The 271,063-nt window shown below is 46.1% G+C and overlaps 7 protein-coding genes and 2 non-coding genes across 14 annotated transcripts; 1 reads left to right on the forward strand and 8 right to left on the reverse strand.

Annotated features, from left to right (window-relative positions):
* Window positions 1-16,525: 16,525 nt before the first annotated feature.
* Plxdc1 (plexin domain containing 1) lies at window positions 16,526-68,932 on the reverse strand. Its single transcript, XM_051175564.1, has 14 exons — window positions 68,534-68,932; window positions 60,141-60,319; window positions 47,028-47,171; window positions 46,714-46,783; window positions 46,023-46,145; window positions 45,406-45,524; window positions 44,153-44,252; window positions 34,567-34,662; window positions 32,211-32,292; window positions 27,956-28,016; window positions 26,238-26,370; window positions 21,789-21,824; window positions 19,387-19,547; window positions 16,526-17,745 (listed from the first exon to the last, which is right to left on the reverse strand). The coding sequence occupies exons 1-14, from the start codon at window positions 68,916-68,918 to the stop codon at window positions 17,626-17,628; spliced, it is 1,809 nt and encodes a 602-aa protein (XP_051031521.1). The 5' UTR covers window positions 68,919-68,932; the 3' UTR covers window positions 16,526-17,625.
* Window positions 68,933-70,446: 1,514 nt separating this feature from the next.
* On the reverse strand, window positions 70,447-70,518 carry Trnac-gca (transfer RNA cysteine (anticodon GCA)). Its single transcript has one exon. It is a non-coding gene; the product is annotated as a tRNA-Cys (tRNA).
* Window positions 70,519-70,870: 352 nt separating this feature from the next.
* Trnac-gca (transfer RNA cysteine (anticodon GCA)) lies at window positions 70,871-70,942 on the reverse strand. The gene has a single exon. It is a non-coding gene; the product is annotated as a tRNA-Cys (tRNA).
* A 1,118-nt stretch (window positions 70,943-72,060) lies between these two features.
* Window positions 72,061-82,442, reverse strand: Arl5c (ADP ribosylation factor like GTPase 5C). Its single transcript, XM_051182820.1, is given in 6 exon segments — window positions 72,061-72,257; window positions 73,645-73,798; window positions 74,385-74,466; window positions 75,171-75,215; window positions 82,052-82,129; window positions 82,341-82,442. Coding segments are annotated over 6 exon segments (510 nt in total). The 3' UTR covers window positions 72,061-72,208.
* A 1,363-nt stretch (window positions 82,443-83,805) lies between these two features.
* On the reverse strand, window positions 83,806-107,377 carry Cacnb1 (calcium voltage-gated channel auxiliary subunit beta 1). Of its 4 annotated transcripts, none has more exons than XM_051175582.1 (14): window positions 107,110-107,377; window positions 104,563-104,649; window positions 101,421-101,540; window positions 97,434-97,556; window positions 96,791-96,927; window positions 96,563-96,639; window positions 95,395-95,414; window positions 95,058-95,138; window positions 94,612-94,670; window positions 94,333-94,442; window positions 94,068-94,219; window positions 87,376-87,471; window positions 86,811-86,996; window positions 83,806-85,073 (listed from the first exon to the last, which is right to left on the reverse strand). In XM_051175582.1, exons 1-14 carry the CDS (start codon window positions 107,191-107,193, stop codon window positions 84,612-84,614), a joined length of 1,794 nt encoding a protein of 597 aa, XP_051031539.1. In that variant the 5' UTR covers window positions 107,194-107,377; the 3' UTR covers window positions 83,806-84,611. The 4 variants fall into 4 exon arrangements, with proteins under 4 accessions (XP_051031539.1, XP_051031531.1, XP_051031546.1 ...); XM_051175574.1 differs by lacking the exon at window positions 95,395-95,414 and adding an exon at window positions 96,043-96,197; XM_051175589.1 differs by lacking the exons at window positions 95,395-95,414; window positions 104,563-104,649; window positions 107,110-107,377 and adding exons at window positions 96,043-96,197; window positions 103,216-103,295.
* A 4,771-nt stretch (window positions 107,378-112,148) lies between these two features.
* Window positions 112,149-114,832, forward strand: Rpl19 (ribosomal protein L19). Its single transcript, XM_051175605.1, has 5 exons — window positions 112,149-112,292; window positions 112,938-113,060; window positions 113,810-113,930; window positions 114,226-114,336; window positions 114,626-114,832. Exons 1-5 carry the CDS (start codon window positions 112,187-112,189, stop codon window positions 114,747-114,749), a joined length of 585 nt encoding a protein of 194 aa, XP_051031562.1. The 5' UTR covers window positions 112,149-112,186; the 3' UTR covers window positions 114,750-114,832.
* Window positions 114,833-120,881: 6,049 nt separating this feature from the next.
* Window positions 120,882-135,978, reverse strand: Stac2 (SH3 and cysteine rich domain 2). Its single transcript, XM_051175615.1, has 11 exons — window positions 135,443-135,978; window positions 125,931-126,237; window positions 125,280-125,377; window positions 125,042-125,132; window positions 124,365-124,477; window positions 124,199-124,271; window positions 124,056-124,117; window positions 123,528-123,625; window positions 123,165-123,216; window positions 122,699-122,836; window positions 120,882-121,436 (listed from the first exon to the last, which is right to left on the reverse strand). The coding sequence occupies exons 1-11, from the start codon at window positions 135,530-135,532 to the stop codon at window positions 121,332-121,334; spliced, it is 1,227 nt and encodes a 408-aa protein (XP_051031572.1). The 5' UTR covers window positions 135,533-135,978; the 3' UTR covers window positions 120,882-121,331.
* Window positions 135,979-163,803: 27,825 nt separating this feature from the next.
* On the reverse strand, window positions 163,804-222,598 carry Fbxl20 (F-box and leucine rich repeat protein 20). 3 transcript variants are annotated; one of them, XM_051175625.1, is made up of 15 exons: window positions 222,241-222,598; window positions 199,315-199,376; window positions 190,146-190,200; window positions 187,832-187,906; window positions 186,002-186,096; window positions 184,725-184,793; window positions 178,916-179,011; window positions 176,623-176,749; window positions 175,010-175,084; window positions 173,819-173,949; window positions 171,993-172,053; window positions 170,175-170,219; window positions 168,720-168,776; window positions 167,279-167,491; window positions 163,804-166,276 (listed from the first exon to the last, which is right to left on the reverse strand). In XM_051175625.1, the coding sequence occupies exons 1-15, from the start codon at window positions 222,286-222,288 to the stop codon at window positions 166,169-166,171; spliced, it is 1,317 nt and encodes a 438-aa protein (XP_051031582.1). In that variant the 5' UTR covers window positions 222,289-222,598; the 3' UTR covers window positions 163,804-166,168. The 3 variants fall into 3 exon arrangements, with proteins under 3 accessions (XP_051031582.1, XP_051031591.1, XP_051031586.1); XM_051175634.1 differs by lacking the exon at window positions 222,241-222,598 and adding an exon at window positions 221,782-221,999; XM_051175629.1 differs by lacking the exon at window positions 222,241-222,598 and adding an exon at window positions 221,476-221,772.
* A 1,317-nt stretch (window positions 222,599-223,915) lies between these two features.
* Window positions 223,916-261,610, reverse strand: Med1 (mediator complex subunit 1). Its single transcript, XM_051175637.1, has 17 exons — window positions 261,370-261,610; window positions 257,191-257,297; window positions 251,201-251,279; window positions 249,006-249,060; window positions 248,769-248,901; window positions 247,611-247,639; window positions 243,847-243,918; window positions 242,096-242,170; window positions 241,414-241,487; window positions 239,324-239,413; window positions 237,707-237,818; window positions 236,726-236,850; window positions 236,312-236,430; window positions 234,353-234,554; window positions 232,144-232,239; window positions 231,942-232,047; window positions 223,916-230,210 (listed from the first exon to the last, which is right to left on the reverse strand). The coding sequence occupies exons 1-17, from the start codon at window positions 261,392-261,394 to the stop codon at window positions 226,988-226,990; spliced, it is 4,722 nt and encodes a 1,573-aa protein (XP_051031594.1). The 5' UTR covers window positions 261,395-261,610; the 3' UTR covers window positions 223,916-226,987.
* Window positions 261,611-271,063: the final 9,453 nt, after the last annotated feature.

A 271,063-nucleotide genomic window follows, 5' to 3' on the forward strand; every position in this document is an offset into this window, starting at 1 on the left:
CTTGCACTCCACAGCTTCTCAAATATAAGGACCGACTACATTCACTATGAAGTATTCCCGTGACCTACATGTTTTTACTCTACTCTTGCAGTCCTGGGGATGAAACTCACACAAGGCAGGCGTGCACTGAGCTATCATAACCCTGACTCTGCCTCTCTTGCCTATCAGATCCCTTGGGATCTTCTCTGCGTCATCAGATGTCCCTTTCCTCCTTCCTACTCCACCTCACCTCTCCCTATTCTGCTCACAAACCCCTTCTTGTCTCTCCCACTCTGGACACGGGCTTCCCCAGCCCCACCTCCATCTGAAGTGGGACTTTCTTTTCTTCTCCCCATCCTGCCAGAGCCCTTCCCAGAGTGCTCCACACCCACTTTGTTTACCAGCACATCTGGATCCTGCCCTCTCACAGCCTAAACCCTGCGTCCTCTGAGAACTCTCTTGTTGCTGCTGGGTAGTAGCCCAGGTTTGCTCACTGGATCTCTGGAGCATCCTGGGGTCATCTCCTGACCTGAACCACCCCTCCCTATCTGCTCCAATTCTGCATTTGACGACTCTCCTTTTCCTTCCCCAACAGTGAGTTGTTTGTTCTTTTTTCATCAATGCTGGCTCAAGGCTGTACCTAGGGCTTCTTGTCTTTTCTCTCCCCGTCTGGGTGGCCTCACCCCCTCCACAAGCAACTCTTTGTATATGTCTCCTGCTTTGGTTTTAACTATCAATGTGACAGAACCTTGACTCATCTCAGAATGAACCTTTTTTTTTTTAATTTACTTATATTTTATGTATGAGTGCTCTGTATGTATACCTGCATCCCAGCAGAGGGCATCAGATCCTATTGTAGATGGTTGTGAGCCACCATGAGACTGCTGGGAATTGAACTCAGAACCTCTGAAAGGGCAGCTAGTGCTCTTAACTGCTGAGCCATCTCTCCAGCCCCTAGAATGGACCTTTTTAAACACTTCTTTTTAAAGACATGGGTACTGGGAACATAATTTGGGTCTTCTGCAAGAGTAATACAGGCTCTTAACTGAGGAGCCATCTCTCCAGCCTCTATGGAAAGAGATCTTATGGAGAATTATCTAGATCAGGTTGGCCTATCTATAGCCCTGTCTGTGGAGGTTGCTTTGATTAGATGAGGTTGAAAGATCCAGCCCACTGTGGGAGACACCATTCCCTATGCAGGGTCCCTGAACAGAATAAAGGTAGATGACAGCAAGTGTACCCTCTTTTTACTGACTATGAATGTGTCACTTTTAAGTTCCTGCCTCAAGTTCCCTGAAATAATGGACTACAACTTGCAATTATAAGTAGAACAAACCTTTTCTTTCTTAAATCGATTGTTGTCCGAATCTTATATTACATCAGAAATGAAGCTGGGACCTCTGCCAGGTCATAAGGTTAGTCGAGCTGGAGTTCTGTGTGTCCAGCTGCTGGACAGATATTTTTAGTGGCCTTGTCCCAACCTAGAAGCTTGCTCTCACTGCCTTTTCCCACGCATCCAGTTCTGCTCCTGTTACTTCATTAACTGCTCTGTCATCAGATGCTCTTGTTCTATTTAGTCTTTTGCCAAGTAGGTGGTCTCATTAAAACCTCAGGCTGCTGCCCATTGTGACTTCCCAGAGTCCTACAGAGGGGCTTCATTATCTCCCCTCTAACCCACCTCCACAGCCCTCCATCAACAAACAGGTATTGAGCACATATTCTTTGCAAAGCACTGGGAAATAAGAAACCAGTGCCCTGCATGGCTGATCCCAGGATGCTGGGGGCCAGGAAGGGGCTTCTGTAGAGACTCCTCTCCAACTACTGCACTCTAACAAGTACAGTAGAGGATGCCCCGACCTCCTGCCTGCTCTCCCTGGCCCCCACTGTTCCTCGGTCCTGATCCATGTTCTCTGCTGTGCCAGGGAGACATTCCTTAGAGCCTGCTACAGTTCTGCCAGGCTCCTTCTTCAGAGCAAGCCCTCAGAATGCTTGTTCAAGTCTTCACACAGGGTACCAGCCTGCTTCTCCAAAGCCCGCACCTACTTTCTGCCCTCCTTACTCCCTATCATAGCCCGCCCTCCCCCACAGCCCGCCCTCCCCCACAGCCCGCCCTCCATCACAGCCCACCCTCCATCACAGCCCACCCCGCGCCCTCCACCACAGCCCGCCCTCCATCACAGCCCACCCCGCGCCCTCCACCACAGCCCGCCCTCCACCACCCTCCACCACAGCCCGCCCTCCACCACAGCCCGCCCTCCACCACAGCCCGCCCTCCACCGCCCTCTACCACAGCCCGCCCCCTACCGCAGCCCGCCCTCCATCACAGCCCACCCCGCGCCCTCCACCACAGCCCGCCCTCCACCACAGCCCGCGCCCCCTACCGCAGCCCGCCCTCCACCACAGCCCGCCCCCCCACCACAGTCCGCGCCCTCCACCTCAGCCCGCGCCCTCCACCTCAGCCCGCGCCCTCCACCTCAGCCCGCGCCCCCTACCGCAGCCCGCCCTCCACCACAGCCTGCCCTCCACCTCAGCCCGCCCTCCACCTCAGCCCGCGCCCTCCACCTCAGCCCGCGCCCTCCACCTCAGCCCGTGCCCCCTACCGCAGCCCGCCCTCCACCACAGCCCGCCCTCCACCGCCCTCCCACCACAGCCCGCCCTCCACCTCAGCCCGCCCTCCACCACAGCCCGCCCTCCCCCCACAGCGCGCGCCCCCCACCACAGCCTGCCCTCTACCACAGCTCATTCTCCAGAGCTCAGAAAAAACCTTGTTCCTGTCCCTGCACCTTTCTTAGAGCCCCATAGCTATTAACAGCCCAAGTGTGGGTCTGTCCCTGGCAGATATGACTCTTGTGTCCAACAGGACTCCCTTTATTTTCTGAACAACAGAAAACCCATGATGGGCAAACCCTCTGCTAAAGGCAAAGAGAGCTGCTGCATGCCCCGCCCCCCTCCACATTTCTTCACTACCAACAAGAGCACCACTGAATGGGACAGATGGCCCAGAGCACTCGTGGACACGCTAACCACCAGTGTGACAGTCAGGAACTGGAGAGCAGTCCAGTGTGTGACACCAAGATCTGCGCATGCCCGTGAGTGAATGCATAGTCCTGGGAAACACCCTGCGTCCCACCCCCTCTCGGGTGCCCTTGTTCTCCCTGCCTCCCACACCACCACTGTTGCTCATCTTCCTGCCTCCCCTGACTTGCTAATCCACATCTGCCATGCCAGTTGTTACCCTTTCTTACCTTCTTTTATTTTGAGACAGTTTCTCTGTGTAGCCCTGGCTGGCCTAGAACTCACTCTGTAGACCAGGCTGGCCTTCAACTCAGAGATTCTCCTACCTTTGTCTCCCAAGAGCTGGGTTAAAGGTGTGCGCCACTGTTCCCAGCCAGAACTAATTGTGTAAAACTGGCTACACATCCATGGATTCCACATCCATTTTTGTTTGTTTTTTTAAAGAATTTAGTAAGACATTTATTTGTATGTGAATGATTGCCTGTTTGCAGGGTATGTACACCATGTGTGTGCCTGGTGCTGAGGGAGGACAGAAGAGGGTGTCAGATCCCCCGGAACTGGAGTTAAGAATGATTGTGAGCTGCCCGTGTGGGTATTGGGAATTGAACCCTGGTCCTCTAGAAGAGCAGTAAGTGCTTTTAACCATTGAGTCATCTCTCCAGTCATCTCTCCATGGTCAAATCAACTGCAATCATTAAGAAATGTGCCAGAGTTGAACATGCATTAACCTTTGTTTCTTGCCATAATTCCCTAAAAAGTACAAAAACTATAGGGCATTTATGCTGTGTTGGGTGTTATAGAGTAAGCTAGCAATGGCAAGGTATGCCTAGGCTACATGGCAGGGTATGCTTGTGGGACTCTGCTGTTCTATAGAAGAGATTTGTATATGCTCAGAATTTGGCACTTGCTTGGGTCCTGTTGCCTGTGGACATCAAGTGATGGTTGTATTTTGTTTTGTTTCTCCTGTCTGATTCCCAAACTCCTTAGGATGAGCTCTACCCAGAAGCATGGAAATGGAAAGTGACGGTGAACTTGAATCAGGGTTACTTTCTACCATGGTGAGGTAGGGCAATACAGGACAGGAACCACATCCTAGGCCTGATGGAGTCATACTGTCCAGGATGACTCTCAGAGTGGTTACATGCATGTACATCCATACCCACACTTTCTTTAACACTGACTAAGGGTTTCAACCCCAACCAAATTGGTTTTTGCCTTCCGTGGCATTTCAATGTTGGACGAAATTCCTACTCCAATGGAAACTCAAACCACAAACAAAATTGAATCAACATTTAGAACCTAAGTGTTATATTGTTGACACATATGGAAATGCCTGGCTCAGTATCTGACACATAGTAGGTGTGTTCAGTCAATGTCACTGTCATTCCATGTACATCTAAGACAGTGTGACAGCCGTCAGTGTAAAGATTCCCTCTGAGCTGGACTGAGCTGGACTGAGCTGGACGATCTCTGTCCTTTGCTTCCCCTTGTGGGTGGGTCACTATTGCTTGGGAATAACGTGAAGAACAGAGAGCGGTCTTTCATGGCTAGGTGAACAGGGCTGCGGGCTGCGTGCTGCCAGACGGCCGTTCCTGAACTTGGCAGACACTGGCTGTGCCACCACGTTGTGCTAACATGCCAACACTGAGCTGAGGAATTGCTTTACTCCCCTCCGGGATGACATAAATTGTGCAATCTTTCTGTTTCAGAGAACAATAGGACCCTGTCTTGGTGAACTTTCATGTCTGGTCATAATTCTGAGAGGCTGAAGAGTGTTCTTGCGCTTTGGAGATGAACACTGAGCTGTTTACAGATGAAACAGCACGATGTCTGATACGTGAGCCAACCTGGTGACAGAGGGTAGGTGGGTAGAACGGTGGCAGGAACAGTCCCTGTTGATGGTTACTGTCCTTAGTGTTGGGTGTATTCATTCACGACACCAGGTTGTGGGCCTTTGTGTATGTTAGAAAAATTCAATTTTAAAAAGTTAATTTTTTTTTCAAGCACATTTTTTTTTTTTTTTTTTTTAAAGAACAGGACAGAACTTGATTTAAATTCCATCTCAGGTCTGAGGTTGTGGTAAACTAGTCTCATACTCATGGCCCTGCGTTCAATCTCCAGGACCACAGAAAGGAAAATGAGGAGCAGGAAGACGACTTAGTTGGTAAAGCATTTGTGTTGCAAGCATGAGGACCTGCGTTCCACTCAGCAGGGTGCCCATAAAATCTCTGTGTGTTTGTGATCTCAAGGATGGCAAGATGGGAGTGGACACAGCAGGTCCCAGGAAGCTTGCTGCCTGCCTAGTCTAGACTACTTGGCAAAGTTCCAGGCCGGTCAAACAGAGATGGGAGTCACTGAAGAATGCCACCTGAGGTTGTTTGCACACACACACACACACACACACACACACACACACACACACACACGAGGTGGAGGATAGACAGGCTAAAGGAAGAGAAAAGGAGGGTTGAAAAGAATACGGATTCCCCTTACCAGCGGAAGTAGTTTGGAAAGAATGACGCCCAAATTCCCAAATATTGTGTATAAATGTTTGTTTTCATTTAATTGGGCTTTGTTATATAAAATAAACAAAAAAAAAAAAAGAAAAGAAAAGAAAAGAAAAGAATACGAATTCCTCCCATTATTTTTGTCTGGGTGATCTTGTTATGTAAGTCTTCTAAAACCACTTTCAGTGGTAATAAGAATAACTCCAGCTCACAGCTTTGGCGCAAGTATACACTGCACCTGCACAGGGCTGGCACAGAGTACTCAATCTGTAATGCTCCTGTGGCTGTGTGTGAGCCTAAACACACTGGTTATCCCGACCTCAAGCTTGTCTGCTATTATAATTCCCAGCAAATGGCTACCTGTGTTCTGACTGGACACATGGCCTGCCAGGCCTACTGTAGCTGAGGCAGAACAGTGGACCAACTGGTAAGCTTCAGGCTGTCAGCTAAAACTCCTAGAAAACATTCCTTTTATGTGCTTGCTTGGTTTGGCTTTTTTGAGACAGGGTCTCATGTAGCCCAGGTGGCCTCTCGCTCATCATGTAGCTGAGGAAGCTGGCCTTGAACTCCTGATGCTTTTGCAGTGGAGAGCCAGCTCCCTTTCATTTCCTTTGATGGGGACGCAGAGGAGACACTGAAGGGAGGCAAGGGGTGATGGCAGGGCTGGTGCTGATACTCACACTTGTGGGTGTAGCTGGTCTTGGGTCCACAGATGGATTGCAAAGATAGAAGGGACATCCCAGGGAAGCAGAACCCTGAAGTGAAGTCTCTAGCAGGGTCCTGATGGCAGATGCCTTTTTGTTTTCTGCCTGGACATTCTCCCAGGAGCAGGCAGCCGGGGTTCCGAGGCTGTCTTGGAACTCCTGGTTCTGTCTACCTGGGCAGATTTTCAGGGTCCAGCTGGCGAGGCAGCCCTACCAATTTTTGCAGAGGAGAAAGTTCTGGAATAAGAGAGTGAGTTCATAGTGCCCAGGTTCTTCTCCTTCCTGAGCCGCCTTCTTCCCCACATCATCTCAGCACTCCCCACCACCCCACCCCAGAGTAGCTGAGGGGAATCTGTCAAAGGCTGCCAGATTTTCTGGTGATTTTTTTTCCTTTTTCTTTCCTTCTTTCAAAGACACAGCATTCAGCCCCCGCCAGATGGGATCCTGTCTGCTCAGCAGGCAGGTAATTACCCTTTCTGCTGTGGGAGGCCTTTCCATGAATGGAACTTCAGGTATGTGCTTCAGCTTCGGCCCCAAAACCACACCAAGCAGACAAGAATGTGTTTGCTAAATAGGTTTGCAGGACATGATGAGGGAACATGGCTATGAGAGTAGATTAGGCTTCCGCCAGGGGAGACGCTTCCTAGAAGACAGTGTGACACTCTGTAGGAACCCTGAGCTCCAAAGCATTTATTAGGATGAATATGTTTTCCTCATTTGATGGAGGGAAAAAATTAATAACCAGTTGGAAAACAGTGGGAAATATTGCCTCAGAATGTAATGAACCCCCCATTGCTGGAGGCATTTAAGCAATGCAGTACCTTTCAGGGACACTGCAGAGAGCAGATTAGACATAGTGAAGATTTGCCTCCTATGCCTTTCAAAGATTTTACCTCAGTGAATTCTCAGGGGTGAAGGCATAAACCTGAAGTCATCATAGGTCCAGCCCAGGTTCTGGTCCTGCCTTCCCAGGCAGCTGCTAGATGTCCTTAGGCAAGAATGTCTCTTTTAAATCATTACTATCATTTTACTTTTTATTGCATTGCATGTGGGTTCACATGTGGAGATCAGAGGGCAACTTTGTAGAACTAGTTCTCTCCTTCCATCATGTGAGTCCCAGGGATCAAACTCAAGCCATCAGCCGTTGTATCAAGAGCCTTTGTCCTTGAGTCTCTCATTGGCCCTATTATTTTTGAAAAAGACTCACAATATAGTCCAGTGTGGTCTGGAACTCAAGGTATTCTTCCTGTCTCAACCACCTATGTGCTCAGACTACAGGTGTGCATCTCTATGCCCTGCAAAGTCTGTTGTTGTTGTTTGAGATAGTCTTGTGTAGTCCACAATGAATTCAATATGTGTTGAGGCTGGCTTTTACCTCCTTAGTGCTTGAATGACAGGCATGTGCCTTTCTTTCTCTTTCTTGTGTGTGTGTGTGTGTGTGTGTGTGTGTGCCACATGTATATGTGAACCCTAAGAGGTCAGAATCTGGCATTAGATGTCCTGGAGCTAGAGTTACAGTTATGACCTGCTCAGTGTGGATTCTGTGAACTGAGGTCCTCTGTAAAAACAGCAAGGGTTCTTAACTGCTGAATCATCTCTCCAACCCCTGGCAATGTATTTTATTTAATTTTTCATAAATTGTATAGCACATTCAAAGCCCGTGTTTGATTTCAGTTCTGCCAATCTTAAAAAGTAAGCTGCTGGGCAGGCAAGATGGTTCAGTGGGTAAAGGTGCCTGCTGCCATCCTGAAGACTTGTGCTCAATCCCTGTGACCCACACACAGAAGGCAAGAGCCAACTGCTGCATGTTGTCCTTTGACTGCCATGTATTCTATGGCATATGTGCACTTATACACGTACCCACAGGCACACAAAATAAGATGGGAAAAAAGCGGAGGCAAATCCCTACCCTGCCAACTTCAAAAGAGACCTGGGGTGATCGGATGAGACGCTACGATAAGCAAGTGCTTTGAAAACAGTGCCAACATAAAGTATGATTGCATTTGTGTGGGATTCTGTAGCATGCCTGGGTTCAAGCTGGAGAGGGCCAGCAAAGAGGCTTCCCTGGACCTCATCTGAGCATGCGCCCGGTGACTGCACCTGAGCATGCGCTCCACTCCTACTCACCCTGTCTTTCAGACAAGAATGTGTGGAAGTGTTTTGAGAGCTGTAAGTGCTACAGAGGAATCCTTTGATTAAGCGTGGGGGCAGACGTGGGGGCAGAGGCAGGAGTGGGGGCACTGCCTTGCCAAACTGATGAGCTCCGAAGAGAGTGTGGAAAACAAGTGGCCGAGGAGCCCCGCCTAATTGTTACTTCAACCCGCTGGGAATGATGACGAGATGGAAGTGACGTGGGTCTTCCCTTTGCTATCAGAGACAAGCAGGAATGGAAGGAACCTTGGAGGGCCTGCAGAGATGTCCTGCTTTTTTTTTTTTTTTTTTTTTTTTTTTTTTTTTTTAATTTAAAGATTTATTTATTGTGTACACAGCGTTCTGCCTGCATGTTTGCCTGCATGCCAGAAGAGGGCACCAGATTTCATTACAGATGGTTGTGAGCCACCATGTGGTTGCTGGGAATAGAACTCAGACCTTCTGGAAGAACAGCCAGGGCTCTTAACCTCTGAGCCATCTTCCCAGCCCCTCTCCAAATTTTTTTGAGGCCCGTCTCACAGGGCCTGCTTGGTAGCTGTCTTAGTCAGGGTTTTTATTGCTGTGAAGAGACACCATGACCATGTCTACTCTTATAAAGAAAACATTTATCTGGGGGTTGGCACTCTTACAGTTTCAGAGGTTCAGTTCATTGTCCTCATGGTGGAGAGCATGATGGCAAATAGGTAGATGTGTGCTGGCTACACCTTGACCAGAAGGCAACAGGAAATAGCTGTGATACTGGAGAAAACTTGAGCAAAAGAGAACTCAAAGCCTGCCCCCCCCCCCCAGAGATATACTTCCTTCAACAAGGCCACACCTCCTAATAGTGTCACTCCTGAAGAGCTTATGGGGGCCAATTACATTCAAACTACCTCAGTAGCCTTTGGGTGTCTGGTTCTCAGTGACAGGACAAGAACCCTCCAGTTCCCCGTTCCTCTGTGACTTTCCCCAGAAACTGGGCCCTGGATGGAAAGAAGGTTCTGGGAAGTGGTTTGTTCACTGCGGCACTCTGCCTGTCTTGGTTTTGTGCCTGCTTTCTGTGAAGCACACTACCTATGAGTCATGTATTCGGGTGCTGAGAAGTGAGATTCAGTTTTCTGTTCAAAACCCAGGAAACTGACAGAGCCAGGCCTGTGGCCTCTGTTCGTGGGAAGGGCCTCCATGACCGATGCTCTCTTGTCCTGCTGGGAGGTGCCAGGGCCATCGACTTCCTGTGCTCCCGAAGAAGAGGAGGCAGGCAAGGAGAGAGGAGAGTCCTAGGTCTAGTTTCTACATCCACCTAAGAGTAAGCGGCTCCTGCAGCCAGGCCCAGGCCTTACCTTGGCCCCTCCCTCAGCTTGAGGCTCATAGCCCCTCCAAACACGCTATAGGTGAGCATCACCCGAGCTCACAGTGTCTCCTCCCATGACCTTGAAAGAACATGAAGGCTTTCCAGCTTGTTTCTTCCATTTATAATATCCATGGGGGTGGGTGGGGGCGGGAGTCCTCTGACAAGGAGAAGAGATGTCAAGCCCACATTCATTTACCTTCTCTACTGAAGCACCTGCCATTGCCAAGTGTCATTTTGGCACTGTGTTAGGTTCATGTGTTCGTTTTGTTTTATTTGCTGATGCTTTTATTTAAGAGTCTCACATACTAGGGAAGTCTACCACGGAGCCACACCCCAGCCCAAACGGTTTCTTTTTTGCAGGGGGGTGGTTTGAAACAGAGTTTCTCTGTGCAGCCATGGTTGTCCTTGAACTCACTCTGTAGGTCAGGCTGGCCTCAAACTCAGAACTTGAACTCAGAAATCCACCTGCCTCTGCCTCTTGAGTGCTAGGTTGAAAGCAGGTGTGTGCCATCACTGCTAGGGCCTGACTAACCTGTTTCTGAAAAGAATTTGTCATGGTTAATGTAATTAAAATTTAAGAGGAAAGAGAAAAATCAGCTCAGTGAGTCATCCGAGTTCTCAGCCTTCTCTCCTCCATCCCTGAAGAATAAGAGAGAGAGAGAGATTTCACATACAGAAGCTCACTGTTGTCTCTGTGTGGCCCAGGTTAGTCTCGAACTCACCAGCCTTCAAAGTGATTGGATTACAGATGTGTTTTGAAGATATCTATCTATCTATTTATCTATCTATAATCTGTCTATCTATATGTCTATCAATCTTCTATCATCTATCAATCATCTATTATCTATCACTATCCATCTATCATCTGTCTGACTGCCTATTACATATTTATCATCTATCTACCTATCAATCATCTATCTGTCTATCATCACCATCATCTATCATCTATCTTTCATCATCTATCTATCATCTGTCTAGCTATCATCTATCTCTCATGATCTATAGATCTACCATCTGTCTGTCTGTCTGTCTCTCTAGGAAAGTAAGAAACAGTGGTGACTAAATGTTCAAATGCCATTCTCCTCAGTAGTGAGAGAGGCATCCCTGGTAGGATGGAGGTGTCTTTCATAACCCTGGATTAGCAGGTAGTGTCTGAGAGAAAGATGCAGGCAGTCGGCCAAGCAGAACATCCCTTCTGGGAAAAGTAGCCGAAAGCACAAGAAAAATCCCTTCTCCATCCTGGGTCAATGGATGAGTGTGGTCGGCCATTAACAAATAAAAAAACAGCAGTAAGTGCTTCTAGGAGAGTGCATGGGTACCAAACACTAAGGGGATTGACCCTCCCAGAAGCCTGCTGTGGCAGGTGCTCTCATCCCAACATTTCCTTAAACTGATGTGACCGTGAGTCAGATACTGAGGTACCAGAAAGGGTCAGGCCCTGTAGCTTCAGAGGCCAGGCTCTGACGCTCCCACCACCCTGCTCTGGTGCCAGCCATCGGCTTTCCTACATGCTCTGAGGTCCTGGGCAAGTCACTTCACCAGGTTTCCATCTCTCTTGTGTAAAACTACAAGGTTGAAGGACTAGATGGGAAAGCCATCCTGTACACTGGAAAATAACAGGTGCCAGTCTAAGTATGTTCCAAATGACGAGAGTTCATTCCTGGAAGGCCAGAGCTTACCCAGTAGTGGGGCCTCAAGACTCCTGGAGTTAAGGCAGATTCCCTTCCTGGCTGGGAAGTTAAGCTTCTGTGGAAGATGGGCTCATGGAGCCCTTGCCTGAGGGAGGGTTGAAGTGACAATGTGAGAAAATTCATTCTTTACCTCTGAGCCATCTCCAGCATCCAGAGTGAACAGTTTGTCCATTGATGTTTTAGAATCTCCAGCTGGCTGTGATTCCATCAGTAGAAAGACTTCCCATGAACCCCTGGGACTACTCAAATGTAAGCTCTGACTTAGTGTGCCTGGGGCGGGTGGGCCTGAGTCTTGTGTTTCCCCAGTGTCTCCCACTCTTTGGACTTACGTGGACCAGAAAGACTGCCGGCCACAGCCCTGAAGTGCCTGGCTTTGTGTCTGCAGTGTGTGGGATCAAAGAGCCAGGAGAGTCTGGACCAGCTGGAACAACGTGGTCATCCTGTCAGGATGATGAAGAAGAAAGGGATGCTTTGGCTCAAACTGCTGTGTGAACTGAAAACGAGCTGAGGGCAAGTGCCGAGGCCTCTCCTTGGACCAACTGTACCAGCCCCTCCTATTTCACAGAAGTAGAAATAGACCCAGAGAAGTTCAGTGATTTGGCCCACGTCACACAGCTGCTCAGGGTACTGCTGAGGCCCCAGCTCCCACCTTTTGACTCCACGCAACTCTTCACCTTCTTCAACAGCTGCCGCAGCTTTTCCCAGCATGCTCCTCTTTGTTTGGTGATCAGGGCATATTTATTTATAAATTGGCTTGCTTGGAGCCTGAAATTTGGCACAAGTGGTTTTGGCTGTGAGGAGTTTGAATTTTTTCTTGCTTGGTTTGTTAACCCATGTTTTGTGAGGGAAAAAGGGGGGAGGGGGACAAAAATATGAGCTTGCTGAAGTTGTTCCAATGTGAAGCATCCAGAAATGTGGCAGTATCAACTGGCTCAGATAGTAGATTAAAAATGCATGAAGGTAGCCGGGCGTAGGTGGCCCAGGCCTTTAATCCCAGCACTTGGGAGGCAGAGGCAGGTGGATCTCTGTGAGTTCAAGGCCAGCCTGGTTACAGAGTGAGTTCCAGGACAGGCTCCAAAGCAATACAGAGAAACCCTGTCTGGAAAAACAAAACAAAACAACATCAACAAAAAGCATGAAGTTGGCTTTCAGGTATTTACAGACTCAGCAAAAGTCCATGCAGCCGGGTTGCTCCTGGATGATTCGGAGCAGGGTGGGCCCGAGAGTGGGAAGAAACCTGCAGGGCCAGTGGCTGGAGGCTTTTTCTCCACAGCCAGGTTCAGGGCCTGAGCCAAGAGAAGAGAGGGTGTGAACTCTACATCCTTTACCTCATGCTTTGCACAAAGCCAAGGTTGTAAAAGATGGCTTCTTTTTACCCCCCCGACAGGGTTTCTCAGGTTTGGAGCCTGTTCTGAACTCACAGAACCCACCTGCCTTTACCTCTGAGTGCTGGGACTAAAGGGGTGTGCCACTAACACCTGGCTTCTTTTTACTCTTAACACTGGGAATTCATACAAGAAGCACAAATCTGTTGTTTGTAGGGTAGCCAGAGTCCCTCAAACCCAGGTGATACGTATTTTAAAATATCCCAGTAGTAACTCCACTGATGGAATAAGCCCAATCAAACTGAATTAAAAGTCCAGATTTAATGTGCCCAGCCTACCTGGGTGATCTCAGGGGAAGAAGAAAACCACATGGAAGGTCTATGGGCCAGACCTTAAATACCCTGTAGGGTGGTCTTGAGGAGCTCTGGGGGAAGAGCCATTGCTTGGTGGGCCTTCTGAGGGCAGGGTTTGGAATGGGGCCCAGACAAATATCTAGGTGAGGTTTGGATGGGCCCCAAGCTGGAGATTCCCAACATCAGGCCCTTTTAGATACATTGAAATTCCAGTAACTTCTTGGACAAAGACAATCTTAATTAGTGACATCAATTCTTCTACTGTGGGTTCTCATGGCCAGGGAGTCTGGGCACAGTCCCTGAGTGCTACTCCATGCCACTCTGTCCCCACTACCAGGAAGACTCAGTCGTGCTCACAAGCAGACTGGGTCAGCTCAAGGGGTGGATACTCTGCTTCTGCAAGAGTGTCTGGCTAGCAGCTTTTGCCACTATCCCAACAAATCATGCTAACTGCTGAGCATAGTTCTAGCCTTGTCCAGCATATTGTTGTTGCTGTTACTTGTTTTATTGAGATAGGAGCTTATGTAGTCCAGGCTGGCCTCAAACTTGACATGCAGCCAAGGATGGCCTCATGCTCCCGATCCTACTACCACTACCTCCCAAGTGCTTGTTCAATGTTTTTAGCAGTGTGTTTGTGTGTTTGTGTGTGAGAGAGAGAGATAACACAGTGAGCCTGATGATAAAATGTATCAATTTTAAAAACTGTCTTCATAGGTTCACCAAGAACCTTTCATGGTGACCAAAGGATACTTTGAACCTCAGGTTCAGGTTTGTGGTAATTTGAATATAATTGGTTCCCATAAGCCCAAAGGGAGTAGTAGCACTATTAAGGAATGTGGCTTTTTTGGAGTAGGTATGACCTTGTTGGAGGAAGTGTGTCACCGTGAGGCCGGCTTTGAGGTCTCAGATATGCTCAAGCCACTCCCAGTGTCTCAGACCACTTCCTGTTGCCTGTGGGATTGAGATGTAGCTCCTTCTCCATTATCAGCATCGCATCTGCCTGCATGCTGCCATGTCCTACCATGATGATAATGGACTCAGCCTCTGAAACTGTACGCCACCCAATTAAATGTTTTCCTTTTTAAGAGTTGCTGTGGTCATGATCTCTTCATAGCAACAGAAACCTTAAGACAAGGCTGAAAAGTGACCTCCAGGATCCCAGGATCCACTGGGCTGGGTGGGGGTCCTGGCTAGAGAGTGATTTCCAACTTCACCTGGAAAGACTGTGGTACTGAGTGTGGGTCTCCTGGGTGTTGGGGTTCACAGTAGGCTTATACAACTTGTGGCTGAATGAAGGAGGCAACATGCCCTCTTGTACCCAGCCTTTGCATTCTCCCCCTGTTCCTATTTTCTTCGGCTATCCCTCTTTTAGAATTATATTTACTGTTTGTGTGTGTGTGCACTCACATGTTTTACGGTGTGTGTGTGTGTGTGTGTGTGTGTGTGTGTGTGTGTGTGTGTATGTCAGAGGGCAACTTGTGGGAGTCAGTTCTCTCTCTCTCTCTCTGCACCCTGTAGGTCCTAGGGATCCCACTCAGGTCTTCAGGTTTGGCAGCAAAGACCTTTACCACTGAGTCATCTTTCTGACTCTTTGGCTGGCTTAAGGATAAAAAACACAGCCATCCTAGGACCTGCCAGGCTCTTTGTACAACAGGGGAAATTCCCCAGTCCAGTTTCACAGAAACTGTTTCACAGTTTCATAGAAAGCTTCTATTCTGTGATGAATTCTTCAGAGCCCCACCCACTTTCCCTAGGATACTCACAGCCACCATGTGGAGAAGGCGCTGGTAGACTCCTGCATGGGCCATGGGACAGAACAGGAGGCACAGCCTTGCCTTGCTAGACCCAGCCAGATGTGGGACAGAGGCCCTAAGACCCATGTCTCCATTTGTTTACTCACCAGCTTGCTCTAACTTTGGCGTCAAGTTCCCTGGAAGTGGAAATGCTTCTTTGATCAGGGAAGAGGCATATGCAGTAAGGATCATACTCTGGTAACTGTGAGGTGCTTGGTTGTTCTTGGGAGCCTGGGTTTCAGTGTTTCATTCTGGGGAATCTAAGGCTCTCCAGCTCTTTTGGATGTAAATAAACAGTTCTGCTTGTTTTCAAATGTGTCTACACATTCAAATGTCCCTCCAAAAGTGACACCGCAGAGTCAGCCAGGCTGGCTCAGCCCAGGCCTCCTGATTTTGTTTCCCCATCTGCAGTGGGTAGCAGCAATATGTCCCTGCCTCCCTCACCGTTTCTCCGTTTCAGGAACCCAGAATGGTTACCCAGCTTCCAAGCGGAGGAAGTGTGATGGAGTTTGGGTGTGGGCAGAGGCTGTCCCCTGCATAAGCTTACATCATGACTTCCCGGTTAGGTTTTTGTCAACTTTACACAAGCTAGAGTTATCTGGGAAGAGGAGCCACAACCGAGCAAAGGCCTCCGTCAGATTGGTCTATGGGATGTTTTCTTGATTAATGATTGATTTGGGAGGGCCCAGCTCACTGTGCATGGTACCACCCCTGGACTGGTAGTTCTGGGTGGTATAATAAAGTAGTCTGGCTGGGTGGGGGTGGTGCACGCCTTTAATCCTAGCACTCGGGAGGCAGAAGCAGGTGGATCTCCGTGAGTTTGAGGTCAGCTTGGTCTACATAGAGAGTTTCAGGACATACGGACTGTTACACAGAGAAACCCTGTCTTGAAAAACAAACAGCAACAACATATATATATATATATATATATATATATATATATATATATAGAGAGAGAGAGAGAGAGAGAGAGAGAGAGAGTAGGAGCAAGCCATGGAGAGCAAGCCAATAAGCAGCACTCTCTAGTCTCTGCATCTGCTCCTACCTCCAGGTTCCTGCCAAGACTTCCCTTTATAATGGACTCTGAGCCCTTCCAAATTGCTTCTGGTCATGGTGCGTTTTTTGGTTTTTTGTTTTGTTTTGTTTCGTTTGTTTGTTTTGAGACAGGATTTCTCTGTGTAGCTTTGGAGCCTATCCTGGAACTTGCTCTGTAGACCAGGCTGTCCTAGAACTCACAGAGATCTGCCTGCCTCTGCCTCCCTGAGTGCTGGGATTAAAGGTGTGTGTCACCACCGCCTGGCTTGGTCATGGTGTTTTTATCACAGTAATAGACACCTACATACAACACCATCTCAGACCCAATGGTCATTGGTGTTTTGCTGGCTGATCACTGGCAAAGGCACGGGGCTGGGGGACCCAGCTCACAGACTTGGCTGTCTTCGGAAGTCTGCAAAACACTTTATCTCCCCTTTGGTTTCTGAAGCAGAGCAGACACCTTAGTATTTCCAGTTCTGCTTGTCACTGGTGTCCTTTCATGGGTCAATTGTGGAGTGGCTGGAATTTTCTGGACCAGGTGTGTCCAGGTGTCTGCAGACAACCTTTCCTCCTCCCACGGACCCACCTGGAGCTCAGACTTCTTTCTGGTGCTTCTATACGAGCACTAAAGTCGGGACAGACTGGGGGCTGTGACATATTTATTTGCTGATGGTACTTATTTGGAGGGGGGTGAGCTCTAGATTGTCTTTGTTCTTCGGATGCAGTCCTGCCCATCACAGGGACAGAAGTCCCTTAAAACCAGGCTAAGTAGGGGAGCAGCAGCTCCCTGCCCACAAAGCTATTTGTAGAGCCAAAAAGATGGAGGCCAATCTCCAGGTCAAGGTCCCTCCCTCCCATGCCAAGTTTCTCTGCCCTATATTCATGGTAGCTGTGCTTCAACACCATCCAAAGGGAGCCCCCTGCTGCCGAGGCAGAGGTGTCTCAAGGAAACCTCTAACCACCTGTTTGTTTTGTAACGGTTACAAAAGCCCCCACCCAGGTCAACCAAGGAGAAATATGAGCCAGCAAGTTGTTCCTCTCTTTGAAGGCAACGACTGGCATGGACAACAGAACAGGCCAGCAAGTAAAGCGGCCACCAGACACATGGTAGAGTAAGCGGCCCACTCCTTACTGGCAGTCATGCAAGACCGGCTTGCAAGGTGGAGACTGAGAGGCAGGGCCGGGCAGCCTGGTTCAGCGTTCCCGTGTCAGCCCAGGATCTCTGCAGAAATGGCGCAAAGGACCAAGGCCAGGAAACACAAGTTCCCCAAGGCTCTTTTTCTCTCCTCTCCTTTGGTTTGTCTCAAGGGATGGAGGGGACCCCTTCTTCAGGAGCCACAGAGTTTGGAGCCAAGTGCACTGACTCCATAGCTGGGAAGACCAGCCCTTGAGTCTATTGACCCTAGAATGTAGTAGCCCCAGCTGGAGCTTCAGTGACCAGGCTGTCTCCAGTGGGGAGGGGCTCTTCAATAGCTACAGTGCAGACCATCGAGAGATCCCAAAAAGGAGCCTCCTTCCGTCGGAACAGGGAACTCTGAGGTTAGTGTTCCTTTAAGAAACCCTCATGATTGTGTTACCATACCCCTTTTATCTGGGGTGTGAGGGCCAAACTATGCCTTTGGCCACATAAGCTGTTGTCTTCTTGGCCCATGCACGGCCAGCTCGGAGGAGGGCAGGAAAAATCACTTCTCGTTGCTGTGGCTTACTTTCATGCTGCCCCCCAGGTCATTGGCCTGGTGCTCTCAGCACTGATCGGCCTCCATGAAGCCCTCCTTCTCGTGGCCTGAGGGCTCGACCTCTGTGTAGGTGGAGTGGCTAGGGTGGTTGCGGAACTTCATGGCTGGCCAGTGGTGAGGTCTCCGCTGCGGGGACACAGAGGCAAAGTCAGTGAATGCCACCTCCTCATTGAATTGCACCCCTGAGGGCTGGTGCAAGGCTCTCTCTTACACGGGTCCTGAAGGAATGGGGGCCCACTGTGGAGACACAGCTGCTGGTTGGGGCCACTCCCTCAGTAAGATCCCTCAAGTAAACCCTCAGCCACTAGAAACCCAATATAGTCCTGGCTGACTCAGGACTCTCTATGTAGACCACGCTGGCCTTCAACTTGCAGCAATCCTCCTGCTTCTGCCTCCCACATATTGGGCTTACGGGTGTACGCCACCCGCCTGGCAGTTTTAGAAGCTGGTTTGGAAGGAACATTTTATCCATCACTGTGTGGTTTGCAAAACTGATTTAGAACCTTCAACAGCAGCCTGTAGACGTGAGACTGCAGGAAGTGATGAAGCAGGTCACAGATGCCTGGATGACCTAGGAGACTGGAAATGCCAAGATAGCCCTCTACACGGCACAGGTCCTGTAGCAGAGTCCATGGGAACCTCACTGAAAAGGAGATTCCTTATCCCACCTTGACCCCACTCAACGAAGTCCTTGTGGCCTGGGAACCAACAGTCCTTGGTGACACCCAGGTCGGCTAAGAATTCAGAACATGGGGTTGCAGAGATGGCTCAAAGGTTAAGAGCACTGGCTGCTCTTCCAGATGTCCTGAGTTCAATTCCCAGCAACCACATGGCGGCTCACAACTATCTGTAATGATATCTGGTGCCCTATTCTGGCCTGCAGGCAAACATGCAGACAGAACACTGTATACATAATAAATAATCTTAAAAAAAAAAATCAGAACAACAGAAAAGACCTTGCTAAATTAAAAAAAAAAAAAAAAAGCTCAAGGAACAACCCAGACCTCTGGGGAATAAGGTCAGTGGGCTTGTGACCCAGGTAAAGATGTCTGTATCAGTCATGCCCTCTGGAATCTTCTTAAATAGCCCTCCTTAAAGGCTTTAGGAAAGTTCGCTCTGATGTGCTATCTAAGCACTGTCGAGTTCACTGAGGGTATCATCTGCTTGTGACCTACTAGAGGGCATCTTCACACCCTCTGGAAATGTCTTCAGCAGTGGGATAGGAGCCAGAAGTCACTGAGCTCTGTGGCTTGCTGAGCCTTACTTCCCATGACATACTACTCTTCCCATGAGTTCTGGAACATTGAAACTGCAGCGCCAGATAAAACTCCCTCAGAGCACAGCCCTCGTTAACATTTTGGCTTGTCTGCTGTCACCTAAAAAACTCCACAGAAGCAGTGAAATATGGTGACTCCTTCATGACTCTGAAAATCTCAAAATTGGGAACAAGAAATCACAAGTCATGAGAGGACAGGCCCCTGCCACTAACAGGGCACTCTGTGGCATTTCTGACCGCCCTCCTCTGGGCTTTCCTAACCTCACAAGTCGGGAAAGCAGACAGGCCATGTTCCAGGGAGGTAAAGCCTAGATGCTGGGTCCTGGGGATGATGGACTTCAAGAGCACCAGCCACCCAAGATGTGGAGGAAATTTTCTTAGGGAGGTGAGGGATGGATGGGAGGGGATGGGGCGAGGCGGGTTCTAAATGACCAGGGAAATACTGGTGGGGAAACTGGCCTGAAGAAGATGCAGGCGAACCCCACACTAACCTCGATGAAGAAGAGTGCAGCATTGGAGTTAGGGTGGCCACTGATGTAAATCCCAGCCAGGATGATGGCTGCTACCAGGAGCACAGCCAGCACGATGCCCACGATGGTGCCCAGGTGGACAGGAGGACCCTTGGTCTTTGGGGACAAGTTGTCTTGAAGTCCTATGGAGGCACGGGGAGGACAGAGAAAGATTTCAGGGAGCAAGGAAAAGCTGAGCCTCCAAGCCTTGTGTTCTGACGAAGATGAACACCCACATTTACAAACCCACAGAGGGGTGTGGCTAGACTTGGTGGGATGGCTTTACAACATGAGTGTTCTGGCACCTTTAAGGTGCTTTCTAGAATCATTTAGAAGTTGATCTTAAGGCTTTATAAGGAAGCTATCTCAGGCATCTGGGTCACATCAGCACTTCTGGGAATTCACAAAAGGCCCTCGATAGTTAAGACTTTGGGGTCTTGGAGCTAACGAGATGCCTCAGTGGGTGAAGGTGCTTGCTGCCAAGCCTTATAACTTGAGTTTGATCCCTGGGCATCACATGGTGGAAAGGACAGAACTGACTCCTGTGAATTGTTCCCTGACCTCCCACAGAGAGAGGAGCAGATGTTCACAAACACTGCTACATGCACAAAATAAATGTAACTTTTAAAAATTGAAATCTTAGCTCTGAGTGTGGTCTCGAAGGCCTGCAATCTTAGCACTTGGGAGAAGGCAGGAGGGTCAAGAATTCAAGGTCACATCCTCACCTACACAGTGAGTTTGAACCTAGCCTGGGTTACATGAGACCTTGCCTCAAAAGATCTGAGGGTGCCAGATGTGGTGGTGTATGCCTTTAATCCCAGTACTCAGGAGGCAGAGGCAAGTGGATCTGATCTACAGAGTGAGTGCCAGGCTGGCGAGAGCTACACAGAGTCTCAAAAAAAAAAATCAAAACAAAGCAAAACAAACAAACAAACAAACAAAAACCCTCAAATCTATACTCTGCCACTTATGTGACTTTGGGAAAATCAGCCTTTGTGAGCCTGTTAGCACCTTTGTAGAACAAGGAAAATAGGTATCTAGCTGGGGTTACTGTGCTATGGACAAATGGCAGAGCTCATGCCAAGCCCTGAGAACCTCGGCCAGCATCTTGGAAGTCCGGAACTAGTATTAATTGTTCTGATAGCAAACGATCATAGGTATCCTTGTTTCTGTCTCTTGCCAGATTGAGACTTGCAGGGATGGTAAGGTTACTATCTAGCTCTTAAAAACAATGGGGTCCACTGTGAAGTGGGGGGGTCTCATTTCCCCTGCATTCATTGGGATGAACTAGATCCTCCCGAGGCACCACCAAACCACTGTGAGAGAACATCTCAGGCATTTGAAATACATCCCAAGGATAAGAGGGTTCATTCAAGCCCGCCCTTTCTTTATGACTGTGGTAATGGAAACACAGAGACGTTACGCCTTTTCCCTAAGAACACGCTGTGTCAGCTCTAAGACGCTGGGTTCCCTAACATTACCCAGGTGGTTATTTGCTGCCTCCCCTACCTAATGTGCCGGATGAGCTAAAGAGACAGATGTGTTAGCAATGGAGATGCCCAGGCCTTCTCACATGGCTCTTGGGTGGGAAGGGAGACAGTGCAGTGACAGGATGTCAATAGGATGTTGACTGCATCAGGGTTCTTGTTCTCCCCATTTGTCTCTGTGGGGCACTGTGTACACAGAAGCCCAGGACAGAAACCATCCAGGCCATTGAAAGTACACACCCTGGGCTAGCCTCTGCTGATTGGGCGGCTGGCCATCAGCACCTAGCTTGCTGTGATACTGTGATGTGGGCTGTGGTTCTTCCCCCACCACACAAACTCACGGAGGGGAGCTATGCCAGATTGCACTGTAAAAAGGGAACCTCTCCTGCTCGACTCCCAAGGACTACTCCCAGCCTGGAGCTGGAAAGGCACTTCCTCATCCATCCATCCATCCTCGCAGTAGCTACAGCAACTTCAGGAAGGCTTCCCACGGCCAGAGAATGTTTTCCCTGAGGCTGGTAGTAGCTCACCTTCTGGTACCCCTCCTTCTGGTACCCCTGTACCAGGCAGTGGACAACACCTGCCTACTCTTCCCATGGGAGGGAAACTGGATGATGGGAAACCGCCCTCCCCATGCAGCTGAGGCCCACAGGGAAGCAGGTGGCACTGGCTCAGCCACTTCCTCAAATTCTTTTCAGGGCAGTAGACACGGGAGGCTCCTGGCTGAGACTGGAGGTGTCTAGAGTAGACATGCTTCATCGCCTCAGCCCTCTGCCCTCCTGCTCAGCCAGAGGCTTGGGACACCGGTTGCTTTGCTCTTTTCCCTCTACTGTTATGGCTCCTCATGGTGGACCCACAGCCATTTGTCTGGTGAAGGACAGGCAGCTCCGTACTCACCATCTCCTCCTGCGTAGGGATTCAATTTGGTGTCATCTTCAAAGAGGACAGAAGGAGCAAAATTAGTGGAATCGTTCAGACTTTGGTCATCCCTGGTCTGGATGGAACTTGAAGGCGGTATCCTTTCCAACCTTCCCATTTAGACAGGGGAGGTGTCCTGCCCAAAACTATATAGCAGTGTGATGGGGAAGATTGGGACAAGCCAGCTTTTCCTGTCTTACGTCATTCATTATATGAGTGTTTACTATGGGCTGGTGGTAGGATTAGGGAGACCATAGATAATGAATGGACATGGTCCCCACCTACATCAGGTAGGGCAATTAAACACACACAATACCAGGCTGTAGTTCAGTCGTTGAGCATGTGCCAAGCAGGAGACATAAGGGAAGCTCTGGGTTTAGCTTTAACACACACACACACACACACACACACAAATAAACAAGCAACCTCCCAAAAAACTATATATAGACCTCACAAGATGAAGCTGTCTCTGCAGGCCTCACTCAGATCATGGGAATCAACAAGTTTCCCAGAGGGAGGAAGTGAGTCCTAAGCTGGGAAGTGAGGAAGACATGCCAGCCCAGGGTCAAAGAATTGGCCAGCTGTGTATACTAGTGGGTGGAGAGATGGAAGGCAGGTGCTGGAGTGCTGTACGGAACTCTTTGCTGGCCTTCTAAGGAGCAGCCGGGTGCTGGTTTGTTTGCAGACTCCAGGGCAGTAGTTGTATCGCCCTCTCTTTCCCTCAAACAGTACACCAGTGGCTTCCTCTGTTTCGCCGTCCACCTTCTTCCTGGGGTTTTGCCACATGAGCCGAAGGAAGCCAGGAGTTCAGGGTCTGAAAGCCCCATACCACCACAGGCTGTTGTTGTAATCACTTCAATTTGAAACAGTCTTAACTGCACCACAATTTACAGCATTCTGATCATCTTCCCTGCTGCACCCCAACATCCGGGCTGCTTGAGATTCTTCCTGGGCCCCGTGTTTGTTCACAGGGCTTTGAGACCCTAATAATCTCTTAAGTGTCACAGCTCCACACTGCGGTGGAGGCTGCTGGAAAGAAAATGGCTGAAGACACTGCTCAAGGTCCTCCAGATGTCCTAGCCTTCCACACATCTGAGCTACGGAGCAAGCAAGTGAGCATATTGTCACTTCTGCCTCTAAGGCCTCTCTCCCTAAACCTCCCCCTGAATTCCTCCTCCAGTATCTCCCTGCAGAGCTGACCTGGGGTCCCATCCTCTGCTGAAAACTGGTATTTGTGGAATTTTTGGATTAATTTTGGTCTTTATAAACACCACATTGAAGTATTTATCTCAAATATTACTTTTGGGGTTTTTTGGAGCCTCCTTTAAATTCGCATGCAAGTCACATGCTCCTACCCCCAGCCATCATCTCAGCATCTTGTTGAGACCTTTCAATTATAGGCCAGCCCACACATATCCTGGCAGACAAATGGACATGTGTGCCTGTTCCAGCCGTTCTACAGAGCCACAGAAGTTGGCCACACTGTCCAAAGTGGCCTCCTGCTCGCCGGGACTGGGTCCCAGAGGCCATCTTTCCAGGGCTCTGTGAAGTATAAGGTGGTTCTCTAATAAATGGAAAGGGGATGCAGCAGCTATTAAACTGATAAGCACAGATACTGCTGCCTGCCTCTGCCTCCTAAGCGCTGGGATTAAAGGTGTGTACCAAAGTCCATTTCTTATGGATGTAACTTGATAATGTTGCCATGTCCTCTGGGACAGAAAGGATCCAAAGCCATAAACGTCCTCATTTTATTAAATGTTTCCATCAGGAACTATTACTCAGCACTCAGGCAGGCAGGAGATGCCACCAGCATGCCTCACTCACCACCTTTGTGCTGGGACAGCCCATGAGAGCATCAGCCCCGAGCAGGGCTGTGAATGCGATCAGGATTTGTACTTGGTGCCCAGATCTTGTGTCTTGGGGTCCAATCAGCTCAACTTCCAGTCCCGGGTCTGCTGCTGTACCACACAGCTGCCCTCTGAGTGGGTGGGCTTGCCCAAGGCCATGGCAGGAGTAGACATGACCCTATACATAGGGTAAGCTGAGAGCAGCTCATTAGGAGGGAGGCTTTATTAGCTCACTAGGTTCATTGTAAACATCACCCAGAGGACTAGAGAGCAGCAGCAGACCTCAGACTTGACTGGCGGAGAATGAGTCATTGACGAACAGACCTGACATCTTTGTGGGGACTGGCTATGGGGGAAGGGCATACAGTCATCATTACTGACACCCCATTCCTATGATCCTGGATGTTGATATTGGAAGGTAAGTGGAGGTCATGCCTGCCCTTAGATACTAAGTCCCTGAGAACAGTTCCCTTTGTACTCTATCTTCACTGAGTCCCAATGAATTCCGAGGCTGCAGTGCGCCCTCTGCTTTAATGTCACAGTCTGGCTGCCTTGTTATTCTTGGCTACAAGAGTAAGACAGCTTTCAGAATTGTGTCCACCCTTTGCTATTTTCTCACTTTCATTTCTCATAGCACAGAGGAGGGTGGGGGAGCCTAGGATTCTTGGAGTACAGTGAGACCTGTCTCCATGTCTTCCTGTCTGTGTGACCCTGGGCAAGTCATTTACCTCTCTGAGTCATAGTGTCTTCTCTACAAAACGGGGGTGCAATGGTATAATATCCAGGACTGTGGGGAAAGGCAATGATATAATATCCAGGACTGTGGGGAAAGGGTGTTAATGGGTGACTGTTATCCTCCCGGCACATGGCCCCCATGACGTCAGATCTGAGGTTGGCTGTCTCTCTAGTCTTCTAGGTGATCTTTACAAGGACAGGAGGCTCTCATGTAGCCCTGAGTGACCCATTTGGTCTCTTATAAGCCAAGCTTCTTACTCTCAAGCAAGACTGCATTGTATTTTTGGATACTAGCTTTTTCTTCTCCCTTCCCTTCCCTCCTCCAGGGACGCTATTAATATCTCACAAGTTCTTCAGCCCTCCTAAGGGAAAAGGCTCAGGTCAAGGACTGAACCCTAAAAGGGTCCAAGGGACAGGAAACTTGAAGCTCTTAGGACTGGAGGCTATGGGGGCTGCCAGAGACACTCACACCATGTTCTAGGGATCCTAATCTCTAGCAATGTCATTCAAGATCCCCTGGCTTCGAGGCAGCAAAGGAGTCCTGCGGATGGTCAGGACCTAGTAGGCAGTGAATGGGCACCAACCCAAGGAGGAAGGCTGAGTCAGAAGTAAAAGTGAGAAGGGCATTGTGGCAAATGCCTTTAATCCCAGCACCTGAGTTGGGTGTTATGGCACATGCCTTTAATCCCAGAACTGGGGAGGCAGAGGTAGGCCGATCTCTGTGAGTTCGAGGCCAGTCTGGTCTACATAGTGAGTTCCAGGGCAGCCATGGATATATATAGAAAGACTCTGTCTTACCCCCCCCCCAAAAAAAAAAATCCCAGCACTTGAGAAGGCAGGAGGATCAGGAGTTCAGTGTCATCTTTGGCTACACAGTGAGTTCCAGGCCAGCCTGAGCTACATGAGATCTTTGTCTCAAAAAAGCTAAAACACAGTGGCTCACATCTATGCTTCCAGAACTTGGAAAGTTGAGACAGGAGGATTGCTTATAAGTTCAAGACCAGGTTGGGAGAGTGAGACCCTGTGTGGTGATTTGAATGAGAACACCCCGCCCCCCACAGGCTCATGTGTTTGAATACTTGTCCCTACTTTGGGAAGAACTAGGAGGTGTGGCCTTGTTGGAGGAGCTGTGGCACTGAGGGCAGGCAGCCTTTGAGGATTCAAAAGACATGTGCTGTCCCCAGTGTGCTCCCTGCCTCCTGCCTGTGGGCAGATGTGCACGCTCAGCTGTTCCTGCTACCACGCCTTTGCTCTGCTGTCATGGACTCCAACCCTCTGGAACCGTAAGCCCAATTAAACGCTTTCTTTTATAAGTTGCCTTGGTCATGGTGTTTGATCACAATAGAAAAGTAACTAATACATCCTGTCTCAGTAAAATAAGTAAAAACAAGAGGGCTGGGCATGTAGTATAGTGCTTGCTTAGCATCATACAACACCCTAGGCTCAATCTCAGTACAGGAAGAAGGGGGGCAGGGAAGGTAGGTTCTAGAAAAAAAAAAATCAAACAATTGTCTCTCACCACTGACTGGGTGGGCAGAGTTACTGTTCTATACTCCAAGTAGCCTCACAGGATCTGCCAGGTTAATATTAAGATGGGGTGCTCTAACATTGGCTACCCCCTCTCTGAGGGGACCTACATCTCATGTCTGTGGTCAGAGCTTCTCCTGTATTGGCTTCTGCTTCTCACTAGCAAGATAGCTAAGCTTCCTGAATCAGTGCATGTGGTTAATGAAAGACCAGGGTAATCTCTGTCCTGTGAGACAGTTCCTATCCTGTGAGACGGTCCCTGTCAGGAAGGGGCAGGCTCTTCCTGTGGTTCCTCTCTGCCCCGGGACTCATGTCTTACCTTCTGTAGTGAGACTGTCGATGAAGAAGGAGGAAGAGGTGGTGCGGTCCCCATCAAAGGGGCCGAAGGAGCTGTCAGGGGAGGCTGAGTAGTGGCCCTCATCCTGGAAGTCCTCACACATCCTGCCCCCCGCCTGCAAGAGACCCCGATGCTGCTTCCAGACACAGCCAGCCCCGAATGCACCCAAACCTTATACTTATACTCAGCTACTTGGGAGGTAGAGTAGGGGGTGATTGATTAAGTCCAGGAGTTCAAGACCAGCCTAGTCATCAGAGTGAGACCCTGCTTCAGAAAATAACTAAGATGGAATCTTCCACTTTATCTTGAAAGTGTCTTATCTTACAGGGTAATTTATCTGTCAGCTGCTTCAAATCATTTCCTAAGGAGGGGGTTGAGATGTCAATCTTAAATAAATAGATAAAATGTTAACAGTCACTGGCTGGGTGCTCTCTCAGCACCCGGAGGCAGAGGTAAGGGATCTCTGTGAGTTTGGGGCATCCTGGTATAAATGATGAGTTTCAGTACAGCCAGGACTACATAGACCTTATCTCAAAACCCAAACAAAATAAATTAATAATAATACCTTAACAGTCACTAACAGCCAGTGTCATATGGCTGCCCCCCACCCTACCGATCTATTTAAAATGTGTGACCACCATATGGAAGTCAGGTTGTCAGTTCTTATCTCCCACCCATCATGTGAGTTCCGGGAATCGAACTCAGGTTCTGAGGCTTGGCAGCAGGCTCCTTTACTCACTGAGCCATTTTGCTGCCCCAATTATTTTTTTTCTTAAGACAAGAGGAAGATGAGAGCATGGCTGGGAAGTCTGAGGGGCTTGTGTTTAAACACTGAGCCCGGCATCTTCCTCTTTAAACTTCTCCGTGCCTCAGTTTCCTCTCTGGCCAGCGAGGGCCCTGGTCCCCAGGGTTTTGGATCATGTTAAATAAGAGCAAACACATAGCAGTAAAGTGCCTGGCTTGCAAGAAGACATAAAGACCAGGAGCTGTGTGAGTTCAAGGCCAGTCTAGACCACAAAGGACTGGGGAAGGGATTGTTCTTGCCCATGTGAGATGTTTCTAGAGTCTAGAGCAGCCATTCTCAGCCCATGGGTCACAACCTTTTTTAAAAACCTCTATCTCCAAAAATACTTACATTACCAACCATAATGCTAGCAAAATTACAGTTCAGAAGTAGCAACGAAATAATTTTATGGCTGGGGGGTCACTACAACATGAGGGACTGCATTAAAGGGTCACAGCATTAGAAAGATTGAGAACCACTGTTCTAGTGTGTTCTGGAGAAGGCACCTGGGTGGGATTCTAAGCAGAGGTGCCTGGGACAACCCCCCTTGCTCCCAGAATGACTGCCTCCCTCAAGATCAGGAGGGACAGAGCTTCATTAACATCATACAGCATACAGGGGCCCTGAGGAGTCAGCTGTGGCTAGGGAAGACCCAACACGCCTCTCCCCTGAGGTAACAGGGTTCCCAGGCTTCCTGCTCAAGGCCACATCACCAGCAGGGCTAGACTCAAGAACTCAAGAAGGCCTGAAATACTCTCCAAAGTGGCTCAGAGCAGGACAGAAAACCTATCTGGGATGAAGGAGAGGATGAGGCTGTCACAGGCCAAGGCCACCTTGAGAAGTGTTATCTGGGGCATTCCCCTGGCAGCAACCCTTCTCCAAGCAGGGACTAAAGCAGATCACTCACAGGACTCACCTCCTGGGCACAGCCATAGGCCAACCACTCCTGGCGGTAGCGGTCAAAGCCACTGGAACATCTATAGGGGACCAAATATGGGAGATGTGAGGGGCTCAGCAGAGAACCAATCACTCCCTCTCATTTACCCCTCTACTCAGTAACAGCCCTGTGAGGGGAGGAAGGGGGGGGGGCTCAGCTCTAGGCTACAGAAAAGGTCACTGCACAGGTGCCCTGGGCAGGAGATGATTATGGGATTTGCAGTCAGACCCTCACGTCTTCTTCCTTCAGACCCAGTTCCCCAGGTCAAGGCTTTCTCTGCCCAGCAGTGTGTGTGTGTGTACAGGACCCTGGAAGCTCTCAGGGTCCCTTCAACTCTGTACTGGGAATCTGGGATGTCTATGCCTACACTTTCCTTCGGAGAAAACCTTGCTCAGTCAGGGCTGTCCATCACTATTGAGAAGGTGTCCCATTGGCAGCAGAGGCTGGGCACAGGGTGGCATCAGATCATGTAATGTAGCCAACTCCTTCTGTGTAATCACAAGGGGACAGCAATAAGAATGGTGTCAGAGACCTACATGGGTCTCTGGACAGGACATAAGACACCAAGGGCTTCCCTAGGGAGAGGGTGGGGTACAAGCAGGAACTGGAGAATGCCCTTTGCAGCACCCTGCTTAAATTTCTGTTCTTCCTTCTTGGTGCCAGAGGAAGTCACTAAGCTCTAGGTGACCCAAGCATGTTGCAATGGAAGAAAAATATCCCAAGCCGCTAGCGCAGAGAAAGAATTCTCAGCAAGTTAACTCAGCCCCAGCGGTGGCCTCGTGCCCACACCCAAGTGTGGTGAAGTTTCCCGAGGGGATCTGAGGCCTCTGTTGGCTGAGCTGGGCCAGCCACTGATCTCTCGCTTCTCAGGGGGGGAGAGCAAAGAGCAGTTTGAAGGTTGCAACTCAGGCTTCATTGATAATATTGATAGCTTCTGTTAAGACTAAGTTGGGCCCAGTGGTGCTGGTGGCACACACCTTTTATCCCAGCTCTCCGCAGAAAGAGGTAAGTGGATCTCTGAGTTCGAGAGCAGTCTGGTCTACAGAATGAGTTCTAGGACAGCCAGGACTATACAGAGAAACCTTGTCTCAGAAAACAAAAACAAACAAACAACAACAAAAAAAAATACAAAGGACTGAAAGTCCATGCTGGTTGTGGTGGTGTATGCCAAAGAAATATTTCAAGGCCAACCTGGTCTACATAGCAAGTTTCAGGCAAGAGGACCCAGGTTCTATCCCCAGTAACCACGTGGAGGTCCACACAACTGTCTGTGACTCTGGAGCCGAGCCAGGGAATCCAATGCCTTTTTCTGGCCTCCAAGGGCTCTCCAGGCATGAACATGGATCGCATACATTCAGGGAAAACCCCATATACATATACATAAACAAAACAAATAAAACAAAAATCAAGAAGCACCCCAATCCTGAGTCTTCAGTTTGGGTTAAGTCTACAGCCAGCCAACATTGACTCAGAAGAATGTGAGAATGGGCCATTTACTGAGTGTCTCTTGACTGTCTGGTGCAGTCACAATGACATGGTCAGGTGAGAATTAGGACTGTCATTTCCTGGGCAATTCCAGGGCTGCGGCCACCCATAGACTCCACTGTGAGCCAAGGGGACATGATGGGGCCAGTGCAGAATGAAAGGCTGGAGAAAGTGTTCTTCGCAGTGCATGGAGGGTGCTGAGTGGCTACAGAGGACAGAGTGAGTGGGCAAGAGAAGAAGAGGCCCGCTGGTGTTCCCAGTGCTCTGGCCCTGCCCTCTGGCTCAGGGAACTGGGATCAACTCTCATTTGGAGCTAAGGATCCAGAGCTGGCTGGTGGAAGTGTGGGATGGAGTGCCTGGCTGGGGTGGGTGGTCTCAGCTCGCTTGTACCCTCTGCTGGGGCATCCCTGTTTTGTCGCAGAGGTAGAGCCCACCAGCAGAGTCCCCACATTTCCCAACCTGGCCAGCATCTTCACATCCAGGGACTCCAGCTTTCATTCCGCTGTCTTGTCTCTAAGTTTGGGTGTGGCTCCTAACTGGGGGTGGTGGTGAAGGGAGGGTTTGCTTTGTTTGACCCATTTTCCTACGGCTCAGCACGGGTTGGATCCTGAGTCATGCCTGGCAGCCGCCTCCAGATCCCAGGGATCATGTGAGGTCATCTCATGTACCACCCCAAGGCTTAGAAAATGCTGCTGGGCTTTGAAATGCATGAGATGAAGCACCCTAAAATTCAGGCTCCTGGGATCTTGGTCCCTGGGGACCACATCTTTTTAGATTGCTAGTTTCACCCTCACTACACAACTGGGGGTGACCTTGAACTCCTGATCTTCCTGACTCCACCTCTCAAGTGCGGGGATTATAGGCATGTGCCACCATGCCCAGAGTTTTTAAAGTTGTGTTTTATTTTTGTTTTACATATATGATGTTTTGCCTGTGTGTATGTCTGTGTACCACGTATGCAGTACCTACAGAGATCGGAAGAGGGGATCAGATCCCTGGGATTGGAATTGCAGACAGTTGTAAACTACTGAGTACTACGATTTGACCCCCAGATCCCTCTCCAGCCCTAGGATAGCTTTTTGGTTTGGTTTTGAGACAGAGTCTTAATAGGTAGCCTTGACTGTCCTGGAACTCACTATGTAGACCAAGATAGCTTTAAATATCATAGACATGCATCTATCTCTGCTTTTTTTTTTGGACAGGGTTTCAGGGTTTCTCTGTAAAATAGCCCTAGCTGTCCTGGAACTCACTCTATAGACCAGTTGGCTTTGAACTAACAGAGATCTGCCTTCTCAGTGCTGGGATTAAAGGTGTGCACCACCATAACCAGCCTGGCTGCCCTTTTTACCAGCCTTCAGGATAGTTCTCACAGTCCACAGGCAGGAAGGCTAAACTCCCAGAAGACAAGGGTCTATGTCACTAACTTCCTCTGGGGCTCTGTGCCTTGCCTGCCAAGGGCCCTGGATGCATTTGGTAAAATTATATCTAGCATTATAGGAGCTCCAGTAATGGGCCATTTCATAGGGTAGGGGAATTGAGTTCCCCAATAAGAGAAGGCTACAGCTGGAGGGAAGAACACCTCAGAGGCTGAGGCCCCTGGGCATCCCATCTCTGGTGCTCTCTGAAGGGTGGCTTCGTGTCCCGTGTGCCAGGCTGGCGGTCTGTAGGATGAAGAACCTCTATTTCTTCTCTGAGATGTTGGAGAGGAGCAAAGGAAATGCTGACCACTGCACAACAGCTGCACAGGGGCTTAGAGACTGTAATTTTGCAATTTTCAAGATGGCCTTAACGGCTCTTGGAATTTATAGTGCTTCCCACTCTCAGGAGAGTCAGCATCCCCAAAGGAGTCCTTTCCCCCATCTCCTGTCATTTATTTATCTTGGCTAGAAAAACTGAGGTTGAATTACAAGTCTAATTGGTGAGGAGATGATTCCAAAACAAGGACTGGAAGATGCTATGAGTTTAAGAACTTCATCCCCAAAACTGAATATCATCCAGAATGCCCTGAGCTTCCAGTACCTGTAGTATCCATGCCTGGTTCTCAGGAAACCTGTTGCAGCCCAAGAGGACATTGGGGAAGTTTTGAGGGGCCATGGAACTCACCCAGCAGTAACACATCTTTGTGTCATGGCCTTTCACTGGCCTACAAATGAGGTGCCATATTAAGATGCAGGCCTGTACCTGGGGTGATGGTACACACTTTTAATACCAGCACTGGGGAGGCAGAGTCAGGTGGATCTCTGTGAGTTTGAGGCCAGCCTGCTCTACAGAGTGAATTCCAGGACAGCCAGGGCTACAAAGAGAAACCCTGTCTCAAAAAACCAACCAAACAAACAAACAAACAAAAACAAAGGCACACCTTGGATCTCCCTGGAAATCATGACAGAGGGGCCAGCGATTCTGTGACCACAGCTATGGCCTACTGTCTTGGAAGCCCTGGCCCAGAATGAGCCAGCTTTCCTGGGAGATCTACAGCCTCTGGAGTCTCCAGACGATCTTCCCAAAGCCTGGCCACCCCAGGCCTTACTCTGCCACACACCCACCTTGATCGGGTACAAGCCTTGAGAGAAACTTACGTGTGACATTCTTGTCCTAAGGGTCAGAGTGGCACTGGACACAGAGGTCCTAACACTCACCAACAGTGGGCAGTGAGGCCTGAGGCCGTCAGTGGGCCCTGGCTACCCCTGCCCAGCCCCACCCTCACCTCGCGGTCTATTCTCAGAGCTCCGTGTGTAACCTGGACACAAACCTCTGCAGGACATGGCACCAGCTGCAGTTGAAGGTCAGGTTTGAGGACATGCAGGTGTCGCAGCTCCGATGCTGGAGGCAAGCTGCAAGAGAGGAGGCTGTGGCTGTCAACATTGTGTCATTGCTTCTCTGGGCAAAGCTCACAAATTCTGGGTCCTTCCTGAACTGTGGCGCCTCTGACTTTGGGGACAAATTGAGGTCATCGTTGCCTCTCTCACTTTTGTTGTGTTTTGAGACAGTGTCTGTGTAGTTTTGGCTTTCCTGGAACTTTTATGTAGACCAGCCTGCCCTCAAACTCACAGAAATCCCCCTGCCTCTGCCTCCTGAGTGTGCTGGGACTATTGAAGAGCTGTTCCTCCTTCCCTTTCTTCTCTCCAGCCCTCTTGGTTGTTGGTCCCTGGGCTGTGATCTTTGTTATCTACTTGACTAGATTTTGAATCGCTTAGAGGAAACACTCCTTAGAGTATCTGTGAGGACCCTACCCGGAGAGGTGTAACCAGGAACAGAAGGTCCACCCTGAATGCAGGTAGAACGGTTGGTGATGGGGATCCAGGTACCCTGACTACTGACCCCATGTGAGTTGTTCTCATTACCAGTTTGCCACCATGATAGACTGTACCCTCCACTGTGAGAGACAAAGTATACCTTCCTTCTTTTTTTTCCAAGATAGGGTTTCTCTGTGTAGCCCTGGAACTCACTCTGTAGATCAGCTGGCCTTGAACTCACAGAGATCCACCACCTGCCTCTGCCTCCCAAGTGCTGAGATTCAAGGCGTGAGCCACCACCATCAGACTCCTTTCTTCATTTTTAAATAATTTATTTATTTTTATTTTATGTGCATTGGTGTTTTGCCTGCATGTATGTCTGTGTGTGAGGGTGTTTGGTTCCCTGTAACTGGGGTTGCAGACAGTCGGGAAGGAGCTGCCGTGTGGATGCTGGGAATTGAACCTGGGTCCTCTGGAAGAGCAACAAGTGCTTTTAACCCCTGAGCCATCTCTCCAGTCCCCACCTTTCCTTTCTTAAGTTGCTTTTGTCATATCAGCAGAAAAATAACCAATACAGGCCACTCATATGTCCTGGGAGTCTAGAATACTTGGAAACTATGGATAGGGGCTTTCCTTACCCCATTCCACAGTGGGGAGCTGAGGTTTGGTGGGTCTTGGAGTTAAGGATGGCAGGTCTGGGTTTGAACCAGGGTCTGTCTGAGCCTGGAGTCAGAACATTTGGTCTTGAGGTTCCACTGCAGATGCCCCTGCCCTGCTCCCAGCCACCCTCCAGTCTTAGACATGCATTTCCAGGACAGCTCAGTACTGCTGGGGCAGTTGAGTCTGCCGTTGGATATTCTTGCTCCTGATTTCTAGGACTTAAGGTTTGATTCCCCCAGAGACAGACTCTACCTATATAGCCCAAGCCAGCCTTGAACTCAATGTCCTCCTGCCTTATTGTCTCAAAGGGAATTACAGGCCTGCATTACCGCGAACCCGAGATCTACTCTTACAGTGGCCTTTGGGAAACCCCCTATTTCCCCGGCCTTTGGGCTTATTGCCCCAGTAGCAGGTGACTGGATTGGTGGGTGACTGTGACCTGGGTGGGCTGTGTCCTCATCTTCTGATTGCCTCTGGATCTGGGGCCTTTCCCAATCTGGGGCCCAGGACTCATGATAAAACTTTCTTTTTCTTTCTCTGTTATCTATTCCCAGAACTTCCAGGGAAGAGAAAAGTGGTGTGTGTGTGTGTGTGTGTGTGTGTGTGTGTGTGTGTGTGTGTGTAGGAGGGATTGTATAGAATGCAAGAAATGTCACAAGAAGGCCAGTGAATGGCTACGGCTTTCTCAGTTGGACGCAGGGAGACTCTTGAGACAAGAGAAGGAACAACACCCTCTGGAAAAATACTATTCTGAACCAGGTGCAATAATAGCACATGCCTGTAGTACCAGCTCTTGGGAGGCAGAAGCAGCAGCATCCCTGCAAAGGAGAAGCCAGCCTTGGCTACATAGCAAGCTCCATCTCAACCAAGGCTGCCCAGTAAGGCAGCCTCCTGGGTTACCTTCTCTAGGGGAAAGATGGTGAGTGACCAAACACCAGACCTATTCCGTGCTCAGCTCTCTGGGGTTTCAGATACGTATTTCTAGCAATAAATGGCAATGATTAGACACAAGTCATACCCCAGGCCTGGGGTGAACAGGTCCTTGTCAAGGCTGCCATTTCTGTACTCAACCACAGCTTTGCAGGGTGGTGACATTAGACCCAGAGAAGTTAGGTGACTGTGTCCCCAGGGATCAGAGGTTGGGCCTGAGATTAGAACCCAACATTTTTGAGTCTAAAGCATGTTCTAGAAGAGCAGGCTTGCTCTACTCACTTGGTAATGGGGTGAACTCCACAGCCGATGTGTTGGTGATCTTGCTGGAGTCCAGTTCCACACGGTGGTACTCGAAAATGGTCCTTCTCCGAGACTCTGAGAAAGAAATGGAGTTTGTCATATCAGGAGCATGTCATAGTCAGGGGACTCCCGGGCTTGTGTCCGGGACCCCAACAGAGGTTAGTACGCAGCCACAGAAGGAGAAAGTGAACCTGGCGGCCGGGATAGTGATGCTGAAGCTACAGGGAGACTAAGTGTGAGGGGCTGACCTTGGGAGGAGGGCTTTACGTAGAAAGGCTAAACCTGGTTGCCTATCTTTTCCTGGAGTCAGGACCTCTGGCATTCATGCCGGGGGAACCATCACAGCTGTTCCTTATAAACCCCCAGCATCTGTCCCTTAGCTTTGTGTCTAGCACACTCATGCAGACCCAGGACACTTCAGTATTGCCCCAGGACAACCCCCTTTCTGCTTAAGTTAGGAACCCGAAGTAGGCAAAAATACAAGTTTTTCACTCAGCTGAAAATGTTTTAAAGGGAGACTTCCCAAGATGGCAGAAGAGCCTGTAGGGAAGAAAAGCTCAGTAGGAAGAGAGTGTGGATGCCGGGAGGGTGAGGAGGTGCCTGTGTCTAAGTTGTGTTTCATCATGGCTTATCCTAAACCCCAGAACTTTCCCCTCTTAACCTAGGATTGAACCCCAGCTGGTGTGCTATCCCAATCTCACTGCTTTTATTTGGGGTCACAGCAGCTGCCCCGGCCCCCAAACACTGGAAATCACAGAACCTGGGTCCACACGGTAGGAGGACACTGCTCTGGAATTAGTGCAGCAACCCAGGCAGACTGGAGTGACCACAGAGCTGCAGTCCTGGGGCCTGAGCTTGAGATGCCACAGGAACACTTCTATACCACCAGGTGGGACCAGCAGTCACCTAGGGTCTGCCACAACCCTGGAGTGAAGTTGAGGAGTCTGACTGAGACCAGTCAGCCCAGGTGACCTTGGTTGAGGGACTCCGGCTCCACACTGAGCGAGGAGACTGGTTAAACTCTACTGATGGGTTTGTTTTGAGGCACTGGGTTTCTTTTTGGTTGTTTTGGTTGTTGTTTTGTGGTTTTTCTAGGTAGCCTTGGCTGGTGGCCTGAAACTCAAACTCTAGACCAACCAGACTGACCTTGAACTCTGCTGGGACTAAAGGTGTGCGCTCCCACTGTGCCCTGGATTAGTTTGAGGTTTACAGAAGATAGCCTGTGAGCTTCTCTTTCTTTTTAGCTTTGTTTGGCTGTGTTGTTTCTGCTGAGATTCTGAGGCACTTCGAGCCTCTGCAGAGAGCCCTCAAACTCCACTCTAACCACTGTTTATAAACTTGGCCACGGAGAGGACGGCTGTCCCCCTTGTTCCCTTCTCCTTTCCCTCCCCTGCCACCCCCAGCTCTCCCAGGGCATATTTCATGTCAGAGACCCTCTGCCAGATTCTGCAGCCCCCTCCCACTTTGGAAATTGCAGTAACAAGAGTCCCCCACAGAGGCCCCATCCCTTGGCTAACCCTGAACATCCTTCCTGCTTTTGCTCTCCTAGCCTCTGCCACCCCCCTGCTGCCGGGTACTCTGTTGGCCCCCACCAGAAAGCAAGGCGACAGAGGACACGGGCTGCCAGTGCTTGGGTGGCAAGTGGGCCTTGGGGTTCACGCAAATGCTCTCTTAAGGATAGTTCACCACACTTGGCCCACTACTGGAGCTATTGGGAGACCCTGACCTTCCTTCCCTGCCAGGGGAGATGCCCACCCCAGCCCTGAGGTGCCTTCCTTCCTTGGGGACTCCTGCTTTGGAGGCAGATGGTTTATAACGAGATCAAGGCTCCTGCTTCCTCCTTCCTTCCCTCCATCCCAGGCTGATCCTCAGGCAAAGACTGGGTGGGAGGAAGGGTCCAGACCTCAAGGGGATTACTGCCCAGTGTAGGCTCTGTCAAAAGTGGCACTCAGATGCCTCAGGCTGAGCTGCAAGGGAGCCAAGACATACTGTCCCGCCATGCAGGCAACTGAAGTGCAGGCAGGTTGATCCATAGACAAATACATTTTCATAACACATTACCAACCAAGCCAATCCATAGCTTTAAATAGAAAACACCTTCTGCAGTTGAAGGGGAAAATTGCACCAGAGCCCAGCGTCACTGTGAATGTCTTCAGTCAACTCATTTGGTACGTAGGTGTGGGCACCTGCTAAATCCTGAGCACCCAGCATGTGACGGCCACCCAGGGCCAGCTCTATCCAGCTCATGTCAGAGCTCCTGGATCTGGACCATCTCATTTGCTCTGGCATTTCTGGAGTTCACGGACAGATGTCACTGATCACTGCATTTTAAAGGAAGAAGTGACAACATATGTATAATTTGCTCAAAGCCATGTAGCTTTTTTTTTTTTTTTTTACTCCAAAGGCCAGATTTAAAACTTAGGTTTCATCCTGGCACATGCCTGTAATCCCAGCACTCAGGGAGATATGCCAGGAGTACATAGTGAACACTAGGCCAGCAAGGGCTACATAGCAATCCTTTGTCTCAAAAACACATAGACAGGCCCAGGTCCCAGGGCTAGGAAAGCTCTAGAAAGTCCCCAGGGGTGTGTGTGGTGTGTGTGCAGGTGAGTGTGTGCAGGTAAGCATGTGCTGCTGTTGGGAAGGGTACATGCGTTCTGGCCAATTCCTGTGGCATAAATGCTCTAACACCTACTTTCAGTATCTTTACTGGTGTTTCTAAAAGGGACAGAAGGGAACATTTGTGTGACTGTCTTTGAAAGTAAACAATTATACCATCCTCCAAAAACTTGGATGATTATGTGTTTGTTTTCCTATTGTCTGAGAATTTCCACTGCTTATAAAACACCATGACCAAAAGCAACTTGGAGAATAAAGGGTTTATTTCATCTTACAACTTTTGTGTCACATTCCCATCACTGAAGGAATCAGGACAGGACTTCACAGCAGGATCCTGGAGGCAGGAGCTGATGCAGAGGCCTTAGAGAACTGCTTACTGGCTTGCTTTACCTGGCTTGCTCAACCTTCTCTCTTACAGAACCCAGGACCACCTGCCTGGGAGTGGCTCCCTAACCTATATCAGTCACTAATTAAGAAAATATAGTCAGGCATCTCTTTAATCCCAGCACTTAGGAAGCAGAGGCAGGAGGATCTCTGTCTCTGTGAGTTCGAGGCCAGCCTGGTCTACGGAGTGAGTTCTGGGACAGCCAGGGGTACATAGTGAGATGATGTCTCAGAAAAAAAGAGGAAAGGAAGGAAGGGGGGAGGGAGAGAGAGGGGGAGAGAGAGAGGAAGAAAGAACTAGGGCTGCCTACAGGCCAATCTTCTGGAGGCACTTTCTCAGTTAAGAGTCCCTCTTCCCAGATATGTCTAGGTTTGAGTCAAGCTGACAAAACAAACCAGCACACCTCCAGTCTGAGGGAAGAGGCTGTGGAGACAAGCTTCAAATGACGGGCAGTAGAATGAGGTGTCATGTCATATGACTGCAATGTCAGCAGTCAGGAGGCTGAAGTTGGGGGATACTGACTTTGAGGCTAGACTAGGCTACAAAAAAGACCCTGTTCAAATGAAGAAAGAGTCACTTAGTAACAGCCAGATGTCTACAGGGGTACTGTGGCCCTAAGAGGCTGCATCCCATCAGGAACTGGGAATGTGCTGGAGAACTAGCCCAGCAGTTAAGAGGACTTGTTCTCACAAAGGACTCAAGTTTGATTCCCAGCACCCACATGAAGGCTAGAGACCACCTGTAACTCCAGTCCCAGGGAATCTGATGCCCTCTTTTGGTCTTTGAGGACACCGGGCACTCATGTGATACACATGCACACAAAACACTCAAACACATAAAGTAATACAATTTTAAAAATCTAATTTTTAAAAGAACTATGGGAGTGAGCCTGGTGTGGCAGTGCATATCTTTACTCCCAGCACTTAGGAAGCAAAGGGCAGGCGGAGCTCTGTGAGTTCGAGGCCAGCCTGGTCTACAGAGTGAGTTCCAGGATAGCGAGGGCTATGTAGAGAGACCTTGATTCTCAAAAACAAAATAAACAACAACAAAATCAAACGATAGGAATGAGATCTTGTACATGGGGATGGACCTCTCACACCCTACCAACCCACAGTGCATCCACTTATACACACATACACAGGCATACAAATAACCACCTCCATAGAAAAATATGTACGCACATAAATACATGCACACAGAATTTTGTTTTAGTGCAGGGGGTTGGACCTAGGATCCATTCATGCTATGCAAGCATTCTGCCACTGACTACATCCCCAAACCCACTCAGACTAACGTTTGTTTGAGGCAGGGTCTCACATTATATCCGGCTGCCCTTGAACTCAGGATCCTGAGTGATGAGATTATAGGCTTATATCATCATGATCAACTTCCCCCATACACACCTTTTCGATAGAAGATCCACTAGCCATGGGAAAATGAGATGTTATGGGCAGCAGGGTGTAGAAGGGCAACTTTGCTGTCATTCATGTGTCCAGAGGGACACTGAGGCCCAGAAAGTGCCCTGAGGGCCTGGGAATAATATTTAGGCAGAGGATGGAAAATTCTAACGAGGCTTTGACAGTTCTATCCCTGTCCATTCTTCCCAGGAACCATCCTCAAGCCGCCCTTTGAACCAGGAGGCCTCAAGTCTAAAGCCAACCTTCCTCCCCTCTTCTGGCTCCACTCACAGGCCCAGCTGATTGGTTCCCTCCCTCAGGCGGAATCATTGGCGCCATCTCTCCTGTTACACTGCTCAGTCAATATCTAGACTCTTGTCTTACCTGCCTCTGCCCCGACTTCAAGGTCCCTAAGGACAGCATTAGCCGGGCATTTTCTTTGCCAGTCTCCTATCAAAGGCCTTCTACCTAACAGGGTTTAGGAAATGGCTGTGAATAAATGAACAGATTACAGATGGCCCTGAAAAGCCTCACCTGCCTATTATAAAGTCAGCCACAGCCCATAGGAAGCCCTTTCCTGTCCCCTCACCACAGATCAGGATGGGAAGCCTCAGAAGAGGAGTCTTCAGATGGCCACAGTCAGACAGATCCAGGCTGGAGCTCAAAGAAGGCATGGGGCTGAATTTCCCTACCTACAAAGGTGTAGACCAGGACTCAGACATGCAGTCAGAAGGAAGGTGACATGGGACCCAGGCACAGACGGAGACAGGCACTTGTGAAGGAAGCTGAGACCAAGGACAGAGACATATAATCCATAGCCAGGAAGTGCAGAGCTCTGCAAGGCTCCCACAGGAAGATGGGGCAGAGGTAGGGCTGAGCCCTGGCCTCGGATACACCCAGGGGACAGTGGAATGTCTTTGGGAATGGCAGACGAGGAGGGTGTGGGATGATGCTCAGAAAGCTGTCTTGAATGGAAAAGACTGGCCACTTCAACTGCCACCTTGTACCCATTTGAGTGTACGAATTAGGTACATTTTTATTTTTATAAACAGAATCATGAATCTCCATACCGGAGTCATTTGCCTTTGGATTATTACACTTACATGTGGGGCTCACTCAGTGACAATGGCATCCATCTGCATGGCCATCTTTCTGGAGCCAGGATGGGGCAGTCTCTAAGCCATACTTCTGGCAGTTTAAGATGCTCTGTTTTGTCTGCTTCAACTTTTCCAAGATACAGAAACACTGAGGGTCCACAGAAAGCCTGTGCCCCATCCAGATCTGACAACGGCTCAGACGCGGGGTCACATGACCCGTTTTGTTCTCACACAGGCCACCTGCAGGCCAGCATTGCTCAGAGTCAGGAGTGGTAGTGCACCTGTAATTCCAGGACTGGGGAAGTGGTGGTGGGAGGGTCAACCGCTCAGGGTCACCTTCCCGGGCTGCATATGATTCTGTCTCAGAAGGAGAAAGAGGAAGAGACGTGGGGAGGAGAAATAGGGATGAGGAAGAAGGAAGATGAGGAGGACCACTACTAGTAGATACTGAAAGGGCCAGCCACAAAAGACCCCAGAATGTTGTAAACATTGTTTGGAAATGTACAATGGTGGGTCTCCAACCATCCATCCATCCATCCATCCATCCATCTCAATATCCATCCATCATCCCTCTATCCATTCCTCTATCTGTCCATCATCCATCCTCCATCCATCATCCCTCTATCCATCCATCCACCCGTTCCTTTGCTCATTTGGTTATTTAGTCTAATAAAGATTAGAACCCTGGCAGAAAATCCTGAGGAACTCTCAGCTCAGGGCAGGAAGCAGAGCAAGTCTTCATCATTGAAGCAAAGAAAGGGCAAAAAAATGAAAAAACAAAACAAAACAAAACAAAAACAAACAAACAAAAAAACCAATACTCCAGAGCCAAGTGCTGGGAACACAAGATAAAAGTGGGAGAGTAGACAAAGGGCCCTCGGCAGAGAAAGCTATCCAAGAAAGAGCACTATAAAATTCTTTAAATATACTTTAAATGTGGTGGCATGTACCTTTGATCCCAGCACTCAGAGGAGGCAGAGGCAGGTGGATCTCTGTGAATTCCAGGCCAACCTGGTCTACAGAGTGAGTTCAGGACAGCCAGGGCTGTTACCCTGTCTGGAAAAGCAAAACAACAACAAAAAATAGACTATTTTTCCCTGTCTTCCTCCCCCTCCTTTTTGAGACAGGGATCCAGAGGCGCCTGGGACTCACAATGCAGCTGAGGATGACCCTAAACTATTCATCCTTCTACCTCTACCTCCTGAGTGCCGGGACTAAAGGAGCACAGCATCACGTGAAGCTCTCTATGAAAAATCCTTTATCAGAGAGTAAGAAGTCAAAATGGGCCAGATGTGGTGGCTAACTCTCCTCCCACATCCTCTTTGGCTGGTCCCTCTCCCTTCTACAGCCAGCTCTGGGGCCTCCTCCTTCTTCATGGCTGGCGCAGAGATATGGCACATGCTTCTGACACACATCTGGCCTCAAGTCAGTTTTGGAAAGGAAATTCTGGGAAAGGAGGACCAGTGCTCTAGGGCCATCTGAGGCCAGCCAGGTGCCAGCCAGAGTTCACATTACAATCTACAGCCCTTGGGACACTGATTCTGCTAATTCGCAGTCTGTCAGTTTTGACAATTACATGAAATGTTGCCACCACTGCCTGGCAAAATAGTTTCTTAAGACAAATGAAGGGGCCAGGTTTGGAGGCAGCATTGAGGAGGCAGAGGCAGGAGGATCTGTGAGTTCGAGGCCAGCCTGGTCTACAGAGTAAGTTCCAGGACATCCAGGGCTGTTACACAGAGAAACCCTGTCTTGAAAAAACAAACTACCAAAACAAAAATCAACAACAACAAAAGACAAGCGAAGGGAATTGTGTTTTGGCGCTTTCTCCAACCAAATGGAGAACACTGAGGCCACCATGGAGGATTTGAGCTGCAAGCAGATGCTGCTGACAGACACAGCTGTCCCCTGCATCACAGTGCCCTCCAAACTCCCATCACAGTGTGAGCAATAGTTTACTTAAGGGAGTAATGGAAACCTGACTGTGTTCAGCAACCCCACCCCACCCCACCCCCACCCCTCCGAAGACCTCGACCATCCTACTCAGCAGGGCAGAAGGACGATTCCCTGAGACAGAAGGACTCGCGGCTGGCACATCCTTTCCCGTTGCTGTTTGTTTTGCTTTGTTATAATCCATTTTGTAGGGGCAGGGTTGGGGGAGGTGCATGAGTTTGTGTGTCTGAGTAGGCCAGAGGTTGATGCCAGCAGCTTCCTCTATTGCTCTCCACCTCACTGAAACACCGGTTCTTGGTGAACCAGAACTCCATAATTGGGCAAGACCAGCTGTCCATCAAGTTCAAAGGTGTCTGCCTCCTCAGTGATACAACTGCAGGTATGTGCCTCCATGAGGGGATGGGGGCATATCGCCTTTCCTGGCTCCCCTCCGACCTCCTTCCACAGGTCACTCCGCCCATGGCTCCACCTCCCAATGGGCATGGTCAGTGCCACAGATGGACTATCTCACTACAGGGGCAGGGTTAGCTGTATGTTGGGCATCTGAAAGCAGGTTCTTAGCTAGCTAGTAGGTAAACATTTTACCTACTGAGTCATCACCCTAGACTACTTGTTTTTTGTTTGTGTGTGTGTGTGTGTGTGTGTGTGTGTGTGTGTGTGTGTGTGTGTTTTGAGGTGACATCTCTTGTAACCCAGCCTGGCTTTGAACTCTTTGACCCTCCTGCCTCCATCACCACGGTGCTGCCTTGCAGACACGTGTCATGACACCCAGATAGCTGGGGATCTTCACGATCAGGAAAACTGAATTCCACTGTGTATCATCTCAGGCAGGAAAGAGCTGAACATGGGCACAGGACAGAAGAGGCCTCCCGTCCTGGGTTCGAACTGTGGGATATCCATGGAAACAACACTCAGCAGGCCACAGTGCTCTCTCCCTGAAACACTTCAATCACAGTCATCTGGGAGTCACTACTACTCAAGGCTCAACCTAATCAAAGCAAATTCCCTGCTTGCCAAGCAGAACGGATTAAAAGGATCCTAACATGTTAGCCCCTAAAAAGCTGTCACTCCTGAAAGGGGGGGCTGTGACATTATTTTTTGTGGTACAAGACAGTGAGTTCAAGGCCCACTTTAAAACTAGTGAAGAGTGCTGGGCGTTGGTGGCACACGCCTTTAATCCCAGAACTTGGGAGGCAGAGGCAGGCAGATCTCTGGGAGTTTGAGGCCAGCCTGGTCTACAGAGTGAGGTCAGGACAACCAGAGCTGTTACACAGAGAAAACCTGTCTCAGAAAATCAAAACCTTAGTGAAGGCTAAAATTCTGTCTCAGAAAAATGCACCAATGTGCCTCTCAGTGTTGCCTTGAGAGTGGATAGAACCTGGAGCCTGGCACATGCTATACCAGGGTTCTACCACCGAGCCACATGCCAAGTCCCCTCCAATTGTTCCAACAACTGACACCACGGTGAGTTGTACTCATTGGCCACCAGCCCCAAATCTAGTATTGAGGATTAGAGTTGGGACTTAAATGACAATGGGCAATGGGACCCACACAGACACACAGCATGGACCAAGGGGAGCCATAAACTTGAGCTTTTAGGATGCTCCCTGTACATTCAGCCAAGACAAGAGACAGTCCTCCATGAAAGAGATCCTAGGATATTATAACTTGATAAAGGGACAGGAGCTTGGAAATGAATGCTTTTGAGCAACCCAGGGACATTGGGAGCTCTAAAGAGTCCTAGGACCAACAGTCCATGGATGCTGAGGGCATGGTCTCTATCATCAACTTAATTAGATTCAGGACCACCCAGGAGACACATCTCCAAAGGGCTTTCCCAGAGAGGTTCATCTGAGGAAGGGAGGATGGCCTGGGATAGGCGTGGTGTTATCCATGGGCTAGGGTCCAGGACCCAACACCAGCGTCCGCCTCTCTCTGCTTCCTGACTATGGGCTCCATGTGACCAGCACCTCACACTCCCACAGCTTCTCCTTCCTCACCACGTGGACTGTATGTGAGCCAGAACAAACCCATATTCCTCAAATGGTCTTTGTGAGGCATTTTGTCATAGGAAAGAGAAAAGTGGCTAATACAGAGGTCGCTGTATAGGGACTCACCTGGCACCTCTGGGGATGAATTGAGGATCATGAAGGCATCCGACAGGCCAGCCTTGACAGGGTGCTGGGCAGAGCTGATTTCCAGAACAGCCATAGGGATCTGCAGCAGGGAGAAGAGGCACCTTCCATCCACCCAGAACCCACCATGTCCACTAAGCCCCCACTCAGAGCTCCGCACCCAGCTGTCTGCTCAGTTCTAAAACACCTGGAACCACATTCTAGGACTCCCTCGATTCCCCCCACATGGACCCTCTGGCTCCACACAGGCCGGAAACTGCCCTGAGCCTCTCCCCTTCTGTTCTCTCCTGCTCTTGTCATCCATCTCCAGATACCGAGGTAACCCAGTGGCTCTTATGTCTGTCTGGTTCTCTCATCCCCTTCTCCAAGCTGTACCACTTCCCTACACCGTCTCCCAGCATGTCCCTTAGTCTACAATGGTCTGCTCCCCCACTCTCTACTCCAGCAAAGCCAGTTTCTTCTAGTGCTTTGGATAAGCCATGCTGTGACCTGCCAAAGGACTTCTGTGCAAAGGACTCTCCTCAATGCACTTGTGTGGTTTGAAAAAAAAAAAAAAAAAGGCTCCCAAAGGGAGTGGCACTACTAGGAGGTGTGGCCTTGTTGGAGTAGGTGTGGTGCTGCTGGAGGAAGTGTGTCACTGTGGAGGTGGGCTTTGAGGTCTCATATATGCTCAAGCCATGCCCAGTGAGGCAGACCACTTCCTGTTGCCTGTCAGTCAAGATATACGATCTTTCAGCTACCTCTCCAGCACTGTCTGCCTGCACGCTGGCATGTCATGACATGACATGATAATGGACTGAACCTCTGAACTGTAAGCTGCCATCACAAGTAAATGTTTTCCTTTATAAGAGTTGCTGTGGTCATGGTGTCTCTTCCCAGCAACAGAAACCCTGAGAGCACTTCATTCTTTTCTTTACTCCCTTCACATCCTGCCGTTTTCAACACTTTTCCTCAGGGAAGCTTCCCCTGGCCTCTGACAACGTGAAGACTCCCACAGCAGGCTTTTAACACTGGAAGCCTTTATGTAGGGGCATGGGGCTTGGTGCCTTTATGTAGGGGCACTAGTCCTGGTGATATTCCCATAGTGGTCTCTGTAATCATCGCTCAAGATCTGTATCTGCAAAAGGACTAAGTGTGAGTTCAGAGCTGCCCTGGCACCAAGCCCCATGCCCAGCACACCGCAGATTGCCTCTACAGACTTTCTGGATAAATGAGGGGCTCTAGAGCTCGCTCACCTCTTTGTAGCCGAAGACAATGCGGCCATCTTGGTGAAGGGCTGCCTGGAATGTGAAGCTGCCCCTGTCTTCCCGGCCCTGGAGGTAAACATGGTCCCACTGAACCACAAAGACTGTCCCTGGGGAGAAGAACAGAAACCTGGCTAGACAGGGAGCTAGTGCAGGGGAACCCAGAAGACATGGTGGTCAGAGGTGGTGGCCATTTGTGAATTTGTGAAGCAGAAACTTGGCAACCCACACCACCAGCCTAGCTTCCGAGCTATGGAAGCCCCTGAAGATCCTGTTATGTCCCGGGTCCCCAAGTTGCTCATCTCTTACTGTGTGTGTGTACCCATTCTTTCTTGCCTATCCTGACTCCCGGAGACCAAAGGGAAAATGGAATGTCTGTCTCGTAGGGGGATGGGGGCTCATGAGAGTGAGAAAGCCCTCTTGTCTCCACCTGGCTCAGCGATGCTAGGCAATGGTGCGTCAGTGCCCTTCTTACAGTTGAGAAAATAGCATAGGGTAGGAGGGAAAGGTGGCTGTCTGCCTGTGTGCCTGTGGACCTAGGGCTCCCAGGAAGGGGTTAGGCCAGGACCCCCCAGTGCTAGGTGAACTGTACTCAGATCGGACCTCACCATTGTCAAAGTAAGCAACTGTGGAGTTGTCAGAGTAGCCAGGGTTGAAGTTGGCCATCAGGGGTGCTACATACTGAGTAGCTGTGAGCATCCGGTGGAGCACGTCACCCACAAAGATGAAGCCTAAGGGAGAGAGGTTTGGAGTTATCACTAGAAATGGCTCAAGGGGCTGCCTCTAGGGTCCCCCATACACACTGGCAGGGGCTAGAAGTGAGCCTTGCGGCCTCATGCCCCTCCACACCCAGTGAGCTCTGGACTTAGTGAGATAGAAAACGGATCCAGACTAGAGAATTCTGGTCCCTTGTCTCTGGGTAGGAAAGGGGAGAGAAAGTAACTCCCATCTTCCCCAGTTTCAGGAGAAGCAGGAAACAGAATGAAAGTGACAGGAACCTAAGAGAAGCCTCATATCAAAGGGACCCTGGTCCTTGCTTCCTTGGGCTCAGACGCAGAAGTTGAAAGCCCAGAGCTACGCATACTGACTGTGTTGGTCCAGCAGGATGGATGCATGCACACACATGCAGGCATACCCACGGGCACACACACAGGTCACCTGGTTTAAGCGGGACATTCAAGGCATTCCCTGACTACCATAGCCCACCTGTCCTTCTGTCTCCAGTGAGTCCCCCAACAGCCTCCCTAAGTCATGCTGAGACCTCCAAGTCCTCCCCCAACCTCACTGGTTTTTCCTTACCTCCAGTTGCTATGGTGATCTGTCGCAGAGGATGCCCGTAGAAAGGGAAATCAAAGGACAAGACCACTCTCTGCAGGGAGAGGAGAGGGTCCCCATGGGTGAATCTGCTAGTCAAACGCTGGTCACCCTCCCTGATCCAGACTTGCCCGAACAATGTGGGCACAAGCACATCCGGGGCAGGCTCCCAAAGACGACAGCTGGGTACCCACACTACATGTCCTCTAACTGTATCTACCCCAGATCACAAACCTCTAGCCATAACCATGACCCCAGCCTCCCAGCCCAGGCTGACCTGCTAGGCCCTAGGCACTCACTGAAGCCTGTCGGTGAGAACTTGAGAGGATCCTGTGGACCTTCACGTGGCTCCGGTTGGCCATGGCCATGTCCACCCACAGATCCCGGCTGCGACGCTCACCAGGGCCATAGACTCGGGACACATAGTAGTTGTGGTTGTCCTCCTGCAGGGACAGAGATAGCACCCATAGGAGGTGTGATGAGCCAGGTAAGCTGGGTACCAGCTCTGCTCTTCCCTACCTAGGCTTGCCCAGATCCTCCTGGCCCAGAGCACTAGACCCACTGGGAGCTCCTGGAACACCCCTAAAGAGCATGGTCCTGTTCCATTCCTCAACAGGGCTGGCCCTAGCCAAATCCACACTAGTTCCATTTTGGTTCAGCTCTGACCTGCACAAACAAACAATTCCTGTAACCCTGAATGTATCAGAGCATGACAAAGGTCAAGTTCAGTATTGGGGACATGATGGAGAAACCCCAGATAAAGCCTTTGTCTAAAAGGAGCATGCCTAGACCACAGAGAACACACAATCTCTGAACTGCACTAAGAAAAAAATGGAGGGAAAAAAACCCCTACAACAACTAGGTCTTAGACGTCCAAGGGAGAAGGCAGTTTCTGATCTTGGGGGGTTGCTAGTCTGTTGCAGGAGATAGGACACAGGCAATGGAATACTCAGATGTGGGCAGATGTGGGCAGATGTGGGCAGCAGTGCTCTCACTGCGGTCACCAGATGGAGTAAAAGAAGAGAGACGCAAGGAGTTCCTCTCCTCAAGGGATAATTTTGCATCTCCCTATGTGGCTGACGGGGATACCACAGCGGGCTGGGTTTGTTCCACAGTCTCCCTCGGAGGAGCATCTGGGGCCAGGACTTGTAGCAGAAAGAATGGGAAAGCCAGCTAGCTGGGCTGTATCTCAACACTTCCTGGAGCAGGCCCAAGAACACCTCACAGAAGGCTAATGGTGGCAGCAGGGAGGTGGGAGGCTCCCAAGGCTGCCTCAGGTACTGTGATGCCCTGCCTCCTGGATCATTAATCAGGCTGCAGACACAGCAGAGCAGACTGTGTTCTTCCTGTTGAGCTGCCAACTGCCCAGCCAGGACCTGGCCTGAGCCCAGTGGGAGCAGGGAGCTGGGGCCCTGGCCACTGCGTGCCTGCAGAGCAGCAGACCACACCCTCTGAACACAGTTTGGAGACTCAGGGCTTGGGGTGGCTTGGAACATGGAGGGGAGGTCCTTCTGGGACCACCTGCTAGTGCAAGTCTGGGTTGGGCTCACTCCTAAATGGGAGGGCTTGCTGCTTCTGCAGGAGACCAGAGTTCTGTTCCCAACCCCACATTGCAGGGCTCACAACTGCCTATCACTCTAGCTCCAGGGGATCTGGTCTTTGTGAAAAAAAAGGAAATCAAGTTTAGATGCAAGTCTTGATGTGTATGTGCAGACCACGCCCAGCTACCTATATGTTTCAGGGTTCCCAGACCCCATCCATGAACATCTGCTTCATCTCAGGCCACACCTCCACACCTGCCATGTTCTCCAACCTGGTGCTTCCTCTACCAGACTGATTGGAATGGGCGCTTGAAGGCAAGTTTAAAGGAGTCCACAAAACCCAGACAAATGATTAACAGGTATCTATCAGGGAAGCACTCACACAACGATGGTAAATAACTGCCACGGTCTTCTGGCTCCAAAGATGCAGCCTCTGCCCTTCTGGATGCTACAACCACAACCCGAGAGATCAAGCCAGCCTCTCCTCTTCCTTATAAGGGGTCATGTCCACACACCCAAAGCCACACCCCTAGGATATGGCCACCCCAAGTCCACTGGTGGAACAAGATGTCACAACTTGTGGTCACATAATTCAACACACACAGGCATGCACACACCTTGAGCCATGGAAGCTTACCGTCTTCATCTATTGCTTCTGCAGCCTAAGCCAACCTCATCCTTCTGGATGGAGGCGGAGTAAAATTGAATGGGTGAGAAATTAGTGGCTGAAGAGCTGAGCTAAAACTGCCACCTTGCCTTGTCCACGGGAGACACTGGTCCCCAGACAGGACAAGGAACAGCTCCTTGCTTCTTGCTCCAACTATTAAGAATGGAAATGAGGTAGGAACTGATGTGTGCCTGGAGAGACAGGCTAAGCAGCTCTGATTCCCACAGCTGTTTAGGATCCTCAGGGTCTAGACTTTCTCTGTGACACTGCTAAGATGGCTGCTGGAAACATGGAACAGTCTTCTCTGTGGGGTGACTGGGAGAAGAACTTCCAGGAAGACCCCAGACAGCTCTTCATTAAACAGCACAAATCTGAACAGCAAGAGAGAAACAGAAAACCAAGTTTCTGGGCAGCTGTTCCCTGGCCACCATGTCTGTTTGTCTGTCTGTTTTTTCTTATACAAAGTCAACCACGGCTGGTTTCTTGACTGAACACTAGAGCAGAGTTCCATAGCTTGGAATGAAGCTCGGGGAGACTTCCTGGTTGTCACTATGGGCCCCCAGTCATGTTGTCACCTACCCCAGCAGTTCTGGTGGAGGATGTCCACTATGGCAGAGAGAGAATGGCCTCACAGTAACCACTGTTCCCACCTTACTGCAGCAGCAGACCCTCCACTTTATCTAGGCACGGGCCACCTAGCCTGACTGGATCTCCCCAGTCCTCCCAGCCACTTGGCCATGTATGACTAATGGGAGATTAGCAGAATTCTGTCCTTCTCCTCCTCCCACCCTGAGCCAAAATGGGATGCAGATGTGCAGATGTGATGGCTAGAATGGAAACAGCCATCTTAGATTACAAACATGGGAGGCACATTTGCACAGTGCAGAGTAACAGGACAGAGGGAAACTTCCTACATCACAGAGACCCTTTAACAGCCCTTGCTCATACTGTTCCCTGCGAGAGATTTATTGTGTATCTTAAGGCCCAGTCATGGAGGCATTTGCTGAAAGTGCATTCTAATTAATACAAAAGCAGGGCACGGTGATATGTGTTTGAGATCCCAGTGCTTCGGAGGTAAAGGCAGGAGGATCAGGAGCTCAAGACCAGCCTTAGCTACACTGCAAGTCTGAGGCCAGCCTGGGTTGTATGAGACTCTATCTCAAATAAATAAATAAATACAAAGAAAAGGGGGTGGGCTACAGAAGCAAGCCCTAGTTGGTCTTTCCAGCCAATAAACACTGTATGATGTACAGTTAACACATGTACAAGGTATCAATATTGTGTATGCACAGGTCCAGGAACTCACTATCCACAGACCATCATCACTGCATCACCTGCTGTTTGTCACCCCAGAGGGTGGTCCCTAGGTGCTGGGGCAGGGGCAGGGGCAGTGCTGATTTGACATTTCAAAGAGGGTCAGTGATTCTAGTGAAGGAGGCAGTGTCTGTGAATGTCACAAAGCCCCCGTCAGTCAATAATCTCCCTGTTTCACTGGCGATGGGGTAAACTCAGACCTTTTTTCTTTCTTCCTTGGCAGCTCAGCACCTACATCACATCACAGTGAAACCACTCTACCTTCTGGAGCCTTCTCCAGCACCCTCCATCCCATAGCAGCGCATGGGGCATCTCCAGGAACTCTTAGGGTCCCATGGGGCATCATTTGAAAAACCACTGCTCCAGGATCAAGTGTGCATTCGGGCTTTGGTGTCAGCCTGATCTGAGTTCGAAACCCAGACATGATGATGGTTGGTGAAGAAGTGTCCCTTCTTCAATGCTGCAGTCTTGCAAGGATTCCCTGGGACAGGACAACCGACAGCTCTTGGCCCGGTGCCCACAGCAGGTGTCCTGTAAAGTGCTAGCTCTTAGATTATTGTGTTGGCCCTTTCCATGAAATGTCTTGACAGCACAGGCTACCTCCTCAAACATCCCCAGACTCCACATAGTTCACATAGCAAAGGGTCTTATCCCTCCATCGCTCATGCTGCTGGAGACCCTCCAGGCACTTCACTCTGAGGGTGACACTATTTACTTTGGCTGAGCTGAAGATGTTTCTGGAAAGGAACTCCGCCTAAGCTCTCACAATCATCCTGTCACCTGCCAGCCAGCTGGCTGGTCGGGATGCTGGGCAAGCCACCAAGGGCACTGCAGGGCTGGCAGGAGAGCGTGGCGAGCCAGGCTTGCCAGGATAGCCCTGAGGCAGCTGGAGCCAGCCAAGGAAGCACTGCTGAGAAGGGGCTTTGTCGCTACCCAGTCCATGAGGGTTTACAGAGCCACCCGCTGGGGAGCGAGTTCTAGGTCCCAGATACTCAAAATGGCCTGGGCTCCCCAACAACAGAGTCCCTTAGGAGCCCATCGGAGTTCTGGGCTGGGTTGGGAGGCTGAGGCAGGAGGATCTCTGTGAATTCGAGGCCAACGTGGTCTACGTAGTTCCTGGACAGGCTCCAAAGCTACTGAGAAAACCTGTCTCAAAAGACAAAATAAAACAAAAACAAAAATGAAAGAAAGAAAATAAAAAAATCCAGGTGTGGGGACTCATTGTGTAATCTTAGCACTTAGAAAACTGAGGCAGGAGGATTGCCAGTTAAAGGCCAGCCTAAGTTACAGAGAGAGTTCCAGTCCAGACAGAACTAAAAGGGGTTAAAAATTCTTAAATAAATATGAAAAGGAAGAAAGGGAGAGAGGGAGGGGGAGGAGAGAGGGAGGGAGGGGAGGGGAAGAGAGGGCAATGATACCAACCCCAAACCTGCAGATCAGAGCTGACATCTGCATAAGAAAAATTTAGAAGTTTGCAGAGAAATTTTTAAAAATAAAAAATGCAGATTTAAAAACATAAAAATGTTTTCCCCACACCATTCATCCTAAAGGAGATGGTGGCTAAGAGCTAGATTGTGAACAGAACTGGCTCTGCCACTCATTGGATGTGTGACCAGGGGCAGGTGACTTCAGTCATCCCTTCTGGATCAAGAGAAAACAGGGCATCAGAAACACCTGTCCAGTGGATAGGGTAGCCCAGTGGGTATTTTCCCAGTGCATAGGACAGCTCAATGGTAGGGTGGCTAAGTGGGTAGGATCACCCAATGGCCACTGGCCCAGGCCAGAGCTACAGTCAGCGGAAGTCACTGCCCTGCTGGCTAGGTTTTCCTCTCCTGTCTTCTGGTGGGCTTTCCCTGGACCTCCTTCTCCTTCTCGGACTGCTACCTTGAAATAGGGAATTCTTTTTTTTTTTTTTTTTTGAGACAGGGTTTCTCTGTGGTTTTGGAGGCTGTCCTGGAACTAGCTCTTGTAGATTAGGTTGGTCTTGAACTCACAGAGATCCACCTGCCTCTGCCTCCTGAGTGCTGGGATCCATTGGAGGAATGGATCCCAGATACAATCAATATTGCAGTTCATGATCATGATGATGCATGGATAGGACAGGTGATTTCCAGAGGTTTGAAGAAAAATAAAAATGGCAAGTGTTTAAATTGTGGCAAACAAAGTCACTTTAAAAGGGACTGTAAACAGGGAATTCCTAGAAACAATGTTTTTTCTAAACATAATCCAAGCAGAATGCCCCTCCTTTCTGGATTATGCCAAAGGTGTGGCAAAGGCAGGCATTGGACAAAGAAAGTAGATCAACAAAGGATTCACTGTAACCTTTGCCATAAGAGAAACTCCCTGAAGGGTCTCTCACAGGCCTGCATTCCAAATTTGCTTCAGTCATCTCTATCATTGTAGAGGAAGCCCCTCCCCAGAACAATTAAAGAACCTAATACCATTGTAAGAAATTTTACTGCTTTGGCTGATAGAACAGTTACACAAGCAAGAAAAAAAAAAGACAAAAAAATCAGGAAAAAATAAAGTGAGCATTTTGGCAAACTTAAATGAACAAGGACCAAAATTAAAAATAGAATAAATGTTGTCAATGAAGGTCTGGTAGACACAGGTGTGGGTGTAACAATAATTTCACCAGTACCTTGGCATCCAAATTGGCCCCTTCAGGACTAGAACTTCATCTCAAGTAAAGCAGAGTGTGAGATGGGTCAAATGTATAGGGCCAGAAGGGCAGAGAGGAAAATTAAAACCATTTGTTGCTAATAGTGCAATGAATTCTTGGGGATGTGATTCCTTACAGCAATGGAATACTCAGGTTAACATTTTCCCCAGTCTTAGAAACAAATGGAGAATGGTAACAGATCTAAGAGCTGTTAATAAGGTGATTCAGCCAATGGGCCCTCTACAGTCTGCAATTCCTTTGCCTTCTCCATTGCCTAAAGGATGACCTCTCATAGTTACTGATTTAAAAGATTGTTTCTTCACTACACCTTTACAAGAAAAAGACAAAGAAAATTTACCTTCACAGCACATACTTATAATAATTTTCTGCCTGCTAAAAGATATCAATGGAAGTTTCTCTCACAGGGAATGTTAAATAGCAATTTGTAAGCAATTTCCTCAATCTATAGTTTACCATTACATGGATGACATCTAAATGCAGAGGGAAGATATTATTTTAGAATGAATCTTTTTACCATATAAACTGAGTAAAAAAATTAAAAACTTAAGTGGAAAAGGTCTCTGAGTGAATTCTTTTTTCTTTAGCTTTATTTATTTATTATGTATGCAGTGTTTTTCCTGCATGTACACCTGCAGGCCAGAAGAGGGCACCAGATTTCCTTACAGAGGGATGTGGTTGCTGGGAATTGAACTCAGGACCTTTAGAAGAACAGGCAGTGCTCTTAACTACTGAGCCATCTTTTCAGCCCCTGAGTTAATTCTAAAAGGAAATTGAGACTTTGTCAATTGGTAGAAATAGACCCAGCAGAAATTAAATTATAGTACCTTTTAATAATGATGAAATTGACAAATTATGAGCAAAAAGTGAACCTTGGCAAAGAGATTGCAGTAATTTTGGTGGGGAGAGATTAACAACTAATATCTCAAAAGCGAGAGAATTCAACACATAAATAGAACTAATTGGAATCTTCCTCACATTGTACGGGAAACACCAATATCTGGATCTATATTGATGCAAATTAATCTTTCTTTCTTCCTTTTTTAATTTTTTCTTTCTTCCTTTCTTTCTTTCTTTTTTTTTTTTTTTCTTTGAGACAGGTTTTCAAAGCTCTGGCTGTCCTGGAACTTGCTATGTAAACCAGGCTGGCCTGGAACTTACTCCTGCCTCTTTCTCTCCCAAGTGCCAGGATTAAGCTATGTGCCTGCTGCCACCACCACCCAGCAAATCTCTTTTGTAAAAAGGCTATCTTAGGAAAACCAGGATGGCTGGACACTGTGAACCACAGCTCATTTCACACCCAGTGTACACCCTCTGCAGCACCGTCAGGGGCCAGCCTTCGTGGACCCGACTGCATCCTCTTTACTGTCACACTGAGCCAACATCATCTGCCACACAATGGAAACATGGACTCAAGGGCTCAAAGATTTTCCCAAGATGAAACCAGACAACCAGATTTTAAAACGGAGTAAAGTTGTCAGTAGACCCTCCTCCAAGGAAGATGCACAAATAGCCAATAAAAACACCGGAAAACTTTTAGTGTCTTTAGTCATTGGGGAAATTCAAATCAAAACTGCAACATGAGTTAGGTGTCAAGATACCTATAATCCCAGCACTCAGAAGGCTGATGCAGAACACGTTTCACTATAGGCTGCACAGTAAGTTCCAGCCTTGGCTACAAGATGAGAATCTAAGCAAGCAGACATGGGGCTGGGGAGATGCCCTGTGGGCAAGGGTGCTTGCTTTGAAAGCAAGAGGACCTGAGTTCGAGTCCCCAGCAACCATGTAAAAGTAGGGCATGCATGCTCCGGGCCAGTGCTGAAGAGCAGAGATAGCTGGATCCTGCTAGCCTAGCCCAACGAGAAGCTTCAGGGTTAGTGAGAGACCTTGCCTCATAGGTGGGCAATCAGATCAGAGTGTGAAATGGACATAGACTCCCTAAAGACCCTGGCAACCCCTCACTCACAATGTGCTGTTCACGAGCACGAGGTAATGCAGCAGAGGGCCTTTGAGGCCCCTGAGTCCACTCTGCTATCGGCTCTCTCTACCACCATTGGAGACCTCTAGGGACGGGGAGCCCCTCCTTCCTTTGCTCCCTCAGAGAAGGAGTACCTGTCGTGGGCAGGCAGGCACTGATCACAAGTGACAAGACAGCCTGCTTCTAAGGTGCCAGAGGGAGGCATAGAATACAAACACATACAGGTACTGCGATACGGGCGCCAAGCAACATGAGGCAAAAATAAGACTCTTCCTTCTGCTGCATCACAGCTCCCCAGCTGTGGGAACACAGTCACAGCCAGAGCTTTCTCTGTACCAGGAAGCACCCTAAGAGCCTCTCCCCGATGCTTCCAGGGGTCAGGACTCAAGTCTCTTCACTGTCCCGTTTTGGTCCCTGGGCTCCTCTATGTTCTAGAGGGCCACCTGAAAAGGATGCAAGCCAGAAGACAGCCTGCAAGATCCCCACAGTCCTGGCTCTGGTCCCTGGCTGTCATGGGTTTCCTTTAGCACAGCTGCTTTCCCGCCTCCGCCTCCGTCCTTGGCAGAGGCCCCCTGTGCCTGACTCAGCCCAGCCCACAGCAGCCCCACAGTGCTGAGAAACCATTTCCTAAACCATTTCAGCGGGCTCGCAGCTGACTCACTGCAGCCTTGAGCCCCAGGATCTTCGTTTCTCAGGGCAACTGCACCTGGCCTGGGGCAGGTCCCACTCCCACCCACTAAGGATGAGAGGACTCTTTCCTGATGTGGCATCTGGATCCTCTTCCAGATCGAGTTCATCCTAGCCCTTCTTCACCTTCTGTTTCTTAGACAGAGCTGGGGACAGCCTGATAAAGGCATCTTCTCTAAGGTGGCCTTGTTCTTCAGTGTGACCTCTTTTTTAAAAAATTTTAATTCGGTTTTTGAGGCAGTTTCTTTGTGTAGCCCTGGCTGTCATAGAATTCACTCTGTAGACCAGGCTGGTCTCCAACTCAGAGATCTGCCTACTTCTGCCTTCCTAGTGATGGGAGTAAAGGCGTGAGCCACCATGCCTAGCTACAGTGTGGCCTTTTGGTGAGTGGTTGTCAAGGACTCCAGATGGTAGAGGTCACGTGCTCAAGTGTAGCCACGAGGTGCATTTGAAAAACCTGCTGTTCTGGCGTCACCCTGGCCACTGCCCACTGCTACTGACATTTCTTTCATGAAGTTTGAGACAAAATCCCATTCTTTGTTTTAGAATTTACTATGTAGTTCAGACTGGTTTTGAACTAGTGACAATCCTCCTGCCTCAGTCTCCTGAGTGCTGGGATTACAAGGTGAACTACCATACCTCACTTTTTTTTTTTTTTTTTTTTAGTATTAAGTATTGAACTTTGGGCCTTGCAGTCTAGGCAAATGCTATGCCACTGAATTATATCCCTGGCTCTGTTTTTACTATTTTATTTTATTTTTTGACACAGGATCTCTCTACACAGCCATGGTTGCCCTGGAAAACACTATATAGACCAGGCTAGCCTCAAATTGATATTATAAAAAAAAAAAAAAAGAATCCTCCTGACTCTGTCTTCTGAGTGCTGGGATCAAAGGCATGCACCACCACACCTGTCCTATTCATTTTATTTTTGTGTCAGATTTTCATTAAGTTGCCCAGGCTAGCCACATCCACCCTGTAATTCCAGCTCCAGGGGATCTGACACCCTCTTCTGGCCTCTGGGGTTACCTGCACACTTGTGCCGTACCCTCTCACAGACACACTCACATACACACAAATACAAAATAAAACAAATCTCTTTTTAAAACCTCAAAATCACCCGGACATCTTAGATCCCAGAAGCTCTTACCTGCAGACGCCCAGCAGAACCACACACAGAGTTTTGTTATTTATTTCCTTTTTCACAGGAGCAAGGATAGAACCCAGGGCCTCACACATGCTAGGCACATGCTCCATCCCTACATCCCTGCCCCAGGTAGGGATATTTTATATTATTTATTATGTACACGGTGTTCTATCTGCATGTATGCCTGTGCCAGAAGAGGGCACCAGATCTCACTACAGATGGTTGTGAGCCACTGTGTGGTTGCTGGGAATTGAACTCAGAACCTCTGGAAGAGCAGCCAGCGCGCTTAGCCTCTGAGCCATCTCTCCAGCCATTTTACTTTTGAACTGACTTTATTCTATTTTATTTTATGTGTACATGTATTTTGCCTGTACATGTTTGTGCACCACATGAGTGCCTGGTGCCCAAGGCCAGAAGAGTGCCAGATCCCCGGAACTGGAGTTGCAGGCAGCTGCGCCATGTAGATGCTTGGAATAGTAGCTAGGGCCTCTGAAAGAGCAGCTGGTGCCCTTAAACCCTGAGCCATCTCCCCAGCTCCATGTGAGCATACTGTGAAGAAATGAATTCCAGGCTTCAATGCTACTGAACTAATCTCTCCAGAGTAGAGCCCGACTGTGTGTTTGTCTTTAAGCCCTAGTGTAATTGAGTCCACTGGAGCTCACAGAATGCACTGTTCCTTCAAAACACCCACAGACAATTGCTTCCAGGAGTCTTTGTCTCTGTGGCTAGTTTCTGTGACATCCTCTTTGTGCAGACTGGGACATGACCCTTTTGACCATCATGTCCGGTCCCTGAGCAAGTGCCAGTTATTTAATCCAGAGTTTGAGAAAGCATGGAGGAATGGGTAAGCCAGCAGGAGTCCCTTCCTTAGGACATCTCATGGTCTGACTGTCCACTCTTCCATCCTTCCATACCTACCCTACTCCTCAGTTCTGAATGTTCCAGAAAGCACGACAGAATGGGAAGTGAGTGGGCTTTGTCCTTTGAGAGGTCAGCTTGGGGCTGGGTTGATGGCCTGTTGAGGGAGCCGTTTGCCTCAGGCACAGTGATAAAGGAACCAAAAAGTTCAGCAGTTGAAAAGAACATCTTAATACGGCATTTTATATAAACCATCCCTAGAGCCTCCTTTAACCCCAGCACTTGGGAGGCAGAGGCAGGCAGATCTACAGCCCGATCTACAGAGCTAGCTCCAGGATAGCCAGGGTTACCCAGAGAAACTGTGTCAAACAAACAAAATCAAACAAGTGCTATTTTGATGAATGAAATCTCAAAATGTTAAATAATGACAGAATCAGTCATGGTGTCATACTACTCCAGAGACTGAGGTAAGCACAGTGTCACAAATGACACAGAGGATGAAAAAAACTAAACACTCGGTTTGTGAAATGCCCTTAGAGAGAAAAGATGTTTCATCCATGACATAGGAACAAGAAAGGGGATTTTCATAAGAAAAATAATAAAAAGTCTTAGAAATGTAAAACATGGCCAGGTGTGTACAACAGGGTTCAAGACCTTAGCACTTCTGACTCCATGATGGAAGTACCATTCAGGCCATAAAACTCATCCCATAAATAGTCCCACCTGTCAAAATGAAAACAAAGACCGGATTCATCAAAGTCCATAGTTCTGGGAAAGTCTCTAAATGAATTAATCTTGGTTTTTGCTTCTGTAGTTCTGTTTCTGGCTGACAGTTCTTGTTACCTGAAATATGTCAACCCAGAACATGGTTTCTTGTGATTAAAAGCTCATTCTGAGAAAGGCTTGGTGTTACACTGGGATCCCAAACATCTAGTATAGCCCCTGGCTGGCTAGTAGACCTTCTATAGACTTCCGTGGTGGGTACCCCACAACAGTGTGGTGGCTCCGGCTGGAGGCTAGCCTGTCTGTCCTACAGAGTAAAACCCAGGCCAGCCTGGACAGTCAGCTCTGATTTCAGAACGCTGGAATGATGGTGAACAGAAGTGTATGACCAGGTCAGGAATAACAGTGACACCAAACATCAATTTTCCTTTATGAGACAGGACTTGCTGTGTTGGCTGAGCTGGCCCCAAACTTTCAGCAATCCTGCCTTCCAAGTACTAGGATTACAGGCATGGGCTACCATGCCTTAGGTTATACAAATCTCCTTGGAGTGGGAAGCAGGGGTGGATGTATGTGCTGAAAGAGAGGTCTCATTAGGTACCCCAGGCTAGTCTTCAATTCCTAGCTATCTTCCTGCCCCAGCCTCCCAAGAGCTGGGATTATAGGTATGAACCATTGTGCTCATGGTTGCAGAGGATCCCTCCATGGTGACATCAGAAGAAAATGGTGAAATGCCTTCAAGCTTGTTAGATCCCCATCAGACCCTCTCCTCCCCCTCCAAACCCTGACTCCTCTTTCAAAAAGCTCACCAAGTGGTGGCTCCTCCCCTGGAGCCACTCAAAGACCACACCTACATAGGGTCTTTAAGGCCCTCCCCTCCAATCAAAGAAACAAAGCTCACTCATTCAGGGAGCCTAAGAAGCAGACTAATTGGAAAGCAATAGCCTAGAGGCATCCTGCTGAGGAGCAGGTTGTGGACATAGCAGGCAGCCTGGGTCTTCTGTGTTTATTCTTCTCTGCTTCTGGGATGATTTGAACCTACACTGCCCAGGCTGGCTCTGAACTCCAGGTCATTCTCTTGCTTCAGCTTTACACTCAGCTGGGCTCACAGGCATGCACGGCCACATCTCACTACCTCTAGCCCTGCCTGATGTCTGGAAGCTTCTGGAAGTTCTTCAGACACAGAAAATGAAGACGCTGTGACACACATCCTCTTCATCTGTAGTTTTTCTGCATCCTGAGCCTCCACCCTTCCCTTCCCCCCCCCAACTCACTCACACTCACCCCAGACACAAGCCACCCGCAGTGGCAAACTGTGGGCACGTGGACATAATAGGCAAGATTCCCCAGCCACAGGTGCAGACCGCCTCCAGCTTACACTCACACATGGATGCAGAGGCCCTTCAGCTTTCAGAGTCATCCCCGCCCAGAGTGCTTCCCGCCCCCAGGCCCAGAAACTTCTGCCTCAAAGACACCTTGACTGCTTCCTCCTCTGCTCCAACCACCTCTTGCTGTGAGCCCTGTCCTTAACTTTTAGGGCCCCACAGCTGCGCTGTACCGATGTCATCTTTAGCTTCTTCTCCTCTAAGTCATGGCAGAGCTCAGTGCCTGCCCTGCATCCTGGAGCAGGTTTCTCTGTTGCTCAGGGACCTAGTGGAGGAGGCCAGCCGCCTACAAAACTCTGAGATGCTCTGATCCTATGGCCCAGTCTGGAGTCAGCTTGCTCTTCTTCTCTGGGTTCCCCATCCAGTCCAGTCTCCATACCAGACACTCTGGACCCCAGCTCTGCCCTCCCACAGTGTTGGTTCACCACTTACCACCACCCTGGTCCTGTTGTCCGGTAGTGTGTCAATGGCCAGCGAGGCCCCACCCAGGTCCTGGCTTAGCTGGGTCCTGCCTGGCTTCAACCCCTGCCCAGGGCTCTCTCGGGCTCTCCGACTCCAGCCTTGCCTGGTCCTCTTGGCAGTCCATTCAGAGCCCTGGCCTTCATCATGACCTAGGAGCAGGGACAGAACACTGAGCGTTGGTGGCCCTGAGGAAGGATGTAAGAAGGGGTCAGACCTCCTGTCTTGCAGGAGCCTCAACACTACACCATCATTGGTTCTGAGGACACTTGATGACCAGGACAGAAGGTTCACAACACAGACTGAGAACCATGTGCCTCATACCATGCCCAGAAACAAGTGCATGCAATGCTAAAACCCCTCAACCCTCCACAGTGGACATGGTTTGTCTGGCAAATCAGAATCTGGCTCAGAGGTTAAAGGTGCTGGGGACTGAACTCAGAGCTTCACACCTGCCAGGCTCTACCACTGACCTACATGCCCAACTATGTCCTTCTTTCTTTCTTTCTTTCTTTCTTTCTTTCTTTCTTTCTTCCTTCCTTCCTTCCTTCCTTCCTTTCTTTCTTTCTTCCTTCCTTCCTTCCTTCCTTTCTTTTTCTTTTTCTCAAGGCAGGGTTTCTCTGTATAGCCCTGGCTGTCCTGGAACTCTCTCTGTAGACCAAGCTAGCCATGAACTCATAGAGATCCACCTGCCTCTGCCTCCCCAGGGCTGGGATTAAAGGTGTACACCACCATTCTATCTCTTTGGGTTTTTGTTGTTGTTGTTGTTGATGTTGGTTTTTTTTTTAAATATTCCATATGTCTCTTATAAGTGTAACCATACATCTCTTGTGACTAGCTTATTTAACTTTAACATAGTTATCTTCAAGGTGCAGCCATGCTCTTTTTGAAGACAGAATGATATTTGTGCTATACCACATTTTGCTTATCTGATCATTGATCGTGTTCATGAGTTGGAAATCATGAATTCTAAGAGGAATAAAGAGCACCAGCATCTCTTTGGGAACCTGTTTTCACTTCTTTGGGTTGTGTGCCCAGAAATGGAATTGTTGGTTCCTATAGTAAATTCCATTTCCTTCCATACTGTTTTCCAAATGAAATGGCTATGCTAGTTCATTTGTTTGTATGTTTTAAAATTATTTTTATTTCATTTTATTTTATGTACATTGGTGTTTTGTTTGCATATAGTGCCCATGGAGGCCAATAGAGGGCGTTAGATCTCCTGGAACTGTAGTTATAGACAGTTTTGAGCTGCTATGTGGATGCTGAAAAACAGACCCAGGTCCTCTGGACGAGCAGCCAGTGCTCTCAACCACTGAGCCATCTCTCCAGACTCAGAGTCCAGGTTCTCTTCTCAGTAATGCCTGAGATTTCCTATGTCTTCACAGCATTGTCAAGTCTTGTTATTCCCCACGATCTTGGTAGTAACCATTCTAATCAATGGACAGGAAGTGATACGTACTTGTGATACCTATTCTTGAATGATTAGTGAGGATGGGCAACACTTTGTGTGTTATTGACTGTATGCTTTCTTTAGGAGCATGTTTAAGTCCTTGACCTATTTTTAAGTCTGGTGGCTTGTTGGCCTGGATCATAGTTTTGTAAGCCATTCAATAGCATCTTTTCTCTCTACCCACTGGACCCTGCCACACCTCACTCCCCTCCTCCCTCCTCCACTGGCTGTGATTGCTGAAAAGACATAACCAGAAACTCCCTGGAAACAGATGCTTTTCCCTTGTCCACTTGATTTGGTTTGTTTGTTTTGAAACAGGACCTTAATTCTTAGCCCTGGCTGACCTGGAATTGGCTATGTAAATGAGGCTGGCCTTAAATCACAGAGATCTGCCTGTATCTGCCTGTAGGTTGCTAGGACCAAAAGTGTGTGTTATCTTACCTGGCTCCCTTGTCCTAAGGAGGGGCACCTGGGACAAAGCTTGGGTGGAGGGGTTTGTTTATTGGGGGAAAGTGAATGGGAAAAGAGGAAGTGGCAGGGGAGACTGGCCTCTAGGGACAGGAGGGACAGGAGAGGCAGAAGAGAAGAGAAAGGGAGGGAAGGAGGAAGGGAGGGAGAGGCAGAAAGAGGGAGAGAAAAGAAAGAGGATAGAGGGAGGTGGCCAGGGCGCTTTTGAAAGGGAATGTAGTGAATGTGCACAGGGGGTGCTCTTAGTGGCTGCAGCTGAGGATATATCCTGTCAGAACCCCAAGGACAGGCCAGAACAGATGCCTGAATACTCACAATAGTTTTAGCTCCATTACTACTTTCAAGCTTCAACCTCAGGCAAATCACTTTCCTGTATAACCAGGGGACGAGAAACCAGCTGGGATGGCAAAGAGGTTTCATCTCAAATACCATCTCCCATTAATTAGTGACAGCCAGAAGCACCCTCGATAGGAATCCCAAGACTTCATTTGTATTTCACAGCAGAGGTTGTCATGATCGATTAGTAATGTCTGTCATGAGCACAGGATTGGCAAGTGGCCACCCAGATGCAGTTGTTCTAAGACTCCAGCTGTCTTGGGGCTGCTAAAGTGATTCAAAATGATATTGAGAGCATCCCTTTCCATTTCAGAAAGTTAGGTTCCCACAGCTGGGCCCTATGTCGTCATTCTAATTGTCACACCTGACCTGGATATATAAAGGACACAGATCACCCCACCTGTGGCCTCCATCAGTTTGGGGTCCTCAATAAGAGATATCTCTCTCCTCTCCACCTCTGACTCCACCCACCTTGCTCACCAAAGCTCCTGTCCTAGATCCCCTCTCTGAGGTCACTGTGTGTCCTCTCCCTGGAAGACCTGTGCTCCTCAGGCCTCTCTCCACTCTCCTCAGAGCGCCTGGCATACAGTAAGTGCTCAATCATTGCATAATTGAGGACACTCCACTAGGGGATAGCTCTGGGGTAGCAGCAAAGACAGGGGTTGAAACAAGGCTTGGCTGGACCAAGCCTGGGGACTGGCCAGGGTGCTACTGTGGAGTTCTCATTTGTCGTTAGACATTTTATCCAATTAAGTCATTCTTGGCTGCTGGTGCCTGCTGGACTCTTGCCGGGCCCCTCTCACGTCTCTGCCCCTAATCATAACCAGATGCTCCTGGAGAACGTGGGCAGAGGGGCAGTTCTGACCTTTTCCACAAGATATCTACCAAAGAGCTGAAAGCCCAGCATCGGCCCTACTCAAGCAGCCTGACCTCACCAGCGAGGCCACCGCCGTTCGTGGCAGGCTGTTCATGCTGAGTTGGGTGGCCTTCTCCCAAAGTCCTCCTGCAAGGAGCCCCAAGGGGAGGGCAGAAGCCAGAAGTGGAAAGGCCACATGCAGACCAAGTGGAAGGGCTGAAGTGTGGACTGGCAGGAAGTACCAACCCTGGACTGACTATGGAGAGGGATGTCAAATGGGGAGATAGGAGGCCCACAAGATGGTCCCTTCCAGCCCATCATCCTCAAGCTGGGACCTGGCAGTTTAACTCTGTAACCTTCAGCTTCCCTGTGAGACAACCATGCCAATAATAGGTTGTCTTCAGTACTAAGTAAAAACAGAGGTGAGGTCCCAACCAGCCAAGGGCAGGGGTATGGCACAAGTTCTGTGCAGGATGATGGAGTAAGGCAGAGGATGCTACAAAGAGCTGGGAGTCCCCAGAAGTAGCATCTCTTCAGCTTCATCATGTCAGTATTTCTTACCCCTCTCAGTTGGATGGGATAGAATATCACCTCTTAGCCTACAGTAGGAGCCAGTGTAGGTGGCTGGTCACACAGCCTTGAAGCCTAATGGTTCACATAGGTGGCATGCATGTCTAGGATACCCTAGGATACCCTTGCCCCTGTTGCTTCCTGTCAGTAACCATTCCATCATTTACTTCCAGATCAGAGGCTGAATTCAGTCTCTCAGCTCTAAGCACTGCATCATCTAATGGGATGGCATAACAGCAGTGCTGTCAGAGAGGCCACCATCTTAGCTGCAGTAGTTCAAGCATGTGCACACACACACACACACACACACACACACACACACACACACACACACACACATTCATGTCAATCAACCCCAGGAAACAAGGCCTGAAGATGCTAAACAACACTCCACCTCCCTACCCCCCCTCATCCCCCCATCCCCACCTCCACCCCCCACTGCAAGGCCACCTAATCAGTCACTGGCAGGATTTGAACTCACCCAGGCTGGCTCCAGTCTGGTCAGAGCCACCGAACACAGTGCAATAAGGCCAAGCATAGTAGCTAGCACATGCCCTTAATCCCAACATTTAGGAGGCAGAGGTGGGCAGATCTCTGTGGGTTCAAGGCCAGCCTGGCCAACATAGCAATATTTGGGTGAGCCAGGACTGCATAATGAGACCCTACCTCAAAAATAAATAAATAAAAGCGATAGGAAGCTGACAGGATGGAACACCCTGTAATCCCATCATTCCAGAGGCTGAGGTGGGAGAGCCTTTTATTAAAGCCAGCCTGGGCTACAAAAGAAATGACTAGAAACTCTCAGGCTGTCTCTTAAGGTACAGGGGCTGCCCCAGGTCTGGATTCCTGGAGGGTACCCTGGATACCACTGGCCTGACCTGACCTAGTGTGGGGAGTACAAAGGTCATGCTCCCATTCCCTGACCCTGACACAGCCCTGCATACTGCCGCCATCTTGTTCAGGCCACTGAGATTCTCTCTGGACATTCATTTCAGCACCCACTCTGTGCCCTACAGCCAGTTGTCCACAACTCTAGCTAGGACAAGCCAGCTAGGAGTCCCACTTGATTCCATCTCTCATGCATCCCTCCTGCTGCTCCGAGGGCACTTGTGGCCAGCCCCTGTTTTCCCTCACATCTGCTGAGGCCCTCTAGGACCCAGCCCTGCTCCAGCCACCAGAGGCTCACAGTTTCCTCAGCCAACAGCACTCTGCTCCTAAACAATCCTTTTCACCTGCTGAAAAAAAAAGAATCCTTTCCCCCAAGTGTGACAAGATGCCATTGCTTTGGTGCTGGAGAGATGGTTCAGTGGTTGAGAGCATCGACTGCTCTTCCAGAGGACCTGGGTTCAATTCTCCAGCACCCATATGGCAACTAATAATAGTCTGTAACTCTAAGACCTGACACTCTTATACAGACATATATGCAGGCAAAACACCAATGCAAATAAAATATTTTTTTAAATGTCATTGCTTCCCTCCCCCTCTCCCAGATGCCAGGAGCACCACCCAAGCTGGCCCCCTGGACCCTCATGCCCTTTCCTGCCTGTGCATCTAGAATTCTGGGTACTGACTGCAAGGACCAGTGTTCAAGAGTCACCAGTAAGTGAAGGAGGGAGGCTGGCAGCAAGGAAGGGGAAGCCAGCACCAAGTCATAGGACAGAGGAGACCCTCCCTTAGGCACAGCCTGGCTGAAGACCCCCACTGACTTATCACAGCAGAGGAAGAGCACAGGTTTGTCACCAAGCTGGAGGCCCAACCTTGAACCACATCACCACAGCTTACAAGCTCTCTGGAAGCATCCATTTCTAATATAAGATGGGGTGAGAACAGCTCGACCACTGCTAGATTGAATCTTCAACAAAATTGTACGCAAAACAGCCAGCAAAACTGACCTCCCTTAGGTCTGGAGATGTAGCTCCGTTGGTAGAATGCTTACCTAGCATGCAGGAAGCTCTGGGTTTGATTCTCCAGTGCTACGTAAACATGCCAGGATGGCATTGTGTCTTTGATTCCAGCGTTGTGGGGTGGAGGCAGGAAGATCAGAAGTTAAAGGTCCAGCCTGGGCTACATCTCAAAGTCCTGTTCTCTGCTTCCCACAAGGTTCTCCCAGGCCTCACTAATCCCACCTCCTACTTGTAAAGCCCATGCTGCAGAAACCCCGGCCCTCACCTCGGAAGGACACCAGGTAGCAGGAGGAGGGGGCACAGGGGGGGCTCTGATTTCTGAAGGTTACCCCAGAAAGGGATTCGTCAGAAGCACCTGTGCACTCACTGTTCAGTGGCTTCGTTTTCAACTGAGTTTCATGTAGCCCAGGCAGGCCTCAAACCCCCTACATAGCTGAGGATGACCTTGAACTTCTGATCATTCTTCCTCCCTGGGGCCTTGCTCTCAGTGCGGAGCACCATGCCCAGCTTTCCCACAGACATTTATTAAGCAGGTTTCCATACAAGCTGTGGTGTGAGGGGGTGGAGGAGTTCTCAGTGACAGGGAGGCATGATCCTGAGCCCAAACTTCCTCCCATAGATGCAGCACCAGGAATCAGGCGGGGAGGCTGCCTGGCCCTGCTGGTGTCTCTGAAGAGGGGGTCCTGGAGGTGCTGGGAAGCAGTAGTGATGTCAGCAGCCATTGAGGGGTCTGGGGTTAGTCGCAGTATACTGGTTTATATTGGGAGGGCCCTGGTCGGGCAAGGAGGAAGCTGGAAGCAGATTACTGTTGGACAGGTTATGAGACTTCTGTTCTGTTCCCTCTCTAGAGACAGGCAGCCTTGGCTCAAAGCGCAGGGGCCCCTGGTGGGTTTGGAAATGGCTACCTGCAAGATTCTCCCTCTGTGTGTCCTGGGTATCTCTGGCTCCCCTGGGACCAGACCTTCAGGGTCCACTCCCTGGGCTCTGAGGTCATCTTCCTGTCTGTCATCTGTTTTTCTTTCTGCCTGCCTGCCGGCTTCTTCTGGTCTCCTTGTCACTAGACTCCTACTTAGGTCATTGGTGTCTCCTGTCCCCATTCTAAGGATGGATGTGGGGACAAGGCTCTGGGGATGGGGGACCTTGTTGCTGCCAGGCCTGCCAGCCCTAATGGGGACACCATTGCCTCTGCTGGGGTTGGGCCTGCTCTGTATTGCATTCACTGGTTACAGAGGCTCTACCATACTGAGCAAGCAGCCAGCCTCCCTGAAGGGACCCTTCCCAGCCTTCCCCACTGGCACATATACTCTGATCAGCTCTACAACCCCACCACCACCAAGCCCAGCTGAACCTGGAAAGAGATGGCTTTTTATAGCTTCCTTGGGTCTAACCTCAACCTCACTTGCTGCAGATAGTCCACATCTCCCAGATTAGTCCCAATGCAGAGAAAGTCTATGTTTACACAGGTGACACTCATCCCTGGGCCCCTTCCTCAACCCTCCTCAACCCTCTCCATGGCTCAAACACCTCATCAACCCAGCCATATCTGAGCTCAGAAACACTAAGGCTAACAAGAAGAAATTAGCCCTCCTAGTAACTTCCTATTTGCACTTTTAAGACAAATTATCAATTGCCTGTGCATGTTTGAGAAGGGAAGAATATCATGAGAAGGGAAAGCATCTTTCATAATTCCACTTCCAAAAGCCAAAGAGTTCAACAGTAACCTCATTTTACAAATCAAGAAATGGGCCCAGGAAGGCAAGTAATTTGCCCAAGGTCACATAGCAAAGTGAGACAGCAGAACTGGAAGCCAAGTGTCCAGCCACCGTCTGTAGGGCCTCCCTGAACACTGATGGTTCCACATCAGTCTCTAGACAAGTGACCATTCTGCCCTCTCCCTCCACATCATCACCAGCACCCCACCCCACCCATCTCATCCCAACTCAGGTTCATCTGAACCATGTGCTGTGGCCATTAAAGTCCAGAACGCGGTTAGGGCCAATGCTGAAACAACAGCCAACAGCAGCACCCCGTCAACTACCTCTTCCCTGACCCCAAATGAGGGGCACCCAATTCTCCCTTCCAAGGAATTGAAGATCACCCTTATTCCCAGCCCCAGAGAAAGTCTGTGTGCGGAACTTAAATGATACATTGAAAATAGCCTTTCTTGATAGCATGAGGACTCAAGACAGAGCTCCGAAAGCATCTCTGAGTGAAGGGCTTAAGAAACTGATAATAGGGGAAAGAGGAGTGTGCAGAATGGAAGCTCCTCCCCCCCCCCCCCTTCAGCCTCCACCTCCACCCCTGGCACAGTCAGGGCAACAGAGAACCAAGCAGAACCGAACAGGAGGGAGAGGGGACTCTTAACTTTGGGAGAAGCGGGAGCAGCAAGCTGCCTTTTCCTGGGGCCCCTGCTTCTCAACCGGTACGAAACAGGTAGGGGAAGTGAGTTAGACCGCCACCCTGGCGCCCGGAGAGAAAGGCTTGGCTAAGGTGTCCCCATCATCCTGCAGCTCCCAAGCAGTCTTCAAGCCCAACTGGGACTCAAGCCTAGAGCAGCTGAGGGTGGCATCAGGGAAGAACATGGAAAGGCAAACGCCTCCCCGGTATGATCGAGGTCCCTAGGACTCTTCTGGGGACCCCGACAGAAGCATGGGGTGCAAACCCTCTGTGAGCACACAGAAAAATAGGGTCCCTTGTCCCCTGTCCCCGGCCTCCCGCGGGCAATATCTCGCGTCCCGCTGGTGGGTCTGCACCTGCCCTGCCTGCCCGCGCATCCTACCTGCGGGTGTTGCGGGACTAAGCGCGCGCACGACCCCGCGGAGCAGCAACAGCTGCAGCAGCCAGAGCTGAGCCTGCATGGTGGGCACGGACCTCCTCAGGATCCCCGCGGCAGCGGCTGGAGAGGGAGCTGCCCCGGGCTGGGCGAGTGGGGAGCGGGAGCCGAGCGGGCACGACAAGCAAAGCGCGGCTTTGTGGCCTCGGGGAGCGCGGGCGGGAGGATCTGGAGGGCGGGGCGCGACGCCGGGGTCCCCGCCTCCCGGAGCTCCGCGCCGCGCCCCACCGGACCCGAGACGCCTCTGGTCACCGAGAGAACGCGGCTGGCGCGGAAGATCAGGAAAAAGGCCGCGGTGGAGGACCCCAGGAAGCGCCCCTACTTGGGCCATTGGCTCCTGCCACTCATCCCCAGGGCATGTGACTTCCTGAGCCGGTCCTTGGACTTCTGGGGCTACCTGGTGTTCTGCATAAGTGCACACAGCGACCCACGCACCAGGAATCTCCCGCAGCGGATCCCCCCAGCCTCTGCCCCAGCAGAGGCGCGAATTGCATTCCTCACTTCACTGCTTCACACCCCATCCCCAGCACCGGCTCTCCTCCGACCCCCAGCCCAGCAGACGCCTAGGTGCAGGGATCTGGCACATTCCTACTCTAAAGCAGCACGGACGCCCCATCCCCAAGAAGGCCAGACTCAATCAAAGCTAGATCCAGAGCCTGGAAGCGGCGCCCACGGACTCCAACTCTACCGGGCTCTGAGAATAGGACACTTTTTTCCCGCCCCTTCCCGGAGAGAATAAAAATACCCGCAATTTAGGAGATTTGATAGACGGCATGGAACCAGGTCAGGGCGCGAAGGTGCCTGTGTCCTACTTCGTGTGAAGATGAAGAACTGGGACCTAGAGAGTGGAGCAGGCGGAGGGGCCCCTGGCTTCCTCCATGCTAGAGACCAGGAGAGTGCGGGAAGGAAGGGTGCACAGGCTGCTTATTGGGGGCAATCCCCAGAAGGAGGGTGCGGGTGGGGACAGAAGTCGGGTGTGGTCTTGAGTAGGTGAGTGGCCTGACGCTGCGGTCAAAAGAAGGATCCGAGAAAAGAAACTAGATTCTCTCTCATCTCTCAGGACCCCAATTCCACTTTTCTCCCGGTAGAAGAGCCCAGAGATTACTTCCCTCAGACCCTTTATGGGCTAAGACAAGCTAACACAAGTTTTTGTTGTTACTGTTTTTTCCACACAGGGAGTCACATTTTAGACCAGACTGACCTCGAACTCACGACCACCCTACCTGTTTCTGATTTATTGAAAGGATTACAAGCGTGAGCCCACCAAAAGAGCCACTGGATCCCGAATGCCTAACTGAATTCTTGCTTGGCAGCGGGAGCGGGGGAGGGTTCGAATCGGCTTTTCTAGCTGCGGCCTCCTACCGCCGCCCAGTGGAAGTGTGATGAACCACCGGGTCGGTTGGCGTTTTGCGGCTCTCCTGGCTCGGCCCGTCCGCGCAGGCGCCGTGGAGAACCTCCAGCCTCAGATCCGGTGTCTTCGTGCTCTGCCAGTCTTGGTGCCCGGGCTGCATGTTTATAAGGCCTTTTATTAGGGTTCAGGCAAAAGCAGCAACTTGAAAGTATCAGAAGCAAATGATATTTACAAGATTCTAAACGCGTGTACCCGGGGCTCTCCTCAGAAAACACATTTTTAGACGCAACCCAGGCTATTTCACTGTGTCAGAGATGAGAACAGGAATCTTCATTTCTAGCACGGACCTAAGTGCAGCCGCTGGTCACATTCAGAGAGGCACTATCCTAAATATTCCCAGATACTTACCGCCGTTATCGCTTCCCGACTCTCTGGAAGTTGGTGAAGGAAATCTTACCATAAAAACACGTGGAACATAAGAAAACCATCTAAACAAAAGAAAACACAAAGGGGGCACCCGGATTTGAACCGGGGACCTCTTGATCTGCAGTCAAATGCTCTACCACTGAGCTATACCCCCTCTGCTGGCAGCTTCGCGCCAATAACCACTAAGTGCGATTCTGGCGCAGGCGCACTAAAGCGTGTCTAAAAGCTGAGTTAGGTCCGAATTTTCAAGAAATGTAAGGAACTGACGTTCCGATTGCTCGTTTAAAAACAAAAGGTATTTCCTGACGCTCTGAGAGTCCTGCGGTTCACGAGTGGCTGCCTCGAGGGATCGGTTGGCCGACAGGCTCGGCTCGGGCCACATTCCGACCAAGGATGTACACTGGACTGCCGCAATAGTCACAAGTCAGCAAAATAAGGTGACCTCGGGGAGTACCCTTTCTAGGAGGCGGCTTGTTCGCTAAAAGTAAGCACGACCAGAGGCCGTGAGGGGGCACCCGGATTTGAACCGGGGACCTCTTGATCTGCAGTCAAATGCTCTACCACTGAGCTATACCCCCGACACACTAGATTGGTTTATCAGAATTCATTTCAATGGAATAGACTTCTACGGAGCCAATGCTTTTACATTTTTGTTATATCAAGAATAACCTAATGGAAAAAAATATAAAACGTGACTGAAATGTCTAAAATTCACGAGCTTTCCCTTCATAACCACATCTCAGGGAAGCTACAAAATTAAAAATACTGGGTCCTCTGTTTCTCTGCCCAGGTTCCCCTAGAGGTCCTGCCTGATTGGAAAGCGGAGATGCTATCCTTTTTAGATCTCTGAATGTAGAAGGGCAGCATGGGCCTCCAATCCCTCTTTAGCATCACCTCTAAAGGATACTGGGGCTTTTCCTCCCACTGGGGTCTCCTTCTCAGTGGACCACTACAAGCCTGTTGTCGCCACTAGATTCAGAGCCAAGAGCCCCGGTCCTGGTTAGCTGATGCCAAAACCTGGCCAACCCTAGCCAAATGGAGCGTTGAGTCAGTCCCGGCTTCCCCACCCCGATTTCAAGGTGACCCTCCTCCCCACCCCCAACACACACACACACACACACACACACACACACCTTTCAGCAAGGAACAAAAGCCAGCTTTAGGAACACACAGAAATAAGAGATGAGAAGTTTTCGGTGGCACTCACTATATACCTTTACTTTTAAAATTTTAATGCAATGTTTTGTTTTGCTTTTAAACGTGACACAAAGACTGAAACCTTTGACATTTGAGAGGAGTAGAACTCACACCGGAAGGACACTGAGAAAGAAGGAGATTCACGTGGTAACTTAGACCCCAAAAGCTGTCAGAGTCAGCATCCACGAAGGAGCAGAAAGGCAAGGGGGATGGGAGGACATTGACTCCTACAGTGTGAACGAATGTTCTGGAATGTTCTGTCCTTCCACTCTTTCGCCTCTCCATCCTACTCCACCCCCCAACTTTTGACCAGGTCCTGTTGTCTCCTTGATCGGGATCTCCTTTACACAATGGCGATCGTACAATGTCAAAGATCTCTTGCTTTCCGGGTAGATAGAAGATGAGGGCTGGAAGAGGGTCCCCCAACACACCCAGAAGGTTCCCTATGTCTCTTCACATCTGCAGTGATGGAATGGGACAGTTTCATTTGTATCCCTGTCTGTACCAGCTTGAAGTCTTTGATCCAGCCCCTCAGTGACAACAGTGGCAGTCTCTTTGTCCATAGCCACCCAGTTTCCACCAGCAAATGGCTGGGGTTTCTCACCTGTGCTAACCACGTGGTTTCTGGTTGGCCTCGGGCTGGAACATCAGTCTTTGGTGGCCTGAGATTGCATCCCCTGAAGCCCAGCTGGCAGCCTGCGGGGAGGGAGGAATGGTACAACCGACCATTAGCATTTCCCATAAGATGATGGCTGGAAAACTGGAAGCCTCTGCCTGGGACAGACTGAGAGGGTAGCCAAGGTTATATTCAATCACTTAATGGTAGAAGGGAAGTGAGCTGAGTTCCAGAATGCATCAGCACCCACTGTGCTGGGGGCTGGGGCTCCTGGGGAAAAACATTCCACCAGAAGGAATGGGAGACTCACCTTCCTGGGTCCCTGAGCAAGTCATTGGCAAGCCTTCTGTCACTAGGAGTAGTGACAGACCTCAAAGGCTTGGGAAGAGGCAAGCTCCTTATGCAGTGGGGGTGGGGTGGGGGTGGAGGGAGGGGTGTTGTAACATCTCCAGGGCAAAAGTAGAAACTTGACCACATCTAGGGAGTACACTGAATTTGACTATAGATTGGAGAAGACCAGAGTCCCTAATGGGTAAAGGTAACAAACATATTGCCAGAAATCTGTGGTCCCTCTGATTCTTTTATTGAAATTCTTCTCTTCTTTAAAAAAGTATCTAGACAAGGAAGATGAAAGGAATTTTCCAGGTCTCGTGAGAGGCCCTTTTGGAGAAATCCAGCCCTTCACACGCTGAGGTATCTGATCCAAGCACTAGAATCCTTAATTCTCACCATGGGCATGTACACACGCACGTGTGCACACACACACAGTTTCCCCTCAGCTATCCCCAATCTTTCTTTGCTTTTTCCACCTCCTGTGTATCACTTTGTTGATTTGTTTTGTTTTTTGTTTTTCGCTGCGGGGGCCTTGACATGTAGCCCAGTCTAGCCTTGACCCCACTAGATAGTGGAGGATGAGCTTGAACTCTTGTCTTTACCGCCCAAGTGCCCAAGTAGTAGGCTTACAGGTGTGCAATAGTTCAGGGCTTCACACATATGAGGCTAGATCGCCAGCCCCGAGGCAGGAATTTTTGTCTGGTTTGTTCACCACTGTTTTTTCCAGTTCCAAGAACAGTACTTGGCATGAAGTAGGTAATGAAGAAACCATGCCAGTCACTCTCTGGAGAACTGGGGGAGAAAGTAAGAAACTCAGAGAGTCATCAACTTGTGCCTCGAAGGTCTATCCCCCAAAGACAAAATCAGAGTTACCCTTGCCTTTCTGCCACTTTATCCGTGTCACTGTCTCTAAAAAATTTCTCAGCCCCTAAGATCCCTGTAGTTTGGGAGGAGTTTTAGCCCTCAGAGAACTGGGGCTCTGCAGGCTCACAGGATCTTAGCTATGGACCTGTGTCCATCTTTCTGGGCCTGGAGCCAAATGTGGGCAGATTCTGACTGGAAAAAGGCAGGAGAGGGGTTCCTGTAACCTTCTGCCCATTGGCTGGGCCAGGCAGGAGAGAGGTGGGGGCTGACCCTTCTCTGGTGAGAGGACAGCAGCCCTGGATATATCACGGGTGGTCTTTGATGGCAGTGAGTATGAGGAATTGGGACATCTCTGCTGTGGCCATGGAGTCTTTCACATCCTGCTTGTTGGCAATGATCAGGACTGAGGCATCTTGAAGCACCTGTGGGCAGAAGAGCCCTGTCAGACAGCCTCAAGAGTCCCCTGGGATCCCTGCCCAACTGTCTTAGCAAAAGAGGTCGATGGCCTTGTGGGACGAAGGTGGAGACCCACCCCGACATGAGCAACCCCATCAAATGATGCTACAGTTCATGGGGCATCTATCTCCTGCACACAGGATGGTTACAATAACAATGTTTTGTTACTGTTGTTTATTTGTTTGTTTGTTTTTTAAACCAAACTCTTACTCTGTAGTCCAGGCTGGCCTGGAACTCTTTATGGAGTCCAGGCTGGCTTCAACCTCATGTCAATCAGCCTCAGCTTTCCAGATTGCATGTAAGAAACACCATTCCCATTGTAAGGTAGAAACTAACAATCCTCCTTATTAGTAGAAGTGAAGCAGCTTGCTCTGGGTCTCACAGGGAGTGAGTGAGCAGTGAGCTCAGTCCTTGAACCAGCAGCTCTAGCTTCTGTGCTCGGTTGTGCTCCAGACCCTGATCAGACCCTTCATCTATAATGCACTAGCATGTGACCAGACCGAGAACACACAGCCAGTCTCGCTGGATGGCTTCCCACTTTCAGGGGCTTTCCTCATGGGCCAGCATCTTATACAGCTCCTCCCGGGTGGTCAGCAGCCGATTCTGGTCTGTACTATTGATCACAAGGTTGACAAACTACCCAACAGGAGAGAGAGAGAGATATGGGACACAAGCTTTGTCTTTGGTGAACATCCTTCCTACCAATGGTTAGGTCTCTGCCCTGTTTAAGTGCCAGCCCCACAGGAAAGGAACTGTGTGGCCTAACATTTGCATCAGGATAGACCCTTTTTCTTTTCTTTTTTTCCCCCCAGAGTTCTCTGTATTGCTTTGAAGCCTGTCCCGGAACTAGCTCTGTAGATCAGGCTGGCCTTGAATTCACAGAGATCTACCTGACTCTGCCTCCTGAGTGCTGGGACTAAAGACATGTGCCACACCAACACCCAGCTGGATGGACCCATTTTTAATCACCTTATATTTTATTCTTTGGAGACAAAAATCTTGGTATGCAACCCAAGGCTGTTCTGAGACTTATGATCTTCCTCTTTCTGTCCCCAAGTGTTGGGATTACAGGCATGGACCACCACACTCATCTTAGGATCAAAAATCTTTCTTTTTTATATTTGTATTTATATATTTAATTTTTTGTTCTGTAAGATTCAGAAATCTTCACAGATGCTAAACAATGTTAAATATTTGACACATTGTTATTATTTCCTTGAGTGACCATTATTCCAGTCACATCCCAGGTAACAGGAGCTAGGCTCAGAGAGTGTGATAAGTGACTGGTGGGCTAATACACAGCCACTTCCCAGACCTCCCAGGCCTGGTTCCCTCCTCACCTCAGCATTGGAGTAGTATGTGTCCCAAGTGGATCACAGAGCCTCCTGGCCCCATAACAAGAGAAGGCTCTGACCATCACCCCTCTATCCCCCCCCCCCAGCAGCTGAGTTCAGTTCAGAACAACTCAGCCCTGGGCGACCAAGCAATCGCTAAGGCCAATGGCCTGTGATTGGTGTGGGGAAAGAAAGGTATGAGTTAATCCAAGTGTGGCCTAGGCTGGGACCCCAGAGAGAACGGTGTGTGTGTGTGTGTGTGTGTGTGTGTGTGTGTGTCCTTAGAACAACCTCAGATGCCTAGAGGCTTGCAATGAGCTAAAATCCCACATGGGGGCGCTGCTTCTGGTCTATGGACCACACTGGAATTGTGGGAGCTGTGAGAAACCAGGCAGGTCTAAGTGAGGACCATCAGAGACTTTCCTGGTTCAAAACAACTTTTTTGTTTGTTTTCATTTTGGTTTTTTTCTCTTGGGGGGTTCTCTCTCTCTCTCTCTCTCTCTCTCTCTCTCTCTCTCTCTCTCTCTCTCTCTCTGTTCTTGTTGTTGTTAATGGTCATGTCTCATTGTATGACCTCAAATATGAGATGTTCCTGTCTTAACCTCCAAAGTGCTGTGATTATAGGCAAGGACCAATATGCCCCATTTACTCATATTTTCTGAAAATTTACCAAATAGTTATAAGGAGGAAGATTGGGAGTAAGGACTTCATACTGTTTGAATTTTTCTTTTATCATCTAACAGTATCAGGAATCTAGTGTCTCAAGAATTCTAGGCAAGCAATCTACCACTGAGCTACACCACCAGACCTTTCTTTTCTAATATTAACTAATTAATACTTTACATTTTTTTTCCCCTCAGAGAAGCACTTGCCCTAAATAAATAGGTACTTTGGAGTCTCCAAATCAGGACAGACTCCACCCTGAGAGAAGGCCTGGAAATCACAGGTGGCTGTTTGAGCGGCAGAGCTTTGCAAGGGTGAGAAGGGCCCTGCCGCCAGGGGGAGCCCAGAGCATCTAGACGAGAAACCACCTGGTATTCCAAACCTGAAATGCAGCCGGGACTGGTTGTGGGAGGCTGTGAGACTGCGGTCGCCCACAGCTTGCAGGATTCAAGTCCAAACCACTAAACCAGGAAGGTCACCAGCGTCCTCCCATCACTCCTCACGTCTGCCCCTGCCCGCGAACCGCAGGGAAGGGCTCTGGTGGTTGGTCCAAATGAGTGGTGTGAGGCCCAACCCTCAATGCTCCCACGTAGTTACAACTGGTAGAGCATTGTTCAGTTCCACAATGATGACTCTGCTCTGCAGGCATCCAGGGGAAAGGGAAGGACAGAGCCAACCCCAAAAACCATAGGCTTGGGTGTCCCCAGTAGTCATCATGCCCTGGCCTCTTCCTCACCCTCCACTCCTGACTGGGTGCCCTCTCCTCCTCCGACCCCACCCCTGTCCTGGCCATCTCAGAACCCAACCACACTGATGTAGAGCTCGGTATCCCAGTTTTCTGTGTTGTGTTGGTCCATCGTCCTGTCCGCGTCCCCCCCCCGCCCCCCCCCGCACCCAATCCCTAGAGTGAACTGGGAAACGCATCCCTCGCTGGCTGGGGACTGTACCACTTCACTTGCCATCGGACCGGATGCCAGCACCTCTTCCAGGAATGTGGAAGAGATAGCTGACCCCATCTTCATCTCCCTCCACATTTCTAAAAAGGGAGTGCCTGAGGATCCGAAGCATACTGGCCTCTAAATCATCATTGTGCTTACCCCAGCTGGGTGGTGGGGTAGGGGCAGGAGGGTTTCCCACACCTGAGCACATTGAAGCAGAGGTGCGAAGGGGAGAGGAGGGGAGTCCCTGGGGCATATGGGAGTTCACACAACGGGCTCTAGAAGCCAAAGGTTCCCAGTCGGTCTTTCCAGGTCTTCTCCAACGACCCCCAATCCCAACAGCCCCAGAAGACAGCGGAATCAAAGAGATCATTGGGCTGTCCGGTGCACCCTTTACCCTGGCTCCCAAAGATTCGCATCAGTTTGGCTATCATGTGCCCCATATCACTCCCAGAACTGGTAGGCCGGTGGATCTGGGGGCTCCGCCTTCAGAGCCAGATCTGGTCTCAAGTGCTCAAAGCCCTGCCTGTGGAACCTGGTGCTCCTATCAGCTGGGGAAACCCCAACTTCATCCTGGGAATACCACGGAATGCTGGTACCTTACCAGTGCTAAGGGTCTAAGGGATGTCACCGTGAAGACCAGGTACCTGACCAGGGCCCTGAAAGTGCAAAGAAAATCCCAAAGTCCTCTTCACCCTGGGGAAACTGAGGAGTTTGGACCATCTGCTCCAGAGCTGCAAGTAGAATCGGCAATGTGCAAAGCAAACGCCTGCTCTTCCTCTCACTATAGCCACCACTGGGGCAACACTCTCCAAGGGTGGTCCAACTTTCTGACATTGCAACACAGCCTTGTCATCTACAAAGTCCCCACACTGGAGAGCCCTGCAACTGAGTTACAAAACAAACAACAAAAACCCCTCAGAATGTTTTTGCCAATCCAATCTCGTAATATTTTAAAAGATTTTGTTTTTGTTTGTTTTTCAACACAGTGTTTAATGTGTGTGCCACTAATCCTGGTTCCTTAATATTAATTTTTATTTAGGTGTGTGTGTGTGTGTGTGTGTGCAAGCACCACATATATGAGTACATGTGTTATGTGTATCCTTAGAAGCCAGAAGAGGTTCTCAGATCCCAATCAGGATACTGGGATCCCAACTCAGGTCCTCTGGAAGAATAGCAAATGCTTTTAGTTGCTGAACCATCTCTCTAGCCCCTAATTACATATGATTAAGTTTTCCCATTTTGGGTTAGGTGGTGTTCATAGTTATCCTTAGCTATATGAATTGTACGCAGCCAAAGGGTCACAGGCAGGATGTTGTTGAAGTAGTTTCTATCCTGCCTGGTCCAACAGCCATTTATTCCTAAATAAACACACTGTTTGACCTATGTCTCAGGCTTCTTATTGGCTAGCTTTCTCTTAATTATTAACCCATTTCTATTAAACTATGTATTGCCATGAGTATAATTAATATAAGCCTCTGTGTGTATATTTGGGACTAAATGGCGTGGGACCAGGCGGGACAGAAACCTCCATCTTCAGCTGGGCATGCTTAAAATCACAACAATAATGCTGAAGAGGTGGCTTTGTGGTTAAGTGCATTGCTGCTCTTTTAGAGGACCCAAATTCTGTCCCCAGCATTCACATCAGACAGTCACAACTCTCTGTTGACTCCAGGTCAGGGGATTTGGTGCTTCTGGCCTCTGCTAACACCCGCACTCATGTGCACATACCCACATGCAGATATATACACACATGCTTATATATAATTAAAAATAATATAAATAAAAATTTTAAAATCACTATGACCAGGTATGACAGTGCATGCTTTTAATCCCAGCACTCAGGAGGCAGAAGCAGGTGGAGCTCTAAGTTTGAGACCAGCCTGATCTACAGATCGAGTTCTAGAATAGCCAAGGCTACACAGAAAACAAAAACTAAAATATATTCTTAATAACTGCAGGCAGGCTCACAGATCACATCCCAGCTATCAGCCTGTTTGCAGCTGATTCATTAGTAGGGAGTTTTCTGGGTCCAGTTAAAGTGGCTCCCCTAGAAAAGAAAGGGGTCTCCTTTCCTCTTGTGGGTACCCTAGTCAGTTCCACCTACCATCACTCCATCACTCTCAGCAGAGGAGAAACGGTCTTTTTATTTGTTGATCTTTTTCTGTTTGTTTTACAGAAGACCTCAATATGTGATGTGTCATCTGGGCTGGCTTCAAACTCCTGGATTCCAGCAATCCTCCTGCCTCAACCTTCTGAGTGCTTGGCCCATAGGCTCCAGCAACAGGCAAACCCAACAGAGGGTGACATGTGTCACAAAGGATGCAGCAGGTCCAGCAGAAGGAGGGAGAAAAAAAAATGTGTTTGTGAACTTCAAAACCTGGGGGAAACCCAGAAACCGGAAAGAGAAATGGGAAAGGCCAGTTGAGCTTGGGCTGAGAAATTGAGAGTCCCAGACACCACAGTCTGGCCCTGAGAAACCTGGAAGCCTTTGATAGTCTTCTCCCACACTGTAAGTCAAGGTAGACTCCACGAAAGCAGCTCCAGTCATATCACACACACACACACACACACACACACACACACACACACACACACACACACTGGGAGCAGCCTCCTACAGCCCCTTATGCCTGGGCTCCCTCTCCTAAGGGAGTGAGTGACCCTTTATTCCTGTTCTGCTTCTACCTCCCCTACTGTGATTGGGGTCTCCTCTTCCTCCTCATGCCCTACCCACCTTTCTTAAGGACTTGTCATGGTCACTGGCCCCCCATTCCATAAGCTTTCGATGACTCTCTGCTTCCCACTGGGTTTAGAGCAGCCTCAAGTGGCCTTCACTGGCCCCCATAAAGAGCCCCTGCCTGACTTTGCAGCCTGCCCCACCAGGTTCTGCATATGCTGGTCCTCACTCAGATAGGCCCAGCTCTTTTCCAGATCTTCTCAGACATGTCTGTGCTTTGGTGCCTCCTCTACCTTGAATGCTTTGAAAGGAGAATCCCAGGAAGCCTTTAACTGCATTGCTACCATCACCTCCTGTTCCCCAAGGTCTGGCTTGGCTCTGCTGCTACCCAGACCTCTCTCTCTTTGGGATCTGTAGATTGGAAGTCTGTTTCCTACAGTGTGGAGCTTGAATCCTGTTCACTGGCACGTTTCCCCACTTCCGGGGCCTTGTCCAATGCCTGGCATATGATTCAGGGAGAGAAGTTACTGGGTTGTATTAGAATGAGTTAAGCTACAGCCTGGGGAATGGCAGTTAGGGTGTTTAAAAAGTAACGAGCTGAGTGGTGGTGATTCTAGCCTTTAATTCCAGCACTTGGTAGGTAGAGGCAGGCAGATCTCTGAGTTCAAGGCCAGCCTGGGCTACAAAGCAAGCTCCAGGACAGCCAGAACTGTTACATGGGAAAACCCTGTCTCGAAAAAAAAAAAAAAAAAAAAAAAAAAAAAAAAAAAAAAAAAAACTAAAACAAACAAACAAAAAAGGAACATGGGTACCAGTGTAAGAGGCCTAAAGAAAGCCTGGATGTTTGTAGTGAGCAAAGAAAAATAGAAGTAAGTCCTGGAAGTTGGCCACTGACCTCCATGGGCTCACCCAGATGCATATAACAGATGTTCACCCCACTTTACTTGATGAACAGAGAGTTAGACCAATACAAAATTGACCACCACAATCCACACAGTCCATCCAGTCTGATTCCATTAAACCCCTAGGAAAGGAGCTGGTGTTGAGGCTGTGAGACTTGGTAGGGCTATAGAGAGTATCCGGAGAATCACCAGTGTTCTAAGCATTGTTGCCATCTAGTTCCTAGGGAGAGAAAGGCATCTTGCTTTGTCACCCAGTTGCAGAATTGAAAGTGACACTCTGCAAGCATATTAAGTAAACAGGTAAGAAATGCCTTGCAGGCTAGAGAGATGGCTCAGTGAGGGGTTAAACACCGCCTGCTGTTCTTCCAGAGGAATAGAATTTGGTTCCTAGCATCTATGTAGGTTAGGGACTCCAACCTCTTCTTCTGGCTGCCAGAGCATTGCAGACACAGTTCTTTGAGGTTTGATTTAGAAGGAAACCTAGACAGACTTCACCAAGAAATCCATCACTTGGGCTAAAATAAGGCAGGATATTAGCCTGGAACCATGGTCCCATCCTAGGCAAAGTGGTCTCAGTTCAAACCAATTAGTTTCCGGAAAGTGAAGCTTGGGGCAAATCTGGGGTGTGTGGCTTATCCCACTGCAGCTCACTGGGGCGGTGCCCACCAGAGATGGAAGCAGCTAGTCAGAGAAGCAATGACTAGGAAAGGTACTGGTTAGGAGAGTCCCTGCCTCTGCTTTCTGAGGCCTGGAAGTGATGGTGGTAGCAAGGCCAGTTGACGTCATAGCTGTTAAAATCCTCGAGTGTTAACAGCCACCAGCTTGCTGACTGAGCAGCCCGAGTGGGTAGAGGGCTGCGGTTACCTAGAAACCAGGCTTTCTCCTCATCTCTATTATCTACGCCAGCTAGAAATGCCCACCTCTAAGTTCTGAGCAAATGCAACTGTAGGCAGAAAGAGTACAGGAGGCAGAGCATGTTCAGACACCTGCTTCCTCCTCAACCCCCCAACCCCCACCTTTCTAAAGTCTGTGCTCCGTGGAGCAGAATTAGTTGAACTTGGGGGTCACAGGCACCACAAAATTCAATATCTGTGGGGGCTGAAGTCACCCCTGGTGACTCCCAATTTTCTCGCATGCCACCTCCAACTTACTCCCTTCTGAGAGCTTCAAATCCTGGAGGGTTCCTCTGGCGGTCAGTGCCTGCCTTCCACTGTGGCCTGGGCTCGCCTCTTTTCAACCTGGAGTATCAGCGCTGTCTGCAGGGGAGGCTGCAGACTCTACACTGCACCCCTGTCCTGCGATTGCCACTTACATCCTTCAATTCCTGCATCAGTTTCAGAACAAAACTCAGACTCCTTAGCATAGGCCTACTGTGACCTGCTCCTGCCAAGCTCACTTAGTCAGATGCCAATAGTGTGTCATGCTTGTTCCCTCTTCCTCTGCATTAGGAATTTCCTCCCACTCCTCTGTCTAGATTAACCTAACCATGTTCCCAGACTCCACACCTTCTCTGTACCCCCAGTACTACATGCTCCCCACAGCAAGAAACTCCGAGTGCTATCTGTGGTGGCCTGTTTGAGCCTACCATATAGGAGATCTTTAATAAATGCTGGTTCTATAGCTAAACACAGAAGTGAGCAACTGATTCCCTTCGATTGAAAGGTAGTGAGAAGGCTGGGGTGGGGGGCAGAGCAAGGTTCTCACCAGCTCTGCTATCAATTCCCCAAGGGACTCTGGCATTGGCTGACCCAGTTCCCCATCCATGATCTGCAAGCTCCTCATCTGGGGGCATCAGGAATCTACTGTCATTGTCACACAAACATGCACTTTGGGCAGCACTCAGGTGGAGGATCCACACATTCAAGTCCTCTAGAGTTGTCCCCCGAGAAACAAGACCCAGCAGGCTGGGGAAGCTTGCAGGTGCTGCGTGAGGTGGGATATGGGTGACAGCCCACATCTGTCAGCTGGTGATGGTGGACCTCCACCTACTTACGGTGTCTTCCTCACACATCTCAGGAGGCTGGCTGGTATCTATCACCTCTTCATAGAAGTGGGTAACTTCCTCAGCCCCGAAGCTGATTCTCAGGACCCACATGGTGGCACATGTGTAACCCTGTGATCCCAGCACTCAGAAGGCTGCAGCAGGAGAATTGCTATGAGTTTCAGTCCCACCTCAACTACATGAATTCCAGGTCAGTTGGGGTTCCATAGCAAGCTCTGTCTCAAAATAAAATATCAAGCCATGGTGGCTCACACACACCTAGCAGCATCTATGGAAGCTGAAGCAACTCCAGGCCAGCTGGGATGCATGGTAAACTCCAAGTGAGCCTTGTCTACAGCGTGAGTACCTGTCTTAGGAGAGGGGAATACAAAAGCAAAAAGTGGCTGGTGGGGGCATGGTGACATGTCTTTAAACTCAGCACTCAGGAGGTGAGGCAGACAAACCTCTGTGAGTTCAAGCTTGGCGGGGGGTGGGGGTGGGGGGAGAATCCCAGAGCCACGGAAATCACCCCTCCCTCATGAGGTGGGCTACTAGAGTACTGGGAGGTCAAAGCAGAAAGGAAATAATAAAATTAAAAAGCTCATGTATTAAGATGTGAACCAGTAGGTCTGGAGCCCACCCAGTGAGCAACACCAGGATTAGCATCACCCCCACCCACCTCTGCAGGTCCTAAACAGATAAGATGTGAGCTTATGGCTCCATGAGGAATACCTGTAGACAATTCAGAACCCGCTAAAGAAAAGTACTAGCTCTCCTTTGTCCTAACAGCCAGGACACAGCTTTTTCCTGGACTCCCCCTTTGCTCCCCCATAGGTCCTCAGCTCCCACTACTGAGAGGCAGTGGGCTGCTAGGCTGTGTGTGTGTGGTGGCAACAAAGAAACAGGCTCAGGAGGTGGCCGCAAAGGGCAGGACTGCGGTTTTATATGTGGCAAAATATCTCTCCTAGAGGAGTACAGACAAATAGACAGACAGATGGGCACAGGACAAGACAGGGAGCGAAAGGCTGGGCAGTGCTATCTTCTAACCTGTAAGTGGGAGCTGCAGCCCGCCCCCAGGTGAGGGGTGGGACATTGGCACAGGTGGCGAGACAGGCGTGAGGTGCCCATCCCTGAGGTGGGCAGCTGGGCAGGGCCCAGTCCTCGTTGGCACAATCGGCTCTCTCTGGACCAGCTGTGATGCTGGGGAGGGGCAGGGCTGTTGGACTACAGGGCTGTTGAGGCTAATAGTTTCCCAAGGCCTCTGGGGGGAAAATGGACACTGGGAAAGAACAGAACCACAAGAGGCAAAAACAGAGAAGCAGCAGCAACCAAGACCCCTAGGGGAAACCCAAGGTTCTCAGGCAGCCCCTGGATGATGTCACCTCTTGGGCACCAACCCACAGAACCTCTCCCCTGGGGCCTCAGGGTGAAGGTGAAGGAGCAGTTTTTTTTTTTTTTTTTTGTTTGTTTGTTTGTTTGTTTTGTTTTTTGGTTTTGGTTTAGAATGAGGTGGACCAAATATTCATGGTCTCCACACCCAGGTGGCACAGAGATGTGGGGCTCAGATGCAGAGGGCCCCTCTCTTCCGATGGCAGCAGGCAGGGGATGCTGTAGACAGAGCTCATTCCTGGGGGAGGCAGGGGCTGGGGTATGGGGAAGGGGCAGCATCTTGATTTGCACACTTCTCAAAGTTCTGGGTCCTGGGCTCTTGCCATGACCCTGGAGAGTGCACAACTGATTCCTGTCAGTTTCTACCCAGCCCTGCTCCCAGGGCAAGCTCCACATGGGTTTCCAAGCTGTGGCTTTCACCGGCCAGAGAATGCTGCTAGTAAACCAGGTTATGGAATGGACATGGTGAAGGACCCTGTGTCTGGGATTTGGGGAATATTCAGCGGCCTATCCAGGAAAAGCACCCAACCTTTCCCAAATACCTCTATGTTAGCAAAGGAAGTCCCACCCCCACCCCAGTTAGGACCTTCACTTACAGCAGAAAGAGTTAAGGAAGTGCACCTTTTCTCTGGGAGGGAGAGAGCCCCCTAAGATGGGGAACGGGGGCACTTCAGAAAGTAGGTATTCCCCCATCCACCCACAGCAGTTAGGGAAGAACCTACAGCTGGGGGTTTAGGGCCTCCCAGGAGTTGGGATGGTAACCACCGAAGAAACCCGTCTTTGAGCAAAGGCATCTGAAAATGAGGGATACAGCGCCTCCTGGAGGCAAGACACATCTCTTCTTTCCCCTCCCCGGGCTCAGAGCCTCTCCTCTCCCAATGCTGCCCCTGTCTCTCAACGGATGTAGACGCCTTGTCCCCAGCCCTCCAGCTCATTCTTATTGCGCCCCAGAACCGGCCCACCACCCTCAGCACAATAGCGGCCCTTATTCCGGCCCCTGTTCCGGTTGTCGGTCATCTCCTCCTCATAGTCTTCCTCGTCTTCCCAGGAACCCTGCCGGGCTGGTGGTGTGCCTCCCCCTGCAGGGTCTCCAGGCCCTGGGCCCTCTGAGGGGTCTGTCTCCATGTCCACACACGAGTCTCCCGGCTCCGTGTAAGCAGAGTTTCGGCTGCCCGGAGTGTCAGCATCAAACGTGTCTTGGCGGGACAGTGCCCGCAGGGTGCCTGCCCGGCCAGGTGGGTGGTTGCTGGGGTAAAGCCCCGGGGGCTGGCCCAGCTCCCCGGGGTACTCGTGCACACTGGCGTGCTCCCCAGTGGCCCGGTCCAGCGGCTGGTCCCCGGAAGCAAGGTAGGGTCCCTGGTTAGCAGACAGACGGCACGCACCATGCAGATCAGGCAGGGTGAGAAAAACACAACAAAGCAAGGCAGGTTAGTGATGGTGCCAAGACACCAGCCTGGCTCCTGGAGGGCGCTGGCTCTAGGGGAGGGGCACTCAGGACCAGGGTGATTGGCTCTTAGAGCTCCGTCTGAGGGCAGGCCACAGGCCATTTGCTTGGGTTATCTGCTCCTCTAGCAGCCCAAAGGCACCCAACTGCATCTGGGCATGACCTCTCCTGGTAACCATGGTAAGGAGCCCTGAATCATTAGTCACCCGTTCCTCAATGCATGTTATTAATGCTTTCCTGGGTTAATCATCGTTAACAGCTCATTAGTATTGCCACTCACTAGTGGTTGCTCGGGTTAGTCAATCCTCCAGTTTTCCAAATACACTGAGATTTCAGCTCCAACTCACTGACCCCAGCTTCCTCTGCCCACACTAGACCTCAGTCACAGGCTTCCAGAATCCCACACTTCTCCCATGCCTTACGCAAATGAGTCTCCAAGGTTGACAGGGTTCCTCTCCTGCCCCCTTGAAGGGCTCCAAGCAGCCTATCTGAAGATGGCTAATGATTCCATGTCTCCCCCCACCCCATCTCCCTACCCACTGGAGAGCATGAGATGGCCCAGTGCCCTTGTCACCAGTGGCTGACAGCGCCTGCCATCTCGAGCTATATGACTTAGCAAATGATACCCTCTCTGCGGCACCAAATTTCCTGGTTAGAGTGTGATGGGAAATAGACTACAGCACCAGTTTCCCAAACTGCTTCCTGGAACTGCTCTATGGCAGAGTGGGGAGAGCAAGAGGTACTTTCTGAGGCCCCGAGGCAGGGAAGGGAAGGCCAGCTCCCCAGCTCCCCAAGAGTAGATCCAGGATGGCTCAGCTTCTCAGAACAAGTGAGATCTGTTGCTGAAAACACACTTGAGATGCAGCAGTCTAGAATGACTTCATGGTGTTCTGGCTCTAACCCAGACATAGACTTAATGGTGTGGGCTCAGAGATGGGCTGTGACTCCGTGGGAGGAGAGCCTTTCCTGGACGGTTTCCCTGGGAGACGGTGGAAGGCACAGCTTAATACAGAGACGCTGCAGCTTGGGTCCCTCAAGGATTGCTGGGGAGGGGCAAGTTCTCTGGATTCGATGGCCCCCACTCTGTTAGATCTAAAGTGGGTGTGGAGCTGAAAACTGTACTGCTAGCTTGTAATTCCAGCATCCAGGAGGCTGAAGCAGGAGGATTGCCTCCAGTTTGCCGCCTGAATGGAACACTGGGAATTCCAGGCCAGCTATTGCCACAATGAAACTGTGTTTCCAAAATCCAACAACAAAAAAGAATAGGGTGTAGGGTCCAATGAACAAGCCTATTGATTTTCCTCGGATTTTCTACCTAGGAGTTACAAGGGCTCCCATCAGGCCTCAGATAGAACGGGCAGCAGGTGCAGTCCTAAGGGACCAGTCCCAGGGAGGCAGCACCAGCCAGCCCCCAGTCCCACCAAAAACCACAGACACCAGACGCTGCCGCTCACCACATTTTTTTACAAAATAAAGCTCTTCCCTTCCTTCCCCATGTTCCCTGCACTCCAGGGTGGGAGGGAGGACCGGAGAGACACCTGCTACATGGCGTGCTCCTGCGGCTGGGCCACCGCGTTGCCTCCCTGCGGTGAAGCCTCCAGCCCTCCCCAGAAGCTGAGATTTCTCCTGAGCGAGGTGAGCACCTGTACCTGAAGGTTGGAGACGGGGGCGGGGCTGGCAGCCAGAGCTGCGGAAGCCATGGTGCGGTTCAGCAGCGGATTGGGTGGCGTGCTGCTGGGCGGGTGTGTGGCCTTCCAGTAGGCTTCCAAGTACTCTGCCAGGTGCTCGCAGGCGTCTTCCAATTGGTTCTCATCCAGTATTATGTCAAACATTTCCTGTGGAGGTGGGGTTAGGGGCGGGGCTGGGATGAGCGGGGGCGTGACCAAGGGTTGAAGGTGTGGCCTGGGTGCAGTGGGTGGAGTCAAGGGGTTGAAGGACAAGGTTAAAAGGCCTCTGGATGTGGAGCAAGGACAGGACACGCAGACCTACGAAGGACAGAACTACAGGACTGAGCCCGACTCCCTCAAATTCTAGGAGTAAGGAAACCAGGGCTTGGCTCTACACTAATGAGTGTTTCAGTCATTTGCCCACCAGCCAACCCTCTTTATCCAAGGACCAGTCTATAACCCAGGTGATGTCTTCCATGCAGGCTGAAGGAAACAGGAGAACCCAAATGCACACCCTCCCTTCCCTCCCCCAGTTCTGAGCACTCACGGGGGGACACTGGGCCAGCTTCTCCGAGGCTGCTATTTGGACATTGAGGTGTTTGGATTGAGACTTCCCTCGGGATTTGATGAGCCTCTGCAGTACCTGGTTGAGGGAAAGAGAGGGAGCTAGAAGGACACAGGCAATGAACCAAGTCTAAAAGACAGACTCTAGTTGGAGCCAGTGGGAAATCAGAGTCAGATGGGTGGAATGTTCCATGATTCCCTGCCCTGAGCACCTCTGCCAGAATGATTTCACAAGCTCTATGTCCACTACACAAGGCTCAGGCTCAAGGATACATTCAACTTACACACACACACATACACACTCACACACATACACACATACAAACTCACACAATACATACTCATATACATACTCACATGCACACACATACACACATACACTCATAATATCTCACATACACATACTCACACAATACACACTCACATACACTCACACATACACACACACACACACACACACACACACACACACCTTATCTACAAGTCTTATTTTCCTCCTCCAGTCTCACTCCCTCTAGTCCATGTGACTAGCAGTAGTCATCCTTCATGGAAATGTTCCTTGCTGGTTACTAGCACTGTTCTGAGTTTACTTTTGAGATGAAGGCTTGCTATGTCATCCAACAGGTCCTGGGGACCAGTGATCTGCTGCCTCTTGCCTACTCTTCTGACTAGCTGGCACATGCCACACTCTACCAAGTTGTTCTGTGCTTCTTTACACAATCAATTTAGTCCTCCCAATACTAAATCCATCCAGGTAGGAACATCAAACTCCAAATGAGAGAACATCTACATAGTATTGCAAAATGTCATTGCCATAAAATCCAAAGAAAGCTGAAGAGCTACTCTATATTAATCCTAGCACTCAGAAGACTGAAGCAGGCATCTCTCTGAGTTTAAGTCCAGCCTGGCCTATAGAGCAAGTTCCTAGACAAGAGAAAACTCTTGTCTAGAAAAAAAAATACTACATACAGTGTGATCCTGGGTAGCCTCCTAGTTTATGGGAAATTGCTGTGTAATAATCCTCCTGTACACTGTGAATATGTATTACGCTCAATAGCTAATAAAGAAGCTGACTGGCCTATAGCTATGCAGGATAAAGTTAGAAGGGATAATCAAACTGAGGATACTGGAATGAGGAAGGGCAGAGTCTGGGGAGTCACCAGCTAGATGAAGAGGGAGCAGGTGATGAACATACCATACTAATTAGGTACCACCATGTGGTAGGGGGTAAATAAGGAATATATATGGCTTAACTTAAAATGTAAGGGCTAATTAGTAATAAGCCTGAGCTATTGGCTTATTAATTTACAATTAATATAAGCATCTGTGTGGTAATTTGGGAATGGCTCCCAGGATAGGAAAACTCCACCTACAGAAAATGGTATCAAAAGGGGTACTACTGGAACAATTGAAGAAAGCTGAATCTGGGCTACAGACCTGGAACTCAATATAAAGACCAACTGGCCTTGAACTCACAGAGACCCACCCACTTCTGCTTCCTAAGGTGTGCACCTTTAAAGGTGTGCAGCACATTTTTAGATAACATACAATATGGGGGGGAGGGACACAGAGACAAGCCCAGGCTGGCCTTACAGACTACAGCCAGGATTTCTCCATCTTCTTAGGATCCCCGAAAGAACGACACCCAAATTCCCAAATATTGTTTATAATGTTTGTTTTCATTTAAATGGGGTTAGTTATAAATGGTTAATGATCACAACCAATATTTTTAAAGGTAAAAAGGGGATTATGGTATAGATATGAATACTTTGTTTTGGAATGGATTTTCATTATTGATAAACTTTAAGTTCAATTTTGTGATATGTATATTTCTCCTCTTGTTTAGGTATTGTGTTTATACAGCTCATTTAGAAATGTAATGTATAATGTAGTACAAATTATAGATAGTTACCTATAATAGTCAAAATTTATAGTGTCAGTTAGGTTTTCTAGATATATAGAGATGTATTTGAGGTAAATAGGCATTCTTCAAACCTTTCAAAGACCTACAGAATATGGCATTTAAAATGGTTTAGGGTTTTTCTTGACAGTGAGACATAAATGCTCCTGGCAACACCACCTGCGTCAGAAAGGAAGATGGACATTGAAGAAACTCGTTATGAAGTTTACTTCCAATATGGCAAGACTAGCCATTTGGACAAGATACTGCTCTTGTCTGGACTGTTTGACTTTATGCTGTATAAACTGGACATGCAGGACCCACAGGAAAGTGACTGCTGATTCAAGATGGACATTGCTACAGAATTCCTGCTTCATGGAAGAGTCTGCCAGACAGTTTGCAGAACACAGAGAAAAGTGACTGACAAACTGCCAATACAAAAAGACAGTTTAAGGTTTCCTACTTTGCTGAAGAGTCTGCTAGACACACTATGGCCTATGGGCTGAAGATGGAAGATTACAGAAGAACTTTAGGTGACTGACAAGGCAAGATGTCTCTGTCATTTCTAGAGTTTATATACTATCCTTCTGTGGTCTTTGAAGGAGTTGAAGACAGATAGTTATGGTTATAGTTTTCCTTAGTTAAGCTTAAAGATAAATTACATATAGGACTTTAGACTTACAAATATATGATAGAATAGTTTATTTTAATCTTGATAAATGTTAATGGACTAAATATTGTTAACTGTGATTCTTGATAACTGTTGTGTTATATATTTTGCTATGTTAAGGTTAAAACCCTTCTTTTTATTTAGACAGAAAAGAGGAGATGATGGGAGATGTCATTCTGTATATGTTTCTCATACTGGTTAATGAATAAAGCACTGTTGGCCAATGGGAAAGGAAGATAGGAGGGACTAGGAGACAAGGAGTAAAGAGGAAGTAGTAAGGAGGAGTCAAGATGGAGAGTCTGGAGAAAGCAGAATGTTGGCTGGCTTCCCAGTAAGAGAAGACCACGTGAAAATACATAGATCAGCAGAAATGGGTTAATACTTAAGACAGAGCTAGCCGATAAGAAACTAGTACCGGGCCAATAGCATTATATCAAATACAGAGTCTCTATACCAGAATGTTGGCTGGCTTCCCAGTAAGAGAAGACCACGTGAAAATACATAGATCAGCAGAAATGGGTTAATACTTAAGACAGAGCTAGCCGATAAGAAACTAGTACCGGGCCAATAGCATTATATCAAATACAGAGTCTCTGTATGTTAATTGGGGCTGGCGCGGCCGCAGGACAAGACCAGTGGCGGGCAGAAAAACTTTACTCCTTACACTGTTGCTGACCTTAACTTCTGATCTTCCTGCTTTACCCTTTTAAGAAACACATGCTGAAGTAAATAGGGTGAAGGCATAAGATTTTTTTAAGTATGTGCTGAGAACTGAATCCAGGGGCTCATACATACCAAGCTTATAATCTATTAAAAAATAAAATTGAAAGGCCAGGGTGGTGGTGAATGCCTTTAGTCATAGCACTCAGGAGGCAGAGGCAAAATCAGGGGATCTCTGTAGTTCAAAGTTAACCTTCTACATAGTGAGTTCCAGGCCAGTCAGGGCTACATAGTGTGAAACCCTGTCTCAAATAAAATAAAAACAAAAATAAAATAAAATTGAAGCTGGGCAGATGGCACAGGCCTGTTATCCCAGTACTCAGGAATCAAATGCAATAGGGTCTGGGGATTGACGCCAGACTTGGCTACATAATGAAAACAAGAACAAAGATTAATTAAATAATTGAAATAAAATAAAATTGGGCTAGAGGTATAGCCTGGTGGCATAGCACTTTCTTGGCACTTACAAGACTCTGGGTTGGATCCCTAGTAGTGAAACAATTAAACGAAATGGCAAGGGGTAGAATCAGGCAGACCAAAAGTTCAAGATCAGGCTGGTAGTTCAGTTGGCAAAGTACTTGCCTCCTAAGACTGAAGACCTGAGTTTGATCCCCAGAAATAACATAAGAAGCTGGGCATGGTGGTGTGGGCTTACAATTCTAGTGCTGGGGTACTAGATCCATAGTGGATCCCTGGGGCCAGTCATCCTAGCCCACTACACCAGTGACAGGCACTGTCTCAAAAATGTAGATAGCACCTGAGGAATGACCCTGAATGTTTTCCTCTGCCCCTGCCAACACACACAGCTGCATATACAGACGAAGTTCAATGTCTCCAGTGTCACCCTCTGATACACAGAGAGTTAGAGGCCAGCCTGGGATACAGAAGACCTCATCTCAAAACAAACAAACAAAATTAAAAGCCAGAGCATGGCGACTCAGGCCAGCATGTGGCTGAAATCCTAAGCAGCCGGGAAACAGAGTCAAGAGGACCAGTAAATGTGAGGCCAGGAAGAACTACGTGAGATCCTATCTCAAAAACTGAAAACAAAGCTAACAGAAAGAATATGGTACCTTCGTGGGCACCAGGCTTTATTGCATAATTAATCCACTTACTAAGTTTTCACAATAACCACTGAAGCGTGACTAGGTAGAAGATGGGAAAACTAGGGCACAGAGCTGTTGGAAGACTTGCAAGGAGAACACAGTAATGCTAAGTAGGAGGCCCAGGCACTGCGAGCCCACGCCCATAACCTCAAAGGGGAAATGGAATCTCTGTTACATTCTAGGCCACGGGATGTTTTGCATCCGTTACCTCATTTGATCTTTTCAACCTCTCCACCCTCAAGAATGTAAATCCCATCACGCCAGTTATATCATTAGGAACTAAAGACTCAGGAAGGTCAAGAAAACGGCACAGGGTTCTTAGCTCACAGGACACACACTCCCATGGACAGACAGTCCCTACCACAGCTGCCGTCATCAACTGGATTGTACACTGTACACTGGGCCTCTAATGCCCTCAGCCTCAGAGAGCCAGGTGTGGTAGCCTATCCCTGTAATGCAGCCCTGAAGAGGCTGAGGCAGGAGGATCATTAAATTCAAGGCCAGCCTAGGCTATATGTGACCCTACCTCAAAATTAATTGTTAAAAAATTAAGAATAAGCTGGGCAGTGGTAAAGAACGCCTTTAATCCCAGCACTTGGGAGGCAGAGGTAGGCATGAGCTAGAGGCCAGCATGATCTACACAGTGAGTTCCAGGACAGCAGGAGCTACACAGATTAGAACAAAACAAAACAAAACCATCACCTAAATTCTTCTTCCCACACTAACACAGAGAAGGGGAAGTTCATGGAGCCAGGTGTGATTTCACATGTCTGAATACCAGTACTTGGTAGGCTAAGGCAGAGGAAGCAAGTTCAAGTTACACAGGGAGACTCTGTCTTGAAAAAGAAAAAGAGCAGGGCAGTGGTGGCGCACGCCTTTAATCCCAGCACTTGGGAGGCAGAGGCAGGCGGATCTCTGTGAGTTCAAGGCCAGCCTGGTCTTTAAAGAGAGTTTCAGGACAACCAGAGCTAAACAGTGAAATACTGCCTCAAAAAACAAACAAACAACAAACAAACAAATAAATAAAATAAAAAAGAAAGAAAAAGATTGGAGAGATGGCTCCGTGGTTAAGAACAATATTGCAGGTGGTGCATGCCTTTAGTCTCAGCACTTGGGAGGCAGAGGCAGGTGAATCTCTGTGAGTTCGAGGCCAGCCTGGTCCACAGAGCTAGTTCCAGGACAACCTCCAAAGCAATACAGTGAAACCCTGTCTCGAAAAACAAAACAAAAAAAACAGTACTGTACTGGGTGGTGGTGCCTTTGATCCCAGGTAGGTGGATCTCTGTGAGTTCAAGGCCAGCCTGGTTTACAGAGCTAGTTCCAGAATAGCTAGGGCTATTCATATTCAGAGAAACCATCTTTTTTTTTTTAATTATTTATTTTATGTACATTGGTATTTTGCCTGCATGAATGTCTTTATGAGGGTATTGGATCCCCTGGAATAGGAGTTAAGGACAGTTGTGAGCTGCCATGTAGGTGCTGGGAATTGAATCTGGATCCTCTGGAAGAGCAGTCAGTGCTCTTAACCACTGCACCATCTCTTTAGCCCCCGAGAAACCATCTTGAAAAGCAAAAATAAAATAAAAATTAAAAACCAAAAAAAAAAAAAAAAAAAAAAAAAAAAATCATGTGCCACACTTGCAGAGGACTCAAGTTTAATTCCTGGTGTATCCATGTGAGACAACCCCAACACCTGAGACTCAGCTGCAGAGAGAGCCCACGTCTCTGGCATCTGTACACACATGCACATACCCACATGAAGACACATGATTAAAAAGAAGAAAACTTTAAAGGAGGACGGGAAGGAGAAAGTTCGAGGAGTCACAACATGATGAAAACGAAACCCCGCCAATATCCTATCCTCTGTATCAAGTCCACATGAAGATAGCACAGCAAAAAGGGCCTGACATTAGAAGACTCCAAACTTTCCAACAGCCACATAACTGGGTGACATTGCAACAAAGCATACCAGATCCCTTCTTTTCTTTTTTGATCCAATGATGGATCAAAAGGGTTGAAATGAGATAGACCTGTGTAACCCTAATAAAATTTACAATATTGAATACACAGAAGGTACAGACCACTTTCCACCCATATTAGAGTGTGTGGTACCAATATCCACATGAGTCTTACAGAGAAGGGAACTATGGTAGGGGGTGGGGGGCGCCAGGGTTATGATAAGGCAGCTTATCAGAAGCAATAGCATGAACCAAGCAGCCCCGATCCCGAACATTCCTTGTAGACCATGTCTACCATTAGAGCCAGTTTCCTGCACCCACCTTGGGAGATGTGATCTTGATGTAAACAATGATGGGGGCCAGCGATGTCTTAGAGAGCTGGGCCGGGTGGTTGATGGTGTCAGCATCCAGGGCCACCAGCTGCAAGGTCCGGGCCAGCTCGAAGATCCGCTCGATCTCACTCTGTACCTCAGCTGGGCCGTGGAGTCAGGGAAAGGGATTGTTAGGTGCCCCCAGGAGAGAGAATTCCCAGCACATCCCACCCACGCTAACAGGCCGGGAGGGGGAGAGTAGGTAGGCGACTCACCCAGGCTGGAGCGTGTGTTGGAACGCTCGATGATAATGTGTTTGCTGGGGTTGTTGAGGACTGAGCGCTTGGCCAGGGAAATGTCAGCTGTTACCCGAGTGATGGAAATCCTGAAGGACCAAGGCAGGGAGGAAGTCAGGGGTTGGGTGGGTGAGAACATACTGTCCACTCACAGGTTTTAGGCTGCCGCCCTTGTCTCTGTCTAAGAGTCCGAGTGGTTCCTCCAGACATCTTGTTCATCCCCAAGTGGAAGGTGGGAGACAGCTCTCAGGGTCTCACCTGCCATCAAACCGATGCTTCAGGAAGTCAAACAGCGCTTTCTGCATCATGTCTGTCACCTGTCATTGTGGGGGTTGGGGGGCAGGGAGAGGGAGAAATCAGGCCCTGAACCCTGAACCCTCCAGGAGGTCAGCCTGCTGGGTATCTGGACTCCCCTTTCTACCTTCTTTCAAATTTCTTGAGATGAAGGGGCCTTTGGGGGGGGGGATCTTCCCTGGGGCCTCCAATGCAGGCTGAGTCCCACTGGTCCTTATGTGGTGTCTCTAAGAGGGCTCTTAGAACTTTCCTTGGGAGACTGGGTCCTCCTGAATGCACTTGGTCAGGCCCCTCTGGGGGTTTTCTCTGAAGGGCGTGGGCTTTGAGTAGACAGGATCTCTGGGAGATCTTTCTATGCACACTCTGAAGGTCTGAGCCCATCTGGATGCACAGCCTTTTAGAGTTCCTACCTCATAGCCCTTGAGCGATGGTCCCACCAGGATGATAGGCCTCATGGAAGGCACCACGTCATAGGGGGGCACATGCTCTGTCTGGGAGGGAAGCAGGGAAGGGAAACCCCAGAGTAGAGATGGTATCAGCCCCTCTCCCCAAGTCTCCAGGCCCCCACATGCAGCCCTCCCTCCCTTTGACCCCAAAGCCCAGATATGGGTGTGTCACGGGAGGGAGGAGGGGTGGCTGGGAAGGACCAGGAAGGGAAGGTAAAGGGACAAAGATATGGGAATGGGTGTTAGAAGGTCCCCCAGCTCATCCCGGGATGGGACAGACACAGAAAGCTGTTATACTCACCGACTTCTGCTTCTGTTTGGCTGGGTCCAGAGATTGCCAGGAGGGGAAGGGAAGGAGAGAGGGAAAGGCACCAGGCAGGGGTAGAAGGCCAGGAAGGAGCCAGGACAGGAAGAGGGGCAAGAGAGTGGGCAGACGAGGAAAAATAACAGGCATGCGTGTTAGTGACAGACAGAGCCAGAGAGGGGATGGGACCCCGGGCCAAGGGGAGCCAAAGGTGGCCTTGGAGGCTGGAGGCAGGACTTGAGAATAGAGGGATATGCCTCCTGCCCTTCTAGTCTAGCTCTGGAATAAGCTAGAAAAGTTGGAAGACCCTAATTCAGAGCCCACCCTCTGCTCCGTCGGATATCTTCCGGTATATTTTAAGGGTTCCCCTGGGGCCCTGCTCTGTATTCAGTAGACCCCCTCATACATCTACTCACAGAGTAGGAAAGGGGCTAATGAATACCATTCCATCCTTTACAATCCTGGGAGTGAGGTTTTGTAAAGAGAGGGATGGTTCCATCCTATCGTGTCCCACCCCCTTACATCCAGCTAGGCAGAAAGCCCTCGGGCTTGAAGTAAAGACTGGACCACATCGGACCACCCCATCCCCTTTCTTCGCCAAGAGCTGGGTCCTGACTCCTCTCACAAGAAATGAGACAGAATTACCTTCTTGAAGAAGGGGATGCGCTTGCTGTGGGGTGGCGGCGTGGTGACACTGCTCACACTAGTCTTGGCAGAGCCGCTCTGCTCCCCTAGCTCTGCCTCCTCATCCTCTAACTCTAGGGGGTCTAGCTCAAAGGCTAAGTTAGTCATTTCGTTACCTGGACCAGTCAGGAAGGAGGTGAAGGGAGAAGAGTGAGATGAGCGTGAAGACACAATGCAGAACACAAGGAAGGATGGGGGAAAAAGAAAGAAGAGGTGAATGGAACAGGGCTAGGAGAATGGATGGGGGATGGAGGGCAGGGGGGAGGCAGAGAGATGGAGCTACCACAGAGAGGGGACAGGAGAGACACAACAGGCTCGGCTTGTAGGCTATCCTACCCTTGATGGAGAGGTACCACTGTGTGTGTATGGGGGACTCAGAATTGGGGTACCTCCTATTGCTGGGAAGAAGGGCCTCCCCCATGGAGAAACCACCCCCACCTAGGAAGAACTCTCCCTCCCCTGGGCTGCAAGCCGTTCTTACCACTGGCAGGGGGTGTGGGGCGGCGGGTGCCAGTCACCACATCTCCCAGACTGGAACTGGAGTTGTCACCTGACTTGCTGTGTGGGCAGAAAAAGCAAAGGGGCTGATGAGCACGGGTGGGCGTGGGGCTTCTGGACGTTGGCTCTGACATGGGTACATGCATGGTAGTTCTCCAGCCCCCTCCCCCAAAGGCCAAGGCAGCTCCATGACCTGAGGACTCTTCCCTACCTAGAGCTGAGCCGGTTCTGACGCAGGGTCTGTTCCTGCAGCAGGCGAAGACTGTCCAGTTTGACAGGGCTGGGGATGAAGCCAACCTCGCAGCCTTCCTTCACCAGCCGCCCAATCCACCAGTCATTATTGTATTTCTGTGAACGAAAGACCAAGAGGGAGACTGGTGGGCAGCACAGCTACCCTCGGGGGGCCAGCCCTGCCAGTAGATGGCTCCCTGAAACTATAACACACACACACACACACACACACACACACACAGCTTCAAACTCTGATGAAAGCCTCCCAATTTCCAAGACAAGGCCAAGTCCAGGACCCTCTCTGAAAGGCCCACACTGAAGGAGATCAGCAGTCTGTGTGCAAGCAGACACCTACATGCACCAGGTACACTGTCACTCTATCACACAACTCAACAAACCCTCTCAACATCTTTGTGACCTAGGCATTGCCATCCAACGAAAACTAGGAGGCTCAGAGAGGTGAAGAGATTTGCCTGAGGTTGCACAGCAGATTCAGCCCAGCTCTGCTAGACTCAGCAGATTTTTCCCACTAGTTTTCCAGACACTTCTGGCACCCCTACCCACACACCCCTCCTTCCCCACCCTACCCCTACCTCCCTCCAGGTGTCAAGCGTCCAACCCACCTCCTTGATGTGCAGGAAGTCCTTGGGCTCAAAGGTGATGGCCACTCCCTGCACAGGCACCTCATCCCCTGGAGAAGGATTGTAGCCAACATTTGTCCGGACAGCAAAAGCCACTGGTTTGGTCTAGAGGAGATACACAAGGTGGATGAAAGTAGAAGGCTGAAGGCCAAGTAGTGCTTGACTGGGATAGTGACTATGTGGTTGTTGGCTTTGTAAATTATTCATTGAAATGCACACTGAATGGATTGTGTGGTTCTCTGTAACCCTTACAATAAAAAGGCAGGGAGGGCAGCGCTGGGGAGATGGCTGTCAGGTAATGACATTTATTGTACAAGCTTGACAATCCGAGTTTGATCCCCAGAACATAAGTAGAGGCAGATGGACAGAACTGACTTTACAAAGGTGCCTTCTGTATGCTGCAACAGGTATGTCCACACACATACAGTATCACACTCAAACACAGACAAGATCACACACACACTAACTGATTACAAAGAAAAGGAATAGGGGCTGGAGAGATGACTCAGAGGACCCAGGTTCAATTCCCAGCACCCACAGGACAGCTCACAACCATCTTTAACTCCAGTTCCAGGGGATCCGGCACCCTCACACAGACATCAATCAATGCACATCAAAATAATACAGTAATTATTTAAAAAAGAAAAGAAAAAGAAACAAAAACTGGAATTCAAGGCTGGAGAGATGGCTCAGTAGGTAAAGGTACCCACCACCAAGTTTGACAGACAACCTGAGTTCAGTCCCCGGGACTAACATGGTGGAAGGAGAGACCCAACTCCCACAAGTTGTCCCCTGAGCTCTACATCACGCAACATGCAACACGACACAGAAAAGCAAGATAAATTTTAAAGTATTTAAAAACGGAATCTAGCCCTACCACAGTGGAGGGAGGCCTGGGGAATGACACTGGGAGAAAAGGACCACAGGAATGGCAAAGCAGCTGCTCGCTGTGGCCGGCACAGTGTGACCAACCTCGCCTGTGCCACCTTGTTTACTCACAAAATCCTATGCTTTCCTTAGAGATGCTATTATCTCCACTTTGATCTATTTATTTATTTATTTATTTATTTCGAGATGCCAGGGCTCCTTGCTGTCATCAAGCACTCAGGAGGCTGAAGCAGGAGGATGTCTCTGAGTTCAGGTTAGTCTAGGCTATCTAATGAGTTCCAGGCCAGCCTGGATTACAGGAAAAGACTATGCCTCAAAATCAAGTTTTGAAATGCATAATTGTTTATTAAGATATCTGTTGCTATTATTTTGTTTCATGGGACTGAGGATCAAAGCAAAGCTTTGTACACAAGGCGGATGCTCTACCACTGAGCCTGTTATACCCTCACCACTGTTGATGCTGATTTCTAGTTTTTGTTTTACTTTTGATTTGGTTTAATTTAAAAAAAAAAAAAAAAAAAAAACCTGTGTATGTGTAAGAAACAGAGAGAGAAGAGAGAGAGAGAGAGAGAAGTTTTTGAGGATGAGTGTGCACATCCCATAGCATCTATGTGGTCAGGAATCAATTCTCTCCTTTCACTGTGGGTCTCAGGAATTAAACCCTGGGGGTCAGACTTGTCCAGCAAGTGCTTTTACTTACTGAGCAATCTTACCAGTGCCTCACCCCTTCCTTCCTCCTCTCTCTCTCCCTCTCTTTGTTTTTTGAGACTAGGTCTCACATGGCATAGTCTAGCCTGGGATAACCTTGAACTTCTGCCTTGCTGCCTCTACCTCCCAAGTGCTGGGATTACAGGTGTGTGCCATCAAGTCTGATTTTTGTGATACTGGGGATTGGACCTCGAATATGCTAGTGGAACACTGTACCAACTGAACTACAGCCCCAGTCCAGGCTGGCATTCTTCTGGAGCTTTGAGCTTTCATTTAAGCCTAAGCTAAGCTGATCACATTCATAGTATTTCTCAGCTTAGTAATGATCACTGGTTTCAAATGCACTGATATAACCACCTTCACCACCACAGACACAGATGAGGACAGATAGCCCGAGGAGAACATTGCCTTTAGGAGCTAGAGAGATTGCTCAGTGGCGAAAAGGACCACGGTTTGTTTCCCAGCACCTGCATCAGGTGCCTCACAATGGACTGTGACTCCAGATACAAGGGTCCGATGCCTCCATCTGGCTTTTGTGAGCAACTGCACATGTTTGACATTCAGACATACACATAACTAAAAATAAATAAATAAGTAACTGTTAAAGCCTGGTGTGGTGGTGCACATCTTAAATCCCAGCACTTGGGTGGCAGAGACGGGGATCTCCATGAGTTTGAGGCCAGCCTGATCTACAGAATAAGTTCCAGGTCAGCCAAAGCTATATAATGAGACTCTGTCTTAGAACAAACAAATAAAGCAATCTTAAAAAGTAACCTAGAATTTGATATTTAACATTGTTGGTGCTTCCAAGAGCATGTTGTTTTGTGCACATTATGGTGTCATGAAAAGGTGGCAAAAAGTTATCATCATGACTGTGAGATGGCTCAGTAGGTCAAGTGTTTGTGCCCTGTACACAGGGGAGGAGGGTGTCAGAGATGGGCCCTCAGACTTCTGGCTAGCATCCTCTCCTGAGGTGGCAGTGCCCCATCCCTAGACAAACATCCTAGTACCCATGTAAAGGCTAGGAACATCAGTTCACATCTGGAACCTCAGCACTGTGGTTCCAGGAGCAGAGTAAGTGAATCTCAGGAAGGTTCACTGGTTAGTCTGTTCTGTGCATGTATAGGGCACACACCACACACATGCGCGCCCACAGAGCTACCGTCAGCCATGTGTGGTAGCTCAGTCTGTAATTCCACGTCTTGGGAGGCTGAGGAAGGAGGATTACTGTAAATTCTGGGACATCCAGAGCTACAGAATAAGACCCGGTTTCAAACATCAGAGAGGAGAGCCAGCAAGATGGCTCAGCATGTAAAAGAGATCCACCCCACCAGCACCTCTTGCACTGACCGTGCCCACTGGGGCAGGGGGACAGGTGGGGGCCGGCATGAGTGACCCAGCTCACTCTCTTACTTCCTGGTCAGAGACAGAGAGCATTCGGAGGCATCCTTGGAGCGGGAACCTGAGGTGGTCATCTTTTTCTGGTGTAAGTGATTTCTCCCCAAATAAACATCCATCAGTCTATTGTTTCCCAGATTCTTATTTACCATGCTACACTTGCCAACAAGCCTGACACCTGAATTGGGTCCCTTGGTAGAAGTCGATAACTGGCCCAAGTTGTCCTTTGACTTCTATATATTCAGTACAGCATAGTGGCCCCCCCCAAAAAAGGGTGATTTTCAAAATGTAAAAACTCTCCATGAGAGAACTCATCTGTCATGAATAAGGCCTTAAGTTCAATCTTGTGTGTGTGTGTGTGTGTGTGTGTGTGTGTGTGTGTGTGTGTGTGTGTATGTGTGTGTGTGTGTAGGGGTATGGATCAGAGCTAGAAGCCAGGGGTGTGTGTGTGTATGTGTGTGTGTGTGTGTGTATGTGTGTGTGTGTGTAGGGGTATGGATCAGAGCTAGAAGCTAGGTGTATTCTGAAGACTGAAACAGAAAAACTGGAAGTCAAGGCAAGTGTGGGCCGCCCAGGACACTGTCTCCACAACAAACAACTAAGGCTGGGAGTCCAACCCAGGATGTTTGATTCTAGAAAGTAGGTTGTTTTCCTGGTGGTACTGAGGATTGAACCCAGGCCCATTGCAAGCTAATCGATGAGCACTCTACCGCTGAGTTACATTCCTAGCCTAGGAAGAACGTTTCATCACTTATCAAGCTATGTGGAAAGTGCATCACTATCCAAATAGTTGAATGTTGTCTGAGGAGGAAGATACCACAGCCCATATTTTCTTCACAAGGGAAAGACACCATGAGGTCTGAGACAGATCTCTGCAAGTAATTGGCACTGGATCTGCCCAGGCTCTCTTGGGATGGGGGTAGGGGAGAAGATGAGGACAACACCCACAGGGTCCCTTCCCCTCATCTGTCTCACCTTGGCTTTCTCGAGCTGGGCTAAGGCCTGGCGCTCTGCCTCCTTCCTCAAGGCTTCCCGATCCTCCTCCAGAGATACATCGGAGTCTGATGGGCGGCTTGTGTAGGACTCTGCTGAGCCCTGAAAACAGAGGAGACCGACTCAGGCAGTGTCACTTCTAGCTCCTGGGAAGGCATGGAGGTGCTACCCATCCTAAAGATCTAAAGTCCTATCCGACCAGCACAATGCCACAAGGCCTAGAAAGAGGTATTATTTATTATTAGGAGAGACGTCCAGGGATCAAGGTCTGCAAGCCTGTAGGATGAGTGTGACCCTAGGAAGGTGACAGCAGCAAGCTGGAGGGTTAAGGCAGGCCTAATGACAGCTGCTTGGGGCTTGGGAGGGGTGAGAACCTGATAGGGACACAGCCCAAGGGAGGAGAGCCAGGGGATGAATCTAACTCCAGGCTCCTCCTTCCCTGCCCTGCCCCCTGAATGGCTGAGTGAGAAGTCACAGCAGAAACTCAACACCATCCTTTCCAGGCATGGTAGCCACCTTCTGAGGCCTGAATCCTCACTGTTGTCCATGGATGGCCTGTTGGAATGACAAGGCCACCAAAAATAATGCTTGAGGATCAGGGGAGCAAGAAGCCTAGTTCTCCTACCCCTCTAGCTAGGAATTTCTGAATAGAGGCACTCAGAGCCAACCCCAGGCTCTCCTATGATTTTCAGGGAGGTTCAGATAAGAGATGCAAGTGAAGGGCAGAACATGGAGCAGCCTTTGCCCCAAACCAGGCTGCTATAATGCCAAGGTAAAGCTAACTTGGACCACAGTCACCATACCCCCAGAGTTCACAGAACTCTAGCAGAGACATGTCCATATGTATGAGACACACGGAACCTACCGATGCCGATGTCATGGCACTGGTCATGAATGTACAGAGTGTGTGTGTGTTTATTTGGAAATATAAAAAGTGTGCTTGAAAATATGTACTCAAAAAAAAAAGGAAAAACAACAACTTGAGGCCAGCCTGATCTACAGAGTGAGTTCCAGGTTCCAGGACAGGCTCCAAAGGAAACCTTGTCTCAAGAAGAAAAAAAAAAAAAAAAAAAAAAAAAAAGGAAAAGATATACTCCATAGTATGTGATATGTGCTGGGTATGAACAATCGAGTCACCAAGGGCAGCCCAGAGGTCTATGTCCCTGACGGTGGGAGACTAAGGGTGGCAGAGGACAGGATGTGGGGACTTGTGACTTCTGGGGTGGTGACAGAGACAATTCTGGGACCGAATATGGGGAAGACATGGGAATCACAGGGATGTGAGGGATCTCTCCTGAGGGCAGGAAAGAGTCACTTGGCTGGGACTGTTTGGCATGGAGAGAGGAGACCAGGACTTACTTCTCCCCAAATACCCCTGGCCATCAGTTGGTACAGGCATTATCTTCCTAGGGAAAATCTGAGAATGGGGGCAGGGGGTTCCCTGCAGGAGGCTTGGGCTAGAACTTAGGTCACTAATTAAAGCTAGAAAAGAGACACAAAGCCAGGGTAGGGAGAAGCAAAAGAGCCCCCACTCTCCCCTGTTACAGCCCCCCAAAACAGAACACAGATGGCCAGACAGACAGAGAGACAAGCAGAGGTGGACAGGCAGAGAGGCACTCACTGACCCCAACAGACTCGAATATGCACACTCACATACACACAATCAGAAATGGGAAACAGGACAGTCTGGAAGTAAGGAGATGGGCTGGAGAAAAGCCCTCCACTGCCATTTGAGGCATTGTTCCACCCAGCCACACCTGCCCCATCCCCAGCTCACCACTACCAGGGTCCGGCTGGGCGCCTCCATCCCGGCACGGGCACCCTCAGTGCCCAGCCCTGCTGGCCTAGGGTGGCCCACACAACCCATTCCCCCAGGGGCTCAGGTTACAAGCAGAGTTGCTACATGTGCAAACTGCTAGGGTATATTTAGCTCAGAGATGTGGCAAGGTCTGCCCCCCACTCCTGCCACCTACTGGGGGTAGGACTTGGGGAGCTCAGAGGAGGAAGATGGGAGGCTGTGGGGTCTGAGCCCCTTGGCTGGCAAGGGGAAACTGAAGGCTCCTTCTGCCATGAGTAAGAACAAAGCACATCTTAATTCTTTTAGGCCTGGCCTTGGCCCAGTTCTGGAACAAGGAGGGCTGAAGGAACGGTTAAAGAAAGGACTTCTGGACTGTTTGTGTATTTTAGACACACTCAGATCAAGGCCTCCATTCAGGTTCTGGAGCTAGGCCTGGGCTCACATGTGCAAAAACCTAGAGATAGAAGGGTCAAAAAGAAAGTACTCACTCCAGTCAGCAATGGCTCAGCCTGCTACTGCCTTCTCTGGGACATAGTGGGGCTCACCCCAGGGGGTTCCTCCTGTCTAGTGTCCTCTCCCTCATGCTCTGCCTAGTATCTCCTTAACCGTACTCCTTTCCTTTCTGATACGAAGCCCCTCTTGCCTTTTTTGGGTACCAGACTTTGTTGAGATGCTCAGTAGTCATAGCAACCACATGCCTCCTCACTGCCTCTCCCCAGCCTAAGATGCCCTGGGGTTGAGGGAAGAGAGGAAAGTGGCAGTTTTCCCAGCTCAGCATGAGGGCCCAGGGAGCTACTGTCAGCACCCACTTGAGCTAGTGATGCGGGCTAGAGCTCTCTAAAGTGAAACACCTCTTCACCCATATCTTCTTCTCTCTGTGCATACTGAAGAGTCCTTTTTGAAGAGGGGAGCATGTGTTCCTGACCCATACCTAACCAGAGCCCAGTGTCTCAGCTTATTTCCAAGCACCTGCCTCAGCCCCACCCTGTCACAGATTCTGGGGGAGGACATGGAAGCAGACAGCCGGCAGGGGGAGTGGGTGACAGCCCGAAGCAAGCCAGGAGGAGGCAGGCCAGGCTGTCCCTGAATGAGATGACGCAGGCAGGCAGGCAGGCAGGCAGAGGCTGGTAGCTGGTGCTGGAGGAGGGGCTGGCGGGGGCGGGGGCTGAGGCAGTGGGTGCAGCTGACAGCACATCCAGCAGAGGTCACAGGGTGTCAGAGTATTATGGTGGTTCCAGGCGGGTGACAAATTATATGAGAAAGTGTGCCTGGTGTGAGTCGCAGGCCAGCCATCTACATCTCCCTCCCAAGCCACCATCCGGTTACCTGTCGGACAAAGCTGTTGGACGTTGTATCTGAGGATGTACTCCCATCAGATCTTTTGAACCGCCCTTTCCTCTTGCTGTATTTGCCCTGGAGAGGTGGAGAAGGAACAAGAGTGAAATCAGACAGACCTTTTCCCAGTTCTCCTCCTACCAGGGCTGGTGCTCAGGGCCTAGCTCCGGGACTTTCTGCTCTGCCCCACCCCTCTTCCCAGCTTCTCCTTCTAGAGGTGGCCAGCCAGAAAGGGAAGAGGGTTTTCCACCTCACTGACACTGTCCAGACCACAGCCACCAGGAAGAACTGTGCAACAGAGCCTGGGATGCACACACAGGAATCCCCAAATCAAGCCAAAGGCTGGGAAGCGGAGGGCCTGAGGAATGGGAGGTTCATTAGGCAGCAAAGCTAATTAAGATGCTGGGCAGGCTGCAGCAGCCTGGAGGAAGGGAGAGGCTGCCTGCAGTGCTGGGGGGCGGAGGAAGAGAGGGGGCTGTCCTCTCCCTCCCCTCCCCTGCTGAGGGGGCAGAGTATGCTGTGCCCTCAGAGAGAGGAGGGAAGGCAACCCAGGGCCAGGTTTGGTTCCTCCCCTGAGCCCAACTCTTGTGCTTTCTGCTTTCTAGAGTAGGGAGGGTAAGACACTCAGCTCGTGAGGACCCAAAGCCACATTTCTGGGGAAGGAAAAGAGGGAGGAGGCACAACCGTGTCTGGAAAGTAATCATCAACCTGTGGCCTGGTGCCTCTGAGTAGGCTCTGCTTCCCACTGGCACCTCCATCAGGACCTTCCTCAGCCTCCCTCCTCATAGTTGGTGTTTATATTCTTCCCCAAGGTAGGGGCCATACTACACCCACCCCAGTCGCTGCTGCCCATGCCCCCTCCCCACAGTACTAACCCGGCTCCATCAATCAAAAGGCCACTTTGGCCCCGCCCCAAGCTGAGACTAGAACATAGCCCTGCCAGTCCAAGGTAAGGCGGCTAATCAATCAATCTTACTGAACTCTTACAGGGGTGGGGGTTCCTGCCCAACCTCTCAGATACCAAAGGTAAACCAAGGCTTCATGCATCTCTATGCTTCTTACAAGGGAGCTGCTTCTTTGCTCTCTCTCACCCCCCCCCCACCCCAACATACTTGGCCCTTGTCCAGTATAGAATGGGCAGAATGCCCAAGAGCCCCTGCCCCCAGACTTTCTTTGACTGAAGACCCTAGAGGAGCCTCTACCACACTGCAGCTCTGGCTCCTGAGACCTGGTAATGAGAAGGCTGGATAACCAGGCATAGTAATCTCCACACTTCCAAGGTAGAGAGGCAGGAGGATCAGTAGTTCAAGGCCAACCTAAACTACATAAGATCCTGACACACACACATGCTCTTCCATGATCCTCTTTCCTCCTCCTTCTTTCAAAGTGGACATATAGCTAACTTAGTTTTGAGTCTCCCTACAAACCTAAGAGGATCCCCCAGTGAACCTCATACTCTTTCACATCACTACCCCAACCCAGCTGAGCAAAGGGAGTGGCCTTCAGAGGGACAGGGGACAGCTGAAAGGAAGGCATCAGTCAGCTGCCACCCAGGCTCCAAGGGGCCTGGGGTGGAGAAATGAGGTATTTTTAGGTCCGACCTGACCCCCCCCCCATACACACCCATCAACCACATCCTGGTGCTTACAGTTGCTCCAGTCTGGCCACAGCAATGCAAGAGTTAATGCTATCCTTGGAGAAGGACAAGTCTGAGAAAAATCCCCTGGCATGGCCACCACATACCCTACTGGTCATTCTTTGGGGACTTTATATGCCTAAGAATGCCCCTACCTGGGGGTAACCCAGGGACCATAGAAAAAGTGAGAGCGGGAGAAGGCAGAGCCCCTCCCCCAGGTAAAACAGCTTCCTCCCCTCCAAGACAGTGAGTTGGCACCCATCCAACTTTCCAAACTTTGAAGGCTCCCACCCCTTGGGGCAGGGGGGAGGGGTAAACCAATGTGGGTGTTGGGGGGAGGGAAACATCCAAGGGAGGGATGGAGACCAGGTGACTAGGCGAGGGCCTCCCAGGGTTGGTTCCTTCTCCACCTTCAGTGTCTGAGCCTTCGAAGGCCTGTTGGCAACGCCCTCTGACCATCGTTTCTGCCTTCTCCCAGTACTACCCCCACCCCACCCACACCCGCTAGCACCCCCAAACGTGCTCTGCGTCGCCCCCTTCGCCTGATTCGCTCTCCAGTCTCCAACTCCTCTTCTCAAGGCCTGGATTTCCCCCACCCCCCATCAGCAACCCCGCTGTCAGCCCGCTGGAGCCTGTACCCTAACAGCAGGGACCTGGACGCGGGGGAGACCTGGAGGCGAGGCTGACAGTCATCCCACCCACCCCCTCTCCGCTCCGCAGGACCGCAGCCCAACTCCGGCCAATAGTCCATCGATCATTAACCCTCGAGAATAGGGGGTCGCGCAGACACCCATCTCCCATCCACGCCGGGCATATAACCCTTTCCTTCCCGGAGCTTCTCCAGCCAACCCCAAGGTCCGCAGGAGCGGTCCCTTTCCCTCGAGCCCGGCACCTCCCCTCACCTGTGGGCTGGGGTCGAAGACCTCCATAGGGATCTCCTGGGAAGGTGGGTAAGGGCCCCGGGACATTCCGCTCTTCTGGACCATGGAGAGGATCCTCCCGTTCGGCCGCCCGCCCGGCCAAGCCAGGCGCTCTCAGCGCATGGGAGAGGCCGTCCGAGCCGAGAGCAGCGCGGCGTCGCGCAGCCAGCACCGGGTGCAGTCGCCCAGTCCGACCTCGAGCAGCACGCTCGCCGCCTTGCCGCCCTCCCGGCTCGCGCTCTCGTCTCTGCGGCCGTCGCCGCCGCCGCCTCCGCCCCTGAAGGCTCAGCATCTCCTCCCGCCCCTCCCTCGCTCCCGCCCCGCGCCGCGGCCCCGCCCCTCGAGCCCCTCCGCGGGTAACGCGCACACAATGGCGGGGTGGTGGAGCCCAGCTGGCCTCCCGATCCCAGAGGGGCTTGACCGCTGTCCTCCTATTAGCCTAGGTTGGTGGCAGTCTGCAGGGGACCAAGAGGAAACTGGCCTTAAGGCTGGGGTGGAGGTGGGGGCGTTTACCAGGGAGTACCAAGTGCTGAAGCGCAGGTTGGTACTGCCTCCCTTTCTGTCCCAAACTACTCTCCCAGCGGGTCTCCTGACAGACTCCTGCTTGGGCCACCGGAACTTCCCGGTCCCTGTGATCCTGGGACCTGGCTTTAACTCCTTTCTCCCCAGTATGGGACCGAGGTCGCCATGAAACCCGCAGCGTAGACCTCCCTCTCCAGCCTGGCTCTAGTGCTGTTGGCTTGGGACTGAGGATGGGGTGAGGGTCCAAAGGGAGAGGCCAACAGGGACAGTAGGAATGCTGTCCAGGGACCCAGAAGTGCTTCTGCCTCATCAGTTACTATAAGTCCCCCTTTGGCTTAGAACAGAAAGAAAACAGGAGGAAGCATGAAAATGAATGGAGACGCACTATTCAAAACCAGATGCCATGAATGTCGGTTGACCTAGGATTGGCCTTCCTTTATCCTTGACTGGGGAACAAATGTCCCTGGCCTGTGGGGAGGACTAGGGTCCTAGCAACCCGATGTTAATTGGGCTCAGGCTCTTTCTGGTTGTGGGGTGTAGCATGCCTTTAATCCCAACACAAGGGAGGCAGAGGCAGGAGGATTTCTGTGAATTTTGAAGTCAGCCTGGTCTTCTTAGTGAACTCCTGGACAGCCAGGACTATACAGAGAGACCCTGTCTCTGTACTTCAGTTTCCTATAAATGGTGTTCATGGCACCATGGTGCCTTTGCCTACCGGAATTATTAGCAAAGATGAGAAAACTATAAGAAGTTTGGAAGCTGGGTGTGATGGTGTACAGCAGCAGTTCCAGCATGAGGCAGGACAATGGGGCTAGAAGCCAGCTTTGACCACATAGTGTGTTTGAAGCCAGCCTCAGCTACATATAGAGAACTAATTAGAAAACATCAATGAACGGGTTGTGGTGGCACATGCCAGTAGGATTTGCTGAAGGAGGCAGAGGTAGGAGGATCATGAGTTCAAGGCCAGTCTGGGCTACACATTAAAAAAAAAAATGAATAAACAAAAAATGGCCCCACAACAACAAAAAGATGCTAAGGTTCTGGAGGTGTTGTGAAAAGCAGTGTAGGGGTCATTGTGGCAAGAGGACTATTTCCTCCCTTCACCCTATTCTGTGATCCACAGAGAGCACAGAGTTGAGAGGCCAAGTGAAGCCTTGTCAAGGTCAAGTGCTCATCAAATATAAACAGATTTCTGTATTCTGTTTGAGTGCCTTGAGCTCTTCAGGGTCATCCTCACTCTGGATCTAAGAGAATGTTCATTCTTTGGTCACATCATTGTGACCATGAACCCTGATGAAACTTTGTATCCTTGCATGAATATCGCCAACACTGGCGGGGTTTCCACCAGCACACAGAAGACAAAAGAGCCTTGCCTGAGAGGGAAGTATGGGCTTCTCCAACTAGGCATGATGGTAGGGGCCTTCAATCCCAGTACTCAGGAGGCAGAGGCAAGCCTCTCTGTGAGTTTGAGGCCAGCCTGATCTACACAGTAAGTTCAGGCCAGGTAAGGCCAACAGCAAAAGAGGAGGAGGAGAAAGAAAGACCTGTGTTCTTGGTCTTTTACTTAAGTTGTAAAATGAAGTGGGTTTTTTGTTTTACTCATTTGATTGTTTTGAGACATGGCTGGCTCATTATGTAGCCTTGTCTGGCCTGGAACTCCCTCTATAGACCAGGCTGGCTTTGAACTCTCAGAGATCTGCCTTGCCTCTGCCTCCCAAGTGCTTTGACTGAAGGTGTGTGCCACCATCAAAATGAAGATCTTTAAAAAGCTGCATTTTTAGCTGGGCGATGGTGGTGCATCCCTTTAGTCCCAGCACTCGGGAAGCAGAGGCAGGCATATCTCTCTGAGTTCAAGGCCAGGCTGATCTACAAAGCGAGTTCCAGGACAACCAGAGCTACACAGAGAAACTCTATCTCAAAAAACCAAAGACAGAGAGACAGACAGAGAGAAACATGGAAGCACAGACCTGCACCTGCAATTCTAGCACTTGAGAGAAGGTAGAGGTGGAAAACAAAGTTAAGGCCATCCAATCTGGGTTACATAAAAGAGAAAGACTCTTGAACCAAGTAAGAATGAGGACCAAAACCCTGATCTAGAACTTTTTTGTTTTTCTGTTTGTTTGGGTTTTTTGCTTGTTGTATTTTTAGACAGGATTTCTTCATGTAACAGCCCTGACTGGTTGGCTGGCCTGAAACTCACTGAGATCTGCCTGCCTCTGCCTCCCAAGTGCTGGGATTACAGTGCTTCCACCATGTCCAGCTCCAGATCTTGAACTTTTTAAAAAGGGGTGTGTGTTTAGGTGTATGTGTTTGTGGGCATGCATGCCAGCCTAATATGTATGGGTACATGAGGAGGCTAGAAGATGGCCTCAGATCCCAAGGAACTGGAGTAACAGGCTGTTGTGAACCCTCCAGATATGGGTGTTGGAAACCCAGGTATAGTTTTCTGGTGGAGCAACAAGTACTCAACCCTGTGCCATCTCAGCCTTCTTATTTTAATGTCAGGGTTTCCAGTACTCTAGGCTGGCCTTGAACTTCATATTGAGCTGAGGATGCCCTTGAACTTCTGATCCTCCTTCGTCCCAAGTTTATAGGTATGTATCATCCTGTTTGGCCAGACTTTTTTTTTTTTTAAAAGACTGAGTCTCATTCTGCAGCCCAGACTGCCTGGAATCCTTCAACTTGGCCATCTTACTACCTCAATCTCATCTGACTGCTAGAATTAAGGAAGCAAACCAGGTGCCCTGCTCCAGACCTGCAGATGTTTCAACTCTTGAACTCCATGACATTCTCCTAGGGTTAATGCTCAAGAAAATGGCTCAAAAACTGCTTGCTACAGTGAGCCAAACATTGGTCCCGCTTGCTTACGCTAATGTCTTCCTTCTTCTTTTTTTAAAAAATAGTTTTTCAAGACAAGGTTTCTCTGTGTAGCTTTTCCCAGGCTGGTCTCGAACTCAGAAACCTGCCTGCCTGGGCCTCCCAAGTGCTGGAATTAAAAGCGTGCGCCACCACTGCCTGGCTTAGTACCTTTCTTTGTAAAAGTAGATGCATATGATTTTCACAAGTGGATGACAAAAATATTAGGATTAGGTTCAGCCTACAATGGAGGAAGCACCCAGAGATTAGGGATTTGCAGGGGCACCGGGATAAACCTGGTGGTTTAGCCTTCATACCCGCTCTTCCTCTATGAGAATGGATGCGAAGTTGCGTTTGCTTGCTTTCTGCTATCATTATTCTTTAATGCTTCTTTCGCTAATTTCCTCCCAGCTAAAATAATAACCTTCCACTGACGATGGGCCCTCTGCGAAGACTAGGGCAATCGGGCCAAACCCTCCTCACCACGCCTGCGCGACTTAGCGAGACTTCCGGCCACCCGAATGACCACGTGATCAAATAACGTCACTGCGCATGTGTGCCGATAAGTTGGACTGAACCACTTTACCCGATGAAAGGGGTACACCGTCTGTGTTTCAAAGTTTAAAACCGATTATCTATCTTAATCATCTAATATCACAAAATTTTAGGAAGTATGTAATTGAGTCTGAGATGGAAGAAGATGAAAAAGTCGAGCGGAAATACAGACAAGCATGGAGTGGAGCTTGGGCTCTCCCCTTCGCAGATAATGGGAGGAGCCCGCGGCCAGCAAGCTCTTTCCTTTCGCTGCTGCGTCCGCAGCCATGAGGTGAGCGCGCGCGGCTCTCGGTTTCTCGGCCGCTGGGGCTGGCAGGGCTTGTAGGGGATCAGGGCCGCTACCCGGAATGGCGAAGGGGAGAGGGAGGCGGGGGTGGTGCGGCCGCACCGGGAGCTCCGGGAGGACGCGAACACGCACGGCCTGGGGAGGGTGGGGTGCGGGGCGCCGAGGCCTGGAAAGGTCCACGGGCGCTGCTCTCCGCCCGGCTCGCGGCGCGGGCGACCACGCGGATAGTGCGGCGGCTGCTCGGCAGGGAGCGGATCCCTGGCGTGCCTGGAGCCTAGCGGACCATGGCCATGTGACGTGGAACAAGTCTCGGGCAGGCCCGGGCCTCCGTCTATCGAGGGGGAGCCCCCGGGCTAGCTTCCTCTCGGACGGCTGTAGCAAACTGGAAGGACGCTGGACGGCGTTTATTACTGTGACAAAGAGCCCAGAAAGCAGAGAGCTGCGCCTGTCCTCCTGGGTAAACAGGCTTCGTCACATCCTTGATCCATTTAACACTAAACCCTTAACTAATTACTTCTAGATACCTGAAAGGGCTTAAAGCCCCCTTTTAGACAGATAGCTAAGGCCTAGTTTGGGCTTAAGGCTCTTACATCTACATGCACTGCCCACAGCCTTAACAAATCTTGATTTGGTAATGGTTATTAAGGAACACGAAGGGATAGCATAAATCTTTTTTTGGGGGGACTAGGAATTATATTTGGCCTTAATGACGATATATAGATAATAGTGTGTATTTTGTCCATTTTCTTAGGTAATGTTTGGAGGGAAGATTTTGCTTGGAGTGTTTGTCGTTGTGCAAAAGTGGCTTCCAGGGCCTGATTGTGTTTTCTGTTTTCCAGTATGCTCAGGCTACAGAAGAGGCTTGCCTCTAGCGTCCTTCGCTGTGGTAAAAAGAAGGTCTGGTTGGACCCCAATGAGACCAATGAAATCGCCAATGCCAACTCCCGTGAGTAAAGTTCACCCTCACCTACCTGTATCAGATAAATGAGGGCTTTTTATGGGCCTGAGGAAGCTCACATTCTAGGGGAGGTGTAATATGGGCTAAAATATCAGGTCCTTTTATTGGCATTTGCTTGAGGATAGGTTGGAGGTTACTGTGACCATTCTGAGTTACATTAATAAACTGTGCAAAGTGAACATTTTATAGCTGCATGGGGGGTAGTGAGAGATTGAGGCTCCAAGACAAAAGCAGAGGGGTAGATGACATTGGTTCCAAGTCATCCTTTGTTAGACCCACATTTCAGGTATACTAAGTATGCTGTAAAATGTTTAAAAGCTTTTTGCTATGTTTTCTTTTTTGAGAAAGGGTTTCTCTGTGTTTTGGGGACTGTCCTGGCACTCACTCTGTAGATCAGGCTGGCCTCAAACTCACAGAGATCCACCTGCCTCTGCCTCCTGAGTGCTGGGATTAAAGGTGTCCACCACCGATGCCCAGCGTGAATGTTTAAAAGGAAGAAGTGCTTTTTTAATGACAACTATACCAGGATATTGGCTCTTTGAGAATGTTGGGTCATGGACATAAGCAATGTCTCTCCCTGAATTTGTGGCTAGGCCTTTGGTAACTAAACAAATGTGTGTTGTGTGTTTCCAGGTCAGCAGATCCGGAAGTTGATCAAAGATGGGCTGATCATCCGGAAGCCTGTGACTGTGCATTCTCGCGCCCGATGCAGGAAAAACACTTTGGCTCGACGGAAGGGCAGGCATATGGGCATAGGTGAGAATGGGCTCTGCCCCCACCCCTTTTTAAGTAATGGGGTAGCCTAAGGACCTGGGTTCAGTTCCAGTCATTGACGAAGACTTTCTTTCTCATCTCATTTTGTGCCATTATTTTACTACTTTGTATTTTCTTGGGATGTAAGTTAGCACTAGTACTGGGTATTTGTTCTTGGGAGAAAATGTTAATAATGTTAAGTCTGTTATGCTATAGTTTATACTGGATATTTTAAAACTGGGGGTTGGAGAGATGGCTCAGAAATTGGGAACACTTTGTGCTCGTGCAGGGATGGGAGTTTGATTCCCAGCACTCGTGTGGGTAGCTCAGACACCAGTACATAGGCCCCCCGCCCAGCTTTTAGGACCCATTTTCTAGGCCAGTTGTTTAAAGAGATGAGGGTCACACTGCATACAAAGCCACCAGCATACTACCTTTTGTCCATTGTAACCGCATGCCTATAGAATAAGAGGACAATAATTTCCATGTTAGGTGAAGCAGGTGGATCGCAGTTTCAAGGCCAGCTTTGATGCCCTCACTCCCCAAAGGAAAAATTGCATTTGTGTTTGTCCAGACACTCTTCTGTATAGCTCTGATTGGTCTTGTGAAAAACCATCTGCTGTTTGTTTTCTTATTCAGTAAGTTCAGGAACTAAACGTTTGGAGTGAGCTAAGTGAGGTACAGCTGGCTGTCTCTTGTAACTGACTTAAACAGTGGACTTGGTCTTACATAGAGTCCTAATTCTTGTGCAGGTAAGCGGAAGGGTACTGCCAATGCGAGAATGCCCGAGAAGGTGACCTGGATGAGAAGGATGCGGATCCTGCGTCGACTTCTCAGGAGATACCGTGAATCCAAGAAGATTGACCGCCATATGTAAGCCTGCCATCTGCCACATTGCTGGCTGTCTTTTTCATAGATCTGTCAGTAGAGAATCTTGCCAAGGGAGTTGTCTAATTCTAGTAGGGTAGTTTTGTTTTTGGTATCCCCTATGCCATAAGAATAGCCCATGAATCAAATTTGCCAGGAAAGTTCCATGTAGGAGCTGCTCGAGAAGTCTTGGTTTGGAGCAGTAGTCACTGTGGTGATGGAAAGAATCTGGGTAGAAGAACAGCCCACAGTGTCAGCCTCTGGTCCCATCGATCACCAGAGCTGTTCTTGTCACCTGCAGGTACCACAGCCTGTACCTGAAGGTCAAAGGGAATGTCTTCAAAAACAAGCGGATTCTCATGGAGCACATCCACAAGCTGAAGGCAGACAAGGCCCGCAAGAAGCTCCTGGCGTAAGTTTCTTTTAGAGTTAACCTGGGGTACAGGCTGACCTTCGTTTGTTGTAACAATACTAAAAAGGGACCTGTGCTGCCTGATGCTGTGAGCACTGCTATTGAATTCCTGCTCCTTTGCCCTGTACATTCCCACACTGCCTACCCATCTGTCTGCATTGGCCTAGTGAGACGGGAGCTGCTGATCCTCTGGCTGATGAAGCTCTTGAGGGTTAGAGATCTAGGATGTACTTCTGTCTTCCGAGATGCTCACCTGTCCCCAAACTAACCATCCTTTTTCTTATGCTAGTGATCAGGCTGAGGCTCGCAGGTCTAAGACCAAGGAAGCACGAAAGCGCCGGGAGGAACGTCTCCAGGCCAAGAAGGAGGAGATCATCAAGACTCTGTCCAAGGAGGAAGAGACCAAGAAATAAAGCTTCCCTAGTGTCTGTACATAGTGGGCTGCCTGTGGCCTCAGGAGGATTAGTTATTAAAATAAAACAAGCCTTTGTCTGTTGCCCTCTTATTAGCCGTTTTGGCTGCTGTTTCTTTAATGATCCGAGGATCCCAGTTAGTCACATGAATGAGTCTTGTGGACCATGGGAAGGGGGTGTTTCTTTAGGGCTGTGAGCCAACTTAGAAGGGATGCAAGGAATGGCTTCTACCCTTGCCTTCAAAGTACTTATTTCAAAACTGCCCTTTATGGACCCATGATGACTTGACACTTAGGGTTCTAGCTCTTACAGATGATTTAAAAAGGCCAGCCTGGCCTCAGTCCAGGTTAGCTTAGAGCTAAGTAGAAGAACCTGTTAAAAGGATTGCATGACCTACACAGTTAAGACCCTGCCAGTTCCTCCAAGGTGGTGATACAGGCCAGTAATGGCTCTGTGGGTAATGGTGCTTGATCCCAATCCTGAATATAAGATGAAAAAAAACAGAAACTCCTGTTACAGTGCCCTGTTACAGAAGCGGCACCTAGGAATTAGTTAACCTATTTTTCTAATTCATGGGTGTAAGTGATAATGCATCCATTCTCCAGAGTGGCTGAGATAGTGGCCTGGCTAAAAGGTGCAAGTCACAAAAGTACTCGACTTTTTTTTGGGGGGGGGTTCTCTGTGACTTTAGACACTGACCTGGAAGTAACTCTTGTAGACCAGGCTGGTCTCAGACTCAGAGATCCACCTGCATCCTGAGTGCTGGGGTAAAAGGCGGTCGCCACCACCCCAGGCACCGGTTTTCAGTACTTGCTGTGAGACAAGCGCCACTTTACATGGACTTGCACTGATTCTTTAATCTGCTGTATAATGAAGTAGGGTCAGCCACCTCAAATATGCAGATGAGAGGGGAAGTGGTTGTGCAGTGAGGTGAACTGGGGTTTGGTGTCATGGGACACAGCAATCTAGACTGATTGCCTGGTCATGAAGGCCCCCAAGCCTTAGCAGGAGCCAATGGGGTGGGGAGAGGAGCAAAAAACTGACTCTTTGAGACAGGATGTCTAGTGACAGGTCTGCCGTGAGAATTCTGGTTATCCTGGGAAACTTGGGCTCTCGTCTTCACAGTCCCTTTTGCAGGAGATGTGGGATGACGGGAACAAGTGAAGAGTTGACACTGAGAACAGTGGGCAGCACAGCTTTACCTCCTCAGTTCCAGGCAGGGTAGGAAATGGTTTCTCAGAAGTTCGCCCATTCCGCCATGTGCAAGGCTTGGCACAGAGGGACACTGTAGCAACCTGCATTTGCTTACCTTGGACTTAACTTATCCTGACAGTAAAGCTTTCCAAGACCTGGAAGTGTGGTAGCCTTTGCCAAGCTTAACTCAGCCCAAATCAGGGAGAAGGTGTTGGAGACCACCCCATCCCAGATAATCGGGTTATGTGACCCGATATGCTCTGGGCCCACTCTACAGGGACTGGTTCCGTTGTAGGCCAGGAGATGGTGCTGTTCGCTCACTGGTGGCTGCTTTAGTTGTAGGGTAGGGCTTCACTGGAGTTTTTTGTTGATTGGTTGACATTGGACTGTTTTGAAAGGTTATGGTTAGTTTTAACGTCAACCTGCCACAAACTATACCTACCGAGTATGGAGTAGGGAGACTCAGCTGACGAATTCTGACGGCCTTAACAGATGTTAGGAAGACCTACCTCCAAATTTGGTTGGCACCTAGAAGTGACCCAGATCAAAAAGGATCACTGCAGAAGGAAGATTAGTCTCTTTCCCTGCTTAGTCTTCCCTCTAGGACTGCTAATTCATGCTGCTGCTTTCACTGAAACCAGAAGCGGTATTTTCAGGCTTCCATTACTGACTAAGGACCAGTGAATGGCTCTCTAAGAACTTTGGGGGTTTTCAGTGCCAATGGGACTGCTGAGGTGCCTAGGCCCTCAGTAAGCAGCACCCTCCACAGTCTTTGCTTCCCTGCCTGCCGCCAGGTTCCTACCTTGAGCTCTTCCTGGCTTCCCATGGTAAGGGGCTGTAATCTATAAACTGAATGAACCCTTTTGGTTTCGGTCACAGAAACAGAGAAGCAAACTAAGCAAAGTTGGAGGGTATCTCTCAGAAAAGCCTGTTTAACTGACTTTTCTCAGTTCCCTCAGGACAATGGCCCTGTCACTGAGCCACACTCCACCGTGGTGTCATTTCTTCCTGAATGTCACCCCAGGCCTGTAAAGTACATCCTTCCTGCCATGAGCTCTGATAACTTTTACAGGAAAATAAATGGAAGGAGTGTACTTTTCAGGGAGCCCCAATCATTAAGAACCCAAATAACCATCAAATCCATTCCAGGCCTTAGAAATCCAATCAATTTAGCACCCAGGGTACAAACAGTATGTACTTAGCCTGTGTTCCAGCTCCAGCTCCACCCACTCAACCCCTCCAGCCCTTAACGATGCAGATGCAGCCTTTCATTCAAGAGTAAGTGACTTGGGAGAGATGCTTAGCAGTTTAGAGCTTTGCTCCTATGCCAGAGGACTTGAGTTTAATTCCCAAAGGCCACAATGGATCCTCACACATGGGCATCCACACACATGTAACACACACTCACAGAAACACATAAAATAAATTAAAAATAAAAAATCTTTAAAAAGTGTGTGACTAGCCCAGTAGGGTGGTGGTGGCACATGCCTTTAGCCCCAGCACTCGGGAGGCAGAGGCAGGCCTGGTCACAGACTGAGTTCCAGGATAGCCTAGACTGTTTCACAGAGAATCTCTGTCTTGAACAACAAACAAGAAAAGGTGTATGACTACCCAGGCATGGTGGTACGTGTAATCCCAGCACTCAGGAGCCTCATTGTTCCAAGCTGGCCTCAAACTCACAGAGATCCACCTGTCTCTGCTCCCTGAGTGCTGGGAGTAAAGTCATGAGCCACTGCCACCAAGCTACTCAACTTACTCTCTAGATAAGGAGCTGAAGCCCAGCGACTTCCCAGAAACTCAGCATTGTCTAGTTACTGGTTCCACGCAAGTCTGGCACTGGGCTCCCAGTTGTTGGTATGACATAGTGAAGTACCGTGTGCATAGACACAGAGCAGAGCCCCAGATGTAGGATGGGAGCTGGAAAAGGGCTGGGAAGGTGGGGCTGACTTTGGCTTCCTCCTTGGTGGCATCAGTGAAGCTGGCACAGGGACAAGCTAGGCCATCTCCTATAAAGCACAAGAGGCTAAGTCTACATGTGTGTAGCTATCTTCCTTGAGTGTCTCAGCAGGTCCCTAGTTGGTCCAAGCCCTAGGAGACTGAGGCATGCAGAAGGCTGAAGCGAAGGGAATAGGCTAGCAATGTGATGGGATTACACAGAAAACCTCACTGTCTGAATCTTCCCCGTCTCCAGGTCTCCAGCATCGACTCCCTTGTCCCTCTAGGTCTCCCCATCTCTGGCTCCCAGATTTTCCTTTCTTCATCTCCCTTGAACCCAGGTGGGGTGTACCAGGTGAGCTCAGGAAGAAGGGCATGTGTAGGTCAGAGATGGTACTGGAAGCAGATTTCTGGGGATCCCCAGGCCAGTACTGTTGCTGGCCCAGCCAGATTCCCCAAGAACAGGCACAGAGGAGGGCAGAGGCCACAGCGGGGACACCAGCTGTTCCCAGGCCCTAGGCTGCAGGCTGTCAGTGGCCCAGCCACCCGAAAAAGCTGCTGTGTTCAGCAGTGCGGTAAACAGTCTGGGGGTGGGGGGAACTCCAGGCCAGCTGCTGGCTGGTGGCAGACACTGGGCATGCATAAGGCTTGAATTCAACATTCCCACTTGTCACCAGTGAGGTGGGAGCATCTATTTCTGGAGCCCCTGGTCCAGCATCTCAGGCTGGCCTCCATCCCAGTGGCTTAAGGCACTGGGGTTCACAGGACAGGGCAGTAAGATGTCTGGGCCACTGATTGCTTGATAATCAGGACAAGTAATTAGCCTTCTCTAGGCATTAGTTTTCCTGAGTGTGAAAGGGACAGGTTTATGTTGTATAAAGTGTGTGACATGATGTGACGTCTGGCAGACCACTTACCATCTCTACCACACAGTCCTTATCTGCCAAAGGGTTCATTATGGCTTGGGTCAGTGAAAGGACCAAATAGAATGAAGTTCTGGCGTGCTCTGTGGGCCACACCTGGTGTTTAATTATGTGAGCTCCCATGGGGGCAGCTATGGCGATGTACACCTCAACTACTCGGGAGATGGCCTGCCTGGGTTACATAATTCTCTCTATAGCCTTCAGAACCAGGCATGTTGCCTCACACCTGCAATCCCAGCAACTTCCAGGCTGACGCAGGGAGAGTATTGGTTTCAAAACAAGACCGTGTTTCAAAGAAAAGAAAGCCTTCAGACTTGGGGGGTGAAATTACCTTGCAGTTCCAGGGCAAGGGATTCTAGGAGAGGGCTGCCCTTCTCTTCCCACCCTCAATCTCTGTGGCTTTCACTGGATGAAGGGGCCCAAAGGATGATCACGGAGGAGGCCCCACAGTCTGGTCCCACCTCGCCTACCTAGAAGGTGGAGGCGGGACCCAGACTCAGATGGGTGAGGGGGTTCTTGTCAAGAGAGGCAGATCCCCATCTTCTGTGGTCTGTCAGCACTGCCGCTGCCCTGTCACCCCCGCAGCAGCCTCGGGCTCGCTTGCTCCCCCCTGAACCTATAAATAGCCCAGGACACGCGATCCCTGAGAGTGACGTGGCCGGGCAGGCGCGGGCAGGCGGCCGCTTGGCTGGAGCAGGTGGGCGGCAGAGGGGCGCGCGCGAGCCCCCTCTTCCCGCGCCAGGCTCCCTCCCGATGACGGGCGCTGCTGAGTCATCTCAAGCCCTCAGCGTCCGTCCGCCACTGTCCCCTCCACCATGTTTGAATCTTGGGCTTGGGGGCTGCAGGGAAAGGCCGATGCCTTGCGTTACAGCACCACCCGAGGCCGGAGCAGGCGGGCTGCGTCAACAACTGCACTGTGGGTCCGCCCCCTGCGCGACTGTGGCGCGCACGGAACCCAGACGTGACCTCAGCCCCACCTCCCCGCCTGACTCTGTTTCCCTCCTTCCTCTGGTCATTCCCCCATCTTTCTGTGGTCTCCAAGCTAGCGTTTACCCGTCCTCTCAGCGATCAAAGACCTCTCCTACCCTCCCTCTACCCTTCTGTCCTTAGTTCCCCCCCCCCCCACACACACCCGCCCCCATCTCGCTGCCGGGTTTTTCTATCCCAATCACATATACAGAGCAGACAAGCTGAGACAAGAAACATTTAATTTTGGGCCTGGGGACTCAGCAACTCCCCCGCAGACCCGTCATGCAGCCTCATGTACAGTGGGCATTGGGCCCGCCCCGGGGATTTTGCTGGGGGGGGGGGCTCATGGCAGCAAACAGGGCAGTGTGGCTTTAGTCCCCTCTTAGGGGAGAAAGTGGGGCGAGGAGTGTTGGGCGGGAGAATCTGTGTCCTTTCACTGTATGGAGGGCATGACTGTGCCCACAACTGGGAGTGGCACTGGCTGACATGGTCAGGGCACAGAAGGAGGCTCCGAGCTTGGAGGGAGGGGCTGGCACCAGGGGAAAAAGCAGCCTTTGAGAGAGAGGTCCTTTGTCCCGCCCACAGGGGCCTGGGGTTCCTAGACCCCTTCTGGTGGCCAAAGCGAACTTTCCATATCCTTCCTCTATCTCTCAAGGTATTCCTCCCAGAGTCAGCCTGTAGGGCCTGGTGAGAAGGGTAAGTTTGGTTCATCTGAGGGCAGAGCTTTTAGAGAGACCAGAACTCACAACCACAGACTACCCCGGCTGGCTGCTTCTGGTGATGGGGATTTCTGGAGTCTTAACAGAGGAATGTTTTGACAGAACAGGGGTCAGTGTCTTGTTCTCAGCTGGGTCTGTGTCCAAGCTCTTCTTGGACACCAATTTCTAGAAGCCAAAGGTAGGATGAGGCGGCTCTGTGGGGACCATCCTTAACAGAACAGTCTCCTACATCTCACATCCTCTCCAGACCTCAGTCCTGCCCCTGCTCTGTTCAAATGGGTTTCAAGTAATGGAAAAGATTCCTGAACTTTCCTGAGAATTGAAGGACTGACAGGTGATGAATTCAGTGCTCTACCACAGTCCTCAGTCCCCTCTCAATTCAGAGTGGAGAGCTGAGGAATGCTGAAAGGCCCTCTCACAAGGCCCTACTTGCGAAGGGGTGGCTACACAGACCCAAGCGAAGGCCATGGGCAAAGAGGAGTTAGGCATGCAAAGGCAGTATGGGCCGGTAAAGTCTCTGAAGACAGCAGGAGATTCCCCAGGGTGGGATTCATTGTGGCAACTCGACTAGGTGGTACCTGGGCACTGGGTTGGCTACCTGTAGCTTCCTCATTTCTTCCTGCTTTTGACTCCCTTCCCCAAGTCCCAGAAGATCACCCCATTCAGGGTACCCCACCCAATAAAGAAAACCTTCCTCGGTGCAGAAGGCTTCTAAGTGGGGGTGGGTGATGCTTAGGAAAGAGACAGGGAGAGGAAGGGTTGGCCAAGATGCCGGCTTCCTTCTCAGGCCAGAAGCAAGGGCCAGGCATGGGCAGGGGTAGCATCTGGATTCTCTTGGTTTGTCAGATCTCTGCCAGGGAGTCGACTGGCACCAAGCCTCGCTTCTTGCCACTGCTGACTCGGATGAAACCTTCAGCATCCTTGCTTCTGCCCACGCCAACACAGATCTGGGTGAATACATAGAAGGACATGCCCCAGGGAAGGGTAGGGTTGGTGTATCTGATGTGGATGGAGCTAATGCAGACAGATCCTAGGAAAGATGACCAGGACCCAGAGCATAGCAAGCAGGACACCAGCATCAGGCCTGGCAATCGGTTAAACCACAATGCCCCTTCCAAATCCCATCTCACAGAGGAGACGGCAGAGGGAAAAGGGCTTTTGTGAGGTTATACAAAAAGCCAGAGGGCACAGTCAGTGCTTAAACCCACACAGGGGCACCCTAAATCCTAACACTGGGGATGCAGAGATAAGCAGATATCTGTGAGTTCAAGGCCAGCCTGGCCTACATAGTGAGTTCCAGGCCAGTTAGGGATAGGGCTACATAGTAAAAGACTGTCTAATAAAAACAAAAAGCAGCCGGGCATGATATCACACACTTTTAATCCCAGCACTCAGCAGGCAGAGGCAGGCCAATTTCTGTGAGTTTGAGGCCAGCCTTGTCTACAGAGTGAGTTCCAGGACAGCCAGGGCTGTCAAAAAAAAACAAAAACAAAAACAAAACAAAACAAAAAAAAAAAAAACACAAACAAAACAAAACAAAAAAAAAAAAAAAAAAAGCAGGGGCTGGAGAGATGATTCAATGGTTAAGAGCACTGGTTTACTCTTCCAGAGGATTTGGTTTTAATTCTCACCACCCACACGGACTCACAACCATCTGTAGCTCCAGTCTCAGGGGATCCAAAAACCTCTTTTGGCTTCTGTGGGCACACCAGGCATGCACATGGCATAGAAACACATGCAGACAAAACACCCATACACATAAATAAATTAAAAACAAACAAACAGAAAACAGCGAAGCCTCCAGATTCATAATTTAGTGCCCATGTTTTATTCCAACTGCCTCTGACATCAAGCAGCCTTTGTCAGCTGCCAGCTCAAGTCCCCTGGGAGGGCCTTAGGATCCCATCCCTTTGTTTGTTTTTGTCTTTCTGAGACGGGGGTCTCACTATGTAGCCTTGGCACTTGCTACGGAGGCTTAAACCTGGGTCAATCCTCCTGCCTTAGCTCGGTTACAGAAATATGCCATCACATCATCCAGTTTATGTGCTGCTGGGGATGGAACCCAGAGCAATCACTCCACCAACTTAGCCACATCTCCAACTCCCAGGGTTTCACTTCTAGCCAGCTTCCTCGCCTGTGCCAGGCTTTCCAGTCCTCCCTCGCTCGGTACATGCCTGTGCTTCAACCCCAGCAGGGCCCTGGAACCCACCTGGTTCTCCTTGAGGCTCATGTAGCCCTGTTCCTTGTTCCCAGAGAAGGGCTGACAGCAGCGCCAAACATTCTCGCCTGGCCTCACCCGCTGCACGAAATTGGCAGGGAAGAAGCCAACCCGGTCGCCAATCTTGCCCTGGGGATGAGGTTGGCAGTGAGCCTGAGCAGCAGCTTCATCCCCCACTCTCTCTAGACCTAGTTCCTACTCAGAGCCGGTACCGTCATCCTCCAGACCTTGGACTCTCTTATTGCAGCCCCCAGCTGTTGGTGGCTTCTGGCCTTGGAAGGCCATGAGGTGGGCAGGGGGAACTGATGTATAGAAGGTGAACTCTGACAGTAAGACCCAAGCGTAGGCTCTGGGTTTGGTCCGGGCAAGTCATGGGAGGAAGGGAAGTCTTTGGGACCTGAAGGGGAGGTGGGACACTACTCATCAGAGTCCCCCAGACTTCATCCTGCTACGTCACCTTCCACCAGTCTTCATTGGAGTCATCTACCAGCATGATTCGATCTCCAGGCCTGGGGAAGAGAGAGCTGGGGCAGCATGTGGGTACCTAGGGGCCCTGCATACCCCTCACCGCCAGGAGAAGGTTCTCAGTGCCCTTTGAGGCCATTGAGACCACAGATCCAGCAGGATCCCTGGAAAGGCCCAGAATTGGGGCAGGAGACAGGAGACTGTACCCATCACCCTGGGCAACTCCAGGCTCTCTGTGGACACAGTATATTTAAATGGGCAAGAAGAAAATTCCTGAAGGTCCTCATCACACTACCTCCCCAGGTCAGGAGGGATTAGGTAGGACCAGTGGGGCTAGACCACAGAAAGGACTTACTGCAGAGCCAGGTCGTTGTTTTCCTGCGGCAGAAATTTGTAGAGCGCAACATAGGAGTACATGGGCCCCACATCCTTCCGCAGGGATGGCTTTGGGGGCTGTGGAGAAAGCTCTGGGTCAGTGATGGTGGGTCACCTCATTGGTCCACCCACTGATGCTGTGAGTGTGCCTGCCCTGGGGTAGGACGGTAGGACGAGGACACTGTGAGGTAGGAGCCAGTGAGTCTCTGGCCTAATTGTATCTTCCTAAGCTCGGGGCTGGGGCAGGACTGATATAAGGAGGGAGGACACCCTTGTGTGCTGCACCGGGGAACTGCCTGCCCTTAGGAGAGCAGGCGCGAAGCGACAGACATTGGAGACCCCTCCCACCTTCCATGTCCCTCATCTTGACTGTTGCTTCTCCCCAGGGACGGAGGACACCTGAGGGAGGACGGAGTGAGTGCCCTATGTACTGTGCTCTCATGTACATAATGGTCAGTGACAAGAAGTGGCACTCCTTCCCACTCTGGCCTGTGGGCTACAGGCTCACCTGCTGTCCAGGGTTCTTCTCCTCTGCTCCTGATCCTTCACTCTCCGCTGGGGCTATGAATACTGGGGACATCAAGGTGAGACCAGAGTGTGAAGTACCTCCCCACCCTCTTCCTGTCCCTGGGACCATTCACTCTGGCTCACCACTGTCACCAGGCCCCTCTTCTGAGCTGCGGATGCTGCCTTCCCCATCTTCTGTTAGCTCATCACGTTCACTCTGGGGAGAGACAGGAGGAGGATCAACCCCTGGGCCCACACTCATACTCAGATACCCTCCCTGAGGGCTCCCCTTGTGCGTCTGCCCACATACCAGGCTCCGTGTGGGGGACTCAGATGTGCTGCTGAAGCTGGACCGGTTCATCAGTGCCAGGGAAGTGCCGTAGCGCAGAGTCTCATAAACTGGGTCCACCTTTCCGATGGTCCCTGCTAAGTGTCCACCTTCAGTGCCTGGCACCCAGCTGCCAACCTCAACTCACCCCAAAGCTCCACTGGCTGGGTCCCAGGGCTAGAACTCAGATCAGCGGGCTTGGTGGCAAAGTGCCTTTTCTTGATGAGCTAACCTAACCCCAACCAGCTCTATTTATTATTAACATTTGGTTTATAAGACAGTGTCTCATGTAGCCTAGGCTGGCAGCCACTTGCCAGCCTGAAGTCCAAGACTCTCCGTAGCCATGATGGCTTTGAACTGCTTATTCCCCTTCCCTGCAGTCTGAGTGCTGGAATGCCTGCCATGGAACACCAACTCAATCCAACCTTCATTGTGTGTGTGAGGCATAGGGCCTCAAACTAAGTAGACACTCAATAGATTTCGGTTGAGGGAACGAATGAACAAATGCATAAATCAAGGCTACATTCAGCATCCAGAGAAGGAAAGTAGGGAGCACCAGGAATCGGCAGTACTGGTGTGACTCAGGCGCAGAACTGAGAAATGTGTGGGACTTCTTACAGGGCCTCTCAGACAGGGGCCATGGGGTGTAGGGCCCTTACCGGCAGGCGGGGACTCTTTGCTCATGGCACAGGCTGGTGGTGGCTCATGCACCAGGAGTGGGGAGCTGAAGTTGCGTCGAAAAGAGGTGGACTGAGGCAAAAGGAGGCACAGAGAGGACACAGAGATATAGTGACCCACGGAGAGACTGGCCCTGCCCAAGCCCAGGGCCACCTCTCAGGAAGAGCCAGCCTTGAGGGGTTCATTCGCTCATCCTGTCACATGCCAGCTCCCACTCACCGTTTTGCCGGGGCATTGCTGGTGGGAGATCTCCTCAGAGCACCAGAGGTGGACGCTGACTTTGCATGTTTTACATCGCAAGCCCTGCTTGGAGTTTCCTAGGAGAGACGTGGGTTCAGCAAGAGGAAATGGCCAAGAAAGGACACACCCATGGGCAAAGAACAACAAGTCTTTAATTCAGCACTCTGGAAACAGAGGTGGGTGAATCTCTGAGTGCAAGGTCTACAGAGTGAGTTCCAAGACAGCCAGGGCTACACAGAGAGACCCTGTCTAACAAAAACAAACAAACACAAAAAATAAAAACCCTGTTGAGGGCATGGGGAAAGGAATGATGCTCAAGTCTTCAGCTGAGTGTCAGGGCCTGGCACCTCTCCCTCCCACTGTGAAGATGTTATGTGGGCCTAAAGCCAACAGTGGATACAACCACCACCCATGACTCTTTCCTAGAGTTGGCAACAAAGAATCCAAGGCCCAACGCAAGGTAGGTAAGTACTGTAGCAATTAGCTAAATCCCAGCCCCACCCAACACTCACTTGTCTCCCCAAGGAAAGGCACTGCATTGCAGTACTCCAACATGTCTCATGTCCCGTGGCTTATTGCCAGGTGCCCACCAGCCCTTCCCCTGGCCTGCCACAGGACTCAGGTACCTACCTACAATGAGCTGGTGGCACAGCTCACAAGGGCTGGCTCTCTTGAAGACATGTTCCTGGAAGCTGTGCAGTCTCACTGGTTTGAGGGGTGCCAAGGGGCGTGGGACTGGGCAAGGGGAAGGTGCTGGGGTGGGTAGACCCCCATCTGTGGATGCAGGCGGTGGAGAAGGAGGCGGCAGCGGGGTTGGTGGTGTCAGCAGCACCTCTGTGGGGCACTTCAGCTCAGAGCCTGAGCGGAGGAAGAAGTTCTCCACGCTCTTACTTCGGAGGATGGTTTTGAGGGAGAGGGAACGCTTAAATCGCTGGAGCTGGGAGAAGAAGGAGCAAGCTGTGACTGCAAGGCTGCAGGGCTGACCAAGGGAGGCTTCCTGTGCCTCCCGCAGAGGCAGCATGAGGGCTGAGGACCTCCCAGAGCCCACAGGGAATTTTAAGGGAATTCTAGCTGGGCAGGCACAGGCTTAGAAGTAATGGAGACTATGAAAGCCAAGTGGCCAAGGCGCAGCTACTGGTCTCCTCCAGCCAGTGAAAGCTGACCCAATGAAGCCAGATCCCCCACTCTTTTTCAAAAAAGATGTGGTGGCATACTTTGGTAATGCTAGGACTCAGGAAATGGAGACAGGAAGGTTAGAAGTTGAAGTTTGAGGCCAGCCTGGGCTACATAGCATGGTGTTGTCTCCAACAAACAATAAACTAGACTTTTGCAGGTGTGATGATGCATGCCTTTACTCCCAAGATTCAGGAAGGAGAGATAGGTGGATCTCTGTTGATTTGAGGCCACCAGGGCTACATAATGAAACCCTGTCTCAATACAAAACAGAAAATAAAACTAGATTTTCTTCTCCTCCTTCTTCATTTTCTTCTTCTTTCTCTCCTCTTCTTCTCCTTCTCCTTCTGGAAATGGTATCTCATGTATCTCTGACCGGTTTCAAACTCTGTAGCCAAGGCAGATGATCTTAACTGCCGACTCTTCTGTCTCTGTTTTCTTAAGTGCTGGTATCACAAGAATGCAATGCTACCTCTGCTTTATTCAGAGCTGGAGAACAAACTTAGGTCTTAACACATGCTAGGCAGACACCGTATCCACTGAACTACAACCCTACCTTCCAAACTAGATTTAGGTGAAATCATATAGAAGTGATTTTAAAATATTTCCTTTGAAAAAATGCAGTATTCTTTTTTTTGCTACTACCAGTTCCCTACCTCATCCACCCTTTAACAGTAAATCTTGGAAGTCATCCTGTACAAATGCATGGTGAGTTCCATCAGTCTCCTTTATGGCATTTGCCAGTGCATTGTGCTGTTATACTAGTTACTTGGTAGATGTAGCTCGGTTGGTAGAGTGCTTGCCTGGCATGCACAGCAGCTCTGGATCCAGTCTCTAGCATTACACCAATCACAACAATACATTTTCACACAGTGTACAAATATCCCACACTTCTCCCTTTTTGTCTAAAAGAAAAAAGTTAAAAGTTTAACTCTAATACAGTAAAATTATAAACAATAAAAAACAATTATCAAGTAAGAAGTACATTCACCATGTCTACTCCATTTGTATTTGTCAAATTGGAGAAACTACTCTATTATCTGTCTTACCTTGATGAATCCAAAGGTTTGTTTTGTTTTTGTTTTTGTTTTTTGAGACAGGGTTTCTCTGTAGCTTTGGAGCTTGCCCTGGCACTTGCTCTGTAGACGAGGCTGGCCTCTCAAACTCACCGAGATCCACCTGAGTGCTAAAATTAAAGGCATGCACCACCAACCTACCACTTTTTTTGACTTTTTTTTTTGAGGCAGGCTTTCTCTGTATACAACTTTGGAGCATGTCCTGGTACTGGCTGTGTAGACAAAGCTGGCCTTGAACTCACAGAGATCTGCCTTGCCTCTGCTTCCTGAGTGCTGGCATTAAAGGCATGTGCCACCACTGCCTGGTGAGTTCAAAGTTTTATACCTAAACCATTTTCTGTCATATCTGTATTACCATCCTAAAAATATCTTTTTAGACCTTAAATCATCTTCTTAGATAAACAACTAAACCTTTTGTTTCTCAACCTTATAAATTTTACATCTCTTATATGTTTCTCTTTTGAATTTGGCAACAAGGAAAATTATAAAACTACAACTATCTAGTCTTTAACCCCATCAAAGACCTAAGGAGGATATAATATTACCTGAGTAAACAGGAATTGTAGAGCAAACAACATCCAAAACTACAGGAATGACAGACAGCTGGCTGCCTGGACTCAAGGTTCCTCCATAACATTGGGGCAACATCTGTGGCCTACAGGCCTATAATATCTGACAGACTTTTTTGTAAAGCAGGAATTTGAAGGGCTGTCCTACCTTGCCTTGGCAAAGTTTGGCAGTTGCCTTCTTTTGCGTTCTGCTTGTCCAGGCAAGAGCAGCTTCTTGCACAGTGGCCAACTTTGCCACTACAAAAGTAAACCCCATATGGAGGTTCTTTGCTGCCTATCAACCTTTTTTGAAGTAAATTGGTGCTGCCAGAAGCAGAAGTGCCTCACTCTCCTGAAAAGCTTTTGGTTATTAAAACATCTTAAATGCCATATTCTGTAGGCTTCTGAGGTGTTTGAAGACCATCTATCTATCTACAACATATTGGTTTAACTGTGAAAATATACCTAATGTGACTACAAGATTGAATGTCACAGATGACTAACTACTAACCTGTATTTCTTAATTAAACATTACATTTTAAAATGGGCTGCATAGATACAATGCCTTAAACAAGAGTAGAAACATATATGCAGTATAACAAAAATAACCTTAAATTTCTGTCAATATATAAATTTATACCAATGTAAAACCTTTAAGACTAATAGTTGCTTTTTTTAAGTTAAAAGTCAATTCTATAATTTACCCTTTTATCCTGTTATTTCTATATTATACCCCTCTTTGTTCTTTCAGAAAGAGACCCCTGAATATAATCTCCTTTGTTCAGCTTTTTTTCTGACTATTACCAAAAATAACTTGTAACCAACTCCCCAAACAATGATAAACATCCATAACCCACTGAATGACCAAAAACCATCCACCCCACCTCTTTGGGAATTTGGGTATCATGGTCTCTAGACTGCTTCCTATTGTCTGAGGGTGAAGACATCTTTAGGGGACCCTGAGAAAATTGACATAATGGTCAAGTCCTGGGAGAGCTAGCTGTATCATTAGTTGTCCAGTCTCTGTGTGATGGGAAACTTCAGGTCTTATCTGAAGTCCTGGCTGGAGTAATCTGTGAGGCTAGAACATCTCAGCTAGCAGGTTTAAAGTTGTTCTGGATGTAGAATTTTGAGGAAACTGCAATAGAAGCATTTTGAGGCTGGATCACCTGGGCTACATGTCTCTATTGGTATCTGGTCCTTTTTTTTCTGAAAGCACACAAACTTTTAAAGGCCACATATATATCTGCATTAACACAAGTATGAAATATGTGGTATGAATAAGTCAGCTAAGGATAATTTTTTGTTTTATGTTTGAGCAGGTAAAGGTATTTGAACTTTATAAGTCCATTGCCAAATTGCAATATATATGAAAGGATGACATGTAATAAGTCATGAGGACTTTTTAGTCAACAAGATTTGTCAAGTCTCACCCAGTCTCAGAGCTGTTCCATAGAAGAGGGATCAGCATGTATGTCACCTGTCCTGTAGTCTTTCTCGGTTTCTTTTTTCATGTCTGTAGCCAAGATTCTCGGGAGGTCTCCCCCATCATATCTGATCTTATTAATTTTAAAGAGAACCATAACTCACCTCCACCCTATGGAAACAAAGGCATAACCTTTCTCCCAGTACAATACATTTTCTGACTTCCATTTTGAAGTTAAGACATTCTTAAAATATACAGGTTCATTTAATTTAGCTGTTTCCATAAACCAATGCTTCTCAGCTGCTACTGTTTTTTGTACATTAGCATTTAAAAAATTCAAAGTCACCAAGCAGTGGTGGTGCATGACTTTAATCCCATCATTAAAGAGGCAAAGGCAGGAGGATCTCTGTAAGTGCAAGGCCAGTTTGGTCTACAGAGTGAATTCCAGGACAAACCAAAGAAACCCTTTTTCTAAAAACCAAAACCAACCAAACAAAAAACATACTGTACCTTTTTAGAGGTTTTACTGTGTCTGCACCTGGCTTTACTAAGCACCTGTAGTATTCTCTGATCTCGTGAGACAAATCTTAAACTACCATGTCAGTCACCAAATGGCTCAACTTAGCACATGGTGCTGGTACAAAGGTTGATGGGCTCCAGCCCACAGGCAGCATCTGAGAGCTGCTTCTCTGTATGCTGAGCACCAGCCTGCCCGAGAGACTGCAGGCCTAGGAATCCACATCCGGTTCCTCGTCTGGAACTTTTCTTAGCTTTCTTGGGACCTATGTTTAGATATTAGAGCTTCTATATTGGATGCCATATGTAGTTGAAATTTTTCTTTGCTCCACCAGCTCACAAATAATGACAGGGAGACTTATCAATTAAGAGATCGTGGTTTGCTTAGGCTTGTGTCACTAGCTCTTAGAACTTAAATTAGCCTGCTTTTATTAATCTGTTTTACCATGAGGCTTTCAACCTTTCTTTCATTCTGTATGTCCAACTCCCTTCATGTCTTGTTGGTGTCTCCTGCACGCCTTGAGTCCTTCTCTTCCTTTCTCTCCCCAGAAATCCCACCTGTACCTCCTGCCTAGCTATTGGATGTTCAGCTTCTTATTACACCAATCACAGAAATACATTTTTACACAGCGTACAAATATGCCACAACAAGTTCATCAGTAGACCCTTTCCTCCCCTGGTACTTGTGGAATATTTGTACACTGAGTGAAGATGGGTTGATGTGATTGGTGTAATAAAAACCTGAATGGCCAATACCTATGTAGGGGGTATGGAGGCCAGACTTACCAGGACCAACAGGTCTCTAGGAAAATGAAAACTGGACTCGCCAGGAGATGCAGAGCAAGAAGGATGTACAGGAGGAGAGGTAACAGCCACGAGCCATGTGGCAGAATGTAGACTAATATACATGCGTTAATTTAAGTTTTAAAAACTAGTTTGAAAGAAGCCTAAGTTATAGGCTGAGCTTTCATAATTAATAAGAAGTCTCTGTGTCATTATTTGGGAACTGGCAGGACAAAGAAGGACTTGCTACAGGTACTCCTTCAGTCTCCCCTGGGACAGCTCAGATTCCTTTTTATCAACTTTTTTGTTTTGTTTTTAAGGCAGGGTTTCTCTGGGTAGCTTCAGCTGTCCTGGAACTCACTCTGTAGACCAGGCTGGCCTGGAACTCACAGAGCCCCACCTGCCCCTGCCTCCTGAGTGCTGGGATTAAAGGCGAGTGCCACCACCATCCCGCTCCTCTTGCCAACTTTTAACCCCTCCTGAGACTGAAACAGAGGCCCTGTCACCTCCAGTCCTCAAGGGCCCCAACACACAGTAGGTGCTCAGTCACTGTGCTTCTGCCCACATCACCTGTGGAGCCAGGGCCAGTTCTGCCCTGAGGCTGGAGTTCTTCGCACCCCTCACTCAAATTCATCCTCACCAAGTCTGCTCAGAGCATGGAATGGTGACCCCTTATCCAGAGACGACCCTCTCTTCCTGTGGATAGTTACCTTATTCCTGCCCATTCCTTTCCACCAGCAATAGAAAGCAGAGGGAGAGGGGACCCTAGACCAGGCTCCAGGCAGAGAGTCTTGGCCAGGGTTCCCAGCTGGCATGCCTGTGTGCTGTGGCTCTCTGCCTAGCACCTGTGTATGCCAAAGGGACGGACGTACGGACGTAGTGGCCCTTCCAGCCTCCCAGAAGTCAGCAGACAGCAAAATGAAGGGAGAAGTAGAGGGAATGTTTGGGCACAAGGCAAGCTCTTGTACGCCAGCTGGGAAGCCAGGGCCCTGGGGTGTCTGGCACACTGAGTTGTTCATTTCCTTCCAAACTCATTTTCCTGGACAGCACTGTGGGCTTCTTTGTGCATCTATGAGAAGCAAGGCCTGGGGCCCCAGGTGCCTGTGCTCAGGAGCGGAGGTGTCGAGGGAGCCAAAACAATGATGAACCAGGCTACGCAGACCAGCTCAGGGCAGGCTGTGGCTGCCAGTGACAAACAGGGCTTTGATGGGGGTCCAAGAAGAAAGTGAATACCACTGCCACCCTTCCTGATCTTTCTTTCTGCCACCAACGTTCTGCTCAGGGGCCTCAAGGCACAGAACACACAGGAGGTAAAATTACAGAGATTCCCTACATCCAAGAAGGAGGAGGCAACACTGGGCAATACAAAGCTCTGGGTCCAACCAGATGGATCAGTCAGCCAGAAATTTGATTCCATAAAGGGTTCTCAGCGTTCGAACACTGAATCTGGGCTAGCACCCGACACACAGTCTGACACAGGCTCCGGTGATACCCTCTGGAGGACACAGTCATTGTTCCATGACTCAGATGAGGAATGGTGTTAAAGGCGTTAGTTAAATCACTCCGAGTCCTCAGCGAGCAGGTCAGAATGGGGTAGGCTGCTCAGCTCAGATAACCAGGAATATCTTACTGCCATGATCCCTGCCTTGGTCCCTTCCCTTCCCACGTGTGCTTGTCCATTGTGTCAATCAGGGAATTCAATCCCAGCACTCACATGGCAGCTCACAACTGTGTGTAACTCCAGTTCCAGGGGATCCAACACCCTCACACCAATGCTCTTCACGACAACAGAACACTGACTATGCTCGATGAGCATTTCACCAAACCCTACCAGCTATCCACTGCCAGGGACCCATTTCTGGCATGCACCTTAGTAAGCTGTTTCTCTTGGATCCAGCTCCTTCCCAGTGCACCTGCAGGCTGTCTGGCATGTGGCCCAGGTCACCAGGTCTCTGCTGAACAACTCGGAGCAGAAGCCTGACCGGCCAGTATCCTCTCCCTTGAAGCTCTCTGGAGGCTCCTTTTTTTCCTCAGTTTCCCATGCCATCTCCTGAAACAGTACCAGGCAGCTGGCAGTGGGTGGTGTCGAGTGTGGTGAAAGATGACTCAGATGGCAAGGCAGGCATGGTGGGGTCTTCTGGGATGATACCAAAGGGGGTGAAAAGTACAATCATAGGATGAATGAGAACCCTAGAGAAAGTGCACCTACCTAGAAGATTGCTGAGTAGGTTGGGTTCAGGGCTGAGACCCTGCCATTGACTAAGCCGGAAACCGAGTTCAGACTGGCAAGAAATGCCTGGGGGGGGGCATCAAGCTGATGATGACTAAGAACAGAATGTTGTCTTCTGGGCACCCGGCCCTTGTTGAACCACCTGCCTCACACTGAGCTGGGTGGGCAGCACCTTCCCCCCACCCCTGCCTTTTCTACAGGCACAAGCTGCTTTGGTGAAGGACTGGAAGAGGGCCCACAAAAGCCCGGAGCTCACAGCTGGAAGGGGACTGTGAAATGACCTCACAGGCACACCCCAGTCCTGTCTGTGAGGTCAGTTCAGAGTCCTTCACATGCACGAAGGGGAACAAGGGTAGAGGTCCAAATGGCCTGGAACGGAGCAGGCCAGCTGTGGCACTCCCCTCCCCTCCCCCCCCCCAGACCTTCTGTGGCTCAGACCCAGAGCAGATGACATTGGAGGGTCCTTGGGTTGGAGAAGGGAGACACGCCCTGCCAGGGTCTGGTCCCCACCCCCACCCCCACACAGCTGAGTGTGCAGCCTGTGGGATTGCTGAGACAGCATCACTCCAGGCTCCTGCTGGCCTTGGGGGACTCCTAAGGAGGGATAAGAGCTGACAGGTTCCCATGCAGCAGGCATTATGAGCTCCTTCAGTCTCTGGAAAGACAGCACGGGGACGGTATATCTGCCCAGCGTGACAGCAGGTGAGAAGGTTGAACTAGACTTCAGCCTGAGACCCAGCTCCCTCTACCCTCTGTGTATGCCAGATAACCCAAGCAACATCCTCCCACTGCACTCCTTCCCAGGAGAGATTTGGCACCCTACGGGGTCTAAAGTGTGGACCAGGAGCCAGAGTCTCACTTTTAGAAGGAAGCAGAAGGCTGAGTGTGTACTGAATCTTGCATGGAGGGACCCAGGTTATGGAGGCTCAGCGCTGTAATTTTAGCTCTTGGGAGGTACAGGAGGCCTAAAAGTTTGAGGCCAGCCTGGAATACACAGTGAGTTCTACGCCAGACAAGAATACTGAGCAAGACTTCCTCTCAAAGAACTAAGAGACTTGGATTGGAGAGCCACAGGGTCCCCAGGTGTAGGCGCCTAGTAGCTACCTGGAGAGCTTCAGGCAGACTCCACCCTCCCTGTTCAACTCTCCAAGCTCACTGTGGGAATGACCTTGACCTTGAATTAACCTCACATTCTGGAGGGTCGGTCAGATGGACCCTGGTGGAAGGAGGCCGTGGGAAGAGCTGTGTAGGAGCTTGTGACCCCAGGGAGCCTCAAGACATCATTCATTTCTGGTTCTTACCACACCTCTCCTGGCCACAGGATGGTAACAAACACCAGGGAGGAAGGGAAAAAAGAGGGAGTCTTGGCCTATAGTCTAGGGAGGGTAAGGGCTCCCTCGTACAGTCCCTTCTTTTCCCATTCCGGGGGCCCCAGGTAGTTTCCCACAGAACTTCATGAACACCTAGAAGTTGGGGAGGTGGGTAAACACATATGGTTGGGAGAAGGAATGTGACTTCGGCCTCCCCCATCCCTTTCAGTTCCCGCAGTCTGGGCTCCGCCTGCCTTCACAGGAGAATAATTTATTCATTGCGACTCCCACAAGAGTAACAATCATACATAATTAGGGTTAATTATGACATTCATTAATTACGATGACTTCTTTTGATTCTGCCCTCTCTCCTCCCTTTTCCAGGCTCTCCGAGTGGGGTGGGGGGGCGCCTCTGGCTCTGGAGCCGCAACACTCCTGGTCCCCGCCCGCCACCGACGGCCGGTGCTGCCCGTGCTGCCGCAGCCCCCAGCGCCGGCTCGAAAGCTGCGCACCCGGGGCCGCGGCCTCCAGCGCTCCCAGCCCAACCCGTCCGCGAGGTGGATGCCAGGCTGCTGTGGGTCAGAGAGGGACGCCGGAGACACACAGAGAAGCACGTAGGGAATCGGAGAGGACCAGTGAGAGGAGACGGTTGTGGAATGGGATTCAGAGAGCCAGGAGAGAGTGGGACCGGGGAGCTGCAGACACCGATCTGGCGGCCACGGGAGGGGTGCGCCTCGCACGCACACGCGCGCGTACACCGGCCCACACCCGCTACACACGGCCACACACGCCCCGCGCCTCCGCTGCGCCGATTCCCTCCAACAAAGCCGTGTTACAACCGCCCAGGAGGGAGCCTGAGCGCGTCGGCGTCTGGCGCGTACCGGAGGGTCGCGGTCGTGTGATCGGCTCCTTGGGTCCCCTCATCGCGAACCCTCTCCTCCCGCCCGGGCATGGCGCGCAGCCTTAGGAATCACGCGGGCCCCGTTTAGCGTCCGCGACCCCAAGGGGACCTCGCCACTGTGACCAGCGCTCCGAGTCGGCCGTGCCCAGGCGGGGCGAGGCCTCTCGCCCCCAACTTACCTTGGTTTCTTGGAGGGTGGAGACGGTCCCTGGGGGGCTATGGGTGGCCGCGTCATCCGGTTCATTTTCCTTCTCGCTCATTTCGGTCATGGTCGGGGTATAAAAGAAGAGAGGGTGCGGAGACCCGACGGCAGGCCCGCCGGGGGCCGGCTGTGGGTGGCGGGCGCCTCTTTGGGACTGACTCTCAAGGCTTTTTCCAGTGGCTGCTCTCCAGTGACCCTCAGGAGAAACCCTCCTAGGCAAAGCAGCCCTCTAACCCCAGCCACCCGAGGACAAAGTTGTCTGGGTGGCGGGGGAGAGGGAGGCAATTACCACGAGCCACGAGAGCGGGACGACCTGGGGCGTGAGGACCAAGGGTCTGCAGAGGATGCTGCGCTCTGCGAGAGGAGGAGGGAAGTGGGGATGCGCGGATGAGCAGAGCGAGGGAGCGACGGAGCTGTCCGAGTCCGGCCGGCTCCGCCGTCCTCTGCGCCCGCCCCCCATCTCCCTCCCCCTCCCCGCGCCGGCCGCAGCCTTGCACCCGGCGGCCCCTCCGCCCAGTCCTAGCCTCCCAACTTTGATTTAGGAGGTCGCCTGGTCCCTCCCCCTTCTCTCTGCCGCGCCCCCGCGCAGCTATGCAAATCAAGGTTTTCAGCTATTGGCTGTGGAGGTGGTTAGGAGGGCCAGCTGGGTGGAGTCTTGGGGGGCTCGACCAGATGGGGAGGGGTTTGGAGGGTAAATAAGTGGAGGGGTAGTTTGACACTGAAAAACCCGAGATGGAAGGGGATGCGGAACAAAATAGAAGAAGGGCTGGGACAAGCATAGTAGCGTCTGGAAATACGAATAATTCGAGGCTGCTGCAGAAAAGCCAAGGGGGAAAAGTTACAGCGTTCTGATAGTGCAGATTAGAAAATGCTGCACCTTGGCAGAGGAATAGACAGGACCGGTTCACCCATTAACTCAACGCCTTTCTGTCCAGGAAAGTACCTCTCCAAACACACAAGCAGTACTAGACTTATAGGCTTTTCCTGAAGCAGAGGAGAGGCTGTTGTTTGGCGTGTGTATGATTCGTATGCCTGTACATTTAAGTGTGTGTACGTGTAGTACATGACAGCACATGTGAGAGAGTAGTTGCCAGAGGTCAGTTTTGGGTGTCATTCCTCAGGAGCCATCCACAATGAGCCTCAGTCAGGGTCTCTCATTGTAAGCTATTTTGGCTAGACTGGGCCCTAGAGTCCCAGAAACCCCCTCTCTCTACCTTCCTAGTGCAGTGGATTTGGCCTTTTTAAAACAGATGCTGGGTATTAAAATCAGGCCCTTGAATGACAGGTACTTTACCCTCTGAACTATCTTAGCAGTCTCTGATTTTTGTTATTTTTGAGACAGGGTCTTTCTGTATAGACCAGGCTAGCCTGGAATTCACTATGTAGCCGTATCTTCCTGCTTTAATCTCCCTAATGTCAGAATTATAGACTGAAGACACCTTTTTATTTTTTATTTTTATTTACTTTTATTTCATGTGCATTGGTGTTTTGCTTGCATGTATGTGTATGAGGGTGTTGGGTCCCTTGGAACTGGAGTTACAGACAGCTGTGAACTGCCATGTGGGTTCTAGGGATTGAACCTGGGTCCTCTGGAAGAACAGCCAGTGCTCTTAACCACAAGCCATCTCCCTGGCCCTGAAGACACCTTTTTGAAAAAATATTTTTAAAGAGAAAAAATTATTTTTAGCTGGGTTATGGTGGCACATACCATTAATCCCAGTCTTCAGGAGACAGAGGCAGGCTGATCTCTGGTCTATAAAGTGAGTTCCAAGATTAAATAAAAAATATTTTTATGTGCATTGGTATTATGCTTGCATGTATCTCTTTGAGGTTGTTAGATTTCCTGGAACTAAAGTTACAGACAGTTGTGAGCTACCCGTGGGTGCTGGGAATTGAACCTGGGTCCTTTAAGCAGTCAGTGCTCTTTACCCATGAGCTGTCTCCAACCCCATTCTGAAGACAACTTAATGGGTTAAAACTCAAGCCAAACCAGGCATGGTGGTACCAGCAATTTGGAGCTAGAGGAAGAAATGTCTCAGTGAGTTCAAGCCCATTTTTATCTACATAATAAGTTTGGACCAGCCAGATCTTACACAGTGAGACCCTCAAAAAAAAAAAAAAAAAAAAAAAAAAAAAAAAACTCAAACCAAATAAAAAGCTAAGGCAGACAGACAGTTCTTCCTTGTAGACAGAAAGTCAGCAACTATGGTCCCTTCTAGACCAGCAGAGATGGACTTCATCCTGATTCAGGAAGTCCCCAAACCACTGTAAATAGGCACTCTAAAATCCTGTGTCAACTGGAGTTCAGTCAAGCATAGGCATGGGGCCTGGTGTTCTCCCCCACCCAATCTGAAGGTGATTCTTCTAATGTGTGGCCATAAATGGACCGATTTCCCTGTGCCTTCCAGCACCCTCTATTCCAGCACCCTCCTGGCCCTGAGTCTAACTTCATCTCTTGGCCTGATCAAAGAAAGCGAGGTGCTTGTGTAAATGAAGAGAATTCTGGGTTTAAGCATGCCCCTTCTCCTGCTGTTGGGAGTGGCACTCAAGGACCCAGGTGATGACAGCATTCAGCTTCATGTGAGGCTTGAAGGGCAGAGTGGCTGGCCTCTCAAAGATGAGATCAGCCTTGGAGCACTGCTCAGGTTATTGTGTCCAGGAATAGAGATCTATTTGCCAGTGGCAGAAATAGGACAAGGGCAGGTATGTGGGTTCATTGTTGTGGGGGCTTAATCCCCTCCCCTCCAGCTCTCCTCTGGCTCCTGATTCTCCTGAAAGAAGCCAAGATGGATACTGAGCTCAGCCCTCAAATCTGTCTCCCCACAGGCACACACAACACCAGCCCCTGAAGACTCTCCTGTCGCTCTGAGAATTGAACCCTATTGCCCATTCAGTTTCCCTTCTCCAGGCAGCTTAGACTTCTGATGCTCAGGACAGGCAGAGTCAGCAGGCTCTCCACCAGCCCAGGACTAGACTAAGCTTGGCGGTGCATAGCTGTAATCCCAACTATCCAGGATGCTGAGGAAGAAAGATCCTAAATTCAATGCCTGCCTGCATTGAAGAGTGTTTAAGGCCCTCCTCTCCTCCAGAGACACTGTTCCTTAAAGAGAATTGAAAACTAGGGATGGGCTGTGTTTGGTAGTAGAGTACTTGCCTAGTATACACAAAGCTCAGAGTTCATTTCTCAGTAGAATAAACAGATCTCTTCTGTGTCTGGAGACTTCTGGGGTGAGGTATTCCTGTTTCATCAGAAGAGTTGGGGTTGGGGTTCTTTACACACACACACACACACACACACACACACACTTGAGATTGGGTCTTTTTATGTAGTCCTGGATAGCCTGGAACTCAATATTTAGAGCAGACTGGCCTCAAACTCAGATCTGCCTGCCTCAGCCTCCTGTGTGCTGGGATTAAAGGCACATACCACCAGCCCTGCTTTTAAATTTTAAAATTTTATTTCTATTTTATATGTGTGAATGTTTTGCCTGCATATATATATATGTGCACCATATGCATTTCTGGTGCCTGTGGAAGCCTGAAGCTGGGAATTCAACCTGGTCCTCTGCAAGAATAGTCGGTTCTTTTAAGTGCAGAGCCATCTCTCCAGGCCCTTAAAACTCTTTTTGTTTTATTCTATGTATATGGATGTTTTACCTGCACATATGTCTATGCACCATGTGTGTGTGTGTGTGCCTGTAGAGGCCAGAAGAGGGCATTGGATCCCTTGGGACTGAAGTTACAGATGTTTGTGAGCCATCATGTAGGTGCTTGTACTCAAACCTGTGTCATCTGGGAGAGCAGCCAGTGCTCTGAACCACTGAGCCATCTCTCCAGTACCAGCATTGGAGGTCTACAGAGTCTATTACGGGCATAGTCAATACCTAGTGGGAAGACCTTGGGCATGCAACTAATAGTTCATTGATTTCTTCACCTGCAAGATGGTAACGGTGGAGCTGGGTGAGTACCTTAATTGACAGTGTCAGCTTAGCATGTAGCAGACCAGTATCACATAAACTGGGGAGTTGGACATGCCTATAATACCACCTGTTGAGAGTCCATCCTGTGCTACACAGGACTCTGACCCAAAGGCTTGGGTTGGATGGGGGAGAGGGACCGGTAAGATAACTCAGCTGATAAAGGTGCTTGCCTCCAAGCCTGATGACTTGAATTTGATTCTGGGGTCCAACCTGGAGAGAATGGGGACTCCCAAAAAGACTTCAAGCTGAGTGGGGGTGGCACATATATACCTTTAATCCTATACCAGGCAGATCTTTGAGTTCAAAACCAATCTGGTCTACAGAGTGAGTTCCAGGACAACCAGGGCTACATACTATACACATAAACCCTGTCTGGGGCCAGGGGTGAGAAAGAAAAAAAAAAAAAGCAAAAAATTGACTTGTGACCCTCTGACCTCCACATACATGCCACGGCACACATGTGCACACACACAGACACACACACACACAGACACAACACATGCATGCAAATATGTGAGCAAGTAAATATAATAATGATGAAAGATGGCCCTGTGTCACTGTCTGCCACTTTACATTCCTGTTGGAGAAATTGAGAGTGACCAGAATACCACTCAGAATAGGTGAATCCGCCAAGGCTCAGTTTTCCTCTTTCCTTTCTTTTGGGAGGTGTGTGCTCATCCAGTATTTTCCCTAAGGGAAAAGAAAGAATGAAGTCTCTTTGGCCAATTGAAGCCTGGTATTCCAGTCTATGGGGAAAGTGGCCAAGAAGTGGCTACCATAAGCATAGATTCTGACTAACCATTGGGAGAACTCCTGGGGGAGCAGGTGGAAGGAAAACCCAGGGAGTCTGCAAGTCGGAGGACCCCCGGCCCCGCCAGGGTGTTTCTGGCCTAGGCATTTGTGCAGCCACAGTGGACGAGGCAGGGGGCTGGATCCCATGACCTCTGGATGTCCTTCCTGGCTGCAGCTTTTGTATTTCAGAGCAGTCTTTCATGAACCAAGTGTGAGTCATTGCTTTCAGAGCAGACTACTCCCACTGCAGTAGCTCAGGGACAGAGCTGAAGCAGCCACGTCTGCTTCTCTTAGGGAGGGGGACCACTGTCCCTCTCAGATGCGGGGTAGGCAGAGCGGGTAGGCAGAGCGAGAGCCAGGTGCCTGGCAGGGTAACCGGCAGTTACACCCTTGAAGGGCCTCCGGGAGGGGAGGGGCCAGGGGGCGGGATGGGACGATGACTGAGGACTGATTCTTAGAGGGAGCAGCTCTGTGAGTGGCAGAAACACTTGGGAGACCTAGGACATGGGTGGTGGCCAGAGCCACGTAAGGGTGCACCAAAGTCCAACCCTGAAACCTTTCTTTCTTTCTTTCTTCCTTCCTTCCTTCCTTCCTTCCTTCCTTCCTTCCTTCCTTTCTTTCTTTCTTTCTTTCTTTCTTTCTTTCTTTATAGACAGGGTTTCTCTGTATTGCTTTGGAACCTGTCCTAGAACTCACTCTGTAGATCAGTCTGGCCTCGAACTCACAGAGATCCGCCTGCTGGGACTAAAGGCATGTGCCACCACCGCCTGGCTCTTTTTTTTTTTTTTTTTTTTTTTTTAAGATTTATTTATTATGTATACATACTCTGTCTGCATGTATTTCTGAACACCAGAAGAGGGCACCAGATCTCATTGCAGATGACTGTGAGCTATCATGTGGCTACTGGGAATTGAACTTAAGACTTCTGGAAGACTAGCTAATGTTCTTAAAACCACAGAACCATCTCTCCAAGAGACCCATTCTTATTCCTGTCTGATCTTTGTTCCCTGTTGAAGACCAGATAGAGCTTTAATTTGCAAGCAGCTTTGGTTTTCTTTTTTGAATGGCTGAGTTAGATTTGATTAGATTGGAGTAAGATGGGTTGAAATAGAGGTAATAAACTGAGGGTGGTGGTCCATACTTGCAATCCCAGGACTCTGAAGGGGAAGCAGAGGCAGGGGAACTGTTCTAAGTTTGAGTCCAGCCTAGGTTACTATGATGACTAATCATAGCTGCCAGCTGGACACCTCTGGAAAGGGGGAACCTCACTGAGGAACTGCTGCCATCAGATCGGCCTATGGCCATGTCTATGTAGCATTTTCTTGATTGCTGACTGACTGAGCAGGGTCTAGCCCACTGGGGGCTGTGCTACTCCTACTCACATGATCCAGGACTAGATAAGGAAGCTAGCAGAGCAAAAGCAGGGACCCATGCAGTTAGTAATGTTTCTCGATGCTCTACTTCAGTTCCTGCCTTGAGTTCCTGCCATGATGGACTGGAAAGTGTAAGGTGAAATAAACCCTTTCCTCCCCACGCTCCTGTTGGTCATATGTTTATCACAGCAACAAAAAGCAGACTAAACTGGTTACACAGTGAGCTCCAGGATAGCCCAGGAAAAGAGTGAGACCTTGCCTTGTCTTAATCTTTCCCCTCACACACAAAAAAGATACAATAGGGGATGAAAATGTTGTGTAACTTGGCAATTCTTTTAAGATGTGCACCTCTCCCCACATCTTGAGGATGAACTGAGTAAGAGGCTGGCTAAGGGAAAAACATGATCAGTGGGTGTTATTATCCTTGAGAACCTGTAGTCTTGGGTGATGGTTGAGCTCTGGGGTGTCTGTGAACCCTTTGAAGCTGGGCAGGGTTTTAGAGCTAGTAAACATTGTATGGAAGGAAGAACAAAAAATGGGCAGCTGGTGGTCTGCCTCCCTGGGGAGTCCAGAGAGTCCCACCTGCTCCTCAGAGAATCTGAGGCCTTTGAAAGACTAGGAGTCACTGCGAAAGAACCAGGTGTGGTAGCACACACCTTTAATCCCAGCACTTGGGAGGCAGAGGCAGGCAGACCTCTGTGAGTTTGAGGCCAGCCTGATCTACAGAGCAAGTTCAGAACAGCCAGGGCTATATAGGATGATTCTTGTCTCAAAAAAAGAAAAGGGAAGAAAAGGGAAGGAAGGAAGGAAAAAGAAAAGCTGTAGGGAAGGTGATGGTGATGCCTCCATTCCCAGGGTTTGAGGCTCTTTCATGTGAAGAACCATTTCTCACATATCTTTTTCTTAAAGATGCCCTTGGTGCAGCCCCCTCCAAGGGGCCTCTGAACTTTGTGGCCAAGGTCAGGCAGCTTGTGTGACAACAGGAACATCTGGTCTTTCCCTCCAACTTTGAATGGAGTGTCTAAGCTGGGGGGGGGGGTCTGAACTCGTGTCTCCCAGCTGGGGAGAAGATTGTGCTGTGTAGAGAAAGGCTGGGCCTCACCCCAATCTCCCCTACCTTCCCCACCAGCTGGTCTGGGACCCCAGAGGCACATACCACTGTCATGAGCTAAGGCCCATGGCAGGCAGCGGTAATTATGAATTTATTGAAACACAGAAGGCTCTTACGCAAGTACCTGACACATTTCCCGGCTATGGCATCTGGGACAGCCAGGTCCCCAGGGGCTGGAGGAGGGCCCCTGCCAGCCCCTGCTGCCACCAGCCTCTGGCACTCCGGATGCTGGCTCAGAACTGCCTTCCTACTGCCTGTGGCACTGTCCCTAACCTGGTGTGAGTGAGCTGTCTGTGGGCTCCATGTGCCCCGGGCATCCTGAGGGGAACGACATGTGCTCCACAGTGTGCAATCCCTCCCATCCTCCTCCCTGCTGCCCCCACGCTCCCTATAACCCCAGGAGACATCTTCTGTGTGAGGGGACATGGAGGTAGGGACATTTCCTTCTCCCCCTCTCTCCAGGATGTTCCTTCTGTTGTTTCTTTTCTTCTGCGGCTGGGGATACAGGCTGGCACAGTTGTGTGTGGTCACTGTCGCTGGCCCTGTGCTGGGATGCTGCCCCTGTTACCTATGTCTCTGAGTATCTCGGACCACATCTCCATTCCCCTACCCACCCACAAAAGCATCTGTTACCAAGGTAACAGCAATTTCTTCAGTTTGGGGGTAGTGAGGGAGTAGAGTTCTCTGCAAGGGGAGAGCTAAGGGTTAGAATTTGGGGTGATGAGCACTGTGAACCCCTAAGTCTTTCAGGGCAATTTTGTGCTGAAATGGCCATTGGCATAGACTGGGCTGGGGGCCTCCCTTCAAGTAGATTGAGAGAAAGGAGGGTGATATGTGGGCGAAGACAGACTGTTAGAGGTGAGGCGGCCTCTAGCCAACTGTGGGGGAGAAGTGTGAGTATCATGGATGCTGGGATGCTGAGATGCTGAGACAGAGGTGTGGCCTCCCTTCACAAGAAGGGCTCTAGGCTTGGCTGCCAGGGTCTAGGTCCTGAGGCAGCATCCAGTGCTAAGACCAGTGTGGTTCTCCCCACACCCAAGCAGTGCAGGATATCTAAGTTAGGACGTCTTACCTCCCAAACACAGAGGCAGTGTAGTGAGTGATAAATTATATCATAGAGCAAATGGTGCTGAGTGACTGGAGGCCATGGTGGGGTCTGTTCAGTGACGTGCGCGTGTGACTTTGGACACCTGTTTGACTGGCTTACCTCACTGATTGGTTGAACATGTACACTGGGCCTGGGCTTCTTCCATGACACTCTGAGGGCTCCCTGCTCCCCTTCCCACATGCTGCCCTGGACAGCATCCTGAGAGAGTTCCCAGGTAAGCAGCAGCCCCACCCAGCCACTAGGAAAACATGCAAATCTGGCTCTCTGTGTCATCATTTACCATGGTCACAGCAGCCAGCCACTATCTTGCATTACTCAGTACTAGGGCTCACAGCCCAGGAGCAAATGCAAATATTTTATCCCTGTTTTGCAGCTGGAGAGGCTGATGCTTGGTGGGTTTCCCCAGGGGCTGCCATCATTGAGTCCGGTGGTTCTTTATGACATTTTGAATGTATGAGTGACTGAGAGAGTCAGTTAAGGGAGGGCAAGAGGAGAATGGATGAGGGGGTGAGGGAGGAGCAAATGAGGGGGGAGGGAGTGAATAAGGGAGAAAAAGAGCGAGTGATTGAGGGACGAGGGAAGGAGAGAAAAGGATTGAGGGAGAGAGGGAGGGAGGGAGTGAAGAATGTGAGTAAGCCAGCGTGTGCCCAGCCCAGTGTGTGCGAACTGCTGTCCCCGCTCAGCTCTTCTGGTTAGCACACTGCCTGGGACTGACTTCAAAGCCACGCTTGTAGCTTGTAACCGTCTGGCAGAGTTGGGCAGAGGGAAGGGACCAGGAGCAGGGACTGTAACTCAAATCTTGTTTCCTACTGACTATATGACTTTCAGCTAGCTACTTACATCTCTGGAACCTCAGTTTCCCCATCCGCGGAATGGGGGTTTAAGTGAATAAGGGAAAAAGCATCTGTCACGTGAGAGAGAATGTTTGGAAAGTACTCTGAAGTCCTGTTCAGCAACCGGGGAAGACTTGCTTATTCTCTAAACAGACCCTTGCAGGATGAATGCTAGAGAAATATATACACACCTCTCTTGAAAGTGGGTCTTGCTATGTAGCAGAGGCTAGCCTTAAACTGGAGATCCTTTTGCCTTCACCTCCTGAGCATAACCCTGTATACATATGTATGTGTATATATTACATGCATCGGTGTTTTGCCTTCCTGTATGTCTGTGTGAGAATGTCCGATTCTCTGGAACAGGAGTTACATACACTTATGAGCTGCCGTATGAGCTCTGGGAATTGAACCCAGGTCCTCTAGGAAAACAGCCAGTGCTCTTTACCACTGAGTCATCTCTCCAGCCCCTCAAACCTATGTTTTTAAGTGCTAATAATTTTATGGCATATTAATCTCTGAATACAGTGGCTATAAAAAGACTACACAAAGGTAGGAGGCAGAGACAGGAGGATCTCTGTGAATTCTAGACCAGCCTGGTCTACACTGAGTTCCAGGACAGCCAGAGCTACACAGGAAAATAAAACAGAAAGACTACATAGGAGGTTCCCTAGAGTTTTAGCTATGGTGCAGAGATTGTCAACACCCCTCTCTTACAGGTGCAGCATGGGGCTTAGGAAGCCTAAGATACTCACCCAAGGAGCTGTGAACCATAGTGTCATAGAAAACACACTCAGCCCCAACCAACATGCCCCTTCCTCCGTCCCTCCGCCTTCTCCTCCCTCCTCCTTTTCCTTTCTTCCTTATTAAAAAAAATGTGTGGTGTATGTGTGTATATATGTTCATGTGTGTGTGGGCACATGCATGCCTGTGTACAACTGGACTCCAGAAGACATCCAGTATCTCTTTAATTGCTTTCTACCTTATTTGGAGGGACAAGGTCTTTCCTTAAACCCAGAGCTCACCCATTAGCTGAACCAGCTGATGAGTGAGTGTCCGGAATCTGCCAGTTCCTGTGGTCTCTGCTCCTACAGCACTGGGGTTACTGACAACACCGCATCTGGTTTTTGTATAATACTGAGGATCCAACCCACGAGGGACTTCATACTTGCACAGCAAACATTTTCCCTGCTGGGACAACTCCCTGGCTCCAGAGTACACCTCTGGATGATGGGATGGCAATATATACTTAGGATCACAGAATTTGGAAGGTAGAGGCAGGGACATCTGGAGTTCAAGGCTGCCCTACACTACATAGTGAATTTGAGGTCAGCTTGAGACACATGACACCCTATCTCAAAACATGCAACCTAGTGAGATGACTCAGTGTGTAAAGGCATTTGCCTCCAAACCTAAGGACCTGAGTTCAATCCTTGGAACCCACTTGGTGGAAAGTGAGAGAATCAACTTTTGAAAGCTGTCCTGTGCCCTCCACATCTGCACACAAACACACATATATGCACAGACACACAAATTTAAAATAACTGAAGGAGTGGGCAATGGTGGCTCACACCTTTAATCCCAGCACCCAGGAGGCAGAAGCAGGTGGATCTCTGAGTTTGAGGCTAGCCTGATCTATTGTTGTGGAATAATCTCTTTGTACACTGTGAAGATTTATCTCTGTTATTGCTTAATAAAAAAGCTGAATGGTCAATAGATGGACAGGATAAGAGTGGAGTCAGAGGAGTTCGGACAGACACAGAGGAAGCAGGAGATGAGCATGAATAATGAGAAAAGGTACCGTCACATGGCAGAGTGACGGTATATAGAAATATGGGTTAATTTAAGTTGTAAGAGCTGGTTAGTAACAAGCATAAGCTATTGGCTGAGCATTTGTAATTAACACTAAGTCTCTGTGTTTGTCGGTTATTTGGGAACTGGTGGCGAGGAAAGAAAAGTCCCTCTACAGTCTACAGAGTGAGTTCCAGGACAGCCTGGGCTACACAGAGAGTCCTGTCTCAAAACAAACAAAACAATAACAAAAGAATCAGATGGCCAGCCTGGCTAGCAGCCAGGACTGCCACATTGAGACTCTAACTCAAAAAAAAAAAACAAGAGTCAACCCATTGGTGGTGGCCCATACTTTACTTTTAATCCCAGCATTTGGGAGGGAGAGACAGGTGGATCTTTGTGGTCTACAGATTGAGTTCCAGGACAGACTCCAAAGTTACACAGAGAAACTCTGCCTAAAAAAAAAAAAAAAAAAAAAAAAAAAGAAAAGAGAGAGAGAGAGAGACAACTGTGTAAGGTGTGTGTGTGTGTGTGTGGTGTGGTGTGTATGGACGGTGTTTGTGTATGTGTGTGTGTTTCTGTAGTACCCAGCATCGCACAGGCAGAGCTTGGAGAACAGAAGCAGGAACCAGCTGGGCTGGAGGAAGCATTAGCAAGGCATGAGAAGCATGAGCAGAGGTGCAGAGGTCCCTATGAAGAAGAAGGGTCCTTACAAGCAGACACTCTGTCTTGGGGAGCCTTGGGGTGGCCATTCTGTGCACCAATACCAGAGTTTCTGACCCATTTTGCTGGGAGGCAGCCCCTCCTCTGAGGGTGGGACATTTGTGTGTGTCACAGATTGCCATATGGGGTTTTCTACCTTGTATGTCTGTGTGCCCACATGCTTTTATCCTGTCTTGATCATTTCACCTGGAGCTCAGGGCCCAGCCCACTGGCCACCAATGAGGAAGTATGGGAGATGTCATTCTGTAAATGTTTCTTGTATTGGTTAATGAATAAAGCACTATTGGCCAATAGGAAAGCAAGATAGGCGGGACTAGGAGACTAGGAGGAGAGAGGAAGTAGTAGGGAGGAGATTCAACATGGAGGCCGGAGAGAGTAGAATACTGGACCCTTTCTCCAGTAAGATAAGACCACGTGGAAATATTTAGATTAATAGAAATGGGTTAATATTTAAGACAGAGCTAGCCAATAAGAAATGACAGTAACAGGCTAACATTATATCTAATACAGCGTCTCTGTGTGTTATATGGGGCTGTCGCGGCTCTGGGACCAGGTGATCGGGAAAACATACTCTACCAGACCGGCAGGGAAAACCTACTCCTAACAAGGAAGAGTATGGAATGCTCAACTGTATCCCACATGGTTCAGAGAGCGCGGCAGGTGGCAGGCACTCAGCAACGTTTTGTTAAATAAATGGTCTGGTGCAGAGGGAGAAGTGGCAGCCATGTGTTCTCTCTGTCTCTCTGTCCCTCAATCTCTCCCTATCTTACATCTGTTTATTTATACTTTTCATGTTTGTGTTATCTGTATGGACCTGTGTCACAATCAGTTTTCTCTCCAGCCTGGTCCTAGTCCTGCCAGCCCCAAATAACACACAGAGACGCTGTATTAGATATAAAGCTGTTGGCCTGTTACTAGCATTTCTTATTGGCTAGCTCTGTTTTAAATATTAACCCATATCTATTAATCTAAGTGTTTCCATGTGGTCTTATCTTACCAGAGAGAGGGTTCGCACCTCTTCCTCTCAAGTCTCTACATCTTGAGTCTCCTCTACTACCTCTCCCAGAATCCTCCTTGTCTCCTAGTCCCGCCTATCTTGCCTTCCTATTTGCCAACTTTGCTTTATTCATTAACCAATAAAAAGCAAACCATATATACAGAAGAACATTCCCCATCAAGCCTGTGTACATGTCATGGCCTGTTTGTGGAGTTCAGAGGACAAGTTGTTGGAGTTGCTTCTCTCCTTCTATGATGTGGGTTCAGGGGAATGAACTCAGTTTTCAGGCTTGGCAGCAAGCACCTCTGCTTGCTGAGCCCTCTCACTGGCCCTAATTGCTATTTTAAGATAGGGTCTTGCTAAGTTACCCACTCTGTAGCCCAAACAGACCTTAAATTTACATTCCTCCTTCATCAGCCTCCTGAGTAGCTGGGATTACAGGTGTATGTTGCTGGACCCAGCTATGTGGAATTTTTTTTTTTTTTGAGACAGGGTCTTACTCTGTATCCCTGGCACTTGCTTTGTAGACTGGGGGTGGTCTCAAACCTGTAGCAGTCTCTGCCTCTGCCTCCTCAGAGCTAGACAGGATATGAGCCTCTATGTCTGGCTTACATGAGGGATTTAATCTGGGAGCCAGACAAAACCTTACAAAATTTCCTATAGTCCTCACTGCCCAAAGGAGAGGGAATGGTCTTGTTCCACTTGACCCATGAGGAACTATGTTCAGAAGTCTGGAGAGATGATTCTAGGTGGCATCCCTTCCTAAGGGCTCCAGAACTTCCCTGGGCCTGAGGATGGGTCCATAGCCCCAGTACTGTGCCCAGGTCAGGATGTGTGACTAAAGGCTAACTGCATCCTGGCTAACTCTATCTGCCTCAAGCTGAGTTTTTCCATATTCAACAAAGGCCAAGGCTGGGAGCTAGTCAGCAGCTGTGGGAAAAGAAGATCAGAGAGGCCGAGACACTGATACTGAGGAACTGGGGACAACAGAAGAGGACAGTGGCAGCTCTGGAACGCCATGCGCAGCACATGCCTATAATCCCAGGGTTTGCAAGGCAAGGAGAATTGCTGCCAGTTTGAGGCCAGCCTGGGCTGCCCAGGGGAACCCTGCTTATAAGCAAGCAAGCAATGTCTCTGGGCTGGGGCTCCCGCTCACCGGCCTGCTCCATCAGCTTCTGCCCTCTCTGCTTTCCGCACCAAGCCTCTCCATGGATGCTCATGTCCCTGACTCCCCAGGCAAGGACAAAGCTTTGTAGGACACCACCCTTTTCTACTGGGCCTGTAATCCTGTTGGGTTTGCCCTTAGAGACTTGAGGTGTCTCCTGGTGTCAGATTTGGGCTGATTTACAGAGGGGGTCTCAGTGGGAAGACAGAAAGCATTTCCCGGGAAAGGCTGTTTGCCCAAAAAAAAAAAAAAAAAAAAAAAACAAAAACAACTCAGTGGCTCCATGTCCCAGGGCAGGGCATGGTAGAGACAAAGAGACCACCCCTGTGGTCTGTAAATTCTAATCCCGTCAGTTACCCTTAGTGAAGGGACAGGCGTCCTGCCAGCATCTGGCCTCTGTGTGTGTGTGTGTGTGTGTGTGTGTGTGTGTGTGTGTGTGTGTGGTCCTACAGAGAGGATGGATACTGAGGAACAAAGGTCCTTTTGGGGTCCATGTGATTCTGTGTCTACTTGTTCTGTCTCCTAGAGCGAAGAGGTATTTCCTGTGGGGTCATGTGAGTGTCCCAAGGCTAGGGATGTTCAAAACTCTGAATGACACGACATGTGGATTTGGTGCTAAATAGGTGTCCCTTACTCCTTGGACCTTTTAGGACCACTAGGCGAGTGGGAGGCCATTCCCCTTACAGTGCATGATGAGTCCTGGGCTGTCCCAGTGGGTCCTCATCTCCAAGAATCCCGAGTATCCAGCCAACAAGAGGCCATGCCTCCCCCTCTTGTGGGTTTGCTGCTGTGTGAAGGCTAGGAGGTACGGGTCCAGCCCAACCCTGTAGTGAGCTCCCTTTCAAAGACGTTTTGGGACAAAACCTGCTACCCAGCCTTGGGAAGCTGTGTGTGGCATCCCTGCCTGCTGCCTGCTCAGGTAAAGCTGGGTCTTCAAGGCCTTGTTCTCAAGGCAGGGGAACAGGCTTCCTGTCCTTGGGCTTTTTTGGAAAGTGGTCCAATATTCTTTTTTGTTTTTTTTTTTTTTTTTTTTTGTTTTTTGTTTCTTTCTTTCTTTCTTTTTTTTTCTAGACAGGGTTTATCTGTGTAGCTTTGGAGGTTGTCCTGGAACTCACTCTGTAGACCAGGCTGGCTTCAAACTCGAAGAGATCCACCTGCCTCTGCCTCCCCAGTGCTGGGATTAAAGGTGTGCCCCACCATGCCAGGGTTGTGGTCCAATGTTCTTAGAATTTATTAACTCTGAACTCCTCCCACTCTTCTGGGCTATTGGTGGGCTTGGCTGCGTGTTTAAAAAAAAAAAAAGTCTTAAGAGTTACAAAAGCTGGGAATAAATGGCCTTTGTTGAGTGGGACAGCCACATACTGAAATTAACACTGGAGCTGGAGGCCAGTAGATCTGGACGAGAACCCTCTGGCCCTGGTGGCTCATGGAAGGTTATGAGATGAAGCAGCAGGTGCTTTGGGGAAGACGACTGACTGACTGACAGACAGACAGACAGACAAGACAGAGACAGACCCTCAGGGGATGAGATGGGCATAGAGGTAAGGTGTCCACTCCCTGTCATGGAGCAGGAAGAGCTGTCCACAGTTCCTCACGCAGCAGCCTCTGCCCAGTGCTCCAGTATGTGCTTACTCACCTGGCTCGCTACAAACCAGGAGACCCTCCTTTACCTTCCTAAACCAGGCTAAGCTGCTCTGGGGGAGGGGAAGGGGACTTAAACTTGGCGGAGGCTCAGGGTGTGCTAGGACAGACATGCCACTGTGCCTCTCAGCATGGGGTTCATAATCACTTAATCTACCACTCCAAGTTGGGTGATGCCACTCAGTGCCCCCAGCTGCTTTAGGCAGCACCCTCCTCCCCCGCCCCTGGCCCTAGAATTGGCAAAGGCTGAGTATGACTGTTCCTCTGGGCAGGAAGCCAATGTCACCCCTGTGATGTCATTGTGAAGTAGAACTCTCTGGAGTCCATTATTTAATTTGACCCTTGCTGTGGCTCAGAATTAGGTGGGCGGGTGGGGGCTGTTAAGGAAACGGCCCAGAAACGTTGAGGATTTTCTCAAGGACGCAGAGTCACTCAGTAGCAGAGCTGAGATTTTGAAATATGCTGACATAGTTATTCTCATGCATGTGCTCTGCTCAACAGATGACCTAGTTAGTGGCCATTCTATGTCACACCCATTGCTCTGTGATTGAGGGACAGGGTCCTAAAGAGGCATTAAGTTCCGTCCTCAGGAAGAATGTTCTCTGTAAAAGTGGATGAGTAACCACATGAACTGGATGCAGGGACAAGAGCGGGACATTGTGCAAAGAATGAGGCGGGATAATAGTGTGGGAGGGTTCAACGCCTCCATTTGACAGAGGACATAGACACGCAGTGGGCTCAGGTTACAACCCCAGTATCACAGCTCATATCTAAACATGGATATGGGGACTCTAAGTCTCAAATGTTAGTGACAGGGCCAATGTGGGGGGAAGGCGGGAAAGTTGGTCTAGCGGATGTGGAGAATGTTTCCCAGGTGCCCTGGCATCTGCAGAACATGGTGCACATGGTGTTCCTTGACAGAAGCCTGCAGCACTGGCTGTGTGGGTGGAGATGGTACCAGCACAAGACCTTACCTTGGATGTCGGTTAGGAGGGGCCATCCTGTTTCCTGGCTTGCAAATCTTTGAGGGCAGGGAGGGCTGAAACTTGGCCCCTTGCCTGTCCCTGTCTGTGAGAGTGACAGAATTTGGTGGGATTTCACAGACTCTACCAAGTAGACTTCCCTGTTCCTGCAGGTGAGCCTGAAGGCAGGACCCGGAGAAGGATGGGGCCAGACAGAGGACAGCAGGGAAGGAAAAGATGTGGAGCTGGGTGAGGATGACAGACTGCTAATCAACCAGAAAGCATTTTGACTAATAAAGCCTCAACACAGGGACAGGATAAGTTCCAGGACAGCCAAGGCTACACAGAGAAACCCTGTCTCAAAAAACAAAACGACAAAAAGACAGTATGCTAAGAGGGCTAGAGAGATGGCCCAGAGGTTAAGAGTACTGGCTGTTCTTCCAGAGGTCCTGAGTTCAATTCCTAGCAACCACATGGTCCCTCACAACCATCTATAGTGGGACCAGGGGCCCTCTTCTGGCATAAAGTAAATAAATAATAAAAAAAAAGAATGTTTCCTGTTTTTGCAGAGGGCCAGATTTCTGTTCACAGAACCCTTGTTGGGCACCTCACAACCATCTGTAACTCTAGTTCCAGGTGAATCCAACACCCTTGGCCTCTTCTGGTACCTGAGCTCATATGAACACACCTGCACATATACATATAACTAAAAATAAAAATTTTAAAAATAGTTTGAAAGTCTGGGTGGCGCCAGGCGTTGGTGGCACATGCCTTTGGTCCCAGCACTTGGGAGGCAGAGGCAGGTGGGTCTCTGTGAGTTTGAGGCCAGCCTGGTCTACAGAGCGAGTTCCAGGACAACCTCCAAAGCAATACAGAGAAACCCTGTCAAAAAAAAAAAAAAAAAAAAAAAAAAAAAAAAAAAAAAGAAAAGAAAAAGAAAAAGAAAAAAAGAAAGAAAGAAAGGTTGGGTGTGGTGTGGTAGCACTCAGGAGGCAGAGACAGGAGGATGGCTGCAAGTATGATACCGGCGTGGGCTACACAGTGAGTTCCATGTCAAATCAGATTAATTAACAAGACTTTGTCTCAAAACAAGCAAACAAACACAGGCAGGGAGAAAACACAAACAATAAGAATGGTGTAAGTAGGGGCTGGAGGAATTGCTCAGTGGTTAAGAGCACTGGCTGCTCTTCCAGAGAACCTGGGTTCTATTCCCAGCACCCACATGGCAGCTTACAACTGTCTGTATCTCCGGTTCCAGGGGAGCTGGCATCTTTACACCAAAGCACATGAAGTTAAAGTATTCTTTAAAAAAGAATGGTGTAAGTGCTATAATTCCAGCACTTAGGAGGTTGAGACAGGAGACTCAAAGACCCGAGGGTGGGAGGGTGGCTCAGTCTGTGAGTGAGTGCTGAGCAAGTATGAGGACAGGACCTCAGGACCCAGGGAGACACTGGTGGGTGTGTGGGCCCACCTGTGATCCCCAGCACTCTGCAGGAAGAGACAGGACAAGACAGCTGCGCTGGATGAAAGGCTGAACTCTGGGTTCAGGGAGAGATGATGCCCCAAATATAACGTTACGAGTGATTAAGGAGGACAAACTCATGTCGCTTGCTTGTTGTGAGAGGATCTAGTTAATTAGTTCAGCCTGACTTGGAACTCACTATGTAGTTCAGGCTGACCTCAAATTTGCAGCCAGCCTATGACTTCCACAAGCACACGTGTGTGTCCACGCACACATAAGCATATGCATGCATGTGCACGCACTCAGAGCAGTTGTGCCTCGAACTCAGAGATCCACCTGCTTCTGCCTCCCGAGTGCTGGGTCTACAGGCGTGCGCCACCACCGCCTGGCTGAAAAGGGACCCTTTTGCCTCCAGACTAACACAAGACCAGTGAGTGACAAGGGCCATCCACTTGAGCACCTGCACACTGCTGCTGCCTTATCAAGACACTCTGGGCACAGGCAACATTGGCCACTCTCTCTCTCTCTATGCAGCCTGCCTCCCTGTCTTGCTGGCTGTGCAGACTCCCAGCCTACTGCAGTGGGATGGCTGGTCTCATGGTTTACCCTATTTCTTAGTGCCCATCCAATAGAGGTTAGAGCCCGCAGGAGCTTACTGACTTGAAGAGGTTTGGGAAATAGCTCTTGCCTGAGAGACAAGTATCAGACAGCCTGTGACAGCACTCAGCCCCACCTGACACTGAGGTCCTGAAGACTGGATCTGCCGGAGGGCTCCTTAGCCTCTGCTGCCTCCCTCCCCACCCTTACCTTTCACCCATCACCATTTTGTCTGTTTCCTATGGTTTCTGGCAGCTGAGCCTTTGGACAGCCAGTCCTTGTCTGCCGTCACATCTTGGTTCCCTCCTCCCTTTTCCTGCTAAACTTTGACTTTATCAATGTCTTCCTTCCAAGCAGGGACCTCACTTGGCTCCTTGATAACCTTTACAGACCCCACCACTGCCCTTGAAAAGCCCAGGCCCTCCCTATGATTTGCCACCCACCCCTTCCTGTGCCTGTAAGCTCCATTGCAAGACTCCCCTGCCTCCCGGCCCCCTGGCTCTGACTTACAAGCTCCTGGTCTCAGAGAGGTGAGGTGAGAGAATGGAAGCTGGCATAGGGGAAGGCAGGAACAGTATTCACTGAGGTCTGATGGAGCCAGGGGCGGGTGCCGTGGGGGACCTGGCTGGCCACGCTACTCCATAGAGCCCTGAGACTCAGCTCTCCTTCATTGGCTCTGTCTTCAGAGATTCATTTGGACCCTTGTGTAGTTCCGTTGAACAGTTTACAATTTTCCAGACCCTCTTCCAAAGCCTCAAGGCTGCTTCTTTCTCCAGAACAGGGTGTTTCTGCCTCCTGGTGGTCAACTACGGTACAGCCACAGACTGTACCAAATGCACTCCTAGGCTTGTGAGTCCATCCATAGTCATCATTAATCTCTGGGCTCCTGGGGTTACCTCAGTGGTCTTCATGCTTCATGACCCGAGCCCGAGACTCCAGAGACAAAGCTGTGACTGCAATGGTACTGCTTCCTCAGCTGCTGTGGGATGCTGGCCAGCTTTACTAGGCCCGGCATCTGCCAGGGCCTAGAACCTTGAGCAACTGAGGGTTGGCTGGCTGTGTGTCCTTCAATTAACCTTTACCAAGGACCAAGAGCTACTCTGCTGTGCCCAGCTTTCTATTCGTGTGTTTGTGGATAGGGTACAGAAATGCTAACTAACTTGCTCAAGGCATACAGATAAAAAGTGGCTGAGCCTGAGTTTGGAGTTACAGCTCACTCTTGTCTGGGCATGTTAGGGATGTCTGTAGGTTAACGGACTGTCTCCTGTCTCCAAAACCCCACACTCCTCCCTGCACTCTGTTGAAGCTCACTTATCCAGATCTGCAGGACTGCTGATGGGACACACCAAGGTCTCCTTCCCAATGGAGTGGCCACTGCCATCTAGGCTAGTAGGTGTTTCATAAAATGTTTGAGACTGAAGACACCTTAATGACCATTTTCCCATCATACCCATCTCCCTGACAGTCTCATGTCACCCAGGCTGACCTCAAACTCATTATGTAGACAAGGATGGCTTTGAATTCCCTAGTCTTGGGATTACAGTATTAGAAGCTTTCTGCCTGCTTTCTAGAGGAAGAAATTCGTGCCCAAGGCTAGGAGCCAGTCCAAAGTTAAAGAGCGAGGCTGGCAGGGATGGGTTGAAAACTTAGCTTGGGGCTCTATATTAAGTTCAAGAGCAGAGCGTATGCTCAGCATATTCATGAGGCCCAGGGTTTGATCTCTAACACACACACACACACACACACACACACACACACACACAAAAAAAAAAAAAAATTGAAAGGATTTATGAGCTCCCCTTTTCTCTAGCCACACCACTGGCATCACTCAGGGATGGGTTTTTCTTATTTTTCCTACATCCCAGGTGCAGCATTCATCACGTACCCAAGGAAACACTCAGTAAGCTCCTTCTCTAGTGATGTGGGAGCCAGTCTTAGGGATGGCAACTGAGAAGTGAGCACTGAGTGGTTCCATTTGAAGGGCTGATGGGCTTCTTCTGGCCCGTGCCCACCTGACAATGCTGGCTTTCTCTGAGGCTTTGGAGGTCCCTTGGCAAGAGAACAAGCTCCAAAGACACCCAGACCAGGTGAGTGAGCTTTTCTTCTCTTTACAGAAGACAATCAGGAAAGGCTTCCAGAATCTTCTGGGCTGAAAGAGGCGAGTGACCTGCCCTTTCTGACACCATGTTTCCCCCCTCCAGTCCCCATCTCCTTGGGTCTTCTGTCCTCCCAAAGCCTCTTGGGTTTATTCCACTGTGGTAACTTCCTTACTCCTGTCTGATTGTCATTTTAGTGAGACGAGAACACAATCTTGCTGTGCCTGTGTTTCTGTCATTCATCATCTTTCATAGGTTCTATCTTTAACTGGGGGCTTGCCATCAGTGTCTCCTCCCCCTCTATTCTATGAGGTGGTTACTTTGACACCTTCCTCCAGGGATAGATAACACCCTCCTGGCAAACCTCCCCCTTGTGCTGCCCATCCCCCAGGCTTCTATCAAGAGGTCTCTCTGGATGAACTCAGTGCTGCAGAACTAACTGGGAAATTGGCTGAGTGCCTAGCTCTCCTAGCCAATCAGATCCACTGCCTTTTTGACCAGGGCCCTAGGGGCATTCTTGTTCTCAGCAAGCAGGTAAAGGGCAGGTGGCAGTTTCATGTTCCCAGGGAGGTCCTCATCAGTCTCTGGCTGACCCAGGCCCAGCTTCCAGTTCCATTTGCCTCCAAAGACTCTTTGCTCAGGTGTTCCTGATCCTAAAGGATGAATCTTACTTTGTGGCTGTGGTAAAGGAAGGTGGCCCTTCAGCTGGTCCAAATCCAGAACACACACACACCTGGCTGGGCAGAAGGACTCTGAGCTTACAACAAGCCTGGGTTGTATGGTGAAACTGTTTTGAAAATGAAACAAACAGGTTTTAGAGGGTGACAGCTGTTTAGCATAGGTTCTGCCTATCAGATGACACAGGGAAAGTTGAGGCCGGGTTCCTCTAGCCCCTCCCCAACAGTAGTAACAAGCAGTGCAGTTGGGAAGTTCTCACCAACCTGAATGTGAAGATTCCCCACTGCTGGGCCAACACAGCACAGATGAGGGTGCTCTGCCATGAGTCTGCAAAAACATCTGGTTGCAGAGGGCATCAGGCTCTATCATAGGTAGCGTGCGTGGATAGCAGAGGGCTATTTTTAGTGTACGATTCAGATGACTAGTACTAGATCCTGATCTAAATCCAGGATTGCTGCCAGCCTGGCTCTGTGTGTTCAGAGTCCATGTGCAAATGTCCAGCTGACCCCCAGGCACCAGGTAAATGGTCAGATCACTCTGCTTTAATCCTGGAGAAGAAGCAAAACCTCTAGTTCCCTTTTGCTTTCTGTGCAGGAGCAACTATCTGCTGAAGCTGGACCCAGCCACACTTGCCACTCCCTCTGAGCTGTCCAAGCTGAAGCGGCAAGAAAACCCTGGCAACACACGGGCAGCGCTGGTTGCCCAACACTGTATTAACTACACATTTTACTCAACTCCTTTCTTGTAAAAACTTTTGCATTAACTCTTTAGATGGGTGTGGTGGTACCTGCCTTTAATCCCAATGACAAGGCAGGAGAACCTCTGAATTCCAGGCCACACTGATCATCCACATAGCGAGTCCCAGGATAGCTGGAGCTATGTGGCAAAACTTGCCTTGAAAGATAAAACCCATAAAATGTAACTTGAAAAGACTGAAAATATGCCTGTGTTCTACATGCCTGCCTGTGTTAGCAGAGACCAGGTGTCAGGCAACAGGGATCAGTTGCTGACAGCTGTGAGCCACCATGTGGGTGCTAAGAACTGAACCTACTTCTGGAAGAACAGGAAGTGAGCTTGACCTCTGAGCCATCTCTCCAGCCTGGTTATTTTATTGCTTTGAGTTTTGCCTTCCATGTGTATGTTAGTTCTTCCATTTCTGTTTGTGCATCACATACCTGTCAGCAGAGGCCAGGAGGGGCATCCGGACTGCTGGAGCTACAGGTGGTTGTGAGCCACTTGATACTTTTGCTGGGAACCAAACCCGGGTACTCAAGAGCAGTAAGTGCTCTTAGGCACGGAGTCATGCCCCCAGTTCCCAGGCCCCTTGTTTTTTATAGGCAGGATCTCACTATACAGATCAGGCTGGCTTTGGAGTCCACACTGCTAAGTGTTGGGACCAGAGGAAAGGCACCACTGTGCCAAGCCATGAGCAAATCTGAGTCTTGCTCATCTCTGACAGTGACAGGGATACCTTTGTGTATCCCTTAGACCTTAAACAGGCTGGATATTGGAATATTTGTTATAAAGAGGCCAATAAAAGCAGCTAACACAAAATGCACAAAAATTAAATTAAAAAAAAAAAAAAAAAGCTAATTCCCAGACCTGTACTGGATACCGTTAGTGGAGACAGGAGTTGTCTGGAGTCACACTGGTGGTACATGCTACAGAATCTAGATTCTTTGCACTCACTCCACTGAAGTCACCCCTTCCTTGACAAGGGAAAGGCATGTCCAGGCCAAGGGTCTCTTTTGCAAGAGGCAGTGCTGGGAATGGAACCCGGGCACACACAAGCACCTGGGCAGTGAGCATCTGGCCACTGATTTTATTCTGAGATTTCAGGCTTCATTTTCAGAGTTCAGGAGGCAGAAGTGGGCAGTTTGAAGCCAGCCTAGCCTACATTTTAAATCCCAGGCCAGCCAAGGCTATATAGTGAGACTGAGTCAAAAAGGGGGTGGGGTGGGTGATCGGAGATGGAAAGATGGTTCCAAGGTCAGGAGCACCTGTTGCTTCTGCAGAGGATCCACATCAGGTTATCTGATTCACAACCAACCACAAAACATGCACATGGCCCCTGGAACTGAGCTACAGGCAGAGCCCTAGGGTGACCCTAGTGAAGTTAGCTCTACTAGGTCCCTCACATTTCTCGAAGCCCCGTGGACTATTAGGACAGTACTATTGGGGCTATTAGGACAGTACTGACCAAGGCTATGAAATGAACTAATGGTATTGAAATAAAGACAGTAAAGAGCATTTAAAAAGCAAGGATGCTTCACCAAAAGTTCCTTCATTCAGCTCCAAGGCCCTCTACAGTTCTAGGGACCACACTAGGAATCAATCATAGCTCCAAGTCAGGCTGCTCCCACAGGAAAATGAAAACTCTTCACAGCTTATTTCCTTTAATTACATCATAAAACAAAATTAGAACATACAGGAAACAATAATAGTTACATAACAATTTATATATTTATATATATAAAAACATTTCTTTAGTCCAAAGAATTTAAAGCAAAAAGAATCAGAATCATCTACCGCCTCCTTGAATTTTATTTGTTTAAAACAATCCTCCCCACCCCCATATCCTTGGGTGCTGGAAGCATTGTACATACTGTTACTTAGCTAATGGAACCTGGTAAGTCCCCACTGGGGGACTGTGCAGGGACTGGCTGAGTGTTGGCGCAGGCCTGGTGAGAAACAAGCAAGCAGCAGCTCCCATACAAAAATCCAGGTCAGGCCCAGCAGCTGGGGCACAGGGGTCACAATGTTGTGACTGCCCTGCTACCCCTCAGGGAGTTGGCAGAAGTAGGGGTGCAGGAGTGGAGGTGACAGTTCCTCAGACAGCACCAAGTACCCATCCATCTGTCCCTGAGCAGTCTGACAGGAAGGGGGCTCTCAGGGTCACGGAAGATGGGTAAGGTGAGCAGAACCACCAGGAAATAGTAACTGGAAATAATGCCTGGGAAGAGACAGGAGGCGGCCAGAGTGGATAAAACAGGAACAGAGGAGGAGGGCAAACTGAAGCTTCTTCCAAATACCCTTTGAAGTGGTGATCACTGATTCCTGGGGTCAGTTCTGGGGTCACATCACAGGGAGGAAGAGCTGGCCTAAAGCTTCTGCTACACAGTGCCAATAGGATTTAGGAGTCAGTGTGTCCTCTGTGTGTGTGTGTGTGTGTGTGTGTGTGGTAAGGAGGGGTGTGGTCAAAGATATCAGGCTTACCCCTTCCTGTACTCAGGGCTACAAATTAACAGTCATCAGAGATAGCAAAGAAATGATCCTTTGTATACGAAGGGACCCTGGAGAGCACAGCACTTATTCAGGTCCTGCTGCAGTACTGGGGGGAATCGTGTCTTGGTGGAGCAGCAAGCTAACCACTCACAGTTTTCAAGCAGATCTAAGACTTTAGAGGTCCTCATTCTTCAGCGACACTAAAAATGAGTGAATGAATGTTTTCAGGGGCTGAGAAATGTCAGGCTAACGAAAGAAACACAGAAGCAGCAACTCAGGACAGATCTGAGTTAACACAGATAGTGAAGCAGAGACAACACTTCAAAGATCTTAGAGCTCCTGGTCCTGGAGGTTTGACAGGAGACGACTGTTATTCACGGTCCCACTCCCTCTGGCAGGGAAGCCCTTCTTGCTACCAGAGGGGCATGGAGTTGATGAGATGAAGATGACACACAGTCAATGTGTCACACAGCCATCCTATGAGCTCAGGACACATGCTCTTCCACAGGTAAAGCATCCCAGTTCTAGAATAATCCTCTCCCGTGAGCCTTGCCTACCATCTCTTCATGCCAACTAGGAAACACACAACAGAAAGGGTTACTAGGTTTCTGCCTGCTCTGGATTCTCGTTCTACGAACCACCCTGGCTGAGAAGCACACAGACACTCACGTGCAAACTCAACTCCATAAAGTCTTAGACTAAACACTCATGGGGCAGAGATCCAAGAACTGCAGATGAATGTTCTCCAACATCCCACATGTCATTTGTGTAACAAAAGTCTTTGCCTCCTGAATATTACATGTAACTTTCTTGAACTCCCAAGATTCACTCAGATTCAAGTGAAAGGCTAATAAACCGACTTTGCTAAAAAAGTCTCCAGAGATGAAGAAATCAAAATGGACAACACAGCTAGACTTGGCTTGAATGGGAAGCTGCAGGAGCCCTTCATATAAAAAGCTCACCTGCCCTCCAAGGTAATTTCCAGCAGTGAAAGCACAAAGGCAGGGTTGCAGCAGCTGGTGCTTAAACAGCCAGCGTATACGGTCTGCTGCAGAATGAAGATGGAAAGTCGGGATACAGCATTTACAGCCAAATTTTATTCTCAAACCAGCAGGGCTAATCACACCCTATTGATACATAGCTTTCTGTATCTTCCAATGCAAATTTAAGATAAAAATAAAGGTGAGGAAGTGAGATTCTTACTCCCCCTCATCCTTCTGATTTAGAATTTTTTTGTCCTCGGGTCATTTAAGGGTTTCTGCTTCAAGACCTCCAACTACTCTTCAGAGTTCTCAGACAAGCCTGGGCTTTTCCCTGGCCTTTCAGCTGGGCCCACAGGACAAAAGCCCAACTGTACAGTGCAGGAAGAGCCCAGCTGTACAATGCAGAAAGAGCCCAGCAGGGCTGAGTCCTTGTCCCGTCCTCTCACTGATAGCAACAAGATAAGCTGTCTGACTTTAAGGGCAAAAAGTCTTATTTTCTAAAGAATTTTATTTATTGGGACTGGAGAGATGACTCAGTGGTTAAGAGCACTGGCTGCTCTTCTACAAGACTGGGGTTCAATTCCCAGCACGAACACAGCAGCTCCCAACTGTGTTACTCCAGTTCCAGAGCACCTGATTAAAAAAAGGTGTGAGGGGGGTAGAATTTTATTTATTGCTGGGTGGTGGTGTACACCTGCAGAAGCAGGCAGATCTCTGAGTTGGAGACTAGCTTGGTCTACAAAGTAAGTTCCAGGACAGCCATGGCTGTTACACAGAGAAACCCTGTCTTGAAACACACACACACACACACACACACACACACACACACACACACACACACACACACACACACACACACACGTTATTATAGCGAGCGCACATGTATATATGCATGCATGCACTCCTGTTCTCTCCTTTTACTGTCATAACTTGGGTGTCAGGAGTGTCCAGCAAACACCTGATGAGCCATCTCAACAGCCAAAGATCATGATCTATGAGCACTTCTCGTCACCTCCTCTTTCCAGTGATAACTCACACTTCTAGCCATCAAGGCATGTCCCAAACATATTTACAAGATAACTGAAAAAAAAAAAATCTATGAACTTCAGTGCCCCACCCACAAACAGTCCAGATTGGAAGATGTCACAGCATTAATTCAAGATGAATGAATTACAAGGAACATCCCAAACTGTACAGAACACTCCAAGGAGAACATGGTAACTTATTACCAAGTTTCCTTTGAAAATGCTTACAACACCATTTTTTGACTTAGTCAACCTAGTAGACAGAAATCCAACCAGAAACTACAAAACAACCCAGGGATACTTTTATATCCACAAAAGGTTTAAGGTAAGAGTAGGAGCAATAGAACACACTTTTAAAACATTAAGTACAATGTGCTTCATATTCCAAATACTGGGAGAGATTGAGTTAGGCCCCTTTAGCCTTTCAGAGCCATTGGTTTGAACTCAAATTCAACTCAAAGCCAAAAAACAAACATCAAGGACCACCAAGCAAGCACTGACCTGACCCACTTCACTCAACAGGCCCTTGACAGCTAGGCTAGAAAGGACACATCCCACTGGAAAGAGGGATTTAAGCAGGAGGCCCCGGTGGGTGCTGGGAGACCTGGTGAAATGAACAACCACCTTCGTAAGGCTTATGGAGATGCAGCTGCAATTGGTGTAGGGACACAACAGATGACATGGTGGGTGATACTGCTTACAAAGATTATCTGTGTAGTCAAGAACCTTCTCCAGGCCACTCCTCCTGGCCACCTTGAGGTTTTGGGCAACATTCTTTTTACTTCAAACAGAATGTCACTATGCAGCTGAGGCAAACCTCAAACTCAAGAGCCTTTCCATCTCAAATCTGACATTGTAGGTGCCATCTCAACTAGGCATATTCTGGAGTGAGTATAAAATGGACCAAAAGGCTTCTTTTCTCCCTTTCAGACAGTCCCTTGCTGTGTATCCCAACCTGGCATAAATCTTGCAGCAATCCTCCTGCTTCTTTCTTTCGTGCTGGGATTACAGCTACACTCCACACTGGGAGTATTTTCTTCCTATTTTATTGTGTGAGTACGGGCACATGCATGCCACAGAAAGGACAACTTTCTGGACAACAATCTTAAGGCAGGTCTCCCTGGTTTCTGCCAGTGCCATGTGCTGCAGGATAGCCGCCCGCTAGCATGTCCTATCTCCACCTCCAACCTGGTTACAGCAACGTGGAAGTACGGAAGCACATAATTCAGATCTTTTATGTGGCTTCTGGAGGTTGAACTCCATTATTAGGATTGCATGGCAGGTACCTTTTGGCAGCCCCCAAAAGCTTTTCCAAAGCAGAGTTTTCAGTAAAGCTTTACTAGGTCTGGAACTACAGCTCCGTGGTAAAACATGCAAGGGTCCTGGGTTCCATTCATGGTCCCGAAAACAACCCTAAACCCAACCAATCAAACTAAAACCCTACTGAAAATTCTCTGAAGTATTCTGCATGAGCAAAGAGGAAGCATTCACATTTAGATGTCAGAGTTCTTTCCACCTGAGTGACACTTACCATGGAGTCTTAGTGTGATAAATAAGCTGGCACACGGTTCAAATCTATTTCCCTCCAAGCATGATGGGCCTCATGTTACTTGAGAACATGTCTCCTGCCTGACCATATGCAGCCAGGGCTGTATATTCATAGACCTCCTCCTTTTGACTTGTGTTCCTGGCCCAAAAAAGGTTAGAATTTGCCTTAACACCAGAGGTCACCAAGACAAATCCAATGAACCTGCATGTGTCAATACACTCTTAGAATAAAAACACAGCATTTTCAAGACTTTTGACATACTGGTGAATAACAGACTCATTCAAACTTTAATGGGAAAAAAAAAAGAGGTACTTGAATGGCTTAGACTTGGGATTTTCAAATGGATATCCACTATCCATTAATATCCAGGGTTTATTGTCAACTTGTTAGGCACTTAGGGAGGAAAAAAAAATCCAACAACATAGCTTACAGCTGATGGTCTCTCAATTACTTTTGGTTTTGTTCGAGAGACCCAGGGATCTAAATCATTTGGAAGCATGTGTGCCGGTGTGTGTACTGAGTTTGCCAGGTAAAGCAGTATGAGCCACCACAGTACCATTTACTCAGGGTGCTGGGTGAGTTGGAGGGGAACTGGAGCCCAGGTGCCAACTGGAGACCAGTCAGCTTGGCAACGTAACAGATGGTCTCTGAGGAAAAAAAGAAATTTTGTGCAAGGTAATCTGAACATAAAGGGGAGAAGGAATAAAACAAAACAAACAAACACAAACAAAAAACAAAAACAAAAGCCATAAGTAATAGCTTTCGAAAGAGCATAAAATTTTAAATAAGTTTAATATGATAAATAATTCTGGTAGTATAGAATTCTAGCAACTTTCATCTGATTGTTTTCTACATTAATGGAGAAATAAATCAGACTTTATTCTTGTATATTCTGGTAGAACCAATACCAATAGCATTAAAACAGCCCTTTTAACATCCTGGGATCATACTGGCTTGCATTCCTTCATCCTAAAAGCCTTTCCCCCAACACCCTATAAAACATCACACATGGCCTCTAACATTTGAGTTTAGAAATATACTTTAGAAACTGTGGTTTCTGTGGGTTCTTTTGAAGAGGCTTCTTCTTGACTCTGAGCCATAGGTACTATGGCTTTTCTTAGCTCTGGTGGTCATGTCCCAGGCTTGGTATAGATACTGAGCCCCTTATTCCCTCTCAAGGCCCTCTGGCTACCCCAATGTCCCTGCCTGTCTGCCTTCATATCCCACTTATAGGAAGCCTGGAGAGAGAGAGAGAGAGAGAGAGAGAGAGAGAGAACGTGCTATGTTCATGTCTTCTGAGGTGCCAATATTATATAATCCTGCTAACACTGACACAGGCATCTGGCTGTTACATGGCTCTTTTTGTATCCCTGATGGGATTAAATGGGGGCGGGCTCCATAAGCTAACCATCCCCCGACCCCATTTGCAGTACTGCTGCAAAATGGAGTAACTCCGCAGACAGGCAGAGATCAGACCACACTGTCAATAAAGGACAGACAGCGCAGGACACTTGTGCTTGAGCATGGGTAATAGAGACGGCTGGGCTTAGTTTGGGGATTCACCATTCACTTCATACTAATAATGCACTTCTCTTTTCTTAAAAAGCTCACCAAGTTTAGAAGAGGGAAATGTGTAAGGGAACACCGAGCACATTGTGCAAATGAGTGTAGAGCAAAAGGTACAAGAGAAAACAAAATGGTTCAACTCTTTCTTATCCTAACTCTCCTGCTTCTGTTACAGTTTCCTTCCAGACTGGCAAAGATTCAGGCAGGGTCCCCTAATGGTAAAATTTAGATTAAAAAAATATTTATTGATGTTTCTTTTAAAAATGTTTGGTAATTCCAACTAATCATCCAAAATGTAAACTGTAAACACAACAGTGAGGGAGTGAACTGAGTGTGAGCAGCAGACGACTGGGAACAGACTGAGCCAGAGCGCGGCAGAGAGTGAGGAAAATGGGAGGTGGGTGCACAGTGGCAGAGTGACAAACTGAGCAGATAAGAAAAAGCAATCATATTTGGACCTCAGCAATTTCAATATAGCTGCTAAGGAAACCTCTGGGCCAAATATTAAAACATCAGATGAATGGACGAGCCTTCTTTGTGAGCATGCTCAGCACATTGTCATGGAAACAAGGAAGCACAAAAGTTGTGTAAGTATCTCCCAATGGATGGATACTATTTCTAGGATGCAAAAGAAATTTTCTTTCTGGTCCCTGGATACATCATATTTTTCTCCATGCTACCTTTCACCCTGGAAGATTGCAGTTACTGTTTCAAAATCCCCACAGAAACCCCTTAATAAAATAAAGAAACCACAGTAGCAGTAACACTGGGTTTTGCTGGAATGTCCCCTCCCTCTATCTATCATGGCCTAAGATTTCTTCTGGGCATGTCCAACAGGAATGGTTAAGTTTTACCAATCCACTTGTTACAGCCAGTGTGAACTTCAGTGCCATGGTCACAGGACTGCAGCGGATGGGGGTGAGGGCGTGTCCCTGTGTATGTGTGGCTCTGGGGATCTGGATGCTGCCCTCGCTTCCACTGGAGAGACTCCATGGTAAGTCTAGAAGTGTCATTAAATACTCAGTCACCAAGGTTGGCCACCTCCATTGTCATAGGATGATGCAGCACCTGCAGAAACGCTGTCTGCTGCCCCCTACTGACGGGGGTGGAGTGACGGGTGCGAAGTAGGCGTGGACTTTAATATTGGGCAAATGGGTCTGAAACAAGACAGAAACATTACTAAGAGAGAGCTTAGAAGGAGCAGTGCTGTTTCTCACAGAAGCCAAGTGGCTGAAGGATGGCAGAGCAGGACTTGCCAAGCACCACGTAGGATGTGAGGAGGCTGGGCCTAATTTTTCATCCTGACCCAAAGGGATTCACAGTTAGAATCCCATAGCTGGAAGAGGCTAGACAAATTTAAAATAATTACTTTTTGAATTAAAGCATGTTTCTGTTCTTTACTATGTCTGAATACTTACTAGGTTTAAGATGGCATGATCCATATTAGGGGAGAGGGCACAAAGATGGGGATCACATCCTTCAAGCTCTAATCATCTCTAGACACATCCCTCAGCTTAGTAAACAGGAAAATTGCTATGTGACTTGAACAAATGAATCTCCTGAAGAATCAAGAGTGGGAGAGGCCTAGGCACCATACACAGTATGCCCTAGCAGAGCTCTAAGCCAGGATTAGGGTGCACACCTGTAATCTCAGCATTCAAAAGGAGACAGGAAAATTATGAGTTCAAGGTCATCTACTACACACTGAATTCAAAGTCAGCCTGGACTACATGATACCATCTCAAACCCTGTTCCAGTTAGCTTGTGACCATCTTACCCTGCTGGTGCAAGTTTTCCACTATTCTAGGAACTCTTTTTCTCTTGAGAGAGGAGCAGTCACTGTAGTGCTTTTCCTTTGCCCACCTCGCCCTGTATATGCTAGGCAAGCTCTCTACTCCCAAACTCACAGAACGGCACTGCACTAGGGACTCTCCGCTTGGCCCTCTGATTACCAGGGTCCAAGCCTTGCCCTGACAGATATTTTCTGTGTCATTCCTCTTTCCTTCAGGACCAAATTCTGGCTTGTTAAGTCTTTCCTCCCTTGCTAAATAAATATCCAAGTAAATTAAAACCAAGAAATCATGAGACTCTAAATATGAAAAAAGGCAAGAGAAGGAGAGATGAGGGAAGGGTGGGGCTGGGGAGTGGTGCAGCTTTACCCTGAGTCTCTTGATTCCAGCCCTAGTGATTTGCTGGCAGTCATAGAGTTCTATGCGTTCAAGGCTATGACAGCTCTTCAAGTGTTCCAGGGATGCGTCGGTGATCAGCGGGCAGTTGTCCAGCTCTATCACCTCCAGCTGGTCATGGGCGCAGGCCCCGTTTCCTAGATGACGGATCCCATCATCTGTGATCAGCTCACAGTGAGAAAGACTCTGCAACCAGAGAGCAAAGACAACCAGGTATCTCCGGGCACTCCGCCCGCCACTCACAACACCAAATTCCAACACAGACTCTTCTGGTTGAGCCTGGTGACTACAAAGCAATCCAGAGCCATTCGTGGTGAAACAAGAGTTATGGCTTTTGATTTCCCCATGTATGACTGACTCCCCACCCCTGCATAATACTAAAATTACCCGCCCCCATCAGGTATGGTGGCACATTCCCCTTAATTCCAGCAGAGGCAGGAGGATCTCTGTGAGTTCAAGACTACATAGCAAGTTCCAGGATAACCAGGGCTACACAGCTACACAGTGAGACAAAAAGTCCGCTCCCCAAGTTAACATTTTTCTTATCTGTAGGGCAAGACAGGGCTCAAACTTTTCATATTAACATTTCAGTAAATCAGAACTAAATACTGTATATCTCATTCAGGGGCACATTAACAACTAGCTGAAGATGACTTTTACAGCCATCAGGTGCTAGTATCACACATAATCTGACCAATTTGCCTTAAATTCTAATTCGGAAAACTCAGGGCAGCCGACCCAATTTTGGATATTACTGGCTCAAACATACAAAGTAAGATAGCCTGTGTTCTGCATTCTGTTCTGGATACAGAACATCAACCAAAATGCCTCCTATAGGTTTACCCAAAGCATGAGCCACAGAGGGCTTTGTTCTGGAAAACAATGGTCAATTCTGTTCTGTTTTGTTCTTTCTTTTTTCTTTCTTTCTTTTTTTTTTCTGTTTTGCTTTTTCAAGACAGGTTTCTTTGTGTAGCTTTGGCTGTTCTGGAACTCACTATGTAGACCAGGCTGCCCTCAAACCTACAGAGGTCGCCCTGCCTCTGCCTCCTGAGTACTGGGATTAAAGGTGTGTGCCACCACCACCTGGCCATTAAACAGTGAGATGGCTCTCAGTAAAAGAACTTGTCTCCAAGCCTTGTGATCTGATTTTGATCCCTGGAACCCAAGTATAGGAGGCAGAAGGGAATATGTGCACACACAAAATAATAGATTCAAGAGATCCTGAGTTCAATTCCTAGCACCCACATGGTGGCTTGCAACCATCCATAACCCCAGTTCCGGGATCTAACAGGAACAAATGTAAGCAATGCATCACATGTATATAGGCAAAATACCCATATACATAATGTGAAGTAACTAAATCTATTTTTTGAATAAATAAATTTAAATACAAAACAGTTAAAGTCAAACTCACCAACACTTGAAGCCGAGGACAGTGTATAGAGAGCTGGATCAATGTGCTGTCTGTGATCTAGAAACAAGTGAGTTTGTTGTGGGCAAAGTTCTATCTGCTTAGACACAATTATACACAGCTCTACACAGTCTATCTGCTTAGACACAATTCATGAATATGCTTTACACAGCTATACTTCTAGTCAGGGTCATTTAATAACACATGCTCAGGCTTTATTTATGTCCCACATTCCACAAGACCTGGCAAGAGAATGCACAAACACACCCAGACCTTCTGATTCTCTATCTTTACTCAAAATTCTATCTTTAAGAATTATAGGTACATTTTTCTATTTATTTGCTTCTCAAACATTTTCTTTAACATACAGTGATCAGGTGCCTCTGGAGGGCTGACCCACTGGCTAAGAGTGCTACTTTATCCTAAGAACAGGAGGTTAGATGGACACTTAAGTTAGGCCACACACATAGGAATCTAATATGCCCCCTTCTGGCCTCTGTGGGTGAGATGCACAGGCACCCAACTCACACAGGCCCACACACACTACAGACATCAAACTCTGAAGGTGTTTGATGCTATTATGGGGCTGGCCTCAGACAGTTTCTTGCTTTTGAAAAAAACATCTCTCCAAGATTTGCCTACATCACCAGGACTCGAAGAACCTTTTCTGGGTTTTAAACCTTCATTGATAAAATTCTGTTTTTTTTTTTTTTTTTTGTTTTTTTTTTTTTTTAAATCAGTGCTATATTTTAATTAAATCAGCCATCTCTCCATTTCCACTGAGTATTTTAAACTAAATCAAAATCTGTCCTCTTAGAACTTTTGTCCAGCCGGGCGTTGGTGGTGCACACCTTTAATCCCAGCACATAAGAGTCCAGCCTGGCGGTTCTGTGAGTTTGAGGCCAGCCTGGTCTAAAGAGCTAGTTCCAGGACAGACTCCAAAGCAATACAGAGAAACCCTGTCTCAAAAAACAAAACAAAACAAAAAAACAAAAAAAGATCTTCTGTCCATTAGACTTTCTGATGTCCTTTCTTTGGTCAGTAGAGGGGAAAAATTAAAGTCATAGCACCCTTAAAATTTTAGATAGCTTTCCCCCTGCCCACCTCCTTAAGGCAATTATCACACAGAACAAAAGGAGTAATTTCCTTCGGGAACCCCTAGGACTACACACAGATTGATAGAGGCTCTGAGAACTGGTAGGTGCAGAGGGACTAACACTAGTGACCACACAGAGGGCACTGAGGCATGAGCAAGAGGTATTAATACACTAATAAACAGGAGTGTCTGGTCAATGACCCACAAACAGCACCCTGGTGGGCCTGGAAGATACCTGAGGAAGAGGAGAATCAGTGACATTGTCAAGCACTTCTGAGTCCTACATAAGGGGAGTTTTAGGTATTCTGCAGTACACATGACAGTTCTATCACAATGTACCTGTGAACAAACCATATGCTTACCTGAACACATTCTTCTAGGTCCATCTTTTCAAGCTCATGGCAGTTCTACAAAGTATAATGCCATATAATTCAGTATAAACTTTTAAAACATTAGCAAACTACAACCCCTCCCAAAAAAAACCAGACTGTACTAAATATACTGATCAAATCTTGATGTTTCAGAGTAGCTGTCAGTCTAGTGCTACTTTCTATGACTTTTTTAAAGACTGATTTATTTATTATGAGTAAATAAGTACTTGTAGGCAAGTATGCCTACAGGCCAGAAGAGGGCACCAGATCTCAACAGACGGTTGTGAGCCACCATGTGGTTGCTGGGAATTGAACTCAGAACCTCTGGAAGAGTGGCCAGTGCTCCATCTTTTTTGAAATAGGGTTTTGCTTTGTGGCCCAGGCTGTCCTCAAATCCATGATTGATGCACCTCTGTGGTGATAAATTATTTATAATTTACTAAAGCTTGCCTGAGGATTCAGAAAGCAAAGTCAGCTTCAAACTATACAAATCAGGCAGTGGTGGTACATACATTAAATCCTAGGACTCAGGGTTAAGAGGTAGATGGATCTCTGAGTACACGGCCACCCAGATCTACATAAGACTGATCCAGTGCTAAACAGAAAACAGCTCACACAAAGATGATCTCAGCTTCCCAAGGGCTGTGACTAATTATAAATGTGCATCATCATCCCTGAATAAATTTAATAAATCTCAAATAAATCTTAAAAGGCTTTGACCACAGTAAAATATCAATTATTTCACACTTTAACACTGAACAGTTTATAAGCCAAATAAATAATTTTTTTTAAAAAAATGAATACACAGTTAACAGAGGTGGTTTTTTCAAGGCAGGGTCTCTCTGTGTAACAGCTCTGGTATCCTGGCTAGCCTCCCAAGTGCTGAAATTTAAGGAATTCACTACTACGCTTGGACAATGAGATCTCTTATAACTAAAAAATAACTTAATAAAAAGTTATTTCTTTGAAAGAGAGGATATTTTATTTCCTCTTTTAGCCAGGTACGCTGGTTTTCACCTCATCAGTAAAAATTATATTCCCCATTCTTTTTTTTAACTTTGTTTACTTTTTATGTTTTGCCTGCATATGTCTGTATGATAGTGTAGGATCCCCTGATTCTGCCATGTAGGTGCTGGGGATTGAACCTGGGACCTGTGGCAAAGCAGTCAGTGCTCTTAACCCCTAAGCCATCTCCCTAGCCCCCCCTACCTTATTCTTTAATACTGACTGAAGTCAGCATAATTTAAAATGTTATTGAGTCAAGCAGACCTGAGTTCAAGGCTAGCCTGGTCTACAGAGTTCCAGGACAGCCAGAACTTCACTGTCTCAACAACAACAAAAGAAACAAAGAAAACATTACAACAAAAAGGAATATGGTGTTATTCTACAGTGATTTATATAAACCACTGTAAGGATTAAAATCCCCTGGAAACATATAAATATTTCTAGTGACTGGTTATTATTAATCATGCCTGTATCAATCACACACCAAATGAAGACTTCCCATGGAGTACTGGAAGCCTCTGCTTAATTTAATTCACAATCTCAATGAAACCATGGTGAATCCAAGTCTCATCAAGGAGCACAGGTTCTCAAACAAGTCTGTACTTCAAGAGCTGGCTGCCTTTTCTGTGGGCATCAGGTTTATAGCTCTTGAATAAGAAGGCTCAGACAACCATAGAGGAAGTCCTCCTGTCTCACATCTATTTCTGCTGCCATGCCAAGTTTCTCATTTTGCTGCCTCCTCTGAAATACAAATCCCCAAGATAACCTATAAAAGTCAACTACAGAACCTAGAGAAAAACTTACCCTGGCCAGAGTCGTGAAGCCCACATCTGTTAACTGAGAACATCTGGCCACTTCTAATATTCTATTAAAAGAACAAAGTGAAAAGAAAGTTAGGTCTTGGTTCATGAAACCTGATTTTACTACATCAGTAAGAATTTAAGAAAGCAATCTTCATTTTCTAACAGTTTATAACATCTGTACATAGATCTTACTATTGGTTTTCATGTATCAGGGTGATGTATTCAAAGAATGCAGGGGAATGTTAATTGAAGCTTGTAGTTAATGACAAACTGCATTATAAAAGCCTTCTTGATGGCACACTGCTTACCCACAGAGGGCAGCCTGCTCCTAGAATCAAAGGCAATGGAGATAAATACTCTATTTTCAGTTCATCTGTTGCTGAAGTAAATATTTTTCTTCATGTAGGTCTCTGTAGATTTCAATAGCTTTAAAATTCTGACAAGAGAAGAGGTCTCCCTGTCTCCTCCCACAGGTCTCTAGGGTGTGCAGAAGGAAGTCAGGATGGCAGCCACTCTCCTATTCAGCAACTGCTAACCACTGACCTCATACCACCCGCAGGGCTGGGAGATCAAAAGCTGTTCTTCTCTGTGTAGTCTGGTAACAGCTGTGCTATAGGATGGCACCAAAGACCATGTTTCCTTAAAACCCTTACAATCCAAGCCAAAAGGTGAAGTCAAAGCACACGTCATTAGCAAATAAAAAGAATGAATGCTGTAGGAACGTGGCCATAGCTGAGCCTTGGCATGCTCACAAAGTAAGGGGCATACAGGAAGGTAGAGCTGAAGAGAAAACTAACCCACAGACTCCTTCAAGGTCTGCTTCTTCCTCAGCCCCTGAGAAGAACGCTCTGAGAAGACTGAGGCTGAGGTTCTGTAATCTAGGCAGAACCCTCTGTGCTTTCAGTTATTGTAGTTAAGGCCATCACTAGGCAATCATCAAAAGTCTTTAGATTTGCTTTGTAATTGTTACTACATGTTAGACAATGCCTTTGTGGTTTCTGGCCCAGAGGGCCTGTCCTGGAGTCCCTGCTCTTACACTTACTGGCTGTGGACTTTCACAGGTCACTTCAGCCCTGGACTCTGGCTTTTTTTTTTTTTTTTTCTCCTTTCTTTTCTCTTCCAGGATATGAAGATAGAAATGGTGCTTATGTTAAAAATCAGTATTTATAAAGCATCTAAACAATCCCTAACTACTGCTGTAAGTCACTGGGGACATCCACACTCAGTACAAAGCATCCTAATAGAAAATGCCGGGCAAACATCCAGACACTCCCATATTCAAGCAGAGAAGACCTTCACAATAACATAGCTGTTCTAACCGATGATCAACATGGTCAGGCATGGTCAAGGTGCACACCTTCAGTCGCAGCACTCAGGAGGCAGAGGCAGCTAGACCTCTGAGTTCAAAGTCAGCCTGGTCTACACAGTGAGTTCCAGAACAACTAGGACTACATAATAGAGGCCCTTCCAAAAATTAAATAAATAAAGGGGACTATGGATTACAACATAAATAGCCTCAGGATGGGCTTTTAAAAATGGAGAAAAGAATCTCTGTAAGTTGAGGCCAGCCTGGTCTATGACAGCCAGGACAACACAGAGAAACACTGCCTCATAAAACAAAAAGTGGAGAAAGGAATTTTAAGGAAGTACAAATCTTTTCTACTATGATCAGGAAGATTGATTCTTGACTGATGCCAGTGATAGTTAGCTAGAAGGGTAGGGACACTGCAGTGAGCTTATAAATTGCAAAATTCCAAGGGAAAAACATGGATGAAAGTGATTTCTTCATCCCATGATTTTTTTTTAAGCTAAATAAACAGTGTTTACCTAAGCCGAGGGCAGTTCTGACCTAGAGCGTTCAGGATGGCATCTGTGATATTGGAGCACCCAGAGGCACAGAGGGACTGCAACTTATGACACCCTCTGCATATGGTGATGAGACCTTCATCTGTGATTTGCTAAAACAGAAGGGAGAAAAAGATCAATAGACATTATTTACAACTAAAAAAGCAGAAGTAGCAACACAGAGAGGAGTCCAGGCGGCCTGGACATCCACCAGATACCCCAGAAGAGATTCAACAGTCTCCTCCTAGATGCTACTGAGGGCAGCTGTGTTTACTCTGTCTGAAGGGGAGGAATTAAGACTCCTTTTAACCAAATGGTGCTGGAAACAGCTTGGGGCATGTCATGGTGAGGGCTCAATTAAAAAGCTACAAAACCTAGAAAACAGTTAAGTCTCCCCCCCCCCCCTTGGAGACTCACAGAGATCCTCTGCCTCTAGAATGCTGAAAATAATGGTGTAGGCCACTATGCAGTCTTTTAAGACTGTGAACAAATTAACAAGTACAGTTGAAAATTATTAATGTAAAAGTAAATTGTGGCTGGCTAAATCTTACCACAGCATCTATTTATTTTGTAGAACAAATAGTATAATTAATATAACTAAATAGATGTTTAGTTGCTATTTTAATATAAGTTTAGATATAAGTTGCTATTTTAAATTACTTTGAATTGAAATAACACTTTGAAATTTCATAATTAAGTAAAATGTTGGGAGTATGGGTAATCACTGATAACCCTAACACTGGAAAGACGGAGGCAGGAGATAAATAAGTTCAAGACCCTCCTGGGCTACATATTCCGACTATGTTGAAATAAAAAATAAAAAGGGGAGAATACATAAATATTTGTCCGAGTCTCAGTATGAAACTCAGGCTTGCTTTGAATTCATGGTGATTCTCCTGTTTCAGGCTTTTAAATGCTGGCATCATGGATGTGAGTCATTCTGCCTGTTTTTCCTTTCACTATGTAGCCTAGTCAGGTCTACATAACCCATGCTGGCCTTCAACTCATAATCCTCTTGCCCAATCTGCTCAGTGCTGGGGTTTTGGTCCAGGGATTATGGGTATATGTCACTATGCCTGTAAGCTTCTATTTTTGATGCAATATTTGTAATTATGTTACTAGGAGGACCTGAAACATTATGGGAAGGGATGCATTATGGGAAGGGATGCTTACTAAGCAAGTTTGCAAGTTCAAAGTCACCAGCTCAGGGCAGTGTGCTCCTATGTACTTGAGAGCTTCATCTTCTAGCTGAAAAGATTAAAAAACAAGAGACTACTGACATTGTTTCAAAGGAGAAAAAGACTATACACATTCACCAATACATTCTCAAAATAGCTAAACAAGTTGCAAAGGAACACTGAACCACAAAAAAAAAAAAAACAAAACAAAACAAAACAAAAAAAAAAAAAAAAAAAAACCACACAAACAGAACAAAAACCATGATAACATGATCAAGTTTTATTTCTAGTAGTAATAGTTACCAGGATTTTTAGAAGTCAGTTCTTGCCATACCAAAATCTTATTAAAAAGGTTAAGGTTAGGATTCTCTTTTGTGAAAGGGTCTAATTATGTAGTCCTGGCTATTAGGGACCTCCCTATGTAGAACAGGTCGGCCTTGATCTGTATTCCTATATCTGCCTCACAAGTGCTGGAATTACAACCTTAGTCATCATGTCTGGATATTTATTTTATTTGTAACAAATTAAACATTCATGATAAGTTGGGGGAGAATTACAAAGGCAAAACAATTTCATACTTCTAAAACCCATGTGGAATTTTTGTTGTCTTTTTAAGCAAGCTTTTGGGAGAAGGAGCTAAGAACAGAATTCCCAGTGTGTATCTGCTATTGAGGAGCAGAGGCAAACTCACAGATGGAAGGTACTGATCATAGTGATGCATTCCAATCAATATTTTTCAGGATTCCACAAATAACCAGAAGCTCAATCTGTTGTTTTAAGGCAATCATATATCCAAAGTTCTGTTTCAGGCAAAGGAATTCTTCCCATTATGGTAATAAAACAGTGAGGGTATTTTTGCTTGTTTGTTTTTGTTTTTGAGACAGGGTTTCTCTGTTGCTTTGGAGCCTGTCCCTGAACTCACTCTGTAAACAAGGCTGGCCCCAAACTCAGAGAGATCTGCCTGCCTCTGCTTCCTGAGCCCTTGCTCCCCCTCCCCCAGCCCACCATCAGTGAGGGCATTTTTAATGGAATCCATGGCATAGCTTTAGCAATCCCTGATGAAATGTCAGACATATCTCTGTAAATATTTCTTTCTAATGCTACCTGATAAGGTTTTTTTTTTAACCCAAGAAACTATTTTTATTATTACTTTGTTTTTTATTTGCCTTATGGCATAGCCTAGGCTGGCTTTGAACTCACAAACATCCCCCCATCTCAGCTTTCCAAATGCTAGGATTACAGGGAGGTGCCACCTTTTTTTAATGAAAAGAAGTGTTATACTTGTGACATTAAATGCAGTTGTTATATACCTGGCACATATATGAACAATTCCTGCTGGTTATACAAGTATATATTGCCAAGACTGCCTTAAGGAAGGAACTACCGTACAGGTAAAGGGCACTACATGAGTGTCTTTCCACCTGATTCCTTCCCCCCCAATTACACGTTGGTCAGATGTTAATTCTTCCCATTCTTCAATTCTGGGAGAAATACTTGATTTCACAGTCACTAGCACCCACAATCCCCACTTTCCTCAGGACACACATGTCAGGGCTCCTCCAAAGAGCTCACAGTCCCTCACTGTCACAAGCACTCCATGGGTATTACCTGTGTGCAGCCTTTTAGGAATAAGGCCTTCAGGCCCCCACAGCCTCTCACTAGTGCTTGAATGCCATCCTTGGTTACTTGGTCACACCAGGAAATGTTCAACTGCTCCAACAGTGGACACCCCTCACTTAGGATAAAACAGAATGAGACAAGCATGTCACTACCTCCAGTCCCAAAGCCACAGGTCTCATGTTTGTGGTTGGTGTTTACCAGGCACTGCATCACTAGGCAGGGGACTTTAAATCCAGTTTATCAACAAGCACAAAGCACACATTTGTGTTCTAGTTACAGAATGTAAATGGAAACTAAATGATGGTTTAGATTCAAGCTTAGATTTTCCAAGGAATTTTACTAATATCAAAATTCTAGTAAACATTAAAAAAAATTACAGAGGCTCTATATATTTCCTTATCTGCTTTTTCAGGCTGAAGTAAGGCTAGATCGCCTAGGTCACATTCAACCTTTACAGTACACTAGCCTCTCCTCTGATTCTCCCTGCTCTCATCAGTCTAGTCCTAGTCAAGGGTGTCAAGCTGTCTATCACTGCAGACACTGCTTGGATGGTTTTAAGTACCCTGCTTATATAGCAAAGTCCTTAAATAAAACCAGAACATCTAGCTTCATTTTAAGACTCATCTTCAACGTAAATAATCTGACTCCAGCCAAGTCACTTTAAGAAGTTTGTCTGAACCTCTAGTGCAGGATTAGCCACAACATGCTTCAGCAGTACCTGGAACCTTACAACCTTTCAAAATCTGTAAATGCATGTCTTATCTAATGCATAATATAAATGAGATCATTTCAGTGAAAAGTATCTTATAAATGTTGTGTCCCATATTTATGGCCTTATATGGCAAGCAGTTTTAGATACACTGTATATTCACAAGTTAGGTTATCACACATCAGTTAACAGTTATATTCTAATTCTTTCTCTTTCTGAGATAGGCTCTTGCTATGTAGCCCAGCTGGGCTGGAACATGCAATGCTTTTCTTGCCTCACCTCTCCACCTCTTTAATACTGGGATTATAGGTAGGACGCACCACGATATAGAGTGTGGCTAAATTTTTTTTTTTTTTTTTTTTTTTTTTTTGGGCTTTTTCTACATGGAGTTTCTCTGTGTAGCCTTGGCTGTCCTGAAACTTGCTCTGTAGACCAGGTTGGCCTCAAACTCACAGATCTGCCTGCCTTTGCCTCCCAAGTGCTAGGTTTAAAGGTTTTGGTTTAATGTGTATAAACAGAATCAACACATAGTACCCTCATTACTTAGGAAAGTCTAGTTAAAAAATAAAGTACATTTTATTTGGGAACTGAAGGCAGGAGTTTCAGAAGTTGAAGGTTATCTGTAGCTATACAGCAAGTTCAGGCTAGCAATAGTCTAAATTTTTTTTTTTTTTCAAAGTCAAGTCTGGTAGTACTCTGTAATCCCAGCTACCTGAGAGGCTGAGGCAGGAGGATCATAAATTCAAAGCCTTCCTGAACTATATGGAGTGAATTCAAGGCCAGCCTGGTCTACACAGTAAGACACTATCTAAAAACTAAAAAGACAAAACCAAACAAAGGAATCCCAGAGACCTCTGGAGGCAGAGTCAGGTTTACCTCTGAGTTCAAGGCCAGCTTGTTCTACATAATGAGTTCCAGGGGTACACAGTGAGACCCTGTTTTAAATCAAACAAACAGAAAACCACAACAGATAAAAATGAAAAACGAAGGAAAAGGGAGACTGGGCATTCCATAAATACTGCTTGTCTTCCCTAATCTGTCTCTCTGTCTCACTATGGAGTCCAAACTGGCCTTGAACTAATGATCCTCTTGCCCTAGTCTTCCCAGTGCTGGGGTTACTGGTATGAACAATCTCCAGCTTTACACATGCCAGGCAGCTTTTCAAGCACTTTATATGTGTTGGATGGAATCACATGAAGGTCTTCAACCCCAAACTATTGAATAAAGGCACAACTGTCTATAGTGCAGGCTGGTAGTATCTCATGTAATCCTAATAAGATTACAAGGAAAAGCTCGTCTGGGTCACATTCAGCCAAAGCTGCCAGAGGACGACCTGGCTCCAGACTCCAAGGCAATGACACATGCCACTTTCATTTCTTTTTAAAAAAGCAATCCTCCATGAATATCTACTCATTAATGGGCAACTCATAACTGCTCTATTCAAACTTCCTAGTAATCTCTAGATACTTCATATTAATGTACCCTGTGATGTGAGTGAGCACCCATAAAACAATGCTGTCTTCAGTTCCAACTGTCAGCTATTATAAGCTATCAGTATTATAAGAAATTTACCTCAGAGCTTTGAGAGACATGTTTGTTATTGATGTACAGGAAGCCAAGTCGAGGTGCCTGAGTTTGGAGCAGAACTTGCTAAGGCTAGTACAGGTACTGCAAGAAAAAGAAGATAATGAACACACATTTAAAATAAGAACACATATATGGACACCATGGGAGATGGCACAGTGGGTGAAGTCCTCTGGTCCCATGGTGGAAGGCCCTCCCAAAAGCTGTATGTACGCACGCACACATGTCCAACAACTTAAATGTTTGCTGTATCATACACCTTCATGTGTACACGAGACCTGTAACATTTTCATGGTATCCCCAAGGAGCCCTAAACACTAGGTTTTACCATAGGAAAAGGCAAAGGAAAGCTATGCTGGGTATGATTTGCACAAGATGATGGTGCTGCGTTTACATTTGGAAATAGAGCATGGAGGTTGACATTTGCTGTATAAAACCCAAAACTCCAGAAAGCCAGCATCTGCTTTCACTCAATTTTCCACAGAAAAACTTTCTGTTGCAATCAAAGAAATGGACTTTCGCAAGGTATACAGAAAGATTGGTACAGGGCTACACAAAGTACACTGTACCATCCAGTATTTTATGCTTATATGTGTGTGGTGCTAGGGGTGAACCCCTGCATCTTACACATGTTAAACAAGCCCTCCACTATTGGGACATTCCCAACATGCTATATGATTACATTTAATTTTAAGATTTTTACTTATTGTATATATATATATATATATATATATATATATATATATATGATGCATGTGTGTCCTCAAACCCTCCTTTTCTCCTAGTCCCACCTATCTTGCTTTCCTATTGGCCAATGGGGCTTTATTCATTAACCAATAAGAAAAAACATATTTACAGAATGACATCTCCCCATCACATGTGCGACTGTACATGTTTCAAAGCATACCCTACAACCCTTGAGAGGTCAGAGGACAACTGAGTTATTTTTCTGCTTCTACCATGGTTTCTGAGGATTAAACACCAATCATCAGGCTTGCACAGCCATGATGGGCCCTTGAATTTTGTAAGAATATATAAGCTCATGACTGGAGAAATGAATCAATCAGCAGTTAAAAGGATTGGTTGCTCTTCTAAAGGACCTGGGTTCAGTGTGGCTCACGAACATCTGTAACTCCAATTCCAGGGGATCAAATGCCCTATTCTGACCTCCACAGGTACCAGTATATTCAATGTGGGGCAAGATATCATATATATATATATATATATATATATATATATATATATATATATATATATATATATATATATATGCTTGTGATTTTGTCTTCATAATAAAACTGGATCAAATGCCTGCATCTTTCAGCAGGTGGTTCAACACTGATGCCTCTTAGCACAAGTTTCGGTGTAGTTTTGGTCTTTTTGCTGTTCCCTGACATAATGCTGTTTTCTTTGGGCACAGAGAATCCTTGTCCTGGTACCATGTCACTTTGTGGGGCTGGTGCTTGCCACATTTCTTGGAGAAGTCATGTGAGTTTTAGGAAATTTCACCATGTCTGCAGGTACACTATCAGCACAAAAATAAAGATGAACCAGAAATGGAAACACAGAAAAATTTGAGGCAAGGTCTTACTCTGTAGCCTAGGTTGGCTTTGAACTAACATAATCCTCCTGTCTCAGTCACTGAGTCTTGGCATTACAGGCATGTGTCATAACTTGCTCTTAGACCAACCACCTCAGAAACAAAGCTCTCATCACTGTTACTATTTCCATCCCCACCCCTTTTAAACCTCAGGCTTTGTTTTATTTGTTTGCTTTGCATTTTTGAGACTGTCTCAAACTGGAAATTCAAAGCCCCTGAGTCCACCTCCCTTTGCAGGCATCGCTGCTGTGTCTAGAATGAGACTTAACTGGGTAAGCTAATTTCTCTAAAGGCTTCACTTTTTAGTAGCTTTGTGTATTGTGTGGCCATACAAGTTTAAAAAAAGAAAGTCAGCCAGGTGGTGATGGCACACAACTTCAATCCCACCACTCAGGAGGCAGAGACAGAAGGGATCTGTGAGTCTGCTGCTAGGCTGCTCTATAGTGAGTTTCAGGACAGCCAGGACTAGGACTTTAAAAAAGAAAACCTGCTGAGAATTTGGTGGGAACTGCATGCAATCTATAAACTAATTTGGAGATTCCTGACATCTTGCTGTACAAGTTTTCAGCTTGTTCAGCCTTCACTGCATTTATTTGTAAATACTGATTCCTTTTGAAGTTACATGAGGTTTGCCTGTGTGTGTCTGTCTCCATGAACAGACCTTGGGCAAGTCAACTTTCTTGACACAATATTTCTCACTGGCCAAGAGCTCACCCAGGAAGAGTAGGCTGGCTGGCCAGAGTCTGAGGATCTATCTGTCTCTTCTTCCACAAGTGTATGCCACCACAACTAGCTTTTTAATGAGGGTCCTGGGGAACAGAACTCAGGTGTCAACACTTCTCTGATTGAGCAATCTCTAAGTCCCGTTGGTTCGTTTGTTGCTTGAGACAGCTGGTCTTATGGAGCACAGTTGGCCTCAAACTCACTGTCACCAAGGATGGCCTTGATCTCCTGATCTTGTCTCCAACCTCCTAAGTGCCAAAGTTACAAGCATGTTTCACACTTTTTGACACTTCTTAAATTTCATTGTGTCACTAAGGTATAGTTATTTAGATGTATATTGCTTTATTTTTTAAGTTCTTGGTACTTCCTTAGATTTTCTTCTGTTAAAGACCTCTAGTTAAGCTCTTTAGTTATGGAAGAGAATACTTGTTTATTATTTCAATCTTAACTTACCAAGTTTGTTTAGTCCCCAGACTATGGTCTACTCAGGACCATGTTCTAAGTGTACTAGAAAACACACTCTGCAACCACTGGGTGGAATGCTCTTGTTTGCACAGACAGCATTTTCCATGGGGGACAGTGTCTTACCAGGTAGCACTTCAGGGCTTAGATCTTGCTAAGTAGACCAGGCTGGACTCCAGCTCACACAGATTGGTCAGCTTCTGCCTCTGAGTGCTGGGATTAAAGCATTAACCAAGCCTAGCTACCCACCTTTATATTTTCAGCACATCTGTGTGGAACCTAAAGTGGTTATTTTATTTTTTGTTTTGTATGTGTGTTACTAGAGATTGAGTCCAGGCATTCATACATGCTGATTACTCAAGCAATGAGCTGCACACCAAATTCTCTTTCAAGCTTTTGATACAGGGCCAAAGTAGTCTAACCTGGCCTTAACCTATGGAACCTCTCACCTCTACCACCCAAAGTAGTGTTGCCTGGTCTTAACCTCTGGAAAATCTCATCTCTAACTTCCAAGTGCAGAGCACACCCTCTTTTAACTAATTTAACTACTGCATGGACCCTGTGCTGAGGGAGTCCAGAGATTCCAACTGGGGTCTGTCTCATCCAAACTCTTGGGCTGCTGCTGTTTCTACTCAGCGTTTTCCTTTTTCCCCAGTGTTCTGTCAGGTTAGCACAGCTCCTATGCTATGCTCACAGTTCACATGTGGGCCAGAGAGGGCATTTAAAGTTCAGGCTCTGCCTAAGCTCCACCAACCAGAAATACATGGCTACCTTGTGTCCATTCCGATCTCTGCTACCCATGAACATAGCCTCTGGCCAAATTAGGATGTGGGGTTTAATTTTTTGAGATGTATTTATATTTTGTGTATACCTGAATGTAAGTGCCTTGTGTGCATGCCTAATTGTTCACAGAGGCTATAAGGGTGTGTCAGGTCCCCTGGAACTGGAGTTACTCAAAGTTATAAGCCACAAATGAGGTAAACTGAGTCTGGGTCTGCTGCAATAATGTCTCTCCAGCACAGGGAACATGCTCCCTGAGGCTGCCTCACTCACCGCCTATTACATCCCAAGCCCTGCTCACTCACAGCTTCAAGCTAAAAGAGCCATCCATGTCATCTTAATTGATAAGCTGCAAATCCAGGGAGCCCACCTACTCAAAAAACCCCAAGCCTGTTGGTTTTTATAATCTTCCTTCTTCTGTAAGGATTTGGAGCTTCTCACAGAATTGATGGGCCAGGAGCCCCAGGCAAAAAAATTCACAGACTCTGAGCCAGGGTTTTAGCTCAATGGTAGAGCCTGCCTAATTCAAATAAGGCTTTGGGTTTGATCTTCAGTACCAAAGAGTAAAAAGGCACTGTCTAAGACTCTTTTCTTTCAGGTAATGACAAAATCATAGAGTAGGAGAGGTCAGTGGGTAAGAAGGTCTGCAAGTGTTAACAGCTGAAGCAGGGTGATGGGCCATGGGCCATGGGTTCAACTTCCAGCACAGAACACAAGAAGTCAGTAAAGGAACTTTCTTTCTGAGTTATAGCACCAACATGGGTTATAATTCAACTAGGTTGCTTTTAGTTTCTAGGGACTGCTTTAAGACCTATCCCTCCTCCACCCTGTTCTTTTGTTTGAGACAAGAATCTCATGCAGTTCACACTGGCCTGGAATTCACCATGTACCAGAGGCTGGTCTTGAACTCATGATCCACCTTCTATCTCTCAGACACCAAGCATTGGTTACAGACACAAAGTTTTTCCTATCTTATTTTTGTTTTTGAGACAGGGTTTCACAGGCTGACCTTAAACTAGAGATTCTCCTGCTTCTGCCTCCCAAATCCTGAGATTACAGCCTGTGTCACCACACCCTGATATAGTCAAATACATATATAAACACACCAATAAAAATAATTTTAAGGGGGTTGGAGAGATGGTTCAGAGTTTAGGAACATTGGATGCTCTTTCAGAGGTCCTGAGTTCAATTCCCAATAACCACATTGTGTCTCACAACCATCTGTAATGAGATATGGTGCCCTCTTCTGGTGTGCTGGCAGACATTATGGATAAATTAATCTTAAAAAAAAAAAAAAGTTTCCTGGAAAACCTCAATTGGTTTAGAAACAATACTTATTAAAAGAACTCATTGCTAGGGTGAAGCATGTAGCATTATATCCTTCCATGGAGCTGTATTCTTGGCCCTGCAAATTTTTCTCTCCTGTTTTTGGTGGTGCTAGGAGACCAAACTCAAGGCCTTACAAAACCTAGGCAAGTGTTCTTTTTTTCATATTTTGAGACAAGGGCTCACTGTAGCCTGTCTGGCCTCAAACTTAGACTAGCCCTCTTGCTTTAGTCTCCTATGGGCAGAGATTACAGGCAGAAGCTGCATACCCAGCTCCTCAGCCCATTTCTTACAATAAAAGAAACAATATTATGACCTCAGAGAAGAGGACTAAAAAAAGTAGTTTCAAAGACTCACCTTTTCAGGAAGGCATTCTGAATGGGAACTCTGCATCCAAGTTGGTTCCTATCTGTCAACACACCTTTTCTATGGCTTTCACTGCACAGCATCTTCCCTCTGTTGTACTAAGTGAGGTCTGGTTCACATTACTACCAATGGATACCCTTGGGTTCAAGTTTTTTACTTTTGCATCTCATGTCTGACTGGGAGATTCTCAAAGATGAAGGACTATACTAACTTCTTTTACTTATATTGATTAATCTCTATTTATTCCTTGTGGTTTTTGATAATTAACCCCACACTATATACATCCATGACAGTTTAAGTATCAAAGATGAGTTCAAAGTAAGCTTCCTATTCCACTCCTACTTCCAATTACCTTTAAATCCTTCTTCTAGCTTAGTGGAACCCTGAAAGAAAGGCCCTAGGTTCATCACCAGCATCATAAGCCAAAAACTCATTCATAAAATCAAGAAAACTTATTCAATGTGCTTACTAGCTTACAGTCACAGCTATAGTAGTACAAATTATGGACTACGGTATATTCTCCTGAAACTCAATACTTACGCATCTGTTGTCTTTGTACACCCATTTAGATTCAGTACTTCAATATTTCTACAATTTTGTGCAAAGGTCCTTCATGGGGAAAGAAAAGTTAAAAGTTATAAATAAGCTGGGCAAAATTCTAGATATAAAAAACGCTTTACTGGTTGGCATCTATGAGGCATTAACATGCAAAATACATACTTAGTTTTCATTCCTAGTTTCTAAGATAGAGATCCTAAGACCTTGTAATTTCCTGAGTGACAGGTCAGAGGAGTAGCATTTGCTCTCATATTTTGTCATTATGTCTTTGTAACAAAACCTCCATAAAACCGGTAAACCCAGCACCCATTAGGTTGGTGTGCTGAAGGTGGCGGGACCCGACTCCACAAGGATAGCCGCTCTGGTGCTCCAGTCCTTTCCAAACCCTGCCTGTGTAGCACTTCACTTTATAGCGCACTTTATAGTACCTAAACCGCTTTCCTGAATTATGGGACTCATCCTAGCAAATTAGAAAGTTGGAGAAGAGTCATGGTCACACCTGATTCGTGCACAGTAATGTGGGACTTGCAACTGGCATCTCAAGTAGAGGCCCACTACTGGGACTGAGCTGGCAGCCTGTGGAGTGTGAGCTAACTCTGGATATCAAAGAATTGGCTATTGAGCAGAGGAAAAATAAAACCTTTTTTTTTTTATTTGTTGTGTGAGGTGTGAGTAAGAGTTCAACAGGGCACAAAGTAGTAGCTGGTAGGTGGGAAGAAAACTGCTCTTTAAAGCTGTTGGGTGAATGTTCTCAGAAAGGTCTCACTGCATAACCCTGGCTGACCTTGAACTTGCAATCCCTCTGCCTTAACCTCTTACTTTCTGAGATTAAATGTTGAACTTTGTATCAACTAAAGCTAAATAACATTATCTTTGAGTTAACAAAAAGCTAAAAAAAAAAAAAAAAAAAAAAAAAAAAACTCAACTCACTCAAGGTCCCCAAAGAGCTATTTTAATCTATTTTAACGTGGAGCACTCTTCTATTCTCCTGCTTGCAGCTGTGTGTGTGTGTGTGTGTGTGTGTGTGTGTGTGTGTGTGTGTCTGTCTGTCTGTCTCTCTCTCTCTCCTTCCCAAACACGAAAACCCTGGGACTATTAAGGGTTAGCCTGGGTCCCCACTTCATATTAGATATTTTTGTTATAAGCCATGTAATGCTGCATTTTTAACAGTCAGTAAAATTGAAAAGCTACTTGAGCCTTTTCTGAGTGAGGTGGTGCTGTCTTTACTTCAATCTAAGACATTAAAAGTTGTTTTTTACCTTAATGCATTGTCTCCTACTCCGAGACACCCACGAAGACTCAACTTTCGTAAAAAGCCTCCACATCTTTTTGAGATATTTTCCACTACCCGGCCCTATGAAGAAGCAGTTAAGCATAATGGTGGCTCATGTTACTTCTTTGACAAGAACACATTCTCTTGTAAGAAAATTCTTTCAATGAAAATTTCAAATTATCCTGAGAAAGTATATCTGATTAACCCATCTACTCAAAACACAACATGTCTGTATCTTTCTTTGTTCACTTTGCAGGATAGCCTACATTTGAAACGGCGCTGTCTGGTATTTACAGAGCTCTGTATGCATGAATATGACTTACCTGGATTAAAATACAGATTCACAGATAGGGAAGGATATAAACTTCTATAATTACTTCTGTGTCCTTTAAAAGTACTACAGAACTCTGCATACAGCAGGGACTCAATGAGGAAGTACTACCTTGCAGAATTCTGTGGGTCATGTTTTTTAAGCACATATATCCATGAGATCAGAGAATTGTGGAGTGAATGCAGCACAATGTTAGTGGTTTGTTTGTTGTTGTTGGTTTTATGTTTATGGATTCTGGCTGCATGTATGCCTGAGTACCACATGTATGCAGTGCCTGTGGAGACCAGAAGAGGGTTACAGAAATAAAGGGAAAAAGCCCAAAGGTAAAAGGTAGTCAGGATAAATTAAGATAAAAGCAGGCTCTCAGAGGTTGGTGGCTTACACACCTTTAATCCCAAAGCTCTTTGTGAGTTCGAGGCCAGTCTGGTTTACAGAGTCAGTTCCAGGACAGTCAGGGCTACACAGAAAAATCCCAGCACAGAGAAAAAAAAAAAAAAAAAAAAAAAAAAAAAAGCAGGCAAGAAACAAGCCAAGCTAAGGCTGGGCATTCATATGAAAAACTAAGATTCTGAGAGGGTGATTTATTTGTGAGCTGGGTGGTAGGCCCTCCTTAAGAGTCAGCGCAATGAGCAATAACCAACCAACAACAGTGTTCCTCCAACACAGATGCTGGGGGTCTAAACTCAGGTCCTCACTCCAGTATGGCAAGGACTTTATCAAATGATCATCTCCCACCTTGACCTTAATCATCTCTCTGAACTTAGTTGTCTCTAAGTGCTGAGATTACAGGCATGTACACGCCTGGTTGCTGTTACACTTTTCTATTTAGAGGGAACAGGAAAAGAAAGAACCACGCACACAAGGAAATTACCTTTCATTAGTAAAAACAATTTAATAATTCCAGTTTTATCCATTCTTTATTATCCATAAAAACTATCTCCACTTTTGTTCCCCAAGAAGAAACACAAGTTTAATCCTCCTTACCATTCAATAAACTAATATAAAATAACTTGCTTTACACGAGCAAACACAAAAACTGCAAAACAAAACCTTCTGGTCTCAGTTCAGGACTAAAGTTAATAAAGAACTTAGCATTATTTCAGGGAAATAATTCCATTTATCCTCAAAAATTGAAGGAAATTAGGGGTAGAAACCAAGCCAGTGGGAGGGTGTGGCCTATCATGCATGAGGCCCTAGGTTTGAATCCTAGTATTAGCTTCCCAAACCTGAAGAAACACTTGTTTTTGTTGTTTTGTTTTGAGACACAGTCTCACTGGCTGGTCTCCAACTTACACTGACTTGCCTTACTTTGCTGGTGTCAACACATCTACCTAAGAACCGCGCCCCCCCCCCCCTCAGAAGAGTGGAGGCTTCCATGATGTTTAGCTGTACCAAAAATCAATTCTTCGGTGGGGAAAAAAAAGATTTATATACATGGCTATGATTAATGAGAAATAAATGGGGCCACCAACCACATAATCATACCTCAATATCCCGCTGGAAATCAAACAGGTCAATTCGTTGCCAGTTACTGCCATCCAGAGCTAGGACATTCCAGGCCTATTTTGAGTGAGAAGAGACAGGATGAGCAGAGGTTGAAATGAAAACAGAAACTGACAATAATTAATTCACAATTCAACAAATAACTGACCCAAAACGTCCTCAGCCCCCACCAATGTTATCTTCTCCAATTGCCTGAGCCAGTGGTGGAGGCAGTGGCAAGGAGTCTGGTGCATGATCTCTCTCATTGTGTTTTCCTCAATTACCAATATACTCAGCTATGCTTTAGAATTAATCAATATTCTGTCCAACTTGACACAGCAACAGCTTTATTTTATTGTTTGTCACACTTGGGACCAAATCCAGGGCCTTGTGCAAGCTAGGCAAGCATGCTACCACTGAGCTGCATCCTGAGTTTGTTCTAGGACAGGGGTTACAGTGGCAATTTTAGAACTGCTTAGCAGTTTCGTCAGTAAACTTGAGGCAGTAAGAAAATTTGTTAAGTTTTTCAATATTCAGGGTTGAATAAAAAATAACTTCAGGAGGAGCTAATTTATTTATTGTGGCATATTTGGTATTTTAAAGAGTTTAAAAGTTTTCCCTAATAAATAATAAAAGCCATGAACTGTTCAGAATAATATATGTACAGTCTACTGTGTGTCTGAGGCGAGGTCTCACTATGTAGCCTAGCCCAGAGGTGTCCTCAAACACAAGATACTCAAGTACCAGGATTATAGGTATGAGCCACTACATCCAGTTCTAGAGTATTTATCCATCCTTCAAGACAGGGTTCCTCTCTGTGTAGCTCTGGCTTTTCTGGAACTCACTCTGTAGACCAGGCTGGCCTTGAACTCAGAGATCCATCTTTTTCTGCTTCCCAAGTGCTGGGATTAATAAAGGTGTATGCTACCACCACCCAGCATTAGGATATTGCTTATTACAACAAATTTAAGAAGCAATTTAATGTATATTATACTTACTGCCATTTCTCTGAAAAACAACATTTTTGGTCCCCAGTCTCACTGGGTAGCCCTGGGTGCCCTTGAACTCTTAGAGACCCCTCGGCCTCTGTCTCCCAAATGTCTCCAAAATTTTCAAAACCAAGGTTAACTGTCATATGATCAGTAAGAAACATGTAGGGGCATGACGGTAAGCAAGAAGCTATTCTAAAACTAGGTCAGGCTCTCACGTGGTCAATGTTACTTCTCTTTGTGGCTTCAGATTTTTCCAGTGGTTTTTCTGTTTGTTTGTTTTGTCTTGTTCTTTCTTTTAAATAGCTGGCAATGGAAGTAGCAAATAAAACTCTTAAAAACCATATGTTTAAGAGATTCTTGGACTAAATATATCTCTGATTGTGTGCTAGTCCTTGCCAGGTTCTTCAGGGAGCAGGAAGCATGCAGGACTCAGCCTAAAATTAGGAATGACAGGTTCCTCCCTAGAGTCCACATTAAAAAACAAAACAAAACAAAAAACCTCAATGTGTTGACAGTATTGCTCAGTGGTAGGCCTAACCCAGTACCCAAGCAGTGCAAGCAAGCACAGCACTCAAGCTACAATCCTTAATCGCCAAGAACAGCAGATACCAACGCACCAACAGTCCAGACTTAATGACATCTGGTGTGGTTCCCTCCTTTCCTTAAATAAAGACCACAATTAAAGTTCACTTGTTAGCACCCTGGATCACTCACACAGGGTCACTTTTACAAGAAGTACAGCATAAATCATGACACTGCTGTTGTTTCCAAAATGGCAGATATGCATGGAGAAATGACTTTAAAATTACCATAAAGGGGAAATTACCACAATGAGGTCTTGGTTTTTAGATGCAGTGGCAGAAGGAGCTATTGTGGTGGTTTGAGGAGACACTTATGTCCACCTAACACAGAAGTACTTTATGAGACCTTTTCCTCCTCTCCTGTCATTTTTGGAAGAAAGACTATGTAGAGATAACAAGAATTTGATGCTTAAGAGGCTTTAATACATGCATGACTATGTGCTGGTGTAAAATGAACTATAAAAACAGTAAAATATGATTTTGTTGTAATTTGTTGAGTTAAGCTTAGTTAATTAGCTGAGTCAATGCTTTTGACATAAACTGGCCCTTGTTTATAACATGTAAATGTTAGGAACAGTACATAACGCAGAATTCATCATAGAACCATATGGAACAGAGGGTGTATACTTGGAGTGAAATAATGTCTTCTGTAAAATATACAAATGACAACTAAAGTATCAGCTGTCTACAGAGGCTATCAGCCTTGGAGCCAGGAAAAGGTCCCTCTAATGCCAGCCATCTTACCCTGGAAACCTGAGCACAGCGACACAAGGTAACAACATCCAGGAAAGAAAATATCCTAAGAAGAAAAGAGAAGGAACAAACTTTTATCATCTCTCACTCTGATATTGTCTCATACATTCTTTCTCCTGCCCATCCCCACTATGTTGATCAAGATGACCTTGAACACTCGATCCTCCTGCCATAGCCTCTGAAGTGTTAGGCTTACAGGTGTACAAATACCATAACTAGTTTTTTTAATTAAAAAGTTTTAGTGTACAGAATAGGTTTCATTAAATTTTATGTATCATTGTACACTGCTCACAGTCTCTCTAGTACTCTGTCTCCCCTTCTTGCTAGTCCCCTTTCCATCCCCAAACAGCTGCTTAAAAAAAATCTCATGGATTCACACACATCATACACATCATTCAGAGGCAGTTTCTTTCAAACAAATACAAATATACCGAGAAACTTGCAAAGCAAAACACCTCTGCACAATTGAAAGACAGAGCAGTTAGGGCCAGCCCCTAACCTATCTATAGAAAGTTCAAGGCAGTGGCTCTCATTATGCAATAATTACCAATCTTTAAAACTTTATCTTGTTAAACTGAAACTTTTTATTAGACAATAACCCTCCACTATCTATCTCTCTTTCAGCCCTTGGCTATCATTCCACTTTCTCTCTGGGCAAAGTACTTGCTATTGTGTTATTTGTAAAGTTGAATACTAGTTCATTATATATAAATACTGCATCCTATACATCCATCCACAGGTGCTTATACTGCTTTCTCCAACTGGTTATTATGAACTCTGCTCCTATGTACACAAATACCTGTCTGAGTCCCTGATTTCAATTATTTCGGGTATATACCCATGAGCAGAATTCCTGAACCACTGTTTAGTTTTGCACAAATCTTATTTGTGCAACTACCCCATCTCTCTCTGTTAATATTTATTATTATTATTATTATTTTAAAGCCACAGTAATAGCTATGAAATAAGAATTGGTTGTGATTGGCCTTCAACTCAGGGCACTTCTCCTTCCTTGGCCTCCCAGGTACTTCATTTAAGTCACAATGCCAAGCTTAGGAGTTTTAAGTCCTGTAATCAGAATGTTTGTGGGTTTGGGGGTTGCACTGTGCATCCTTTATGCATTCAGGACTACAGCCCTTCATTCTACACGTAAGTATTTTCTTCCATTTGTAGCATCTTCTAATGTGCTAGTTTTATATTATGATGCCGAACAAGTTATAGTTTTCTTTTGCTTCCTCAGTTTGGGATGTCAGGTACAGCGCTATGAAGCCTTCCTCCTATGTTCTATTCTAAAGTTTTTATAATTTTAACTCTTATGCTTAGGTTTTTTTTTGGGGGGGGAGGGACGTCTATTCGAGGTAGACAGTGGATATGGTATAACTTCATTTTTTATGTATGCTGCTGCGATCGAACACAGGGCCTTGAGCACACTTCCCACAAGTCAACAATGAACTGTATTTATATTCTTTAGTTCAACTTCTTCCTTGTGCATGTCAGAAATAATTTGAAGAAAATATGGGTGTATGTATGTGCTGGGGAGTCTTTCTGACTACCTTTTCCACTGGCCTTTATGTCTCCTTTAAGTATTTTCAGTTCTGATGCCAACATTGCTTTCTTGTTCTTTTGTAGGACAGGGTCTCACTATGTAGCCAGGACTACTCATGAACTCCTAACCCTTCCACTCATTTTTCAGAGTGCTGAATTACAAGTGCGCACTGTGCCAACCAGTTGCAGAAGGTGGTTTGGATGAGTCAGATAGTTGCACAGTGTCAAGAAAAAAGGAAACTAACAATAGCACTGAATTGTTACAAGAAATTTCCCTTATGTAAAAGCTCTGCTGCTGTGCTAATCCACAACCTTCTACACTTTTTTAGACAGGGTCTCAGGTTGATTTTAAACTCACCCTGTATCCCTAGAAGGCTTTGTGATTTTCCACCTCAGCCTTCCAAGTGACTAGGATTTCTGATACATTTTTTATTTGTTCCACATAAGAGACAGATAACTGAGTTAGAAGGACTAGGGTGAGCAAACATAACTAGTGACTGTGTTGCATGCTCAGGGACCTGAGTTTGACCTCTGGAAACACACACACACTTTCCCACTAGCCTCTGAAGGGAGAGGAGGGTAAAGAATAGAAAGTGTGAGCAACAGCAGCAGGCCGACCTCAAATGAGGAGCAACTCTCCTGCCTCTGTGCCGGGATTACAGGTACACACATGGCTTTCTCATGTGTCTGTTGTTTTCATGACACACGGGTCTCATTTTGCAACCCTGGCTGGCCTCCAACTCACAGGGATCAGACTACCTCTGCCATCCAAGGGCTGGGTAGAAAATGTGTGCCTCCATCTCCAGCTCACAAGTTTTGTTTAATTTTCTGAGAATGACTGTTTTATCCAAATGTATGAGCATGTTCAACCTATATGCCTGGTCCCTACAGAAGAAGGCATGATATCCTCTGAACCGAAGTTATGAGTAGCCGGGAGCCACCATGTGGGTGCCTTATCTCTAGCCTGACTCATGTGCTGTGGTTCCTGCATTTTTTAGGTGGAAGGGAGGTTGAGACAGGGCCTTTCCAAGTAGCCATGCCTGTCACAGAACTCTCACTCTGTAGACTTGAGACAGGACAGTCTCTGCCACCACACCCAGCTTTCTTGTGTTATTGAAATGATGATCCTATTGTCACATATCTGGAGAGGCCACAGCAGACATCTGATGCTGTTATCTAGATACTTTCAGCACCATTATTTTAACTATAATGATATTCATTAACTATGTAAGCCCTATTTAGTTTATACCTGGTAGCCTTACCAGTACACTCAATTCTTTAGCATATCATGTGTGCCAGACCCCCTCGCTGCAAAAAGTAACTGGCCATCACAATTTCATAAGTTACTTGGCAGTGCTGTTGCTCAGACCGTTGGTGAGGTGATGTGTAACATGAGGGGAATATGTGGTAGCCCTTCCAGGCACACTCCCAATAACCTAATGTCCTTCTACCAGGGTTCTACCACCTCCCAACAGAGCCAAAGATGAAGGACCAAATCTTCAACACATGGGCCTTTGGAGGAGATTCAAGATCCAAACTATACCAACTTTATTAACTATATTACTATGTGGAATTGTCTAGAGAGTTCTATTGCTCTAAATTAAACCAGAAGGAGCTGAGAGATGTGTTAGGGGTTAAGAGCATTTGTTTTTGCACAGGACCTGGGTTTAACTGCCAGCACCCACAAGGTAGTTCACAACTATCTTTAACTCCAATTCCAGAGTATCCAATGAAGACATCAAACATGCACATGGTGCACACACATAAAGGCAAAACGCATTAAAAAATAATTTTTAAAGAGAGCACTGGTTTGATTCTCAGCACCCACATCGCAACTCACAACCACCTGTAATTCAAGTTCCAGGGAATCCAATGCCCACTTCTGGCCTCTGTAGTCATTGAATACATACATACATGTGGTACACAGAGACAAAACACATGTACACATAGAGTAAAAATGGCATGCTGTAGGAGTGTTAATGACATATCTCATACTGGGTGATCATTTTCTATGCAAAAACCATCACAACTAAGCTCAGTGGTAAGGATGTCAGCCACTGTGAGTGTGCAGAAGTAGGGCATTTTTCCTTTTACACTAAAAGGTTCATTATAATGATTATCAATCACAAAGAACAAAATGAACAGAGACAAAGGCTATCGGAGAAAAAGCAGTGCTCCCTTCCCAGGAGCTCCCTTCTTAGACTGATCGTGTTTGATTATCAGGAAGCTCCTATGATCTTTCTTTCTTGAGGAAATATAAAGGTAGGATGAGCTGCCAGGCGTAGTGTCCCACACCTTTGATCTCAGCACTGGGGAATTAAGTGCATCTCTGAATGTGAGGTCAGGCTCGTCTACATAGTGAGTTCCAGGATGGCCAGAGCTATAGAATGGGATCACGTCTCAAACAAAACAAAAAAGTAGGAGAGTATTACTGAGGTAAAGGCACAGTTATTATAATTCTTATTTTCCAATAAAACATGAGAAATCTGCCCTCTTCTGCAGAGACCAGACATGCACATAGTAAACACACCCATGTAAAAACAACACCTAAATACATAAAATAAGAAATCTGGAGGCAGAGGCGGATGGACTCAAGAAGTTTTTGGTTTTGTGTTTTTGAGACAGGGTTCTGAGACAGGTGTCCCAGCTGTCCTGATACTCACTATGTAGACTAGGCTGGCTTCAAACTCACTGAGATCCAACTGCTTATGCTTCTCAAGTGCTGGACTAAAGGCGTGCACAACCATTTGAGGCCATCCTGAGTTCCAGGCCAGCCAAGGCTACGTAGTGACATATCTCAAAAAACAAAAAAAAACAAACAAACAAAAAAAAAAAAAATCAAACAAGCAAAGGAAGAAGATTTATACTCTATGGCCTCATAAGAAATACATTCAAAGTTTTAATATCTGTTCTAAAACCCATGTAGAAATTTACTGTCAAAGAAAGTCATAGACCTTAAGCCTGGTATGGCAGTTCATCTTAGCACTTATGAGACTAAGTCAGAGCTACATAGTAGAGCCTTCTCAAAACACTGAACAAAAAGTGTATTAAAGCCAGGCAGTGATGGCACACATTGTAGGTGGGGCTACAGAGAGAAACCTTGTCTTGAAAACCCAACCTCAAAAAAAAAAGTGAATGCCCCCTTCTCAGCCTGACTGTTACAGGCTGAAGATAATCACCAGATAGCAGCACCTTGATCTTGGACTTCCCAGTCTCCAAAACGCTTGAGAAACAAACTTCTGGTAATCATCTACTTATCTAGGCCCAGATATTTTGTCATACCAGCACATATGTCTTTGTGCTCTCTGAAACCTATAAAAAGGCTGCTGAGGGAAATTACACTTAGGAGAACCTTAACTGAAGGAAACCCACAGCTCTTTTCTGTGTACTATGTTCTGTGGTAGCATGCTGATTGATTCCCCACCATCCACTTCTAGCTGACTAGTCTGAGTTGGTTACAGTGACTTGTTCAGGATTGGGCCATGATATAAAAAGACTTTTACTAGGGATCAATATTAACTACCTGTGTACACAGATCGAACAAGGAAAGACAGGAATTCAGTATTTGCTGGCAGCCATTATGTTTTACTCATAAGGAAAAGAAGCGTTGCTGCCAGAATAAGGCTGGTTACCACACAACACAGGAGAAATTTACTTAAAACCTTGCTGATCCCTAAACCCATAATAGCCTGGTTTATTTTTGTGATCTCCATATTGTTCAGCAGGAGTTGGAAGTAAATATCTGAACTAGCAGAAGCTAGCATGTTTTAGATGTTAGTGTTGCCTTAACTGCTGCTACAAGGTGTCAGAAAAACTCCCTGGGTACCACTTACTTCCCCAGCCTCAGGAAACTACCAGTCTGAGTTCCGCTTCTATGGACTTGTCTACTCAGGACATTCCCTCTAACAGGAAGAGAGTAATAAGGCCCTTTGTGGTTTTCTTCTTTAAATTACCATTTTATTTCAATACAGGTCAAAGAGCATATCCATATACTTTATTCTTTAAGATAAAGTAAAAGTATGGACATACCACATTGTTTACTCTTCAGTTTATAAACAACTAGGTAATTTGTATATTTTAGCTATTATTAGTAATGCTGCTATAACCATGCCAATTATTTCATTACATTTGTTTGTTTGTTTGTTTGGGGGTAGGTGGGTGGGTGGGAGGACTTCCCAGGGATCAAACCCAGGTTTTCAGGCTTGGTGGCAAATGCCTTCACTCACTGAGCCATTCTACCATTGCAATTATTATTATTTTAACCATAAAAGTAGGAATGCTGATGATACATTTCTAGATTTAGCTTTTTGAGAACTTCCAAGCTGTTTTTTTTTTCCATCGTGGCTATACTAATTTTACATTTCTACCACCAATTTATGAGAGTCTAATTTCTCCTCCTTTCCTACATGCTCATAAAACCAGTTTTTTGATATCTATCTAGACTTATGATAAACTATGTATAGTGGTTTAGCCTATAATTCCAGCACTTGGAAGACAGAGGCAAGAAGGTTGTGCCAGTCTGTGCTAAAGGGTCAGATCTTGTTATCAATAAAACAAAAACAGACCAGCACAGGCCTGTAATTCCAACAATTGGGAGAGTTGTAGAGGAAAAGCCTGCACAGTGTGACCCTTTCTCAAAACCAGCAAAATCCAACCAAAGAAATAAACAAAACCACTCCCTATGATAAAAGATATATAAAAATAATAAAAACAAATGCATTTAAAAATTATAGCATTAGGGTGTGGTGGCGCTTGCCTTTTATCTCAGTACTTGGGAGGCACAGGCAGGTGGATCTGTGTATATTGAAGACAGCTTGGTATATAGTGTATTCCAGGACAACAAGGGCTACAGAAACCCTGTATCAAAAAACAACAAACAAGCAAACAAAAATCATCAAAAGCAAACCACCTCCATTAACCATACCATGAAGACCCACGGACTGGGACTGCAGAGTGCTTGCCTAGAGTGTTTAAAGCCTCAGGTTTCATTCTTAGAACTGAACAAGAAAAGCTAAGGGAGGCAGAAATTTTAATCTTTTTTATTTGTTTGTGCAGTTCTAGCTGGCCTGGAAATTACTATGGGCCAGTACCTGCCTCCAACTGAGGCATGTTTTGAGGTGGAACTATATTTTCTTATCCTACTTATCAGCCCTTCTCCATTCCTTCCTGTCTTTACGGAGATGGTAACAGAAGCAGGAAGTTAAGTGATTTGCTGAACTTACAACATGGTTTATCATCTTTTTGCCTTTAATCTTCCATACAAAAACATTAGTTTTAGAAACCTTTTAATTAAAATCTTTTATTTTATGTGTGTGGTGGAGGGAAGGGGGGCTGCTAGTGTGTGTTTTTATAGAGGTCAGAGAAAAACTCCATTCTCTCTTTCCTCTTTTCATGGGTTCTGGAGATCAGACTCAGGTCATTGGGGTTTTGTAGCAACCTCTGAGCTGTCTTATTATCCAAAAATGAGAAACTTTTAAACAGTTCATTATGAGTATCATGCTTGCCATGCATGCTGATGCATGCCTCTAATCCCAGGCCTCTGGGGACAGAGTTTCAGGGCCAGTCAGTACTACAACCCAGTCTCAAAAAGAAAAAACAGTCTCTCATGCTCTGACTAATGAAGCTGGACACTAATATTCCTCATTATTAAAAAGAAAATGTCCAATCTCAGATTAACTTTTTATCTTAATTTCATGTTTTGACAAAGTATCTTTGGCCCAGGCTGGTCTAAACTTGCTATGTAGCCCAAATAACCTTCAATTCCCAACCCTCCTGCCTCCACCTCCCAGGTGTCACACTCACCAAAGACTGTTTTTGTTGTTGTTTTAGATAAGGTCTCTCTATACAGCCCTGGCTGTCCTGGAACTGCTCTGTAGACCAAGCTGGCCTTCAACTTGGAGCTCTGCCTGCCTCTGCCTGCAGAATGCTGAGATTAAAGGCCTTTAATCTCATGTGTGGCTTGAGACTGATTTCTAATGGTTCCATGTCAATGATGTCTAATAAATATTCTACAATATAAAGTGAATGAAAGCCACCTGTAGCTTGGAGGACAACGGAGACATCTGTGCAGGATTGTGTCTAGGGTACCCCAATACATCATACCACAATCCACATGTGATCATGTCCCTTATATAAGCAGAATGACAAATAAGTTTTTAGGGATTTTATGTCCTTTACCCTGAAGACAAATTATCCCAGGGGAGGGGTATTAAAGACATAAAATCTGAAAGAAAATGCAGGTAACCACAAAAAGTGGAAGGTAAATTCTACCCACCGGTACTGACTTCTGACAAGGTCTCCATTTAAACAGCTAAGGCTAAAGCAAGAGTAATTCGTCCAAGTGCAGCAGTGTTCCTCTGTACCGGGCACAAGGGAAGCACAGGAAGATCTCTTTGAGGCCAGAATCTTGGTAATTGTGATTCTGTCTCAACATTTTAAAAAGGGGCTAGGAGCCATGCCTTTAATCCCATCTGGGAGGCAGAGGCAAGAGGATTTCTGTGAGTTCAAGGTCAGCCTGATCTACAGAGTTTCAAGATAGGTTCCAAAGCAACACAGAGAAACCCTGTATTAGAAAAAACAGAAAAGAATGAAAAAAATTTTTTCTTCCTTCTCAATTATGACACTTTATATAAATGAATATTCTGATCAAATACCCAAGTAGTGCAGAGCTCAGTAAATAACTCTCATAGGTAATTCCTAAGTCAGAATCTCTAAACTGGAGGCTGTGTTTTGTGTCCTGGATAGTGCTACAATGTAGTTTCTACAAGTTAAAAAAAAAAAAAAAAAAAAAAAAGTACTGTAAAATCCTAATCCTAAATATGGTCTAAGGAAGAGAACAACTATGGCTTTCTATTTTTGAAACAAGGGGGTGGTACCTAGTGGTGCATGCCTTTAAGTCCAGCCTTTGAGAGGCAGAAGTAGGGGTATCTCTGACTTCTGGGCCAGCCTGGACTAGACAGTGACACCTTGTCACAAAGGGAAAAAAACTGGCTGGGTGGTGGCAGAGAAAACCTTTAATTCTAATACTAGGGAGGCAAAAGCAGGATCTCTGAGAGAAAGTTCCAGGACAACCAGGGCTACAAAGAGGAACCCTGTCTCTCAAGGAGTGGGGGTGTGGTGGTGGGATATAGTCTGTTCCACAGGAAGGTATATATAGATGCTTTTAAAACAAGGAACAATAGCTCTTCATGGAGTCCCCAGTACAAGTAACATTTTAATACAAACATAAAGGAGTAGGGAAATGATATGGCCTAGAATCTCTCTCTTCAAAGGGCTGAAATTTTTCTACCTATCTTACAATAAGGCAAAGGCAATGTCAAAATACAAAGTCATATGCAGGTCTAATTGAAACACTGTTAACAACTCTTAAAAAATTGTTACAATAAATTTAAAATTCCAGATAATATAGACCAAGCAGGTATAGCCTGTGAGCTTCTGGCCTCATGTATGATCCTGTGAAGGTTATGACTATAGACTAACACATTTTTACATGACAATGTCAAAAGGTTTGTTTCTTCCGACAAACACTGCAAGAAATAACTAGCAACAAATTTATACTTAACATACAAATATGATGTACACCACCAACTGATACAGATTTAAGGCTCAGACTCACCTTAGTAGAAGTTCTTTGGGAAGTTTTTTATTGATTACAGCTTCATCACTGTTTGAGAACATCTGGAAAAAAAATCAAAATACATCACATCAGGAAATAACATTTTATCATGTTCACAGTTGGGAGGCAATTTCCTCAGGAGAAAGCCCCACCCCCCCAAAAGAAAAAGCAATATGCTTTAGGAGGTAAATGCTGCCATGGCTGATGACCTGAGTTCAAACCCTGGGAACCACGGGGAAGAGAGGATAACTGATGACTGACAGCTGCCTTCTTACCTTCCTCACAAATGGGGATCCACAGTCAGACAGAACAGACCACCCAAGGTATGGTGGGACAATACACCAGCTTCTTAAATTACCACAGCCTTATATCCACTCTAGTGCCTACACTAATCTACTAAATTTAGAGACCCCTCCCCTCTAAACCCAGAGTTCCCTCACCTCTAACAGCAGAAGGCCCTCCTCTCCACAGTTCCAGTGTTGGGATTAAAGGTGTGCACCACCACACCCGGATCTTAAAGGTATCTTTCTGTGTTTGTTTGTTTTGTCCTGCATGTGGCTTTGGAGCCTCTCCTGGCACTCTGTAGACCAGGCTGGCCTCAATCGAATTCATGGAGATCTGCCTCTGCCTCTGCCTCCCAACTGCTGGGATTAAAGGCGTGCACCATCACTGCCCAAGTTCTTAATGATATCTTAATGGTTCTTTTTTGTTGTTGTTGCATGCATGATTTTGATGTAATACACAACAACTCTGCATAGCTAAACCCCAGATTTCCTCCTATATAGTTATTTTGAAATTCAGATCTTTAGGGTCTCAGTACATTTTCAAAATAATTTGAGCTATTCTAGACCTTTAATTTCTATATGAATTTGGGATTGACTTGTCTACTTCTGCAAAAGTCATTGATGAAAACTGACCAGTGAGTGTACTCTATACACAGAATTGGAGGATACTGCTGTCTGAAAATTAATGAGTTTTCTAAATTAGAAACATGGATTATATCTCCATTTATTTAGGATTACCTTGATTTCCCAGTAATTTTGATAGTTTTTTAGTACATAAGCTTTTAAAAATATTTTGTTCTTTTTAATGCTACTGTAAATGGATCAAATTCCACTCTAGGATTGCTCCAGCATACACATCATTTTTCCATCCCTTTGTTTTCAACCTATTTGTGCCTTTGAACCCAAAGTGTATCTTTTCTACATAGCATGAAGTTCAATCTTATTATCTATTCTTTTTCTATTTTTTTTTTCAAAAAAAAAAAAAAAAAAACCAAAAAAACCAAAAACAGGATCTCACAATTGTAGCCTTGGCTGGCCTGGAACTCACAGATATTCACCTGCCTCTGTCTCCTTAGTGCTTGCACTAAAGGTAAGCACCAAAAAGCCCAGTCACAATCATTAAAGTCAAGTGCCACCAGACCCAGCCAGAACCTATGCCTTTTATTTTATTTTACCATTTTTGTTTGTTTTCAAGACAGGGTTTCTCTGTAGTTTTGGAGCCTGTCTTGGAATTTGCTCTGTAGAGCAGGCTGGCCTTGAACTCAGAGATCCTCCTGCCTCTGGGTTTAAAGGTGTGCACCATTGCTGCCTGGAGAACCTATGCCTTTTGACTAAGTGTTTACAAAAAACTTCTAATTGATTGGGCATCTCTCTCAGTCTACTTGTTTTCCATATGTCTTATTTTATTTTTTCCCATCTCCTGTGATTCTTTAGAGCCAGAATGGCTCTCCTCCGGCATTTCATCACCAGCTTCCACAGCACTCAATAGCAATGGGTTATTTTGCTTTTATTTCCTTTCTAGGATTTGCCTGATGCTCAAAGGTAGGAGAAGACAAGGAAAGCAAACTGTCTCAGTCACACCTGGATGGCAAAGCTGGGGGAAGTGTCTCAGTCTCTCTTTCTACCCTGTTCCTGGCTGTCATGGAACTTAGAGATCCACCTGCCTCTGCTTCCTAAATGCTGGGATTAAAGCAGTGCACAATACTACTTGGCTTTAATTTCTTCATTTAAAACATTAAAAAAAAAAATTCCTAATGGTTCCTCTGGCGATTTGAGGATCTTTTTTTTATACAAGTATAGTTTTTTTGCAAATTATGTATTAATCTCTTTTTTGTGATTATATATTAATCTGATAAACCCCAAACTATAGTTCTTAATTATGCAACTGCCTTTCAATTCAGCTAAGACAATAAAAGAACAATTTATTTATAGTCTTTTATATTTACTCCTGAAACTAATAATCATAGTGGTTCTTTTTTTTCTTCTAGTTACCATCTTGGACAACCTTGAACAGTTCTGTAAGGCAGATCTGCAAACAACAAATGTGTTGGTGCTTGTTTATTGGGGATTTAAAAAAATTCCTCTGATATTTTGAGTTTTGGTTTGAATGTTTGAAACAGGGTCTTGTTTTACAGCCCAAACTAGCCTTGAACTAGTATGTCTCAATTTCTGAATAACAACATATCTGGGCTCTCCAGAAGAACAATATCAGTAGAAGGTATGTGTATCTCTGTATACATCAAGAGTTTCTTGCTGGGGATTCTTAGCATGTAGAGATGATGTCCAAAGTCCAGCAGCTCTGATGTCCATGGACAGGAATGGGATGTTTTAGTTTAAGGGGGTGTGGGGAGGGATATACCTCCTTATCTAAGTATCTCCAAATCCATAAAGTTGACACATAAAATTAATCATCAGTATTGGCACAATTTATTAACAGGTAAGGATTAAACACATCTCCAGTTACTTTAAAGACTTTTCTCAATTAAAACCAGCAACATTTACTCATTTTTTATGAGTACAGTGGGAGGTGAACATCATAGTACACACGCAGATGTCTGAGGACAGCTTGCAGAAGTTGGTTCTTGACTTCCACTATATGGGTCCATGGGGTAGAACTCTAGTTCCCAATTTGATGGAAAGCCCTCTTAACTGCTAAGACATCTTGCTGGTCCCTACTTTTTATCTTTGAGGCAGGGTCTTAATAAGTTACCTAGCCTAGCTTCCTGATTCAAGCTCCTGAGTAGCAGAGATTGTAGGCAATATGTCACCACACTCACTCAAATATTTCTGACACCAACTTTTAATTGCTTCTTTGAGAAAAGAGTTTCTGTGTAGCCCTGGCTGTACTGGAACTCACTTTATAGACCAGGCTGGCCTCAAACTCACAGAGACCCACCTGTCTCTGCCTCCTGAGTGCTGGAACTAAAGGCATGTGTCACCAACGGCCGGCCACTGATCTCTTTTTATAAGGGTTCTGAGATTTATTTACATCATTCTGGTTATCAGTACTTCATTCTTTTCAGGTCCTTTATATATTATGTTTTGTTCATTCATTCATGCCAGTGGTCACCCAGGTCATTAACAGGCCTTTTGGATATGTGAATACTGCTGCTATCAGCATTCTTTTTCTTTTTTGGAGACAGGTTTTCTTTGTGTAGCTCTGGCTGTCTTGGAACTTGATTTGTAAACTAGACTGGCCTCAGACTCACAGAGATCCACCTGCCTCTGCCTCCAGAGTGCTGGGATCAAAGGTGTGCGATAATACCTGGCTGCTATTAGCATTCTTATATCCAGTACTACAGATAGATCTCATACTAGGCAAGCCTCTACTACAAGCTCAAAACCTATTTAAATCCTTTAATTTTAAGTTGGGCTGTTCTATTGACTTGTAAGGGTTCTTTGTATTTCCTAGACGCTAAAGCTTTATTTAGTACATGACCATGACTTACACAAAAATGATCCCATTTTTTTAAGGTGGTCTGTTTATTGTCTCAAAAGTCTTAATACACAGATCAGTGTTTCTGTTCTGTTGGTTTTGAGACAGGTTTCTTTGTGAAGCTTTGGATCATGTCCTGGAACTAATCTGTACATCAGGCTGGCCTGGAAGTCACAAAGATCTGCCTGCCTCTGCCTCCTGAATGCTGGCATCAAAGGCTTCCAACACCACTACCCCTTGTCAAGTGTTTGGTTTTTGGGGCAAGAGTCTCACTATATGTTGCTAGGGCTGCTAACACATGAACTCAGAGTGATCCTGCCACCTCAGCTTCCTTAGCTGTGACTTCTGACATATGACAACCAAGCCTAGCTAGAATTCTATTTTCCTTCTACTGGTGCTGGGGACTGACCCCAGAGCCTTCTCATGCTGATTAATGGCTCCACTGCTAAGCAACACCCAAACCCGCAAATCTTGCTGATCATCTTTTTTCTAGAACACTGAATATCATCCAACTGCTTTGTGGTATTTCACTTTTGCTTGCCTCAGGCCAGGATCCCACCACAGCCTCCTGAAGGCTGGATATGGACATTTAGCACCATATCTGAATGGCTAGTATTTATAATGGAAGTCAGCTGTTAACCGTAGTGCTGTCCCTTTATATATGAATTATCTTCTTGTTTTCCAGATTTATCTTAAAGCAGTATGATAACAATTTAGCCAGGTGCTGATATCTTTGCATATTTTACTTTAAGGTCACTAAGATATTGAACTGTACAGATCAATATTTTCATTCCACAGTCACACCTTTAAGGCCAGCACTCAGGAAGTAGAAACACACAAATCTGTTAGTCTGAGGGTTGCCTAGTCTGCACACTGACTTTTAAGTCAGCCAGGGCTACTGTCTCAAAATAATAAATACATGTATTTTCATCCAACCGTTGGACCCAGGCTCAGCATTATTCCCAGTAGCCCCAAGTCAGATGTAAGCCAATGAATGGATAATAAAATGTGTTAGAAACACGTACGTGCAAAGTGTAAGATAAAAAAAAAAAAAAACCACCTACAGACTCCCAATTTTCCTAATGAAGGAAGTACACTGAAGAGTTACTTGGCTTTGAAAAGCAGCTCTCAGTTGGCTATGGTGTTCATGCCTATAACACTGATGCTTAGGAGACAAATGCAGAAGGGTCATGAGTTTGAAGCTAGATTGGGCTAAAGCCTGAAACCATATCTACAAAAACAATAAAAAAGACAAGTCTGGGCCAAGCATGAGTACTTGAGTTCAAATCCCCAGAATCCATTTAAAGCCAGATGGGCAGTGTACCTGTAATCCCAGCCCTATACTGGAGGTAGACACAGAATCCCTGGGGGCCTAGTGTATGAAGTGTTAAACAATGAAAATGGGTGACACATAAGGTTGTCCTCCAACATCCCCAAGCCCACTGTGCACACATACCATACTCATACAGACAACTGTGGCAATGAGCACACATACCATACTCATACAAATCAGACACATAAAGGTTAAAAGAGAAAAGGGGGGGGGCAGGAATAAAACTGAATGATTTCCAAGGCTTGGCCCTAAGAAACTAAAGCACGTTCCAGAATCATTCCTGCTAACACGTAAGAAAGTCTAGGCTAGACTTCAGAACACAAACGATCACATGGACAAACAGAGTCTCATATGCTAATAAAGACCTAGTACACATTCCAGAACAGTCAAGTTGCCAGGGCTGCAGCCCGCTTGGTAAGCTTTTAAAAGGAGAAGCACAAACAGCCACAGCAAACTCATTATTCTAAGCTACTCAATGGCACTTAAGGGTAAGGGGCGTTAGACAACAACTACTACAAAAAAAAAAAAAAAAAAAAAAGGTTCTTCATTTAAAAATGTACGACTAGTGCTCTCATTTCCATAGACTTAAACAAACTTTGTAACATCCAATAGTAGCCCGAAACAGGTCAAATCTTAAGGCAGCAGGAACACTTTGGGGAAAGACTAAGACAATATTCTTATAGAAACCCACAGATAAAGATGGAAAAGTTTGTTTTGGTTTGGTTTTTTGAGACAGGGTTTCTCTGTAGTTTTGGAGGCTGTCCTGGAATTAGCTCTTGTGGACCAGGCTGGTCTCGAACTCACAGAGATCCATCTGCCTCTACCTCCTGAGTGCTGGGATTAAAGGACACCAATGCCTAGTGCCAAGAAATATTTTAAAAAATACTTTTCCTGTAAGTAGTTTTTACAAGGTTATGCCATTCTCTCACTCAACCAACACCAGATGTTTTTCCAATTGGCTGGGTTTCTGGCCAGAATCCATAGGAAAGACATTTTTCTATGCTAAATAAATTTGAAAGAAAATAATTTCCCCACCCAACAGTTACTCCTTAGTAGATGTAATTACTTCTTAGCAACAAACTATGGCCAGTATATTATTACCACACCATGACTAAACTTCTCCTAACTAAGACACGTTGAGATAAAAACATGTAAAAACACACACATTACTTAATAGCCAAGCTTTCTGCAGTGGACACCTTTTAACATCTGATTCAACAGCACATTTTTCTTTTATGTTGATTAATCTCTATCTTGTGTTTGGATTAAAGTTGTTTGTGTATATATGGCATATACATACATTGTTCTTTATAAATTATCAATCTCCCTAACAAGAATTTAAACTCCACCAGGACAAGATTTTGTCTGTTTTATTCACTTTTACATCTCCTGGTATTCATAACAGCAGTAAATATTTTATGACTGAATTAGTCATTAGCAAATGCAACTGAACCGAGTGTGGTGATGCCTGTCATAATCCCCGTACACGGGAAGCCGAGGTTGAAGAATCACACATTTGAAGTCAGATAGGGCTATAAAGCAAGACCATTTTCAAACCTGTATCTCTGGCTAGAGATGAGGACTAAGCAGGTAAGAGCCTGTCTGACAAGTGGTGTTGGGTCCCAGAGCCACCGAGGAAAAGAGGCTTCCCCAAATTGTCCTGACTTTCACATATGCCCTGGGGCACACAAGTACCCAGTCCCTCTTACAGACATAAAAGTGACACATACATATGTTTTGTGTGAATACTATTGTGCCTCAAAATATACACGTATGTGCCAGGTGTGGTGGCACGCATGCCTTTATCCTAGCACTCAGGGGACAAAGGCGAGTGAATTAAAAAAAAAACAAAACAACAACAACAAAAAGGATGTGTAGGGAGCCAAGAAGTCATGGGTAAATGTGAAAGGAAAGGATGAAGTCCCAAATGAGTGTGCATTACTGACAAGGACTAAAGCCTCACGGGAACAGAATTGGCAAAGTGTTCCTCTGGGTGAGGCTCAGAGGCATGGCAGAGGACAAGTGATTTTGAACCAACTGCCCAGTGTGTACAAAACTAGCAACTGCAGCTTCTTCCTTCTCTGGATGACTGCAGCCTGAAGACTGCTCCCTACCAGGTCTCCCACCCCTCTCTCTCCCGCTATACATACGAAATACTCTGAGCTTCCAAATGTAAAGCAAGCATGGCCCACCTGACCTCAGTTTCTTTATGTGTGTTGTCATTTCTTCATTCTCTTGTTGCCCCCATCAGGTTTCCAGGACCAAACTGTGTTGAACAAGAGGGTATGTGCATGATTTATGTGTGCAGCAGAAAATACTGTATAGACACTATTTTTTTCAATGTATAAAGACATTTAAGGGACTTGAAATGTGACCTTATAGGTAAAATGGTTATCCAGGATGCAAGAGGCCCTGGGTTCTATTGTCAGTACTGCAAAAACAGGAGTGCTAAAACATGCCTTTGACCCCGCATCAGCACTTCAATGTGAGGGAGAAAAATCAGTAGCTCAAAGCCATCCCTTGGCTATTTAGCCAAGTTCAAAATCAGACCAGGATACAGGAGATCCTGTCTTAAAACACCAGGTGTTGGTGGTACACGCCTTTAATCCCAGCACTAGGAAGAGAGAGACAGGCAGATCTCTGTAAGTTGGAGGCCAGCCTGGTCTACAGATTGAATTCCAAAGCTACAGAAAAACCCTGCCTCAAAAAAACAAAAAAACAAACAACAACAACAAAACCCCCAAAAAGAAAACAAACCAAAATCGCAAATAAGGAATATGTAGTATTGGTAATTGAACAGATGGAATAACAGTTTTCAGAAACAGACCTATCCTGGGTTCATATAGTGAGATCCAATCTCAAAAAAACAAAAACAAAAACAAAAGCAAAACACAAACAAACAAACAAACAAACACTGAAAAATAAGGAGTTGGGAATACTCACATAGTCCTGTAATCCCAACACAAGACAAGAGGATGAAGAGCTCAAGGCCAGCCTCAGCTACACTGTGCCTGTGTGGCCAACCCGGGCTACATGAAACCTTGTCCTAAAAACAATCTTAGGAAAACAGACTTTTGAAATACAGTTTTCAATTCTATAAACATAGCAGAATAAGGGGCTGGATAGATAGCTCAGAGGTCCTCTTGAAGAGGACATGGGTTTAGTTCTCAGCACCCACATGGCAGCTCACAACTGCCAGTTCTAGGAGACCAGATACATGCTTCTGGCCTCTGGTGGCACCAGACACACATGTGGCACACAGACATACATGCAGGTAAAATATTCATACACTGAAAATAAAAATAAATTTTAAATAAGTATTCTCTACCAAGAGATTTTTAATAACTAAGTTCAAATTAAAACATAAACATGAACATACTATTTAATGTGTAAGCATTTGTACACCTAAAATAATGATCTATTCTCTATCGCAGGTGGTGGTGGCAAATTTCTTTAATCCCAGCACTTGGGAGGCAGCGATAGGTGGATTTCTGAGTTGCAGGTCTACAGAGTGAGTTCCAGGATAGCCAGGGCTATTCAGAGAAACCCTGTCTCAAAAAAATCAAAACAAACAAGAACTATGCTCTAAATTTTTAAAATTTAAGTTCAAATTAAATCATAAATATGAACATGTTGTTTAATATATCTGACACTATTATTATTCAAGGACTGGGAGATATAGATCAGTGGTAAAAAGGTGTGTGTGTGCATTCGCGCTCGTGTGTGGTATGTGTGTGTGCTTAGCACATGCACGTGCTTAGAATGCTTGACGCTCTAGCTTTATGTCCAAATGCCCAGCCTAACATAAAAAAGTTAAAAATATTGTTATTTGAGTCAATTGTTTAAAATAGCTGAATTTCTGGAGGAGGATCTGCAAACTGTTCTACATATGAGGTTCATCATTATACAGAATGATTTGTCAATTGTTGAGACATGGTTTCTCTGTGTGGCTCTGGGTGTGCTGGAACTCACGAGTATCCACCTGCCTCTGCCTCCCAGGTGCTAGGATTAAACCTCAATTGTTTTAGTGAAGCTTGTGTCTTTTGGGGGGGGGGTGGACAGCTCAGTGGCAGGGCACTTCTGTGTGTCTGAGGCTCTCAGAATCAGGAAAAAGCCCATTATGTAAATAGTTACATGATACATAAATAGTTTAAAATGACTAGTGAGAACCACTTCTTGGTACTCTTTTTCTAACCTTGCTTCTTTTCTATTTAAGTCTCTGTTGAATGTCCAGCCTCAGAGAAGTAGCCACTGTAATTAGTTTTCTCATTAGAAGCAGCGTGTTTAAACTAGGCGGTGGAGGCACATGCCTTTAATCCCAACACTCAGGAGGCAGAGGCAGATGATATGTCTGAGTTCAAGGCCAGCCTGGTCTACAAATCAAGTTCCAGGACTAGCTCAGTAGGTAGCTACTGACAAACCTTGTCTCAAGAAACAAACAAAGTAGTACTGTTTTGAGCATTGAGGCAGATCTCTGAACTCAAGGCCAGCCTGGTCTACAAAGTGCAGTGGTTTCCAACCTTCCTAATGCTTCTACCCTTTAATATAGTTCCTCATATGTTGTGGTGACCCCCAACAATAAAATTATTTTCGTTGCTATTTCATACCTGTAATTTTGCTACTGTTGTGAATCATAATGTGCATACCTGATATGAAGGATATCTGATATGTGACCCCTGTGAAGGGGTCACTCAACACTCAAAGAAGTTGTAACCCACAGGTTCAGGACTGCTGCTAAAGACAGAGCTTATTCTAGGTGTTTCACGTTTGCAATGTGAGTGATTTCATGGGGGTGGGGTGTAAAAACAAAGAGGAAGATTTCCAGATTTGGGAAGGTTTGAAATGTACTAGTTCTTTTACTCATTTTCTAGGTTTTTTGTTGTTGGTGTTATTTTTCAAGACAGGGTTTCTTTGTCTTGCTCTGGCTGTTCTATAACTCACTCACAGGCTGGCCTCGAACTCACAGAAATCTGCCTGCCTCCGCCTCCGCCTCCAGAGGTTGGGATTAAAGGTGGGACCCACCTCTGCCCAGTTTAGTGTATTAGTGTATGTGACACTATGTTGACAGATACAACAAAAGTTATTAATATCTCAATAAATCCTGCCTTCATGTGACTAAAAAGCTACTTTTATTTTATTTTCTTCATCTTTTAAAAATAGGTAAAAAGGGGCCTGGAGATGGATCACCGGCCAGGAACACTTGCTGCTATTCCAAGGACCAGGGTTTCACTCCCAACACCCATATGTAAATCCAGTTCCAGGGGATCCAATGCCCTCTCTGGCCTCTGTCGGCACAAGGCACACAAATGATGCACAGTCACACATCCAGGCAAAATACTCATATACACTAAAAGGAAAAAATAAGCATGTAAAAGTTACTAAGAGATGGGTGTTGGTCGCCAACGCCTTTAATGCCATTACTTGGGAGGTAGAGGCAGGCGGTTCTGTGAGTTTTGAGGCCAGCCTGGTCTAAAGAGCTAGACAGGCGCCAAAGCAATACAGAGAAACCCTGTCTCAAAAAAAACAAAACAAAAATAAAAGGTTACAGAGAAAAAAGATTTGTGGTAGCTGCTAAGGAATAATTAAAATGCCAAGTCAAGGATTTGCAGATCTGTGTGCTGGTCTAGGAGTGAGCTGCCACAAGATTTTTTTGGGGGGAAGGGGGTTAGGAAGACAAGTCATTTGAAAATAAGCTTGGCATGATGGACTCAAGTCTGTAACGCCATCTACTATGAAGGCTGAGGCAGTACAACCACCTCATTTTGTAGGGTAACCTGGGCTACTACGTAAGAGCCAGAGAAGACGATACTGTAAAAAAAAAAAAAAAAAAAAAAAAAAAAAGCATAAAAGGAGTTAAGGAGTTTCTACTTTATCCTGTCTTTTGAAACAACTCATCTTTTGTATTTTAATATTTGAATATTTAAATTAACTTCAATGACAAAATGAAAATGTTATCACACTGACTTGATAAAAATGTTATTTGTGAACTATTAAAATGTACTTGCTAGGTGTGGCAGCACACAGGCCTGTGAACCACACAGGAAGCAGGAGGCTTCTGTAGGCCAGCTTGTGGAACAAAACAAAGAAAATAAAAACAGGTCTGAATGGTCTACCTGCTTTTGAAATGGGTTTAAAAATACTATAGCTAGGGTTTCCCTGTGTTGTCCGAATTCTTGAGCTCAAACCACTCTCCTGCCTCAGCCTCCCAAGTAGAAAGGGATTCAGTATGTCACTGAGCCTTACCAAGTGTTTGTACATGGGGCCTGGAGAGATGGTTCGGTGACTGAGAGCATGCACTGCTGCTCCTACATTCAGTTCTAAAACCCACATCCAGGGACACTCAACCATCTGTAACCCTGTTCCTCTGGTCTGCTTGGAACACTGCACTCAAGTGTGCATACACACATACTGACATTAGTAATTAAAATAAAAATGGAATTTAAAAAAAGCAGTATTCTTTACTTATGTTTCTTTGCATATAATTCTCTAATGAAATTCTAGTATTACTCATATCATTACTTTGAGTAAGTTCCCTTTACAGACTTCTATTGTCTAAACTCCAAGGTTCCTTGTACTGTGATTCTCTACAAAGAGATTAGACGGTTAATTCATTGTCAATGTCGTAAGTATCTTTATAAATCCTACTAAAGGAAAGCAAATCAAGCCTCTGTAATCTTAATATGACGCTTTGAATGCCTCGCCTGTTTCTGCCCTGACTTCTGATGAAAGCAGATTTTTTGAAGGGTGAGGTGGGGGTGGGGTCTGCAGCATTATGACCAAGCAAATGCTTTTGCTGAGAAACGGGTCTACCTATTGTGTGGCATCCTGGAGTTTGGAGTACTGTGGTTACCTCTTAGTAACTGTGGGATTTATTTATATTTATAGGACCTATTTGCCAGCATTAGCTTTGAAGCCTGGGTTTGAACTATGGCTTTGCTACTTACCATCTGTGTGACCTTGGAGAAGGTTTTCAGGTTAAACTATTGTGTCCCTGATTTACAATCTCTATAATGGCTCAACACTTCACTGTGAGATCTAAATTCTAAGTTTCTGTAGCATTAGCAAGCTGCCTGCCATAAAATAAAGGCACAAGAAATTCATCTCACTGTTGTTACTTTGTAGCACACAAGTGTTTGTAAATAGGCTTTTTGTAACAACATTTTAAATATGCTGTTGTACTTTAAGACAGTATCTCACTATGTAATCATGGCTTGCCTTCAAGAGTTCCTCTTGCCTCTGTATCCCAAAATATCTGCAATACACCCAGATAGTTTTGGTCTTTGTGAACAAGGTATCATGTAGTTGCCAATGACTTCAAACATTTAGTCTCTTGCTTTCACACCAAAGTGTTGGGATCTTAGATGTACAACCCTACAGTCTCTAAGAACTTACTGCTTCCTTAGTGGAAAAGGTCTTTTTACAAAGTAGGGACTATAACTAGTCATTTGATTTAGTTTTCCATGTTGGGTTTACTAAACTAGAGGACTTCTGAATTTAGTTTGACTAACATGTAGTAATAATTCAGCAATAGTATTTCATTACAGCCATTACTGTACTCATTGTTAGGCAGTTGTGATAAATGTCTGCTAAGATGAGACACTGGCACTGAATTGTAAGTTGACATTTTAAAACACTGCATCAGTCAGCTTTTACCCTGGAAACCGGCTGTTCTTCCCTCTCTAACTGCAGAAAATAAAGCTATGATGGAACTGAACAGAGGCAAGAGACGCATATGCTTTGTGAAGAAGCCACTGTGGGGCTAAATCCCCAACACTCACCCTCATCAGCTGTTTACAATGGTTGCATGCTCTGTATGTAAAGAAGGTTATGTTAAAAAAAAAAAAGTCACATTACAACTTGTTTCTGCAATCCACTTGTAAAAAACTGGTATTTTGAAATGTTCCTTGAAAACATTAATTGTGCGTAAAACTGTAACTTCCTAGTACATTATCATGAACTGTAACTGTAAAAGAGGCTTCATTAATATTCAGTGTTCTTAGTCACAAATGACCTGTGTTACATAAATGCCTCTGAAATGTAGATCTGCCTTTAAAAAGTACAACAAAAAGTACAGCTTTGCTAAGGTCAACACATTCCTTAAGAAAGAACAGAGATGGGGATGGAGCTCAGTTGCATGAACACTTGTTTAGCATGCACAAAATCCTGGGCAGGATATGAACATAGGGAGGTGGAGGTCAAAGAGTCAGAAGTGCAGATCAGCTACACAGGAAGTTTGAGGTTAGCATGGATACTTAAGACCCTGTGTCACAAATGGAACAAACACCAAAACAGGCAACACTGGAAAGGGCTCTAAGGAAGGGGGAGTGTTGTCATTTTTAAGACCAAGCAGGACTAAATAGTCCTATGCTACTTAAGCAAGACCTTGCATCACAAACATATGAGAATAATGTTTATTTAATGTGTTGTTTTTATTTTTACAGAACTAGAGTTCTAATACAGGGCCTAACCATGAGGAAAACATTCAACCTACCAGTGCAAAATAATTCTATTGACAAGGGATCTGACATTTCTCAAGTGGTGGATTATTGGCACTAAGTGACATAATTGCATGAGTCTCTTATCCAGACAAAAAGCCTTGGTGTAAATACAGGAATCAAGATCTCAGGGGACCTAATCTTGGCACTGATGTGAACATTGAGCACCGAGGATAACCATTTAACTTTGTCTTTATGGCTTTAAAATAAGATTGTCAATATCCATGTCCTTGTCATAACATGCACTGAACTGATGTCATGTAGAAATTAAACACCAAACTCTGCTGTTTAATAGTGGTTTTTTGAGTTACAATATTATGAAGGAAAAACAGCTGAAAATGTCTTCACTGTTAACTCTCCCACTTTTCAAGGTAATGGGTAACCGGTGTGGCCTTCAAATTTGACAGTGAAGTTTTTGCATACTACTCAGCTCTTAAAACAGTAGTTCTCAACCTGTGTGTTGAGTGACTCCTTTGGGGTTTTAATGACCCTTTCACAGGGGTTGCCTAAAGACCATCAGGAAACACAGATGTTTACATTATGATTCATAACAGCAGCAAAGTTACAATTACACAATAACAATGAAAATAATTTTATGGCTGGGGGTCACCACAACACAAGGAACTGTATTAAAGGGTCACAGCATTAGGAAGGTTGAGTATCACTGGTCTATGGTATCTTGTTACTGTAAATTTTAAGTAGATCTTCATAGTTCTTCTGTCTGCAACCTTCAGTGAAGCAAAGTCCCATCAGCAGGAGCCAGCAAGGGGGCTCAGCAGGGAAAGAGGCTTGGTGCCCATCCTCACAGCCTAAATTCAGTACCCAGGACCTACACGATGGTCGGAGAGGACTGAGTTGCAAGTAATCCTGACTTCTTAGAAATTACCAACCCCAAAAATATAATTTAAAAAATCTTTTTAAAGTTACATCAACAAACACCATAGTTCTGTAACTGGTATATATTTGATTGTACTTTATTTGAACAGATTTTTTATATATTGGCAAACTTCATGTCCATATGTAATTGCTGCCTTACACCAAGATATGCCCAAAATCAATTAACTACTCATATTTACAATGCTTCACTTTTCTTTCTCAATGTGACTACAATCCTGAGACTGAGAGGTAGACAGAAGCAACTGCCAATTTTTCATATTTAATCAAATGCTTGTCTACTATAATCTAACATAAAAAGTGATTTTAACCTTGCAAAGTAAAGAACTAATAAGCAAATAGATTAATGACATTCCTGACTGCAACTGTCAGTTATGGCCTGAGTAATGTCAAGGTAACACCTTCATATCGATTGTAGAAATAGTTAGATAAGAAGAGGTTACTCACTAGACAAGAGATTACTCACCTATCCTATAATTTACATGCCTACCTGTTATTTCATATGTCTGGGAAAAGTTATTCATTAATGTGATTCTGTTCATCCAAAGTCTTCAAAAGCTAATATAAGTGGATGGAATGTAGTTCAATGGAAAGAGTGCTTGCTTCCCATGTATGTGCAGAAATCTTTGTTTTAAAAGTCACATAATTCAGAAAAATGAATCAAGCATAAATGACATCCCATAATCCAATATAACCATCAGAATCCTTTTATCCAGTAGACTGAAATACATTAAGACATAACACTGTAAAATTACAGTTGGATGTTTTGTTTCTTTTGAGTTAGTATCTGGGTGAGGGCCTAAAATTCACTAAGCCTAGAAGATCAGGAAGGAAAACAACACAAAGAGAACTATGTACAAGCACTTAAATTAGGTATTAAAAGCATTCATTTTTTCCCTCTCTCTTGGATTTTCCTGGTATCTTAGAATATTTTACTTTGGATATCTACAAATACTATTCCAGAACCACAGTACTTTATCAGTTAGAGTACTGGAATTTTTTGCCAGGGGGTGGTGGCACACACATTTAACAGCACTCAGGAGTCAGAGGGAGGTAAATCTCTGTGAGTTCAAGGCCAGCCTGGTCTACAGAGTGAGTTCCAGGACAGGCTCCAAAGCTACAGAGAAGCCCTATATCGAGGAAAAAAAAAAAAAAAAAAAAAAGTACTAGAATTTTCAATTCAGTTTCCAACTTTTGACATGTTAGGAAACAGTATTACAAGGGAAAGGAATAGATCTTTAGCCAATCAATAATAAAAGTACTCATTAAAATTTGCAAGAAAAATGAGTCAAGGTTTGTAATGGAACTTGGAGATTAAAACTTATTTTATATATTTTTTTATTTGAATATAGTGGTTATTGAACTCTTGGCTTCAATTATATTAAGCAAGTGTTCTATCACTAAACTATTTTCCCAGCTCAGAGCTGAAGGACTTTTAAGAGCTTGCTGCTTTTCCAGAGGACCCAGGCTCAGAGTAGAGTTCAGTTCCCAGCACCCATTGTCAGGTGGCTCACATCATTTGTAATTCCAGCTCCAAAGGATCTGATAACCTCATCTAGCCTGGATGGTTAACACCTTTGATCCCAGCAGCCCAGAAGCAGAGGCAGGAAGATCTCTGTGCATTCCAGACCATCCCTGTCTATAGCTAGTTTCAGACATCCTTGTCTACATAATAGGTCATAGTAGGATACTCAGTAAAATCCTGTCTCAAAAAATAAAAACAGATTCAACAGCAGCACCTGCCCAACATACTGAGCAGGCTCAAGGTTAGCCTGTAACAACATAGCAAGACTCTTGTCTCAAAAAAGAAAAGAAAGGGCTTGGTTGTAGATTACTAGGAAAGCACTTGTCCAGTGTGGGGAAAAAACATTTAACAGCGTCACTAATCTTGACAACACACTGACAAATGACATAAAATAGAAGATACTAGAGTTTGAGAGTGTGACTACCTTCAATGTAAATGATGATTTAGCTAGGCCTCACAGCTCACACCTGCACCCCAGCATTGGAGGGAGAAAGAAAGGGGGATCACTAGTTTAGCTAGCCGGGGCTCTATAGTGAGTTCCCTGCCAATCTGAGTCATGGAACAGGAGTCTATCTCAAAAAAGTTCAATTAGGAAACAAAGTTTAAGCCAGGTGTTAGTGACCCAGAAGGGAGAGGCAGGTGCAGCAGGATTTATGATTTAGATGCCAGCCAGCTCTACAGAGTGAGTTCCAGGACAGTCAGGGCTACACAGAGAAACCCTGTCTTAAAAAAAAAAAAAAAAAAAAAAAAAAAAAAAAAAAAACAGGAGCTGGAGAGATGGCTCAGCAGTTAAGAGCACTGAACCCAGAAGACCCAAGTTCAGTTCCCAGCTCCCACATGGCAGCTCACAACTGTCTACAACTCCAATTTCAGGGGATCTAACACCCTGACACACATATATATATATACAGGCAAAACACATAGATAAATCATTAAAAAACAAAGCCAGGTGTTGGTGGCACACACCTTTAGTCCCAGCACTCATAAGTTGGAGGCCAGCCTAGTCTCTACAGAGCTAGTTCCAGAACAGGCTCCAAAACAATACAAAGAAACCCTGTCTCAAAAACAAAACAAAACAAAACAGCACAAAACAGGGATGGCTCAGCAAGCCCTTAGAACCCACTGAAGGAAGAATGAAGTCACTTTCAATAGTTGTCCTCTGAGCGCTACACTGTGGCACCTGTATTCACACAAAGACATTATACATAAACACACACACCATTAAAAAAAAAAAACACACACACACACACACACACACAAACCAACAGAGACCCTGTCTAAAACAGAAAGAAAAGAGGATGCTAAAGAAATGGCTCAGAGGTTAGTGGCACCTGCTGATCTTGCAGAAGACCCATGCTGAGTTTCCAGCAACCACAAGGCGACTCACAACCAGATGTAACTCCAGATCTAAATGATCTGATGTCCTTTTCTGGCCTCAGAAGACAATGACACACACATGGCACATATACATGCATGCAGGCAAAACACAAAATAAAACAAATTTTTGAATTGGCGATACTGGTAGTATGTAGAATGTTCTTCAAAGGATATAAAACCTGAAGGAAATAAGAATGTGTTTAAATGCTTTTTTTGGGTTTTGTTTTGAAATCAAAGTCACAGCAGTATTGTGCAATTGAGGCTGCAAACTTTTTTTTTGCGGCCAGGTCTGTGTTGTCCAGGATGATTTCCAACCCATGGGCTCCAGTGGCTCTCTCACCTCAGCATCCTACGTGTCTGTGACAACAGGTGAACAGCACAATGCCAGCTTGAGCCAAAGTAAGACAGTGCTGTAGAAGAAATGATCAAGAACTTCTGGCTTTGTACATTTATTCTTTTTTAAAGTCACAGGTTCATGGGTTACTGAACCAAAAGATACTTAAATAATTGCTTTTAACTCCCTTTTTTAGTTAAAAAAGAAAAGAAAAGAAAAGAAAAATCACCAGGCCAGACAAATTAAGTGATAAAAGTTAGTTCATGGCAAAACCTAGATTAATAACCAGGTCTCCAAACTGGTACAGTATGTTCTTTTATCATACCATACTATGATTTTTGTTACTTTAGACAAAATGAGTTGCCAAAATAACAAAAGGAGGCCAAACAAACAAAAACAAAAACAAGAACTAGTGTCAATGTGTCTGTAGTATATTTATAAGAAAATCAATGAAGTATAAAGAATAATGAACATAGATTCAATATGTCCAAAATAGTGCCTTTCACTTCCTAACCTATGGTCCTAAAATCTCCAAGCACTGATTATAAAATATTTTAATGTCAATTAATGGTAACACTATGGCTTTTCAAAGATTTTTTTAAAAAATAAACTCAAGTAAGAACTTTCCCCCAATACTATGGTATCTTGAATGCAGACCTATTAAAAACATGACAAAGTAGAAAATGAACTAAAAAAAAAAAAAAAAAACTCAATCTGAAGCTAAGGGCAAGACTAGATATTTAAATATGTCTCTTGTTAATCTTGCTGAGTGTTAAGGTAATGCTGGCTAAATTAAAATGAAAGACAAATACACTAATTTGACAGCATATACAAAACAAAATATATTCAACTGATTTTAGGAAAAACACTTTTCCACACATTTAATAGGTTTTATGGTGAATTACACTAAAAACAGAACAATATGAAAATATTAAGAATAGAATATTAGAGACTGGGGAGCTGGAGAGAGATGGCTTAGTGGTTAAGATCATTTAACTGCTCTTGGAGGGAACATAAACTCGGTTCCCAACATCCACACCAGGGAGCTCACAACTGACTGGACTCTAGATCCAGAAGGATCCTATTTCTCTGACTTCCATAGCACCTGTACTCCCATGCATGTACACACACACGTACACACACGTACACACACACACACACACACACACACACACTTACAAAATGAATTTCTAAAAACAAAAAACAAAGGCTTCAGGCACGCCTTTAATCCCAGCACTCGGGAGGTAGAGGCATTTGTATATCTGTGAGTTCGAGACCAGCCTGGTCTACACAAAGAGCTAGTTCCAGGACAGGCTCCAAAGCCACACAAAGAAACCCTGTCTCAAAAAACAAAAACAAATAAAAATAAAAATAAAACCAAAAAAAAAAAAAATCACCCCAGAGATTAGACTCTTGGTCCTCCACTGTTAAGCCACAAAGCTCAAACACTTTAACCTCTTGGGTCCTAGCTTTTCTTGAATAGAAGACAGAATAAGAATCAAACCTTAGATAGCTGGTGGAGTGAACCCTGCAGTAATAGGACTACTGGAAGTCTCATGCCAGCCCGGGTTACACTGTGAGTGTCTGGCTCTCCTGGGCTACAGTGTGAAACCCTGACTCACAAACAAGGTGGGACTGGAAAAATTGCTTGGTAGTTAAGAGCACTTGCAGCCCTGGGAAAGAACATGGTCAGTCTCTAGTAGCAACATGGTGGCGCACAGCCATCTTTAACTCCCTTTCAGGGGATCTGATGCCACCTTCTGACCTCTGTGGTTTGACAAAAGAATCATACACATAAAATAAAGAATAGCTTTAAATGTTTTAAATTAAATATAAAAACAAAGTAACAGAGCAAGGAACATAAAATTTTACATCTCTAGATCCCTTTCATTCTCTACCCTAAAATCACCTGCTTTGGCTTTCCATAGATGCTGCAGATTTGGCTTATATAACTAGTGATCTCTCTTGTTTTAACTTTAAATTTTTCCTTTATGGACAGTATTGGAGGACACAAGGCTTGAACAGGGTTTTACTCTATGGCTCAGGCTGGCTTGGAACTCAGTATAGACCAGACTGATTCTTACTCTGGGACAAACCCTGCTTCAGTCTCCCAAATGCTAAGATTACACTGTTCAGTCACTAGGCTCAGTTTAACATAAGAGCTTTCCTGTGTATGTGACTTTCAGAGTAATATACAAGCATGTGGCCTCTGATCACAACATTCAAAAGTATATAAAAGAAAACATTCCCAAAATGGACACTGGCACATGCCTGGAATCCCAGAACTCAGAGACTGAAGTGACAGTGGTAAGAGCTCCAGGCCAATTTGTGCCACACACAGAAAACTCATCTTTAAAAAACAAAAACAAAAACAAAAGCTGGAGGATGTAGCTCTTGCAGGTTCTATGCTGGGTCCCCAGGATCACAAAGACAACACACACACACACACACACACACACACACACACACACACACAAAGACAACATTAGAACAGTTCCCATAAAACACTTATAATGAATCAAGTATGCAAAGACAGGTCTCTCATCTTCGGGTAGAGCAAGAGTCTTTCATTTGTATTAGTCATGATCACAATTTGAAATTAGCTATTTTTCTGTATAGATTTCCTCAACTCACAAAAAATTCTCATTCTGAGATAACCTACTTAGATACAGCCAGCCCCTTATAATCCTCTTAGCTCTGAGGATTTTTGTTTTGTTTTTATTTTGAGACAGGATTTCTATATCTTTGGGTGTCCTAGAACTCTCCATGTATACCAGCGTGGCTTTGAATATGCAGAGATCAGCCTGTCTCTGCCTCTTGAGTACTGGGATTAAAGGTGTGCAAACCACAGCCTGGCAATTTTGAGTGTTTAAGATTTCATGAAGCAGGTCATGGTGGCTGAATTCTGTGATCCTAGCATCTGGGAGGTACAGTAGCACCTCAAGGTCACAGAGAACATGAGACCCTGTCTCAAGAAAAAAAGCAAAACAAATATTTGAAAGTAGTAAACAGCAGTGCAGTTTTAAAGCACAAATGACAAAGAGTCTTTCCCAATAATTATTCCACAACCTAAAAGGGAACAGCAAATTGGTAAAGAATTCACTGCAATTCAAAAGGTTATATCCCACTCCATCTTCAGCAATCTGGATCTTTTGAGTAAACTGCCAATCGTCTAATTAGGAATTTCAATGGTTTTACAGTCATACTGAATTTGAAACCACCATAAGTTAACTTTATTGGACTCTACTTTAGAACACTACAACATCCTATAGAGGTAATTTTTATTATGCTCCCCTCTCATCCCATCCCTGGGGTTAAGTTACACATACAATTCTAATGTAACCAATGACTTTGGTTTTCTCCACTCCTCACTGCAACTTAATACTGCAACTCAGAATTTAAATTTCCTGCACAGCTGCCTTATCTCTAGTTGCAACTTTATTTTTTAACTCATACTCTTAAAAAAATGCAAAGACTAAACGGAGATTTCATCTCTAGGTAAGACTTTCACCGCAAGCCCATAAACTTCTGCCTCCTTTTCATCTTTCAAAGAGAGTTGAAGTAAAACACTGAGGGTTAAAAATACAATGCGAGTGGGAAGGAGAGAGAAAAAACCCAAGTGAGATGTACGCTGAGCCTGGAGTGACCCCAGGTCATCCTGAGTCTCTGCCAGAAAAGGCAAGGTAACATTCACTCTTGTCTAAGTTTCTTTGTCTCTCAGCCTACCAATGAACCCTCTTGCACATTACTGTACTATTGTATTTCATCAGTGGCTACAGTATTTCCCCAACGAACCCCTTTGTCAGTCCATGAATTCTCTTTAAAGAGCTTTCTGACGACCTACTGTTCACTTCTAAGACTACAAACCTCCCACTCTAGAGGACGAACGTAAAACAAAAACAGAAGTGAATTCTCCGAAGGCTCACTCATATTCTCTGAACAGATACCTAAGTTACCAATAACAATGACCCACAAAAGTACACACTAAACGGGGAAGAGGAAGTATCAGAACAATATCCACACAGGACCAAAAACCCAACAGTCGCCTCTCATCCCAGTTTACCGCCCCCACTTCCTACTTCCACCGAGGACTCATCGATTCCCGCTCGGGAGGTGGCAAAACGATTCACGAAAGCAGCAGGCGCTGACCAGTCGGGGACGGGTGCTTTCACTGCGTGGTGGAAGGAGGCTAGCCAAGGGCTGGGCGAAGAATGGGAAGCTGAGTGTACTGGGGGGAGGGGGGATTTAGGGCGCCAGGGCTAATCCCGTCCAGGGCCCGCGGGTGGAATGGGCAGCAAGCGAGCCTCCGGGAAGGCGAGGCAAGCCGGTGCGCGGGGCTTTCGGGTCGCGAGCAGGGGAGGACGCTGGCTGCCCCGCCGGGGGCGGGTGGCGGGCAGCACAAGGGAGGCGACTCCGGCAGGGCGACTGTTTGGGGTGCGAGAGCTGGCCTTCGTCGCCGCCCGAGACCCCTCCGAGCTCACACCTCAAACCTGCTCTTGGTCACTCCGTTCACGTCCCTCCTCATGGGGGCAGCGGGTGCGGCCCGGGCAGGGCGCTGCGGCGTGCGGAGTGCAAAGACAGGGGCCAGGGCAGGCCCGGGAGTTCCGGGAGCGGGAGGCGGCAGCGGCGGTCAGGCGAGGCCCGCCCGTCCGACGCGGAGGACAGACCGCTCGAGTCCCGTGGGGGCCTCCAGCACCGCCCGCGGCGTCCGCGGCCGCGACGACTGCCAGTCGCTAGCTCGGTTCTCTCCAAAGCCTCAACTTCAACCCAAAACAAAAACACTCCCCACCTGCCAGCAACGCCGCTCCTCATTGGGCAGAGCCGCCCGGGCCTCGGAACGCCGGGGGAGGGGAGGAGCGCTCCGCCGCCGCGGCCGTGCGAGCCCACCCCTCCCCCACCGGCGCAGCCCCGGACGGTGAGCCCGCGAGCAGCCGGAGCGTGGGGCGGCCGGGCACGGGCCCACCGGGACAAGGACAGGCAGGGAAGTGCCCAAGTGTGCGTGCGCGTAGGGGGGCCACGGGGCGGGTGCGCGCGTGCTCGCGGACCGGCGAGGAGAGCAAAAGCAGGGAAGGCATCTCACCGGAACCCTCCCCGCCGCTCCGAGGACTCAGCGGCACGCACAGACCCACGCGCAACCTGGGCTTTCTTTCGGCTTAGTGTCCCCAGCCCTAGTCTAGTCACTTCCCCGGCGGCCTGAGCTGGCACCCACGTCTTCCTGGCCACCCAACTCCCGTCCTCTATCACTCACTGTCGCCTTGAACCCAAAGTGCAGCAAGCGGTCCCTGCTCGGAGCCATTTTTCCTCCTTTTTTCTAGACGTCTCTGGTTTGGGGCAGTGCCGCCGCCGTGGGTGCCGCCGCCGCCGCCTCCCCCGCCCCGGTGAATTGCATTACGGGGTGCAGCGGGGAGGCGTGGGGGGCCGCTGCGGGGCGGCTGTCAGTGCCTGACTCCCGAAGGTAAGAGCTGGTGGCGCTAAGAGGCGGACCTAGCGCCCAGCTCTGCACAGGGACAGGTAGCGAGGCTTCACCTCGGGGTCAAGGGGTGCAAGGCCCCACAGCCCGGCACCCATTCCTAGGGCCGGGGGAGGGGCGGGCATCGGTGGGGTGGAGGCAGGCCAGGCACAAGGGCCTTTGGCATCCCCGCCCCTCCGGCCGGTGGCACCCAATGGGCTGTAATGGCTGCCCACCGTCCAATCAGGACGCTGGTTGATGAGAGCTTCAATCTGACGCCATTTCGGCGGGAGAAACAAGCATGTAGTAGCGAGTAGGCGGGGGCTTTAGCCCACAGGACTTTAATTGGACTGGGCTACTGGTATAGAAACTGGAGCGTGTTGTCCTATCATTAATGTAAACTCCAGCCTTCAGGATTCTTATTGTCCATGAATTTTGAAACAATCTAGAGTGAGTTGCCCCTTCAAAGAGAAACAAATTACACAATGTAACAATCCTGAAGTATTTAAAAACTATCATAAATAGCTCCTGTGCTCCATAAGGCCACAATACTGCCTTTAATTGTATACTCAAAGCAGTTAAGAGTTTGCCTCACACCCTTTTAAGTTTTAATTAGAATCTGATCAAGATGAACATTTAAGAGCAACAAGTGTTGCAAACCTTTTAAAAAGACTTGTTTTAGCTTGCTTATTGACCTTAAAGCACTTAATACTGTCTTTTTTTTTTTTTTTTGAAACAAGATTTATGTAACCCCAGCTATTCTGGAACTCTGACTGGCCTTTAACTACAGAGATGAATCTACCTCTGACTCCCCAATTCTGGCATTAAAGGCATATCACCACCCCTAGCCAAACTCTTTTTCCCCTTAAAAAGGCTTTCCTAAACAAACAAAAAACTCAGTTCTTGGGCCCACAAAAACCTAGGTCCACATGTTGCATTCTCTTTGAAGCCTACATACTTTCAGCCAGTGGAAAAACAAGGCTCAGTGTAACAACTGCAAGATAGGAAGAAGTGGGAAAAATGGCACAGAGACAAATGTAAGAAAACAAACAAATATCCCTTTTACTGGGGCCTACCAACTATGCATTTAGAATGCTCGGGGAAGCCACTGTCCTTAATTAATTTGGGTTTCTGAGATGTTTACCAAATGAAAATATTAAAAGGATACGCTTTTATGATGATGACTCATACCTGTAATCCCACCACTCAGGAGGCCGAGTCGGTAAGGGATTGCATGGAGTTCTGGATCGTACTGTGCTACATGGCAAGCTCTTGAACAACTGGGTTAGCTAGAGGCATTGTCTCAAAGAGAAAATTCACAAAACAAACAACACTAGCCGATGGCCCTAACTACTGGGAAGGCAGGGCAGGAAGATAAAGAGTTCAAGATATGCTGGGCTACATAAAACCTAGTTCCAAGCCAGCCAGGGCTGCATGGTAACCCGTTTAAAAAAACAAACTCTTCAGAAGCCTATTAATTTTTATCAAAGAAATTTATTTGTATGTAAAGAAACATTTTTTGTAATGTTTTATAGGGGGAAAGTCCCACATTTTGTCCACTTTCAAAAAATGGAAAAAGAAACCCAAAATATTTACAGAACAACCACACATACAGAATCCCAAATTGGAAATACTTTAAGACCCTTCCCACTGCTCCTGATGTACATTTTTAAACTCAAAATTTAAAGCACAGCTCTATCATTGAGCATGTTTCCCAACCTAGTTTCTCTCTAAGATAATACTTCCTGCCCCCCCCAAAAGTTAACTCTAAGACAAATAATTATGGGGCAGGGTTAAAGATGAAAATAAAATAGAAAGTGAAATTATCCAGGGATTGTGAAGGTTTGCTATACTGACATCTGCTGTGACTCAATTGTGGATACTATGTGACTCACTGGCTCTTTCTGAAAAATCCATGATATTGCTATATTAAATTTGCAGACCTTGGCCTGACAATCCAATTCAAGAGTTACGAACCTCAAGCTGGCTTTGGCAATTATATCAGGTCCCCTTCCTCACCTTGGAAACACTTGTTTTAAGATACACTGACTTTGAATCTGAAATATTATTGTACATCAGAGCAGATTTTGCCCAAAGACCCTTAACACGAAGCCAAAAGACAGAACAATCAGGTGAAACTAAAAGTACAAAAAGTCCAGCAGCAGCAAACAGGTACATGTTGACTTCACATACAAGTTGACTTCACATCCGTGCCGTCTTTTGAAACAGGAGAATGAGTACACCTGGATGGGAGGGAGGTGTTCCAGGCTTGGTTTATTCTGCCTCTTCTCCTCCACCCTGTGGAGAAATGCAGTGCTCCCTGGTTCCCAGGCAGGGTGAAGCAGTTTAGCCCCGGCTCCCTGTTAAGCAAGTTCAGATGCTGGGTCATTGTGTGGGGTGTGCCCATCGACAATTCAGGGGCTTATCCTTCATCCAGATCCTAACTCGGGATTCTTTGATCTGGGATGAAGACAGAAAGAGAGAAAAAGCTTCCCAGTTTACTCATTTTGGTATTTGTTGGCTCTGCTTGGGGGGACTGAGCCCCTTATACTATGCAGTACATTTCCCCCATGAGATCGTCCCCACCCAGAACAAAATGAAACACCACATAACTTTAACTTTCCTTTAAATTAAGAGGATAGGATTCAGAACCAGATGGCAAACTTCTGAGAAATCCAACCTGGTTGTATATCTGAGACACTGCCACTGCATCAGCACCACAAGATAAAGCACTCCAGTGTCACCTTCCCCATGTCCTCGTTAGTGTCACCCAAGACAGTGAACTCTGATAGGGTAACAGGTAACTTTGCTTGCTCCACTTTACAAAGTTTTGTTTCCTATTTATTGCCTTGGGACACAGAAATGGCAGAGTTGTTAAGAACCAATTATCAGAAAGGGAGAACACCAAAGAAAATGAGAAACAGTCAGGAAAGAAAGCCACAGTAGATTTTCCAAGTCTATGCTAACTCCAACCTGCAGAGTTGGATATAAAAATCGTCCGCATCTGATGAAGTCACTCCACTTATCATATACACAAACATGAATCACCTGGCTTTTTTTTTTTTTTTTTTTCCTTTTTGTAATCCAGAAGAGTTGTGCTGGGGATTATGCCCCATCCCGCTGATACAGATCCTGAACAGAATCATCAGGAATGGCACAGTGCAGGTGGCAAAATCAAAGTAAGGCCGCAGATATTTGAGAGGACCCTTCAAATACTGAGAATTTCTGTTGCACTCAAATGGTCTCCTGGATTTCTCTATTTATGAGAAGGGCTTCATTTGATGTCCCTCAGAATCCAGACTCAGACCTGTCTCTCCAAAAAGGCCCAACTGTGTGCTACACAGTAGCAAGGGTTATCTTCATGCTCACTTAGCATTCCAGGCCCCTGTTACTTCAAGTGAGCTTGAAATTGTTTTAAGTGAACTATGGCTGCATTTTTTATAACTTTATTTCGGGGAGCATACAGTAGAGTGACTTAAGTCTGAACTCCTCTTTCTTGTGATGAAGAGAAACAAAGAGTCCAGCTCTTAGGAATAGCATCAGCTCTCCTGCAAACATAATGCTGGGATGTAGACTTTTGGCACATTGTGGAACTAGGAGAACTATTAATTTTCATACCATAGGGTACAGAATCTGAAAACATAATTTATACTCCCAATAGCCACCCTTCCTTTTTAACGAAAAAAATGATAAATCTTTTAACTGCATAGGGAGGTAACTCCTATTATTCCTATGATGTCTGAACCCTGTGAAAAACCTCCAAAGATAATAGTTTTGGTTTTTCTATTTAAGTCCAAGACTGGCTCTGATTAGCCTGTGTGGGCTTGATGCTGCAGCATCAGCAAAAGCTGCAAGCTCCCCACCAAACAAACCTTGCCCTTCCTGCCTATCATTCTGAACCATAACCTTCATAGATTTAAGAACAAACATTGCATAAAAACAAACATTAAGGATTAAAATATTACAAATAAATAGCTAAAATAATTTTCCCTCCCCCAATCACTCCTACTAAGAAACAGACACTAAAACATTGCTTTAAGTGTCCAAAACTGCCAAAGTCCTTTCCTTGCCCATGCTTCAAATGGACAACCACCAAAGGTGAACAACCTTCATGCAAATGCATCAAGGAATGTATTGCTTTTTTTCATTTTCTGCCCAGCCCTTCAAATACATGCACTAAAATGAGTTTAAAGCATGTCCTGAAAATGGAAAAAGGGAGAAAAAAATATATATGAATATTTCCCACAACAGTTTTCCCACCCTTCCCTCTCTATACCCTTTCCCACCCCCTCCCTTTCTTAAGCAAGTATTTTTTAACATTTCTTTCTGGCAAAGAAATATGACTTGTTGTGAACGACCAACCCCATGGTCCCTTTAGTAGGGTTTAGATATACTTTTATAAATGTACCCAGCTTGGTGTAGAGGCCATGCCTGCTAAGTATCTCAAACACAAATTGGGCCTATCTGACTCACCCCTTGTGTTGGTTTACATGTAAATATATCATTAGTTTCTTCTCTGGACATATCTGCTTAGAAAATAAGGTTCTTAATTGCCAATCAGGGCCACATCCATTAGATCATCATCTTCCTCCCCAATCATAAAGTCAGGGCTGAGCCTTGAAGGCCTGTCTGCAGATAAGATTGGGTTATTTGCCATAGACAATGTCTGATCTGAAGAAATAGGTGATTTAGACCAATTCTCTGGCTTGATACTGTGAGACTTTTTCTTGTCTCTGTCTTTAACTTTCTTCTTTTCCTTTTTGTGCTTCTTATGTTTCTCTGTGCTGTATTCTGGAAGAGGTCGGATACCATCATCTGAGCTGGGACTGTTCTGGTAAGACTTTTCTGCTATGGAGGAGCCTGACTCACTTTCACTGTCCACATTCTGGGGTGTATATGCTGGCGACTTACTGTGGCTGGGAGAACCACGTTCATGCTTTGGAGTGGAACCACTGATTAATGGAGAACCATAGTTTTTTGAGGAGGCTATCTGCGGCCTGAGCCCTTCTCCACTGCTTTCTCCAGGTTTCTGTAGCGTCACTTTGGCTTTAATGCTAGGGGAGCCTCCATCATGTTTGCTGATAATAATTTTTGCCACGCCCGTGCTCCCCGCATTTTTTGACTCTGAGGTCTTCTTAGAAGAATCCACTGAGCCTCCAGAAGTAGAAACCTTTGATTTGTCTTTATCGCTTTTCTCACGCTTGCTCTGGAATTCCCCTCCGGACATGTTATGTTTGGAGGACATGGGATGGTTAGAAGAGTTTGTGCTTACTCCCATCTGACTGTCCATTGGATCCTCACCCCCAGGCCCACTGGTAACAACCCCATGCTTCAGTTTATCTATGACAGCTGTCAAAGAAGGCTTCTTATTCCTACTAGGAGACTTCCCTTTGGAACTCCCATGCTGATTCTGAGAGGAAGACATGGAAGAACCACTTGAGGAAAATGAGGAAGAAGATGGTGTACAAGAATTAGATGCTGGGGGAGTTTTCTGCGACAGTGAGCCTGAGGATCCTGACCCTGAAGATGACTTCATGCCAGAGCTTGAACTAGTTCCTGACATATGGGAACCACTAGAACCTGAACTGATAGGGGACTTGGCTTTAGAGGATGGGGGGGTCCCAGGAACAGGTTTCAATGGAGAGGCAAGCTTATCTGAGCCTCCAGGAGGCCTTGAATGAGAAGGGGATATGTTTGGTTTACTTATAGAAGGATTCATAAGGGATGATGGCTTGCCTTGAGGTTTCATCTTGGTACTGCTAGAGCTACTGCTCAGTCCATGTTTGGTAATAGGAGAGGAGCCTGGCTTCCCTCCGGTCTGAGATGAATTTTTGGACTGGCTGGATCCAGAGGACCCTTGGCTAGAATACATACTGCCACTTAGCTTGGAACTTGATGAGCCCTCTGATTTACTGCTTTTCATCTTGCCTGAGGTGGAAGCAGAAGACGAGGAAGAGGAAGAGGAAGAATGACTATGGTGGCTTTTGCTGCCAGAGGAAGACACAGAACCACTGCTGGTATACTGACTGTGAGAGGAAGGCTTGCCCACCATCACTGTTCCCTTAGGAATCTGAATAGTGATTTTGGGAATGGGAGGGGTGGCAACACCCGGGGGAGTCTGAGACCGTCCTGAACTGCCTGGAGATTTAGAGCCACCTGTACTGGTGGGTGGGGTGAAAGGTCTACTAGAAGAACTGTGAGATGGAGACTTTCCCTCAGTGTCTGCCTTCTTGCGCTTTGGAGGCTTATCTTTGCTCTTTCCATCATTGGAAGGAGTTCTGCTGCGCTTGCCTGGTTTGCTGTCTAACCCAGGGCCGGATACACTGCTAGCACCAGTGCCATTGCCTTCCTTTACCCTCTTTTGAGTTTTTTCTTTCCCTAATTCTCCAGTGGTCATTAAAGGGCTCTGACTACCACTGTGGTGCTCCATAAGATCTGTAGGACCCAAAGCCTTACCAGCTACTGATATAATACTGAAATCAACTGTGTCAGCTTGGCCACTGCTCTTAAATTTTGTCTCCCCATTATCACCTCCAAGCATTGGCATCCCTAAAGTGTTTAGTGCCTGAGATGCAAATCCTTTGAAATCATCATTATCCGCACTTTGACTACTTTCATCAAAATATTCTTCTCCAAAACCACTTTGGCTTTGGCTGTTCAACAAATCAGGATTGAAATCTACTCCATCAGGGAAAAAATGATTGGTAGGAGAATCACTACTAGGACTTCCAGCAGCATCTGCAATAAGGTCAGCAGGGTCAGTGTATGGATTTTCATTATTATTAGTTTGAAAGACATCAGGGTCAAAGAGGGCACTCTGAGAATGACCAGAACTTGAAGAATCTCGAACAGGGGTGCCAATGGGTGGGCAATCATCACTAGTGCTGGGAAGCTTTGAGGCTTCTTCTGCAATGTCTGAAAGGATATCAGTTACATCTGGGCCAATGCTGTCTGAACTGGATAGTCGGACCATCCTTTGAATACTGGGTTGGGGGTGAGGTACTGGTTGTGGGTAAGTTGTTGGGGGAGTACTACACTGGCTTGGAGCTGGAGTGATATGAGGTGTATCCAGCGCGTCAGCAGTCATGCTGACATCAAACATAGGGTTCTGTGAATCAACATCCATTGAAAAAAGCTCTCTCTGAAAATCGTCTTCAGTCTGGTGCTTGGATTTGTCAGGTGGTACTCTTGATGACTTCTTCTTCTTGGTCTTGTTGCTCCCCGAGCACATTTCCATCCGGGGTGATCCGGAAGAGGAGTTCTGCCTTTCTAAAGGGCTGCTTCCATAAAGGGTTGAGAAATCCTGGGCAGGGTTATCTTTAAGAAGGTTCATGAGCATCGGGTGGTTCTTGGTGTTGCCGGCCATCGAAGAGACAGGTGGCGGCGTGTGATGAGGAGGGGTCGGACTCGAGCCAATGGTAGACCCCCCGTTCCCTGTGATTTGCAACAAACTGGTAAGAATTGGGTTCTGAGACACCTTGCTGAAGTCCTCCCCATGGCCCACCGACTCATGCCGATCTCTGATGCTCATGCTCATGTTAAACAAGGTGGTAATGGGACCCCCCGGAAAGGTGTTGGTTGGTGTAGTGGTACCACTCATTGGGTTGTTGCCTGTGGCCATGCCATACCCTGGGCTGCTAGCCGGGGGCAGGTTCTTTTTCACCATGTCTTCAACTGTCTCTGCAATGAGAGACAGTGCTGGGGTGTCAGCCTGTATGGTTTCAGCCTTCCTCCGAATAGCCCTCATCGTCACAGGGATGGACATACATCTGCAAGATAGGAGGAAAAAAGAAAACTTAGCACTGCATTCATTAGCTGATGAATAAAACAATAAATTTGAGATTTAGATAAGCCTCACAACTTTGTAGTTAGCAATTTTTCAGATAAGGAAGTAATCTGTAAGGCAGGTAATTTTATCAAATTCCAAAGCTGTGAGTGTATTAATTCTAAAAAGAATTGTGACCCAATAGGCAATTATTAACTGATTATGAAACACATACTAAATAAAACCAAACCTGAATCCAAAAACAGTTTATACTAAATAAAAGAAAGCCAATCTTCAGGAATCGGTTAGATAAGAACTCTGAGTTCAAAGCCAGTTTGATCTACGGAAGCCAGACCCTGTCTCAAAAATGAAAACTATAAAGAACAAGGGTAGGAATTAGGATGACTATGGAACTCAGTAAGAAAATACCTTCCTTTTGGTAGCTTCACATGGTCACAGGTGGTAAATATGAAACCACTGAAGAACCCATTGACAATACCAGTGTTTGTATGCAGCACTGCTTATCTTAAGGCAAAATACTTCTAACTTCCAGATAAATTTAAGCTACAAGCATACTTTTGAAAACATTTGCTTTAGTATGTATGTCAGCAAATCTTACTGTTTTTAAGTCAAACAACCATATTTTGGGCATTGTAAACTGTAAGTGTTCTGTCTTTAAAACTCTGATATTTTTACTTGAAAGCGAAAAACTGCCAGAGATTTGTAAAATGAACAGCACTGTCACAATAAAATTTAATGGGAATCTATTAAATGTACATTGAGGCATGGGGACGGAGCTCAATTGTTAATAGTCTTGCCTACCATGCACATAGCCCCAAGGCTTCCTCCCCAGCACTAAATACAACAGGTGAGGTAGCTCAAGCCTTTAACGAAAGCACTCAGGAAGTTGAGGGAGAATGATAGGAGTTCAAGTTCATCCTTTGTTACATTAACAAGGTCAGTTTGGAAAACATGAGACCCTGTCTCAAAAACGTCAATGAACAACATCTATTTTTAAAAACAGGCTTTAAGCCCCCTATTTTAGAAAGAAATATTTCAAAATTACATATTAATGTTTCCACGAGGCTGTCTGGTTTAAATATTAACTTCCTACACATTGCCATATAACATGATATATCTCTTAAAATGTAAAAAAAAGTATAAGTTAAAGAAAAAAATGTTTAAGCGAGGTATGGTTATGCCTGCCTTTTCACCTCACCACTCACAAGGCAGAGGTAGACCAATCTCTGAATTCAATGCCCACCTGTCCTAAGTAGCAAATTCTAAGTCAGCAATAAAGAGAACCTGTCTTTTAAAAGACAGGAAGTGCATCTTTTCCAACTATCTCACCTGAAAAGTATCTTAATAACAAAGCTTAAATTACCAGCCTTATCCCCATTGCTTTCATAGTGATATGTAAATAACAAACAAAACTCACATTTTTTGACCCAAAGCATAGTGAGTTCAAATAAATGGCAATGTTTCTCTTTTACTTTTTAAGCTCATGTGATAAAAGCATACAGCATGGTGGCACACGCCTTTAATCCCAGCACTCTAATGACAAAGGCAGGCAGAAACTCTGTGAGTTCAAAGCCAGCCTAGTCTACAGAGAGTTCCCAGGACAGCCAGGGTTACACAGGGAAACCCTATCTTGAAAAACAACATAAATAAATAAAAGCATACACAGTTTGTACAAATATTAGTGGAATTCTTATGGAAAAAGGGCCACCTCTACCTTTGAACAACTTTGGCAATGAAGTCATCTGTACAGATGAGTGCATCTGACAGCCCCTTGTAGAGTTTACAGCTCACATGTGTTGAGTCCTGCACATCCATTACCACTGCAAGAAAAATGTATAGACACTTGTGATACATTCTGCTTCTCACCTTCAAGAAAAGATATACCCCAAGAAAGATGTTTCTACCCAACAACTCACCACACACAAGGGAGTCATTCACTGGGTGCTGAAAAGACACACTGAAGCGAGACTCTGAGAGGGGACACACTTCAAACTGGAGAAGCCCAGGAGTGTCTAAAAGGATGAGGAAAAAAGCATAACCATACTTAAGACATGAGACAAATAACTGCCTTTACATAGATAGTGAAATAGCCAGGTGACCACCAGGCTCACACATGGTACATATACATATAAGACAGGCAAAACATTCATGCATATAAAAAAATGAAATATAAAAAAAAAATTTAACAAAAAAATTTAGTAGACATACTGTCTTGAAAGTGAACTCAGAAACAAAAAATGGTCAAGAAAAGATTCTTGCTTTTCCATTTCATTTTATAACATATGATATGCTGAGTGCTGGCATTAAAGGTATGCGCCAAAAATGCCCGGCTTTTTTTTTTTTTTTTAAACAGGGTTTCTCAAAGTAGCATAGAGATTCACCAGACTCTGCCTCCAAAGGCTGGAATTAAAGGAATGTACCACTATGCCAGGTAATCTGGTTCTTAAGTCAAACATTCTAGTGGCCTAGGCCCAAATATTCACACATTCACATACTTTTTTTTCCCCCTAATTCTCAATTTTACATGGGAAATAACTCCAGTACTTGAGATGGAGGGTAAGAGGACCAGGAGTTTAAGAGGAGCTTCCTCTGTATACACAGTTCAAGGTTCTCTGGGGTACCTAAGACCCTACCTCAAAACAAAATTTCTAAAGCAGTTCTCTATTTACACTCCAGTTTCTTGTTATTCCACTGATACATAGATAACACTAGGTAACTAGCACTAGAATGCTATTTGCGCAAGGTAAGAAATTAACTGATTAACTAGAGTAGCCAAAATTTGCATCAAATTTCAAGTAGCCAACTGTGTTAGAAAAAACAGCCTTTCAGAATGCAGAAAGGAAAAAGGAAGGATCATAGGTCAGCTTTTTAAATTTGTAGAGCTAGATTTTCCAATGAACAGGGTATGGGATGGTATTGTAAGGACTAGATCTAGCACTCATAAAGATCTAAACTTTATTATCAAGAAATCATCTCTCAAAGTTCAGCAAGACAGAAAGGTAAAGACACCATGCCTAGCTACATTATTATTTAGAAAAAGTGGACAAGAATGTTGGTACAGACCTTAATCATTGATCTTAATCTTTTTCTTTTCTTTTCTTTATGATTTACTTTTTTTTTTTTTTTTCTTTTGGTTTTTTTTGAGACAGGGTTTCTCTGTAGGTTTGGAGACTGTCTTGGAACTCTCTTTGAAGACCAGGCTGGGCTGGAATTCACAGAGATCTGTCTGTCTCTGCCTCCCAGGCGCTGGGACTAAAGGTGTGCGCTGCTACTACCACAGGGCTGGGTTTCTTTGTTTGTTGTGTTTTTTTAATGTATGGTGCTCTACCTGCATGTACAACTTTGTGCCAGAAGAGGGCATCAACTCCCACTATAGATGGCTGTAAGCTACCATGTAGTTATTGGGAATTGAACTCAGGACTTTTGGAAGAGCAGCCAGTCCTCTTAACCACTGAGCCATCTCTCCAGCCACCAAAGACCTTAATCTTAACACAGGAAAGGCTGAAGCAGGTGGATCACGTCAATTTCAAGACTAGCCTAGGGAAAAGTGAGTTAAAGGCCAACTTCGACTACAAAATGAGCCTGTCGCAAAAATAAAAGCAAAAGAATACGGAAAAAGGAAAGTTATATTCTCTCTCTCTCTCTCTCTCTCTCTCTCTCTCTCTCTCTCTCTCTCTCACACACACACACACACACACACACACAAAGAGAGAGAGACAGATAGACAGCCAGAGAGTGGCTTTTATTATAAATGCCAAGTATAATAAATTAGTTCCATCAAAATAATTTGTGGTGACTAAACTAAATTCCCAATTTAGTTTACACTGACAATCTTTTGTGGGGAGTGAGGGGGATTGAGGCAATGTTTCTCTGTGTAGCCCTGGCTATCCAAGAACTAGTTCTATAGACCAGGAAGTACTGGAACTCACTGAGATCTGCCTGCCTCCACTTGCAGAGTGCCACCACACTTGCTACACTGACATTCTACATTGTTGATCTGGGTGTGGAAACCAAATACCTGTAGTCTTTAAAGCTACATAGGTATTTCAATGAGCAACCAAATTCAAGCACCATTGGAGAAGTCAGCACCAACCTTCCTAAGTATATCAAAAGGAGAGAGAGTACCTTCTTTTAAAACAGTTCTTTTGACACAGCTTCCAATTAAGGTGTTATAGGCCACTTGGTGTCTGATCATATTCAAGATAAGAGGAACTCTGCCAGGGTGCTGAAAGGTGATTTTGCTAACCAGTGTTCCCTGCAGGCTTTGGCCATCTGGAAGAGGAGCATCCTTATTGAGAAAATAGCAGTGCTGCTGACCTGGAAGAGCCTATGCAAAAAGAGCATAAGTCAACAAATCAACGATACTTGTTTATGTACTGTACCTACTCACAAACTATTCTGGAAGGGGCAGAAGGAATACCAACGCGGGGGAAAAGGCACACCAAAAGCATGGGCAGTAATAAATTTCACACATACAAAGAACTGTTCAATAACATTAGGAATGTCAACTAGATATTAATTAAAAGATACCCATCATTTACTGTACTATAAGGTGGATTCCTAGCACAAAAATCACATCCTGTATACTATAATGTAGCTAGAATTTGGGGAGATTCCATGTTATATAAATTAAACTCTAAACATTCATATGAAATCTAAGCCCAGGTGAGGTTTTGGAGCCTTTCATAATTTGGCATGTCAGCATTTTGTTCTCCATTCAGATTTAACAGATCTTTCTCATTTTAAATCCATTGCACTTAACTGGACTAGGGCTCAGCAGTTAGAGTACTTGTTGCTCTCTCATTAGGGCTCAGTTCCCAGCACCCATCCACATGGCAATTCACAACAGTCTGTAACTCCAATTCCAGGGGAATCTGACATCCTCTTCTGGCCTTTGTGTGTACACAAATTTAGTACATTCACATATACACAGGCTAAACAGTCACAGACATAAAATAAAAATAATAAATTAAGGGGCTAGAGACAAGGCCAACAGGTTAAGAGCATTGCTCTTCTAGATGTCCTGAGTTCAATTCCCAGCAATAACATGGTAGCTCACGACCAATTATAAGCATGCAGGCATATATACAGGCAGAATACTATATACACAATAAATAAATAAATAAATAAATAAACAAACAAACCTTTAAAAAAAGTAAATAGGAAACTTTTTTCCTTTTTGAATCAGGGTCTCACTGACACTTTGCCCAATTAAATAATTCTTTTGTTTGTTTGTTTCTTTTTTTGAGACAGGGTTTCCCTTCATAGCCCTGACAGCCCTGGAATTAACCAGCTTTATAGACCAGGTGGCTCTCAAACACAGAGATCCGCCTGCCTCTGCCTTCCAAACACTGAGATTAAAAGTGTGTATACCCATGCCCTCAAGAAAAAAATTCTTAACATCTTTAAACTTCTAAAAGCTCAAGATAGCATTAACAGATTTTCAATTGCAATAAAACTTTTTTTTCTTTCATGTTTTTGAGAAAAGGTCTTGCTACATAGCCAAGTTATCCTCTGAGTAAAGGCAATCCTGAAGCCTCTGCCTCCCAAATGCCATCTGACCCAAGTTCTGGCTTCCTTGGTAGGTATTTCTTGGTGTGCCTATAGTCATGGCAGTCTAGAGGGATGGTCAGAGACCATCCTCTGCTAAGATCAATGCCAGCCTGGGTTACATGAGAACCTGTCTAGAAAAACGAGGAGTACAGGAAAGAATGCTCCTTGGTTAACAGCCACTTACTCTTACAGAAGAGCCAGGTTTGGTTCACAGGACCTACATGTAGCTCACATTGCCTATAACTTCAGTTTTGGTGACCTTCATGCATCAGGCCCACATACGTTGCACATACATACATGAAAGCAAAACACACACATAAAATTAAATATATACACACGCATGCACGCGCACACACACAAAAAAGTACATGGTTGTTTCTTAACTCAAAAGCTTACTTGCTTTTGTTTTAGTATGTTTCAGGTGACTTATTTGCCCAACTAAAGACGATTAAGTCACATGAAAGACCGCTATCAGACCTCACTAATGCTACAAAGAACCAACAATGTTCCAGATCCACATAGCCTACTTACAGCATAAAACCGCATGTTGTGATTCAATGGTAGGGGGTCTGGATCCTTAGACAGCTCAAATTGAGTGATGAGTTCATAGAGAGGCACGTAAGTTGGTGGAGTCTCAAATAACGGGATTCCTGGAAATACAAGGACTGGTTACAATGATTACATTAAGATAAATTAATGACAGCTCCATCTTTCTTTTATGATTTTGCTATTTACCTATATATTCAAAAAATACTAACCAGCATTTATTCATATAAAACACCTAGCACCTGTACTTATCAGTACTTCTTTGACAAGGCCTAAAGGACTAAATTATTTAAGACAATATAAAGTTTCCCATTCACATTTATAAAAAGTAGGATTTATCTTAATAGGTAAAACCTACCTTTATTATAATTTGGCAAACATTTTTTAAAAAGAGCTTACCTGTGCAGTTCTGCAGTTTCTGAACAAACGCTTTAGACACTGGGATTGGCTGGGGAAATTTCAAGAAGAAACACGCAGGAAGATCAACACTGTTGGCACTAGTGACTGAGGAGAAAGAAGGAGTCCTTCAAAAAGAAGAGGGGGAAATTTTCCATTTTGAAAACTCTGAACACCTTTTCTTAGACATGTATATATTACACAGACCCACAATGTTTATCAAAAGCTCATTTGTCTACTTTCCTTCCAAAAATTTCAAAGTAAGTAATCTTAAGTAATAAGTATTTAATAAAACATTTATAATGGGGCTAAGGGTCTAGTTCAGTGTGATAGTATGTGCTTCTCATGTGTAGCCCTAGGTTCAACTCCAGCACGAAAACCCAGAAACAAAATCTGATTAATTTATTCAGAACAAAGAATATGGTCTATAGGAAATGTTGACATAGCTAAGTGATTAAGAACATTATCTGATATTCTAGAAGACCTGGATTCAATTCCCAGAACTACATGGCAGCTTAGACCATCTTTAACTCCAGCCCCAGGGGATCTTCTAGCTTCCAAGGGCACTAGGCATACAGATGGTGTACAGACACACATGCAGGCAAAATGCATGTAAACAAATTTGTAAAAGTATGTGTTCTATGCATAGATATCAAATAGTAACATTCAAGTACATAACAATAATTACTTGTTGAAAATCCAATAAAAGGACAACATATAGAAATTCAAGTAAAAAAAAAAAAAAACCAAGGCCAGGCAATGGTGGCACACGCCATTAATCCCAGGACTCAGGAGGCAGAGGCAGGTGGATCTCTGTGAGTTCAAGGCCAGCCTGATCTACAGAGCTAGTTCCAGGACAGGTTCCAAAGCAATACAGAGAAACCCTGTCTTGAAAAACAAAAGAAAAAAAACAAGTATTTGTTTTGTACTCGACCTGATACTGAAAAAATGGACTTTACTACTTTAAAATCATATTTAACTTACCATTTGTTGTCAACTGGATGTGACCCCATAATTAATGGGGCAATTGGGAGTTTGTACATGGCAGAGGTTCCTTCAATTGTCACTGACACATTCATGCCCAAAGATCGAGGGACTGGGAATAAAAAAAGAGAAAAGACTTTCTTCCTCATAACATAGACTACAAGGATCATAACGCTAAAAGAAACAAAAACAACAGATAAGAATGACAGTCCTGAGTCTGCAAACCCAGCATTCTGAACAGTGAGGAAGGAAAAATGGTGAATTAGATGCCTTCCTGAGCTACAAAGTTAGACCCACTCTGAAAAATAGAATAAAACACAGTAACAACAAGAAGGGGGGGAAAAGCCAGACATCATTAGGGGCTTCAGAGGGAGTCTGAGGCCAACATGAAGAGCAAAAACAAAACAACAACTAAAATGCAAACAAACAAAATACTGCACTATCAGTCACAATCAGATACCCTAATTGACACAAAACTTAAAAATGCTACAAGGTACCTTTCCATAGCCAATCAATATTTCTTTCTGCTAATGATTAAAACACTGTAGCCTAGAGGGAGGGGGAGTCTTCTAAAGCTCATTATCAATGCTTAGCTTCACTCAAAGCTTCACAATGTATTTAAATGAGCTTATACTTACAGGATAGAGTCAATCATTGAAGTTATACTGGGGTCATATAAATTATAGGGCTATTTCTACTGTTCTTTTGCTGTATTAGTCCAAACACAAGTCAGGTGTGGTAGTGTAAATCCAGGAGCCAAGAGGAACCGAAGTGCCAGTTTCCTCATCAGTTATATAACAAGTCTAAGGCAAGTTGACCCCCCTGCCCCTCCCAGCTGTGACTATATGACATCCTGCCTCAAAACACCAAAATCAGAAAGTCAAAATACAAAGTGCCCGTCATTGCTGCAGTTTTGGTGACATTTATGTATTCATTTATTTCACTTATTTAGCTTAGGCTGGCCTTCAAACCAGGTTCTTCTGCCTGGTCCTCCTCAATGCTGACATGTGGCAAGCATGTCACAAACCCAGCCTTCTCCTTTAAAGTACTGAGCAAAGCTGGTTATTTTAAGTGGGTAATTTATATTTCATCACTAACTCATTCATGCATTAACCTACACACACATGCACACACTTTGAGGACATAAGTATATAATATACATATATATGTGAGGTATATGATGTATGTTTGTGTTATATCTGAAACATGTTAAAAGGATGGCAAATTCATTAAGAATTACCAAATTTAAAAAAAAAAAAAGAATAAGAAATACCAAATTATGAATGATAGGGAAGGAGGCTGGGCATTTGAATTTTACAAATTTCTTAACACATTGGAGAAAGCTAAGCATGGTGGTATATGCCTATAATCACAGCATTTAAGAGGTAGAGGTCATCCTGAAGTATACAGCCAGTTGAGATCACCTTGTCTCAAGACAAACATCCAGCTGGCTATGGTAGTTCACACATATGACCTCAGTTCTTAGAAAGCTGAAGTGGTATGTATGATTACTATATGATAAGTATGAGAGCTGGCCTGTACTGCATACTAAGTTCCAGGACACCCTTGGTTACATAAAGAAATCTGTCTCAAACTACAAGAGAAACAAACACTTACCATTCTTTTCATGCAAAATGATAGGAGATGCAGTCTTATCATCCAGCAGGTCAGAAGGAGAGGCATAATATTTCATGTTCATTAAATGACCTATCATAAATTAAGCTTATTAATTAAAGCACTTTTATTAATAAATAATACTTTAAAAAGCATTCATACTAGTAGTCGTGGTGCTCACCTATAATCTAGGCACTTGGAAGGGAGAACAAGAAGCTAAGGAGTTTTGGCTATATGAACTCTGATCTCAAACTAACAACAAAAAAAAAAAGGGATAGCTCAGTGATAGAGTGCTTACCTACAATATAAAAGGCCCTGGGTCCAATTAAATCCTTATTACTGCTCCCAAAACACCTATATACACACAAATGCTGAGTGTGGTGGCTCACACTAGCCTGGGATTATAGGAGAAATACCAAAAATCCAAGGCTAGCCTATGCAATATAGTGGGTTCCAGATTCATTTGAAAGACATGACCCCTCCCAGAGGACACAGGTTCAACTTCCAGCATCCATATAGTGGGCTCACAACCATCTTTAATTTGGATTCCAGGGCAAGTCAAGTTCTCGTATAGCCTGTACGAGCATGGCATGCATAGTACAAGCACAATACCCATTTGCATAAAAAAAGGTAGAGCTGGCTGATGGTGGTACATGCCTTTAGTCCCAACACTTGGAAGGCAGAGACAGATGGCAAACTTGATCTACACAGAGAGATCCTGTCTTGAAACTCACCTCCCCTCAAAAAAGGTAGAATGATAAATACTCGGAGGAGGCAAAAGAATTAGAAGTTCAAGACCATATACACATAATGAGATCAAGACTAGCCTCAACTACAAGAGGCCTTGTTTATATTTACTTATTTATTTACTTATTAAATTGCCTTGCCAGGTGTTGGTGGCATGCACCTTTAGTCCCAGCACTTGGGAGGCAGAGGCAGGCAGATCTCTGTGAGTTTGAGGCTAGCCTGGTCTACAGAGTGAGTTCCAGAACAGTCTCCAAATCAATACAGAGAAACCCTGTCTAGAAAAACAAAACAAAACAAAACAAAGAAAAAAATCCACCAAAAGAAAAAAAAAAATCATACAACACACACACAAAAATTGCCTGGTGTGGTGGTGTACACCTTTAATCCCAGCACAGAGGCAGATAGATCTCTGTAAATTCAAGGCCAGCCTGTCCTACAGAGCAATTTCCAGCATAGACAAGGCTACACAAAGAAATCCTGCCTCATAAAAAACAAACAAAAACCAAATTTCTATAAGCATATATATAAAAAACTATGCTGTAGGGACAGTAAAATAGCTCAGCAGGTAAGGACATTTGCCACCAAGTCTGATAACATGAGTTCCCAGATACCTACATGGCAGAAGGGCAGAACTGACTCCTGTTAACTGTCCTCTGACCTCCACATACTTAACAGAACATGCATGCACATACATAAAGAGAAAAAGTTTACGTAATAAAAGAGCTGCATCGATATGAAAAGTCATGTTCTAAACCAGCTCATGAATTACGACAAAAGATTATTGATTTGTGGAACAACAACACATTTCACACAATAAGAAGAGGGAGAGGACAAATATTAATATCTTAGAATTATTCCAAATTCCTGGTAATTGTCTCTGTTAGTGTATGTCTTCACAAGCTCAAAGTAAAATTAAAAGTAATATCTCCTCAGGCCTGAGCAGGTAGTTCTGTACGAATGCCTGGCCTAGCACGCATAGAGGTTGGTTTTCATTCCCAGGACTGCAAAAGAACAATAAAAAGGAAATAACGGTGCTGGAGATGGCTCAGTGGGTAAGAGTGCCTGTTGTCCTAGCATGAGCACCTGAATTGGAATCTCAGCCCTCATGTAAAAAGTTAAGCATGGCAACATGCACATGTACAATCCCAACACTAGAGTTTACTTACTGGCTGCCAGACTAGGTCCAGGTTCCTTGAGAAACTCTGTCATCTCTCTCAAGGGATTAAGGCAGAGCGGTAAAGTAGGACCTATCCTCTGGTCTCTACACACAAACATGCAAACCACACCCACACACATATATTAAAATAAAGACCCTTAAAGTAAAACTTGAAGATAGGATAACGTACCCCCACTCCGTGGAGTGAGATAGCCAACACTTCCATGAAGAATCTTATCCAATGGAGTAGCATTAGTTGCCTTCCTGTAAGACAAATGATCTTCATTTGACTGAATTTATTACCTGGCAATTTCAGTGTATAGTCTGATACTGAGTTAAGCTCATAAAAAGTTTTATAATACCATCAAAATGACTCTATCTTGTAGCAGCACATATTAGAAATGCATTTCACCTTCAATAAAAGATGCTATTTTCCAGTAAACATCAATATGTAACACAGTAAAAATTAAAACTAAGCAGGCATATACATTCCCATAATCCCATAACTTGAGAAGCTAACACTGGGGGATCCATTGTCAGCCAGCCGGGGCATCCTAGTGACACACCATCTCAAATTAATGAATAAAAAATACAACAGGACTACTATTTACCAGATAATTTCCCAAGTTTGAAGATATTTCAGATAAAGTCTATGGAATAATAGCCAACAACTTAATGATACTGATATTCAGAAAATGGAATGCAATAATCACTGGGAAAGCAACAGCAAAAGATATATACTACATAGTTTTATGAAAAGATATGTAATCAGATATACCCAGCGTATACCCATGTAAAAATTAAGACCTTAAAAATCCCCTGAAAGAGAAACAAAAAGAGTCATATAGAATGGCCTTTTCAGCCAGTCTTACCAGTACATAATTGCCATTTTAGAAAGGTCTTGTTCTAAGGATTGGAGAGCTAAATACATTTTAGTCTTCAGTTTGCTAGGGAGTAGATAAAGAGAAAATGAGTTAAACACTTGAAAAATAAACATAAGTACTGACACAGGCCAGCCAAATCTCTCTCAGGTCATGCTAGCAGGTCTACAAAGCAATTTCCAGTCCAGCCAAGGCAACACAATGAGACCCTGTGTCAAAACAACAATAAAACCAAAAAGTACTGACACAGAAGCCCTCAAGGGTTGGAAGCAAACTAACATGCTATACTTTTTTTTTTTTTGGATTTTTGAGACAAGGGTTTCTCTGTATTGCCTTGGAGCCTGTCCTAGAACTAGCTTTGCAGACCAGGCTGACCTTGAACTCACAGAGATCTGCCTGCCTCTACCTTCTGAATGCTGGGATTAAAGGCCCATCCTTTTATTTATTTATTTTTTTAATGATTTATTTATTAATTATGTACACAGTGTTCTGTCTGTATGTGCACCTACATGACAGAAGAGGGCACCAGATCTCATTACAGATGGTTGTGAGCCACCATGTGGTTTCTGGGAATTGAATTCAGGACCTCAGAAAGAGAAGCCAGTGGTCTTAACCTCTGAGCTCTCTCTCCACTTCCCAAATATTTTACTCTTTAAAAAATGGCTTAAAGATGGGACTAAAGGGCTGGAAAGATGGCTCAGAGGTTAGGATTACTGACTATTCTTCCAGAGGTCCTGAGTTCAATTTCCAGCAATCACACACATGGTGGCTCACAGCTATCTGTAATGAGATCTGATGCCCTCTTCCGGTATGCAAGCACACGTGCAGGCAGAACATTGTATACATAATATATAAATAAATCTTAAAGACAAAAAAAGGATGGGGCTGTAAGAATAGTTCAATGGTTAAGATCACTAGCTGTTCTCCATAGGATTTGAGTTCAATTCCCAGAAACCACATGATGGCTCAAAACCATCTGTAATGATCTGGTGCCTTCGTCTGGCCTGCAGGGATACATACAGACAGAATACTGTACACACAATCAATCAATCAATCAATCAATCAATCAATAAATCTTTATAAAAAAAAGGTGTGATTTACACAACTTTAATCACAGCATTCAGGAGGCAGAGAAAGGCAGATATCTGAGAGTTTGAGGCCAGCCAGGTCTACATAGTGAGTTCCAGGGCATCTAGAGTTACCGTTTCCAAAAGCAAAACCAATAAATAAATAAACAAGTAAATAAATAGATGAATAAAATAAATACAGATAAACTAGCAAAGTTGGACACTGTAACACATGCCTATTACAATCTGAGCAAAGAAGAAACTGAGGAATTCAAGGGTTCCCTCAGCAACATATTGAGGTCAAGCCTGGGCTATTATACTTTTTTATCTAAAACAAACAAAGTTTGTTTTTGGAATACCAGAGACTATGTTTATTTCCTTTTAAAAGGGCCATGCAGTTTAACAGAATCCCAGTAAGGTTAAAATAAAGATGGGAAGCCAGTCCCATATGCTAGAAATCAATACATGAAGGGAAAAAAAAAAAAAAACAAACAAAAAATCATATACATGAAATAAAAATTTTAAAGCAAATATATGAAGTCAGAATCTGATTTATTGATTACAACATGAAATAAAAATAAAGCAGAAGAACATGTGCACCCAAACTAACTCTCAGACATAGACTCATCTCTTCAAAACGGAAAACCTACATAAACAAATAAATGAGTTACTTACTTGTCTCCTGGAAGGTTATACAGATTAACAAGACCCTTAAGGTGCTTAGAAAACTCATCAAAATTCTTTTCCCTATGGGGAATTCAGGAAGGTGGGGAAAGAGAGAATACAACAGGAAATTACTACTTTATCCTATAAAATCTAAAACATGACTATCTAAAAGTCATTTTAATAATCTGCTCACATCATTATACCAAAATGATCTTTTCGTTAGTTTGTGTTTTTGCTTGCTTGAGACAGGATTTCTGTAGCCCTGGCTATCTTGGAACTCACTCTGTAGATCAGGCCGGCCTCAAACTCAAGAGATCCTCCTGTCTAGATCCTAGGATTAGAGGCATGCACTACCACCTCCCGTGGCCCAAAGTTTTATAGTAAATAAAGGAAAAAAAGAAAAAAAGAAAAAAAAAAACTTGGGGGCTGGAAAGATGGCTCAACATTTAAGACCACTGGCCCCTGTTCCAGAGGAGCTGCTTTAATTCCTTAGCACCCACAAGGTCAGTTTTCATCTGTAACTCGTTACAAGGCATCTGAGCCCTCTTCTGGCCACCACCAGCACTGCATACATATGATGCAGATAAAACACTCATAAACAAAATTTAAAAACTGAAAACAAAGGGGCTGGGAGATGCATCAACATTTAAGAGCTTTGGCAGCTTTTCCAGAGGACCTGAGTTCAATTCCCAACACCCACATAGCAAGTATAATGGGATCTGATACACTCAAGTAGCATATAGGCAGAACTGCATAAAGAACACTCATATACACAAAAATAAATCTTTTTTAAAAATTGAAAACAAAAACTTAAGTTAAAAGACAGCAGGACTTGGTATTCCTATTAGCACCCCAGAATCTAAGGCAGAATTGTGAGAGACCAACCTGGGCTATAGAACAAGACTTAATCTCAAAACCAAAGAGAAAGGGGAAATCAAGGGAAGAAAAAAAAGGAGAGGGGGAAATAGCCCTTGAGCCACAGAATAAAGAATATATTAGTGTGACAGCTGGCTTTTTGATCCCAATATTCAGGTTTAAAATTAAAAAAAAAAAAAAAGACTAAAAAACAAAAGTGGTTTAAATGTGGTAACTTTCCCTTCTACAAACCTTTACAAACTGTGTTGATCTTAGTTCTAATCCACAAAAGATTAATTTTTTTTTTTTCTTTTTTAAGACAAGGTTTCTCAGGCTGGAGAGACGGCTCAGAGGTTAAGAGCACTGGCTGCTCTTCCAGAGGTCTTGAATTCAATTCCCAGCAACCACATGGTGGCTCACAAGCATCTATCATGAGATCTGCCTCCCAAGTGCTGAGATTAAAATGTGAGCCACCACTACAAGACTGTTTTTCAATCTTAAAGGAAAACAGGCCTGTGACAAACTAAACAGCACAACAATGCTGGGCATTTTATCCTCCTTACTGTAGGCATTTAAACACAACAGCAGAGTGCCAGTAAAAAGAAAAGAAATGAGTGTCAGCAAGATATATTCCCTAACATGTTTTTACATACTAAGTGAATAAAAGTATCAGGTACAGCACAACTTTTGTTTTAAAGCTCCCCTTTCAAACAAGCTTACAAATTAACTTTAGAATATCACCAGTTCCTACGTTAACTCAATCTTCTACTCTAGGTGAAAGCCAGAAACATTCACCCATTCTGGAGTATTTTGGTTACACATCTTGATAAGTTTACAAATTCAATGAAATTGAATATAGGGCTGGAGAGATGGCTCATTGGTTAAGCGCACTGACTGCTCTCCCTAAGGAGCCAGGTCAAATCCCAGCAGCCACATGGCAGCTAACAACTGTCTGCAACACCAAGATCTGACTTACCTGCAGGAAAAAGACCAATACACACAAAATAAAAGTAAGTAACTTTTTTTAAAAAAAAAAGTTTTTAAAAAACCATGGTTCTATGGTTTATTTTACATTACATTATCACTTTGGGTTTTTTTTTTTTTTTTTTTTTTTTTTTTTATTTTATATAGGGTAGTGCTATGTAGCTCAGGTTAGTCTGATATTACATAGCCCAAAGCAGCCTCAAACATGAAGCAATTCCCTACACTGGTCTCTGTGATGCTGAGAATGAATAAAGATATATACCATCTTGTTTGACTACATAACACTTTTTAAAAGATGGTTGCAGAACTAGCTCAGCAATTTAAAGCACTGGCTATTCATATAGAGGACCCATGTTTAGTTCTCGGTACAAAAATGGTGGTGACAACTATGTGGTGAACAATCATATATGCAAACAAAATACTCATATACATAAAATAAAATAAGTTAGTCAGTTGTGGCATACACCTTTAACCCCAGCACTCAGGAGGCAGAGGCAGTTGGATCTCTGTGAGCTCTAGGCCAGCCTGGTCTACAAAAGGAATTCCAGTACAAACCAGGGCTGTTACGCAGAGAAACCCTGCCCCGAAAAACCAAATAAATAAATAAAAATAAATCTAAAAAATAAAAATTATGGGACTAGAGAGATGGCTCAGTTGTTAAGAGCACTGAGTGTTCTTCCAGAGGACCCAGGTTCAATTCCTAGCACCCACATAGCAGACCACAACTGTAACTCTAGTTCCAGAGGACCCAAAACCCATGGCAAAACACTAAAGCATATCAAAAGAAATTATAAAGGTTGAAATTCTGTATATTTGTCCATAAATACAATAAACTAAGAAGACTGACTATAAAACATACTCCCCCAAAGTTAAAAATATCTCTAATCTGAGTATTCCCTTATGTTTAAAGCAAAATTGAATTTCCTCAAATTACCAGAAAGACTTAAGTCTGGGTTTATTTTAAACATGGGAATCACACTCTATTCAAAGGGGAAAATCAAGCCAGTAGGAAAACCTACCACAGATAAAAGATTGTCAAGTCAGTACTTTTTTTTGTTTTGTTTTGTTTTTCGAGACAGAGTTTCTCTGTATTGCTTTGGAACCTGTCCTGGTGATAGAGGCAGAGGCTAGCAGTGGTGACACACCTTTAATTCCAGTACTTGGCAGATGGAACTTTGTGAGTTGGAGACCAGGCAGGGCTACAGAGCTACTTCTAGGACATACTTCTAGCATACATAGAGAAACTCTACCTCAAAAAACTAAAACAAGAGGTAGAGACAGGAGAAGGCTCTGGAGTTGAAGATAATCCTTGGTATACAGTGAGTTCTGAAGTCAGCCTAGGCTAAATGACACCGAGTCTTAAACAAACAAAGTCATGTTAACTCAATTCTAAACACAAACAGGAACAGACCAAGAAATGCTCATCAAGAAAATAGATTCACATCCTAGCACTCGGGAAGCAGAGGCAGGCAGATCTCTATGAGTTCAAGACCAACCTAGACTACAAGAGCTAATTCCAGGACAGCCTCCAAAGCCACAGAGAAACCCTGTCTCACAAAAAAAGAAAAAAAAAGTGGCCTTACAGACTACAGCCAGGATTTCTGCATCTTCTTAGAATCCCCCATGACAGCGCCCCTTACCAGCAGGAAAGAACGACACCCAAATTCCCAACTATTGTCTATAAATGTTTGTTTTCATTTAAATGGACTTGGCTATATAAAATAAAGAAAGAAAATAAATCCATAAGTCCAAGCTATAAAGAACAGCGAGGGTATACATATTTATGCCAACCTATTTAGGAAGCTGAGGGATGATGTCGCAGAGTCCCAGGCAAGACTGAACTCTAAAGCAAGACTCTGTCTATCCATCTCCCTCCAAAGGAAAAACAGGATTATCTGTTAGTGCAAAGGAATATACAAATATTATCTGCTTACCTTAACTGCTGTACAAGCTCTGGACAGCTCTGAAATCAAAGAATTATGTTAAAGCATTAAGCCAAATTAAGGGAATTGAAAACAGAAGTTCTGTATTAATAATACTTGCTTTAAAAGGAAAACATTAAAACTATAGAAAGCCCTTTTATCAAGATATCTAGGAAGGGTGATGGTGGCACGCACCTTTAATTACAGCACCCAGGAGACAGAGGCAAGTAGATCTCTGTGAGTTGGAGGCCAGCCTGGTCTACAAAGCCAGTTCCAGAACAGTCTCCAAAGTTACACAGAGAAACCCCCCGACTCAAAAAAACAAACAAACAAACAAACAAACAAAAAAGATATCATAAGGGATGTGTGTGTGTAAACGTACAAGGGGGTCAGCTGTTGTCTTCTTCTATCACTGTCCTTAGTATGTTTTGAGACAAGATCTCTTGCTAAATCTGGAGCTTACCCATGTTTCCAGGAGGCTAGCTGGCCAGCAAGCATTCAGAACCTGCCTGTCTCAATCCCAGAAGCCCCTAGACTAGGATTATAAACACACCCTTTATTTGGGTGCTAAGGGTCTGAATTCAGGTTCTCACACTCATGCAGCAAGCACTTTACTGAGTCATCTAGTCCCTCAAAAACCATTTTCTTTCTACATGCACCATGAATCTGAGATGGGATATTAAAAATCAAATACATGAAATCATCTATAAAGAAATCCTTTTTTAAAGTAGTTTGTTTAAAACACTAAGATCTCTCTTCAACATCACCCCTGGGATCTAAAAACACATGCTTAATTATACACATTTTTATTGCAGGATTTTTAATATTATTTGTCCTGATTATAATCACTTTTAATGGGAACTGAAAGACTGTTTCTGTATCTTGAGCATTTACTTTTCATTCAACCCAAGTTTTAGTTTGTTAGTATAAAATGAAAAGGGTGCTTATGGTGTTTCCATCAATCAAAACCCTTGGATGATGGCAGTGGACCCGGATCTCTAAAACTTATTCTAAAACTGCCAATGTAGCCCATCACATCATCTCTGTAGTCGCTCAAAATAAATAAGTAAATAAATAAATACCTAAATGCCAAGCTATACAGACCCCTAATAATTTTTAATTATGTTCCTAAGTAATCCCCATAGATTCCAGTGAAATATCGACACATACCACAGGATTCTCCCCATGGTGAGCCACTTTTACATCACAAAGCTGTCCTGCAGGGTCTAACTGCACTTCCACATAGAACATATCTGACGTGATGTAACATTCAGTGCCACTGGCACTGAGATGAGAGCCCAGTCTAGCAGGAACAAATCAAAACAAAAATTAATAAAAGACACATAATAATGCTACCCAAATTTAGCACTGCTTTGAACATTTCTACCCACAGATTACATTACATACCCATTCTGCCTGGCTATTGATTCCAAGCGATCAGTCATTGCTGGCAAAGATGTTACTATGAAAAGATGGGGAAGCGGAGAAAAAGAATTCATAACAAATATTCCTAGTGTTAAACAAGTATATCTTTCCTTATAAACCCATAAACATATTCAATAGTTCAGGCGTTCAGATGCTTATAATATGCACCAAATTTAGCTGTGACCTAGTAATCAGGTGATATGGTAATATGGGGACAATGTAAATAAATGATATGAACATAGTGATTATGATGTTTAGTCTTCATAGTCAATTGGATTAGATTTAGAAGCACCAAGGAGACATACTGCTAATGTATTACTTTTTGTTTGCTTTTTTTTTGCTACAGGGTTTTTTTTTTTTTTCTTCTCTTTTTGCTTTTTTCCAGATAGGGTTTCTCTGTGTAACTTTGGAGCCTGCCTGGAACTTCCTCTGTACAGCAAGCACTACTCAAAAATCCACCTGCCTCTGCCTCCAGAATTCTGCCCAATATCCTCCTTTTTTATTACTTCTTATTTGGGTCAAGGTACCTTTTACTTAGAGAAACCATATGAAACTAATACAAATCCAAGCAATGCACCTCTACTCTAGCTACATTCATGAAACTAGGCTTTCTATTAATGATAGAGTAAGAAAGATAAATTTGGAAACTAACATAACAAGGGTCAAGGATGTATCTTAATGGTAGAGCACACAACATTCATGATGTCTTGAATTCCATGTCAATCACCAAAACCCCAAATAGTTGGCCCTGGACACACAGCATACTTGCATACATGCATTTACATGAATACTCTGAACTTCCTCAGTTTAACTGGTAGCTCCCCAAAACAATAAAGAAATAATTCTCAGAGGCTATGGCTCAGTAAGAATGAATGCCTAGATGTGTGAGGGCCTGGGTTTGACTTCTAGTACCAAACAAATAAGGATGGAGTTAATCCAAGTGTCTATAAAGAGATGAATGAACATGCAATGGAGGTCAGGCATATGGCACAAGCCTATAGTGCCAACACTTAGGTGGCAGAAGCAAAGGTGATGAGGAGTTCAAGGTCATCTTTGGCTACATAAAGACTTTACAACCTGCTTGGATTACATGTAACCATGCCTAAAAAGGGAGGGCTGAAGAGATGAATCAGCAGTTAAGAGCACTTGCTGCTCTTGCAGAAGACCCAAGTTCAGTCCCAGCACCCACATGGTGGGTGCCATTTTCTGGCACAGGCACTGTAGTCACAAGGTACACATACAGACAAAACATTCACACATACAATAAATAAATCTAAACAAATTAAAAAGTAAATAAAAAAGGTAACATAGCTATAGTATTACTCATAGCTACATACCAGACTAGCATTATTATATAATGTTACAAATAAAGTTATAGTCCTGTATGACAGCAAACATCTATAATTCCACCATTCAGGAGAATGAGGTAGGAAGATATTCAAAGATAGAAAGGCTACTGACTTGTAATAGTAAGACCCTATCTCAAAAAGCCCAAAGTAAAAATAAATAAATAAATAAATAAAATGTTTGAAGCCAGGCTTGGTAGTGTACACCAATAATCCCAGGACTTGTGAGGCAGAGGCAGGCAGCTCTCTGTGAGTTCAAAGTCTATATAATAGTGAGTTCCAGGCCATCTAAGGATACATAATGAAACCCTGTCTCAAAAACAAATCAATAAGTAATAAATGCTTCAAAACCAGGATAATTTTTTTAATTGGAAAAAAGTACTTATCTTGCAGATCTAATAACCTGAGCTCAATTCTCATAACCCACAGCAGAAAGAAAAGAAACAATTCACTAAAGATTTCCAACTCAAGCCAAGCTGTGAATGGCCAAGCCTTTAATCCCAGAACTCAGGAGGCAAAGGCAGGCAGATCTCTGTGATTTTTAGGCCAGCCTGGTCTACAAAGCCAGTATCAGGACAGCCAGAGCTGTTACAAAGAGAAACCCTGTCTTGGGAAAAACAAAAAATTGTGACCTTCATGTGTTGTTGCATACACACTTTTGCATCTCTCTCTCTCTCACCCACACACCCAAGCGAGCATACACCATAAAAAAATTTCAGAAACAAGATCATTTCTTAATTTATATTTCTATTTAAGTTTGAAAGTCAGACATCCCCCAAAATCCTTAGTGTTTTAGTAAAATCAATATATTGCATAAAGGTGTGTACAAACCTTTGAGAGCCTTCTGCAATGTCTCCAAGCAGCTGACCAAATGCTGATGCCCTCCAGAACTCATTACGACCCTCTTTTCCTATATCAAATCACAAAACGGGTGAAAACATCAATGTTTCAGTTAAGCACATATGTTACCATAGTAGGAAAGTTACAGACTGAAAATAGACTACAGATTCTTTTCCTTTGAGACAAGGTTTCTAGCCCAACCAGGCTGGCTTTGCCTCACTATGTAGCAAAGGATGACCTTGAACTTCTGATCTTCCAGACTCCATCTTCTGAGAACTTTTTTTGGAGGAGTTGTCCTCTTGTATATATGTTTCTTATTGGTTGATGCATAAAACACTGTGTGGCTACTGGCCAAGCAGGAAAGATAGGCAGGGGCTACCAGAAGAAGAGAGTTCTGGGAAGTGTAGGCAGAGTCGCAATGTGAGCCTGATGCATTCTCCAGTAAGCCAAAACCACGTGGAAATACATAGATTAATAGTAATGGGTTAATAATTAATGCAGAGCTAGCCAATGAGAAGCCCTAGCCACCAGCCAACAGTTTCATAATTAATATAGCATCTGTGTGTTTATTTGGGGTGAAATGGTTGTGGGACCCTCATGTTACAGGGGAATTTTCTTTTCTTTTTTAAGTTTTCTTTTTTTGTTGTTTTTTGAGCCAGGGTTTTTCTATGTAACCTTGGCTGGAACTCACTTCTGCAGATCAGGCTGGCCTCAAACTCTCAGAGATCTGCCTACCTTTATACTGGCATTTGGGATTAAAGACACCACCACTACCAGGTAGAGGGTTTCTCTGTGTAGCTTTAGAGCCTGTCCTAGGACTTACTCTGTAGACCAGGCTGGCCTTGAACTCATGGAGATCCACCTGCCTCTGTCTCCCGAATGCTGGGATTAAAGGTATCTGCCACCACCTCCTGGCAAAAAGGGGGTATTTTCTAACATTAATTTATTTGTGTATGAAACAGAGTACATTGTCTAGGAATTAGTTCTGTCCTTCCACCATGTGGGTTCTGGGTATCAAATTCAAGTAATCAATCTTGGCAGGAAGCCCCTTTATCTGGTGAGCCACCCCACCAAACCAAAGTACTTTAGGGTCTGGAATTTCTTCTATAGCCTAGAATGGTCACTGGACTGAGATTAGAGGTGTAACCACAACCTGCTATCCTGTCCACCTACCCAAAGGAAGAAAAAAAAATCATACACATGAATATATCCATATTCACATGTAATAGTAAAAAAGTATTCTAGTATTTAATATAGGCTACACTTTGGGGGAAAATTTGTTATTAATCCAAATATCTTTGGTAAGATCTATTTCCTACAAGTGACAACATCACCAGGTGTGGTGACAAATACCTTTAATCCCAAGAGAATTTCTGTGAGTTTAAGACCAGTCGAGTATACATACAGGGTTTTCTAATACTGCCATGGCTACAAACTGAGACCCTGTATTAGAAAATAAAGCAAACACCTGTCAGTGGTAGTTCACCCCTTTAATCCTAGCACTCAGGAGGCCAAGGCAGGTGGATCCCTGAGTTCAAGGTCACTCTAGTCCACTAAATGAGCTGCAGGACAGCCAGGTCTGTACAAAGAAACCCAATCTTGTAAATTAAAAAAAAAAAAAAAAAAAAAAGCATCCAGGTGGTGGTAGCATATGCCTTTAATCCCAGCACTCCGGAAGCAGAGCCAAGAGGATCTCTGAGTTCAAGGCCAGATGAGTCTACAAATCAAGTTCCACAACAAGCTCCAAAGCTATACCTAGAAATACTGTCTTGAAACTACACCCTGCACGCACACCGTTTTCTGGCCTGTAGGAAGAATACTGTACACATATTAAATAAATCTTTAAAAAAAAAAAAAAAAAAAAAGTGGATTTAAAAAAAAAAAAAAAAAAAAAAAAAGGCAAGCTGGGTGTTGATGGTACACGCCTTTAGTCCCAGCACTTGGGAGGCAGAGGCAGGCGGATCTCTGTGAGTTCGAGGCCAGCCTGCTCTACAGAGCTAGTTCCAGGACAGGCTCCAAAGCAATACAGAGAAAAACCCTATCTCAAAGAACTAAAAATAATAAACAAAAAACAACCCTTCCTGAGGGGCTAGAGAGATGGTTCAGTGTAAAAGCAGCACCTGCTGTACTTGCAAAGGTTCAGCAGTTCCTAGCACTCATATAGTAGCTTAAAATTTGTAACTGGTATCCAACTCCACCATCTTCTGTACTTACGTACACACAGGCACTCAGAATCAGAAAAAAATAAAGATATCTACAAAGCATTGTGGCACAGACCTTTAATCCCAGCATTAGGAAGGGAGAGGCAGGTGAGTCATTGTGATTTCCAAGCCAGTGAGAGCATCACAGTGATGCCCTGTCTGAAAAAAAAAAAAAAAAAAAAAAGACTGGAGGGGCTGGAGAGATGGCTTAGCAAATAAGTGTTTTTTCAGAGGACCCAAGCCTGATTCCAGTCACCCCTCAAGGCCACTCACAACCATCTATTACTCCAGCTTCCTGGGATCTTACAGTTGCTCTTTTGTGGCCTCCATAGCCACCAGGTACAGACATGGTGCACATATGTACACAGACAAAACACTCAAACAGATAAAATAAGTAAACCTTGAAAGTAAAAATAAACAAATCCCAACTCTTTTTTTTAAAAGAAGGGGATGGTGGAAGGATAGCTTAGCATTTACCAATGGTTGACACACAATTATGTCAGCATTAAAGAGGCAGAGGCAGAAAGATTACAAGGTTGAGATCAGTTTGGAATATGTATAAGACAGAGCAACATAACAACAAAAAGAAAAAAAACAGGACGAAATAAAACTATTGTTTGGATGGGGGCTAGAGAGATGGCTCAGCAGTTAAGAGCAATCAATGTCTTGAGTTCAATCTCAGAAACCACATGGTGGCTCACAACCTTTCAGTAATGATATCTGGTGCCCTCTTCTGGTCTGCAGAGATACATGCATGCAGAACATTGTATACATAATAAATCTTAAAAAAAAAAAAAAAAAAAAAATTGTGTGTGTGTGGGGGAAGACCACTAGGTGGTGGTGAACCACATCTTTAATCCCAGCACTAAGGAAGCAGAAGCAGGCAGATCTCAGAGTTTGAGGCCAGTCTGGTCTACAGAGTGAGTTCTAGGATATCTAGGGCTATAGAGAAACCATGTCTCAAAATAAAACAAGCCAGGTGGTGGTGCCACAAGCTGTTAGTCCTAACACCCAGGAGGGAGAGGCAGGTAGATCTCTGTGAGTCCGAGGCCAGCCTGGTATACAAGAGCTAGTTTCAGGACAGTCAAAGCTTTTACACAGAGACACCCTGTCTCGGGAACTTTCACCCACTGATAGCACTGTTGCATTTTAATCTGGTTCCAAAGGCCACAAACTTCTCAACATTAGTGAAATTTTGTTTATGAGGATTTATCAATACAAGGAGGCAGAGGCAGGCAGATCTCTGTGAGTTACAGGCCAACGTGGTATACAAAGGGAGTTCTAAAGTATTTACCAGAGCTGTTACACAGAGAAACCCGGTCTTGAAAAAAATAATACTTTTTTATATGCAAACAAAATAAGATACACATGCATTCACTTATCACGGCTGGAGAGATGGCTCAGTGGTTAAGAGCACTGACTGCACTTCTGAAGGGTCCAGTTTCAATTCCCAGCACCCATATGGCAGCTCACACTGCCTGTAACTCCACAATCTAACACCTGTATACACGCAGGCAAAACACAAATGCACATAAAAATAAATAAATAAAATTCACAGTTTTACAAACCTTTTTTACCAGGATGATTAAAAAACTGAGAAAACCATGGGCCAGCATGCACAAATTCCTGGCTTCAATTCCCAGAAAGGCAGTAACTGGTTATGGTGGCATTTGGCTATAATCTCAGCAGAGCTGGTAAGATGTGGGCTAAAGATCATTTCAAGGTCACCATCACCTGTCTGCTAGCTCCTATGATCCTTACAACAAAATTATGTTAGAAAGCAAACTAGGAGCTAGAGAGATGGCTCAGCAGTTAAGAAAACTGGCTATTCTTACAGAAGACGGAGATTTGCTTCCCACACCCAATGAGGTGGCTCACAACCATCTGTAACTACAGTTCCAGCAGATTGGATGCCCTCTTTCAGCCCAGATATACATGCAGACAAATAAAACCCACATATACAAACTCAAAAAAAAAAAAAAAGAAGAATCAAGTAAAACTTAGAAAATAAAGCAAGCATTATATGCTTCCACGAAGAAATAGAAATTCACAGTGATTACATAACTTATTCAATGTCACAGAGGTAGTAAGTACTGCAATCAAGTCTGAAATATAGGGGTTTGATTTTGGTTCATTTATCCTCTTGTTAGTGAATGAACTGTGTACCTCATACATGTTAGGCAAATACTCTATGACTAAATTAATTAAATCCCTTGCCTCTAAAACATAATTCTCTATTAATGAACTTAGTTCTTTTTGGCAGGGTTTCTCTGTAGCTTCTGGATCCGGTCCTGGCATTCAGGAACAGGCTGGCCTCAAACTCACTTCTGCCTACCTCTGCCTCCCAAGTGCTGGGATTAAAGGTGTGGCCACCACACTCAGCTAAACTTAGTTCTGCTATTGATAGTATGACGATTGGTCAGATAAATGGTAATAAACTAGACTTACCCTCCCCTTTGGTGAGGAGGGGAGAATACTCTCATTAATGTATAATTTATATCCAGAACAGTTAAAAGTGGAACAATCCCAAAACGAATCACTGTTCTTTGACTATCAATAAGTGAGCACACAGCTACCATACTTTTCCTGAGCCCCATCTACCACTTAAGTAGATCAAATACCACCACACTGGTTTATGACTCAGAGGGAAAGGCACTAACAGTGAATGGGTACCAAACAAGAGCTAAGAAAAGCAAAAGACAAATCAAAAAACACAAGAAGAATAAATGAGACCCTATTTCAGACAGACCAAAGGAAAACTGAACAGAGCAGGAGTGGTGGTACTCAACTGTAAGCTCAGCACCTGGGAAGCTAATACAAGACTGCCTCAGCTACATACCTACAAAGTCAAGTCAAGGTCAACCTAAGCCATATAGAAGACCCTGACTCCAAAGGACTATGATACAGGTTACTTGGGAAACTGAAGCAAGAGGATTTGTGCTCAAAGCCTGCCTAAGCTACAATACAAATTCAGTGCCAACTTGGGTAAGAGCCTTACCAAAACATGTTCAAGGCCAGAGAAAGATGCCAAAGATTATGCTTCTTGTTTTTGACAGGGTTTCTCTGTGTAGCCCTGGCTATCCTAGAACTGGCTCTTGTAGACCAGGCAGACCACCAACTCACAGAGATACCCCTGCCTCTGCTTCCTAAATGCTGGGATTAAAGGTGTGCACCACTGCCTGGCAAGATTATGCTTCTGAACTAGAAAACATATTGCTCTGTACTGACAATGAACACCATCATAGAACAAATATTTACATGTTGTTTATACTGTTGTAACTAGTGTATGTAATGTAGAGATTTGCTTAAAGTATACAGGAGAATGTTTACAGTGTACAAAGACAATACTTATTTTTTTTTTTTTTTTTTTTTTTTTTTTTTTTTTTTGGAGATAGGGTTTCTCTAGTAGCCTTGGCTGTCCTTAATGCACTTTGTAGATCTGGCTGACATCAAACTCAGCGAGATCCCCCTGCCTCTGCAACTAAGTGCTGGGATAAAAAGTGTGCGACCACAACTGGTTGACAATGCCTTTTAAAACAAGGAACTTAAGAACTAATGGATTTTAGGATTTGTGAGGAGTCCTAGAATGAATCCCCATAGATAAGGGAATTCAAGCAACTTCCTTCCTAACCTGGCCCCTGAAATCAATACCTACCATGTATTCAGCTGCTCTATGAATAAGTGGGGATACAGCATTATAACTAGTAACAATTAAACACAGAAAGGCTAATTTATTAAATAGTTCTCTTAGCACTCTACCCATGTAGCCACAATTCTCACCATGACTTGACGCACAAGCTTGATGGTTTCACTCCAAGGTCTATTTTGGTTAAATTTTGCATGGAGCCGTTCCAAGAGGGAACTCATCTTACTCAGCTTTTCCGACTCTATAATGTAAAGCAGAAAACATTAGACACTCTGACACCTTCTATCATTTCTCTTACAAAGAAACCTCTATAACTGCCAAAATATATTTTTTAATTTATTTATTTATATTTAATGTATGTATACTTTCATGTATACCTGTACACCAGAAGAAGGCATCATATCCATTATAAATGTTTGTGAGCCACCATGGAACCTCTGGAAGAGCAGCCAATGCTCTTAACACCTAAGCCATCTCTCCAGACCCACCAAAATAATTTTAACATCATTTACTCCAAAGCATAAAGAAAGCTAGGCATAATTGACCACACCTTCAATGGGAGCATTGGAGAGACTGGGGTAGGAGGTTTGTGAGTTTGAGGACAACCTGAGCTACAGAGAAAGCCCTTGTCTCTAATGTACTCACACACATGAAGTTTTCTAACTTATTTTCCTAAGAGACAGGGTCTTACTATGTTGTCCATTGAAGTCTTAGGCCCCAACAATTCTCCTTCCTGCCCTAGTCTCCTGGATAACTATGACTACATGTATACACTGTGTCCACCTTAGAAAATAGCTTTCAGTGTTTATGCCAAGCAAGGATGTACACTTTCTATCCCAGCACTCAATGCAGAAACAGTCATGTCTTTGTGATATCAAGAACAGCCTAGTTGCCTGGCAGTTGTGGTGTATGCCTTTAATCCCAATACTTGGGAGGCAGAGACAATCTCTCTGAGTTCTAGGCCAGCCAGGTCTACAGAATGAGTTCCAGGACAGCCAAGGCTACACAGAGAAACCCTGTCTTGAAAATAACAAAACAACAACAGCAAAAGAATAGCTACAGACTAGTCTACATAATGAGATCCTGTCTCAAAAACAATAATAAAAACCAAGGGCTAGAAAAAAGGCTCAGTAGTTAAGAGCTCTAGCTGATCTTCAAAAGGATGTGGTTAGATTCCCAGCATCCATATAGCAGCTCAGAAACATCTCTAATTCCAGTTCCAGAGGGATCTAACACACTCCTCTGGCCTCCATAGGCACCAGGCATATATGCTATGCATAGATATACATGAAAAGCAAATACCCAGATACATAAAACATTTAAAATACTACTAGTAACAAAAACAAAACAAAATTTTTTATCACTTGTGTCTTTATGTTTGTATATGTTGTTTAAGTGTGAGTACAGGCAGGAACATACCACAGTGCCTGTGAAGGTCAGAGGACAACTTGCTCCAAGCTGTCCTTGCCATTCATCAAGAGGCCATGGGAACTCCCCCGCAAATGTAGTTTGTTTGTTGTTTCAGTAGGATTTAGACAGGGTCTAAGCAGACTGGCTTTGAACACAGAGATTCACTTGCCTGTACTTCTTGAATATTGGAATCAAAGCAGTGTTCCACAATTCCCAACCTATCCTTTTAAGAACACTAGCTGCAAGCTGGGTGGTGGTGGCACACGGCACCAGGTATGCACTTGGTACCCAGAAATACATGAAGACAAAACAACTACACACATGAAATACATATTCTTTTTTTTTAATTACTCATATATATGAGTGGATGTTTCTGCTTGCATGTATGTGCACTATGTCAGTTCAATACTCAACAGGCCAGAAGGTGGCAACCAGGACCCCTAGAACCAGAGTTACAGATGGTTATGAACTGATATGTGGGTTCTGGGAAGTGAACCCTGGACCTACGCCAAAAGCAGTGAGGGCTCTTAATCACTCAGCCATACACACACAGCACCCTTTTCCCCTTTTTGAGACTGTGTCTCATGGACCATGCTGAATTCCCAGTCTATCTCACAGAGGATGACCTTGAAGGCTGAAAGGACGGCTCAGTGTGAATTAAGGCAGCTGCTGCCGAAACATGTAAACTGAGTTCTAGCCCCAGAATCCACACAGTGGAAAGATAGTAACTGACTCCTGCAAGTTGTCCTTTGATCACTACATTCACCCTGTGGCAGATGGCCTGACCCACAAATAAATGAATGTAAGGGATAACCTTGACATCTGATGCTCCTACTTCTACCTCCATGTGCTAGGATTATGAGCTGGAGCCACCTCCCAGGCTTGAGTTTTAACCCAGACTATCCTTCTGTCTCCTTTTCTTCAGCACCCCTATGGGTGTGATACTACAAACACACTTTGTGTGTGTGTGGGGGGGTCTCTCACTGGGACCTGAGGCTTACCGATTAGGTTCACTGAGTGCTCTCCAAAGACCTGCCGGTCTTATCCCCCCTAGTACTGGGGTTCAAACTCAGGTCTTCTGCACAAGAAGCAATGTGCCAGCTGACTAAATTCTCTCTCCAGCCTTCCCTCACCCCAGGAGGTCTCATGTAGTCCAGTTAGCCTTGGACTTGCTAAGTGGGGAAGGGCAGTCTTAAAGTCCTGCTCCTCCTGCCTCTACTTTCTCAGTTGTGAGATTACAGGCATGCTGGGCCCAGCTTCTATTCAAACATATAATTGGAACCAAAGTAAGAATAATAACTCCTAATCACATAGATATACATGCAATACCCTGAATGATATATTTTGAGCGCTACTTTATTAAGTTTTGGGCATAATTTTTGTTGCTTCCCCCTTTTTTCCTTTTCTCCTGGTGCAAGGGATTAAACCCAAGAAGAACACCCTTACTTTAACCATTGAGCTACATCCCCAGACCCTAAATCATCTTAAGTTAACATAAAAAGTAATGGGGATCATTTTGGCACCCATATGCATATAGGACATTATCCTTTGATCTAATTCTTCCTCTCTCTCTCCATCAATGCCCTAACCACCAAACAGTCCTTCTACTCCCCTGTCATATTCCATTAACCTTTCTTCTACAACTTTTAATCCCAGCACTCAGGACGCAAGTGGATCTCTGTGAGCCTGGTCTACATATGGTTCTAGAACAGACAGGGCTACACAGAGAAACCCCATCTTGAAAAATAAATAAATAAATTTCCTCACATGGTTCCATATTTTCACAACCAACACTCACACACACACAATTCTAGACTTCTCATGAGAGAAAAAAAATGGTATTTGTGTAAGTATGGCTTACTTTGCAATCCATTTCCCTACAATCGTCATGACTTCACTTTGGATGAGCCAGTGGATATGAGTTAAGACAGTGAGGAAAAGATCTAAACCAAGATTTAAACTCTTAGCTGACCTGGCTAGGCAGTGGTGGCCCACACCTTTGATCCCCGCACTCGGGAGGCACAGGCAGGTGGATCTCTGAGTTAGAGGCCAGCATGGTCTACAGAGAGAGTTCCAGGACAGGCTCCAAAGCTACAGAGAAATCCTGTCTAGAAAAACCAACCCCCCCCAAAAAAAAAAAAATAGAAAAAGAAAAAAGCAAAAAAAAAAAAAAAAAAATCAAACAAAAATCTTAGTTGATCCAGAGGGAAGGTATGTAAGCCAGTACTTGGGAAGTTGAGGTAGGAAGATTATCCTGAGTTGAAGGTTAACCTGGGCTACACAGAAAATTCTTGTCTCAAAAGAGAGAGAGAGAGAGAGGGAGAGAAAGAGATTCAATCTTTTCCTTTTTCTGCCCTCTTCTAGGAAATTGTTTGGTGATTGTTCCTGACACATTCTTCCAATCTCTCTTTAAAGCCACTATTCAAGCCACAATTAAAGGAGCACTTTTTAAATACACAACACAGGCCTTGAACAAGGAACAAACTGCTAGCTTTTATTACCATAAAGACCTAACCGTGTCACTCACACTGAGACACCCTCGATTACTCTGACACATTGTTCCCCATTACGGTCTCTGGTATCACACACGGATATGGCTCTTGGAACAAAGAGTAAACAAGTTTCCACGTCACTCTCCTGATGTCCCACCAGGTTAAGCTACCCTGAGGCTCAACTACTCCGACCCTACTCATGCACAAAACCTTTCACAAAAGGGGGAGGGGAGGCCACCTCAGAGCTGGCGCTCCATCACCTCGTCACACTGTCAGAATCTGAAATACACATTCCACCGGGACCCAGTTCCGTGCCAGCGGCCCTGGAGGGGCGTGGGTCCCCACCTCCGCTCACAGATTGGCTCCCCGCAGTTGTGTCCCGCCCCTCTTGCCCCCCCCCCAGTCGCTCACCCTCGGTTTCCCCCTGAGCCTTCATCCTGACAGCGGCGAGGCCTCGGGTCGGCCACGGGAGGGTAAGCCTTTCCCCACCACTAAGAGGGGAACCAAGTTGGCTTGAGCTCCGAGGAAGCGGCGCACCAGCGGCCCCCACTCTTCCGGGGAAGTCTCAGTCTGAAGTCCCCAGCGGCAAGAAGAGAAGGGTGCTCGCGGCCGCCGCCATCTTCCCCAACGGAACTTCCCAAAGATCGCGAGATTAATCGTGTTCCTGCGAGACAGAGGAAGAAGGAAAAACTACTAAAATCTCGCGAAAATTGGCTGATTCGTCTTTCCCGCGGGATTTCCAGCAGGCCCATCACCGATTGGCTCGTTCTCACACCTTTGCGTTTTAAGGTGTGTTCCCGTAGAGTTGGCATGTCTTCGGAACTTAGTATTTTCTTTCTTTCATTCTTTTTACCCCTTTGGCTTTTTTCTCTGTAGCTTTGGAGCCTGTTCTGGAACTCGCTAGCTCACAGAGGTCCACCTGCCTCTGCCTCCCGAGTGCTGGGATTAAAGACGGGTGCCACCACCGCCCGGCCGAAACTTCCGATTTTCATTTTGACAGATAACATAGTTTGTAAATTAAAAGCGTTTTAGTTCATTGACTACAAGCTACTGAGAATCCCTGTCCCCCCCCCCAAAAAAAAAGAGATTTTCAATGTCTTCCATGAGTTTTGGTGTCAAGATAGTTAAGATTTCTCAGGGCATGTAAGGAATGTGGGAAGATGAAATTTCCGGAAGAACCAGTGGCAGTTATTATATTAAATATGTTGTTGGCCTCGGATGTAACGCAGTTGGTAGACTGCTTGCAGAAGCTCTGGGGTTGATCCCCAGCACAGCATAAACCAAGCTTGGTGGCTTGGTCTGTAATTCTACCATTGAGGTTAGGCAGGAAGATGAGAAGCTCAAGGCCATCCACTCCTACCTAGCAAGTCAAAACCTGCCTGAGCTATATGACGGTTTTTCAAAAAATTGTTATCAGGATGGCAAAATGGGTCAGCAGCACGTGCTGCCAAGTGACATGAACTCCATGCCTGGGACATACTTGGTGAGAGGTAAGAACTTGCTCCTAGAATTTTTTTTCTGCCAGCCACTCAAATGCCATGACACAGGAACCCAAAATAAATAAAAGAGATGGAATTTTAAAAATTTCAAGGCCAGGGGCTGCAGAGATGGCTCAGAAGTTAAGAGCTGAGGGGCTGCTCTTCCTGAGGACCCAGGTTCAATTCCCAGCACTCACGTGGCAGCTTATAACTGTTAACTCCAGTCCTAAGGACCGGGAACCTCTACACACACATAAATGCAGGTAAAATACCAATGCATGTAAAAATAAATAAATCTTTAAAAAAAAATTCAAGACCAGCTGAGCATGCCTTTAATCCCAGCACAGAGTAGGCAGAGGCTGGTGGATCCCTATGAGTTCGAGGACAGCCTGGTGTATAGAGTGAGTTCCAAGACATGCTCCAAAGCAATACAGAGAAAGCCTGTCTCCAAACACCAAAATAAATAAATAAATAAAATTAAAATTCAAGGCTGGAGAGATGGCTCACTGCTTAAGAGCACTTGTTCTTGAAGAGGACCTGGGCTCAATTTCCCACACCCACAAGGCCAACTATAGGTCCAAGAAATCCAACACCCTCTTTTGATCTCTGTAGGCACTTTCCTAATGCACAGACATACAAGCAAGCAAAACTCCGATTCATATAAATACTTTTTAAAAAATTCTTTAAAGAAAGGATACTGGTGCCATGTCACACAAGTTTGTGGTGTGTGTGTGTGTGTGTGCATGTTTACTGTTTACACTGGCTCCCCTTCTAGACTGAATCCTTAAGGTTAGAACTGTATGAGAGACACTTTTGTGTTGCTGTGCCTGCCATAGAGCCTGTCAGAGATACTAAAGAATTATTTCAGCCAGGTGGTAGTGGCTCACGCCTTTAATCCTGGCACTCTGAAGGCAGAGGCAGGTGGATCTCTGTGAGTTTGAGGCCAGCCTGGTCTACTGAGCAAGTTCCAGGACAACCTCCAAAGCTACAGAAACCATGTCTCAAAAAACTATTATTATTATTATTATTATTTCAGTGAGCTGAAGAGGTGGGTGGCTCAGCAGTTAAGAACACTGGCTGCTCTTCCAGAGAGGACAAGGGATCAACTCCCAACCCCCACGTGGTAGTTTACAACCATCCATAACTGCAGTTTCAGGGATCCGACCTTCTGAACTCCCAGGATGTATATTGTGCACCTACATGCATGCAGGCAAGACTCAGACACATAAAATAAGTAAATCCATAAAATTTTTTTCAAAAGAATGATTTCTCACAGAGACAGAGAGAGATGGTTTTGGAATACAGTATCCTAGTTTACCATGTTGAGCTTGGCATTGTACAGAAATGAACAGTCATATTATTGATCTAGGAATGTTAAGGTTAATTTTTCCCCATTTGTACAGAAGTCAGGCACTATTTATGGGGTCAGTTTAAGAAAGAAGGCACTCTCAAGATGAATTGGGGGGGGGACAGGGAGGTTATTTTCTTTTTAATTTTTTCCCTTTTGATTTTTCCAGACACGGTTTCTCTGTGTAGCAGGTCTGGCTGTTCTGGAACTGGCTCTGTAGAGCAAGCTGGCCTCAAACTCACTGAGAGTCAACTGTCTCTGCCTCCCAAGTGCTGGGATTAAAACTATGTGCCACCAAGCCAGAACCACAATATGAAATGTTATGGCCTATGTGGCAGCACGGAGGTCCAGGACTGAGCCCTGAACAGCTGTTATTGGAAGTTACAGGAAGTATTTCCTCATATCAAGGTCCCTAATCGAATTTACATGTCTTACTGAAGGACAGAATCACATGCTCCATTACTCTAGTCCTTTACTATGTGTCTTTTGGAGTATACAATAAGACAAGAGCCTCAGGTGTGCCTGAGGTGGCTTGTGACAGAAGTCATGGGATGTAACTCAGAAAATAAAAGACTCAGAGACTGATATTGGTTCAAACTTCTAGCTGATGATCAGAAAAGCAAAGCAGCTGGCCCCTAGCTCTCATCTCTAGCTCAGGCTGAAAGGGCTGATCTACACACAAGCTCTTCACCAAGCCTCAAATTGCTGCTTCTCAGTGTTGCTGGAGAATAAATGCCTCATACTGACTGCTGGAGATCCTGCTTCTATCTTTTATACCCCTCTGGTGTTGGAACTAAAGGCATGTCATCTCTTATGCTTTTGCACTGATTCAATCTCACGTATCCCTGGGTGGCCTTGAACTCAGAGAGATCCATGTATCTCTTAATCCTGAGTCCTAGAATTAAAGGTGTGTACCACCACCTTTTAGCTTGTAGCTGCTGAGATTAAAGATGTGTATCACCACTGTCTGAACTCTATAGCATGAGGCTGACTTTCTTTTTCTGAATCCTCAGTCAAGCTATAATAAATCATGGGATTCTGCAATGCCCATTCAGGAAAACAATCACTGTTTCTACAAGGGTTCTTCATAGTCAAATGCTTAAAAAAAAAAAAAAAAAAAAAACCAAACAGCTGGCCACTGTAAATATCTACCCTAGATACAGTAATTCTGCTAAATTCCTACAATAGGGCTTACCTATAGATATTATAAATAATACTTAATTATTTATAAAATTTAATTATATAAATATCTAGCCAGGTGGTGGTTGTGCACACCTTTAATCTCAGTACTCGGGAGGCAGAGGCAGGTGGGTCTCAGTCAGTTTAAGACAATCCCGGTCTACAAAGTGAGTTCCAGGACAACCATGACTGTTACACAGAGAAACCCTGTCTGGAAAAACAAACAAAAGTAATTATAAAGATATATAAACCTCTTTAAAAGATGATACCAGTATTTTAGGGGTTTTGTTAGTTTTAGTCTTCTTGCCTTTGAGACAGGACTCTATGTAGTCTGGCTAGTCTGGATCTGGCTGTGTAGATCAGACTGCCCTTGAATTCACAAGAGTCCATCTGCTTCTGCTTCCTGAGGGCTGAGTGAGGTCTAGCCCTACCACACCTAGCCTTGGATACTGGCATTCTGTACACACACTGGAAGCCAGTATAACACATTTAGTTTAACAAATTTGTAAGTATTTATGTGATTTTAGATTAAAGCAAATTTATTTGTTCTAGTTAACACTTAGCTGATTCTACTACCTATTATCATTGTGTCACGTTTTATAACACTAGCGAAAAATACAGCTTAATTACTTCTCTACAATATGAATAACAAAAATGAACATATATATATACACACACACATATACACACACACATGAATTTATTAGAATGACTTACAGGCTAATTCAACAATAGCTAGCTGTCAATTGAAAGTTCAAGAATCTAGTAGTTGTTGGGTCCCAGGAGGCTGGGTGTCCCAGCTCGTCTTCTGTATGTGCTGGAACCTGAAGAAGTAGAGTCCAAAGCCAGGGAAGGAATGGATGTGCTGACTAGGTCAGGACAAACAGCGAAGAATGAACAATCCATTCTGTCTTCCATTGTCCTTACATAAGCTTCCAGCAGAAGGTGTGGCCTGGATTAAAAGTGTGCCTTCATGCTTCAAAATCTAGATTAAAGGTTTGTGTATTCCCATCTCAAGATCTTGATCAAAAACCTGTGTCTTCCTGCCTCGAGATCCAGATCACAGGTGTGCCCTTCATTTCAGGATTGTAGTTCATTCTAGATATAGTCAAATTGATGACCAGGAACAGCTGTCACACCCCATTCCCTCTGTCTTGCTAAAAACCATTAGATTATATCCCTGAAACTAGTCCCTCCACGAGGTCTAGCCCCTTATTTGGCCACTCCCTCTTTCTGAGGCTAACTACCAAGGTACAGCTATAAAAGTATTGAAGCAATCAAGAACCCATTTGGCACACCTAATTAACATGCCCAATTAAAATTAAACACCTCATCCTAACACTGGGTTTCCCCTTTTACCTTTATAAACTGCTGCTTGGCTATGGGCCAAGTCTGTCTCCTTTCGATCCAGAGGAAGTCCTTTGTCCCCTGGGACAAATATCTCTTCCTGCTCTCCCTTGTTTCCTTCCCTTCCCCCCTCTTCCTCTATGTAATGTCTTTGTCTCTTGTCCTTGCTCTCTGTCCTTCTGGGGCAAGTAATTTTCCTTTGAGCTGAGAACTTGGTTTTGAGGTGCCTTGAGGGGGCTTTGAGGTTCCCTACACTTGTGTTGATAAACCCTCATAAACAAAATGTCACTAATGAGAAGTTCACGGCCTCTGGGACCAAAGAACCAGGTTAAAATGCAACAATGACACCAATGAGTGAGAGGTTTTAGTGTAATGTTGTTGTTTTGTTTTATTGGGTTTTTTTGTTTGTTTTTTGAGACAGTTTCTCTGTGTAACAGTGCAGGTTTGTCCTGGAATTCACTCTATAGACCAGGGTAGCCTCAAATTCCGAGATTCACCTGCCTCTGCCTTCCTAGTGATGGGATTAAATTGGTTTGCTACCACCACTGACCAAATTCGTTTTTTAAATGTACTTTTCCTTTTCTTGAAAATAGCTTCTGCTTAAAAGGTAGATTCTCCCCCCCCCCAGCTTGCTGAATTGTGATCAGAACCCAAGTGTATTGTCAAATGCATGTTTTTTGTTGTTGTGGTTTTGGTTTTTGGTTTTTGAAGACAGGGTTTCTCTGTATTGCTTTGGAGCCTGTCTTGGAACTCCCTCTGTGTACCAGGCTGGCCTCCAACTCCCAGACATCCATCTGCTTCTGCCTCTCAAGTGCTAGTAGTATTAAAGGTATGTACCACCAACACCTAGCCCAAATGCATGTTTTTTTTCACTCTGAGATTTTATTATCTTATTTGATGTGTATGAATGTTTGCCTGAATGTATGCCTATATAGCACATAAATGCAGTGCCATTGGAGAGCAGAATAGGGCATCAGAACCCTGAAACTGGAGTTACAGGTTGTTGTGAGCCACCATATGGAAAAGTAGCAAGTACTCTTAGCTGCTGAGCCATATCTGCAGCTCCAAACATATGCAATCTTAGCAACCTGTAGCATTGTGAGTTCCACATCAGCCTGGCCACATTCAAGATTGTCCATCAAAAAAAACAGCAACAAAGCAACCAGCAGTGCATGGTAGGACATACGATTTCCATATTCAAACATCCTAACAGATAATGTGGTTCAGATGAACAGTAGCAGCAGCAGATATCTAATAAGATGAAATCTTTGGGAATATCTGCAATCTTTGTATGTTTGTATATTTGTGATGTGTTTGGGGATGCTATTGTGTGACAACACTTTTCCGGGGCAAATGCAACACATATATTTACTCACGCCTAGATAGGTAGCTCACTACAGGATTGGACCAAATTCCAACTTGGTAAACCAATGAGTGTTGTTAGCATTTGTAGTGAGATATCCACCCTGCCTGAACCTACTGCTCTGACCATGCCCATTGGGGCGTGGGGGCAGGTATGGAAGTGGAGTGGATATCTCATTACTAGGATTAGTGACAGGAATATGCCTGAGGGGTTACTTACAGGAACAGAAATTATTCAAAGCCAATTTAACATGGATGACAGCTCACAAAAGCTGGGAACCTGGAGCACACTTCACAGCCCACAGGCAGCTCATCAAGTCGGGCCTCAGTTGGTTTAATTTTCCTCAAGGTAGCTAAGCTGGATTCTGCTTCTTCCAGGTAGCAGGACCAGTCCCAGAGTGTTTACAGCTCAGTTTTTCTGAGAGTAGTCCTTCTTCTTTTTATTTTATTATTATTATTTTTTTAATTTTGTGAGTGCTCTGCTTGAATAACAGAAGAGGGCATCTCATTATAGATGGTTGTGAGCCACCATGTTGTTGATGGGAATTGAACTCAGGACCTTGGAAGAGCAGCCAATGCTCTTAACCTCTGAGCCATCTCTACAGTCCTCAGAGTTTTCTTTGCCTCCTTTACACTTGGGAAGAAGGGGCCTGGTGAATCTGGTCAGTTTCAGGGAGACTTTCTGAAAATACTTTGAGTTGTTTACCTTGGGGTCTTTCCCCCAAACACACACACACACACACACACACACACACACACACACACACACTGTTTCTCTGTGTATCTCTGGTTCTCCTGGAGCTCACTATGCAACTCAGGCTGGCCTCTAACTCACAGAGATCCTCCTGCCTCTGCCTCCCGAGTGCTGGGATTAAATGTGTTTGTTCATTACCACAGCGCAGCACATCCAGATGCTCTTAACCACTGAGTCACAAAAACCTAAATTAATAATTTAGAGGCACGCTGATTCAAACCTGTAATCCCAGTTACTAGTGGAGAGTGGAGGAGGAGTGCAAGGAGTTTGTAGCTAGCCTTAGCTGCAAGCGAATTTCAGGTCAGCCTGAGCTATAATGTGAGATCCTGAATGAAATAGCACCTTAACACCAAATAATCTAAATTATTAAGTTTATTTGTGTGGAGGTAATTATTGTAACTTTAATTAAATTTCCTGTCTGTATAATTTATTTTTAAAATTTGTGATTTATTTATTTTTATTTGATGTGCATTGGTATTTCACCTAGATGTATGTCTGTGTAAGGTGTTGGATCTCCTGGAGCAGGAATCACAGATAGTTATGAGCTTCCTTATGGGTGCTGGGAATTGAACCTGGTCCTCTGGAAGAAAAGCTCCAATGAGTCATCTTTCCAGCCACATAGCTGCCTATCTTTCTATAATCCAAATAGAAACTTTCAGATCTTTTTTTGGGGGGGGGCTGGCAATGAACTATTACCACAGAGCACTAACCCACTACCTCTGGAGGGTGTGCAAATAAAGCAACAGAAGCATTCCTTGAATCGCTGAGTTCAAAGTATTTCTGCAAAATGAAACACTCCTTATTTTCCCTTTTATTTTTGAGAGCAATCTTTTATTTTTACAAAAGCACTCTTCTCCCTGGTTATTGTGAGAATTCATGGAGTTTACAATATTTTTTCCTCTCTGTGTTTCTCTGTGTAACAGCTCTGATTGTCCTAGAACTTACTCTGTAGACCAGTTTACAAATTTTGTATTGAAAAAATTTGAGAGGCACACATGGCAAGACATGCCTATAATTCCGGTGTTTTGACACTTGAGCAGATGAATGTTCTTCGAATCTAGAGAACTTCTCCAAGACAGAAGGAGAGGTGAGGGGATGAGGGAAGATAAGGAAAAAAGGGGGAAGATGAAGAGAAAAAAAGAAAAAGAAATTTTGGATACAAGATTTCCTAAGTTTGTCAGGCAGTGATGGCTCATGCCTTTTAATTGTAGCACTTGGGAGGCAGAGGTAGGGGAATCTCTGTAAGTTCAAGGCCAGCCTGGTCTACAGAGCTAGTTCCAGGACAGGCTCTGAAGCTACAGAGAAACCCTGTCTTGAAAAAACAAAAACAACAAATATTTTCTAGGATAGAATTTTATCCACCAGAAGTATGTGTAATGGGAACACTCCTAAGGGAGCATACAATTACTTCCTATACCCTCTGCAAATGTGCTTTGAGCCATGTTTTGAGTTTCATCTTCTTCTTTTTGTAGGAATTTGACTTTTGTGATGGCAAAACACTAGTCTTTTTAAAAAATATTTTATTTATTCTTTATGTATATATAGTGTTCTGTCTGCACGTGTCCTTGCAGGCCAGAAGAGGGCACCAGATCCCGTTATACATGGTTGTGAGCCACCATGTGGTTGCTGGGAACTGAACTCTGGACTGCTGGAAGAGCAGCCAGTGCTCTTTCTTCTTAAATCATTTTTATTTTATGTTCATTGATGTTTTGCCTGCATGTGTGTCTGTGTGAAGGTGTCAGAAGTCCTGGAACTGGAGTTACAGACAGGCATGAACTGCCATGTGGGTGCTGGGATTGAACCTGAATCCTCTGGAAGAGGAGTCAGTGCTCTTAACCGCTGAGCCATCTCCAGCCTTCAATCTCACCTTAGTCTATCCCAAAGTTTTCATTCAGCTGCCCTTCAACTTCTCAGGATAAAGAGCCTATTTTTGTATAAAATGTTCACAGTACATTCAATCAAGCCTTATTTTTTCTTTTTAAATATTTATTTATTTATTTATATGTATGCAGTGTTTTGTATGCATGTATGTCATCAGAACAGGGCACCGGATCGCATCACAGATGGTTATGAGTCACCATGTGGTTGCTGGGAATTGAACTCAGGACTCAGCAGTCAGTGCTGTTAACCTCTGAGCCATCCACAGTGCTTGCTTTAAAGGCGTGCGCCACCACGGCAAGGTTGTTGGTTGTGAGGGCAGAGAAAATGAATGCAAAATGCCTGGCACTCAGTGGCAAGCTTTGTTTAAACATTTAGACTTCAGTTGTAATGTCCGCAATGTTCACTGTTCACCTGTCCCTTGTTTAAAGAAAAAGAAAGAAAGAAACGCCAGGCGGTGGTGGGCATGCCTTTAATCCCAGCACTCGGGAGGCAGAGGCAGGTGAGTTCGAGGCCCGCCTGGTCTACAGAGCGAGTTCCAGGACAGTCCCCAAAGAACCAAAAAAAAAAAACCAAAAACAAAAACAAAAAACAATCCTGCCCCAAGAAGAAAAAAATTTCTGACAACGAATAGCCTTCTTACAAGCGTGGTAAAATATAACGCGTCTCCACCAGACCCTGGGAGTATTTACCCAATGAATTACCAGTTAGGTTTGAGTTTTAAAGGTAATCTCGGCGACTTCCGCTTTCATGAAGCTC

The sequence above is a fragment of the Phodopus roborovskii genome, unplaced genomic scaffold (genome assembly GCF_943737965.1).
Source record: "Phodopus roborovskii unplaced genomic scaffold, PHOROB, whole genome shotgun sequence".
In the NCBI taxonomy this organism is placed as follows: domain Eukaryota; kingdom Metazoa; phylum Chordata; class Mammalia; order Rodentia; family Cricetidae; genus Phodopus; species Phodopus roborovskii.

What these genes read in the sequence shown, in the direction of transcription:
- Plxdc1 (XM_051175564.1), bottom strand. Translation starts at nt 68,918, where the DNA reads ATGGCCCAAGTAGGGGCGCTTCCTGGGGTCCTCCACCGCGGCCTTTTT. An exon ending in GTTCTCACCGACAGGCTTCA is followed by an intron (nt 46,784 to 47,027) that starts GTGAGTGCCTAG and finishes CTCTCCCTGCAG; the next exon opens with AGAGTGGTCTTGTCCTTTGA. An exon ending in TGGTGCCATGTCCTGCAGAG is followed by an intron (nt 28,017 to 32,210) that starts GTTTGTGTCCAG and finishes GGTCCCCTATAG; the next exon opens with ATGTTCCAGTGGCTTTGACC.
- Cacnb1 (XM_051175574.1), bottom strand. Translation starts at nt 107,193, where the DNA reads ATGGTCCAGAAGAGCGGAATGTCCCGGGGCCCTTACCCACCTTCCCAG. An exon ending in CCCCACACCCCCTGCCAGTG is followed by an intron (nt 96,198 to 96,562) that starts GTAAGAACGGCT and finishes TGACTGGTCCAG; the next exon opens with GTAACGAAATGACTAACTTA. An exon ending in GCATCCCCTTCTTCAAGAAG is followed by an intron (nt 95,139 to 96,042) that starts GTAATTCTGTCT and finishes CTTCCCTCCCAG; the next exon opens with ACAGAGCATGTGCCCCCCTA.
- Rpl19 (XM_051175605.1), top strand. Translation starts at nt 112,187, where the DNA reads ATGCTCAGGCTACAGAAGAGGCTTGCCTCTAGCGTCCTTCGCTGTGGT. An exon ending in GGGCAGGCATATGGGCATAG is followed by an intron (nt 113,061 to 113,809) that starts GTGAGAATGGGC and finishes ATTCTTGTGCAG; the next exon opens with GTAAGCGGAAGGGTACTGCC. An exon ending in GCCCGCAAGAAGCTCCTGGC is followed by an intron (nt 114,337 to 114,625) that starts GTAAGTTTCTTT and finishes TTCTTATGCTAG; the next exon opens with TGATCAGGCTGAGGCTCGCA.
- Stac2 (XM_051175615.1), bottom strand. Translation starts at nt 135,532, where the DNA reads ATGACCGAAATGAGCGAGAAGGAAAATGAACCGGATGACGCGGCCACC. An exon ending in AGAAGAACCCTGGACAGCAG is followed by an intron (nt 123,626 to 124,055) that starts GTGAGCCTGTAG and finishes CTTTCTCCACAG; the next exon opens with CCCCCAAAGCCATCCCTGCG. An exon ending in CCAATGAAGACTGGTGGAAG is followed by an intron (nt 122,837 to 123,164) that starts GTGACGTAGCAG and finishes CCTCATCCCCAG; the next exon opens with GGCAAGATTGGCGACCGGGT.
- Fbxl20 (XM_051175625.1), bottom strand. Translation starts at nt 222,288, where the DNA reads ATGGCTCCGAGCAGGGACCGCTTGCTGCACTTTGGGTTCAAGGCGACA. An exon ending in CAGAACTGCCCTCGGCTTAG is followed by an intron (nt 172,054 to 173,818) that starts GTAAACACTGTT and finishes TTCTTTTAATAG; the next exon opens with AATATTAGAAGTGGCCAGAT. An exon ending in GCTTCACGACTCTGGCCAGG is followed by an intron (nt 170,220 to 171,992) that starts GTAAGTTTTTCT and finishes TATACTTTGTAG; the next exon opens with AACTGCCATGAGCTTGAAAA.
- Med1 (XM_051175637.1), bottom strand. Translation starts at nt 261,394, where the DNA reads ATGAAGGCTCAGGGGGAAACCGAGG. An exon ending in CATCCAGTTGACAACAAATG is followed by an intron (nt 236,851 to 237,706) that starts GTAAGTTAAATA and finishes TTCTTTTTGAAG; the next exon opens with GACTCCTTCTTTCTCCTCAG. An exon ending in ATTGCCAAAGTTGTTCAAAG is followed by an intron (nt 230,211 to 231,941) that starts GTAGAGGTGGCC and finishes CCTATCTTGCAG; the next exon opens with ATGTATGTCCATCCCTGTGA.